The sequence below is a fragment of the Microcaecilia unicolor genome, chromosome 1 (genome assembly GCF_901765095.1).
Source record: "Microcaecilia unicolor chromosome 1, aMicUni1.1, whole genome shotgun sequence".
NCBI classification, from domain to species: Eukaryota; Metazoa; Chordata; class Amphibia; order Gymnophiona; family Siphonopidae; genus Microcaecilia; species Microcaecilia unicolor.
The window spans coordinates 762,760,950-763,032,351 of record NC_044031.1 but is presented as its reverse complement, the minus strand read 5'-3'; the positions used below and the strand labels follow the sequence as shown (position 1 = coordinate 763,032,351).

Genomic DNA, 271,402 nt, shown 5'->3' with positions numbered 1-271,402 from the left:
GTGCATGTATGTTATGTGATGACTGTGTTCACTTCATGTCCTGCATGCATGGATTATCGTAGGGGGAGGTTGGTCTCTATTAGTTTAGGCATCTCATTTAGGTCAGCCATCCCAGTGTATTTTTGGATTCGCTTGGAACCTCTTTGTTACTTAAATGTATAAAGTGAAATAAAATTGAATTTTGTTCCCTGGCATTTTGTTCTCTTTCTAACACAACTGCTTCCTGTCTGGTGGACGACACCCATTATGCCTTTTCCTTCCCCATAAAGGTATCACCTAATTTTCCTTTCTTTTGTATTATTTCGGGGGAGGGGGGTGCGAAGGGAATATATTTATTACCCTTGAAAATAAAAATGGTTTCAGCATAGAGAACTCAAAAACTCAACAAGATCCAGCTGGTGACTGAAATTATATAGTGCTACAGTAAAGCACTATAACCAACAAGGAGAAAGGTTTCTCCTCATTTTCCCCTTAAACTGCTGCCCACCTGCTCTTCGTTACTTTGTTGGGGTGTAGCAGAGGGAGCGCGGGATTTTGCCACAAGTTGAACATGGGTTGAGTTATGTCTCCCAGGGTTAAGTTTTATCAGGGTATAGTGATTTGATAGCATCTAGCTCACACCTCCTCGGTTTACCAGTAAAGGTCCTTTTTAATCTTACATAACTGCAGAAGGAAAGTGAACGCTGGCGCTCAGGATATGTTTTCATGGAGGGACATTTTCGATATGACATCTAACTCTGAACTGAGACGTTTTGCCACAAACGTCTCAATGCAGCGTCTATCATGCAGCCATAATCGAACCAGAAAAACGTCTAAATTTCTGGTTCAATTGTGGTTTGATCATGCTGATTTCTGAACACTGGCTTCCTATTTCCTCCCAAAGATTCTACTGTTGCTCTATAAATCTAGGTGTCCTTCTGCCCTTCTCTATCTGAACAGGTGTCTTATTCCCTACTCTCCTTTAAGTTGTCTTAGATTGGCTGATGATAATCTTCTTTCCTTAACACCACCCTCTTCTCTCCGTCTCATCAGTCTGCTTTTAGCTTTTTAGGTCCTAAACTCTGGAATGTGCTCCTACATCAGATTCAGGATCAACCCACCTTTGCATCTTTCAAACTGGCACTAAAAAGTCATCTTTTCAGAACTGCATTTGACCCTCCTTCATAACCCTTTCCTTTAGCCCGATTTTTCTGATTTCCTCCCACTCCTTTCTCTGTCTCCTCCCCTCCCATAAATGTTTTCAGGCTGAACACGTCCATCTGTAAGTAGCATTTTCAACAACAACAACAAAGTCCCAGGGAAAAACAGAAAAACCAGAGGGGCAGCCTAGTGGTTAGTGCAGTGGACTTCACATAAAGGAACATAACACAACTCTTCCGTTCTCCGATTCCCTAATGTGGCTGTGGCTTGATCTTACCACAACATCACCCTGTATTTGTTCAAAGGCCTCTCCGGTACTATGTAAGCCACATTGAGCCTACAAATGGGTGGGAAAATGTGGGATACAAATGTAATAAATAAATAAATAAATAAATAAATCTATCAGGGGGAAGGGTTGAAGTCAAAAGCATGGGAGTTGGGAGGAGTAAATTTCTTTCAATTTATAACTATGGAGGGCTGCTTGATAGCAGTGATCATAATGTGATCAGATTTGATATTAGCTTTGGAGTAAGTAAACACTGGAAATCCAATACGTTAGCATTTAACTTTCAAAAAGGAGACTATGATAAAATGAGAAGAACGGTGGAAAAAAAACTTAGAGGAGCAGCTGCAAGGGTCAAAAATTTACACCAGGCGTGGATGCTGTTCAAAAACAGCATCCTGGAAGCCCAGGCCAAATATATTCCACATATTAAAAAGAAGGACGGAATACCAAACGACAGCCGGAGTGGTGAAAAAGTGAGGTGAAGGAAGCTATTAGAGCTAAAAGAAAATCCTTCAGAAAATGGAAAAAGGAACCGACTGAAAATAATAACAAACAGCATAAGGAATGTCAAGTCAAATGCAAAGCCCTGATAACGAAGGCTAAGAGGGACTTCGAAAGAAAGATTGCGTTGGAGGCAAAAACACATAGTAAAATTTTTTTAGGTATATTAAAAGCAGGAAGCTGGCGAAAGAATCGGTTGGACCACTAGATGACCGAGGGGTAAAAGGGGCGATCAGGGAAGCCAAAGCCATAGCAACACAACGAAGCCATAACCTGCAATTAATATATCACTCTTCTTCCCTTGATTCTCTAATGTTCTGTAACAACATCACTCTGTATTTGTTTCATCACCGGAGGTGGCTAACACCTCAAGGTACTATGTAAGCCACTTTGAGCCTGTAAAGAGGTGGGAAAATGTGGGGTACAAAGGCAACAAATAAATAAATAAATAAATAAATAAATTCTTTGCTTCAGTCTTCACCGAGGAAGATTTGGGAGAGATACCGGTGCAAGCTGATGAGTCGGAGAAACTGAATGAATTCTCTATAAACCTGGAGGATGTAATGGGGCAATTTGACAGAGTAGTAAATCTCCTGGAGTGGAAGGTATTCATCCCAGAGTACTGACAGAATTTAAAAATCAACTTGCGAAACTATTGTTAGTAATATGTAACTTATCTTTAAAATTGAGCGTGGTACCGGAAGATTGGAGGGTGGCCAACATAATGCCGATTTTTTTAAAAGGTTCCAGAGGAGATCAAGGAAATTATAAACCGGTGAGCCTGACGTAAAATGGTAGAGACTATAATAAAGAACAAAATTACAGAGCATATTCAAAAGCACGGATTAATGAGACAAAGTCAACGTGGATTTAGTGAAGGGAAATCTTGCCTCACCAATCTACTACATTTCTTTGAAGGGGTGAACAAACATGTGGATAAAGGTGAGCCGGTTGTTATTGTGTATTTGGATTTTCAGAAGGCGTTTGACAAAGTACCGTATTTTTCGGACTATAAGACGCACTTTTTCCCCCCAAAATTGGGAGGAAAATGGGGGGTGCGTCTTATAGTCCGAAGGTAGCGAGGTCCGATTTCGGGATCGCCCTCCCCCCGAGTTCGGGATCGCCCTCCCCTACTCACGTCACGCGATGTTCTCTGGTGGTCTAGTGACGTCGGGGCAGGAAAGAGCCCCCTCTTTCCTGCCCAGTGCGCTGCTCTCCGTCCTCCTGTATGCTGCCTGACTGACGGTCTCGGCGAGATTCAAAATGGCCGCCGAGAATTGAAGTCTCGGCGGCCATTTTGAATCTCGCCGAGACCGTCAGGCAGCATACAGGAGGACGGAGAGCAGCGCGCTGGGCAGGAAAGAGGGGGCTCTTTCCTGCCCCGATGTCACTAGACCATCAGGGAACATCGCTGACGTGAGTAGGGGAGGGCGATCCCGAACTCGGACAAGACGCACCGGAGCACCTAGGTTTTAGAGGAGGGAAAAAGGAAAATTTTTTTTTCCTATTTCCCTCCTCTAAAACCTAGGTGCGTCTTATGGTCCGGTGCGTCTTATAGTCCGAAAAATACGGTACCTCATGAAAGACTCCAGAGGAAATTGGAGAGTCATGGGATAGGAGGTAGTGTTCTATTGTGGATTAAAAACTGGTTAAAAGATAGAAAACAGAGAGTAGGGTTAAATGGTCAGTATTCTCAATGGAGAAGGGTAGTTAGTGGGGTTCCCCAGGGGTCTGTGCTGGGACCGCTGCTTTTTAACATATTTATAAATGACCTAGAGATGGGAGTAACTAGTGAGGTAATTAAATTTGTGACGACACAAAGTTATTGAAAGTGGATAAAGATGGATATAGAGAAAAACAGTTTCTTATTCATTTTAGTTTCCACATCGTGTTCAACATGCTTTTTGTGACTTTCGCAACTTGTTTTTCTAGGGTCAGCTCCTGATCTATGATGACTCCAAGGATTTTATTTATTTATTTATTGCATTTGTATCCCACATTTTCCCACCTCTTTGCAGGCGCAATGTGGCTTACAATAAACATGAATAGTGGAAATATATTAGAAAATAGACATTTAGTGTTACAGAAGGATATTGGACAACATGGTATTGATAAAGCATGATAATAGTGTAACAAGCAGATATTGTGGGACAGTTTTGGGTATATGCGAAGGAGTTGTGTATATTCATATTGGTTGGTCTTTGTGATATGCCTTGTTAAAGAGATGGGTCTTCAACATTTTCAAGTGATCGGCTATTGGTAGTTTTAGTCCATCCAGTTCAATTGACGGTGTGGTGTCTTTGCGATGGTGTGAGGTTAATAGCAGGCATTGGGTTTTGTCTTTGTTGAGTTTGAAGGCTGAGGCCCAGGTTTGCATGATGTTTATGACTGACCGGATTCTGTGTTTGATTTCTGATATATCCTTTTCGAACAGGATGTAGATTGTGACGTCGTCACTGTAGATGAAGGGGTTGTAGCCGTTTTTTACAAGTGTGTTGGCTAGCGGAGTTATCATTATGTTGAACAGTAGAGGGGATAGTGGTGAACCTTGTGGGACTCCGCATTTTGCTATCCAGGGTGTGGAAGTTGTGTTACCCATTTTAACTTGGTAGGATCCAGTTGTCAGTAAGCCCTTTAGCCAATTCAGCATGGGTCCTCCAATGTCACATTTGTCGAGTAGTTGAAGTAGTATCGAGTGATTGACCATGTCGAATTGCAGTAAAATAATTTTTCTGCCTTTACCGATTTCTTGCCTGAATTTTGCAAGTAGTGTTACGAGCACAGTTTCGGTGCTGAATCCTGGTCTGAATCCTGATTGAGATTTGTAGAGAAGTTGTTTAAGTAGTCCATCAGTTGTTTGGCGACTACGCTCTTCATGATTTTGGTCATTAGGGGTATCGAGGCTACAGGTCTATAATTGGTGAGGATGCTTGCACTTAGTGTCTCGTTTTTGGGTATAGGTGTTAGTATTATTTTGCCTTTGTTCTGCACTCTGCCTCCTTTCACTGTTCCTAGTTAGACTTGTTTGATTTTTGTGTCTGGGACCGTAATGGCAGGGGGCAGAGGACCCTGTTGAGAAAGGGGTAGCTTTGAGTGATTTCCAGACTCAGAGTATCAAGCATCTGCCTCGGAGGGGGGGGGGGGGGGGGGGGGGGGGGGGGGGGGGGGGGAAAGGCAGCCTGACATTAGCACTGCAGTAATCCAGACCATGCTGTGGAATGCTAAGTATATCCAGATGCAGAACAGGTAATATTTTTTTTATTTTATTTTTGTTACATTTGTACCCTGCGCTTTCCCACTCATGGCAGGCTCAATGCGGCTTCCATGGGGCAATGGAGGGTTAAGTGACTTGCCCAGAGTCACAAGGAGCTGTCTGTGCCTGAAGTGGGAATCAAAGTCCACCACCCTAACCACTAGGCCACTCCTCCACTGTTGCTACTATTTGAGATTCTACATGGAATGTTGCTATTCCACTAGCAACATTCCATGTAGAAGTCGGCCCTTGCAGATCACCAATGTGGCCGCGAAGGCTTCTGCTTCTGTGAGTCTGACGTCTTGCACGTATGTGCAGGACGTCAGACTCACAGAAACAGAAGCCTGCGCAGCCTTCTACATGGAATGTTGCAACATTCCATGTAGAATCTCCAATAGTAGCAACATTCCATGTAGAATCTCAAAGAGTAGAAACATTCCATGTAGAATCTCAGAGTAGCAACATTCCATGTAGAATCTCCAATAGTAGCAACATTCCATGTAGAATCTCCAATAGTATCTATTTTATTTTTGTTACATTTGTACCCTGCGCTTTCCCACTCATGGCAGGCTCAATGCGGCTTACATGGGGCAATGGAGGGGGGTTAAGTGACTTGCCCAGAGTCACAAGGAGCTGCCTGTGCTTGAAGTGGGAATCGAACTCAGTTCCTCAGTTTTCAGATTACATTTTAAAACTTACATATTTGTTCAATTCCAAGAGGAAAATAAGATTCACATCAGAAGGTGCATCGGAAAGTTAAGAGGGTTGTCGATGTTCCTCCTGCTCCATGACCAGTGTCAGACTCTTATGCAGAGATGCAAGCTAAATTGATTTAACATACAGTAACCGATTTCCGCACTAACCAACCAATTAAGATGCACTGTCAAAATTCCCTATTGAAACTTTAGTGATAAACACCCCAAATTCAGGAAACATTTGTCAAGAAATCACAAACTAAACATTTTCTTTTGCCCGCACACATCCCTACTTCCTGTAATAAACCATAATCCTTTCTGGTATGCCACCAAGGTCAAAAAGTCACCTTTTAGTTCCTGCCTCTTACCTTATGGTTATTTCTCCTGTATTTCTCTGTTATCTGATGCAGTCCTGCTTTTATCCATCTTTAAAAGACAATTAAAGTTTAAAGAAATTGATTGCGAATGAAACAATCCCATCCTTAGGGCCTCCCTGTTTACTAAGCCACACTGTTGGTGCAGCCATAGGAATATATAGCTGAGCATTTAGCATGCACTAATTTTAATGCACGCTAAAACGCTAGTGCACTTTCGATACCTAATACAATCAATGGTCCTAAGCCATGCAGATTATTGCAACGGAATCTACGCGGGCTGCAAAGAACAAATCATAAAAAAACTCCAGACCGGCCAAAATACAGCAGCCAGGCTGATATTCAGCAAAACACACTTCGAAAGTGCCAAACCCCTCCGAGAAAAGTTGCATTGGCTCCCAATCAAAGAACGGATCATCTTCAAAATCTGCACCTTAGTCCACAAAATCATATACGGCATAGTCCCAGAATACATGACAGACCTCATAGACTTACCAATAAGAAACAAAGTCAGATCATCAAGATCCTACCTACACCTACACTACCCAAATTGCAAAGGACTGAAATACAAAACAAATTACGCAGCCGGCTTCTCCTACATAAGCGCAAAACTATGGAACAGCCTCCCTAAAGCCCTGAAAACAATCCACGACCACTTGAACTTCAGGAAATCACTAAAATCCAACCTCTTCAAAAAGGCCTACCCCAACGACCCCACGTAACCCTCTTCACCTACCAACACAGCATGACTATGATCGAACAGGACAACACGCAATCTTCATCCATTCCGACCCTCCACTTCTACCTCATACGATCACTATACAACTTTGTATTTGTTATCCACCGACTGGGCAAACGCCTTTGACGGTACCACGTAAGCCACATTGAGCCTGCAAATAGGTGGGAAAATGCGGGGTACAAATGCAACAAATAAATAAAATAAATAGGGTTCCAAATGTTTTAGCAAGATGTCCATTAAAACCAACCAAACCTATTTCTAAAAGAGCAACCTTATTGGTGTCTCTGCAAAAGGATGAACACAAGATGCTTATTCTGATGACTTGTTATGCTAATTCCTTGGGCAAAAAGTTACTATTTTCCCTGACACGGGCCAGACCAACACAGTTGCATTGTAAGGCTTTCCTGCAGCTTAGGCCTTGTGTCTTACTACTACTACAACTTATAATTTCTATAGTGCTACTAGACGTACGCAGCGCAGTACAGTTGAACATGAAGAGACAGTCCCTGCTCCACAGAGCTTACAATCTAATTAGGACAGACAAACAGGACAAATAAAAGATAAGGACAAAGTAGCAAGATTCCGGAATTCCAAAGACTACTATTATTACAACTTATCATTTCTACAGCGCTACTAGACGTACGCAGCGCAGTACACTTGAACATGAAGAGACAGTGCCTGCTCGACAGAGCTTACAATCTAATTAGGACAGACAAACAGGACAAATAAAAGATAAGGACAAAGTAGCAAGATTCCGGAATTCCAAAGACTACTATTATTACAACTTATCATTTCTACAGCGCTACTAGACGTACGCAGCGCAGTACACTTGAACATGAAGAGACAGTGCCTGCTCGACAGAGCTTACAATCTAATTAGGACAGACAAACAGGACAAATAAAGATAAGGACAAAGTAGCAAGATTCCGGAATTCCAAAGACTACTATTATTACAACTTATCATTTCTACAGCGCTACTAGACGTACGCAGCGCAGTACACTTGAACATGAAGAGACAGTGCCTGCTCGACAGAGCTTACAATCTAATTAGGACAGACAAACAGGACAAATAAAAGATAAGGACAAAGTAACAAGATTCCGGAATTCCAAAGACTACTATTATTACAACTTATCATTTCTACAGCGCTACTAGACGTACGCAGCGCAGTACACTTGAACATGAAGAGACAGTGCCTGCTCGACAGAGCTTACAATCTAATTAGGACAGACAAACAGGACAAATAAAAGATAAGGACAAAGTAGCAAGATTCCGGAATTCCAAAGACTACTATTATTACAACTTATCATTTCTACAGCGCTACTAGACGTACGCAGCGCAGTACACTTGAACATGAAGAGACAGTGCCTGCTCGACAGAGCTTACAATCTAATTAGGACAGACTAACAGGACAAATAAAAGATAAGGACAAAGTAGCAAGATTCCGGAATTCCAAAGACTACTATTATTACAACTTATCATTTCTACAGCGCTACTAGACGTACGCAGCGCAGTACACTTGAACATGAAGAGACAGTGCCTGCTCGACAGAGCTTACAATCTAATTAGGACAGACTAACAGGACAAATAAAAGATAAGGACAAAGTAGCAAGATTCCGGAATTCCAAAGACTACTATTATTACAACTTATCATTTCTACAGCGCTACTAGACGTACGCAGCGCAGTACACTTGAACATGAAGAGACAGTGCCTGCTCGACAGAGCTTACAATCTAATTAGGACAGACTAACAGGACAAATAAAAGATAAGGACAAAGTAGCAAGATTCCGGAATTCCAAAGACTACTATTATTACAACTTATCATTTCTACAGCGCTACTAGACGTACGCAGCGCAGTACACTTGAACATGAAGAGACAGTGCCTGCTCGACAGAGCTTACAATCTAATTAGGACAGACAAACAGGACAAATAAAAGATAAGGACAAAGTAGCAAGATTCCGGAATTCCAAAGACTACTATTATTACAACTTATCATTTCTACAGTGCTACTAGACGTACGCAGCGCAGTACACTTGAACATGAAGAGACAGTGCCTGCTCGACAGAGCTTACAATCTAATTAGGACAGACTAACAGGACAAATAAAAGATAAGGACAAAGTAGCAAGATTCCGGAATTCCAAAGACTACTATTATTACAACTTATCATTTCTACAGCGCTACTAGACGTACGCAGCGCTGTATACTGGACATAAAGAGAAAGTCCCTGTTCGACAGAGCTTACAAACTAATCAGGACAGACAAACAGAACAAATAAAGGACAAGGGAATTACTAAGGTGGGAATGATAAAACAAACATGGGTACTGAACAAGTGAATAGGAGTTAGGAGTTACATGCAGCGTCAAAAGCTAGTGCTCGGTTTCATCTGTTGAGCAGGTGTCTATTTTTTCGTGGTCGGTTTGACTTAAAATGGTAGGTAGTTCTCTGGGAGTAAGAGTTAAGCTTTTCTTGATATCTGCCTCTGGAAGAATAGTAAGATAGACGTTTATAAGTCAATCTGGAAGTTTTTGCACTGTCATCTTCCTAGGATGTCTAAAGTAGTAAACTCTTGTTTTATGTGCTTTACTAGTAAAAAAGCCCCGTTTCTGATGCAAATGAAACGGGGGCTAGCAAGGTTTTCTTCTGTGTGCATGTGGGCGTGTGTGTGTCCCTGCCCTCTGCCCTCTCCCCCTTCCCCTGTGCTGTCTGTCCCCTCTGCTCTCTGTCCCCTCCCCCCTCGGAGTCGAGTCTTTCAGTGTTAAGTTTCCTGCTGTGCTGTGTTTGTGTTACAGAGATAGTGAGGGCTTCTGCCCTGTCTCCCCTCTGAGTCCTTCACTGTTACAGAGAGAGCGATTTGATTTCGTGCTTTGCTGTGTTTTCCTTCACTGTTTGTGTTACAGAGAGAGTGAGGGCGGAGCAGACACTCATGGGGAAACTGGATATCTTCTCCCGGGCTTCATTTAGAACGTTGGTGGTGCCTTTTATATATAGAGATAATTTCTGTCACCTTTTCTCCAACTAAAGTGTTCCCTGTACAACAAGGGGCATCTGCTACTCTCTCAAAAATATCTTCCTTCAATGCTGAAGCTCTGAGCCATGAGATATTGCTATCGCGGAGCCTCTACCAGCCATATCATAGCTGTCATTTGCAGCACGAATCATCTGCTTAGAACAATCTTCAAAATGTGCTAAAATCAAGTGGAAAGAAGGTTTGTTAGCTTCTGATAATCCTTCCACTAACTGATTCAAGTTATCCATAATAGTATGCAAATATTGTACATAATGATAATTATGCACTGCAATGTGAGCAGCGAGCATGGAAGTTTGGTACATTCTTTTACCCATTAAGTCTACAGATTTAAGGTCCTTGTTTGGAGAATAAGGCATACGGTCTTTAGATGTTTTGTGCTTCCTCATTGCAAATTTGACTATCAAAGAAACATGAGACAATTGTTGCTTGCCATGTCCTAAAACTTCCTACGCTCAATATTTATTACTAGTAAAAAAGGCCTGTTTCTGGAAGGAATGAAACGGGCGCTAGCAAGGTTTTCCTGGGAGTGTGTATGTTTGAGAGAGAGAGCCAGAGTGAATGTGCGGGTGTGTGACAGAGTGAGACTGTCTGTGTGACAGTGTATGTGTGAGAATGAGAGTGTGTGACAGGGCCCCCCTACCCTGTTCCTAATGCCCCTCACCCCGTTCCCTCCCCTCCTTTTCCTCCTCCTTCCCACACTTTGGGTTCCTTAAGGCTTTCAAAAGTCTATGTACCCCCTTGGCCCTAACGCTCAGTATCCGGATACCCCACCGCTTTCCTCCTCACCCCTCCCCCAAGATGTAATACTTTCACGTCCTTCATTTTTTTGTAAAAAGTGTCCTATCTATCCTGTGTAGAAATGCTCGGCATTCAGATTGTGTTCCTCTCCTAAATTTTCATTTCTTTCATTCATTCAGAACTTGCCCCCCCCCCCCCCCCCCGAACACTTTTGGTTCTTTCAGTCTTTTAAAACTCTCCTATGTACCCTGTGTCCTAATGGCCAGCATTCAGATTGTTTTCCTTTCCCAAATGTTCATGTCTTTCAGTTGTTCAGAACTCCCCCCTCCCCCCATTTAACAATTTCGGTTCCTTCAGTCTTTTAAAACTCTCCTATCAACCCTGTGTCCTAATGGCCAGCACTCAGATTGTTTTGCTTTGCCAAATTGTCTGTCACTGATGTCACTGAGGTCAGTGCGTGCCTGCCTAGCAGACCACTTCCTGCAGGCACAGTCCCAGGCACATCCTGTTGGAGGTGAGAATTATTATATAGGATCTGAATTTCGTTTAGTTGGTCTAACTGAATTAGGAGTTGACCAAATGGATATGTACAGGTCTTGAAGTATTTCATCTATAGGGAGCCGCAATACTCTCCTTACGAAGGTCATATAATGGATAACTCTTCCTCTCTACGATTCCCTAATGTGTCTGTACACACGAACCTTATTCTACCACAACATTACTGTATTTGTTCATACCGGAATTGGCGAACGCCTTTACGGTACTATGTAAGCCACATTGAGCCTGCAAATAGGTGGGAAAATGTGGGATACAAATGTAAGAAATAAAATAAAAAATCTAGCATTTTCCTATCCAAAGAAGGAGCAAATTAATACCTGAAATCCAACATACTTCCACTTCTGCCTTCCATAGTAACATAGTAAATGATGACAGATAAAGATGGTCCATCCGGTACCTGGACATGGACCTGTGGATGCTTTTCTTGTGCTCAATGATGTTATCAGGCTGATTGGGTCACCTTAGAATGAGTGGTTCAGGCAACATATGGGCTATCAGGGGGGCAAGTCTGCAAAAGGGAGACATATTCCCCTCTCTCTCCCCCCCACACACACCCTTTCATCACCATACTATACAGGAAGGAGTAGGCCATTATGGTACAAAGATTGAACCCTCTAGAAACAGAAAAAGCACCTGTATAAAATATGTAATTATATGTAAAAAGGCAGTGTATCAAATCCCTTCCCCTTTTCCTATCTACTTATGTGACTGAAAAGTCCAATTTTTGATCCATTTGCTCAAAGAATTATTCCAGAAATGTGCAGGTCATCCAGGTGGTTTTTGGCAAAGTGACCTGGACGGCAGTGTTCTTTTTCGAGAGCAGGGTTCTCCCTTAACCACCATTCTTTACAGTTTCAGGTTTCCAGGTAAAATATTTCCAGATGTGTCACTTTTGTGCATCCAGTGTACACCAAAGAGCTGTTCTCCATGCTAGACACTGTCCTACACCCAGCATAACACTTGCAGCTCAGGTTGATTTGTAAGCTCTACATGGCAGGGACACTCTGTAATATGTGTAATCGGGATTATTAAAGTGTTGCTAGAACTCTCCAGAGGAAATGGGGGGAGGATTTGAGTTGAGTGAGCTGTGTGGACCCTGCTTAAGGGGGGGGGGCTTATGGGATAAGTTGCAGGAAGAAAAGGTTTCTGTGTGTGTGTGAGTGACAGAAAGGGGAGGAGTCAGAGGTAATAAATGTTAGAGTTGGGGGGAGACACGTCACATGGGGTCCCTGGTTGCCTGTACCCCTGCCAGGACCCTTGGAGGACAGGAGGATCCAAAAGTGGCAGAATCAACGGACTGAATTCAGGAGTAGGCTGCTGCCCCTAACTGGGGCAACTGCGAAGGAGTGAGAGCTTAGTGTGGGGAAGGGGAGCCCAGCTGGAAAGCAGGAACCAGGACAGGCTTGTTCAAGGCGAGGGTGAGCCAGGGGTGTAGCCAGACAACAGATTTGGGGTGGGCCTCGACAAGAAGTGGGTGGGCACCAAGTGTTCTCCCCTCACCATCACCACCAAAACAATATCTCAGCTGGCGTGAAAACGCTTCTTTCCACCTTAGCACTCTACAGCAGGCATGTGCTGAAAACTGAGAAAGCGCAGGTGTCGGTATCGTGGAGAGTAGCGTTTTGGTTACCATCAGGGGAAAGACTTCAGCTGGTGGCGCTTGGAATCCCCACCAGCTACTGCTAAACGTGTGTTACTGTTGGGTGGGCTTGAGCCCTAAGTGAGTGGGCCCTGGCCCACCCAGGCCCACCTGTGGCTACGCCACTGGGGTGAGCTCCAAAAGTGCATGGCTGGAAGGAGGACAGCCTAAAGGGACTGTGACTGAGGGAAGTGGATTGTGATCAGGGAGAATTCAGGAGCAGTCTATGCTTATTACCAGCCTCTGAGATGGGTAAAGCAGTGGCGTAGCTACGAGGGGGGGGGGGCGCAATGGTGAACCGCCTCGGGTGGCAGCCCCCCTTGCTACGCCACTGCCTGAGGTCCAGTTCTAACCACCTTCTGGGAAGACTGGACGGGCCTTCTTCGTCAGTATGTCCCTCATTTCGTAAACTACGATGAAGCTAAAAACCACGAGCTCGGGCTCTCTGACCTACAGCCAGATGCACTACCTCCACGGAAAGAGCCCGTCCCTTAGCGAATCGGTAAAAAATGGGCATGCATGAAGGAAATCGCATGCAAATGAGCTGCTCGCTGTTAGCTCATTTGCACGCGATTTCCTTCCTAAGGAGGGGAAGCCAGTCGGCCAGCTGAGCGTGCGCAGAGCAGCCAAGCATTATGCTGGCTGCTCTGCGCATGCCAAAGACGGCTTCATACACGCGGACAAGCTGCGTGTATAATAGCCGTCAATCAATTGCTGGGCATTTTGTGCAGCAGAGGGAGAGAGCGGGAGAGCAAATCGGGGATCGGGACGTGCGAGGACGCCCAAATCAAAACTATTTGGACGTCCCTTTCGATTATGCCCCTCCAGGTCTCTCTCAGCCAATCACAGCGTGTTTAGGTGACAGCTAAACGCGTTGTGATTGGATGACAGACACCTGGAGGGGCATAATCGAAAGGGACGTTCTCGCACGTCCCGATTCTTTCCAGTGGTGGTCATTTCGGTTCGGACACGTCGTAAGAAAAATGCGTCCACCCATCACAAAATCTGAACAAAAAAAACGTCCAAGTGTTCGTCAGGGACATCCTTTTTTTTTTTTTGAGTGAAGGACATCCAAGTGTTATGCACTTGAAAGGACATCCATGATGAGCACTTGGACGTTTTTTTTCTTCCGATTTTTGCGATGGGCCTCTGCATGGGTCCCGCTCACTGCAGCCCCAACGAGAGGTACAGACCTCCCGTTAGGTTTTCCACGGTGCATGGGGTCGGAAACGGTAGTGCATCGCATTCTCATTATAACAGTAATTAGCTCATTTGCATTCCGTTTTCGTTAGCTGCTACCGTGACAGGAAAATGGCTCGAACCCTTTTGTGCATGTCCCGGTTTACTACTTGCATAGACATCACATGAAAATAGCTGGTGCCAGTCAAGCCCCCACTCCTGTGGGCCAACACTTTACAAGACCAGAACACTGCACCAGTGATTTCACAGTAAGAATACTGAAAGGTAATTTTAAAACAATACAGGAACGTAAGACCTTTGAAATAAGAATGATTGAATATTTTAACACCCAACAGACGAGACTTAATAAGGATCTGGGTTTTCTAACTCATTATAAACCATAAAGCTGTATTTCTCTGTTTATTACCCTCCTCTCACCTACCAACACCCATTCTGTTAGAATATCAATGAAATGCTTTGATGTCCCCATGAATACCCCCACCCTCCCACTCTGTCAGACTGTCAAAGTAATGCTTTGATGTTTCTCTCATATATACTATCTGCTACCACATTTGCTTATTTCCGATCTGACGAAGAAGGGCAACCTTCGAAAGCTAATCAAGAAATGTATTAAGTTATGTCCAATAAAAAAAGGTATCATCTTATTTTCTTTTCCATGTTTTATTCTGTTTGATTTCTATTGATAACCTTTAAGAGTGGATTAACACGGCTACCACACCTCTCTGCTTGTGCGCCAAACTGGCTAGAACCAGTTTAAAAACCACCTTGCTGGATCGTCTAGTTTAGTGCATCTGGTCCCTAGATCTCTCTTCCCTCCATCCTTTAATCCCTGCTTTACCTTCCCTCCACCCCGCTCAATCTGCTGCTCAGCCCACCTGCGCCACCTTGCGGCCATACACGAAAGAACAAAAACCTTCAACAATAACCGAGGTTCCCATCTGTTATGTCTATTTGTTATGCTTTTAAGGAATTCAGTAGCCCTCGCTGTATAAAACAGTGCCGAAATACAAGCAGAGACAGGCGATGCTTAAGCACCAAGTGTATATTTTTGCTTCTTTCGTTGACATTTCGCTGCAAGCTTGTCCCATGCTGATCGTCTGCAAAAGTCAAAACCCTGCCTTTTTATTAGCCAAGGTAAAAGAACGCCCCACGATGGGGGGTGGGGAGAGGGGCTAATTGATGGAGGCTTGTGGGGGGAGGGGAATCCCCTTTCGGAAAGCAGATGAGTTCAAGGCAAGCTCGTTTGCTCTCTGCTAATAAATTCAAGCTGCTTGAACAAGGTTACATCTGACGTTTCTGTAATGCAAAGGAAAAAAAGCGGATCTTTCATAAATCCAGTGCAAATCCCAGCACGACCCCTTTGCAAGTGAAAACAGTTATCTGACATGATGCAATGTCTTAATGATCTAAGGTTCCCAGGGGCAGAGGCTGATTTCACTATCCCCCCACCTTGCAAAAGAAAAGTGTTGTGCTTTATTTCTTTTCAGAAACTAACCAGAAGTCAGTTTTTTTTTTAAAGCATCTTATCTTTCCCTTTTTCATTAGTCGCTGATGGATTTTAATTGAAACTCGAACAAAGGACGTGCACTTTTTGTGCGGGGTATGGAAACAGAAAGCGGGCTGCTTTTGATGCCCCCCCACCCCCACACGCCTGCTGCAAGGGGCAAGGGGGATCCTTCGCTGCTCTGCTTTCTAATGTCCAGTTGCATAAAGATTTGCTCGGATCTTTTGTTCCCCAGACGGGGCCTCCTGGGAGGTGGGGCGGGGGGGGGGGGGGGGGGGGGAGAGAGGGAGCGATCACGCTATAGTAGCTTCTGGCCCAGAGCAGCCGCTAATGTTAATGGATGTGTTTGCAAGAGAGATGCTGATGACAGGTTCCTGCTAGAGGTGAAAGATGGCACGAACCCGTTCGGAACCCTCCGGCCACTAAATCGTGACAGGCAGCGCTCGGTCCGGCGGGATCCGGTTTTGCTGGGCTCGGCTCTAGTGGACCCCGGCCGGCTCTGAGAGTCACTTCTTCTCGGTTGCAGACAAACCCCCGACATGGCTCGCAAAGGTCGCCGATTACCTTGCTGCTGCCTGGCGCTGCTGCTCGGACTAGTGACCGTCTTTGGAGGTGAGTGGCCGGACTGTCCCCTAAGGTGCCCAGCAGGGGGGCTCGGAGGACAGGGACAGGGGGGGTCGGGGAGGGCGTGGGCAGGTTAAGGTGGTCCCGCAGGATTGCACACAAAGCGCATCTTCTTCTTCTGTCAGCGTTAAACCCAGCCTTAAGCCCGGCTTAGCAGACGCCCAACACACACGAGGGGCTGGAGAAAGTTTGCCGGGTGCTGGGTCGGTGCCCGGCCGCTCCGAGTTTACTTTCAGTACTTTCTCTGTCTGGTGGACTCAGGTCAGCACCGGGCGGGCAGTAGCAGTTATTGCTTTTGTGAGACTTGTTTTGGGGTGGGGGATAACAGCGCATCTGATGTTTGTTGATTATTTTTATTATTATGTATTTTTTTCCTGTTAGCTGCAGAGGTTTAAGCGGGGTATAAGTTTTTAAAATAAATACATTTATTTATGTGGATTCCCACATTCAGAACAGGAATAATCAAAAAGCACAGGAGAAACCCGAATACACTAATAATGTGGATCTGCAGCCCTCCCCTCCCCCCCCCCAGCGACCACCCTGCAGTTACCGATCTAAGGAGCGCCGCCCTTTCATCTATGTAGCTGGATAAAGCAGCACCCAATGGTTGTGAAATCTAGCGGCGCCCCCTACAGGCAGGGCAGGGGCTAGCTCTTTCGGCAAAATTTGGAGAAATGGGGATCCGCAATGCTTCGCAAACTGAGAAGCCTTTCAACTCTTTGGCGTTAGTTTACAAGAGTAAGTGGCTCGGTTACCCCCCCCCCCCCCGTGCTTCCCACCTGATCAGCCGCTGAGAAACTTAAGCGGGGTTTTATTTTGGGAGGGGGGCGGGGGGGAAACGATCTACCGAGGTCACAGTACTGAAAGAAAAGTGGGTGAGGGTACCAAACCAGTCTTCCTCCATTAAAGGTGGAAGCGGTAAGGGGGAGGGATATAGGGGAGAGAGCAGTGGATTTTCAGTACTTGGGGTGATATAAACGTATTTGCTATAGGTGAACGTTGTATAAGACACTTGCTGTTAGGTGTTGCTATACCAGGAATTACTTTTTGTACCACAGGGCTTTTCAGATGATGTAGCAAGAAATCGCAACCATAAGCGAAGGAGACAAGCCCACTTTCTGCCACCCAGGACCCTTCCCCACCCCTATTTTGTTCTTCATACAAAACAAAAAGGAAAATATGAAAGAATTTCTCACTGATATTAAAGGTCAAGGTGACCTCCAGAGCAAGAACCCAGGCCAAGAATTAAACCAGAATTTTTGTTTGCGGTTTGTGTGGGGGGAGGGGAGTGAAGCAAGGCTGTGGTTTATGTTAAGAATCAGATAAACCTTTACCTTTAGCAAAATCACTTTCCTCCTGCTCTGGAGGTTTGGGGAATGTGTCCTTCAAAACCAAGTCTGCAGGGGCACATGCCAGAGGAGATAGACTGAGCTGTCAGGGATGGCATGTGGGGGTAGGAGGTGAAGATTTATCAGGGAGCAGGGCTATTTATAAAGATAAAGCCCCCCCCCCCCCCGAAATCTCCTCCTTGCCCCTCCAGCGCTTTTGTTTATCTGGTATTCATAGAACCCACCGTTACTTCTGGGGTCTGAAATCAACATTGACTTAAAAGGGTTAGATTTGGATAACTTTCCTGGCACGACAATTTTACACGTGTGTCAGAGTAATGTAGAAATGAAGGCTCTAGGTGAGATCCGTTTTTTTTTTTTGGACTAGCCTCCTACGTCTGAAATAAAATATTTAAAATATTCTAGCAGAAAGGTATCCACACAGAAAAGTTTGTTTCCTGAACCTTATAGAGCAGTGGGCTGAGAACCAGAGAAGCCAGGTTCAAATTCCACCACCACCACCCCCCCTTGTGATCTTGGGCAAGGCAGATCTCACGTGCAGATCTAGATCGTAAGACCTCTGGGGACAGGAAAATATCTGGTAATACCTGAATGTAGTTGCCTTGAGCTACTTCTGAAAACTAGGGAAGCACAAGGCTTTGCTCAGCATAATTCTCGTGACAGGTTATTATAGGTAAGGACAGCACTTGTGTGCGCCCTGGAAGCAGCAGACAAAGTTATGGGCACATCGAGGCAGCTGCAAGTTTTGGGGGTGCATGTGCAGGTACGAACAGCATATACAGCCGGAAAAAAGGGGACCCCCTTCAGCATTTTTCCAGACAACCCCAAAACATCCTACTGCAGCAGAAACTCCTGCCTGAAATTACTACTACTACTACTACTACTACTACTACTATTTAGCACTTCTATAGCGCTACAAGGTGTACACAGCGCTGTACAAACACAGAAGAAAGACAGTCCCTGCTCAAAGAGCTTACAATCTAATAGACAAAAAGTAAAGCATTTTAAATTTAAAGTATTTAAGCAGTCAAGCACAAGAGAACAGTCACAGAAGGACTGAAGATGTTGAAGGGTGGTCAGTGTGATTAGGTGTAACTCTGGTTGGAGTAGTGGGAGAAGGTGATAGAAGAATAGAAATAGGCTTACTTGGGTGAGGTAGAAGTAATAAAGACAAGTACTTTATTTTTCAACAGGATGGAGCTCCAGCGCATTGAGCTCGCAAAACAGTTGAGCTCTTCATTAATGAAACCCCAAAGTTCTTTGAGCCAACAACTCAGTGGCACTGAAGGACTTCAGGAATGTGTCGAGTAAATAGAAATAAATCTAAACAGAAAATAAGATAATACCTTTTTTATTTACTCACACCTTTTTCAGTAGTAGCTCAAGGTGAGTTACATTCAGGTACTCTGGATATTTCTCTGTCCCAGGAGGGCTCACAGTCTAAGTTTGTACCTGAGGCAGTGGAGGGTTAAGTGACTTGCCCAAGATCACAAGGAGCAGCAGTGGGATTTGAACTGGTTACCTCTAGATTGCAAGACTGGTGCTCTACCCACTAGGCCACTCCTCCACTAGCAACAGTCTCTGTAGAATCTCAAACAGTAGCAACATTCCATCTAGAATCTCAAATATTTATTTATTTAGATTTTGCTGACACCTTTTCAGTAATAGCTCAAGGTGAGTTACATTCTGGATATTTCTCTGTCCCAGGAGGGCTCACAATCTAAGTTTGTACTTCAGGCAATGGAGGGTTAAGTGACTTGTCCAAGATCACAAGGAGCAGCAGTGGGATTGAATTGGCCAGCTCTGGATTGCAAGAGCGGTGCTCTAACCACTAGGCCACTCCTCCACTACTAACGATACATTTTTTGATTAACTTTTGAAGGTAATCTTATTTTCTTTTCTGTATTTTGATTGATTTCTATTTTATTAACTTTAAAAGTGGACTAACACATCTACCACGCCACTTTACTTATCTAAGAACCCACCTCCCCCGTTTACTAAACTGCACGGCAGTGAGGCAGCTCATTCATGGTGAATGGGCTGTGTTGGTATTAATGCACAGCAGCCGCTAGCATGGTTTAGTAAGCAGGGAGGTAAATGCTTAAACAATTGCAAAGTATTTTGAAACTGTGTAAGGGGTCCAATTGTAGATGTATATGCCAGAGCCTCTCAACCCATTCCTTAGGATACACCCAGCCAGTGGGGTTCTCAAGATATCCACAATGAATATGGATGAGAGAGATTTGCAGGTAATGAACCTATCTCATGCATATTCATTGTACATATCCTGATCTGGCCAAAAAAGCAAACTGGATGCTAGGAATTACTACTACTACTTAACATTTCTAGAGCGCTACTAGGGTTACGCAGCGCTGTACAGTTTAACAAAGAAGGACAGTCCCTGCTCAAAGGAGCTTACAATCTAAAGGATGAAAAGTCAAGTTGGGGCAGTCAAGATTTCCTGAATAGAGGTAAAGTGGTTAGGTGCCGAAGGCGACATTGAAGAGGTGGGCTCAGGGAGTTTATTCCAAGCATGGGGTGAGGCGAGGCAGAAAGGGCAGAGCTTGGAGTTGGCGGTGGTGGAGAAGGGTACTGAAAGGAGGGATTTGTCTTGAGAGGGGAGGTTACGGGTAGGAACGTAGGGGGAGATGAGGGTAGAGAGGTAGGGAGGGGCTGCAGATCGAGTGCATTTGTAGGTTAGTAGGAGAAGCTTGAACTGTATGCGGTACCTAATCGGAAGCCAGTGAAGTGACTTGAGGAGAGGGGTGATATGAGTATATCGGTCCAGGCGGAAGATAAGACGTGCAGCCGAGTTCTGAATGGACTGAAGGGGGGATAGATGGCTAAGTGGGAGGCCAGTGAGGAGTAGGTTGCAGTAGTCAAGGCGAGAGGTAATGAGAGCGTGGATGAGAGTTCGGGTGGTGTGCTCAGAGAGGAAAGGGCAAATTTTGCTAATGTTATAGAGGAAGAAGCAACAGGAAAGGAATGGTGAATAAGACCAAAAATACTATAATACCTTTGTATCGCTCCATGGTGTGACCTCCCCTTGAGTATTGCGTTCAGTTCTGGTCGCTGTATCTCAAAAAAGATATAGCGGCATTAGAAAAGAATTTTAAGAAGAGTGACCAAAATGAAAAAGGGGATGGAACTCCTCTCGTATGAGGAAAGGTTAAAGAGGTTAGGGCTCTTCCGCATGGAAAAGAGACGGATGAGGGGAGATAGGATTGAGGTCTACAAAATCCTGAGTGGTGCAGAACGAGTAGAAGTAAGTCAATTTTTTACTCGTTTCCAAAAGTACAAAGACTAGGGGACACTCGAGGAAGTTACACGGAAATACTTTTAAAACAAATAGGAGGAAATATTTTTTCACTCGATGAATAGTTAAGCTCTGGAACTCTTTGCCGGAGGATGTAGTAACAGCGGTTAGCGTATCTGGGTTTAAAGAAGGTTTGGACGAATTCCTGGAGGAAAATTCCATAGTCTGCTATTGAGACAGACATGGGGAAGCAACTGCTTGCCCTGGGATTGGTAGCATGGAATGTTGCTACTATTTGGGATTCTGGAATCTTGTTACTCTTTGGGATTCTGGAATGTTGCTCCTCTTTGGGATTTCAGAATCTTGTTACTATTTACGGTTCTGGAATGTTGCTCCTAATTTGGTTTCTGTCAGGTACTTGTGACCTGGCTTGGCCACTGTTTGAAAAACAGGATACCGGGCTAGATGGACAATTGGTCTGACCCCTGTATGGCTACTCTTATGTTTTTAAAACCAAACTGGCCGGGTGTGCCCTGGGGACTGAGTTGAGAAGTACTGGTGTATTGTATAAATGTACACATACTGTAAGTAGTGATTCTGTGCTTGCTCCGCCCCTGGTAACGCCTGCTTTATAGCTCTTCCCCACAGGAGCTGTGTTTTCTGAGTGCTAGCGTTTATGTGTGCATGCACTGGGGCGATTGTATAAATGCCCTATTTATCATGCAAAATGCTGCTCTGTACCCTTGGTCTTCACTTCTAGTCTTTAAGGGTTGCGAACAAGTAAGGATATCCCTAATGAATATGCATGAAGGAGATTTGCATGCCTACTAGCTCCATTCATAGCATTTAGCTGCATGGCCCATCTGCTGTTAGATATTCCTCAGGAGTCTTCAATGAAGAACTCAAATAGGTGTCGAGCTGCGGCTTTTTAATCAAACTGTTTCTTTACCTTAAATGTTAGAAGCATATGGTTCTCACATTATAATCTCTTGCTAACGAAGCTGCTTTTCTTATATATCGCAGTGTGCAGATCCACCTTCCTTCTAGTGTTACGGTAAAAATTTGTACTCTGCTTCTTCACTTGCGCTGTACACTGCTCTGATGTTAGTTTGACGAGCTGTATAGTATCAAATAAATAAATAAATGAAACAAACCTGATCCGCTGGCAGCCCTCGAGGATGGGGAGTGAATGGCGAGGTTTTATAATGTATATAAGTATTGCCACACTGGGACAGACCAAAGGTCCATCGAGCCCAGCATCCTGTTTCCAACAGTGGCCAATCCAGGTCACAAATACCTAGCGAGATCCCGAAAAAGTACAAAACATTTTATACTGCTTATCCCAGAAATAGTGGATTTTCCCCAAGTCCAATTTAATAATGGTCTATGGACTTTTCCTTTAGGAAGCCGTTCAAACCTTTTTAAAATTCTGCCTTTACCACATTCTCTGGCAACGAATTCCAGAGTTTATTTACACGTTGCGTAAAGAAAACTTTTCTCAGATTTGTTTTCAATATACTACATTGTAGCTTCATCGCATACCCCTAGTATTTTTGTAAAGCTTCACATCTACCCGTTCAACTCCACTCATTTTATAGACCTCTATCATATCTCCCCTCAGCTGTCTTTTCTCCAGGCTGAACAGCCCTAGCCGCTTTAGCCTTTCCTCATAGGGAAGTCGTCCCATTCCCTTTATCATTTTTGTTGCCCTTCTCTGCACCTTTTCTAATTCCACTATATCTTTTTTGAGATGCGGCGACCAGAATTGCACACAATATTCGAGGTGCAGTCGCATCATGGAGCGATACAAAGGCATTATAACGTCCTCATTTCTGTTTTTCATTTCATTCCTAATAATACCTAACATTCTATAAAATGACTCTCCCTTTGCATCTGTACAGTTCTGTGTGCAGGTGGAACAGGGCTATTATTATTATTTGTAGCATTTGTATCCCACATTTTCCCACCATTTTGCAGGCTCAGTGTGGCTTACATATTACCGTAAACGGCATTAGCCGATTCCGGTCTGCATAGATACATGGTTTGGATTAATTCAAAGCGATATTGTGATAGAATGAGGTACATATATGGTAGGTACAATTGGGGGGAACTTAGATAGGGAGAGGGGAGGAAGAGTCATGTGATGTCCATTACGGTCTTTGGTTACATTGTGTCGCAGATGTCCAGTTATTTTATGTTGGGTCGATGGGGTATGCTCTTTTGAACAGTTCTGTTCAAACTAAGGGTCCCTTTTACCAAGCTGCGGTAAAAAGGGCTCCGTGGGAGCGTTGGCAGATATTTTTGCCGCGTGCTGAAGCTCTTTTTACCGCAGCGGGTAAACAGGCTGCAAAAATACATGGCCAAGCGGTAAGATTGCTCTTACCGGATGGCCATGCGAGGGAGGGGGGAGTACTTATCGTCACCCATTGAGGTGGCAGTAAGGGCTCCCCTACTAACCTGGCGGTAACCGGGTAGCATGCGGCGCTGCTCGATTATTATTATTATTTATAACATTTACACCCACCAGCAGGCTCAATGTGGCTAACATCAAACCGTAAAGGCAATCGCCAATCCGGTAAACAAACGTATAGTAAGGTGAACAGCAAGGACTGAATTACAAGGATTGAGGGAAAAGAGGGGGAGGGTAATAGAGTCCACGTGGTCCATAATTACCGCTGCGCAAAAAAAAAAAAAAATCGAGCCCTATTTTCCCCAGAGCAGGAAGTGGGCACACGCTTTGTAAAAGGGCAAAATATGACCGTTTAGGGAGTTATTTGTAAGCCATCTGAGCGTGTAGAATAAGGTTTTACAGGCACAAGTAGGGCATCGATCAAACTGTCAGATATACGTTCATAAAAGTAGCTGCTACGATGTGATACGTACGTAGGTGTCCCCGGGGGTAGAGGATGGGCAGGCGGGGGGAGGGATCGGCATTTCTGCGTGCGTTTTCTGAAGTCCATTGATAATCCTTCAGTTCTTAAGTAGGCTCTTTTATGAAGGCACAGAGGCACAGAATTTACGCTGGTAGAGATGGTGTTGAACTGTTAAGGATATATTACTGCTGGTTTTAAAGTGCCTGGGAGGTTCTTCTCCTTGTGTTTAAACAGGCAGGGGGATTGTTAACCCTCTCCTATAGCCCTAGTGCAGGATGCCACTCAGAGCTAAAGGAGCACTTGTCCTAGAGAGACTTCTGGCAGAGTGTGGGTGGATTGTGTTTCAGCCATGTTTGCTGTCGTGTGTCTCTGGAGATGATGTGAATGGGGTGCTTAAGCTTTTTTTCAGCTGTAGCTCAAGGGGAGTTCTGTTCTCTCCCTACATTCCTCCCCGGGATCTCCGTTCACTAGGTAAATTTCTCTTATCTGCACCCTTCTCCTCCACTGCTAACTCCAGATTCCGTTCCTTTTATCTTGCTGCACCATATGCCTGGAATAGACTTCCTGAGCCGGTATGTCAAGCTCCATCTCTGGCCGTCTTCAAATCTAAGCTAAAAGCCCACCTTTTTGATGCTGCTTTTAACTCCTAATCCTTATTTTATCATCCTCACTTTAATATTCCCTTATCTCTTGTTTGTCCTGTTTGTCTGTCCTGATTAGATCGTAAGCTCTGTGGAGCAGGGACTGTCTCTTCATGTTCAAGTGTACAGCGCTGCATACATCTAGTAGCGCTTTAGAAATGATAAGTAGTAGTAGTCTTTCGGATTCTGGAATCTTGCTACTCTTTGGGATTCTGCACAGAATGTTGCTACTCTTTGGGATTCCAGAATCTTGTTACTCTTTGTCCTTATCCCTTATTTGTCCTGTTTGTCTGTCCTGATTAGATTGTAAGCTCTGTGGAGCAGGGACTGTCTCTTCATGTTCAAGTGTACAGCGCTGCGTACATCTAGTAGCGCTTTAGAAATAAGTAGTAGTGTTTGGGATTCTGGAATCTTGCTACTCTTTGGGATTCCAGAATCTTGTTACTCTTTGTCCTTATCCCTTATTTGTCCTGTTTGTCTGTCCTGATTAGATCGTAAGCTCTGTGGAGCAGGGACTGTCTCTTCATGTTCAAGTGTACAGCGCTGCGTACGTCTAGTAGCACTTTAGAAATAAGTAGTAGTAGTAGTCTTGTACGCAGGCTTTCTCGACTGTATCCCTGTTCCAGGTGAGCAGGTCGGAGGGCAGAGCTGCCAAGTAACTCGGTTCCAGGCGGGAGACTTTGTGGCCAGTCCTGGGTTTAAACTTATATCCTGATTCTACTCGTTGAAATCAGCCGAGGGTCCCTTAATGCACCAGAAATCCAGGACTTGCCTAGAATCTCGTTCCTATTACTGGGAAATTTGGACGCTCTGGAAAGTTGACTAAAGCAGAGGCATATGGGCGCTCTCCAGGGCTTCCGTTCTCGTTTTCTCGAGGTTTTCCCCTGAATAATGGACAACAGCCACCTGGCCCTGCTTTCAACTCTGCTTTTGACGGATGCCTGCTGCCGCAAATGAAACCCAGATGGCCATTTTTGAGCAGGCTTAGCTATGTCAGGTCTTGGGGCAGATTCAAAGGTTTTTAGGTTGGGCTGGGTCTCTTAGCCACTGGACCCTCTCTTTTATCTTTTACTAGTTTTAGCTCTGGAATTGGCCTCTGCTAGGCTACGGGCTCTGTGAGCCTTCACAAACCAGAGAAAGTGAGGCAACAAAATTTCAGGAGTGTAGTGTAACACCTTGAATTTTCTCCACAATTCCAGTCGCCTAGTGTGTACCAGACTCGACACAGCCATGTTTCGGCATATGTGCCAGTGTCAGGATTCAAAAGTACTCCTGGAATCCTCGGTTTTTGTTGCCTCACTTTTTCTGGTTTGTGTTGCACATTCGTGAGGCCTCGGACCTCCTTCTTTTGTCTTTTCATCTGTGAGCTTTCGTTCACTATCCTGCTGGGATTTGTCCTCTCTTTATATCCCTTAGCTCTGTTCTTGATCAGGGAGTCATACTCCAAATCCCTCTTACACCTCAGTGCTGAGTCCCTTCAGGTATAACATAGGGATACACCTGCATATCAGGTCCCTGGAGGAGTTGCCTAATGATTAGTGCAGAGATCTGAGAAACCAGGGGAGCCAGGTTCAATTCCCACTGCAGCTCCTGGTGACTCTGGGCAAGTCACTTAACCCTCCATTGCCCCAGGTACAAATAAGTACCTCTATATAAACCACTTCAAATGTAGTAACATAGGGGCATATTTTCAAAGTACTTAGCGTTCCAATCCCCCCCCCCCCCACCTGTTACACTTGTGGTGGTAAATGTGAGCCCTTCAAAACCCACCAGAAACCTACTGTACCCACATGTAGGTGTCTCCCTTCACCCCTAAGGGCTATGGTAGTGGTGTACAGTTGTGGGGAGTGGGTTTTGGGGGCTCAGCACGCAAGGTAAGGGAGCTATGCACCTGGGAGCAATTTGTGAAGTCCACTGCAGTGCCCCCTAGGGTACCCGGTCCTGGCATGTGAGGGGGACCAGTGCACTACGAATGCTGGCTCCTCCCATGACCAAATGGCTTGGATTTGGTCGTTTCTGAGATGGGCGTCCTCGGTTTCCATTATCGCCGAAAATCAGAAATGACCATGTATAAGGACAACCATCTCTAGGGACGACCTAAATGTCAAAGATTTGGGTGTCCCCAACCTTATCATCGAAACGAAAGATGGACACCCATCTTGTTTCAATAATACGGGGCCCCCCCCTTCGCCGGGACGTCCTGCGAGGACGTCCTCAGGAAAACTTGGGTGCCCCTTTCGATTATGCCCCCCTAGGTGTTTCATACTAGCTTGCTACATGGTTATGGCATGCTGTGAGCACACTTTACTGATAAGTAATTAGCCAATTGCCACAAAGTGTGCATGTGAACACAAGTAGGAGAGGATGGTAGAATACAGGAAATTGCCATTTTTGTATATTACTATATTATTGTGATGGAATGAAACAGGAAAATCCATGTATGATCACAAGTTAGTTTAGGAGAAATCACATGATTTAGGAGAAATGAAACTTACAACAGTATATATGTGATGGCTAAGAAAGTTTTTGCTGAGCAGTTTTGTTATTCAGTCTGTGTGTCTGGCTACTGGGTGACAACCTGCTCCAGAGAGAACAATTATTTTGTATTGGCTTAGTGAGATACCAATAAAGATTTTTACTGGTTGCGCCTATATCTAAGTCTGATTGTCCCTCTTATTCCAGCCTCTAGGGCTGAAGTGTTTTCCCCTCCCCAGGGGCAAGGGACAGGATTACACAAGGGCCATACCCTGAAGCAGCTATGGGCGAAAAATGATTTATGTTGATTGTGGATCGTTCTACTAAAGACGTGCACTGCATTGGCGTGCTAAAATTTTAAAAATATAAATCTATTTTAAAAGAATTTTAAAATCGTAAAATTACAAAAAGTTAGTTGTGAGAAATGATAATAAATTACTGAATTGACCGATGATGACGTTGGTGAGCCATAGGACTGAGATACTATGTGGAAAGAGTTGCTACTGAGGTCACTAGCTATGCTAAAACTTTGCAATCCTCTCCATATGAATTTGCATTAAGAGTGAGTTTAGCATTAGAGCCGATTAATGCTGGACTAATGCCAGCGTTTAATCTGAGAAGAATGCTCGAATGGCTTTAACTCAGGAAACCTGTGTGCCAAAGATGGCTGCAAATTGTATTTAAATGAAGTCAAGCATGCGTGGGACAAACATAAAGGAATCCTGATCAGAAGGAAGGGATCCTCAGGAGCTTAGCCGAGATTGGGTGGCAGAGCCGGTAGTGGGAGGCGGGGCTGGTGGTTGGGAGGTGGGGATAGTGCTGGGCAGACTTCTACGGTCTGTGCCAGAGCTGGTGGTGGGAGGCAGGGCTGGTGGTTGGGGGGCGGGGATAGTGCTGGGCAGACTTATACGGTCTGTGCCCTGAAAAAGACAGGTACAAGTGAAGGTAAGGTATATACACAAAAAGTGGCACATATGAGTTTATCTTGTTGGGCAGACTGGATGGACTGTGCAGGTCTTTTTCTGCTGTCATCTACTATGTTACTATGTTCCAAAGTTCCATAGAAACCTATGGAACTTTGGAAGGCTAAGTGCTTTGAAAATATGCCTCTAGTAACATAGTAGATGATGGCAGAAAAAGACCTGCACGGTCCATCCAGTCTGCCCAACAAGATAACTCGTATGTTCTACTTTTTGTGTATACCTTACCTTGATTTGTATCTGTCTTTTTCAGGGCACAGACCGTATAAGTCTGCCCAGCACTAGCCCCGCCTCCCAACCACCTGCCCCTTGATTTGTATCTGCTGTTTTCAGGGCACAGACCGTAGAAGTCTGTCCAGCACTAGCCCCGCCTCCCAGCACCGGCTCTGCCATCCAATCTCCGCTAAGGTTACAAAAACCACAGAAACCACAGAAAGGTGGCATGTCAAGTCCCAGTTCCCTTTCCCTATTTGAGATTCTAGATGGAATGTTGCTACTATTGGAGATTCTAGATGGAATGTTGCTACTATTGAGATTCTGTTGCTACTATTTGAGATTCTACTTGGAATGTTGCTATTCCACTAGCAACATTCCATGTAGAAGCCTGCCCTTGCAGATCAGCTGCGCAAGCTTCTGTTTCTGTGAGTTTGCGCGGCCGCATTGCTGATCTGCAAGGGCAGGCTTCTATATGGAATGTTGCTAGTGGAGGAGTAGCCTAGTGGTTATGCAGTGGAACATGGGATGTTGTTATTATTTGAGATTCTGGAATGTTGCTATTACTTGAGATTCTACATGGAATGTTGCTACTATTGGAGATTCTGTTGCTACTATTTGAGATTCTTCATGGAATGTTGCTAAAAGAGAGGAAAAGATTTCAGAAGCTCAGATTAAATGTCCCCACTTGTTAGATAGGATTAAATTAAGACTGAGCAGGCTTCCTCATAAGTCTATATGTATTTATGTTATCTTAAAACATTATTTTTTCTATTATTTTTCAGTGATTAAGTTGTATTAACATTTGTTCTGGAAAAGGTCACTTATCTGGATTGTTGCTTGGCTTTTAGTAAAATTGAGATGATTTATAAAATGCTCTAGTTATTGGAGTAGAAACTCAGTATGATATAAAAAAAGTTCTTATTTTGCAGCTACCATCTTTGAAAGGTGTAAAATATAGGTCGCTAAATGGTTAATCCTTACTTTCTAGGCCATTAGAATTTATTCCACAGGATATTCGTTCTTTCTCTTATCTGTTGTTTCGGAGAAAACTGAAAATGTATCTTTTTGCAAAGTATTTTTTATGAATTTAGGAGATTGATTTGTGTAGTTATCCATAAGTTATACATACTTTTTTGGTACTTATCTAATTGTTATAGGGACTTTTTGTTACCCACCTTGCACATCTTTTAAATGGATTTGGTGGGATACCTTCTACGCGTCACCAAAACGTGATGACTGAGACACCCCCTGACCCAGCTGAGCCATGGAAGGAAAAATCCAAATAAGGATTCAAACCCAGTTTCTTTTATAGGGAGTTCATAGCACTGATATAAGAACATAAGAATAGCTATACTGTGTCAGACCAAGCTGTGGCCAATCCAGGTCACAAGTTCCTTGCAAAAACCCAAATAGTAGTAACATTCCATGCTATAAATCCCAGGCAAGCCATTTTCTTATAGAACCTGGAGGTGTCTGGTCCCGTCCATGAGACCTGAAACCATGTGGCTACCTGGAGTAGCAGACTTGCATTTGGGAGCCTACCTGTTGACTTCAAGTCTGTTTGTATCCTGGGGCAAGTCATTTAGTGCACTGTATGGAGAATGAGACACATCTAAAGAAATAAGCTTTATCTCCCTATGTCTGTGGGATCCAATCAAAACAAGGCCCTTGTCGTAAGCTGCCTTTCCTGGTTCACAATTAGGGCTAGGCTTACTAAGCGGTGCTATGGGCCCGCTATTGTTTTTTAACGCACGTAAATGGTTTACGCGCGTTAAACGCTAATGCGCCCGTAGAAATGTATAGGCATGTTAGCGTTTAACACACCTTAAATTTACAGGCGCGTTGAAAACGCTAATGCACCTCAGTAAACTTACCCCTAAATTGTAGTTGCTTCCTGGTAATTGTCAATTGGTAATTGATCCAGTGGGCTACAGATAAGTGTCACTTCATATTGTTGTTTTCTGGTAACCACACAATTATTATGATATATTTTACTAGTCGTGCACGGTTCAGGCCAGCCTCTAGAAGGTTCTGATCTATACCACCAGCAGGCCCCAACTCCCCAAAAACCAGTTGGGTTGTTTCAGGCGGTTGAACACCATTCAGCTAGGCCGTAGGATCTGTACAGAGTGGAAGAGAACTGAAAAAATTACAGATGAAGTGACGTCTTCCAAGCAGTCGAGCTGGGACCTCTCCTTCTCAGGATTAGATCAGAAGAAACGGGCCGACCAGTTGGTCTTGCTCTGTTATGTGATGTAGGCGGACCCGGGTCAGTCTTCATATTTCTCCTTAGTAACATGGCCGGAAAGTTCCCTAGTGGCAGACAGGTCCTCCACTGCCAGCTGCTCTCAAGAGGAGTGTGTGACTAATTGGCCGAGCGTTCAGTTAATTTGCCTAATGAGTAAAGTAGTTTTTAGAAATATTTTGCATATTGTCAGGAAGGAATTGTAATGCATGTGGGTCTGGAGGAATACATTTCCATAAATTTGGCTTTTTCTGGGGCTGTGCGTACAAGGTGTGAAGATGCACATGAAACCAGCGCCTGTCAGCCAGGCTTCCCTGCCGCTGTTTTGACTCGGGATTTTTTCCCTTTTCCATCTGACTTCAGCACTTGTGGGGGTGGGGGGGGGGGGGAGATTCTGTTCACAGGTTTCTATAACATGTTTGCACTGTTCTGTCTCTTTTTTCTTGCTGTATTTAATTAGGTAAATCTAATATGATTTGGATTGTGGAGGTGGATAATTTTAAGAGTTGTTAATATTCATCTTTACACAGAGGCTGTGAGCGTGGAACATCTGTGACATATTTTCCTTTAATGCTTCTTGTAATAACGTATATTTATTTTGACTGTCTGTCGCTTTTCTGGTGGGTCTGGCTTATTGTTAAACTTGGGGAAAGAAGCAACCCAGTTGCGCTTTCTCTTTTAGACTGGACTGGTTGACCCCTTTGTCTCTGGAGTAGACATCAAATTGTGTGTCTGAAGGGTCAAGCTGAGCTGGTCCTGGTACCTCTCCTGGGGGGCCCTTTTATTAAGCCCTGTGGGCACCTATGCGCATCAGTTTTGAACTGATGCGCGTAGGTGCTTAGCCTAGAATGGGTGGCAGAGCTGGTGGTTGGGAGGCGGGACTAGTGCTGGGCAGACTTATACGGTCTGTGCTGGTGGTGGAGGCGGGGACTGGTAGTTGGGAGGCGAGGATAGTGCTGGGCAGACTTATACAGTCTGTGCCAGGGCTGGTGGTTGGGAGGCGGGGCTAGTGCTGGGCAGACTTATACAGTCTGTGCCGGGGCTGGTGGTTGGGAGGCGGGACTAGTGCTGGGCAGACTTATACGGTCTGTGCTGGTGGTGGAGGCGGGACTGGTAGTTGGGAGGCGAGGATAGTGCTGGGCAGACTTATACAGTCTGTGCCAGAGCTGGTGGTGGGAGGCGGGGTTGGGGGTTGGGAGGCGGGGATAGGGCTGGCCAGACTTATACGGTCTGTGCCCTGAAGAGGACAGTACAAATAAAAAAGTAGCACATATGAATTTATCTTCTTGGGCAGACTGGATGGACCGTGCAGGTCTTTTTCTGCCGTCATCTACTATGTCACTATGTTACTATGTTAAGTAACCGCCCGGCTACTGCGTGGCCCGTGCGGTAATTTCATTTTTTACACGCCTGCTGGAAAATATATTTTATTTTCCGGCGTGTGGGCGGTAATTAGCATTGTCTGCGTATTGACGATTACCGCCCGGTTAACGCGTGAGACCTTACCGCTAAGTCAGTGGGTGTCAGTAAGGTCTCAGGCCCAAAATGGACGCGTGCCGATTTTCATTTTGCCGCATGTCCGTTTTCAGCCCACCCACCCCCCCAAAGGTATTTTTTACAGGTGCGCTGAAAATGGATCTGCACGCGTCCAAAACACGCACCTACACTAACGCAGGCCATTTTTCAGTGCACCTTAGTCAAAGGACCCCCCCCCCCCCCCCCGGGCCTGTTATTCACTGATAAATGGAGACCAGGAACTGCTAAACCCAACCCTGATGACCCAGGCTAGGCCAATGACTCTCGGTAAGAGACAGACTTGGGTTCAGTTCCCGGCTTAGCTCTTCTTATTTTCCAGAGTTATGTGCGGAGGTGGCACTCGCAGCCCCTGGTAGGAAAGAGTCACGGCTGGGATTCAGTGGTGATTCCTGCTGGCCACAACAGCCTGTTTCTATTTATTTTATTTACTAGTAAAAAAAGCCCCGTTTCTGATGCAAATGAAACGGGGGCTAGCAAGGTTTTCTTCTGTGTGCATGTGGGAGTGTGTGTGTCCCTGCCCTCTGCCCTCTCTCCCCTCCCCCCTCTGAGTCCTTCACTGTTACAGAGAGAGCGATTTGATTTCGTGCTTTGCTGTGTTTTCCTTCACTGTTTGTGTTACAGAGAGAGCGAGGGCGGGGCAGACACTCATGGGGAAACCGGATATCTCTCCCCCTTCACACTTCCGGCTGGAACCTTCATAGAACGTTGGTGGTGCCTTTTATATATAGAGATTTGTTACATTTATACCCCACTCTTTCCCGCTCGATGGCAGGTTCAGTGCGGCTTACATAGCATGGGTTACAAAGTATCACAGAAAGAACACAGTTGTAGAATAGTAGAGTTATGATGTGGTTGTCTAGAGTAGGACAAGAAGGAGAGATGTGCAGGGGAGGAGTCAGGTGGAGGTAGTAGTAGTGGGTGTGGACTAGAGGGTCCTACAGACTTGTGACCGGTGGTTAAAATGTGTTACCGCAGTGGCTTGGCTGGACTGAGAGGGGAGGGGAATTTAAAAATAGGGGGAAACTCCTTGAGGAGTGGCTAATGAAGGTTTATGGGGGGGGGGGGGGTCACTAAAAAGGAGATTCCAGCTTCTGCTGGGGGTGGGGGAGGTTTGTTATGGCAGCAGCTTCCATGTTAATTCATCTGTTGCTCCCAACTATGAGGAGTTGAGTTACCCATCAGTAGATCAGTTGCTTTTAGGACATCCTCAGTAGGACAGCTTGGGAACTGGTTATGGTTTTTTTTTTATTATTTTTTTATTTATTTAAATATATTTATTGACAACATCAATGGTAAACAACTCAACATGCTCCATTTACCCAACATACAAGCAATAAGATAACATGCTGAAACCATATAACGTGTATATGTCCCTTCCCTCCCCCTACCATCCAACCCAATCCACCTCCCCCCCCCCTACTTCTAAACCCAATAACTCAGTATGCCTGGGTTGCTCACATTCTACAAAACTTGGACATGTATCCAGGGACTAGGCTAAGAGTACAAGCCCGAACCCTCCCTCTCCCTACTCCTCATCCATAAACATGTACTTTTTCCCATCCATACCATCCTTAACATGCATTCTATCATGCATTGTGGCAGTGCCCACAGGTGCGAGCATTTTGGCAGCGGGTTCGAGGGTTTCTGATCAGGTTAGGGTATAAAGTTCAGGGAACAGAGGGACAGTTTTTGCTAGACCAACCAAGGGCTTTTGCTTCGTTGAGCGCTCCTGCAACTCTGTTATGTAGAAAGCTGAGTCTGGTGGCTCGAAAGTGTATACTGCAATATTGGACCTCTCCGGAGGCGCCCGCCTACTGGCATTGGCGTAATCAGGTGCACCTTTTAGCTTCTTGGGAGGCTAGAGATTCGAAATCATCGCCTAAGCGTAGGAAGATATTCCTCGGGATATGGATGCCATATATTCAAATTCTTAGCCCAAGGGGACGAAGTTTGCTTATCAATGCATGTTTGGGAACTGGTTATGTTTTAAACATTTATGGCCCAGTGGGTCATCACCTTGCTTTGTTCTTCCTTTCCGTTTGCTCGCACAGTAGCACAGACTGAAATGAGTTTATCTTGTTGGGCAGACTGGATGGACCGTACAGGTCTTTATCTGCCGTCATTTACTATGTTACTAAACTTTTTTCCATGTTTGGATTCCAGATGGCAGCCGCTCCGCGGAGCTAGCATTCGCTGTGGAGCCCAGTGATGGCGTGGCTGTACAGGAAAAGCCAATGGTGCTCGACTGCCTCCTGAAAGGCACGCAACCTATCACTATATCGTGGCGAAAGAACGGCATCCTGATCCCGGAGAGCGAGCACGTGTCAGTGCTGGCTAACGGATCGCTCCATGTCTCCCACTTCCGGATAGCTGGAGCTGACAGCTCATCGGACGAGGGCGAGTATGACTGTATGGCCCAGAATCGCTTTGGATCACTGGTTAGCCGCAAGGCGAAAGTCCAGGCTGCGAGTAAGTAAAAACCAAGCTTGGTTTTGCAAAGTATGTTTTAGTGTATTGTAAGCATTTTGTATCGGAAATTGATTGGTACCACGTCAGTTTTACAAGATCTAACTAGTGTGTGTGGGCTTGGGAATTATGTCGAAATTTCCTACGCAGTTCCAGAAATAAAGGAGTCCTTTTACCCAAGTGCGCTGAAAAATGGCCTGTGTTAGTGTAGGCGCGTGTTTTGGGTGCGCACAGATCCATTTTTCAGCGTGCCTGTAAAAAAAAATGCTTTTTTAAAATGTTTGCCAAAAATGGAGGTGCGGCAAAATAAAAATTGACGCGCCTCCATTTTGGGGTCTGAGACCTTACCGCCAGCCGTTGACTTAGTGGTAAGGTCTCTCGCGTTAACCATGTGGTATTCGCCTATGCGTGTCAAGTCGGACTCACCGCCTGATTTTCACTTTGCGCCAGAAAATAAAATATATTTTCTGGCGTGCATAGTGGACACACATCAAAAATGAAATTACCGCGGAAAAAATACAGATTTATCCAGACTTAAATAGAGACACTCAGAAGAGAAGGCGAGAGTTTTTGGTCTTAAAGCCAAGGATTCTTGCCTTGGGAGGAATGTATATACTGAAATATCCGTGCAGTTGCTTAGTAAGAATTGAAAATGTAAGCTATGTATTTTTGGGTTCCAAGAAATTGGCTGAATTTATAAAAGCCAAGGAGAAGGAAAATATTCAACCCTGAATTGACCATATAGGAAATATGCTGTATGTTCCTGCTAGTGGGCGAATAACGCTCTCCTCTTTGATTGATTGCTTTATTTTTTATTTGTTTTCTATATCTTGTTCCCCAGTTATTGTGGTCAATATGTATATGATTTAAATATGGGTGAATAATATTTCTGTTGTAAATTAATCCTTAATCCTACATTTATATATATATATCTGAATGTATCATTTTGAAAATTATAAATTAAAAACAAAAATGAAATTACCACACGGGCCATACAGTAGCCGGGCGTTGGGTGCACGTAGCCACCTACATGGCTTAATAAAAGGGCCCCGAAATGTTGCTGCATGATCCAGAGGAAACCTCATTGCCAGGGTCTTATTTTCATCCTTTTCTTAATTTGCTGTAGCTGCGTGAAATACGCTGTCCTGCGCTGGTATGATGGAGTAAGGAGTTCTCCAGGGCAGTAATAATTAAGACAGCTTTCCATTTCAGAAATGTGGTCAGCAGCAGTGAGTCTATCCCATGGTTATAGAACAGGGGTAGGCAACTTGGGCTGTACGAATGTCATTACTATCCCTAATGTCAGAATCGTAAACGCACAGAGCTCTGTAGACCTTCTCTGATAAATAAATAAGTAAACGTGTAATTAAAATGATTAAAACAAACTGCTAGAGTGACTGTTCTGAAAGTATTTGTAAATTACAATGTCTAAAATCACCAAAACTCTGGTGTAGGATGTTTTCTACGAGTGGTGTAGTGGTTAGAGTACCGGTCTTGCAATCCAGAGGTGGCTGGTTCAAACCCCACTGCTGCTCCTTGTGATCTTGGTTAAGTCACTTAACCCTCCATTGCCTCAGGTACAAACTTAGATTGTTGAGCCCTCCTGGGACAGAGAAATATCCAGTGTACCTGAATGTAGCTCACCTTGAGCTACTACTGAATCTAAATAAATAAATAAATACTTCCCATGGTTTCAGGGGCTGCATAAAATTCATTTGCAGGCTGCATTTGGTCGATGGGCTGCAGGTAACCTCTAGAGGGTGGGTAACAGGGAATGTGGTTGGTTATACTGAAGAGCACCAAATAGGGCATCACTGGGTCTTTCCAAAGTAGGATCCAGTGAATACTCAGATGTACTTTGTCTCAGCATTTCGTTCTGCGGCAGTGGTTACTCCATCCCCCCAGGCCGCTGAATAGTGTGGTTAATATGCAGTCACAGAAGTGAAGGCTGTATCCCAGCTTTAAACTAAGTAGTAGCTATGAATACAGCGTTCTAAAATAAGAAGATGTACCTTATCCCAGTGGCATTACTTTCACATAAGTAATGCCACACTGGGAAAAGACCAAGGGTCCATCGAGCCCAGCATCCTGTCCACGACAGCAGCCAAGGGATTGCATGGTGAGTGTCAGCTGGCAATGAATGGAGTATCCTGAGGCTTCACTGGGTTAGAGCAAATATTTCAGTGAGGGGCAGTCCTCGGAGGGATCATACGCTTCATCCCAAGGAAACACTGAGTAGGAACGAATATGCCAGGCCAGGGAAACTCATAATGTAAATTTATACTGGCATACCACTGTCTTTAAACAAAATTCAACTAAAGTGCTTTATAGCAATAATAAATAGCAATAAATAATCAAGTCCATCATAATATTCAACACTATCTGTGCATCAATAAAATTCAATAATCAAAATACATCAGTACAATATCAAAGCCATCCACAAACCGTAACCCAGTCCAACTCCACTCTTACTGTGGACGAGTAGAGCTACACAGCTAAAACACTCAAAAGTACATACCAAAATAGCCTGCCCTGATTAGTCCTACTGACACGCCTGTAATCATGCCGACTACTGCAGTTCCCCGGGTCACCTCTGAAGGAACTGTCACTCAGTGCTTCATCCCAGGGATACAGTGAGTAATAATAAGTATTCCATCCCAATCCAGGAATATATCAAGTAACAATAAATACCCAGCCAGGGATACATCAAGTAGGAATGAATACTCCAACCTAGGGATACTGTAATGAGTATGCCTCCCAGGGATTCAGTGAGTGTCAATAAATACCCATCTATCCTAGGGACACTCCAAGTAACAATAAGGAGGGGAGTTATCGGGGTTATTATTAACTAGGGAGGGTCTTTTACTAAAGATTAGCGCATGTTATTTGACACAAGACCCATTTTATCCCTATGGGCTCTGCTGCATATAATATGTGCTAATCTTTAGTAAAACACCCTATAGGACCTGTGCTAAAATAGCACAAGTTATTGGTAAAATAACATGTTTTAACAGTAGCCTGTGTTGATAACTTCCCTCCTTAGTGTGAAGAGTTTCAGTCTCTGATAATCTGATATTGTGATGTCATAATGTCTCATTCCACCAATGCCTAAGAGCCAACCTCATCAGTGATGTCACAATGGCTCTATTGTCCTATGCTTGGCTCACTTTTATTAAAGCAGTGATTTAACCACAGCTGATATTGTGATGTCATAATGCCTCATTCCACCAGTGCCTAAGAGCCAACCTCATCAGTGATGTCACAATGGCTCTATTGTCCTATGCTTGGCTCACTTTTATTACATATAGCAGTAACCAGAGCCGATATTGTGATGTCATAATGCCTCATTCCACCAGTGCTTGAGCCAACCTCATCAGTAACGTCACAATAGCTTGATTGTCCTATACTTACTTCACTTTTATGGCATATTGCAGTGACTTTGATTTCTACAGACATTTCTTTTTTCTTTAATTAAGGGGGAAAGTTATCAATGTGGGCTATCGTTAAGATGTATTCTTTTACTGTTAACCCTAGGTTTTATTGCCTAAAATGGGACTTATACTAAAATAGCATGAGTGAATGGTAAAATAACCCATCTTAACGGTAGACTCCGTTGATAACTACATTCCTTTATGTTCCGTTTTATGGATACACTAACAGGCTTATTTTCGAAAGAGAAGGGCGCCCATCTTTCGACACAAATCGGGAGAGGGGCGTCCTTCTCTCAGGGTCGCCCAAATCGGCATAATCGAAAGCCGATTTTGGGTGTCCCCAACTGCTTCCCGTCGCAGGGACGACCAAAGTTCCCAGGGGCGTGTTGGAGGCGTAGCGAAGGTGGGACTGTGGCGTGCCTTACAGATGGGCGTGCTCGAGCGATAATGGAAAAAAGAAGGGCGTCCCTGACGAGCACTTGGCCGACTTTACTTGGTCTGTTTTTCCTTACGACCAAGCCTCAGAAAGGTGCCTGAACTGACCAGATAACCACCGGAGGGAATCGGGGATGACCTCCCTTTACTCCCCCAGTGGTGACTAACCCCCTCCCACCCTGAAAAAAAACAACTTTAAAAACTTTTTTCGCCAGCTTCAAATATCATACTCGGGTCCATCGCAGCAGTATGCAGGTCCCTGGGACGGAGGTGTGTGTGTGTCAGCGAAGGCATAGCTAAGGCTTGGACGTCCTTCTTTCAAACATTTTGGATGGCCTGAACTGCCCCCCCCCCCCTCCACAGGGATGGCCAAGTTTCAAGGGAGAGGAGTGGCCTAGTGGTTAGAGCACTGGTCTTGCAATCTAGAGGTGGCCAGTTCAAATCCCACAACTGCTGCTTGTGATTCAAAATCCCAATGAATAAACAAAGTGGGTGTCAGAGGCATAGCAAAGGCATGGACATCCTTCTCACAGAAACATCCACATTTTGGACATCCTTCAACCATACTCAAAAAAAAAAAAAAAAGACATCCCTGACGAGCACTTGGACATCTTCACCTGGACTTGTGGTTTTTTAAGGTTGTAGACCGCAATTTATTTAAGGTGTTACTATGTTGTAGATGGCTATTATGCACGCAGCTTGTCTGCGTGTATGAAGCCGTCTTTGGCATGTGCAGAGCAGCCACGCGTAACGCTTGGCTGCTCTGCACTGGCTTCCCCCCCCCCCCCCCCCCCCCCCCCCCCTTAGGAAGGAAATCGTGTGCATATGAGCTAACAGCGAGCAACTTATTTGCATGCGATTTCCTTCATGCATGCCCGTTCCTTTCCGAATCGCTAAGGGATCAGTAGGGGAAGGGCTTTTTCTGTTCAGTTAGTCCACTGCAGTGCCCCCTAGGGTGCCCGGTTGGTGTCCTGGCATGTGAGGGGGACCAGTGCAGTATGAATGCTGGCTCCTCCCACGACCAAATGAGTTGGATTTGGTCGTTTTTGAGATGGGCGTCCTCGGTTTCCATTATCGCCGAAAACCGGGGACGACCATCTCTAAGGTCAACCTAAATGTTGAGATTTGGGTGTCCCGACCGTATTATCGAAACGAAAGATGGACACCCATCTTGTTTCGATCCCGCCCCTTCACGGCCCGTTCGATTATGCCCCTCCACGTTTCAATAAATATTCCCTCCCAGGGATACTCTGAATAGCAATGAATATTTCATCCCAGGAACAAACTGAACAGCAGTAACTACTCCATCCCTTCCCAGGGATATACCAAGTAGCAGGAAATCCTCCATTGCAGGATTCATGGAGGAATAGCTCAGCTGCTCCTTTCTGAGGATATTGCCAGTGGCTTAGCTTTCAGTGGGAGGGGGGCTAGGCGGTGCGATTTTTCCTTTGCCTGTTTTGGGCTGCTGTTGCTTTGAGTACAAGAAAGCTCTCTTCCTTTGAGAAGCCGGAGCTTTCTGAAGGTGGCCCGCTCTCTTTCTTCTGTCGATCAGGCCCTTCTTCACTACTGTGCCCATTCCTTTGGTCTCAGGCATGGCTAACAGCAGACAAACTGTTTTGCAAGTCTGTAAAATAAAAACCGCAAATGTCAAAAAGAGTCAGTTAAAAACATTTTCAAATGGAGGTGAGAATCCATGGGCTGTTTGTGAGTGAAATGTTTGAATGGCATCCTTAGCGTGTGCGAGTCATTACAATAATTATTTTGCTTTTAGCTTGGAAATGTTAAACAGAATAGTCCTTTGACAAAGTTTTTCTTAACTACTGTGGCTCTGCTACCATGTAATGCTAATGCCTTTTTTTTATTGAGCCAATGATTTGCCAGCTTCTGGGGACTAGCAGGCAGCTAATACAATAAGACTCTGAGTTTTGTGTCTTATCTGCTGCGCTACTCCTTTGTCGCTCCGTGAATGACTCTACTTAACAGAAACCGTAGGTTTGCTCAGACAGGCTGTAATTTTGCCTCCATATTGACAGCCTGAGAGTGAGGGTTTCTGTATTCTTCCATTTGCAATTGAATGAGGCGCTAAAGCCATCGCTGGATGTGCGTTGCATTCCTCGTGTGTGTGTGTGTCATGTGCATCAGTAACGTATAGCCCAGGTTTGCAGATCTAATCCAGTTTTATTAATCAACAGAATGTGGAGGTTGCAAGTCCGATATATTGCTAACTATTTCATGCGCATTCATCATGGACCTGCTGAAAACCAGTCCACAGAACAGGTCTGGGATTGCTGAAATGGTTTCTGTTTTCATAAAATAAGGTATCAAGCGGATCCTAAAAAGCTGCTGTTGTCGCCTTCGGCATGTCACATTTGAATTTGGGCCTTTAAGCAGTGGGTCATGAGAGAATTCGAGAGAAGCTCCCTGAGAGCTCAGTTGTGGCCTTTTTTTTCACTAGGGGCAGTTATTTAGAAGTGTGTACATGCTTACACGTGTGCACGCACATAAACACATGCACATACATGCATACACACACCAGGGGCGTAGCTACGTGGGGCCACAGAGGCCTGGGCCCAGTGGTGTGCTGGAGCAGGCTCGCACAGGCTCGCAAGAGCCGGTTGTTAAGCTTTTAAGAATTTTGGGAGCCGGTTGTTAAAGTAGGGCCCTCCATGGCTACTTTAACAACTGGCTCCCAAAATGTGGGCTTGGGCCCCCTGCTGAATTCTCTTTTACTTTGCTGGTGGGGATGCTGAGCCCTGCCAGCCAAGTAAATAGACTACTGCTGCTCCCCGCTCCTTGTTTCCAGTTCTGGGCAGCAGGCTGGGACTTCTCGAGCATGTGAGAGAAGTTCCAGCATGCTGCTCAGAGCAAGACATTGGGAGTGGTGGCAGTCCATTTATTGGCTGCCAGCAAAAGTATGCCTAGCGTGCCCGCACGAAGGGAGGGAGGAGAGAGAGGCAAGTGTTGCTCCCCCCACCCCCCCCGGCCAACTCTGGCCCTTCCAACTGCAGAGCTGGCTACGTCCCCAGAAAGAGCCTGTTGTTAAAAATTTACCAGCACACCCCTGCCTGGGCCCCCATAGATTTGGCCCTGGACCCCTCCCGCTGCCAACCCGCTGTCGCCGTCGCCTACCTTTGCTGGCGGGGGACCCCAGCCCCCGCCAGCCGAGGTCCTCTGCTTCCTTCCATATTCAAATAAAAAAACGTCAAAATGCAACATTGTCAAAACAGAGGAGAAGTGGCTCAATGGTTAGTGCAGCGGGCTTTGCGCCTGGTGACGTGGGTTCAATTCCCACTGCTGTTCCTTGTGACTTTGGGCAAGTCAAATGCACAAGGGGCATTTTTGGATATGACATCTAAGTCTGAATTTGGACGTTTTTTGTTTATCAATAGAAATCAAACAAAATAAAACATGGAAAAGAAAATAAGATGATACCTTTTTTATTGGACATAACTTAATACATTTCTTGATTAGCTTTCGAAGGTTGCCCTTCTTCGTCAGATCGGAAATAAGCAAATGTGGTAACAGATAGTATATATAAGAGAAACATCAAAGCATTACTTTGACAGTCTGACAGAGTGGGAGGGTGGGGGTATGCATGGGGGACATCAGGAAAGGTCATTTTCTACAAAAAAACGTCTATCTTTTTCTTTTGAAAGTGCTGTTTGCAAAAACTGTTTTGTGATTTGGGGGAGTAAGGGGAGGTGATCCCCGAGTCCCTCCAGTGTTCATCTGATCATTTGGGGCACCACTTATGTGGAGTGGAGGAGTAGCCTAGTGGCTAGTGCAGCAGACCTTGATCCCTGGGAAGAGGGTTCAATTCTCACTGCAGCTATTCATTATAAAAACAGGTCGAGCTCATGGACGTCCAATCTTAGGAATGCCCAAGTCCCACTGTGAACACACCCCTGGCACGTCCCCCTGAGGTTTAGATGTCCTTCTGAGGGACTTCAGAGAAAGACTGATTCGGACATTTCTGTGAGATAGATGTCCAAATGCTGAGTTATGTCACCTTTTGGACATCTATCTCTTTTGAAAATGAGCCTGATAGTGACATATATGTACAACATTTCAGGAAGAGCGTGTCTAGGATTCCCTTATGTTGAATGTTTTTCTCATGGAAGTAGCTGTGGGGTTCTGTGATATCTATTGGCACAGTTTGAAGCTTGGTAGATTGTAGGGACATTTGGAGCTTCTGTTAGGATGTTACTTTTCACTAAATTTTACTTCAGATTAGTTGGTTGTGAGAAAGCCTGTATTGCTGGAGCTAGGAATCTCTCTATCAGTAATTCACCCTCCTGGGGTGGTATCTATAGATCTGTTCTGAATTTTTTGAGACATCTCAGGCTATGAATTGGAGGAGTGGCCTACTACTACTACTATTTAGCATTTCTATAGCGCTACAAGGCATACGCAGCGCTGCACAAACATAGAAGAAAGACAGTCCCTGCTCAAAGAGCTTACAATCTAATAGACAAAAAATAAATAAAGTAAGCAAATCAAATCAATTAATGTGAACAGGAAGGAAGAGAGGAGGGTAGGTGGAGGCAAGTGGTTACGAGTCAAAAGCAATGTTAAAGAGGTGGGCTTTCAGTCTAGATTTAAAGGTGGCCAAGGATGGGGCAAGACGTAGGGGCTCAGGAAGTTTATTCCAGGCGTAGGGTGCAGCGAGACAGAAGGCGCGAAGTCTGGAGTTGGCAGTAGTGGAGAAGGGAACAGATAAGAAGGATTTATCCATGGAGCGGAGTGCACGGGAAGGGGTGTAGGGATGGACGAGTGTGGAGAGATACTGGGGAGCAGCAGAGTGAGTACATTTATAGGTTAGTAGAAGAAGTTTGAACAGGATGCGAAAACGGATAGGGAGCCAGTGAAGGGTCTTGAGGAGAGGGGTAGTATGAGTAAAGCGACCCTGGCGGAAGATGAGACGGACTTATGCAGCAGACCTTGATTCTAGCACCCTGGGTTCAGTTCCCCCTGTGGCTCATTGTGACCCTGGGCAAGTCACCTAACCCTCCATTGCCCCTGGTACAAAAAGCTTAGATTGTGAGCCCTATAGAGAAAGTACCTGTATATAATATGCTGACAACACAACATTTTATAAGAGAGGGATATTTGAAAGGTATTAATCTGCAAACGAACCTTTTCCGGAGATGCGAAGGCAGTAGAACGCGAGGACATGAAATGAGATTGAAGGGGGGCAGACTCAAGAAAAATGTCAGGAAGTATTTTTTCACGGAGAGAGTGGTGGATGCTTGGAATGCCCTCCTGCGGGAGGTGGTGGAGATGAAAACGGTAACGGAATTCAAACATGTGTGGGATAAACATAAAGGAATCCTGTTCAGAAGGAATGGATCCTAAGGAACTTAGCCAAGATTGGGTGGCAGAACCGGTGGCGGGAGGTGGAGATGGTGCTGGGCAGACTTATACGGTCTGTGCCAGAGCCGGTGGTGGGAGGCGGGACTGGTGGTTAGGAGGTGGGGATAGTGCTGGGCAGACATAAGGTCTGTGCCCTGAAAAGGACAGGTACAAATCAAGGTAAGGTATACACAAAAAAAAAAAGAAGTTTTTGATTTAACAACAAATTCTCATTGGTGTATAATATTACACTGCAACATTTGAGATTGATCAAGACCCCTGAGGCAGGCTGTAAGGCCGAAACACGGCCGTGTTGGGTCATTTTTAAAATACCCAATAAAGTTTTTTTGGTATCCTCCTTGGTTTCTCCTCACTTTTTTTTTGTTTCACTTCTCACGGCACCGTGAGGTTTTTTTACTTCCTTTTTTTTTTTTTGCTTATTTGCTAGCTTGGAAGAAAGGCAGGAGAGGAGAGATGATTTATATCCCACATTATCAAATGTATCTAAGTGGTTTATAAAAGAACATACATAAATCATGTAAACAAATAGAATACTCCAACTCTTACAACATCATAAAATCCATGATCATAAATCCCTTACAACATAACATCATACAGCTAATTACATTATTCAATTAATACCATCAGAAAATGTGTCATGGAACAAATGTGTTTTTAGCTGATAGAGTTGTTTAAATACCTATGTGGCATTTATACACGGGAGGCGAATCTCTTTCAATTGAAAGGAAGCTCTGGAACGAGGGGGCATAGGATGAAGGTGAAAGGAGACAGACTCAGAAGTAACCTGAGGAAATACTTCTTCAGGGAAAGTGTGGTGAATTCATGGAACGACTTCCCAGTGGAGATGGTGGAGACAAAAACAGTAGCTGAATTCAAGAGAATTTGGAAGAAGTACATAGGATCTCTAAGGGAGTGATAGGGAGAGTAGATGGCACGGATGGGCAGACTGGATAGGGCATATGGTCTTTCTTGCGTTCAAGCAAGTAGAATGTTAGGTATTATTAGGAAAGGAATGGAAAACAAAAGCGAGGACGTTATAATGCCTTTGTATCGCTCCGTGGTGTGATCACACCTCAAATATTGTGTACTACTATTACTACTACTACTACTTAGCATTTCTATAGCGCTACAAGGCGTACGCAGCGCTGCACAAACATAGAAGAAAGACAGTCCCTGCTCAAAGAGCTTACAATCTAATAGACAAAAAAAAAAAATAAAGTAATCAAATCAATTAATGTGAACGGGAAGGAAGAGAGGAGGGTTGGTGGAGGCGAGTGGTTACGAGTCAAAAGCAATGTTAAAGAGGTGTACAATTCTGGTCACTGCATCTCAAAAAAGAAATAGTGGAATTAGAAAAGGTACAGAGAAGGGTGACAAAAATGATAAAGGGGATGGAACGACTTCCTTATAAGGAAAGGCTAAAGCGGCTAGGGCTCTTCAGCTTGGAGAAAAGGCAGCTTAGGGGGGATATGATAGAGGTCTTTAAGATAATGAGTGGAGGTGAACGGGTAGACGTGAAGCATCTGTTTACTCTTTCCAAAAATACTAGGACTGGGGGGCATGCGATGAAGCTACAAAGTAGTAAATTTAAAACAAATCGGAGAAAATATTTCTTCACTCAACTTGTAATTCAACTCTGGAATTCATTGCCAGAGATTGTGGTAAAGGCGATTAGCTTTGTGGGTTTTAAAAAAGGTTTGGACAGCTTCCTAAAGGAAAAGTCCATAGACAATTATTAAAATGACTTAGGGAAAATCCACTGCTTATTTCTGGGATAAGCAGCATAAAATGTTTTGTACTTTTTTGGGGATCTTGCCAGGTATTTGTGACCTGGATTGGCCACTGTTGGAAACAGGGGCTTGATGGACCTTTGGTCTTTCCCAGTATGGCAATACTTATGTACATTTTTCTGTATACATTCACCCCGAGTCTGGTCAGTAGATGATGACAACTGGAACGCCATCCCTGTGGGGGAGGGGGGAAGGAGGTTATGAACACTACCTCTGCATTGTCCTCGGCCCTAGTTATTTCAGGGGGCACAATACCAACTCAAAACCCAAAGCAGGTCCTCTGAAGGACAATGCACACAACATGACCACTGAGCCACCAAACCATGGCACTGGCCCAGCTGCATCATCCTGAAATGTCAGAGCTCTTATTAAAGAGGGTGTAGTCCAGCTATTCAAATCAGATGATACCAACTAACAAAGCACTTAAGCAGAGATTTTATTTGGGTAACAGGCATTTAAAGACTTTTAGCTTGACAGACATCCTCAGTTTCAGCTGGGGTGTGTGGCGGTATTCCAGGAAAGAAATTGAACATTTATGTTGATTTCTGTTCTTGAGATGGGTTATGTTCTGAGGTCTGTCAGATGTGGGAAGGAAAGATGTCAGATCTTCTCTGATCCCTGAGAACGCTGCTTTCCTTGGTAGCTTATAGTCTTGTATGTGTGCTGTTAGTTACACGGGCTGCGCTTTTGCTAGCGAACAGATGAACACACGCTGCTGACTCAGTGCAATGCCGTTCCTCCAGGTACATCTGTTCACTTGGAGCCTGGACAGGGACTCGTGTGAAATATGCAGACTATTTCCTTTTTGTGTCCCGTGAGAAAATCATTGTGGTAATTTTTCTTGAAATTAGTGGTATTAAGCCCATGGTTTTTTTTTTTTTGGGGGGGGGGGGGGATACTGAAAATACACCATAAGGTAGCATAATCAATCTTCAGATGGCTCGAAAAGGCAGTGTAGATATGACCTTAGGAACAGGACTGACAAGGAGAGCAACACAGCAATGTGGCAAAATTATATACATAAAGAGAGATGATGCCAGCTTTGGGGATTATTAGAGTCATCCCCAGTGCTTGTAATGTTACCCTTTTCTTGGCTCTGCCCAGCTCACTCGATTCTTACAAACCGTTAAATGGTGCAGATGTTTTTGATCTAGATTTCAGAATCTGCTGTAATCCTGAAGATGGGGTTAAACCTTTTGGAGTGGAGGATGGAAGACCTTAGGGACGGTAGACTATCAATAAACAAGATTGGCTGGGTCTGGAGCTGATAAATATTTCATGCAGCAGGCGCTCTGCAATAGGAATTTTATGTTGCTGACCATAATTTAAGTGCATGAAATAAAAAAACGCCTTCTTTAGCACCCTTCTGATGATACAGCTGGATTCAGAAATCCCGAGAAGTGTCAGGCTTTTCACTGTATTTATTTATTTCACTCTGTCAGTAATTGCCTTGGGCTCTGCATGTTGGCGGTTGTGCATGGAAATAACCAGTGATTTATTTTTCTGGCCCTGGCTTAGATCCTTGCTCACTGCTTTCTAGGATTTTTGTTGGAGAATTTTAAAACAGCTTTTGAGCTTGTGCTGTACGTTGAAATGCACTGTGATACTAACCTGGTTTGCTGTGCTTTCTGGGTTGATGTCATGGCAGTTAGGTAGAGCTTAATGGATTCAAATTTATAAAATGATTTGACTTCACCGGTTGGGTCATGGAGGAGTGAGGATGCGAGGGTTCACCGTTCCTGAGTGACCGCTATAATCTGCATTACAAAGCCTTCTTCCCCCACCCCCGGGATTTGACAAAGCAAAGTCGGAGACACACTAGAGCGCTCTGGGGCCAACTGCGAGGCACAGATGGCGACTAAAAGTGCGAGGAGAGAGGTTAAAGAGAAAAGCCGAACGCAGGAGACAAAGATGGTGGAAGCAGGCGTACCGCTGATGCCGTCGCCAAGCTCGGTATGGACAGGACAAATCACAGCCGAAGTGACAACAGCTTGGAACAAACACTTGGTAGGAAGCTGCAATTAATTTTAGATAAGCTGGATGGCATGGAAGAACGTTATACGATTTTGGCGGCAGAGCTACAGACGGTCCAGCAGAGGGTGGGGAACATCGAGGACACCATGCAGCAGGTATTGACGGAGCAACGGCGGCTGATAGCGCGCATTTCAGAGCTCGAAATGAAAGTAGAAGACCTAGAGAATAGGTCTCGCCGCAATAATCTGCGCTTGGTCGGGCTGCCCAAAACCCTCTCTGAAAGAGACCTCCACACATAGGCGCCAACTTTTCAAAATTATTGGGGGTGCTAAGCACAATGGAAATAATCCCTCCCTGGACACATACAAGGAATTTTCTCAATATTGGGGGTGCTCAAGCACCCACAGCACCCACAGAGCCGGCTCCTATGCCTCCATACATTTTTGGAATCGTGGCTTCCACAAGTGCAGCAGCTGAAAGACCAGGATGGTCCCCTTCGGGTGGAGAGAGCTCATAGAATGGGGCAACGAAAAGAAGGGGATACTAGGTTTATAGTGTGTGCATAAGTTGGCGATACTGCAGGCCCTGAGAGCGGGAACGCAGATGGAGTATCAGGGCACGCGGGTGTTGTGTTTCCAGGACTATTCCGCTAAGGTATCGGGGCCCCGCAGAGTACTTGCCCCGCTGTGCTCCAAGCTGTTTGGTATGAAAATTCGTTTCAGCCTCCTTTACCCAGCTAAACTTAAAATCGTGGACAATGGGCTAGTTCGTCTGTTTAACACAGTTGCTGAAGCTCGGCCATATGTGGAAAGATTACAGGCAGCCTGAAGGAAGCGTGGACCTACAGTTCTTTCAAATGGACCATACGTGGCTTAGTGCGCAGTTTGGAATTATTCTTTGGTTAAGCCTGGTTTGACTCTGTCATCAATAAGTGGGCAAGAGCACGTGGAATAGTGCGTTTCACCCGAGGGCGAAGCCATGGACGACTTGACCGGCAGCAGAATACATTTTGTTTTCTTCTTCTCTCTAATATTTACTCGGGACTGCTGGATCGTATGCTTGATTGACTGTGATAGTCCAGACGATGAGGGGCAGTATATGTATATTGAGAGTATATTGTTGTTGAGATCCTTCTGGAAAAGCAGCTGCCAGGCTGGTGGGCATGTGGAGGACATTTACACACCCTATCCCTGGAGGCTTGTGGGCTCCCGGGGGTTTGGGCAGCTGCGCAATTGCCTCCAGCCTGGTGGTGCGAGAACGAATGGGACGTAATATGGGAGGAAGAGGAGAATTTATTTATGTTGGTATCAGCAAGAGGATGCCTGAAGCACATTACAGAGACATTTAATGAGTGTCGGGAGGAGGGACAAGGACAACATCTTTCATAGGATAGCGGTTACTCTGGACCCTTTTGCTGGGGGGGGGGGCTTCACATATGGAAGTGGTGACAGTTGGGGTAAGGGAAGGGGGGATAAGGGGTGGGAGGGTCATGTTCGGGGTAGGGGAGAAGGGGAAGGAAAAAGGGGGGAGTGGTGCCTGTTGACCGTTTGTGGAGACCATCGGCGGTGGCAGGAGTTTATAATTGACAGAGTATAGGCCTATCGGGGGTGGGGGCGTTGGCTGGGGCGCTCCTTCGGTGGGTTACATGTGCTGAGATTGGGACCCGGAACAAGCCTTTACTGCTCGGGCCCATTATATAGAATATGGCGAATATGAAAATACTCTCTTGGAATGTGGGGGGAATCCACTCTCCGACCAAAAGACAAAAAATTCTAAAGACCCTCAATGATCGGCGGCCCTCTGTTGCTTTCTTAAAGGAGACTCAACTATCAGGTTTAGAGCATGCCAAGTTAAAAAGGTGGTGGGTGGGGGAGATCTTTGGAGCTCCGGCAGTGGGGAGGTGAGGAGGAGTGGTGATCCTGATCCAAAAGGGGCTACAATTGGAGACAAAGCAGGTGATGCCCCGAACACCTTTGAGAAGGCATTCTATGGGCAGCTAATTCGTAAAATACACGATATGGGTGAGGTGCCAATCCTACTGGGAGGGGACCTTAATGAAGTGGTGGATCCCCTATTAGATCAATCACAGCCAAGAGGGAAAGAATTAACCAGATCCCAGGGGGGGGGGGGGGGGGGGGAATTTCGATGTTATGCTTGGCCCTAGACTTGCTAGTTGTGTGGAGGACACTTTATTTATTTATTTATTATTATTTGTATCCCACATTTTCCCACTTATTTGCAGGCTCAATGTGGCTTACATAGTACCATAAAGGCGTTCGCCAAGTCCGGTAGAGGAACAAATACAAGGTGATGTGGTCGAATAAGGTACGTGTGTTTCAGGCACCATAGGGGTCGAAGATAGGGAAGGTTATATGGTGTCCAATACGATCTTTGGTTTTGCTGTGTTGCAGAGTGTAGGCATTTATGTTGGGTCGGTAGAGTATGCCTTTTTGAACAGGTTGGATTTTAGTGATTTCCTGAAGTTTAGATGGTCGTAGATTGTTTTCACAGCTTTTGGCAGTGCGTTCCATAGTTGTGTGCTTATATAGGGGAAGCTGGATGCATAGGTTGCTTTGTATTTGAGTCCTTTGCAGTTCGGGTAGTGGAGGTTTAGGTATGTTCGTGATGATCCGATTCTGTTTCTGGTTGGTAGATCTATGAGGTCTGTCATGTATCCTGGGACTTCGCCGTAGATAATCTTGTGGACCAGGGTGCAGATTTTGAAGGAAATACGTTCTTTGATTGGGAGCCAATGCAGTTTTTCTCGGAGGGGTTTGGCACTTTTGAATCATGTTTTACCGAATATCAGCCTGGCTGCTGTGTTTTGGGCGGTCTGGAGTTTCTTTATGAGTTGTTCTTTGCATCCCGCATAGATAGCAGTAGTCTGCATGGCTTAGTACCATTGATTATATTAGGTTACGAAATATTTCCCTCGGGAAGAAAGGTTTTATGCGTTTGAGTTTCCACATTGAGTGGAACATTTTCTTTGTTGTGGAGTTGACTTGGCTCTCAAGTGTAAGATTGCGGTCGATTGTAACAACGAGTATTTTTAGATTATCTGAGATAGGGAGGGTGTGGTCTGGGGTGTTTATGGAAAAAGATTATACACACTTATCGCGAGCGCATGTCACAATGTCCAGAATAGACTATGTGTTATTCTCAAGGGATTGTTTGTCGTATGTAGAGATGGTAAAGTCAGGACCTATAATGATCTCGGATCATGCCTGGGTGGAGTTGTGTCTGCAGGCCAGAGATGATACCCCCCTGGGGAGGCTCTTGGAGGTTTCCCACTTTTTTGTACAAAGATGCTCACTTTCAGTCCTTCCTAGAATCTAAATGGCAAGAGTACAAGACCAGCAATGCGGAACATAGGGGAGACTCGGTTCTCTTTTGGGAGGCGGCGAAGGCAGTTCTCCGGGGAGAGGTGATATCATATGTTAGTTTTCAGCCACCAGGCTGGATTTTCTATATTCATCTCTTCTAAGTACTTGGTTTCTGAGGAGCCATAGCTTCTGGTTCCCACCTCACTGCCCCATGGTTTGGGGTATCATTAGGTGGGGCTGCTTTTTTTTGCTTCTTGTTTTTCTCTTCTCACCTCTCTCTTGAATTTGCTCATTCTCTAAAAGGTTGCCATTAAAAAAACCCAAACAAACCCAAAAACTGAGCACTTAAATTTAGGTACCTTGGGATATACTGTAAGGGTTGTTGGATTTTGAAAATATTAATGATTTTTAACTGGGGAAGATTTTTATTTTTGTTACATTTGTACCCCGCGCTTTCCCACTCATGGCAGGCTCAATGTGGCAGGCAATGGAGGGTTAAGTGACTTGCCCAGAGTCACAAGGAGCTGCCTGTGCCTGAAGTAGGAATCAGTTCCTCAGGACCAAAGTCCACCACCCTAACCACTAGGCCACTCTTCCACTGTTGCTACTATTTGAGATTCTACATGGAATGTTGCTATTCCACTAGCAACATTCCATGTAGAAGTCGGCCCTTGCTGATCACCAAGGCCGCGCAGGCTATGTACGTGCAGGACGTTAGATCACAGAAACAGACGTGCAGGCTACGTACGTGCAGGACGTCAGTCTCACAGAAACAGAAGCCTGCGCAGCCTTCTACATGGAATGTTGCTAGTGGAATAGCAACATTCCATGTAGAATGTCCAATAGTAGCAACATTCCATGTAGAATCTCAAAGAGTAGCAACATTCCATGTAGAATCTCCAATAGTATCTATTTTATTTTTGTTACATTTGTACTCTGCGCTTTCCCACTCATGGCAGGTTCAATGCGGCTTACATGGGGCAATGGAGGGTTAAGTGACTTGCCCAGAGTCACAAGGAGCTGCCTGTGCCTGAAGTGGGAATTGAACTCAGTTCCTCAGGCCAAAGTCCACCACCCTAACCACTAGGCCACTCCTCCACTCCAAACAAGATGGGTAACATACGATCCACAAGGGTCTAGCTTTCTATGAAATAAAGCAATGGGGTTGTGGCCCATTTTTCTGTCATCATTAATTAGAGTTTGTGGCAGGTCAACTCCCGTGTGTATTGATGGAAGCAGTGGTTTGTCCAGTCTTGAAGAGAATGGGATTGGGCCTGGTTGTAGCGGCAGACGTTGCCCAACCTCAAACCTGCCTTTCATGGTAAAGGTTGTAGAAAAAGTGGTAATTCAGCAGGTGCCAGATTATATGAGATGGGAGATGCTATCCATGTTAGTAAAGGTATTGGCAAGGCTGTAGCACAGAAAGTTTGCTGTTCGCCATTTTGAGTGACCTTTGGGTGAAAGTAGACAGGAAGGGGGGAGGAGCGACTCCGTTGTTTTGCTCAACCTATCTTGTATTTGATACTTTGTTTATTTATTTAAAAACTTTCTACGTCCTCCTCTTTGATGCTTTGGACACTCACCTGTTATCCGAGTAACTGAGCTGGAGCCATGTTGAAGTGGTTTGCTTCTTTCTTGAATGAATGCTCATGGCGCAAATAGATGAGGATGGATCAGTTGTGTAGGATCCCCGAGTTGTTCTTTTCATTGTTTATTTGTCACCATTAGCAAATCTGGTGCAGCAATTTGGAGGGGGTGTTATACATGTTACTTGTTCAATACCCATGTTTTATCATTCCCACCTTAGTAATTCTCTTATCTCTTATTTGTCCTGTTTGACTGTCCTAATTAGATTGTAAGCTCTGTCAAGCAGGGACTGTGTCTCTTCTGGGTACATTTAGTAGCGCTATAGAAATGATAAGTAGTAGTAATACTACTCTTTGGGATTCCGGAATCGTGCTACTCTTTGGGATTCTGGAATCTTGCTGCTCTTTGGGATTCCGCACAGAATCTTGCTACAGTGGAATTCCGGAATCTTGCTACTCTTTGTCCTTATCCCTTATTTGTCCTGTTTGTCTGTCCTAATTAGATTGTAAGCTCTGTCGAGCAGGGACTGTCTCTTCATGTTCAAGTGTACAGCACTGCGTATGTCTAGTAGCGCTATAGAAATGCTAAGTAGTAGTAGTAGTCTTTGGGATTCCGGAATCTTGCTACTCTTTGGGATTCTACACAGAATGTTGCTACTCTGGTATTCCGGAATCTTGCTACTCTTTGTCCTTATCTCTTATTTGTCCTGTTTGTCCTAATTAGATTGTAAGCTCTGTCGAGCAGGGACTGTCTCTTCATTTCCACTATACAGCGCTGCGTTCATCTAGTAGCGCTATAGAAATGATTAGTAAGTGGTTATATGTATGCAGACAATATTCTGTTGATAATGCACATGGCTACAGATTGGAATGATCATTTGTGAGCAACAGGAATTGATTACAAATAAGTGCCTGTATATAATATGTAAGCCGCATTGAGCCTGCTATGAGTGGGAAAGCGCGGGGTACAAATGTAATAAAAATAAAATTATTGCCTCATAAACCAAAGCTAATGAAGCCAGAGTTGTTGTGGGTTAGGCAATTAGGTAGACCTCTTTCTTCTATGCACGTTGGGAGTGAGTCTTCCTTAGAGAGAAATGGTACATAGTCTGGGAATTCAATATGACTCAAAATAGTCTTTTCATAATTAGATTGCTGTGATTTTTTTTTGCATTTCTTTTTTCTTTGTGCGACCAGTGCATCAGATAGAAAGATTTGGGGAAAGCAGAACGGAGAATGTACGCGTGCATTTGTGGTTAATAGGCTTGATGTTTGAAAACCAACTGGCAACAGTGTACTTGTCCTTCAATTTGACACGTCCAGCGCGTTCGACTTGGTAAGCCATAAAATATTATTAAACTTCCCAGAATACTTCGGGTTTGGAGGAAACGTTTTTAGCTGGTCCGAAGGCTTCCTAACCGCAAGATCATACCAAGTGATAACAAACTCGAATACATCAGCTCCATGGAAACCAGAATGTGGAGTTCCCCAAGTATCACTGCTCTCACCGACCCTTTTCAACCTAATGATGACACCTCTGGCCAAATCGTTATCCAACCAAGGCCTCAATCCATACATCTGCGCAGATGATGTCACGATCTACATTCCGTTCAAACATGATCTAAAAGAAATCACTAATGAAATCAACCACAGCCTCCAAATCATGAACTCATGGGCAGATGCATTTCAATTAAAACTTAACGCAGAAAAAACACAATGTCTCATCCTCTCATCACAACACGAGCAAACCCACCACTGTAAACACCCCGAACTACACCCTTCCTGTTTCAGACAGCCTGAAAATACTTGGAGTTACACTTGACCAAAATCTCACATTAGAAAACCATGCGAAAAATACAACAAAGAAAATGTTCCAATCAATGTGGAAACTCCAAAAGAGTAAAACCTTTCTTCCCAAGGGAAATATTTCGCAGCCTGGTACAATCAATAGTGCTAAGTCACCTAGATTACTGCAATGCACTCTATGCCGGTTGTAAAGAACAAATCACCAAGAAGCTTCAAACAGCCCAAAATACAGCAGCCAGACTCATATTTGGAAAAACGAAAGTGCCAAACCCCTAAGAGAAAAACTACACTGGCTCCCACTTAACGCATTACGTTCAAAATCTGCAGTCTGGTTCATAAAATCATTTACGGAGAGGCCCCGGTCTACATGTCAGACCTCATAGACTTACCACCCAGGAACACTAAAAGATCGGCATGCACATTCCTGAATCTACTACTACTACTACTTGACATTTCTAAAGCGCTACTAGGGTTACGCAGCGCTGTACAATTTAACATAGAAGGACAGTCCCTGCTCAAAGGAGCTTACAATCTAAAGGACAAATGTACAGTCAGTCAAATTGGGGCAGTCTAGATTTCCTGAAAGGTATAAAGGTTAGGTGCCGACAGGCAACACTGAAGAGGTGGGCTTTGAGCAAGGATTTGAAGATGGGTAGGGAGGGGGCTTGGCGTAAGGGCTCAGGAAGTTTGTTCCAAGCATAGGGTGAGGCGAGGCAGAATGAGCGGAGCCTGGATCTCCACTACCCCAGCTGCAAAGGACTAAAATATAAATTAACATATGCATCCAGCTTTTCCTACATAAGCACGCAGCTATGGAATGCATTACCACTCGCCGTGAAAAAAATGCGCGACCTAACTAACTTTCGGAGATCCCTGAAGAACTGCCTCTTCAACAAGGCATACCACAATGATCCATCCTAACTACCAGACAACGAAACTCAATCGTGAACTGAATAAAACCTAAATATCTACACTCGACTACCAAAGCCTACCCCATCACGGATAACTTTAACACATTACAGCTTTATCTCTTATTCCGAATATGAACTCTTTATAGTTGACTGCTTAACCTACTCACGTCTATCATGATCTTTAATGTAACACCACTTGTATCTCTCACTCCGGAATGGCGATCGCCATGAAGGAACAATGTAAGCCACATTGAGCTTGCAAATAGGTGAGAAAATGTGGGATACAAATGCAACAAATAAATAAAATAAATAAATAAAATCCCTTTATCAAGTATTCCAGGTACTGCAACAGACTGCATTTATTTCAAAATACGGCAGTCCCTCTGAGGGTAGTGATCATATTACTGAGGTAAAGATTGAAAAGGAAAAAATTATGTTCCTACCTGATAATTTTTTTTCCTTTAATCGTACCAGGCCAGTCCAGACCAATGGGTTATGTCCATCCACCAGCGGAAGGAGACAGAGAACATAGTTCCCAGACAAGGAAAGCAGCTTCTCATTAACCAGAAAGAGGAATTTGCCTGACTTGTTAGGAGGAGAGGTTGCCTGCCCTGTTTATCAGACATGTTTTTATGCTGGCTGCAAACCTTAGGTGCCAGGTCCGATTTTTTTTTTTTAGACACCATGGAGACCTGGCGCCCGGGGTTTGTGGAGCCATGGGTTAAGTCTGTTTTAATGAAAACCCTGTTGTGAACTCTTCCCATTAATAGGCCTTTTCCTCTGGGAACTTCTGTCTTTAAATTGATCTCTGCCTTTTTGTGGTGAAGTCTGTTGTGATGAATACCCTGTAATAAAGGATGGTTAAGTCTGTTCTACTGAATACCCTGTTATAGTGAACTTTGCCCTTTATGGACTTTTCCTCCAGAAATATCTCTCTGTTATATTGAACTCTGCCTTTTTGTGGCGAAGTCTGCTTTAGTGAATACCCTGTAACAGTGAATGGCTAAGTCTGTTCTAATGAATACCCTGTTGTGATCTCTGATCTTTATGGATTTTTCCGCCAGGAACTTCTCTTTGCTATATTGAACTTTACCTTTGTGTGGTGAAGTCTGCTGTAGTGAATACCCTTTGTCAGTTCCTATGAATACCCTGTTTTAGTAAGGTCTGCCCTTGATCAGGATAATTTTATAACAGATCATGTAGCTGGGGAGATCAATAGGCATTGTGACAGAACATTGTGTTTTAAGGTTGTAAAATGTATTGGGTATTTCGTGAAGTGTGTTTCTCTACTTTGGCCAGCAGGTGGTTCATGTTTATGTTTTGAAGCTGCTGCAGAACCAAGGCTGTTTTCTTTGTTTAAGCCTTTCAGGAAGTCAGTCTGCAGTATACTTTCAAAGATTGTTGTTCTGGGCTGTGATTGGCCCAGGTGCTCATTTTTCATTATTTTACTGGCTTTTTCCCCAGTCTTAGCCCGGGAGAAGAGAGAGACAGATCTCTTTGCTGAGGCCCTGTGATCAGTTATATTTGATAATCTGTGAGCGGCATATTTCCTGATCCCCCCAGGTACTTTTTAGAAAGTAAGCAAATGTTTAGACAGTTTTATAATTGATCCATATTTCAGTTACGTGTTATTGTTTGCAAATTGCACTTTTTCTATTTCACTGTTCAGTTTTTAAGACAATAAACAGTTTTCAGTTTGTTGACTCTGCCTTTCTGGACCGATAAGAATCCTGGTGGTTTGTGTAGTATTGGGTCTGTGAGTGCTTTCTGGGAACTGTGGGACCACTGGGTCCAGTAACCTAGAAATCACTGGGGATAATTTGAGAGCGGGAGACTCTCACAGAGGCGGTTGTGACCCAGTCGGTGGGAGGAGGGAGCTAGTGTAGAGCACAGGCAGCAGGTGCAGGCGGACCTGAGCTGTGCTGGGGATAGACCCTTTAAGTGGCCGCGGGGTAACCCCAGGTGGGTGGCTAGGTGTTTTGTGACAGGTACCTATAGTGGGTCTATTTTATAAAGACAAACGGGGGGCAATTATGTAAAATGCGCCAAAAGTTAGGCATCATACATGAGTTCTATAACAGGAACTGGCCAACCATATTCCATGATAAAATAAGTCAGCATCTACGTTCCAACATTGAGGTGCCAACTTACATCATGCCTATGGCAGGTGTCTAAATGCTTCACTGTTCTGTAACGTGTGCGTAATAGTGGGAGAAGCTCAGGCTCCCCTCCTGCAATTGGTGCACTAAAATGATAGAATACTGCTTAGCGCTCAAATCTGTATCATTCATGTGTGTGAATGTTGGGAGTCTATAATCTGAGTGCAAACAGTGTGTCTCTCATCTATCGAGATTTTCGTTGGCTAACGATAAGTAAACGGATTGACTTTAAAATTCTCTGTTTGATTTTTAAGTCAATCTCTGGTTTGATCTGCAGAGAGGAATTTGGGCTTTTTGAGAACTTTGAAGTTGGGTTTTCCTTTTTTGAAAAAATTTCGGCTTAAATCTATCTTAAAAGCCTCTTTCCCGTTTGCTGGTGCTATATTATGGAATAATTTTCCTCTGGAATTGAGGTCTGTATCTTCTGTTCTCTCTTTTAGGAAATTGTTGAAGACTTACTTGTTAGATCAATAGTTCTGCTTTTTAAAATTTTTGTATGTTTTAAATTTGTTTTTGTTTTTTTTTTTGCTTTTATATTTTACGTTGTTACACTCTTTGTCATTTTCTCCTCTATTACTGGAGTCGTTTTAAAAATGTAAAATGTGTCTGTAGGAAATAGCGGCAAGAAACCTGCAGAATCGCTTGCGTTACTAGGCTGAAGGATCTCACAAGCTGCTCTGATGAGAAAATATTTGCTGTGGAATGTGACTTGGGTTTATGATCAGCGGGTTTAGCCATGCGCACACTGAGCCTCCTGGTTTGAGTAAGGGTGGAGGGAACCTTTGCGCGGATTTGTTTGTCCATCGGAACACTTATCAGAGGCAGTGAATGGTGTGAGGAAGGATTGCTTGGCTGTGAAAATCAATACTCTTTACCTGATGGTTAGCTCTGATTCCCTTGCCCTGATACATTGTTCTTTGTGCTTGACCACAGGTTAATGAAAATAGCTGGAAGAAGGAGGTAGCACATTAAAAGCTTTGTTTATGATGGCAGTGAAGCCTTCAGGAGCTGAGAATGCACACTCCACTGTACTACTCAGATGCTTGTGTGTTACACCACTGGCCAGATGCTTGTGTGTTACACCACTGGCAGGGCTCACCATCAACATCTCTTCTTGCTTTATAGTATTTTACTAGCCTTTGAGCCCGTAAAAATGGGCTATTATAGGAAGGGGGGGTTGAAAGGCCCCCCCGCGCCGCCGAGTTCGCCGCTGCCCCCCCTCCGAATTTGCCCCCCCCCCCTGGAGCCGTCGCCACCCACCTTCCACCCGGCCGGGCCCCTCCGCTATTGAAACAGCGAAGGTCCGGGAACGCAGCACTGAGCCTTCCTTCTTCTTCTCTGCCTGTCCCGCCCTCGTGTGACGTAACGTCGTCGAGGGCGGGACACAGGCAGAGAAGAAGAAGGAAGGTCGACGGCAGCTCAGCAAAGCTCAGTGCTGCGTTCCCGGACCCTTGCTGTTTCAGTAGCGGAGCAAGGGCCCGACCTGGTGGAGGGTGGGTGGCGGCGGCGACTCCGGGTGGGGGGGAGAGTTAGCGACGCGGTGTCCCTCCCTCCCTCGCAAATACGCAGTACAGAACCCTCTCTGCGGCCCCGTCATCACATATTGACGCGGGGGCAGAGAAGGTCTCTACTGCGCATTTGCGAGTGAGTACGACACTCACCTTTTATATATATTGATTATTTAGATTTTGCTCACACCCAGTGGCATAGGAAGGGGGGGGGGGGGGGCTGGAGGGGCGGTCCACCCCAGGTGCATGCACTCAGGGGGTGCTGGCCCCGCTGGTTCCCTGCTCTGGAACCAGTTACTTTCTGTTCCAGGGCAGAGAGAGCAGGGAACCAGCGGGGCTGACGCAGCTCCGAGTGACATGCACTCGGGGTGGATCGGCCCTCCCGCAGGTAACAATGCAGTCCAGGGGGGGGGGGGGGTGCACAGCAGCGACCTGCCCCAGGTGCTGTTAGCCCTCACTACGGCACTGCTCACACCTTTTTCAGTAATGGCTCAAGGTGAGTTACATTCAGGTACTCTGGATATTTTATTTCTCTGTCCCAGGAGGGCTCACAATCTAAGTTTGTACCTGAGGCAATGGAGGGTTAAGTGACTTGCCCAAGATCACAAGGAGCAGCAGTGGGATTTGAACCGGCCACCTCTGGATTGCAAGACCGGTGCTCTAACCACTAGGCCACTCCTCCACTCCATAGATCCACAAGTGAATAAAGTAGGGCAGATATCCACTAAAAGTTGTGCAAAGATTGCGTAGGTTTATAGATGCCATAGGCTTTAGGAAACTACCTCAACTAATTGTATTACTGTACGTAGATTACTGCAGCATGTTGTACCTCGATTTGCATGAGATGTGTACAAACTCATTAGAATTAGTGAAAAAAAGCCCCTCTGCTGCCAGGGTGATGTTGGTGTCAGTTCTTTGATCACGTATCACCTATTTTGAATGACCTTCACTGACTCCTGATTTGTTCTTGAGTTCACTTTTAAGTGTGTCTGTCTAATATACGTGGAGGGGCATTTTTGATATGATGTCTACGTCCAACAAATTCAAGTAGGGAATATAGCCATTTTCAAAACAGAACAACGTCTATCTTTTTCTTTCGAAAAATGGCTATTTGCTAGATGCTTTTGTGCTCTGTGCGTTTATCTTTTTGGTTCATTTTAGAAAACAAAAATGGCCAAGTGAAAAATGCACAAAATCAAGCCATTAGGATGTTGGAGAAGCCACTGTTCTTAGTATGTGGAGGAGTAGCCTAGTGGTTAGTGCAGTGGACTTTGCTCCTGGGGAACTGGGTTCAATTCCCACTGCAGCTCCTTGTGACTCTGGGCAAGTCACTTAACCCTCCATTGGCCCTTGTACAAATAAGTACCTCTATATACTATGTAAACTGCTTAGAATGTAGTTGCAAAAACCACAGAAAGGCGGTATATCAAGTCCCAGATCAGCAATGTGGCCATGCAGGCTTCTGTTTCTGTGAGTCTGACGTCCTGCACATACGTGCCTGCCCTTGCAGATCAGGATCAGCAACGTGGCTGTGCTGGAGAATGTTGCTGCTATTGGAGATTCTGTTGCTACTATTGGAGATTCTACATGGACTGTTGCTAGTGGAGGAGTAGCCTAGTGGTTAGTGCAGTGGACTTTGATCCTGAGGTACTGGGTTCAATTCCCACTGCAGCTCCTTGTGATCTCTGGGGACACTTAACCCTCCATTGCCCCAGGTACAAATTAGTACCCCACTTTGAATGTAGTTGTAAAAACCACAGAAAGGGGGTAAATCAAGTCCCATTCCCCTTCCCCTGGTGCCTGGACATGGCCCAGCATTAAATATCTGGAAATACAGTGGGCAGAAGACATAAAAACACTGAATGGAAATGAAATGACTTAGGAGATTGTTGAATTGTTGACTGCTCAGTTATTCTCTCTAAGAAGTTATGGTGTGAATGAAGAATGAGTGAGACCTCTACAAGGTCTGCACAGGTGGATCATCCATTTCTAGTTAAATTTTTTGGTGGTCTGGCCTGCCGGCTTTCATGCAGCTCCACAGTTCTGCAGCTAGCCTCCGTTTTTGTGTTTGGTTGGGGGGAGGCCTCTCCCTTTTCACCTTTAATTCTCTGCAGGATTTTTCATCTGTCAGATGTAAAGTGAGAGTCGGGCTCCGGTGACACCCTTGGTCTCTCTCAGGGCAGGTTTCCCATCACCTTGGCAGCCTTTCTTTTCTTGGAGAAGGGTGAATGCGCACCAGGCTACCCTTTTTTTGGGGGCAGCTCTGTCCGTGGCCACCAGCCGGTTCCAGGCCCAAGTGAGGCCTGCTTTTGTGTATTTGAGGATTTATTATACCAACTTACACCCTTGCCAAGGAAAAACAGGGCAGTTTACGATCCATTTGAAAAGCAAATAGGAATGACAATACTTCATAAAGCAAAGCAGGAAAAGCAGAATAAAGGTAGAACATAAGTACATAAGTAATGCCACACTGGGAAAAGACCAAGGGTCCATCGAGCCCAGCATCCTGTCCACAACAGCGGCCAATCCAGGCCAAGGGCACCTGGCAAGCTTCCCAAACGTACAAACATTCTATACAATCAAGCCATTGTGACATCACTAATGAGGTTGGCTCTTATTGGTGGAATGAGCCACTATGACATCACAATAGGTTAAATCACTGCTCTATGTAATAAAAGTGAGCCAAGTACAGGACATAAGTACATAAGTAATGCCACACTGGGAAAAGACCAAGGGTCCATCGAGCCCAGCATCCTGTCCACGACAGCGGCCAGTCCAGGCCAAAGGCACCTGGCAAGCTTCCCAAACGTACAAACATTCTATACATGTTATTCCTGGAATTGTGGATTTTTCCCAAGGCCATTTAGTAGCGGTTTATGGACTTGTCCTTTAGGAAACCTTCTAACCCCTTTTTAAACTCTGCCAAGCTAACCGCCTTCACCACGTTCTCCGGCAACGAATTCTAGAGTTTAATTACGCGTTGGGTGAAGAAAACTTTTCTCCGATTTGTTTTAAATTTACTACACTGTAGTTTCACTGCATGTCCCCTAGTCCTAGTATTTTTGGAAAGCGTGAACAGACGCTTCACATCCACCTGTTCCACTCCACTCATTATTTTATATACCTCTATCATGTCTCCCCTCAGCCGTCTCTTCTCCAAGCTGAAAAGGCCTAGCCGCTTTAGCCTTTCCTCATAGGGAAGCCGTCAGTAGGAGTGAGATGCTGCTTCAGCAAACAGTAAAGGGACTCTCGCCTCCCCGTAAGCTGGGACAAATAGGTGGGGTCTTCAGTGCTTCGCTGTACTTTGAGCTGACTGTCTTGTTCTGTCCAGGTGCTTTATACTTCTAGTTGCCTTCGAGTAAGTAAAAGTTCAGGACCCAAGCAAGGTCTGTGGTTAGGAGAGAGAGACCTGCCAGGTCTCCTGCTTTTGCGCTCATCTCTCACACTCTCGCTGGGATCTCCCGCTGAGGACCTCCCCTTCCAGAGGCAGCAGGAAATGATGTTGCAGGAAGGCCTCTTCTGCTGCCAGCCACTGGAAGGTGAGGCTACTACTGGTGCTGCTGTGGACAGGGCTGGGCAGAATTATGGGCGGGACGGGTCCTAAATCGCCTGCCGAGGAGGTCTGCCCCCTTGGCTGTTCTGGAATGGACCTCCTCGGGTAGAGGAAGTATAATTTTGAATTGTGTTTCCTCATTACTAAGAAGTGGGATTCTTTTATTTATTTATTTATTGTTTGCATTTGTATCCCACATTTTCCCACCTCTTTGCGGGCTCAGTGTGGCTTACAATAAGATAAGAATAATGAAAATACATTTGTTACAACTTGGTTATGGGTTATATTGTACAAATTATGCGAGATAATCGAATTATCATTAGGAATATCACAATGGGACGTCAACATGAAGCTTAAGGGCAGTGTTAAGACACAAGGGCTTGTGGTGTACATATTTCTGTGAGTAAGTGTATGAGTAGTGTTGAGTTATAGGGGATGGGAGATCATAAGTGGATGTATGATGCGTTGATGAACAGTGAGTCTGGACTCTATGTGTTTTGGTTCTTTCCGTAAATTGATTCAAATAGATGGGTCTTCGGTAGTCTGCGGAAGGATGCTTGTTCGTGGATCGCTTTTAAGTTGCGTGGCAGTGTGATACAGCCATCCGTCCTTCTGGCCAAACTTGGACTCACAGTGAAAAAGAAGGGCATGGATTTTAAATAATAATATTAATTTGGTGCTAATATAAATCGATGCATCTGTGTGTAGGAATGCCACTGACCGCAATACTGTGCACATGTGGACATGCTGTGACCCTTCTTAGGGGCAGCCAGGCAGGTTCTCCTTTGTCAAAATCCTCTATAAATGGAGTAAGGGTGGAACAGCTGCGCCCTCTCCTCTCCCCCTCGTATCTTTTTGTTTTGTTCAGAGGTGCAGCCAACCTCCCCCCCCCCCCCCTACAGCTCTATCTCTGGAGCATCCTTAACTGGGGGAATTCCTTTGTCTCCCTTGTGAGAGGCCCCCCCCCCCCTCCATTTCTTCACTCCAACTGAACTCTGATCTTGCCCCGTTCACAGAGATCTGGCGCTGACCTTCATAGCACAATGCGGGGAGGTGCCCGGGCAGGAACAAAGGACACCCCCCCCCCCCCCCTCCGAGGCTGAAAGCACTAATTAAAGGCCTGGATCACTTCTGGTGCATAATATTAAAGCAGCAGCTCTGGTGTGAAGGGTAGAACGAAATCTGAGCGTCGCCTGCCAGTGTCCACTAGTCAGTATTCAGCCACGGACAATGGGACACTGGCTTAAAATCATGGTCTAAAGTGTGCAGGGTGTAGGACCAGGACTAAAGAATATGCTTCTACCTTTTCAGGAAAGAAATAACTGTAACCCAGGTCTTGCCGACCAGCTCGGTTCTCTGGCCCGGGCCACACACCGGGCCTTTCTTTACCCACTCACTCCTCACAACTCATCCAGTCCTCCTGATTCGAGCTTGGACGCAGGCCGGGGGGGGGGGGGCTGGATAAAGATCTGGAAGGCCTCTGGGTGTTAAACTGGGCTTATCATTAAGTCTGGGAACAATTCTCTACTCTCTCTCTCTCTCTCTCACTCTCGCTCTCTCTCTCAAGAGAATACTCGGCCACCAAGGGATTGTAATTTATGCAAAATCTTTACTGAACACTGCAACGGCAGTAAATCCAGACTTCAAACTCTTTATATACAGGCAGCATTTGGTTTAAGAGGTTTCCCGTCCATCCAAGACTATTTGGCACAGTCTTATCCACTATGCAAACAACTCCTCCAGTCCATCACCCATCCCTTTTGACTGAATAATCCAAGGGGGTTCTTCCTTCAAGAGGTGCATCTCACCAGGCTGCACCCTCTGGCCTTCAGCAGGCTCTTCCCTGCTCCTGCTCTGGAGCTGGGCTTCCCTTGCCCACCCAGAGCACTCTCCTTCAACAGTTACTGCCTTTGGCTGACAATAACTCCCCCTGGTCTTTCTAGGATACCCCTTTTCCTCCTAGGGTCCTGGGGGGGGGGAGGGCAGCCAAAGACCATGTGCTTAAAACAAACAAAAACTTGTATTACATTCAAACAACACCGCCATGGTCAATCATATAACAAACCCATTTTGCTCTGCAAGTTAATCCACAACACTCCCTTTAGGATGGGCTTCTCTCTCACCCAGGCCCTCATGATCAAAAGCCCTGCGCTGTTCCAAACAGCGCCCTAAAAATAGCGCTGGGACAGCGCAGGGCTTTTCTGCATCGATGATCAAAGATAATGCATGCAAATCTAAGCAGCGCTATTATCTTTGATTATCATGTTTAAGTGCGGGAGAATTGCGCCTGAGCATGTGCTCAGCACAATCCTCCCGCACTTGTTTGACAAGTCTGGGCTGTCAAAAGCCCAAATCTGTCAAACAGCCTGGCCCGAGGCCCGAACAACGAGGCCCCCCCCAAACCTCCAGAAAACGTCGTGGCTGCCGGCCAAACCCTCTCCCACCCTCCCACCCAGCTACGGGGGGGGGGGGGGGCTGGAGGATTGGTGGGTCTCCAGCCCCCAAAACCCCCAGAAATCGTTGCGCCATCGACCGGGGGGGGGGGGGGGGGGGGCTGGACACCCCCTGGCCCCGTCCCGGCCCCCCTACCTTGTGTTGGAGGAAGGACGCAGCCTGCCTGCCTCCCTCCTCTTCCAGTCAGTCGACGCCCATAATGGCGGTGCTGGGCGTCGACTGACTGGAAGAGGAGGGAGGCAGGCAGGCTGCGTCCCTCCTCCAACACAAGGTAGGGGGGCCGGGAGGGGGCCGGGACGGGGCCAGGAGGGTGTCACGACACCACGGACCACCAGGGAATTTAAAGACAACGCTGGGGGGAGGATTTGGGGTGGGCTGGAGGTCCACCGGACCTCCAGCCCCCCCTCCCCCCCCCCCCCCTGTTGATGGAGCAACGATTACTGGGGGTTTCGGGGGCTGGAGACCCACCGGACCTCCAGCCCCCCCCCACCCCCGTTGATGGAGCAACGATTACTGGGGGTTTCGGGGGCTGGAGACCCACCGGACCTCCAGCCCCCCCCCCCCACCCCCGTTGATGGATTGATGATTTCTGGGGGTTTCGGGGGCTGGAGACCCACCGGACCTCCAGCCCCCGTTTGCGTTTGCCTTGGGGGGGAAGGGGGGCCTGCCAGCATGCAACTCACCATTCCTCCCCAATGATCCGCAAAATCTAACGCCAGCTCGGAGCTGGCGTTGATTTTGCTGCGGCCAGCAACCCAATCTTTGGTGCGCTGGTCGCTGATCATTGGGGATGAATGCGTTAAGCGCCAATTAGCATGCATTTGCATGCTACTTGCGCTGAGAGCCCTCGAGTGCGCTGTTTCAGGCACTCGAGGGCTCTGATCATGGGTCGGCTGCAAACTCTGGCGCTAGTATGGCGTTAACAGCCTCTAGCGCCAGAGTTTGCTTTTGATCATGAGGGCCCCAGTGACTCCAGAGAGAAACCAACACCCTCCTGCGGCTGAGTAGCCTGACAAGTGTCTGACATCCAGTAATCCTTTCCCATGGTGGTGGGAATTATACAGGCAAAAAATATCAGATTTTTAAAAACCTTTTTCCTAATATTGGGTATTTTTGAATTCAGTTTGTATCAGATATTTAATAGTTCTAACCTGTCCCCAGCTCCAACCTCAGAAATGTCTCAACTTAGTTCAGTTAAACTGATGCACATACAGACTGCATGCACACACTTACCCACATAGAGGGGAATGTTTACCCACGTAGAGAGGCGTGTTTGCCCACATAGAGGGGAATGTTTATTCACATAGAGGGGAATGTTTATTCACATAGAGGGTAATGTTTGCCCACGTAGAGGGCGTGTTTACCACATAGAGAGGCGTGTTTACCTACATAGAGGCGTGTTTACCCACATAGAGGTATGTTTGCCACATTGAGAGGCGTGTTTATCCACATAGAGGCGTGTTTACCAAATAGAGGGTCATGTTTACCCACATAGCGGGCGTGTTTGCCACATAGAGGGTCACGTTTGCCCACATAGAGGGCATGTTTGCCACATAGAGGGCGTGTTTACCACATAGAGGGTCATGTTTGCCCACATAGAGAGGCGTGTTTGCCACATAGAGGGTCATGTTTACCCACGTAGAGAGGTGTGTTTACCCACATAGAGTGGCGTGTTTGCCACATTGAGAGGCGTGTTTATCCACATAGAGGCGTGTTTACCAAATAGAGGGTCATGTTTACCCACATAGCGGGCGTGTTTGCCACATAGAGGGTCACGTTTGCCCACATAGAGGGCGTGTTTGCCACATAGAGGGCGTGTTTACCACATAGAGGGTCATGTTTGCCCACATAGAGAGGCGTGTTTGCCACATAGAGGGTCATGTTTACCCACGTAGAGAGGTGTGTTTACCCACATAGAGAGGCGTGTTTGCACATTGAGAGGCGTGTTTATCCACATAGAGGCGTGTTTACCAAATAGAGGGTCATGTTTACCCACATAGCGGGCGTGTTTGCCACATAGAGGGTCACGTTTGCCCACATAGAGGGCGTGTTTGCCACATAGAGGGCGTGTTTACCACATAGAGGGTCATGTTTGCCCACATAGAGAGGCGTGTTTACCCATATAGAGGCGTGTTTGCCACATAGAGGGTCATGTTTACCCACGTAGAGAGGTGTGTTTACCCACATAGAGAGGCGTGTTTGCCACATTGAGAGGCGTGTTTATCCACATAGAGGCGTGTTTACCAAATAGAGGGTCATGTTTACCCACATAGAGGGGCGTGTTTGCTAAAGTCTATGTGGTAAATGCAGGGGACAGGCCTTGCATCTGCACTATATGTACTGTACAGTGCAGACATATTCCACATGAAGATAGTGGGGGTGCACCCATTGCCCCCCCCCCCTGCCGATCTTAACCTCTCTAATGTTGTCCCCCCTCCCCACAACCTCCCTAGGACTCACCGGTACTCGCAGTCGTAGTCTCGTGAAACAGGGCGGGAGCTTCTGCCTCATAGCTGCTTCAGGTTCAGAAGGGAGTCCTGGTGATACTCTTGTGGTTTTTATAGGATTCTTTACACCATGTTGACTGGGATTTCCCAAGAAGAGGGAATCCACATTGCTTAACAAATAAATAAACTTCCACCCTCTAGCCTGAAGAAATAAAAGCTTTTTCTGCATTTAGTGGGCCTTTTACAAAGGGCGTCTCTAGTGTTTTGCGTGCACTTATCATTGGCGAGCGCTAAAAACGCTACCACGCCTTTGTAAAGACCCCCTTAGTTTGCCTTTGTGGCCCCTCTGCATTCCCTGCCCTTGTGTCTTGCATGTAAGTCTCAGATTTGGGTGCTGTGCTGTGGCCCCTCTGAATTAGGACCAGGCTTGTTTTCACTCACATTCTGATCTGCTAATTTACCTTGTGTTTTATGGTCCCACAGCCGTCCTTTATCTTAAAGGTTCCCTAATGCTAAGGGCTCCATTAACATCCTGTGAAAGAGGCAGCAGCAGTAATGTATGGGCTGTGAGACGGGGTAATAAATCGCCAGATTCATCCCTCAGCGGCTACTCTCCAGGCACAGACATAGGAACCTGCAGTGTGAGGGTGAGGCAAAGACAGGAGGTCTTATTTTAAATCTGAAACTGCTAATTAGCCTCTGTAATAAAGGGAACCCTTGTCATCTCAAACTCGAATCAGTGCCTGTCACAAAGAACTGTCATCACCTCAGACTTGACTCTGTGTGTAAGAAAGGAGAACTGCCATCACCTCAACCTCAAATCAAAATAGCAAAGGAGAACTGTCATCACCTCAAGTTCAGATCAGCACCTGTAACAAAGAACTGCTATCACTTCATCCTGAAATCAGCTTGTCGAAGGAGAACTGTCGCCTGTGTCAAGTTCAAATTGGTGTGCGTAAGAAAGGAGAACTGTCATCACCTCAACCTCAAATCAAAATAGCAAAGGAGAACTGTCACCTTTCTCAAGCTCGAATCGGTGTGTGTAACAAAGGAGACCTGCCATCACCTCAACCTCAAAATCAGAATATCAAAGGAGAACTGTCATCACCTCAAAATCTGTGTAAGAAAGGAGAACTGCCATCACCTCAACCTCAAATCAAAATAGCAAAGGAGAACTGTCATCACCTCAAGTTCAGATCAGCACCTGTAACAAAGAACTGCTATCACTTCATCCTGAAATCAGCTTGTCGAAGGAGAACTGTCGCCTGTGTCAAGTTCAAATTGGTGTGCGTAAGAAAGGAGAACTGTCATCACCTCAACCTCAAATCAAAATAGCAAAGGAGAACTGTCACCTTTCTCAAGCTCGAATCGGTGTGTGTAACAAAGGAGACCTGCCATCACCTCAACCTCAAAATCAGAATATCAAAGGAGAACTGTCATCACCTCAAAATCTGTGTAAGAAAGGAGAACTGCCATCACCTCAACCTCAAATCAAAATAGCAAAGGAGAACTGTCATCACCTCAAGTTCAGATCAGCACCTGTAACAAAGAACTGCTATCACTTCATCCTGAAATCAGCTTGTCGAAGGAGAACTGTCGCCTGTGTCAAGTTCAAATTGGTGTGCGTAAGAAAGGAGAACTGTCATCACCTCAACCTCAAATCAAAATAGCAAAGGAGAACTGTCACCTTTCTCAAGCTCGAATCGGTGTGTGTAACAAAGGAGACCTGCCATCACCTCAACCTCAAAATCAGAATATCAAAGGAGAACTGTCATCACCTCAAAATCTGTGTAAAAAAGGAGAACTGCCATCACCTCAACCTCAAAATCAGAATATCAAAGGAGAACTGTCATCAACTCAAAATCTGTGTAAAAAAGGAGAACTGCCATCACCTCCACCTCAAATCAAAATAGCAAAGGAGAACTGTCATCACCTCAAGTTCAGATCAGCACCTGTAACAAAGAACTGCTATCACTTCATCCTGAAATCAGCTTGTCAAAGGAGAACTGCCACCTGTGTCAAGCTCGAATCGGTGTGTGTAACAAAGGAGAACTGTCATCACCTCGTCCTCAAATCAAAATAGCAAAGGAGAACTGTCACCTTTCTCAAGCTCGAATCGGTGTGTGTAACAAAGGAGAACTGTCATCACCTCGTCCTCAAATCAAAATAGCAAAGGAGACCTGCCATCACCTCAACCTCAAAATCAGAATATCAAAGGAGAACTGTCATCACCTCAAAATCTGTGTAAAAAAGGAGAACTGTCATCACCTCGTCCTCAAATCAAAATAGCAAAGGAGAACTGTCACCTTTCTCAAGCTCGAATCGGTGTGTGTAACAAAGGAGACCTGCCATCACCTCAACCTCAAAATCAGAATATCAAAGGAGAACTGTCATCACCTCAAAATCTGTGTAAAAAAAGAGAACTGCCATCACCTCATACTGAAATCAGAATATCAAAGGAGACCTGCCATCACCTCAACCTCAAAATCAGAATATCAAAGGAGAACTGTCATCACCTCAACCTCAAATCAAAATAGCAAAGGAGAACTGTCATCTTTCTCAAGCTCGAATCGGTGTGTGTAACAAAGGAGACCTGCCATCACCTCAACCTCAAAATCAGAATATCAAAGGAGAACTGTCATCACCTCAAAATCTGTGTAAAAAAGGAGAACTGCCATCACCTCAACCTCAAATCAAAATAGCAAAGGAGAACTGTCATCTTTCTCAAGCTCGAATCGGTGTGTGTAACAAAGGAGACCTGCCATCACCTCAACCTCAAATCAAAGGAGAACTGTCATCACCTCAACCTCAAATCAAAATAGCAAAGGAGAACTGTCACCTTTCTCAAGCTCGAATCGGTGTGTGTAACAAAGGAGAACTGTCATCACCTCAAAATCTGTGTAAGAAAGGAGAACTGCCATCACCTCATACTGAAATCAGTGTGTGTAACAGGAGAATTTTCATCCTTCTCGATCTCGTATATCAGTGTGTGTTATAAAGGAGAACCGTCATCCACCTGAAACTCAAATCAGTGTGTATAACACCAGAACCCTCATCCACACTCTTATCGCCTCTCGCATAGACTATTGCAACTTGCTTCTCACGGGTCTCCCACTTAGCCATCTCTCTCCTCTTCAATCTGTTCAAAATTCTGCTGCACGACTAATATTCTGCCAGTGTCATTATGCTCATATTAGCCCTCTCCTCAAGTCACTTCACTGGCTTCCTATCCGCAAACTCCTCTTATTGACCTATAAGTGCATTCACTCTGCAGCTCCTCAGTACCTCTCCACTCTCATCTCTCCCTACATTCCTCCCCGGGAACTCCGTTCACTGGGTAAATCTCTCTTATCTGCACCCTTCTCCTCCACCGCTAACTCCAGACTCCGTTCCTTTTATCTTGCTGCACCATATGCCTGGAATAGACTTCCTGAGCCGGTACGTCAAGCTCCATCTCTGGCCGTCTTCAAATCTAAGCTAAAAGCCCACCTTTTTGATGCTGCTTTTAACTCCTAACCCTTGTTCAGAACCCTTATTTTATCACCCTCACTTTAATATTCCCTTATCTCTTGTTTGTCCTAATTAGACTGTAAGCTCTGTGGAGCAGGGACTGTCTCTTCATGTTCAATTGTACAGCGCTGCGTACGTCTAGTAGCGCTTTAGAAATGATAAGTAGTAGTAGTAGTATATCTGAGTATTCGGCAGCTGCTGGAAGTTACATTGGTACTACAGCTACTCTGTTGACCCAACTTGCCAGATAGGTATCAACAATGAATGTCACAGAGCTGCTAAGGGTACCTGATCTTTGACAGGGAGATTTTAAACCATGGCCCCCCCTGCTCCGCCCATTCTACCTAGCCACGTCCCGTCTCCGCCCAGCCACACCCCAAGACACACCTTCACCACCTTACCTCAGCTGTAGTACCAACAAGCCGCCTCCCCCTCAAGCAGCAGGAGATGCCTTAATCAAACATCATCTCCTGCTGCCCCGGCACCAGTCTCTTAATAAGAGCTGTGAGATTTTGTAGTTCTTATTACAAGATTGGTTCCACAGCAGACATCTCCTGTTGCCCGTGGAAGAGAAGGGCTGCTTCGCAGAAGTTCTTGGCTCCCTGGCAGAAGTCTCCTGCTGAATGCGGGAAACTTGGCAAGTCTGATATCGGTGGTACCCAGATTACTTCCAACTGTGTCTTAGCTCTACTGCTGGACTGACTCAGGGATTAATTGGCTAGTGCTAAGATGGTTAGACAGGATAGTCAACAGCTGTCTCCAGATTTTTCCTCTGAATATCACTGACTGGGCCCCAACGAGCTCTAATGATCCAGGCAGCAAGTAACTAGCTTTGAAGATCTAGGAGTCCTTGTGGATAATAAGCTGAAATCTTTTGCTCAATGTGCAGCGACGGCCAGGAAAGCAAACAGGATGCTAGGAATTATTAGGAAAGGGATGGGTGAAGAAGACCGAAAATACTATATTGCCTCTGTATCGTTCCGTGGTGCAACCTCATCTTGAATATTGTGTTCAGTTCTGGTCGCTGAATCTCAAAGCTATAGCGGAATTAAAAAACGTTCAAAGAAGAGCGACCAAAATGATAACAGGGGATGGAACTCCTCTCGTATGAGGAAAGGCTAAAGAGGTTAGGGTTCTTCAGCTTGGAAAAGAGACGGATGAGGGGAGATAAGATTGAGGTCTACAAAATCCTGAGTGATGTAGAACGAGTAGAAGTAAATTGATTTTTTTTACTCGTTCCAAAAGTAAAATGACTAGGGGACACTCGAGGAAGTTACATGGAAATAGTTTTAAAACAAATAGGAGGAAATATTTTTCACTCAACAAATAGTTAAGCTCTGGAACTCTTTGCCGGAGGATGTAGTAACAGTGGTTAGCATATCTGGGTTTTAAAAAGGTTTGGACAGGTTCCTGGAGGAAAAGTCCATAGTCTGCCATTGAGACAGACATGGGAAGCAACTACTTGCCCTAGGTTTGGTAGCATGGAAAGTTGCCACAATGGGTTTCTGCCAGGTACTTGCGACCTGTTGGAAACAGGATACTGGGCTAGATGGACCATTGGTCTGACCCAGTATGGCTACTCTTACATTCTTTTGACCCCAAGGTTACTAGAGGCAAATTACACCATGAACGTTAGTGACGTTATCCTCTGCCTGAGAACACCGGCCACCGACACTCCTTCCCCAGGCTCTGGTTTTCCATCAGGTCCTCGGCCTGTTTTCTGATATTGATTTAACTTTGTTGTTTGTTTTCATTTTCTAGGCCAAGGTGATCCACTTCTTTTGTGCCGTTTCCTGTTCATTTGTACAAATTCACTCTCGGCTGTCCGGAAGGGCTTTTCTGAAGGCCAGGGCCGGCAGAGGAATGGGACAGGAGCCAAGGGTCTGAGCGGAGCCCCTTACAATCCACCCATTGTCTGGCCTCGGAATGTATTCCCTTAATCTTGCTTGATTATCGTTTCTCATTCTCCACTTAATTAGGACTAATGCTTGTTTGAACAGATTCACATATGGACCAGTGCAGGAGCTCAGAATAATTTGTTGAGAAGCAATAAAGAAGACATTCCCGGACTGAGGGGCAGGGAGGGAGTTCATGGTTTGGAACATAAAGGTGACCGTTTGTGTGTCAGGAAAGCCTGGCCCAAGGCCAAAGGCAGTAATGGCGCTGGTGTGCAAGAATTAGCAGACAATCGACACTTTTCTTGTGCGGTGTAATTGCAAGAATATTATTTGGCTGCATTCTTCTGTGGGGCTCATTCAGTCACATGGAAAGGCCCTGTCTGGGGAGAGCCTCTGAGTGTTGTGACAAGCTAGCTGTGAAAATGTGAGGGACACAGGGGCATTCTGACACCTTGACTTCAGCACTTACTGGAAATGTAAATATATTCATTTCAATCCAATTTAGACAAACCGTGGCTTCTAATGGAGAATAAACAGTGGATGCTTAGTGGCTGAGGCCTGTGCTCTTGGCTGGCCTTTGTTCAGCTTTGTGCTGTATGAGGAGCATCCCGCCTCTATGCTGCTTGTCTCTTTGGTTTCAAGAGATGCACAGATGTACATTTCTGGCCTTTCAATCATGTCCTCCAGGCAGGGCCAGTGCAAGGGTTTTCGGAGCCCTAGACAAACATTCAGCCTTACACTTACTTAGGCCTCTAATCCCCCTCCCCAAACATCATACTTTTAAATATTAAACCCTGTTGTCTGTTTGTGTGTATCGTGCAAACAAAAAATGAGGGCAATTTCCAAAAGTCAATTTGCCCAGGTAATTGAGCTATTTGAAAATTGCTCACCCGTTCTGCAGGTGAAAGTATGAATTGGTAGTTCTTTGAGATTGTGTGGCAGTTTTTCATGGACTCCAGCTGCTCTTTGATGACCCCCAGAAGCTGGCACCCTAGGCAGCTGTCTAATCCTACCTCATGGCCCTGATGCAGATGCTGAACTCACGGGGCTGCCTGCTAATTTCTGCAAGCATAACACCAACCAAAATTCAGCCAAAATCGAAAGTGAAGTAATCCTTTCTGGCCTTGTGACATCTTTTTACAATCTAATCTTTGTGATCATTTAGAACTGGTGTAGGACTTTCTGTCATGGATGATTCAGAGGCCAAGTCTGGTTGCACAATCCAGGTATAAAGAGCGAAGCTAAGGGAGATAAAATACATTGCCCAGGGTCACACAGAGTCAGTGGCAGAGCTGGAGCTAGAATTGCTTAAGTACATATAAGTACATAAATATCGCCACACTGGGACAGACAAAAGGTCCATCAAGCCCAGCATCCTGTTTCCAACAGTGCTCAATCCAGGTCACAAATATTTGGCAAGATCCCCAAAAAGTTCAATACATTTTAAGCTGCTTATCCCAGAAATAGTGGATTTTCCCCAAGTCCATTTAATAATGGTCTATGGACTTTTCCTTTAGGAAGAAATCCAAACCTTTTATAAACCCCGCTAAGCTAACCGCCTTTACCACATTCTCTGGCAATGAATTCCAGAGTTTAATTACACGTAGCGTGGAGAAATAATTTATCCAATTTGTTTTAAGTTTACTACTTTGTAGCTTTATCGCATGCCCCCTAGTCCTAGTATTTTTGGAAAGAGTAAACAAACGATTCACTTCTACCCGTTCCACTTCACTCATTATTTTATAGACCTCTATCATATCTCCCCTCGGCCGCCTTTTCTCCAAGGTGAAGAGCCCCAGCCACTTTAGCCTTTCCTCGTAGGGAAGTCGTCCCATCCCCTTTATCATTTTTGTCGCCCTTCTCTGTACCTTTTCTAATTCCACTATATCTTTTTTGAGATGTGGTGACCAGAACTGAACACAATATTCAAGGTGCGGTCGCACCATGGAGCGATACAAAGGCATTATAACGTCCTCGCTTTTGTTTTCCATTCTTTTCCTAATAATACCTAACATTCTGTTTGCTTTCTTAGCCGCCGCAGCACACTGAGCAGAAGGTTTCAATGTTTCATCAACAACGACGCCGAGATCCCTTTCTTGGTTGGTGACTCTTAACGTGGAATCTTGCATTTCGTAACTGTAGTTCGGGTTCCTCTTTGCCACATTCATTGCTTGCAGACGTGGTAGGCATTTTTCTTTGTATTTGCATCAGCAGCTATAGAGCAAGCTCATTAAGAGAGTCCATGCGCTTTGCACCTGGTATTTTTGGAAACAGGCTAGCGCCATCACCTTTGCCTCTTGAACCTGGCTGTTGTGCACATCATGGAAACCTGAGAAAGTGGACAGAGAACAGAGCGATTTGGAGCAGCCAAAAACCAACCAGCAATCCAAGCAGGAAAAAAGTGAAAATTGGAACCTTCCTTTCTCTAAACCTAGGTATCGCATAATACTAGACGGTGACAGAAAGGAAGAATTGCTAGACAAATACTTCTGTTAGATGTTCATGGAAGGAATTTTAAGCCACAAATGACTATTTATTTATTTATTACATTTATATCCCATGACGACCTTAAAGCTTTCAAACAGGTAGAAAAAGCGACGGCCAAAGCAAGAAGGATGCTTGGGTGCATAAAGAGAGGCATGACCAGCCGGAAAAAGGAGGTGATAGTACCCTTGTATAAGTCTCTGATCCTCTCCGAAGGGACACCACCTTGTAGTGGTGGAGGGGCTTCTGTGTTTCAGTGACTCAGAGGACTATGCCTAAAGGTTTCCCATATCAGACAGGCCTTTGAGGAGAAACCAGACAAAGAGTGTCCCAACTAGGGAGAGTGGAAAGATGGTGACCTGAAGCTCGTATGCTCACGGCCCAGCTGACCTCTGAAGTTCTGTCTTTGTTTACTTGAAATTTCCTCTCTGCAATTGCAGTTACCTTAACTGAGAGGAAGGGGCCAATCGGGGGGTCAGCCGCCGATGGCCAGCGTTTTGTCCCCTGTGCAGCAAGTGTGGGACCGCTGCGTGACGAGCTGCCCACAGATGACTGGGTTGGGGAGTCCTTTGATTAGCGCCAGCAAAGGAGCATCGACGCTCTTGGACCTGGAAACAACTTCATCGCTCCCGAATCATTTAACCGCCATGTCCAAAGGAGTGGAGGAGTGAGTTAGGAGTGTATGCTGAAACGGAAGTCGTTTACAACTGAACCCGTGTCGGCGGTGCCACTCCTAAACCGCAAGAGCTATCAGATTGGAGTTTTTGGCTCCCGTGGAGGTTACGTTGAATAGCATCTGGAAGGCGCTCCAGGACCTAACGGTGGTAGTAAATAAGTTTGCTTCCGATATAATCTATTAGTGAGCCACATGGATAATCTAATCGAATCCTTTGAGAATGAAAAATTGATACAGCAAATGAAGTTCTACAGGAGTAGGAAACGGTTAAGATTTTGAAAATGATAATAGACCAGAAAAATTTGAACAAAATGAATATTATTACAGATGATTAATATCGAGATTGTTGTTTTCCCAGAGTTCCGGGTATGACTCCTAAAGTTTTTTTCCTCTGAAATGATTCCTCTTAGTATATTAATTCAAAAGGAATGAAGCCTTTGAAATTGGATTACCTTAATGAGTGGGAATTGGATTAGAGACTCAAGTGTTTGTACTGTTAAATAATTTCTGGTTTTAAAAGAGAAAAAAATGAAATCAGGTGTATTATTTCCACTAATATTGGACAATAAGTAAGTTTCCAACGAAATTAATTGACTAGACACCGTCTTGGGTTTGAAGAAGCCAACCAGACGATCAATGTGGAATAATGATTCAGATAAATAATAACTGGGGATAATCAGGTTAATACCACGTTTTTTCTGTTTACTGTTTAATTGATCTCCTTGTCTTGTTTCACTCTCCCTATTTTGTGGTCTAAGGAAGAGAATAGAATTACCTGATTGAAATAATTCTTGTATTATTATTATTATGTCTGTATTTCTGGCAAGTTATTTTAGTGCTTGTAAAATTAAATTGCTATAAATAAAATAATTTAAAAAAGTCTCTGGTGAGGCCTCATTTGGAGTACTGCGTGCAGTTCTGGAGACCGCACCTACGGAAAGATATAAACAGGATGGAGTCGGTCCAGAGGGCGGCTACGAAATTAGTAAGCGGTCTTGAATGCAAAAATTATAGGGACAGGCTTATGAACCTCAACATGTATATGCTGGAAGAGAGGAGGGAGAGAGGAGACATGATAGAAACTTTTGAAGCCTTCTCCAGCGCCGGTCTCCGACACCACCATGTTCCTTCCCCTCTCTCTCTTCCTCCTCACGTCCTGCATGCTCCTTTAAGTGATACTGAGCGGCGCTGGACAAGGCTTTAGCTGGCGGGGTATGGGGACCCCCACTAGCAAAACCAGGGGCCCCACCTAGCTACACCACTTCAACTCCCCAAGGTCTCTCTCCTGAGTCGATCTTACTAGTCTCTCTCCTCCTATTCGGTATCTCTCTTTAGGGTTTCTGCACCCTAAGTCCATCACTCTACACTTCTTGGCATTAAAAAAAGGGCCCGATTTGCTTCAGCTTCCAAAGTACCTTAAAAGACTACAGAGGACACCTGAGATTCAAAGGTTAAATTCCAATCAACAACAACCCCCAATATTTTAGAGTGATTTCCAAGGAGTAAGTAATGCAGTCAGTGCTAAAATTGCTGCAGGGATCAAGGTCAAATGGACTGGCTAATACCAAAAATGTAGTCATCCCAATTTAATTTAAGCCTAAATTCAGAGGCCCAGGAATCCATTAAGTCAAGGCCCGACTTAATTCTATGGAGAATTCCATGGATGCCACCTCGAAATGGGGGGGGGGGGGGTGCAAATTTATTTATTTAGTTATTTATTTGTTACATTTGTATCCCACATTTTCCCACCTTTTTGCAGGCTCAATGTGGGTTACATAGTACCATTAGGCGATCACCAATTCTGGTATGAACAAAATACAGAGTGAAGTTGTAGTAGGGTAAAGCTCATGTGTGACAAAAACATTTGGGGATTGTGAAGAGGAGGAAGGGTTTAGTTATTTCTAGTATGGTTTTGGTTGTGTTGCGACATTGTCAGCTTAAATAAAAGAATGAAATCCCATAGACTTGAGTCTCCCTCCCTAGTGGAGCCATTATGACATTAAATAGTATCAAAAGCTATCAAAGCTGCATATTGATAAGGAACACAAAACAGAAGCTTTCGGAACAATTCACAGAGCTGAAAATTTTATTTTATTTATTTTTGTTACATTTGTATCCCGCGCTTTCCCACTCATGGCAGGCTCTATGCGGTGGGCATGGAGGGTTAAGTGACTTGCCCGGAGTCACAAGGAGCTGCCTGTGCCTGAAGTGGGAATCAAACTCAGTTCCTCAGGACCGTCCGCCACTCTAACCACTAGGCCACTCCTCCACTGTTGCTACTATTTGAGATTCTACATGGAATGTTGCTATTCCACTAGAAGTCGGCCCTTGCAGATCACCAATGTGGCCGCGCAGGCTTCTGCTTCTGTGAATCTGACGTCCTGCAATGTGCAGGACGTCAGACTCACAGAAACAGAAGCCTGCGCAGCCTTCTACATGGAATGTTGCTAGTGGAATAGCAACATTCCATGTAGAATCTCCAATAGTAGCAACATTCCATGTAGAATCTCCAATAGTATCTATTTTATTTTTGTTACATTTGTACCCTGCACTTTCCCACTCATGGCAGGCTCAATGCAGCTTACATGGGGCAATGGAGGGTTAAGTGACTTGCCCAGAGTCACAAGGAGCTGCCTGTGCCAGGAATCGAACTCACTTCCTTAGTTCCCCAGGACCAAAGTCCACAACCCTAACCACTAGGCCACTCCTCCACAAAGCCATTGGGATTCTTCCTAGGGTACTGAAGTAGCTCAGAGATTCTGGTACAGATCTGCTGAAGGAGATGTTTAATAAATTCTAGGAAACAGGAGAGGTTCCACTGGATAAGAGAGAGGCTGATGTGGTCTCTCTTTACAAAATGAGGACAGAGAAGAGATGGAAAACTCTACTGAAGGGAAGGGTATTGATCTTTCTACATCCGACAGGTTACGAGATTAGAGGAAAGACGGCTTTACCAAAGGCAGGTCATGCCGAACCAACTGGAGAATTAGACAGAGGGCGTACACTGAACGTGGTCTACTTAGATTACTTCAAAGCCTTTGATACTGTTCCTCATGGAAGGCTCATGAATAAACCAAGCAGTGTGAACTCCCTGGTGGATCAGAAATTGGTTGCATGACAGATAATAGTTTTTTGGGGAGTTGTACCCCTCACTCTGTGCAGGTTACCCCCCCCTCCCCCGTGTCTTTGTTTAGGGTTGTACCATCTACTCTGTACAGGTAACCCCCCTCCATGTCTTAATTTAGGGTTGTACCTGCTGCTCTGTAGCGGTTACCCCCCCCCCCACCCCATGCTTTTTTGAAGTGTGAAGGTCGTTTGTTGTGCTTGGATTCCATCCTCTTGCCGTATAATGATCCTCTGTATTTATGTTGCATCCTTTTGAATTCTGTTACTGCTTTTGTCCCCAGGTTTGTCATCAGGAGGGTGTTCCAGGTATCTACTTGGAAAAAAAGGGGGTGGGGTGGGGGGAGCGGCAGGCAGGATACTGAGCATCGTACTGGGCAGACTGGATGGGCCATGCTGGTCCTTATCTGAGGTCATGTACTAGGACATTATCACCTCCTCTTTTACACAGCCAGTCAGAATTGTCCAGAGGGATTTGACTTTGTAAAGGAGGGAGAAAGAGGAACAAAGCCCACCTTCTTGTCAAGGAATTCTATTTGGGTCTGGATGTCTCCAGACCACTGTGGCATACATAAACAAACTAGCAGAAGGATCCCAAATTCCTTCCCTGACTTTGAAACCCCATCTGGGGAATACTGAAGATTTGGAGGTCGGAGGTCAGAAGGGGGCATGGTTAAAGGCATCCTTTAGTGATGTGTCTGGCAGAAAACGGGAGGGGAAGGATTTTCTTTCCCAAAGCTTGGGAGAGTTAGGAAACCAAACCAGGCTGGTGTTGAAGAGAAGCTGAAATTTCTTTGCCTCTGTTGGTAGCAGAAAAGCAAAGACACAGGGGAACCGGAAAAAAAAAAACCCCTTTGTCTTTCTGAGCAGCTTGAGAAGGACGTTTGGCTGACTCTTCATTCTGCAGGGAGGGTCAGCAGATAAAGTTTTCCAAGATCAGGGCAGAAAAAGATCAAAAGCACTTGTTATTTTATCCAGCTGGTATTAAGGTACTGACACCGTTGTCTTTAAGTAGAGATCCTTGAGACCTGGGGGTTGGGAGCTGCTCAGACAAACGTTGAATTGCACAGGAGGAGTTTGGAAAGCTGTTCTGGGAGACTAATACTATATGTCGTTGGGTGACTAGAAGAATTACCTAAAGATTTTCAAGATCTCATGGACATCCACAACTGTGGAGACTGTTTACCCTGGGCAGCCTTTTAAGAACATACTGGGTCAGACCAAGGGTCCATCTAGCCCAGTATCCTGCTTCCAACAGTGGCCAATCCAGGTCACAAGGACCTGGCGGAAATCTAAATAGTAGCAACAGTCCATGTTATCAATCCCAGGACAAGCAGTGGCTTCCCCTGTGTCTAGACTATGGACTTTTTCCTCCAGGAACTTGTCCAAGCCTTTTTTAAATCCAGATACTCTAACCGCTGTTACCACACCCTCTGGCAACTATTGGGTGGGTGAAAAGATATTTTCTTCTAATTGTTTTAAATGTAGGTCCATGTAACTTCATGGAGTGTCCCCTAGTCTTTGTACATTTTGAAAGAGTGGAGGAGTGGCCTAGTAGTTAGAGCACCAGTCTCGTAATCCAGGGGTGGCCGGTTCAAATCCCACTGCTGCTCCTTGTCATCTTGGCCAAATCACTTAACCCTCCATTGCCTCAGGGTACAAACTTAGATTGTTGAGCCCTCCTGGGACAGAGAAATATCCAGAGTACCTGAATGTAACTCACCTTGAGCTACTACTGAAAAAGGTGTGAGCAAAATCTAAGTAAATAAACAAGTGATTCACATTTACCCATTTTATACCACTCAGGAATTTGTAAACCTCTATCATATTTTCACTCAGCCATCTCTTTTCCAAGTTGAAGAGCCCCGACCCCTATAGCCCTTCCTCATATGAGAGGAGTTCCATCCCCTTTACCATTTTGGTTGCTCTTTTTTGAACCTGTTCTAATTCCGCTATATCTTTTTTGAGCTACGGCGACCAGAACTGAACGCAATACTGAAGGTGCAGACGCACCATGGAGCGATAGAAAGGCATTATAATATTCTTTGACTGATTTTCGGTCCTTTTCCTAATAATTCCTAGCATCCTGTTTGGGTTTTTTTGGCTACCGCCAAACACTGGACAGAAGATTTCAGAGCATCAGGTAACTATGATTTGGATTATTCTTTCCAATGTTCATCACTTTGCATTTGTCCACATTAAATTTCATCTGCCATATGATGCCCGGTCTTCCAGTCTCGTAAGGTCCTCCTGCAATTTCTCACATGCGATTTAACAAATTTCAATAATTTTATGCCATCAGAAAATTTAATCACTTCATTTGACATTGTTCCCAGTTCCAGAACATTTATAAATACGTTAAATAGCACTGGCCCCTCCTGTACAGATCCCTGGGGGCACTCCACTATTCACCCTCCTCCATTGAGAGAAATGGCCATTTATTTATTTATTAGGATTTATTTACAGCCTTTTTGAAGGAATTCACTCGAGGCGGTGTACAGTAAGAATAGATCAAACATGAGCAATAGACAATTACAGCAGTAAAAATACTCAAAACAACACAAAGTATGGCATGGTATACTGTTTACAATGTCAACACAATACGTAATAGAACATTATAGGTGATAGAGTGTTCACTCTGGTGGATCCTCTTCTACTTCTATCCCTCTGCCTGTCGGCGTACCTCAGGGTTCTGTTCTTGGTCCCCTCCTCTTTTCTATCTACACTTCTTCCCTTGGTTCATTAATCTCATCCCATGGCTTTTCCTACCATCTCTATGCTGATGACTCCCAAATCTACCTTTCTACCCCTGATATCTCACCATGCATCCAAACCAAAGTTTCAGCGTGCTTGTCTGATATTGCTGCCTGGATGTCTCAACGCCACCTGAAATTAAATATGACCAAAACCGAGCTTCTCATTTTCCCCCCCAAACCCACCTCCCCGCTCCCCCCGTTTTCTATTTCTGTTGATGGCTCTCTCATTCTCCCTGTCTCCTCAGCTCGAAACCTTGGGGTCATCTTTGACTCTTCTCTCTCCTTCTCTGCTCATATCCAGCAGATTGCCAAGACCTGTCGTTTCTTTCTTTACAACATCCGTAAAATCCGCCCCTTTCTTTCCGAGCACTCTACCAAAACCCTCATCCATATCCTTGTCACCTCTCGTTTAGACTACTGCAATCTGCTTCTTGCTGGCCTCCCAATTAGTCACCTCTCCCCCCTCCAACCGGTTCAAAACTCTGCTGCCCGTCTCGTCTTCCGCCAGGGTCGCTTTACTCATACTACCCCTCTCCTCAAGTCCCTTCACTGGTTCCCTATCCGTTTTCGCATCCTGTTCAAACTTCTTCTACTAACCTATAAATGTACTCACTCTGCTGCTCCCCAGTATCTCTCTACACTCGTCCTTCCCTACACCCCTTCCCGTGCACTCTGCTCCATGGATAAATCCTTCTTATCTGTCCCCTTCTCCACTACTGCCAACTCCAGACTTCGCGCCTTCTGTCTCGCTACACCCTACGCCTGGAATAAACTTCCTGAGCCCCTACGTCTTGCCCCATCCTTGGCCACCTTTAAATCTAGACTGAAAGCCCACCTCTTTAATATTGCTTTTAACTCGTAACCACCTACCCTCCTCTCCTCCTTCCTGTACACATTAATTGATTTGAGGAGAGACTTGTGGACCTGAACATGTATACCCTGGAGGAAAGGAGAAACAGGGGTGATATGATACAGACGTTCAAATATTTGAAGGGTATTAATCCGCAAACGAACCTTTTCCGGAGATGGGAGGGCGGTAGAACGAGAGGACATGATATGAGAGTGAAGGGGGGCAGACTCAGGAAAAATGTCAGGAAGTATTTTTTCACGGAGAGAGTGGTAGATACTTGGAATGCCCTCCCGCGGGAGGTGGTGGAGAAGAAAACGGTAGCGGAATTCAAGCATGCGTGGGATAAACATAAAGGAATCCTGTGCAGAAGGAATGGATCCTCAGAAGCTTAGCCAAGATTGGGAGGCGGGGCTGGTGTTTGGGTGGTGGGGCTAGTTCTGGGCAAGACTTCTACAGTCTGTGTCCTGAAAATGGCAGATACAAATCAAGGTAAGGTATACACAAGAAGTAGCACATAAGAGTTTATCTTGTTGAGCAGACTAGATGGACCGTGCAGGTCTTTTTCTGCCGTCATCTACTATGTTACAACGTTACTATTTGCTTACTTTATTTTTTGTCTATTAGATTGTAAGCTCTTTGAGCAGGGACTGTCTTTCTTCTATGTTTGTGCAGCGCTGCGTACGCCTTGTAGCGCTATAGAAATGCTAAATAGTAGTAATAGTAGTCTCTTGTAATCAGAGGTGATATTGTGATGTCATAATGCCTCAGGCCACCAATAAGAGCCCTCATCAGTGATGTCACAATGGCTTGATTGTCCTATACTTGGCTTACTTTTATTACATAGCTCTTTGAGCAGGGACTGTCTTTCTTCTATGTTTGTGCAGCGCTGCGTATGCTTTGTAGCGCTATAGAAGTGATAAGTAGTAGTAGTAGTAGTCGCTTGTAACCAGAGCTAATATTGTGATATCATAATGCCTCAGTCCACCAATAAGAGCCAACCTCATCAGTGATGTCACAATGGCTTGATTGTCCTATACTTGGCTCACTTTTATTACATAGCTCTTTGAGCAGGGACTGTCTTTCTTCTATGTTTGTGCAGCGCTGCGTACGCCTTGTAGCGCTATAGAAATGCTAAATAGTAGTAGTAGTAGTAGTAGTCTCTTGTAACCAGAGCTAATATTGTGATATCATAATGCCTCAGTCCACCAATAAGAGCCAACCTCATCAGTGATGTCACAATGGCTTGATTGTCCTATACTTGGCTTACTTTTATTACATAGCTCTTTGAGCAGGGACTGTCTTTCTTCTATGTTTGTGCAGCGCTGCGTATGCTTTGTAGCGCTATAGAAGTGATAAGTAGTAGTAGTAGTAGTCGCTTGTAACCAGAGCTAATATTGTGATATCATAATGCCTCAGTCCACCAATAAGAGCCAACCTCATCAGTGATGTCACAATGGCTTGATTGTCCTATACTTGGCTCACTTTTATTACATAGCTCTTTGAGCAGGGACTGTCTTTCTTCTATGTTTGTGCAGCGCTGCGTATGCCTTGTAGCGCTATAGAAATGCTAAATAGTAGTAGTAGTAGTAGTAGTCTCTTGTAACCAGAGCTAATATTGTGATGTCATAATGCCTCAGTCCACCAATAAGAGCCAACCTCATCAGTGATGTCACAATGGCTTGATTGTCCTATACTTGGCTTACTTTATTACATAGCTCTTTGAGCAGGGACTGTCTTTCTTCTATGTTTGTGCAGCGCTGCGTATGCTTTGTAGCGCTATAGAAGTGATAAGTAGTAGTAGTAGTAGTCGCTTGTAACCAGAGCTAATATTGTGATATCATAATGCCTCAGTCCACCAATAAGAGCCAACCTCATCAGTGATGTCACAATGGCTTGATTGTCCTATACTTGGCTCACTTTTATTACATAGCTCTTTGAGCAGGGACTGTCTTTCTTCTATGTTTGTGCAGCGCTGCGTACGCCTTGTAGCGCTATAGAAATGCTAAATAGTAGTAGTAGTAGTAGTAGTCTCTTGTAACCAGAGCTAATATTGTGATATCATAATGCCTCAGTCCACCAATAAGAGCCAACCTCATCAGTGATGTCACAATGGCTTGATTGTCCTATACTTGGCTTACTTTTATTACATAGCTCTTTGAGCAGGGACTGTCTTTCGTCTATGTTTGTGCAGCGCTGCGTATGCCTTGTAGCGCTATAGAAGTGATAAGTAGTAGTAGTAGTCTCTTGTAACCAGAGCTAATATTGTGATGTCATAATGCCTCAGTCCACCAATAAGAGCCAACCTCATCAGTGATGTCACAATGGCTTGATTGTCCTATACTTGGCTCACTTTTATTACATAGCTCTTTGAGCAGGGACTGTCTTTCTTCTATGTTTGTGCAGCGCTGCGTATGCCTTGTAGCGCTATAGAAATGCTAAATAGTAGTAGTAGTAGTAGTAGTCTCTTGTAACCAGAGCTAATATTGTGATGTCATAATGCCTCAGTCCACCAATAAGAGCCAACCTCATCAGTGATGTCACAATGGCTTGATTGTCCTATACTTGGCTCACTTTTATTACATAGCTCTTTGAGCAGGGACTGTCTTTCTTCTATGTTTGTGCAGCGCTGCGTATGCTTTGTAGCGCTATAGAAGTGATAAGTAGTAGTAGTAGTAAAGCATAGATGTAACATATAGAATGGTAACCCTAACCCTGCCTGATCCATGGACGTCTTGCAGGTTATATCCTTTGAAGTCTTTTGTTTTCCACTGCTGTGTTTTGTAGAGAAATGATTTCCCTGGAAGTTCTAATCTTGTGGATTTTAAAGGACTGTAGGACTCTGGATCAGGTGTTGCCCTTCAGTGGAGGGTTGAATCTCCATGAGTCTCTGTTACTTTCAGAAATTGGACCCAGGTTGTCTGCCTTCATCAGAGCCTTCTTTCATCAAACCTCACCCTTTTTTTCTTTTTTCAATCCTAAAAGTCAAAGGGCAGCAGTGGGGGGTGGGGAGAAGCTCACAATGCAATGACCTTTGAATAAGTCATAGGTTTGGTGGGCACACCCCTTCCTCTGAGCGCTGACCTGTGTGACCCCGTCTCTTTAATAAAGAGAAGTCATGGGGGAGGGGGGGAGCTCTGCTTATGCTCAGTCTGTTAGCCTTGGCCCTTGATCTTGTGAATAGGTGGGGTCTGGCTTCTTTAATTCTTCTAAATTTGTTCGTGTCCTTTTATTCAAGGATCTTAATGCACTGGGGTGAGAGTTAATATGGAAAACCAGGACTTGCTCAAACCATACTGAGGACACAGCATTAAACTGTGTTATTCTGGTCATAATTTCATTTCTTACAAATGAGTCTTTTTTTACTTTTTTTTTTTCTTTGTTCCTGGTTTCTAATTCTGTTATTCCTGCCAGAGTGTGAAGAATTAACGTATGAACCATAGGATTAAGAGGCAGATGCAGCAACCAAACGTAAAAAACTCTAAATCGTTAAAGTCCCTAACGATTTTAAAATAACGAAAAATGCACCAAAAAAAAAAGTCACACATGCTGAGATCGGTAGTGAAACGTACAATGTATCAAAGAATCACAATACACATCGTTAATCGGCCCCCAAATCATGCGCAGAGCAGCCAAGCGTTATGTTAGCTGCTCTGCGCATGCCACAAACAGTCAAAACACAGTCAAATCGCAAGCACATGGCTCCCAAATAAAAACAAAAATAAAAAAAAAGGGTCGGGAGGGGGCAAGGGCGCTCATCAGGAGCGTCCTGTACAGACGGCCTTGCCCCCCCCCCCGCTGCTCCCCACTTTCCGCCGCTCCCCCCACCCCGAAAAAGCAAAATTCTAGCAGCCCCTGCCCCCTCCCCACTTTCCGCCGCTCCCCCCACCCCGAAAAAGCAAACTTCTAGAAGCCCCTGCCCCCCTCCCTTCCTCACTACTCTCTCACCTCAGCTCTGCCTCCCGACATCCTCCGTCCGTGCCCCGCCCCCTTTTGGGGTCGTCGCCGCCATTCCCCTCCTCCATCGGGCCCCCCTTCCTCTTACCGGGCCCGTGCAGCGCCTCTCTCCTCTGTCCGAAGGCGCTGCACGGGCAAGAAGAAAGCTGAATCAGCTGATGCCTGCCTTCGCCTAGCTTCGATAGAGCGTCTTTCTCCTCCTGGGCCCGCCCCTGTCTGACGTCAGTAACCTACGTAGGTTACTGACGTCAGACAGGGGCGGGCGCAGCAGAAGAAAGACGCGCCATTGCGAAGGCAGGCATCAGCTGATTCAGCTGTCTTCTTGCCCGTGCAGCGCCTTCGGACAGAGGAGAGAGGCGCTGCACGGGCCCGGTAAGAGGAAGGGGGGCCCGATGGAGGAGGGGAATGGCGGCGACGACCCCAAAAGGGGGCGGGGCACGGATGGAGGATGTCGGGAGGCGGAGCTGAGGTGAGAGAGTAGTGAGGAAGGGAGGGGGGCAGGGGCTTCTAGAAGTTTGCTTTTTCGGGGTGGGGGGAGCGGCGGAAAGTGGGGAGCAGCGGGGGGGGGGGGCAAGGCCGTCCGTACAGGACGCTCCTGATGAGCGCCCTTGCCCCCTCCCGATCCTTTTTTTATTTTTATTTTTTTATGTGTTTTCTGAGGTCCTTTGGACCAATCACAGCGCTTTTAGCTCTGCTAATGCGCTGGGATTGGCTCAAAGTTTGTTTATTTTTTCACTTAACACTTTTTCCTGCCACGGAGCTGTCCTAACGAGAGGTCCAGACCTCTCGTTAGTTTTCCTGCCTTTTTCCTGCGTAAAGGCAATCGGAAAAGGTTAGTGCATGTCGTTTCAATGGGGTTTTCACACTAATTGCTCATCTCCATTCCGTTTTCGTTAGCTGCTACTGTCGTCGGAAAATAGGCTTAAGTGCATGGAAAGGATAGGAAATTCTTCCCTGAGGGCTCATTTAACGATGAAAAACGTTTAGTGCATCTACCTCTATGTGCCGACTTCAGTAACTGCACTGAGGCATTTATGCTCTCGTTCACTTAATGACAGTGCCAAGCAGCGAGAGAGACACGTGAAGTGACCGGCTGGAGAGGGCACAGTGAGTGGCAGAACTGACCGTATCCCAGGGGCACTGAAATGCTGCTTGGGTTGGGAATAAGGCAGCTAGCGGTCGGTAGCAGATTCCCTGTAATGTCCTCAGTCACTGGAGAGCTCTCCCTCCCTCCCTCCCACACTGTCCTGCAAGGCCTGCTTCTTTGACGAGTAGTTTATTTTTTTAATTAATGAATTAATTTATTTGTTACATTTGTACCCCGCACTTTCCCACTCATAGCAGGCTCAATGCGGCTTACGTAGTAATTGGATTGCAAAGTAAAGTGTAGAGAAAACTGGCAATCTTAGCAGAGTAATGTAGATGTTTAGATAGGTAATATTATGAGGAGAAGGGGTATTTATTTATTTATCACATTTACTAGCCGTTAAGCCCGTTAAAACGGGCAAGATTTCCAGCTACCCTCCTCGCCGCTGCTCCCTCCCCTCTCCGTGCCGGGCCCCCTGCACTGACCTGACAGCGCCTCTCACCTCCGTGTGAAGGCGCTGCAGGCTTCCACACGGAGGTGAGAGGCGCTGTCAGGTCAGTGCAGGGAGCCCAATACGGAGGGGGCGGGAGTGGCGGCGGGGATGGGGGGGAGGGTGGTTCGCGAGATGTTTGTTTCCAGGCTCCAGCGGCGGCAGCAGCGTCCGACAGTCCGACTCCGTTTCCCTCTCTGTTCCGCCCTCTGACGTCATCACGTCTCGACGCGAAGGCGGGACAGAGAGGGAAGTCTCTACTGCGCATTTGCAGGTGAGTCGGTCACTTGCCATTTATATGTTTGATACCCACATGTTTGCAGGCTCAATGTGGCTTACAATAGACCGAAAAGGCTATCGCCAGTCCAGTAGTTATACAAATACAATAGATTGTGGTGGTCAGAGTGGATAGAAAGAACAGGGTATCAAGGGGAAAAGGGTAAACGTAAGAGAGTCCAAAATGGTCCATTTATATGCTGTTTTGAAGGACTTTTGGTTTTATGTTGGAGCCTGGGGGTAGCCCTTCCGGAATAGGTTGGTCTTGAGTAATTTCCTAAAGTTGAGATGGTTTTGAGTAGTTTTGGCAGCTTTTGGCAGTGCTTTCCATAATTGGGTGCTGATAAAGCACATAGTTTTTTTTAACTATAAGATCATACCAAGTGAAATCCAACTCGAATACGTCAGCTCTATGGATACCGGAATGCGGAGTGCCCCCGGGATCTGCACTCTCCCCGACCCTCTTCAACCTAACGATGACACCTCTTGCCAAGATGTTATCCAATCATGGCCTCAACCCTCTATATATATGCAGTTGATGTGACGATCTACATTCCGTTCAAACACAACCTAATGGAAATTATGGACGACATCAACCAAAGCTTCCAAATTATGCATTCATGGGCCAATGCTTTTCAATTAAAACTTAGCGCTGAAAAAACACAGTGCCTCGTACTTACTTCACAACATAACACAAGCAAATTCACCTCCATAACCACACCAAACTTTTCCCTTCCTGTCTCGGACACCTTGAAGATCCTCGGAGTTACCATAGATCGAAATCTCACACTTGAAAACCATGTGAGGAATACAACTAGGACGATGTTTCAGTCTATGTGGAAACTCAGAAGACTAAAACCTTTCTTCCCAAGAGGCATTTTTCGCAACATGATACAATCTATGGTGCTGAGTCATATGGACTATTGCAATACGTTGTATGCCGGCTGTAAAGAACATATCATCAAGAAACTTCAGACAGCCCAGAACACTGCAGCTAGACTCATATTTGGCAAGACAAAATATGAAAGTGGAAAACCCCTTAGAGAGAAGCTTCATTGGCTTCCAGTTTGTTTGTTTTGTTACATTTGTACCCCGCGCTTTCCCACTCATGGCATGTAACATAGTAGATGACGGCAGAAAAAGACCTGCACGGTCCATCCAGTCTGCCCAACAAGATAAACTCATATGTGCTAGTTTTTGTGTATACCTTACCTTGATTTGTACCTGTCTTTTTCAGGGCACAGGTCAAAGGAACACACTGAGGGGCATAATCGAATGCGAACGCCCATCTCCATGGGCGACTATCTCCGAGGACGGGTACACGAAGGGGTGGGACAGACCGTATTTTCGAAAAAGATGAGCGTCCATCTTTTGTTTCGATAATACGGTTGGTGCTGGGCAAATGCATCGGATTTGGGCGGATTTGAGCTGGGCGATATCGGTTTTCAGCAATAATGGAAACCGAAGGCGCCGAGCTCAAAAACGAACAACTGCAAGGCATTTGGTCGTGGGAGGGGCCAGGATTCGTAGTGCACTGGTCCCCCTCACATGCCAGGACACCAACCGGGCACCCTAGGGGGCACTTGTAAAAAGTAAAAAAAATAAAAATTAAAAATTAAAATACCTCCCAAGCCCATAGCTCCCTTACCTTTGGTGCTGAGCCCCCCAAATCCCCCCAAAACCCACTGCCCACAACTCTACACCATTACCATAGCCCTTATGGCTGAAAGGGGCACCTAGATTTGGGTACAGTGGGTTTTGGGGGCGGTTTGGACAGCTCCCATTTACCAGCACAAGTGTAACAGGTAGGGGGGGATGGGCCTGGGTCCACTTGGCTGAAGTCCACTGCACCCACTAACAACTGCTCCATGGACCTGCATACTGCTGTGATGGAGCTGGGTATGACATTTGAGGCTGGCATACAAGCTGGAAAAAAAGTTTTGAAAGTTATTTTTTTTGGGTGGGAGGGGGTTAGTGACCACTGGGGGAGTCAGGGGTGGTCATCCCCGATTCCCTCTGGTGGTCATCTGGTCATTTAGGGCACTTTTTTGGGACTTGTTCGTGAAAAAAAAAGGGTCCAAAAAAAGTGACCCAAATTCGCGCTAAAAACGCCTTTCTTTTTTCGATTATTGGCCGAGCGTGCCCATCTCTCCTCGGCCGATAAACACGCCCCAGTCTCGCCTTCACCATGCCTCCGACATGCCCCAGTCAACTTTGTCTGTTCCCATGAGAGAAAGGCGCCCATCTCCCGATATGGGTCGAAATATGGGCGTCTTTCTCTTTCAAAAATAAGCCTGACTATGTTCAAAGTTTGCACTTTGATTCATAAAGTCATTCATGGAAATGCGCCGGCCTACGTTTCAGACCTTATTGATTTGCCACCCAGGAACGCTATAAGATCAGCTCGCACATTCCAGGGACTTCATTTCCCTAGCTGTAAAGGTCTTAAATACAAACTAGTACACCTGTCCTGCTTTTCCTACATTGGCACTCAGCTGTGGAATGCATTACCATTTGATCTGAAAACTATTTACGACTTTATCAACTTTTGAAAAACACTAACAACTTATCCCTTTAGCAAGGCTGACCATAATTAATCAATTATAAGAACTACTATACATCACTACTTTCTTATAGTTTGACTGTTTTCTGATTTACTGAATTGATTATACCCAGTGGCGTAGGAAGGGGGGAGGGGCGGTCCGCCCCGGGTGCACGCCGCTGGAGGGTGTCGGCTCCGCGCTGGTGCACTGCCCTCTCTGCCCCGGAACAGGTTACTTCCTGTTCCGGGACAGAGAGAGCAGTGAACCAGCGCGGAGCCAACACACCCCAACAGGGTGCAGTCGGGGCGGATCGGCCCCCCTGCCCGTCCATCGCCGCAGGTATGCACTCCGGAGGGGGGGGGGGTGCGTTCCAGCGGGAGGAGGGTGCGCCGTGCTGCACCCGGGGGGGTGACCCGCCCCGGGTGTCAGCTCCCCTCGCTACGGCTCTGATTATACACTTATTTCTTGTATGTAATTCAATTGTTTATCTACGCTTGATTGACGCCGGCCATGATGTAATATTGTAAGCCACATTGAGACTGCAAATAGGTGGGAAAATGTGGGATACAAATGCAACAAATAAATAAAGCAAAAGGATGAAGCATAAGTGGATTTATATTTGAGGCCGTTACAGGTAGGATAATGGAGATTTAGGAATGAACGGGACGTGCTTGATGTATTTGGAATGTTCATGTATCCTGGGGCTTCTCCATAAAGAATTTTGTGGACTAGGGAGCAGATTTTGAAGTTAATTCGTGCTGGAAGGTGGGTAGAGGTGGCTGCACCTCTCATTAGTGCTGTGGAGGACTTGATAGTACTGCTCCTGTCCGTGCTGTGCTAGTGTCAGACAAACCAAGAGTCCTCATCGGCGAGGGAGGGGGGGGGGGGGTGCAAGCATTTTTGTTTTTTTTTTAATATCAAATTTCCTGTCACTGTGTGAGCCAATCACCGCTCATGCACTGAGAGGTAGGATGACACTTTGGCCAACGTTTGCGGAAGGCTTGTGGTAGAAGCCATGAGGTCAGCGGCTCTACCATGAGGCTTTCTGCATCAGCCTTGGGGTGTGTCCGGCTCCTTTACTGTCGTTACTCGTTCAGCAAAATTAAATTAGTCAAAGTTTCATCCATCCCCAAGCCACCTCTGTCTCATATCTTCTCTGCCTGTGCCTCTCTGTTCACAGTGGTGACACCTCTAGCTTACTCCATAATTAATTTCAACCCGGGTATTAGAGGTTGAACCTGAATTCGTAACTTTCCTTACTCTTCTCCCAGGCCTTTTGGGTGTCTTGCTTCTCTCAGTCTAGCACCATAGAAATTTCTAGGAGCTCTTGGGCACAGAGGGAGGGAGGGAGGGAGGGAGGTGGAGCGATTGACCCTCCTGCATCCATCACTGCCTCAAAGGACCAGGACACTGACAGCCAGAAATTGATGGATGTAGGCTGCAGAATGTTTCAGGAGGCCCCCAGCTTTCAGTTCGCCCTGCAGGGCAGGAATCCCAGATTCCAGACTGAGTTTTCTCCCTCTGCTTTCAATTTAAGAAGCTGTAACACCTTGAGGTCAGGCAGTGAGGCCCCAGGTCCTGGGGCTGGGAGATTTCTTGCAAGCCCTGGTGTCACTGGGGTAAAGGATGGGAGGCCTCAGACTCTTTGATTGCTGCTCTGTAGCTTACATTAACCTGATTGTTAGAAAGTAGAAAAACAAGTCAAAATCAGAACAGGGGCCAGCGCTTGGAAAGAAACCTCCAAGATTTAGCCTCTGGTGTGAAAGATGCTGTCTTAGTCATGTACCTTTAGGTGATGGACACCTCTTATACCCAATGTGTAATATGGATTAACTCTGCAGGAGAAGGAAATATACCAATTTTAAATGTTAATATTTTTCTCAAGGTATTGTTGTATCTTCATTCACTCTCGTTCATACAACACTCATTCTCACACATCACTTATTACCACACATCTTACAATTCGTTTAAGTGTACTTAAACACCAAGGTAATCACATGATGCTGGGGTTTCACCAATCCCGTAAATGTACAACCTATTTGTATAATGATCCTCTTAAGGCTATAAAGCCTCATTTGCCATAGGAATAATCTCATTTCTCAGCGATTCTTATAGCCGGTAAAGTGGTAGAAAAATGTTCTCTAATATAAAATTGGTATATTTGCAAGAAAAATAGAAAGTAACAAAATTGAAACGCAGTCACCTGATTGAAGAGTAATATTGGTGGCTGGATTGAAATTTAGTGAGCTCAGGGTAGCAAATTAATTCATTGCAGGAGAAGGAAGAGATATTCCATGCCGCGAATTTGCATGCGAGACCAGCAGCTTCTCCCCTGATTTATGGGTTCTTTTGCCCATTTATATCGTGGTCTTTTGTGTCCTGTGGAGCCAGAATTTGAATTATGCAAAGCAGATGATGTAGATAGGGTTGGGGGCCTGCGTGGTCCCTTCTTTGGTCTTCAGGGGTCATCTTTCAATAAATGCTTGGTCCCTAAGTTTTCAACCAAATTTAGCATCCTGGCTAAAAAGGGGCTGTACGTTTGGCACTTATTTCAGGAGTATGTCCGTGTGTGAATAGTGGCGTGTTCACATGTAGAGGGCATACCTGTGTGAATGGCGATTTCAGAAAGCCTCGGTTTACACGTGGAGATCCAAACCACACCGGTATTTCAGGGGGGTGGGGCTTGGTCAGGACAAAAATTACGGGACACCCACTGGGTTTTACAAGGGCTCAGAGGCAGGTTTTTAAAAAGTGCTTGTTTCAGGCAGGGCTGTAGCAGTCATTCTCCTTAATCCCCTGTTGTTTATTTCCACTTCTTGTATGGCATTTCTCTCTCTCTCTCTCTCTTTCCCCCTTTCTCTGTCCCTCTCCCTTCCCTGTCTCTCCTTTCCCCCTCTCTCCTTTTTTTCTCACCTTCTCCCTTTTTCTCCTTGTTCTCTCCTGACTCTCCCTCTCTCTCTTCTTCTCCTTGCCTCTGTCTCTACTCTCTCATCCTCTGCTGTCCTCTCCCTCTCCCCTCCCCCTCTCATCTGTCTCTGTCTTTCTTCCTCTGTCTCTCTCTCCCCCCACCCCATCTCCTCTCCCTCTCCCCTCCCCCTCTCATCTGTCTCTGTCTTTCTTCCTCTGTCTCTCTCTCCCCCCACCCCATCTCCTCTCCCTCTCCCCTCCCCCTCTCATCTGTCTCTGTCTTTCTTCCTCTGTCTCTCTCTCCCCCACCTCATCTCCTCTCCCCTCCCCCTCTCATCTGTCTCTGTCTTTCTTCCTCTGTCTCTCTCTCCCCCACCTCATCTCCTCTCCCTCTCCCCTCCCCCTCTCATCTGTCTCAGTCTTTCTTCCTCTGTCTCTCTCTCCCCCACCTCATCTCCTCTCCCTCTCTCCTCCCCCTCTCATTTGTCTCTGTCTTTCTTCCTCTGTCTCTCTCTCCTCTCACCTCAACTCCTCTCCCTCTCCCCTCCCCCTCTCATCTCTGTCTTTCTTCCTCTGTCTCTCTCTCCCCCCCACCTCATCTTCTCTTCCTCTCCCCTCCCCCTCTCATCTGTCTCTGTCTTTCTTCCTCTGTCTCTCTCTCCCCCACCTCATCTCCTCTCCCTCTCCCCTCCCCCTCTCATCTGTCTCTGTCTTTCTTCCTCTGTCTCTCTCTCCCCCCCACCTCATCTCCTCTCCCTCTCCCCTCCCCCTCTCATCTGTCTCTGTCTTTCTTCCTCTGTCTCTCTCTCCCCCCACCCCATCTCCTCTCTCTCTCTCCCTCCCCCTCTCATCTGTCTCTGTCTTTCTTCCTCTGTCTCTCTCTCCCCCCACCCCATCTCCTCTCTCTCTCTCCCTCCCCCTCTCATCTGTCTCTGTCTTTCTTCCTCTGTCTCTCTCTCCCCCCACCCCATCTCCTCTCTCTCTCTCTCCCTCCCCCTCTCATCTGTCTCTGTCTTTCTTCCTCTGTCTCTCTCTCCCCCACCCCATCTCCTCTCTCTCTCTCCCTCCCCCTCTCATCTGTCTCTGTCTTTCTTCCTCTGTCTCTCTCTCCCCCCACCTCATCTCCTCTCCCTCTCTCCTCCCCCTCTCATTTGTCTCTGTCTTTCTTCCTCTGTCTCTCTCTCCCCCACCCCATCTCCTCTCTCTCTCTCCCTCCCCCTCTCATCTGTCTCTGTCTTTCTTCCTCTGTCTCTCTCTCCCCCCACCCCATCTCCTCTCTCTCTCTCTCTCTCTCCCTCCCCCTCTCATCTGTCTCTGTCTTTCTTCCTCTGTCTCTCTCTCCCCCCACCCCATCTCCTCTCTCTCTCTCTCTCCCTCCCCCTCTCATCTGTCTCTGTCTTTCTTCCTCTGTCTCTCTCTCCCCCCACCCCATCTCCTCTCTCTCTCTCTCTCTCTCCCTCCCCCTCTCATCTGTCTCTGTCTTTCTTCCTCTGTCTCTCTCTCCCCCCCACCCCATCTCCTCTCTCTCTCTCTTCCTGTCTCTGCTCTCCTCTGCTCTCTGTCTCTCTTTACCTCTCCCCCCCACTCCGTACAGCCCTTGGGTAATTCATTGATTTTAACTAATTCTTATACTAGTCTGTGAGGTATCGCAGCTTCCCAGAGCTCTTTGACCACCAGAACTTTGTACATTGGTATCAGAGCTGCCAAAGAGAAGTCATTTTTAAGAGTGAGATTTTCAGCACATGGCGTAGTGGGTTCAGAACAGGACAGCTCCCTCTGTCCCTTTCTGCTGAAGCCAGGCTTCAGATCCCATTCAGGTTTCTTTTCACCTTGGCCAAGTACTTAACCTCTATTGCCTTGAGGTACTATCTCGGATTGTATGTCCTAAGGGGACAGGGAAATACCTAGCGTACCTGAATGTAACATCTTGAAAGAGCTGTGTTCTGTACCTCTGGAAGCCCCTTGCCTTCGACTAGCTACCTAGCATAGGACATTATTCCTATACTTTCTATATCGCCCTTCCCAGAGCATCAGAACAGATACAGTACAGTGGTGAGCTGGTATCTTCAGTGTATCTCTGTCCTTTATTCATTCCTTCTCTGCTGCCCCATTCTCTCCTGTGACTTTCATGAGTCGGACACCACGGACCCTGAGGCAGAATTCGAAACTTGGGCCGAAGTCGGGCCGTGGAGGGTGGTGTCGATTTGACTGCAAGACTAAGAGATAAGTGTATTTTTCAGAGCCATTAAGAGTGCTATTTGGTTCCAGTAGCTCAACTTTTGAGATATAGGAGGTTTTTATGCCCGTGATGATTTAAGGGACCTCCCTAATGTTGGAAAGGTCAACGACGGAGCACTCCTTTTGCATTTGAGGCTTTTCCTCCATATTAAACAATCCTTGAGCACATCGTTATTTCACTTGGATACCTATATGTTTTGTGACAGAGATCGCTTACCAATTTTGTAGCCGCCCTCTGGACCGATTCCATCCTGTTTATATCTTTTCGTAGATGCGGTCTCCAGAACTGCACAGACTACTCTAAATGGGGCCTGACCAGAGACTTCTACAAGGGCACTATCACCTCTTTTTTCCTGCTGGTCATCCCTACTACTACTACTTGACATTTCTAAAGCGCTACTAGGGTTACGCAGCGCTGTACAGTTTAACATAGAAGGACAGTCCCTGCTCAAGGAGCTTACAATCTAAAGGACAAATGTACAGTCAGTCAAAATGGGACAGTCTAGATTTCCTGAATAGAAGCATAAGGGTTAGGTGCCGAAGGCGACATTGAAGAGGTGGGCTTTGAGCAAGGATTTGAAGATGGGTAGGGAGGGGGCTTGGCGTAAGGGCTCAGGAAGTTTATTCCAAGCATAGGGTGAGGCGAGGCAGAAAGGGCGGAGCCTGGAGTTGGCGGTGGTGGAGAAGGGTACTGAGAGGAGGGATTTGTCCCTCTCCTTATGCACCCAAGCATCCTTCTGGCTTTGACCGTTGTATTTTCTACCTGTTTAGCCAGCTTAAGGTCATCAGACACAATCACCCCCAAGTCCTGCTCTTCTTTCATACTCAGAATCACTTCACCCCCTATATTGTATAGCTCCCCTGGATTCTTGTAACCCAAGTGCATGACCCTGCATTTCTTAGCATTAAATCTTAGTTGCCAATTATCGGACCATGCTTCAAGGATCGCTAGATTCTTCCTCATGCCATCCACACCCTCCGGATTGTCCACCCTATTACAGAGTTTGGTATCATCCGCAAAGAGACAGACCTTACCAGACAGTCCTTCTGCAGTGTCACTCACAAACATGTTAAAAACAGCCGGCCCCAGGACTGAACCCTGCGATACACCACTGATAGCATCCCTTTCCTCAGAGCAAGCTCCATTTACCGCTACCCTCTGTCTCCTCCCATTTAACCAGTTTTTAACCCAGTCAGTCACTTTAGGTCCCATCCAAGGGCACTCAGTTTATTAATCAGTCACCTGTGTGCGGCCAGGAATTTGTTGTTCTGCTCACTTTTTGTTTCACTTTCTATTCCTCTCCCGTGCCCCTTTCGTTCATGTCCAGGCTCCTCCTCCAACCAGGGGTGTAGCCAGACTTCAACGGTAGGGAGGGTCCAGAGCCTAGGTGAGGGGGCTGCCGACCCCCCGCCCGCCAGCCAGCCATTGCCAACACCGCCCCGCCCATCTGCCCACGATTGCCGACACCTGCAACAACTTTGACACCCCCTCCCCCGCCGATGACCCTCTCGACCCCCCGCCCGCCATCGCCTACCTTTGCTGGCGGGGGACCCCAACCCCCGCCAGCCGAAGTCTTCTTCTTTCGTTTGGTTTCTGACTGAGTCTGACATCAGAGTCAGAAACCAAACGAAGGAAGAAGACTTCAGCTGGCGGGGATTGGGGTCCCCCGCCAGCAAAGGTAGCAGGCAGCGGGTTGGTGGCGGGAGGGGGGTTGAGAGGGTCACTGGCAGGGGGATCCAGGGCCATATCTACGGGGTCCCAGGCCCCCGTGGCCCCATAGCAGCTACGCCCCTGCCTCCAACATTCTAAGAAAAGGTTAAATCAGATTTGTAGGAGAGAGAGCACACAAAAGTGTGGAGGTGCACTTGATCCCCACGAAAAAAAAGTCCAGTGCAAGGCAGAGAAGGAGTGGGGAAGGTAGGCTCTTTCCAAACAGAGAGAAAGACGTATGATTAAAAGAAGTTTATTAGTAACATCAAAAAAATGACTCAACACAGCTGTGCTTCGGCGCTGGAGCGCCTTCTTCAGGAGTCTTATGATGTAATATGATGTTGAGTTCCAACTAATCGTATATATACCGAGCAATATATGGTACAGTGGGACCACAGTTCTCACTATCGAGATCAAACGACTTCTGTGAACAGGAAGTACAGTCTCGGATGAATTACTGAAAGAGATATTCCCATCCCCACCAGTGCTTGCCTTCCGACAGCCACTCAACTTAAAACACAAGCAAATTAGAAGTAAGCTCCCAACACAGACTCAAAAAGAAGAGAACGGCACACATCCTTGCAATATATCCTAAAAATGTACTGCTTTGTTTGTCACCCTCCTGTCTCCATGCATATCTCCCTGTCTCTCACCTACCCACCCCCATCCTGTTAGACTGTCACTGAAATGCTTTGATGTTTCACTTATATATACTGTCATCTACCAACATTTGCTTATTTCCGATCTGACCAAGAAGGGCAACCTTCGAAAGCTAATCAAGAAATGTATTATGTCCAATAAAAAAGGTATCATCTTATTTTCTTTTCCATGTTTTATTTTTATTGATTATGTTTATTTAAGAATTTCTATCCCGTCCATCAAACAGATGTCTGGATGATTTACATGCTAAAATATATAGGGCCTTATTCTATAAACGTTATGCTCCTAAATTACAAGCCTAATCTGTTACATTTCTACCTTGTTACACTGGTGACTCCATGGTTCATGTATATTCCAGAATTGTTCAATACGCATGTTCACATATTAAATGTGTATTGGTTCCTTTAAGGTTTCTTTTGAAATGTCTGTTTTTTTTATTGTAATTGGTTTTAATTACAATTTGATTTCTAATTATATTTATGTTTTAACATAGACTCCTGACGCAGGCCGTGTCGGGTCAATGATATATGATGCAGTATTAAAAGTTTTTGCCCGAAGGCTCCTGCTACTTTTTTGCTGTCTGGACTTTCTTTTGTGCTTTGAACCCTCTCTTTGTTTCCCTTTGGACATTTCTACCTAGTGGAATTCAGCATTTGGGAAGTGGTGTTAAGGCGTCTTGTGCTTCAGGGCTGTACAAGCCTGGGTGATTCTGGCTGATGGATTTCTGTTTGACAGAGGAGGAGGGCCCGCTCGCTGTGAACGTGCTAGATAATCCATATATCATGCAGATGAGCAGGGGAGGTGGGGGATTTGCGGAATATAATTTTTGCCCTAAAAGGATGGACTGTGTGTGCATTGTGTTCAGTGACAGGCATCTTTCCTCCGGGCAATGAAATGGTGCTGGAGAGCTCTTAAAGGAGCCGGCTGTTATGGTGTTTGGAGGTTTCCGAGCCTGATTTCCCCAGTGATCCTCTAGCCAGCTGCATGATGGGGTTTTGCATAGGTTTATCCAGCACAGTGCCAGATGGCCGGTCAGTTTTCCAAGCCCACCTAATTAGCATGCTCTTTGCGCTTTAGCACAATAGAGACACTGGCCCCCTTCTCTGCTCTCTTCTGTCCCTGTCGTTTGCTACCATAACAGATCGTGCTTGTGGTTTCTTTTGCATGCATTTTGATTTGTGCTCTGAAATCAGCCCTTTTGCTTCTTTTCTGCACCGGTGACACTCATCCTGAGGTCGGGGAGCTGCCTATCGCTGCTCTTTAAGGCCCTGCAGTTCTGTGTAAGAATGGGTCTCAGGCTCTAACACATATTTGCACCTAGTAACATGGAGGGGCATAATCGAACGTCGCCGGCCAAATAGATCGCTGGCGATCTATGTTGGCGGCGGCGCTACAGCTGGCTGGAACCGTATTATCAAAAAAGATGGCTGGCCATCTTTTTTTTCAATAATACGGTTTAGCCCGGCCAAATGCCTTGGAGTTCGCCGGGTTTGAGATGGCCGGGTTTGTTTTTCAGCGATAATGGAAAGTTATGTCGGCCACCTCAAACCCCGGCCAAATTCAAGGCATTTGGCCGTGGGAGGAGCCAGCATTTTTAGTGCACTGGCCCCCCTGACATGCCAGGACACCAACCAGCCACCCTAGGGGTCACTGCGGTGGATTTCAGAAAAGCTCCCACGTGCATAGCTCCCTTACTTTGGGAGCTGAGCCCCCCAACCCCCCCCCCCCCAAACCCACTACCCACAAATGTACTGCACCCACTAAAATTGTTCCAGGGACCTGCATACAGCCTCTAGGACTTATTGCTGCTGTATAACTTTGGCACACCAGTTCACACCTGAAGACTAATCTCTCTGAAAAAGTCCTTTCTTGAAATAACCACGTTTACTCACAGTTAACTGCAGATCAGAGGTTGTGCCCCACTGGCAAAGAGTCCCCTGGTACTAAGATTAGCAGTAGGTCAGAGCTGGCACAATGGTGTACAATGCCCTCTTTCAGCACCATGCAAGGTAAGAACTACGTTCTCTGACGTGGGTAACACAGGAAAGGGATCTAAAACTGTCTTACAAAAATGGCCACTACCGCATGGACTACAACAGGAAACAAAACAGGGCACACTCTGACCCAGTTAGCAGGGAGGAAAAGCACCATTGGAGTGGAGCCCAGTACCCTACACCCACCACAATGCATTGCTAATGTGACTCTGCAGGGCACCTAACAGAAAAGGTGTCACACTCACCCGAGAGCCACATCGCAACCAGGGAAAGGCTGTCGGAGGATACAACACATTCTGCTCTCATGGAGGTGGGTACAGCATTTGAGGCTGGCATACAGGCTGGCAAAAAAAGGTGTTTAGTTTTATTTTTTTTAGTTTGGAAGGGGTTTGGTGACCACTGGGGGAGTATTGGGAGGTCATCCCCCATTCCCTCCAGTGGTCATCTGGTCAGTTGGGACACCTTTTTGAGGCTTGGTCGTGAAAATAAAAGGACCAAGTAAACCCGGCGAAATACTGCTTAACGCCGCTTTTTTTTTTTCATTATCGGCAAAAGCCGGCCATCTGGTAGCCACGCCCATGCCTGCCCATGTCCCGCCCATGCCCCGCCTTCGCTAATCTACCGACACGCCCCCTTGAACTTTCGCCGGCAAAGTGACGGGAAAGCGGCGATGCTGTCTAAAATGCCGCTTTCGATTATACCGACTTTGCCGCTTTTAAGAAATCGCCGGCCATCTCCCGATTTGTGTTGGAAGATAGCCGGCGATCACTTTCGATTATAAGCTGGATAGTAACATAGTAGATGACGGCAGAAAAAGACCTGCACGGTCCATCCAGTCTGCCCAACAAGATAAACTCATATGTGCTACTTTTTGTGTATACCTTACCTTGATTTGTACCTGTCTTTTTCAGGGCACAGACCGTATAAGTCTGCCCAGCACTATCCCCGCCTCCCAACCACCAGCCCCTCCTCCCACCACTGGCTCTGGCACAGACCGTATAAGTCTGCCCAGCACCATCTCCGCCTCCCGCCACCGGCTCTGCCACCCAATTTCGGCTAAGCTCCTTAGGATAAGGGTTAGCACACAGGGAGGCCAGGGTGATACCACTCAGGAGGCTTAGTACATAGCTTAGAGCAGGCTCTGTGCACGGGTCGTCCGTGCTGTTACAGCACAGAGCAGTTTAGCACATGAGAAACTGCGTAGACATCGGTGCACTATTCACTTAAATTTAATGCTAATGAAGGCATTAATTAGTAACCCAGATGCAAAGAACCGAGCACGTGATCCCACGGTGTAACACCTGATTTCGCACCTAGACCGAAGAAGAATAAAAAGTCAGCTCGCTTTTCTGTGACTGGCATTAGCGGTTTGTACCAGTTTCTTTTCTTATGCCAGCACGAACTACTCACAACTTTTGTTTTGTTTTATTGAAGGGTCAGGTGGATAACGTGAGTAAAATTAAAAAAACAAAAACCAGCATCAAGCTGAGGAACTGAGCTGGTCGTGTCACTAAATGTAGGGTTAAAGTGTGGGGGTGGGGTGGGGGATGCTACAGAAATGTACATGATATATCAATAATATTTAAATTTGGTATAACAGACACGCACATGTAATGCAATTAGGATTCAATTTTATAAATGGCGCTCAAAGCTGAACACCATTTATAGAAATGGGTCACAAACGTTCTTGGTTCATGGCACCCTTAGTGTCCGAGCAATTTTTCGCAGCACCCCCCCCCCCCAGCCACATAGGTCTCCACACCCCCCCCCCAACCACATAGGTCTCCCTTTCCCTGCAGCCCCCTCCACTCACTCCAGCATACTTCTCCTCCCAGAAAGTCCAGCACACTTCTCCATTCCCTGCAGCCCCCTCTTCCCAGATAGTCCAGCGCAGCATTCCCTACAGCCCCCCCTCCTCCCATGAGTCCAGCACAACTCTGCCTTCCCCCAAATTGCTCACTACCTTCCTTCCTGCAGGCCCAGGATCGCTGCCGCTTCCTTCTCCTTTATCCGCCGCTACTGCAGTGCTGGCAGCTTACATTTTCAGACCGTCTGCAATTTCACATAGGCACTGCAGGGCCCAGTGGCGTACCAAGGGGGGGGGGAGGGTGGGAGCAGTCCGCCCCGGGTGCACACCGCTGGGGGGGGGGGGGGGGTGCCGCACGCCTGTCTGCTCCGCTTGTTCTGTGCTCCCTCTGCCCCGGAACAGGTTTCCTGTTCCGGGGCAGAGGGAGCACAGAACGAGCGAAGCAGACATGCATGCGGCACCCCCCCAGCAGGTAACAATGCACCCGGGGGGGTGTCCTTTCGCCGGGGGAGAGGTGTCCTTTCGCCGGGGGTGGCGGGGTCGCTCTGCACCCGGGGGGGGTGTCCTTTCACGGGGGGGTGGGGGGTCGTGCTACACCGGGGGGGGGGGCACATCGGCAATCCGCCCCGGGTGTCAGCCTCCCTAGGAACACCACTGGCAGGGCCTTCCCTCTGCTGCGTCCAGCCCTCTCTGATGCAATTTCCTATCACGAGGGCCGGACGCGGCAGAGGGAAGTCCCGCACTGCCTGTGTGAATCGCAGACGGCCCGAAAGTGTAAGCCGTAAGCACTGCAGCAGCAGGAGCGGGGGAAGAAGGAGGAAGCATCAGATTCCAGACCTGCGGGAGGGGAAAGTAGGGAGCGATGTTGGATTGTGAGTGGCAGGAGGTCAGGATTTGCCGTGGCACCCCAGGAGAGTTCGCTGCGGTGCACAATTTGGGAACTGCTGGTTTATAGAATAGTGCTTAGCACCGAGATCCACACCCAGTTGTAGGCGCAAGAATTTACGCCAACTGAACCCCAGTGGAATTCTCTGCACCTAAATTAGGCAGGGATCCCCTAAAGTCTGTAACACTGACTTGCCCTCTCCCCTCCCATGGCCATGGCTCCTTTTCGGATCTGTGTGGAAAAATTTACACGCACATCTTTAGTGATTAGAAAAATGTGCACGTAAACTCCAATTATTGTTAGTCAGTGCCAATAATTGCTTGTTAGCACCCAATTATTGGTGCTAATTAGATTAAGTGATTAAATTGCATTCACAATTTTGAGTGCTGTATATAGAATTAGGGGTATAATGTATGCATTTGCAGCCCCTGGTACAACCTCTGTGCAGATATTTTTTTAGATTTTGCTGACACCTTTTTGAGTAGTAGCTCAAGGTGAGTTACATTCAGGTACTCTGGATATTTCTCTGTCCCAGGAGGGCTCACAATCTAAGTTTGTACTTAAGGCAATGGAGGGTTAAGTGACTTGGCCAAGATCACAAGGAGCAGCAGTGGGATTTGAATCAGCCACCTCTGGATTGAAAGACCAGTGCTCTAACCACTAAGCTACTCCTCCACTGGCAACATTCCATGTAGAACCTCAAATAGTAGCAACAGAATTTCACATAGTAGCAACATTCCAGAATCTCAAAAAGTGACAACATTCCATGTAGGATCTTCAATAGTAGCAACATTCCATATATTTATTTAGATTTTACTCACACCTTTTTCAGTAGTAGCTCAAGGTGAGTTACATTCAGGTACACTGGGTATTTCTCTGTCCCAGGAGGGCTCACAATCTAAGTTTGTACCTGAGGCAATGGAGGGTTAAGTGACTTAGCCAAGATCACAAGGAGCAGCAGTGGGATTTGAACCGGCCACCTCTGGGTCACAAGACCGGTGCTCTAACCACTAGGCCACTCCTCCACTAGTAACATTCCATGTAGAATCTCAAATATTTATTTACTACTACTTAACATTTCTAAAGCGCTACTAGGGTTACGCAGCGCTGTACAATTTAACATAGAAGGACAGTCTCTGGATATTTCTCTGTACCTGATGGAGGGTTAAGTGACTTGCGCAAGATCATAAGGAGCAGCAGTGGGATTTGAACCTGGTGCTCTAACCACTAGACCACTCCTCCACCCCAAAGAATCCTGTTACTCTTTGGGGTTCTACATGGAATGTTGCTACACTTTGAAATTCTGCATGGAATCTTGTTATTCTTTAGAATTCTAGAATCTTTGTTTATTTATTTAGATTTTGCTCATACCTTTTTCAGTAGTAGCTCAAGGTGAGTTACATTCAGGTACTCTGGATATTTCTCTGTCCCAGGAGGGCTGACAATCTAAGTTTGTACCTGAGGCAATGGAGAGTTAAGTGACTTTGCCCAAGATCACAAGGAGCAGCAGTGGGATTTGAATCAGCCACCTCTGGATTGCAAGACCGATGCTCTAACCACTAGGCCACTCCTCCACTGGCAACATTCCATGTAGAATCTCAAATAGTAGCAACAGAATTTCACATAGTAGCAACATTCCAGAATCTCAAAAAGTGACAACATTCCATGTAGGATCTTCAATAGTAGCAACATTCCATATATTTATTTATTTAGATTTTACTCGCACCTTTTTCAGTAGTAGCTCAAGGTGAGTTACATTCAGGTACTCTGGATATTTCTCTGTCCCAGGAGGGCTGACAATCTAAGTTTGTACCTGAGGCAATGGAGAGTTAAGTGACTTTGCCCAAGATCACAAGGAGCAGCAGTGGGATTTGAATCAGCCACCTCTGGATTGCAAGACCGATGCTCTAACCACTAGGCCACTCCTCCACTGGCAACATTCCATGTAGAATCTCAAATAGTAGCAACAGAATTTCACATAGTAGCAACATTCCAGAATCTCAAAAAGTGACAACATTCCATGTAGGATCTTCAATAGTAGCAACATTCCATATATTTATTTATTTAGATTTTACTCGCACCTTTTTCAGTAGTAGCTCAAGGTGAGTTACATTCAGGTACTCTGGATATTTCTCTGTCCCAGGAGGGCTGACAATCTAAGTTTGTACCTGAGGCAATGGAGAGTTAAGTGACTTTGCCCAAGATCACAAGGAGCAGCAGTGGGATTTGAATCAGCCACCTCTGGATTGCAAGACCGATGCTCTAACCACTAGGCCACTCCTCCACTGGCAACATTCCATGTAGAATCTCAAATAGTAGCAACAGAATTTCACATAGTAGCAACATTCCAGAATCTCAAAAAGTGACAACATTCCATGTAGGATCTTCAATAGTAGCAACATTCCATATATTTATTTATTTAGATTTTACTCGCACCTTTTTCAGTAGTAGCTCAAGGTGAGTTACATTCAGGTACTCTGGATATTTCTCTGTCCCAGGAGGGCTCACAGTCTAAGTTTGTACCTGAGGCAATGGAGGGTTAAGTGACTTGCCCAAGATCACAAGGAGCAGCAGTGGGATTTGAACCTGGTGCTCTAACCACTAGACCACTCCTCCACCCCAAAGAATCTTGTTACTCTTTGGGGTTCTACATGGAATGTTGCTACACTTTGAAATTCTGCATGGAATCTTGTTATTCTTTAGAATTCTAGAATCTTTGTTTATTTATTTAGATTTTGCTCATACCTTTTTCAGTAGTAGCTCAAGGTGAGTTACATTCAGGTACTCTGGATATTTCTCTGTCCCAGGAGGGCTCACAATCTAAGTTTGTACCTGAGGCAATGGAGGGTTAAGTGACTTAGCCAAGGAGCAGCAGTGGGATTTGAACCGGCCACCTCTGGGTCACAAGACCGGTGCTCTAACCACTAGGCCACTCCTCCACTAGTAACATTCCATGTAGAATCTCAAATATTTATTTACTACTACTTAACATTTCTAAAGCGCTACTAGGGTTACGCAGCGCTGTACAATTTAACATAGAAGGACAGTCTCTGGATATTTCTCTGTACCTGATGGAGGGTTAAGTGACTTGCGCAAGATCATAAGGAGCATCAGCAGGATTTGAACCGACCATCTCTGGGTCCTCTGGATTACAAGACTGGTGTTCTAACCACTAGGCCAGTCCTCCACACTCCGCATGTCTGATGCTAATATGCACATTTCTATGGTGATCCGCTTGCTCACCTGTGTTCACACACGTTTATTGCACCAAGTGCAGGGGTTCTCAGGACACACCCAGCCAGTCAGGTTTTCAGGATCCCCACAATGAATATGCATCTAATGGAGGCGGTGCATACAGATTTACTCCATGCGTATTCATTGTGGATATCTTGAAAACCAGACTGGCACGGTGTGTCCCGAGGACTGGGTTGAGAAGCTCTGATCAAGCGTAACCCCCACTCCCCGAGTTGCTTCTTTAAATCTTAGCTATCAATCCAGTCCTTGGGACACACCCAGGTTTTCAAGATACCCGTAATGAATATGCATTAGATAAATTTGAATGCACTGCCTCCATTATATGCAAATCTATTTCCTGCATATTCATTTTGGATATCTGGAAGACCTGACTGGTTGATGTATCCCTGAGGACTGGGTTGAGAATGAGAACCCCTGTTTTAAAGACACGTAACCCTTGATCACTGCAGTAAAAAGCTGGGCCGAAGCCTCCACAGTTTTGCTGTAATTTACTGGGATAATTTAATTTCTGTGGATAAGTTTAAATTTGCGTGAATGTATATTAACTTGAAATAGAAGACAGAGTAATTTAGCCCCTCCATCCCCCTTCCAGGCCCTTCCTACTACCTTGAGTAGGAGGCAGGAAGACCACCTCCTCTCTCCTGCCTCGGGCACTCCAGCTTCCAAAATGGCGTGCCCAGCCTCTCCCAGTGCATCCTGGGATGCACTGGGAGGGGCCTAAGCACCAATAAAGAAAAACTCCTTGTATGATGCTTAAGGCACTTGTGGTTCTGATTTCCCCATTGGATTCCCTAAGAAAAGCATGGCTACAGTACAGGTCCCTGCCCAAGACTGGATCAACCCTGTCAAGCAAATTTGGATCTAATTGGCAACTCTTAACACATGTGCACCTAGCGTACCTACACCTATCTGTACAGAATTGCACCGGCTGTAGAGAAAGTGTAAATGTGAACAGCTACTTTCCCTGGAGTGACTTTACATGGTCATATATACTGCCGTCCAAAGAGGCACAACATCCCTCTAAGCTAAGTGGGAGTCCTCCACCTGCATTGCCACCAGCCGGGGGGGGGGGGGGGGGGCAGTGTTTCAATTCTGAACTACTGAAAACCAACCTGTTCAAAAAGGCATACCACAATGATTCATCCTAAATACCAGACAATGAATTTTTTTTTTGTTACATTTATACCCTGTGCTTTCCCTCTCATGGTAGGCTCAATGCGGCAATGGAGGGTTAAGTGACTTGCCCAGAGTCACAAGGAGCTGCCTGTGCCTGAAGTGGGAATCGAACTCAATTCCTCAGGACCAAAGTCCACCACCCTAACCACTAGGCCACTCCTCCACTGTTGCTACTATTTGAGATTCCATGTAGAAGTCGGCCCTTGCAGATCACCAATGTGGCCACGCAGGCTTCTACATGGAATGTTGCTAGTGAAATAGCAACATTCCCATGTAGAATCTCCAATAGTATCAACATTCTATGTAGAATCTCCAATGGTATCTATTTTATTTTTGTTACATTTGTACCCCACGCTTTCCCACTCATGGTAGGCTCAATGCAGCTTACATGGGGAAATGGAGGGTTAAGTGACTTGCCCAGAGTCACAAGGAGCTGCCTGTGCCTGAAGTGGGAATCGAACTCAGTTCCCCAGCACCAAAGTCCACCACCCTAACCACTAGGCCACTCCTCCACTGTTGCTACTATTTGAGATTCTACATGGAATCTCCACTAGCAACATTCCATGTAGACGTCGGCCCTTGCAGATCACCAATGTGGGCGCGCAGGCTTCTGCTTCTGTGAGTCTGACGTCCTGCACGTACGTGCAGGACGTCAGACTCACAGAAACAGAAGCCTGCGCAGTCTTCTACATGGAATGTTGCTAGTGGAATAGCAACATTCCATGTAGAATCTCCAATAGTAGCAACAGAACCTCAAATAGTATCAACATTCCATGTAGAATCTCCAATAGTATCTATTTTATTTTTGTTACATTTGTACCCTGCGCTTTCCCACTCATGGCAGGCTCAATGTGGCTTACATGGGGCAATGGAGGGTTAAGTGACTTGCCCAGAGTCACAAGGAGCTGCCTGTGCCTGAAGTGGGAATCCAACTCAGTTCTTCAGGACCAAAGTCCACCACCCTAACCACTAGGCCACTCCTCCACTAATATTAACTACAACTACTACTACTACTACTAAACATTTCTAAAGCGCTACTAGGGTTACGCAGCGCTGTACAATTTAACATGGAAGGACAGTCCCTGCTCAAGGAGCTTACAATCTAAAAGACAGGTGTACAATCTAAAGACAAGTGTGGAGTCCGTCTGATAGGGCATACTATATTTCACGAAAGGTTAGGTGCCGAACGCAGCATTGAAGAGGTGAGTTTTAAGCAGAGATTTGAAAATGGGTAGGGAGGGAGCTTGGCGTAGGGGTTGAGGAAGATTGTTCCAAACAAAACTAATCAAAGCTGAACTCCCTACACCGGACTACCTCACTTATTCGGACACACGTAACGTGTTATGCGCCACCACCTTATTTCCCATACCGGAAATGAACTTTCTATATTTGACTGTCGAACTACCCTATAATTTATTCTGTCATTAATGCAACACGACTTTGTAATATACCCTATCTTGTACATTCTATACTACTACTACTACTACTACTAAACATTTCTAAAGCGCTACTAGGGTTACGCAGCGCTGTACAATTTAACATGGAAGGACAGTCCCTGCTCAAGGAGCTTACAATCTAAAAGACAGGTGTACAATCTAAAGACAAGTGTGGAGTCCGTCTGATAGGGCATACTATATTTCACGAAAGGTTAGGTGCCGAACGCAGCATTGAAGAGGTGAGTTTTAAGCAGAGATTTGAAAATGGGTAGGGAGGGAGCTTGGCGTAGGGGTTGAGGAAGATTGTTCCAAACAAAACTAATCAAAGCTGAACTCCCTACACCGGACTACCTCACTTATTCGGACACACGTAACGTGGTATGCGCCACCACCTTATTTCCCATACCGGAAATGAACTTTCTATATTTGACTGTCGAACTACCCTATAATTTATTCTGTCATTAATGCAACACGACTTTGTAATATACCCTATCTTGTACATTCTATACTACTACTACTACTACTACTAAACATTTCTAAAGCGCTACTAGGGTTACGCAGCGCTGTACAATTTAACATGGAAGGACAGTCCCTGCTCAAGGAGCTTACAATCTAAAAGACAGGTGTACAATCTAAAGACAAGTGTGGAGTCCGTCTGATAGGGCATACTATATTTCACGAAAGGTTAGGTGCCGAACGCAGCATTGAAGAGGTGAGTTTTAAGCAGAGATTTGAAAATGGGTAGGGAGGGAGCTTGGCGTAGGGGTTGAGGAAGATTGTTCCAAACAAAACTAATCAAAGCTGAACTCCCTACACCGGACTACCTCACTTATTCGGACACACGTAACGTGGTATGCGCCACCACCTTATTTCCCATACCGGAAATGAACTTTCTATATTTGACTGTCGAACTACCCTATAATTTATTCTGTCATTAATGCAACACGACTTTGTAATATACCCTATCTTGTACATTCTATACTACTACTACTACTTATCATTTCAGATCCGGAAGTGGCGTTCGCCATTATGGCATAGTGTGAGCTACACTGAGCTTGCAAATAGGTGGGAAAATGTGGGATAAAAATGCAACAAATAAATAAGTACATACCGTGTTGTCAATGAATAGAGATAGGCAAATTCTTTTACTAAGCCGCGTAGGCGCCTACATGCGTGCAACGTGCGCCAATCTGGAACTATCGCCAGGCTACCGTGTGGTCCTAATTCCAATATTTACACGCGTCCGAAAATATTTTTGATTTTCGAATGTGTGGCGCTAACTGGGCGGTAATCGGCAGTGTACGCGCATTGATGATTCCCGCCCGGTTAACACGTGAGACTTTACCGCGAAGGGAATGAGGTGGCGGTCAGGTCTAAGACCCAAAATGGACGCGTGCCAATTTTAATTTTGCCGCGCGTCCATTTACGGCCCCCCCCCCCCCAAAAAAAAGAAAAAGGCCTTTTTTACAGGCTCGCTGAAAAATGGATCTGCGCGCGTCCAAAACACGCGCCTACACTAGCGCAGGCCATTTTTCAGCACGCTTTTGTAAAAGGTATCCTATAGTGATGCGTAAAAATCTTCGAAACGTTCACTAATTATTATAGGATCAGTCTATAGTGCGTTATCATCTAGAATAGCAGAAATATGTTTTTCTTGTGCTCTTGCTTTAAGGAATTGAGCTAAAAGATGTCCACTTTTATTATTTTCCTAGTAGTATTATGCCGATTGCAAGAAGAGAGAATCGCTAGCTTTTCTGCTCAATACTGAATTATATTGGAATCTTATTTAGTTGTTGCAAAACCTTCAGGTCTGAGGGATTCAATTGGTGTGCGTTTTTTAATACTTTAATGGTAGATTCAAGTGTTCTAATTTCTTCTTGAGTTTTTTTTGTTCGTTTTAGCAGAATATGATATTACTCCCCTTCTGTATGCTTTGAAAGCATCCCACCCTATAATCAAATTAGTATCCATGGGGGGAATTTAGCTGAAAATATTCCTCAATGGCATTTTCTATTAAAATCAGGATTTTCAAGTAAAGGGAAATGGGACTTGATATACTGCCTTTCTGAGGTTTTTGCAACTACATTCAAAGTGGTATATTCAAAGTAGCACTTATTTTGTACCAGGGGAAATGGAGGGTTAAGTGACTTACCTAGAGTCACAAGGAGCTGCAGTGGGACTCAAACCCAGTTCTCCAGAATCAGAGTCCGCTGCACTAACCACTAGGCTACTCCTCCACTGGCGTAAAAGAAGTGGGAGAGCGACCAAGGATACCAGAAACTGGAGGATGTTCGCTAATAAACAATTTTATTAATAATTTGAAGACTCGACACAACGTCGTGTTTCGGCCGTCAGGCCTGCATCAGGAGTCTGCTTTGCACAGTGCTGCGTAGCAATGGTGACGACAAACCTTTTAAAATCTTACAGCTGACTCTAGGGCAAAATATTGCAAAATAACGTTGAAGATAATCCTTCAGACGTAACGTTGTAGTCTTTAAAAAGACTGTGTTTGGGAAAAAGATGCCGTCAGATGCGCTGCACGCGCTGTTCGTAATGCCGGCTTCTTTCAAGGCACTTTTTTTCAAACTACATTACGAACAGCACGTGGAGCGCATCTGACGGCATCTTTTTCCCAAACACAGTCTTTTTAAAGACTACAACGTTACGTCTGAAGTAGAGAGTTGCACGGGGACAGAAATCTTACCCATCCCCACCCGTCCTTGTTGGAATCTTACCCATCCTCACCCGTCCCCACTGGAATCTTACCCATCCCCACCCATCCCCGCAAAAATTTAAACCGTCCCCACCCGTCCCCGCAAGAATTTAACCCATGCCCACCCATCCCCGTAAGAATTTAATGGTACATAAAAGAAAATTCCAGTCAGCTCCCTCAGTCTCTCTCTGGTTTTGAGCCACAGCACTGTAGGCAAGGAAGGAACGGAAGTTGGAACTTGGAACACTCTGGTGCGCACATGTAAGATTTGTCTCTGATTCACTGGCAGTGTGTGCTGAGAGGTCGCCACATGCACACGCCAGTAGGTCAGGTGACATCTGATTCTCGTGCCTGTGTCAGAGCTGAGGTCTGTGCACCAGCCTGGGAGCAAAGAGGATTAATAGTAACATAGTAAGTGACAGCAAATAGACCTGAACGGTCCATCCACTCTGCCCAATAGTCACACTCATGATCAATTCATCATTAAATCAACGAGTGTGATATTATATACTTGATTATGGTCTTTCTTTCGTGTTTCTGGAACAAAGACCACAGGAGTCTATCTGGCTCCATCCTTATGTTCCAACTGCTGGAGTTGCCATCGAAGCCCACTCCAGCCTATTCATGTTCTCATTTGTGGGACACAGACCGTAAAAGTCTGTCCAGCACTGTCCTCGTGTTCCAGCCACTGAAGTTGCTGTCTAAGCCCTTTCCAGCCCATCCTACACCAGATTGCCATGTATGAGACACAGACCATACAAGTCTGCCAGGTATCAGCTCTAGTTCATCACAGCCAAAGTCGCCATCTAAGCGTCACTTGACACATCCACACACATGCAGCCATTTAAGGTTAGCTTTTATATAACTTCCGTTTTCTAATTAGAGATCCTCTGTGTTCATCCCACGCCTTTTTGAATTCCGTCATCATTTGTGACTCTACCACCTCCTTATTGGAAGACTTTCCACATTTATGCTGTTAAAGCAAGGAAGAAGAGGAGGAGGAGGAGGAGACAGCACTCAAATAAATTGGTATTCGGTAGATGAGAGGCTGGTGCAGGTGCAGCTTACACTTCCACGGGAAGCCTGCAGAACTGCTTCCGTCCCCGCGGGAACCTCACAGGAACTGCCTCCGTCCCCGCGGGATTCCCGCAAACCCCGTCCCCATGCAGCTCTCTAGTCTGAAGGATTATCTTCAGCGTTATTTTGCAATATTTTGCCCTAGAGTCAGCTGTAAGATTTTAAAAGGTTTGTCGTCACCATTGCTACGCAGCACTGTGCAAAGCAGACTCCTGATGCAGGCCTGACGGCCGAAACACGACGTTGTGTTGAGTCTTCAAATTATTAATAAAATTGTTTATTAGCGAACATCCTCCAGTTTCTGGTATCCTTGGTCGCTCTCCCACTTCTTTTACACTATTGTTTTTACCGTGGGGCGTTTGAGTTCTCCGCTTTTCTGGCGGATTTCCTCTCACATTTACTCCTCCACTGGCAACATTCCATGTAGAAGCCTGCCCTTGCAGATCAGCAACGCGGCTGCGCAGGCTTCTGTTTCTGTGAGTCTGACGTCCGGCACGTACGTCAGACTTTTTGTATAGACAATACCAGATATATTAAGAGATATTGATATTGTGGCATGATCAGATAAACCAATCTCTCCGATATCAGAATTTGTCACAGATTTTAATAAGGATGTGCTTATGACAAAAAGTCCAGTTGGGAGTAGGAATTGTGAGGATGTGAATAAAATGTGTATCCAGTTTCTAATCTGTGCTGTTATCAATAGAAATCAAACAAAATAAAACATGGAAAAGAAAATAAGATGATACCTTTTTTATTGGACATAACTTAACACATTTCTTGATTAGCTTTCGAAGGTTGCCCTTCTTCGTCAGATCGGAAATAAGCAAATGTGCTAGCTGACAGTGTATATAAGTGAAAACATTCAAGCATTACTATGACAGTCTGACAGGGTGGGAGGATGGGGGTGGGTAGGAGGTATGCATGGAGACATCAAAGCATATCATTGATATTCTAACAGGATGGGTGTGGATAGGTGAGGGGTGGGGTGATCAACAGAGACATACAGCTTTATGGTTTATAATGGGTTAGGAACCCCAGGTCCTTGTTAAGTCCTTTCTGTTGGGTGTTAAAATATTCAATCATTCTGACTTCAAAGGTCTTACGTTCTTGTATGGTTTTAAAGTTACCTTTCAGGATTCTCACTGTGAAATCACTGGTACAGTGTCCTGGTCCTGTAAAATGCTGACCAACAGGGGTGGGAGCCCTACTGGCACCAGTATTGTTCATGTGATGTCTATGTAAATTGAATCTTGTCTTAAGCATCTGGCCTGTTTCTCCAATATAGCATCCTTCGTTACATTTTTTACACTGAATGATATATACCACATTGGAAGATGAGCAAGTGAAAGATCCCTTTATGTTGAATATCTTTCCTTTGTGGATGACTTTGGGGTCCTGTGAAATATTTTGGCATAGTTTGCAACTGGATAAATTATAAGGAAGTGTGCCCTTCTGTTCCTTTTCAGTCTGTGATGGAAGTTTACTTCTGATTAGCTTGTGTTTTAAGTTGGGTGGCTGTCGGAAGGCCAGTACTGGTGGGGATGGGAATATCTCTTTCAGTAATTCATCCTCCTGGAGTATAGGTTGTAGATCTCTTATGATTTTCCTCAGTTTTTCCAGCTCTGGATTGTATGTCACTACAAGGGGGATTCTGTCTGTGGATTTTTTCTCCTTGTACTGTAGCAGATTCTCCCTGGGTGTTTTGAGGGAGGAGGCAATATTCTTGGAGATTATTTTGGGATTGTAGCCTTTAAGTTTGAAGGATGCAGCCAGGATTTCTAGGTGTCTGTCTCTGTCCCCTGGGTCAGAGCAGATACGGTGGTATCTTGTGGCTTGGCTGTAAATTATGGATCTTTTTGTATGTGAAGGATGGAAGCTGGAGTTGTGGAGGTAGCTGCATCTGTCTGTGGGTTTCTTGTATATAGATGTTTGTATACAGCCATCACTGATTGAGACCGTGGTGTCCAAAAAATTGACTTTTTCTGGGGAGTAGTCAATTTTGAATCTGATTGTAGGATGGTATGTATTGAAGGCAGAATAAAATTGTTTCAGAGTTTCTTCACCCTCCGTCCAAATCATAAAAATGTCATCGATGTACCGGTAGTATTTTAGAGGTTTGGTGTGATGGGCACCAGGACAGCACCCCAATATGCCAACCTTTTTATGGCTGAGCTGGAAGAGACATTTCTGAATACACACCAGAGCAAACCTCTAAAATACTGTACATAAATAAAAGCGAACCCCATTTGATTGGATGAACAGATAGGATTTAGTCATCAAGCCATGACATTTGCTAACAGCCGAAATTAAACATAGCTTTGATTGAGGGTTCAATCTTTTTTTTTTCATTTAACAGAATACAGCAAGTGCCCGGTTAGATTGCAAATTTGCTTCTAGCGCATTTACGGTGTTTGTTCCAGAGGTCACGCGTTCAGGTAGTGCACTTTTTCTAGTGAAAAAGGTGCCGGTACTCAAATGCTAGGCCACCCTTCAGGGGTGGGGGATAATCACTTAGGGACCCTCCCCACAATAGCCAGGCCCCCTGCAACCAGTCACAGAACCAATGACAAGGCAGAATTGGTGTGTAGAGCCTGAGCTCTTTCATTAAAACTTGGAGACCATGGGTCAATTTTAGCAGCCAATGGAAAAGGTGCCGGTACTCAGTACCCCCAAGTACCCCCTCAAAAAAAGCCCTGCGTTCAGGACTCCATGGGTTTGGTAGTGGGATGGAGCAGTAACGGTGCTGGGGGAGAGGAGGTTTAATTGTCGATTCCAGCTGAAAATCCTCTCTTCTTGCCTGTGCAGTCTCCTCGGTAGGAAACATCCCGACTGAAACACACGCTGAGGGCTAAACTTGGCCTGTGCGGTCCTAATTGCCTGGCTAGCAGCCAAGTTCAGCTGCGTCCCAGGACGGGGAAACTTCCACCCAGAAGCTATTTTCAGGATTTCTCTGCTGGCAAATAAATAGAATGAAGATCATTCTACGTAGGCGGTTGCATTTGGCCTAGTGCCTGAAGAATGGCTGTAATTCATTTTGAATTGCCTTGAAAGCGTTGCCAGCCAGCAGCTTGACAAGTCATTTCTAGCAGGAGAGGGGGTAAGTGAAGGCCAGTGTGTTCCAGCTGCAAGGATGAAGCAAAGACATACAGCTGTGGAGGCCCAGAAGAGATGCAGCTTGCCTTACCTTAAGACCTACCAAATGCCAGACTGGCTCAGCCTCAGACCAAGTGTCTCTTAGGGCCTGCGAGAGCTGGTTAAGTCTTTCCTGCCTGGGGTTGGAGCGCACATGGCTTGCAGCATTTTAACTCTGACCTGTGGACAGAGCAGCCTTTAATTTACCATTTGGAAAATATTTTCTCAGGCACGTGTCTTTGAACTGGAATGTCATCCCCCCTTCAGGAAGCCCTGCAGTGGTGCTTTGCTGCTGGGTCACACCAGGCCTCTGATCTGGATGGTTTTTACTTTTCTCCCTTTCCAAATTGCTACTGAATGGAAGATTGAGCCCTTTTATCACCACAGAGGTTATCAATAGAGATCAAACAAAATAAAACATGGAAAAGAAAATAAGATGATACCTTTTTTATTGGACATAACTTAATACATTTCTTGATTAGCTTTCGAAGGTTGCCCTTCTTCGTCAGATCGGACCCACACAATCATGAACCCTGCAAACATTGCTATAATGCCATCCCGACATTCTGCACAGTGGCAGTGAGCAAACGTTATTCTGCCAGGTTCGTCCCGGCCCCGTGCCCGGCAGAAGGAAGGACGCTTAAGAGTGTGTCAGTTTTCTCTATGGCACAAGCTTCGTTGAATGTGACCCGTGAAGGTATAATTGTTTATGCCAGAGCCTGCCACTGGTACTTAGGTTGTACTGGGAGAAGGGTGCTAGATTAAAGGTTCACCTAGAGGGTGTGATATCCTTGCAAGAGGACATAATGAGACTGGGTAGGGGTTACTATCAAGCTTATTTTCGAAAGAGAAGGACGCAAATTGGAAGATGGGCGTCCTTACAGGGTCGCCCAAATTGGCATAATCGAAAGCCGATTTTGGGCATCCCCAATTCCATCGCGGGAACAACCAAAGTTCTCGGGGGCGTGTCGGAGGCGTAGCGAAGGCAGGATTTGGGTGTGCCTAACACATGGGCATCCTTGACCCATAATGGAAAAAAAAAAGGGTGTCCCTGATGAACACTTGGATGACTTTATCTGGTCCTTTTTTTCTTATGTCCAAGCCACAAAAAGGTGCCCGAACTGACCAGATGACCTCCCCTTACTCCTCCAGTGGTCACTAGCCCCCTCCCACCCTCAAAAAAAAATTTTTTTTAAATATTTTTTACCGGCCTCTATGCCAGCCTCAAATATCATACCCAGCTCCATGACAGCAGTTTGCAGGTCCCTGGAGCAGTTTTTAGTGGGTGCAGTGCACTTCAGGCAGGCAGACCCAGGCCCATCTCCCCCCCACCTGTTACACTTGTGCTGGTAAACGTGAGCCCTTCAAAACCCATCAGAAACCCACTGTACCCACCAGGGGCGTAGCCAGACTTCGGCGAGAGGGGGGTCCAGAGCCCGAGGTGAGGGGCACATTTTATCCCCCCCCCCCCCCCCCGCCATTGTCGACCCCGCCACCACCACCACCACCAACAACAACTTTGATGACCTGGGGCAATGGAGGGTTAAGTGATTTACCCAGAGTCACAAGGAGCTGCAGTGGGAATTGAACTCAGTTCCCCAGGATCAAAGTCCACTGCACTAACCACTAGGCTACTCCTCCACTCATTCCACCAATAAGAGCCAACCTCATCAGTGATGTCACAATGGCTTGATTGCCCGATACTTGGCTCACTTCTGATATTGTGATGTCATAAGGGAAAGGGGGAAAGGGAAATGGGACTTGATATAGCTGCCTTTCTGAGGTTTTTGCAACTACATTCAAAGCGGTTTACATATATTCAGGTACTTATTTTGTACCAGGGGCAATGGAGGGTTAAGTGACTTGCCCAGAGTCACAAGGAGCTGCAGTGGGAATCAAACCCAGTTCCCCAGAATCAAAGTTCACTGCACTAACCACTAGGCTACTCCTACACTCATTCCACCAATAAGAGCCAACCTCATCAGTGATGTCACAATGGCTTGATTGCCCAATACTTGTCTCACTTCTGATATTGTGATGTCATAAGGGAAAGGGAAATGGGACTTGATATACCGCCTTTCTGAGGTTTTTTGCAACTACATTCAAAGCGGTTTACATATATTCAGGTACTTATTTTGTACCAAGGGCAATGGAGGGTTAGGTGACTTGCCCAGAGTCACAAGGAGCTGCAGTGGGAATTGAACTCAGTTCCCCAGGATCAAAGTCCACTGCACTAACCACTAGGCTACTCCTCCACTCATTCCACCAATAAGAGCCAACCTCATCAGTGATGTCACAATGGCTTGATTGCCCGATACTTGGCTCACTTCTGATATTGTGATGTCATAAGGGAAAGGGGGAAAGGGAAATGGGACTTGATATAGCTGCCTTTCTGAGGTTTTTGCAACTACATTCAAAGCGGTTTACATATATTCAGGTACTTATTTTGTATCAGGGGCAATGGAGGGTTAAGTGACTTGCCCAGAGTCACAAGGAGCTGCAGTGGGAATCAAACCCAGTTCCCCAGAATCAAAGTTCACTGCACTAACCACTAGGCTACTCCTACACTCATTCCACCAATAAGAGCCAACCTCATCAGTGATGTCACAATGGCTTGATTGCCCAATACTTGTCTCACTTCTGATATTGTGATGTCATAAGGGAAAGGGAAATGGGACTTGATATACCGCCTTTCTGAGGTTTTTTGCAACTACATTCAAAGCGGTTTACATATATTCAGGTACTTATTTTGTACCAAGGGCAATGGAGGGTTAGGTGACTTGCCCAGAGTCACAAGGAGCTGCAGTGGGAATTGAACTCAGTTCCCCAGGATCAAAGTCCACTGCACTAATCACTAGGCTACTCCTCCACAGTATCAGTCCATTTAGCCATTTCAATGGCCCAATACCAACTATATCAAAGTAGGTATTCAAAGCAATTTAAATGACCTGTAATGGCTTCTGTCTGGTTAAGTCACTTGTCTGAAGCTAACCAAAGACATTCATCAGCACTCGACCAGACTGCGCCACTGAAAATTCCTGGGTAGCTCCTAAGCCACAACTGGCTATTTTGGGAGTGTTCGCAGGGGGAGGGGAAGGGGGGGGGGGGAAGTTGGTACTTAAGCAGCTAGGACAACTGAATAAATGGGACCCCACAAAACACAGTCCTATCTTTATATGGTTCATCACAGCTGCTTCAGTGCTGAATATCACACTTTACTGGCAATTTTTTGGCTGCCTGAGTATACCCAGAAATTCAAGCTGCAGCCTGGACATGATCTGGCATTGAATTTCTGGGGATGAACACCGGTGGCAGTCAGCAAACGCTGAATGCTGCCAGCCGAATATTGATGCCGATTATTTCTAAAGATTTACAGAGGGGATTTCTGCATTGGTCCCCTCTGAGTATTGGGATAAACGTGTCCAGCACAATCCAGTCCAGTGATCCACTTAATGTCCACTGGCCCCTTACAGCAATATCTGAGCCTCCCGTTTTCCTAGCTGACTAAAATTGCAGATTTCAGAGATCTCCTGTCAAGAACGTAATTCATCCAAGTCACCAATTAAAGGGTTGGAGAAGAGACAGGCTGACAGAGGTATCAAAAGAATTGTCTGCTGACTTGCTGTTCTGCATTCTTCAGTTGCCTGCTCTCCTCTGTTTCTATGGCAAATTGAGGGATTAGGCCCGGCCTCCATAGCCCGGGCACCATTATCCCAGTCAACTGCCGGGGATAATTTCCAGAGGAATGGGCAGGTTAGGGCCTAATAAGACTGGCTCAGAAAATTAAGCAAACTGGTCTGGATAAGTGGTTTGTACTCTTCAAAAGACTCTGGTTTGGGAACCGAGCTGTTTTATATAAACCCGAAACACGTAATATGGTAAAGAAATGGAGGTTATTTCTGCAGCAGAATCGTGTGTGTGTGTTAAGGTGTGCAGAGAGTGGCCTAGGCCCAAGCGGCATGTTTCAATGTCATCTAAAACTTAACATGGTCAAAACCGAGCTTCTCATCTTTCCCCCTAAACCTACCTCTCCTCTCCCCCCTTTCTCTATTTCTGTGGATAACACTCTCATTCTCCCTGTCTCATCAGCTCGTAACCTTGGGGTCATAGTAACATAACAAAGTAACATAGTAGATGACGGCAGAAAAAGACCTGCATGGTCCATCCAGTTTGCCCAACAAGATAAACTCATATGTGCTACTTTTTGTGTATACCTTACCTTGATTTGTATCTGTCATTTTCAGGGCACAGACCGTGTAAGTCTGCCCAGCACTATCCCCGCCTCCCAACCACCAGCTCCGCCTCCCACCACCGGCTCTGGCACAGACCGTATAAGTCTGCCCAGCACTGTCCCTGCCTCCCAACCACCGGCTCTGTAACCTTGGGGTCATCTTTGACTCCTCTCTCTCCTTCTCTGCTCATATTCAACAGATTGCCAAAACCTGTCGTTTCTTTCTCTATAACATTAGCAAAATCCGTCCCTTTTTCTCTGAGCACGCCACCAGAACCCTTATCCACACTCTTATCACCTCTTGTCTTGATTATTGTAACCTGCTTCTCACCAGCCTCCCACTTAGCCATCTCTCTCCTCTTCAATCGGTCCAAAACTCTGCTGTGCGACTCATTTTCTGCCAAAGTCGCTTTGCCCACATTAGCCCTCTCCTCAAGTAACTTCACTGGCTCCCTATCCGTTTCCGCATTCAATTCAAACATCTCTTATTGACCTATAAGTGCATTCACTCTGCCGCTCCCCAGTACCTCTCCACTCTTGTCTCTCCCTATGCCCCCCCTCGAGTACTCCGTTCTGTAGCTAAATCTCTCTTATCTGTCCCCTTCTCCTGTACTGCTAATTCTAGACTCCGTTCCTTTTGTCTTGCTGCACCTCACGCCTGGAATGGACTTCCCGAGCCTGTACGTCTAGCCCCGTCTTTGGCCGTTTTCAAGTCCAAACTTAAAGCCCACCTCTTTACCACTGCTTTTGACTCCTAACCACTACTCACTTGCCCTGTCCTTTTTCCTCACTTATTTATCCCCTTATCCTTAATCGTTCTGTCTGTTTACCTGTCTTATCTAGATTGTAAGCTCTTTGAGCAGCGACTTGTCTTTCTGTGTATGGTGTACAGCGCTGCGTATGCCTTGTAGCGCTATAGAAATGATAAATAGTAGTAGTAGTACTCTGAGATTCTGCATGGAATCTTGGTACTCTAGGATTCCGGAATCTTGCTGTTCTTTAGGTTTCCACATGGAATGTTGCTACTCTGAGATTCTGCATGGAATCTTGGTACTCTAGGATTCCGGAATCTTGCTGTTCTTTGGGTTTCTACATGGAATGTTGCTAGATTGTAAGCTCTTTGAGCAGCGACTGTCTTTGTGTATGGTGTACAGCGCTGCGTATGCCTTGTAGCGCTATAGAAATGATAAATAGTAGTAGTAGTAGTAGTAGTAGAATATAGCTAGGAGGCATTATAAAGCAATTAGATGGGCTATGTGACCTCCTATCTGCCACATTTCATACTCATTAATCATCTGTCTCCTGTGCTGTAATAAACCTTCTTATTGGATGTGATGCAATAATTTAATTCTTTATTTATTTATTGATTGCATTTGTATCCCACATTTTCCCACCTCTTTGCAGGCTCAATGTGGCTTACAATATATCATGAATGGTGGAGATATATAAGAAAATAGACATTTAGTATTACATAAGGATCTTGGGTAACATGATAATGATAAGACATGATAGTAGTGTAACAAGCAAATATTTTAAGACATCTGCTTTGTGTCATGCATAACCTGTGGCTAATTTCTTGTTTGGAACGGGATGGGGGGGGGGGATTGAAGGAGTTCCTCAGGGGGAAAGAGTACTCACCTCTCTGGTGTTCAAAATAGCCTCCCTTTGCAAAATATCAGCGTTTTAAGAAAACTCCAATCTTCTCCCTTCTTCTGGAAGAGGCCAGAAAGACTGATAATAGGATATTATTTTGCCTATTACTGAGGTCAGACTATAACTTAAATTCTATTGGTTAACTTAGATTGTGAGCCCTCCTGCGACAGGTGTACCTGACTGTAACTCACCTTCTAACTACTACTAACTAACTAACTAACATTTCTAAAGCGCTACTAGGGTTACGCAGCGCTGTACAATTTAAACATAGAAGGACAGTCCCTGCTCAAAGAGCTTACAATCTAAAAGACAAGAGAACAATCTAGAGGACGAGTGAACAGTTAATCTGATAGGGTGGATAGATTGGGGCATTCTATATTTCTCAAGCGGTTAGGCGCCGAAGGCAGCATTGAAGAGGTGAGTTTTAAGCAGAGATTTGAAGATGGGTAGGGAGGGGGCATGGCGTATGGGTAAAGGAAGATTGTTCCAGGCATAGGGTGAGGCAAGGCAGAATGAGCGGAGCCTGGAATTGGCAGTGGTGGAGAAGGGTACTGAGAGAAGGGCTTTGTCCTGTGAGCGGAGGTTACGGGCGGGAACATAGGGGGAGATGAGGGAGGAGAGGTAGTGAGGAGCCGCAGACTGAGTGCATTTGTAGGTAAGGAGGAGGAGCTTGATTTGTATGCGATATCTGATCGGAAGCCAATGAAGTATCTGATCGGAAGCCTTGAGCTAAGACTGAAAAAGGTGTGAGCAAAATCCAAATAAATAAATAGCGGCGATAGGAATTTAGGAAGGCGACTGCTTGACTCTCAGCTCCCATTCATCAAGTCATCAACCAGGTCACCCTACCGAAAACCAACTCTCCCATCAGCAACAACCAACCCTCTGTGCCAAAGGAATATTCAGTTCCTTCTTAAATGGCAAAAGTTCCTCTCACCATGCAGCTCACTTGAGAGAGCAATCCACAACCGAGGTGCCTTTAAAGCATATTGTCCATGACACATCAACTGAAGGAATGGAACCTCAGAAGCTTAGCTGAAATTGGATGGCGGAGCAGGTGGGGGGAAGAGGGGTTGGTGGTTGGGAGGCTAGGATAGGGGAGGGCAGACTTATACGGTCTGTACCAGAGCCAATGATGGGAGGAGGGACTGGTGGTTGGGAGGCGGGAAATACTGCTGGGCAGACTTATACAGTCTGTGCCTTTTCTGCCTCGCCTCACCCCATGCTTGGAACAAACTCCCTGAGCCCATACGCCGGGCCCCCTCCCTACCCATCTTCAAATCATTGCTCAAAGCCCACCTCTTCAATGTCGCCTTCGGCACCTAATCACTTCATCTCTTCTCAGGAAATCTCATCTACCCCAACTTGACATTTCGTCTTTTAGATTGTAAGCTCTTCTGAGCAGGGACCGTCCTTATTCGTTAATTTGTATAGCGCTGCATAACCCTAGTAGCGCTCTAGAAATGTTAAGTAGTAGTAGTATTAGTAAAAGGACAGGTACAAATTCAAGGTAAGGTATACACATATGAGTTTGTCTTGGGCAGACTGGATGGACCGTGCAGGTCTTTTTCTGCCGTCATCTACTATGTTACTAACTGAACTATATTGATTCCAGGAATAACAAATTCTTGCCCTTCTACTATGTGAGAGAAGAACGTGGCAGGGCCGGTCTTAGGCATGGGCGACAGGTGCGGTCGCACAGGGCCTTGCGCCTCCAGGGGCCCCACGGCACTAGCCTCCCCCCCCCACCTGTGTCCGCCCCGGTGGTCCAGCGACCCCCCCCCCTCCCCGGGGCAGGAAAGAGCCCTGTTTCTCCCTCTCAACTTACAGTTGAGTTAACAGCATAACAATAGTAAAATGACCCAATAAAAACATAAATACGGTGAACGAGGTAAACTGGAAAACAGGAAATTGAAACCTAATGATAGGACTTACACGAAACAGTATCAGAAATCTACACATTTATCAGCATTGTAGAACAATCCGATACCACTGCTGACCAAAACAATGGATGGACTAGTAGCACAACAATGAATAGAACACCTAACATAGTAACATAGTAGATGACGGCAGATAAAGACCTGCATGGTCCATCTAGTCTGCCCAAGATAAACTCATATGTGTATACCTTACCTTGAATTTGTACCTGTCTTTTTCAGGGCACAGACCTTATAAGTCTGCCCAGCACTATCCCCGCCTCCCAACCACCAGCCCCGCCTCCCATCACCGGCTCCGGCACAGACCCCGTACAAGTCTGCCCTCCCCTATCCTAGCCTCTCAACCACCAACCCCTCTTCCCCCCCTCTTCCCCTAACGCACGACTCAGTCCTTCACCGCTCTCAACCAGGCTTCAGACCAGGCTACAGCACTGAAACAGCCACAGCCACCCTGAGGTGGAGTCGGCATTTAGCCGGCAAAGTGGCAATATTCAGCATTTAACCGTCCGAGGTAACCACATCAATGGGACCACATGAAAATCAGTCCTGTCTTTATGCTGTGCCCCCATAGCTGGTTAAGTGCTGAAAATTGCACTTAACCGGCTATCCTTTAGCTATCTCTGCAAGCCCAGAATATTAATGGCAAAGCCCAGACGTGGCCCGACATAGAATTTCCAGGCACGACACCGGCAGCAGTCAGCAAAATGCTGAGCATCACCAGCTGAATATTGATCCCTGCAACACCTTCACCTTGCCAGGGCTGCTGAGAGACAGGGGAAAGGGAATGGGATTTAATATGCTGCCTTTCTGTGGGTTTTGCAACTACATTCAAAGCGGTTTACCTGGGGCAATGGAGGGTTAAGTGACTTGCCCAGAGTCACAAGGAGCTGCAGTGGGAATTGAACTCAGTTCCCCAGGATCAAGGTCTGCTGCACTGACCACTAGGCTACTCCTCCACTCCTCCACAGACAGAGCCACTTTCCCCTCCCCCACCTTGGAATGGTCTGCTATTTTAAGAGTCTGTCCTGAATCTAACGTTAAACTCTTTGCATGGGACACTATCAAAATCGCAAAACCACAACACTTTTATCTTCTGCTTATTTAGCATTAGAAAATGTTCAGGCGTCTATTGGTCAATAAGTGAAATATACATCAAAGTATCTTCAGACTTTACTGAAGCGGGACGTATGTTCTTCCTTCTTAAGCAATATGTCTTTTTTACTCAAAAATTATGCGAACCAACAAAGCACTTTCTCCATAATACCTAATTCACTCAATCTAAGTAGAAGCAGAGAATGATTTCTTGCATGAAATGCTGCTGATATGTCGAAAGACGTTTGGACAAGTTGATTAGTTTTATAGACTTGGGAGAGTCATTGTTCATCCCTGGAAATTTGCTAAGCGAGAGAAATCTGAATTTTCAGGTCTCCTGGGTAGTTTTTGATCCAAACTGGCCATGTAGAAATATGCTAGCCCTTGCTCTCAGTGGAATACAGGCCAATGGCTCATGCTAAGAGCTAGGCCTCTTAAAATCAAAAATCATCTCTGACACAAAATACATTTCATTGCAGCAAATGCTGAAGTGAGTTCTCAGAGAGCTGACAGGGGAGGGGGGGGTCTGCTCTATCAACAATGCTGGGACTGGCACCTGCAAGAAGTCATGAGCGAAGATGTTTTGGCTAATGGACGATAGCATTGGGTCAGATGCAAGTAGGATGAGAACATCCAAAGAGGGGGCTAGAGGAGGGCTTGGGAACATGTGAAGTCATTCTTATCAACTGATAAGGGCCAGAGAGTTCTGGTGAGAAAGCTAGGGTCCACTGGAATGAATAGAGTCAGAAGGGTATAAAAAGGCCAGTCTGAAGGGTATCAGCCCAGAGAAGAGGGGAGAAGGCTGAAGAAGGCTGGAGAGAGAGGACGTGTCGTGAAGTGCTGTTCCACTATGTGAATGCCTGGTTGCCTGTACTGCCTTTGGGTAAGATACTGATGCTAATGAACTATATTCTTATATTTACTGAATACTGGGTTTCTTTCTAATTATGGAGCTTGCTACTGCCCAGACTGTGTAAAGCCGTCATGAGCAGATACAAGGTGAGAGTAACGTGCAATCCTTTTCAGGATAGTAGAAAGGCCATGGCTTCCGCTGCCCAAACCGTTCTGGCAGACCCAATTATATTCAGCCACCATCAGAGACAGGATTCTGGTAGCTCTCATCCTCTCATCACTTTTGCACCTGTCTACCTTGGAATTGATTTTCCCAGAGCAGCTTTGTAGCCTTGCGCTTTGCAACTGTTGCGAACTGGCAAAACCATGTATACAAATGTGAAAATCAAACTTGCATGCATTGCTTCCCTGTCATGATTGGAACAACTCTTTTTAATCCAACTAAAAGCATAGACATCATTAAAGGATGGGGGATGGGGGAGGGGCACCATTTTCAGTTAGTTCAAATTAGGCTAAAGTTATCCAGCAAGACCCTTTAGAAAATTCTTCTCCCTATGACAAATGCCAGGAGTGGAGAGTGGACTTTTCTTGAAAAATGCAATCTGCATGTGTCGTTTTCTGATTCCATCTGGAAACGCTGTCCCTAAATGTGGATAAAAGACAAGTATGCATAATGCGGATGTACAGAAGAATTGTACTTGGATCAAAAGAGAAGTTTTCAGTGGATGAAACGACGCCTCTGTGAGGAAAGGCTAAAGAGGCTAGGGCTCTTCAGCTTGGAGAAGAGAGGGCTAAGGAGAGATATGGTAGAGGTCTATAAAATACTGAGTGGAGTGGAACGAGTAGATGTGAACTGCTTATTTAATCTTTCGAAAAGTGCAAGGACTGGGGGACACGCAATGAAGATACTAAGTAGTAGATTTAAAACAAATCTGAGAAAATATGTCTTCACTCTATGTGTAATTAAACTCTGGAATTCGTTGCCAGAGAGTGTGGTAAAAGCAGTTAGCTTAGCAGGGTTTTAAAAAAAGGTTTGGTTAATTTGCTGAAAGAAAAGTCCTTAAGCTATTATTCAGATGGACTTGAGGAAAATCCACTGCCTATTTCTAATTCTGGGATCTTGCCAGGTACTTGTAACCTAAATTGGTCACTGTTGGAAACAAGATACTGGGCTTGGTGGAACTTCAGTCTGTCCTAGTATGGCGATGCTTATGTTCTTATGAGAGCCAGGTCATTCTGTTTGTGTAAATGGCCTCAGAATAAATAGTATCTAATACCTCCTTGTATGCTGTCATTATGGTAAATATTTTAGGGGTCGATATTTAAAGCGATTGAACTGGGCAGGAGAGGCTCCTGGCTGGTTAAGTCACTTGTGCCAGGCTGTCCTCTGATACTAAACTGCTTTTTTGTGAGTCTCTCTTAACCAGTTAATGCCACTGAATATCAGCACTAGTTGCTAAACTGAAAACGGACTATTTTTTGGGCTCTCGCTTAACCCTCCATTAACCCAGGTACAAATAACCTTAGGGACAAAGTATCTGCAAAAAAATGGTATGTGTAAATCATTTTGACTGTATCTATGGAAAGTACGTAAGCTACACTGGCTGCCGGTATCTTACAGGGTTAAATGTAAAACTCTTATGTTTGATTTTCAAGGCCCTCAGACAAAATGGGCCAGAGTACTTAAGGAATAAGTTAGCCCTTTACACACCTTTAAGACCTCTAAGGTCCTGTCAAAGATCACCACTATCTGTACTTTCCTCAAAAGAAATTGTAGGATGTGATACCTGCCAGCCAGCCTTCTCAGAAGTAGCCCCCACGCTCTGGAATTTACTCCCAGAGGGCTACGTATAACTCAAGACTACTTCTACTTCAGGAAGCAGGTGAAAGCCTGGCTCTTCTCCCAAGCCTTTAATATATAGGGTGACTGACTATACACTCATCCTGGACTAGGTTCGCTACATACACTGTAATCAAGGGCATAGCTGCTATGGGGCCCCCTGCCGGCGACCCTCTCAACCCCCCCCCCCCGCCGCCAACCTGCTGCCTGCTACCTTTGCTGGCGGGGGACCCCAACCCCCGCCAGCTGAAGTCTTCTTTCTTCGTTTGGGTTCTGACTCTAACGTCAGACTCACAGAAACAGAACGAAGCCCTGCAGATTGCAAGGCTTCATTATGTTTCTGTGAGTCTGTGAGTTGTACGTGCAGGACGTCAGACTCAGTCAGAAACCAAACGAAGGAAGAAGACTTCGGCTGGCGGGGTTTGGGGTCCCCTGCCAGCAAAGGTAGGCGACGGCGGGCGGGGGGTTCGAGGGGGGGGGTGAAAGTTGTTGGAGGTGTCGACAATGGCGGGCGGGGGGGGGGGGGTCGGCGGTGCCGTGGGGGGGGGGACTAAAATGTGCCCCCTCACCTTGGCTCCTAACCCCCCTACCGTTGAAGTCTGGCTACGCCCCTGCTGTATCTTAGATCAGTTCCTTATCTCTTGCTTAACTATACAAAGAACTTACCTTGAGTTTAACTAACCATCAAATTATCCCAACTGACTTTGTTCCATGCATCTTGTTCCCATCATATATCTGCTCTTGGTCTCTCAGCTTATTTAGTTGTGTCATTAGTATTATGCTAACATTGTATTATATCTCTGGTGTTTGAATTCCAGTGCTGTTAAATGTGTATATTTTAGACATTGTTTCATGGTAGCTCTGTTATTGGGTTTCAATTTACGGTTTTCAAGTTTACCTCATTTATTGTGTTTATGTTTATTCTTGGTTATTTTACTATTGTTATGCTGTTAACAAAATTGTAAGTTTTGTATTAAACTGTACCAGCTGTACTCCGCCTTGGGTGAATCTCTTCATAGAGGCGGTTAATAAATCCCAATAAATAAATAGAAGGTTAAGTGACTTGGCCAGAGTCAGTAGTAGCTGCAGTGGGAATTGAACCCAGTTCCTCAGGATCAAAGTCTGCACTAACAGCTAGGCCTACTCCTTCCCTCTATTTAATGATTAGGTTGTAACTTTATATAGGGTGAAGAAAGCTGTTTATTACTTCAGTGAATAGGCTACAACATGAAAAACAGGCGGTTCTCACACCACACATTGTCAAAGATTTAGGAGAATTTAACTTAGTGATACCCAACCTGAGGAAGAGCTGCTCTCTTATAATAGAGCAAATATGAGCCCGGCCTGAGGAAAAGTCAGGTCTCATTTAATAGTGCAGACACGATCCCAGCCTGAGGAAAAGGTAAGTCTCTGGGGGCACTTTTTCCAAATGGGTTAGTTTTGTGATGAAGCCCACTTCTAAGCTAGGGTATGTGCCGCATTATCTCAATCTCTCTTTAACAGCACACACAGAGGACAGTTCTCTAACTGGGTGCCCCCTTTTAAGTGTCCCAGTGCTGGGTGGGGCACCCCTATAACGGGGTCTGGGCATTAGCATGCCTAAATCTAGGCATGCCCATTGTGCCAGGTGAACAGCAGGTGTACATGGGCAATGTCTAAGTGTGTAACGCAGGGCATGTCACTTATAGTATTCTGTCAGTTGTGTGTGGCTGCCCCTCCCATGTCCCGCTACATGTGTGCCACGTGTGAAGTTATGTGTTGTAGCACTTACGTGGCTACTGCTCCTCTGCACAAAAGTGCCCCTTTTCTGTGTAATTAGACTCTGGAATTCGTTGCCAGAGAACGTGGTACGGGCGGTTAGCTTGACGGAGTTTAAAAAGGGGTTAGATAGATTCCTAAAGGACAAGTCCATAGACCGCTATTAAATGGACTTGGAAAAATTCCGCATTTTTAGGTATAACTTGTCTGGAATGTTTTTACGTTTGGGGAGCGTGCCAGGTGCCCTTGACCTGGATTGGCCACTGTCGGTGACAGGATGCTGGGCTAGATGGACCTTTGGTCTTTCCCAGTATGGCACTACTTATGTACTTATGTACTTATGCTCTGTTATAGAGCTGTCTTTATGGCGTCAGTGTGGTGAGAGGGCAGGCTCCTCTCTGCTTGTCCGCAACGTCCTGTGAACGGTTCTTATTCACCTCTTTCTTTTCTCTTCCCTGCCAGTCATGTCAGATTTCCACGTCCTCCCAGAGAACACGGTGATGGAAGAAGGCGGTGTGGCGAGGTTCCAGTGCCAGGTCCACGGCCTCCCGGAGCCTGTAATAACGTGGGAGAAAAACCAAGTCCCTGTGGACACGGACAACTTCCGGTAAGAGCTGTCTAAATACTGAGCAGGAGATTGAAGGGGGGCAGACTCAAGAAAAATGTCAGGAAGTATTTTTTCACGGAGTGAGTGGTGGATGTTTGGAATGCCCTCTCGCGGGAGGTGGTGGAGATGAAAACGGTAACGGAATTCAAAAATGCGTGGGATCAACATAAAGGAATCCTGTTCAGAAGGAATGGATCCTCAGAAGCTTAGCGGAGATTGGGTGGCAGAGCCGGTGGGGGGAGGTGGGGCTAGTGGTTGGGAGGCGGGGCTAGTGCTGGGCAGACTTCTACGGTCTGTGCCCTGAAAATGGCAGATACAAATCAAGGTCAGGTATACACATAAAGCAACACATATGAGTTTATCTTGTTGGGCAGACTGAATGGAGCGAGCAGGTCTTTTTCTGCCGTCATCTACTATGTTACTATGTTACAAGAAGGAGAGCTCAGTCTGACAGAGGGGGATTTACTATCACTCTTCAGTAAGGCCGAGAGAACTGTGTTCCGTTCAATTTGAAAAGAACTTTTGCAGCTTACCTGCGTAAATGCGACGTCAGCACATGGAACTTCCAGTACTCTGTAGGTTATGGCCCTGATTTTATATATGGCAATTAAAGTTGCACGTGCAACTTAATTGATTAACAAGCCAATCGGCACCACTGACAGGCAATTATCAGCACTAATTGACACTAACTACAATTTACATGCGCAACTTTTTAAGTGTATTCTGATAACGGTGCCTGTAAATTCTAATAGCAAATCTCAAAAGGGGGCGTAGCCACAGGAGGGGCATGGGCGGGTCATGGGTGTTCTCAAAAATTACACGAACTGTTATAGAATACACTTAATTCACACCTAAGTTAGGTGCAAGCATTTACACCAGGTTTTAGTTGGGGTAGATGGTCGTGCCTAAATTTTAGTTTGGGATGGGCGCTATGCGTATTCTATAATACACACCTAACTTTAGGTGAGGTTTATAGAATAGCAGTAAGCGAGATTTTTTTCAGCGCCATATATAGAACCTGGCCCTATGTGCGTAAGCGGCAGATCTGCCTGTGCTCCTCCCATATGAACGCCTCTCTTGCATTTACACATTATGCCCTTCCAGAACAGCTCTTAGTCACCCTGCTACTGTCAGATATGGTGAGTTCCTATGCCGAGCAGTGTGCTGCCGGGTGTGAAAAGACACAGACCCGGGTTATGCTTGGCAGCCGAGCAACCCCAAAGTTCACCTGTGGTGACCGCTGTTTCCCGAGGGTTGAGCCCCCAGGTGCGGGCGGCTGACAGGACTTATATTGAGAAGTCAGGAAAGGGGCACCCAGAGAGACCAGCCAGAGGAGAGCAGAAGGAAGAAGTTCAGGAGCGGGCCACAACAGAGTGACAGGCAGTAGGTTAAGGAGTGTCTTGGGTCCAGGCAGGTATACAGGCGGGTAACTGACCCGGGAGTCACCAGGTCCAGGCAAGATATTCAGGCAGGCAGTAGTCAGGAGAATAACCAGGTCCAGGCAGGATATCCAGGCAGGCAGCAGACAAGAGAGTAACCAGGTCCAGGCAGGATATCCAGGCAGCCAGCAGACAAGAGAGTAACCAGGTCCAGGCAGAATATCCAGGCAGCCAGCAGACAAGAGAGTAACCAGGTTCAGGCAGGATATTCAGGCAGGCAGCAGAGAAGAGAGTAACCAGGTCCAGGCAGGATATTCAGGCAGCCAGCAGACAAGAGAGTAACCAGGTCCAGGCAGGATATTCAGTCAGGCAGCAGACAAGAGAGTAACCAGGTCCAGGCAGGATATTCAGTCAGGCAGCAGACAAGAGAGTAACCAAGTTCAGGCAGGATATTCAGGCAGGCAGCAGACAAGAGAGTAACCAGGTCCAGGTAGGATATTCAGGCAGGCAGCAGACAAGAGAGTAACCAGGTCCAGGCAGGATATTCAAGCAGGCAGCAGACATGAGACTAACCAGGTCCAGGCAGGATATTCAGGCAGGCAGCAGACAAGAGACTAACCAGGTCCAGGCAGGATATTCAGGCAGGCAACAGACAAGAGAGTAACCAGGTCCAGGCAGGATATTCAGGCAGGCAGCAGACATGAGACTAACCAGGTCCACGCAGGGTCTTACAGTCAGGCAGCAACCAGAAGAGTAATCCAGGTACAAGCAGGGTCTTAACAGGCAGCAAACAGAAGAGTACGCTGAAGAGAAACGCTTACCCAAATAGAAGCCGAACCAATGAGGCAGAGGGAAAGCGTCCCAGAAATAGTGCAGGCTTTGTGACGTAGACAGGAACCAGCTGAAGAAGAGAGCTTCCATAGGTCAGGTAGGCAGAGAGAAAGTCAACACAGGTGCGTGGTAGAAAGGTAATTAAAGAGCCTGGAAGCCAGGCAGAGAGAGCAGATCCAGGTGCATGAGAGCAAGGCAATCAAGGAGCCTGCAGTCAGAGAAGAAGTACACAGACATGGCTCAAGGTTGAGCCAGTCAAGTGTATATGTGCGTGCAATGGGTGCGCAAATCCAGCGCCAAGTATTGCCCGTCAAGGGACTGAAGGTGGGAAGGAATTTGGGATGGATGTGGGGCATCGCCAGACATTATACATAAATCAACGATGTTGTGGGGTTTATATTTTTAAAGTAGATAAACTTATGTGTTCAAGTTTCAGTGCAGAAATAATAGGGAAAATGTATCCATATAAAATTATCTGGACATATTCAGTCTTCAGATTACACACATAACTGGAGACATTATGCCTGTCTGGCTGAATATTTATCTCATAACTAATATTATTGGGTGAACCAAGGCACAGACAGATAAAGTGACTTGAGCAAGTTCACATTCAAACCCTGAAGCAGAGCAGGGATTAGCACCGAGGCAGAAGGAGAACCAAGGGGCTTCTTTAAGTTCGCACACAGACTCGGTGACAGAGTGGGGATTAGTGCTGGGGCACAGGGAGATCCAGTGGTTCCCAAAGGACCCACTTCTGTACTGACAGGTGTGAAGGGCGAGGGAGGATGAAGAGTGGAGACAGAGTCAGAAGAGAAAACTGGGCAAACTGTCCCGTGGGCTGACGCTTGCTGTGCTAATCATGTTTTAGGTACACCCTGCTCCCCACCGGAGTCCTACAGATCACTGGCCTGAGGACAGAAGATGCCGGACTTTACCGCTGTGTCGCTACAAACCTTGCGAGTGTGAAGTTCAGTCCGGAGGCCAAGCTCACCATATCAGGTTAGTCACTGGGGGGGGGGGGGGGGGAGCAGGATTGGGAAGGATGGTACATCGGCAGCTCTGCTCTCTGCTCCATTTAGTAACTGGGAAGGTGGTATGGGGCAGCTCTACTCTCTCTCGCTCTCCTGAAACCCAAATCAGCAGCCAAAATTTGCCGTTCAGTTTCAGCCAAAAAAGAAACTGGCTCCTTCCCCTCCCCCACCCCACCACAGCCCCTCCGTCCTCCCACCAACCAAAAAGGCCCTTCTTGGGCCTACTTTTAATTGCCCTGGTGGCCTAATGCTGGTGCTCCCTTCGCTTCCCTACGGGCTGTCCAGGTCTACCTTTTAAAAGTCCTATAGGGGGGTGATCAAGTCAACGCGAGCGCGCAAGCCCATTAGCGCCGTTTTTGCGCACGCTTTTAACAACGTGGGATGATCAACGTGGTTACCGCCATAAACTGCAAGCGCGCCAGGCACTTGCGCACATGACATTTCAATGTAGTCAATCTCATGTAAAGAAGGTCATTTCGCGTTCCTCCTGGATGATCGAAAGCTAGCGCCTCATGAACAGAGGTGTTGAACGCCGCTATGCTGAAAAACAGCGCTGCAGAATAACGCCAGGTCCTAGCTGGCATGCTTATGGCGTAGGTCCCACCCCGAAAAAAACGAACTTCAAAAACTTTTGTCTTTTTGAGTATATTCTTCGCTATGCCTCCGTCCCTGCGACGGCAGTTGAGGACCATATAGCGCCGGGGTTTGATCATCGGCCTGCTGGTGTTCTAGTGGGCCTCTTCTGGGCAACAGTGATCTCTGGTCGCTCTTGCTCCCGCCGTTTCCTCAGCCAGTATGGCTGCTAGGACTTCTCACGAGGCAAGAGATACTAAAGGCCGTTTTAGGACAGGAACCAGCATAAGTAGGAATAACCTCCAGTCCCTCCTGCTTATGCTGATTTCAGTCCCAAAATGGCTGCTGAGACCCCCCCTGTGGCAGTCCCAGCAGCCATATTGGCTGAGGAACCAGCAGCGACTGGTCATCGCTCTTGCCCAGAAGAGGCTACTAGACCACCAGAAGTTTTAAAATGGAGGCGGAGGGGGGGGAGGCATTTAAAAGTAGGCCCCAGGGAGTGCCTTTGGGTGGGGGGGCTAGCCCAGGAGGTGGTTGGGCAGTCCGGAGGGGGGACCTGCAGCACTGATTTCAAAGGGAATATGAATCCTCTGCTGCTTTGGGGTAGAAGGTTCAGCCTCTGAATCTGTTCCTTGTGTTCTGTTTCCTTTCCTCTTCCTAGAAAGTAGGATTAAATGGTCAATATTTTCAACGGGGAAGGGTTAATACTAATAGTGGAGTTCCCCAGGGGTCTCTGCTGGGACCGCTGCTTTTTAACATATTTAAAAATGACCTGGAAACAGGAATAATGAGTGAGGTGATCAAATTTGCCGACAGCACAAAGTTCATCAAAGTTGTTAAGTCACACAAAATGATTATGAAAAATTGCAAGAGGTCCTCATGAGACTAGGAGACTGGGTAACCAAATCTCAGACAACATTTAATATGAGCAAGTGCAAAGTGATGCATGTTGGAAAGAGGAGCCCAAACTAGCTCCGTGATGCTAGGTTCGATATTAGGAGTCACCATCCAAGAAAAAGATGTAGGTGTCATTGTTGATGGTACGTTGAAACCCTCTGCTCAGTGTGCAGCAGCAGCTAAGAAAGCAAATAGAATGTTAGGAATTATTAGGAAAGGAATGGAAAGCAAAAATGAGAATGTTGTATCACTCAATGGTGCGACCGCACCTCGAATATTGTGTGCAATTTTGGTCTTCGTATCTCAAAAAAGATGTAGCGGAATTATAAAAGGTACAGAGAGGGGTGACACAAATGATAAAAGGGATGAGATGACTTCCCTATGAGGAAAGGCTAAAGCGGCTAGGGCTGTTCAGCTTGAAGAAGAGACGGCTGAAGAGGGATATGATAGAGGTCCATAAAATACTGACTGGAGTGAAATGGGTAAGAGTGAATCGCTTGTTTGCTCTTTCCAAAAATACAAGGACTAGGGAGCATACAATGAAGCTACAAAGTAGTAAATTTAGAACAAATCGGAGAAATATTTCATCATTCACTGTTTAATTAAACTCTGGAATTTGTTGCCAGAGAATGTGGTAAAAGCATTTAGCTTAGCAGGGTTTAAAAAAGGTTTGGCTAATTTCCTAAAAGAAAAGTCTGCAAGCCATTATTAAGGTGGAGTTGGGAAAATCCACTGCTTATTTCTAGGATAAGCAGCATAAAATCTGTTTTACTCTCTTGGGATCTTGACAGATACTTATGACCTGAATTGGCCACTGTTGGAAACAGGATGCCAGGGCTTGATGGACCTTCGGACTGTCCCAGTACGGCAGCACCTGTGTACTCTTACCTCCTTTGAGATCCCAGGAATGCTGAATCCTCTATGGCTGAGTTACCATAAGAGTCATCTTGGGAAACTGAAAAAATGTCTCTGATGATTTGCTTTTGGACTGGGTCATATGAAGAGATGAGAACCAAATCCCCGCGGAGATCTACATACGTACATTCAGCGTGGAGCAAATTTTAAAGTAGAAGCAGGGCTCATATTTTCTTGGTGCTATGGAGCGATGAACAAAGGTGGATATCTCGATCAGTGTCACAAAAACAGATTCCCTCCTGAAGGTGGGGAGGGGAGGACCAGAAATGGGAGATGGGGAGCGTTAAAAAATGACACTGAGAACTGTCATGTTTCTGTGAACTGAAAATGTATTTTCTGAACAATCTGAAGAACGAAGCTTCCAAGTTACTCAGTTGCAGGAGGGAGATTTTGGGTCAGTCCTGGATTTCTAACAATCCGCGTCTGGTGCATCATGGGACCTGCAGCACTGATTTTAAAGGGAACAGTGGCGTACCGGGGGGGGGGGGGGGTGGGGGCGGTCCGCCCTGGGTGCACACCACTGGGGGGGTGCCGCGCGCCTGTCGGCTCTGCTCATTCCCTGCTCCCTCTGCCCCGGAACAGGTTACTTCCTGTTCCGGGGCAGAGGGAGCAGGGAACGAGCGAAGCTGACAGATGCGTGGCACCCCCCCCCCCAGCAGGTAAAAATGCACCTTGGGGGGGTGTCCTTTCACCGGGGGGAGGTGTCCATCCTTTCGCCGGGGGTGGGGGGCGCTGCACCCGGGGGGGGGGGGGGGCATCGGCGATCCTTCCCGGGTGTCAGCCACCCTAGGAACGCCACTGAAAGGGAATATTAATCGTCTGTTGTTTTGGGGTAGAAGTTGAGGACTGGCCAAAACTTCTCCCTCTGATTTACGGTGAAAAGACCAAACTCCAGCGAAATGGCGAACACAGGGGCTGAAAACAGAAAAGACTGGAGTGGAGACTGGCAAGTGATGCACATGACAGCAAAACGTGAGGTGACAGGGCTGTATTTGCTCACAAATCTCTTATGGTTCCCTCAGACCAGTCTCTACTCAGCAAGTTATCAACCTGTCTCTGTATATCCAGAGAAATCCATCCATCGTTCCATGTACGATACCCGTGACCCCAAAAGTCCAGTGTAGTCTTTATTCAGAATTAGTGAGGGAGCGTAAAAAAATGGACTTCTGCACTGGAGGGAAAAATTGGAGCCTTAGCTCAGCCCTCATAAATTAGGAAACTGACTGGTAACTGGGCCTGCAGCCTTATCCCTGGCCTGGATCTCAGCTCCCCGCTGTGGGGGAGAGCGTAGAGAAAGGAGCATTTCAAAGCTGCAGAGATGAAAGTGTTCCCTGGACGTCTACAGCCCTACAATGTTGAGCTATTCAACTCCAGAACTTCTCAAGGACCTTATTTCATCTGCACTTTCACTCCTTTCTCTGCTGTGCCAGCTGCCCTTGAGCAGATCCTGGAGTGATGAGCAACTTCCTTTAAGGAAAGGGCAGTTAACACTGTGAGCCAGGAGTAGGAGACAAACCAGTTCCTGAACTGGCCAGCAGCAGGACATGCCAGAGTAAGAAGATACATTACAGATCATGTGCTTAAGGCTGCAGGGAACAGGGACAAATTTACAGTAGCAGCCTGGTCCAGCTGTGCACTGCAACCAGGTCTCAGGAGTCCAAGAAAAACAGCTGATATGAGAGAGACGGAGTCCCTGCTAGCTGGAATACCTTTTATTGAGAAACAAAACCATGAAGAGGGATGAAAGAATTGACTGTCCAAAGCGAGATACAAACAAGAAGGTTCCACTCAGAAGTCATTTATTGACTGCATTTTAAAAGAAATTTACGCATGGCGGTATGCAAAAGCTGCAACAATATTTATTTACTTATTTGTATCCCACATTTTCCCACCAATTTGCAGGCTCAACGTGGCTTACATTTGCCGTAATGGCGGTTGCCATTTCCGGTTAACAGAATTACAAATGGTATTGCATACAGGTACTTACAATGCAGGTATTCTATAGCATTGCGCCTAAATTCTGGGAATACCCTCACTCGCACATGCCCCTCCCGTGGCCACACCCCATTTCGAGTTGCATGTTATTTAATTTAGGCAACGTTATGTAATAGGGTGTAGGGCAGATATGCACGTAACTCCTAATTACTGCCAATTGTTGATAGCATTTAATTAGCTAATTAGTTTATGTGCAGATCCATGCCAGAATGAGAACTGGTCTTTCAACGCAACCATGAACTGATGGGAGGATCGTGAGAAAGGAGATCATAGATCTGCTTCTTTCCTGTGAAGAGGAAGTAACATTTTAGAATCCTTATCGCTATGTGTTCTTTCATTAGGTTTCTTAACCTAGTCTAAAGAAAATTTGTTTTCTTATTCCCACTACTCTTTCACCCATTCTTTATTGATCAGTGTTTTGAAAGCCCTTAAATGAATGATTTGGGGTAAAATCAGGGCCAATGCAACTTGGTAAGTGAGGTAAACATAGGGTGCTCCAACTTTTCCGGGGGGGGGGGGGGGCTGGTGCATATAAATGCAGACCTGGAATAAACTTCCTGAGCCCCTACGTCTTGCCCCATCCTTGGCCACCTTTAAATCTAGACTGAAAGCCCACCTCTTTAACATTGCTTTTGACTCGTAACCACTTGTAACCACTCGCCTCCACCTACTCTCCTCTCCTCCTTCCTGTACACATTAATTGATTTGATTTGCTTACTTTATTTTTTGTCTATTAGATTGTAAGCTCTTTGAGCAGGGACTGTCTTTCTTCTTTGTTTGTGCAGCGCTGCATACGCCTTGTAGCGCTATAGAAATGCTAAATAGTAGTAGTAGTAGTGTTAGAATAATTGTATTTTACTATATTAGCTGGATGTGTTTGAGTTATTTATGCTTGTTGAACTGTCTTCAATAAAAAAGTTTAAAACTAAATTGCACTAATAACAATAAGAAAAATATGATACAGTGTCAGTACAGTCCGCATTCAGAAAGAGTAAACACATTTAACCAGTAAAACATTCATGCAATAGAGAAATTGTACTCACAGTCTCAGTGCTGTAAAGAGTGTTTGTGTAGAGCTGGAAAAATCCCACCCTGACAGCGTCTTCATATCTTCTCCGTCGGAAACTTAGTGTAGATAGGACACCGAACACTTTCACGTCAAATCCACGCACACACGCGTTCATACATGTACACATACGCGCATGCACATGAGCACATACATGCACACACAAATGTACACACACATGCCTACAAAGTATATGTATACACACATATTTGCACATACATGCACATGGGCACACATGCATACACACATGTGCGTGCACACATGCACGTGGAGATGCACACATGCACAGATGTATACGCACACAAACATACACACAAATGTGCACACACATGCATACACACATGTATACACTCACGTGTATAAATCCGCAAACAAACCTTTTCTGGAGATGGGAAGGCGGTAGAACTAGAGGACATGAAATGAGATTGAAGGGGGGCAGACTCAGGACTAATGTCAGGAAGTATTTGTTCACGGAGAGGGTGGTGGATGCTTGGAATGCCCTCCCGCGGGAGGTGGTGGAGAGGGAAACGGTAACAGAATTCAAACATGCGTGGGATAAACATAAAGGAATCCTCTTCACAAGGAATGAATCCTCAGAAGCTTAGCCGAGATTGGGTGGCAGAGCCAGTGGTGGGAGGCGGGGCTAGTGCTGGGCAGACTTCTATGGTCTGTGCCCTGAAAATGGCAGATAAAAATCAAGGTAAGGTATACACAAAAAGTATCACATTTGAGTTTATCTTGTTGGGCAGACTGGATGGACCGTGCAGATCTTTTTCTGCCGTCATCTACTATGTTACACGTGTTCATACATATACACATTCATACACTTGTGCACATACATGCATGCAGACACACACATCTCTTAAGTTTTCTTTTCCTCTGGAAAGCTGAATCATAAAACATCATTCCTGATAGAATATTTACATATGTATTAAAGAGGCAGGTCTATAAATGGACACATTCGGCCGTGTGCGCCAAGCGATGCGCACAACATATAGAATATGTGGTGAACTTTGATGTGCCTACATGCACCAGCCATTGACCTTGTGTGTCATTGTGCCAAACTTTTGTTACACCAAATAATTCACAGTAGAATTCTATAACTTCTTAGACACACCTACGTACTGTTAAAGAAGTGTGGGGGGGGGGGGGGGGGAGAGGAATAAAGGGGGTTGAGAATCACCAAACGAGGGCAAGTGATCCAAATAGGAAGTTCTTTCGGTGATGCCAATTAAAATAGTCCTTGTTGTGATATGAGAGGATCGGACTCATTTCGCCATGATTGCCTTCTCCAGGACTCCTTAACCACTATGGCCTCCTTTTTGCACATGAAGAGGTGGGGGAAGGGAGTCCCTTTGGCTCACTCCTGTAGTGATGATTTGCCACCCCATGGCAGGCCTCGTTTTCAAGCTCTGAGCCTACGTTGAGGTCAACAGCCTTGAACAGAGCGACAGATTGATAAAAGCAGATGTGGAGGTTATAGATGGAGACAAGGATTGGAGCTGCGGGGCGGATAAATACAGTCATATGTTCTCCCCCCCCCCCCCCCCCAATCATAGCCATGTGAATTTATTACAGTGGCAGCAACATATTTTGTAAACTTCCTTACATTCACAGGTGTGTTGTGATTACAAAGAAAGCCACTGATCATATTACCCCAGTTCGCAGAGAAATGCTTTGGCTTCCTGTTGAAAAAAACAGAATGAAGTTCAAGGTTCTTACAAGTTTGGGAGGGTCTGGTTATCGGTGAAAGTGCACCAGCTCTTTCTGTAGCCAGCTTGTCCTCTACGTGGCAGAGAACTTTCGGCTTTCTGGCTCCACATTATGGAAACTATTGCAGGTGCAGTTTTTTTCTTTCTTTTTAGAAAAATGTTTCTGATCTGACGAAGAAGGGCTACCTTCGAAACCTAATCAAAAAAATGTATTGTTAGTCCATTAAAAAAGGTATCATCTTATTTTCTTTTCTATGTTTTATTTTATTTTTATTGATTACCTTTAAAAGTGGACCAACACGGCAACCACATCTTTCTTTCAGTTTGGAAGAAGCTAAGGACAGGGTTGGTCAGCTGGGAAGTTGGGGGCAGGGTTGTGCAAGTTACATAGGTACATAAGTAATGCCACACTGGGAAAAGACCAAGGGTCCATAGAGTCCAGCATCCTGTCCACGACAGCGGCCAATCCAGGCCAAGGGCACCTGGCGAGCTTCCCAAACGTACAAACATTCTATATATGTTATTCCTTGAACTGTGGATTTTTCCCAAGTCCATTTAGTAGTGGTTCATGGACTTGTCCTTTAGGAAACCGTCCAACCCCTTTTTAAACTCTGCTTAGCTAACCGCCTTCACCACTTTCTCCGGCAACGAATTCCAGAGTTTAATTGTACGTTGGGTGAAGAAAACTTTTCTCCGATTTGTTTTAAATTTACTACACTGTAGTTTCATCGCATGCCCCCTAGTCCTAGTATTTTTGGAAAGCGTGAACAGACGCTTCACATCCACCTGTTCCACTCCACTCATTATTTTATATACCTCTATCATGTCTCCCTCAGCCGTCTCTTCTCCAAGCTGAAAAGCCCTAGCCTCCTTAGTCTTTCTTCATAGGGAAGTCGTCCCATCCCCGCTATCATTTTAGTCGCCCTTCGCTGCACCTTTTCCAATTCCACTATATCTTTCTTGAGATGCGGCGACCAGAATTGAACACAGTACTGAAGGTGTGGTCGCACCATGGAGCGATACAACGGCATTATAACATCCTCACACCTGTTTTCCATACCTTTCCTAATAATACCCAACATTCTATTCGTTTTCCGAGCCGCAGCAGCACACTGAGCAGAAGGTTTCAGTGTATTATCACCATCGGAGCTAGTATTTGACTTTGTTAATTTATGTGTCCAGGGCTTGTTATGATTGAATGGCATTTATTTTTGTTAATTTATATATTCAGGGTGTGTTATGATCGATTAGGTTTGATTTTTACTATTGTCGCTATTGGTATTCCAGTCTGTCTTTTGTTTTATTGATACCCACTTCAAGCTGTATTTGGAGAAGGGTGAGGTCAGGTTTTATTAATGAATAGCGGCTGATTCTCAAAAGAATTTCTTCAGATAAACAGGTGATTACCAACAGAGCAGCAGTTTTGAAGCCCCTTGAAAACATATCACACGTAACATCTTCACAGCGTTAAAAGTGTGTGAAGTGATCAGATATGGGGAGGCTAATTTTCAAATGCCAGGGGGTGGGGGTGGGCACTAATGTGTGCTTGCGGGATTGGAGGCCAGTTTCCCTTTGAAAATCCTTCATTGGGCCAGAGCAGGGCCGCCGAGAGGGGAGGGGGGGCAAAATTCCCCGGGCCCAGGCCTTCAAGGAGGGCCCGGCGCCGGGGTCAGGCCGCCGGTGCTGCAGTCCCCGGTCTCACCTGCCTGCCTCCTTAGCTCCGGGCATTCAAAGCGGCAGTCGCAGATCACGTCTCTTCTGGCCTTTCCTCCCTGTGTCCCGCCCTCACGGAAACCGGAAGTTACATCAGACGAGGGTGGGACACAGGGAGGGAAGGCCAGAAGAGAGGTGATCTGTGACTGCTGCCGTGAATGAAGGGGGCCCGGAGCCGTGGAGGCAGGCAGGTGAGACCGCAGACTGCAGTGGCGGGGGGAGCGACGGGGGCGGCAGCGGCGGGGGGTGGCCTTGCCCCGGTCCCGGCCTAGTCTCTCGGCGGCCCTGGGCCAGAGCCACAAGAATTCTTTACCCTGAGTACTCTGTAGATACAGAGGGGCACAGAACATGCAGAGAATTTCAGACTTAATTTCCCTTGCATGCTTCCATGAACCCACCCTAAGCCTGCCGCCCATAACACCCCTTTTCCCAAGGGGGTGCAATTTTCAAAGGGTAGTCACATAGGGGTCCTTTTACTAAGGTATGCTAACAGATTTAGCGTGCATGGTAAATGATAAGATACCCGTGGGAATAGAGTTCCATTCCATTCCATTCCAATGCTTATATCCTACTTAAATCAACCAAGGAATCAAAGTGGGTTACATTAAAAAAGAAGATTACATCAATTTAAGCAGAACCTAAATATTTGTCAAACAGGGAAACCAAGAGGGGCATAATCGAACGTCGCTGGCGAAATAGATCGCTGGCGATCTATTTTGGCGACGGCGCAACAGCTGGCTGGAATCGTATTATCTAAAAAAAATGGCCGGCCATCTTTTTTTTCGATAATACGGTTTAGCCCGGCCAAATGCCAGAGTTCGCCGGGTTTGAGATGGCCGGTTTTGTTTTTCAGCGATAATGGAAAAAAATGCCGGCCATCTCAAACCCGGCAAAATCCAAGGCATTTGGTCGTGGGAGGAGCCAGCATTTGTAATGCACTGGTCCCCCTCACATGCCAGGGGGGGTACTTCTAAAAATGTTTTAAAAATACACAAAAAGCTCCCAGGTGCATAGCTCCCTTACCTTGGGTGCTGAGCCCCCCAAATCCCCCCCAAACCCACTCCCCACACCTCTACTCCATTACCATAGCCCTTATGGCCACTTACATGTGGGTACAGTTGGTTTTGGGGGGGTTTGGAGGGCTCAACACTTAGCACCACAAGTGTAACAGGTGGGGGGATGGACCTGGGTCTGCCTGCCTAAAGTGCACTGCACCGATTAAAAACTGCTCCAGGGACCTGGGTATGACATTTGAGGCTGGCATAGAGGCTGGCAAAAAAGTGCTTTATTTTTATTTTTTTCGTGTGGGAAAGGGTTGGTGACCACTGGAGGAGTATGGGGAGGTCATCCCCCATTCCCTTCAGTGGTCATCTGGTCAGTTGGGGCACCGTTTTGAGGCATGGTCGTGAAAATAAAAGGACCAAGTAAACTCGGCGAAATACTGATTAACGCCGCTTTTTTTTTCCATTATCCGCGAAAGCCGGCCATCTGGTAACCACGCCCATGCCCGCCCATGTCCCTCCTTCACTTCGCCGGTGACACGCCCCTTTGAACTTTCGCCGGCGAGGCGACGGGAAAGTGGCGATGCTGACAAAAAAGCAGCTTTCGATTATACCGATTTCGCCGTTTTTCCGAGATGGCCGGCTATCTCCTGATTTATGTCGGAAGATGGCGGCGATCACTTTCGAAAATAAGCCCGCAAGTCTCAACAAAGTGCCAGAACAGGTCATTATCCTTCTGTAAGGAAAAGTTGACACTTGAACATGAGAAACTGAGCAACAGCCTGCAAAGATCTTATGGACGGAACAGGCCAGTTTAACATCCACCCGAGCTTTCACCGGTAACCAATGAAGTTCTCTCAGTAGCGGAGATAGTAGATCTTACTTCGTACGTCTATATATCAATTTTGCTGCAGTGTTCTGCAACAAGTCCAGTCTATTTAATAGCTTTTGATGTATACCCAGCGGACAGAACACTGCAGTAATCAATCTGGGAAAGAATTATCATTTGAACTATCACCTGAAACTGTTCTGAAAAAAAAAAGAAAGAAAGAATGCACCGCCCTCAATTGACGAAATTTGAAAACATCCTTTTACTCAAACTATTTATCTGATGTTCCTGTTTTGTATCGAGTATAATACCCTATACCCTCAAAGATGTTTTACTCATACTACGCCTCTCCTCAAGACCCTTCACTGGCTCCCTATCCGTTTTCGCATCCTGTTCAAACTTCTTCTACTAACCTATAAATGTACTCACTCTGCTGCTCCCCACTATCTCTCCACACTCGTCCTTCCCTACACCCCTTCCTGTGCACTCCGCACCATGGATAAATCCTTCTTATCTGTGCCCTTCTCCACTACTGCCAACTCCAGACTTCGCGCCTTCTGTCTCGCTGCACCCTACGCCTGGAATAAACTTCCTGAGCCCCTACGTCTTGCCCCATCCTTGGTCACCTTTAAATCTAGACTGAAAGCCCACCTCTTTAACATTGCTTTTGACTCGTAACCACTTGTAACCACTCGCCTCCACCTACCCTCCTCTCCTCCTTCCTCTATACATTAACTGATTTGTTTGCTTTATTTTTTGTCTACTAGATTGTAAGCTCTTTGAGCAGGGACTGTCTTTCTTCTGTGTTTGTGCAGCGCTGTGTATGCCTTGTAGCGCTATAGAAATGCTAAATAGTAGTAGTAATCTGTTCCCTTCTCCACTACTGCCAACTCCAGACTTCGCGCCTTCTGTCTCGCTGCACCCTACGCCTGGAATAAACTTCCTGAGCCCCTACGTCTTGCCCCATCCTTGGCCACCTTTAAATCTAGACTGAAAGCCCACCTCTTTAACATTGCTTTTGACTCGTAACCACTTGTAACCACTCGCCTCCACCTACCCTCCTCTCTTCCTTCCCGTCCACATTAATTGATTTGATTTGCTTACTTTATTTTTTGTCTATTAGATTGTAAGCTCTTTGAGCAGGGACTGTCTTTCTTCTATGTTTGTGCAGCGCTGCGTATGCTTTGTAGCGCTATAGAAGTGATAAGTAGTAGTAGTAGTCTCTTGTAACCAGAGCTAATATTGTGATGTCATAATGCCTCAGGCCACCAATAAGAGCCAACCTCATCAGTGATGTCACAATGGCTTGATTGTCCTATACTTGGCTCACTTTTATTACATAGCTCTTTGAGCAGGGACTGTCTTTCTTCTATGTTTGTGCAGCGCTGCGTACGCCTTGTAGCGCTATAGAAATGCTAAATAGTAGTAGTAGTAGTATGTTTCAAAATTAAGTATCTCTCCTGAATTTAAAGAAATTGTTTTCAGCATATCTAACAACGTGTCACAGAAATAAAGTAATTTGGTTTTAGCTGTATTAAGCTTTAAGTAATTATTAAATGATCAGTTATGTGTCCTATTCATGCAGTCGAATATTAAATTATAACCCTCATCATATCCAGAAATAATAGGATCTAATATAAAAATAGCATCTTCATAAAAAGAGATAAAATATGAGGAAGAACCTATATAAGACCTCAAGAAACTCAGAAAAATATTAAATAACTAGGAAAAAATGCCCGTTTCTGAGCGGAATGAAACGGGCGCTAGCAAGGGGCCCCCTCCCTCCATCCCTCGAAGCTACTTGCCTCGTTCGCTGTGGGCCGTTTCGGCCCTCGAGTGTCAATAGCTCTGCCCTCGACGTCATGACGTTTTGACGCGTCATGACGTTTTGACGCGAGGGCGGTGCAGACACTCCAGGGCACACCGGATATCTCGGGCGCCTCAACTTCCGTGGAGGCTTCAGAACGTTGGGGTTGCCTTTTATATATATAGATATTGGAGACAGAGGTGATCCTTTTAGGCACCAACTGCTTGAAAAACAATTATTCTTTTTAACGCTATTCAGCTTATTTTCGAAAGAGAAGGCCGGCCATCTTCCGACACAAATCGGGAGATGGCCGGCCATCTCTCAAGGCCGGCGAAATTGGCATAATCGAAAGCCGATTTTGGCCGGCCTCAACTGCAGTCCGTTGCGGAGCCGGCCAAACGTAAAGGGGGCGTGTCGGCAGGGTACAGACGGGGGCGTGGTACGAGATGGCCGGCTTCGCCGGATAATGGAAGAAAGAAAGCCGGCCCTGACGAGCATTTGGCCGACTTTACTTGGTCCCTTTTTTTTTCAGGTACAAGTCCCAAAAAAGTGCCCGAACTGACCAGATGACCACCGGAGGGAATCGGGGATGACCTCCCCTGACTCCCCCAGTGGACAGTAACCCTCCCACCCTCAAAAAAACAACCTTAAAAACTTTTTTTGCCAGCCTCAAATGTCATACCCAGCTCCCTGACAGCAGTAAGCAGGTCCCTGGAGCAGTTTTTAGTGGTTGCAGTGCACTTCAGGCAGGTGGACCCAGGCCCATCCCTCCCCCCACCTGTTACACTTGTGGTGTTAAATGGGAGCCCTCCAAACCCTCCCCCCAAAACCCACTGTACCCATATGTAGGTGCCCCCCTTCACCCATAAGGGCTATGGTAATGGTGTAGAGTTGTGGGGAGTGGGTTTGGGGGGGGGATTTGAGGGGCTCAGCACCTAAGGTAAGGGAGGTATTAACCTGGGAGCTGTTTTAATGTTTTTTTTTTTAATTTTTAGACGTGCCCCCTAGGGTGCCCGGTTGGTGTCCTGGCATGTCAGGGAGACCAGTGCACTACAAATGCTGGCTCCTCCCACGACCAAATGCCTTGGATTTGGCAGGGTTTGAGATGGCTGGCCTCGGTTTCCATTATCGGCAAAAACCGAGACTGGCCATCTCAAACCCAGCCATCTCTGACATTTGGCCAGCCCCAACCATGTTATCGAAATGAAAGATGGCTGGCCATCTCATTCGAAAATATGGTTGGCCCCGCCCCTTCGTGGCGCCGTCCTCGGAGATGGGCGCCCTTAGAGATGGCCGGCCTCATTCGAAAATGCCCCTCCATGCCATCTGTTCTTCAAAACCTCTCGAAACCAATCAAAAACCACCCCAGAAATTCCAAGGTCACTCAACTTTCTCAACAGCATAGCGTGGTCCACCGTATCAAATGCTCCAAAACACCGCAGCTAGGTTGATTTTCAGACTTAAAAAGTTTGATGACATCTCGCCAAAATTAAAAATCTTACACTGGCTTCCGATAAGACAGTGTATTTTGTTGAAATTATTATGGGGCCATTTTACAAAGGAGCGCCTGCGTTTTTAGCTTGCCGTAATGAATAGCGCATGCTAAATACTAGAGACGTCCATAGAAATATATGGGCGTCTGTAACGCTTAGAGTGTGCGTATTTTTACTGCGCACTAAAAACGCTAGCGCACCTCTGTGAAAGGATCCCTGTAGTTGTTGTTTTAAGCGATGTATGGATTCACCTCTGAATTATTATATGATTTATTACGACCATCGTTATTTGGTTTTTCATCTAGTACACAGTTTATTAATTTTTTCGACCCCCTTACGTACATGGCATTTGATATTTGCATATTTTTAATACATTACATGCTTTTTCTATTGTCTCAGTATGGAACAGTCTGCCTACCTGTATTCGTTTAGAATTTTCATATTTGATCTTTCAATAAAAATGTAAAACATTTGGTTTGTCTTTCTGCCCTCTCCCAGGTATAAATGTAGTAGTTACCTGTAACTTCAGGGAATATGGTCCTAACACCACCAGGTGGAGAGACGGAAAGACACAGAAGGCTATTGTATGAATAATCAGTAATTTGTTTATTACACTTACCAATCAGGAATACAATTAGACTACGTAATATAATTAATTAATTCTCATAGGAGACAGCAACCGGGACACAAACGTGACCTCTGACATTAGCTCTCTGGTTGCCTCTCTCCATAATTCTCCTTTTATACTCTTTTCTCTCATAGGCTAGTATTGGAGGTACAAAGTTAGCATTTCTCTCATATTCCAGCCCATTCAAGCAAATTCTATCTTTACAGAGGCAAAGTTCTTCATAGCATATTTGTTTATAGTAAGTAAGGTCAGTAAGGTTATCCTACTTTTGAAAAACTATCTTCCCAGCAACTAAAGTTATGACTCCTTCATTATCTGCTTCCATGGTCAACAGTAAATTTTTCCTCTTACATTATAGTATTCTCTTGCCACACATATCTTTGTTATGACTCCATATCTGCCTGTGTCTCCAACAGAAGGGCAGGCTGACATGAGATTCACATTCTGTATAATTCTTATTATTTAGCTTCACAGTGATTCTTTAACCTGTTCATAGCCTATTCACAGAGGTTTTGCTCATAATTCTCAGTTACTGCTGAAAAAGCTATTTTATGGTTCATAACCTGCATGTCCCATATAAACAATTTCTATTTGAGAAATAAATAATATTGGGGTTGGAGGTGTAGCGGGATTTGGTATTACAAGACATTATTTTATATATACATATGTATTTGTATAGTATGAACCTTGTTAAACTCAATGGAGATATAGCGTTATATAAGTCTTTTATTGGTATTTGAAAATTGGACCCTTGAAATCATACAGCCTGCTTGTGAAAATAGTAAAGTTTTAAAACTACATCTCTATAATAAATTCCCTTCTAGCTTCTCACCTTTTGTTGCAGTGAAATAAGACTTATCCAGAGATACTGTATTCAAAGAGCTTTCAGGATGGCCCAGATCCCTAACTCTTACCTTTCAGGATATCCAGACTGCCCCTATCTGACTGACTGTTCACATGTCCTTTAGATTGTAAGCTCTTTGAGCAGGGACTGTCCTTCTATGTTAAATTGTACAGCGCTGCTTAACCCTAGTAGCGCTTTAGAAATGTTAAATAGTAGTAGTAGTAGATCCCATCTTTAGAGGTACAAAAAAGCAGGGTAGAGAATCTAGCCTTCTGCAGGACCAGAAGAATTACCAAAATGTATACATTCCATCCCAGTGTGACCTGTAGCAGAGAGTGGGATCTGGTCCAGATCATGGAAGAGATACAAACGCTGGACAAATCTATGGTGCCTTAGAGGGGCATTTTCGAAAGAAACGTCTAAATCAGAATTTGGACGTTTTACAAAGACATCCAAATTCCAAACAGGAAAGAAGGTCATATTTGAAAAAGATGGACGTCTATCTTTTGTGTTTGAAAATGCTATGGACGTCTGGTGATTTGGACGGCCCTGTTTTTTTTTGGTCCATTTTCGAACAAAAGACATCCAAATGCAAGATGTCCAAAACAGAGGAGGAGTGGCTTAGTAGTTAGTGTAGTGGGCTGTGATCCTGGCAACATGGATTCAATTCCCACTGCTGCTCCTTGTGACTTTGGGCAAGTCAAATGCACAAAGGGCATTTTTGGATATGACATCTAAGTCTGAATTTGGACGTTTTTTTGTAAAACAGGAAAGGTCATTTTCTATAAAAAAAAGTCTATCTTTTCCTTTTGAAAGTGCTGTTTTGGAAAAATGTTTTGTGATTTGGGGGAGTAAGGGGAGGTGATCCCGGAGTCCCTCCAGTGGTCATCTGGGGCACCTCTTGTGTGGAGTAGAGGAGTAGCCTAGTGGTTAGTGCAGCAGACTTTGATCCTGGGGAAGTGGGTTCAATTCCCATTGCAGCTCCTTGTGACTCTGGGCAAGTCACTTAACCCTCCATTGCCCCTGGTACAAAATATGTACCTGAATATATGTAAACCGCTTTGAATGTAGTTGCAAAAACCTCAGAAAGGTGGTAGATCAAGTCCAATTTCCCTTTCCCTTATGACATCACAATATCAGAAGTGAGCCAAGTATCAGACAATCAAGCCATTGTGACATCACTGATGAGGTTGGCTCTTATTGGTGGAATGAGTGGAGGAGTAGCCTAGTGGTTAGTGCAGTGGACTTTGATCCTGGGGAAGTGGGTTCAATTCCCGCTGCAGCTATTCATTATAAAAACAGGTCTAGTTCAAAATGTCCAAATTTTAGTCTTGGACGTCTTTGTTTTGTTCCATTATTGCTGAACGACGTCCATGTCTTAGGAACGCCCAAGTCCCGCCTTGAACATGCCCCTGGCATGCCCCTTCGAGATTTGGACGCCCTTCTGAAGGACTCCAGAGAAAGACGTCCAAAAAGAGCTTTTGATAATACTGATTTGGACGTTTCTGTGAGATAAACGTCCAAATCCTGCCTTATGTCACTTTTTGGACATGTGTCTCTTTTGAAAATGAGCCTGATAGTGTTAAATTGATAAATCAGCAAGAAAGCAAATAGAATGTTAGGTATTATTAGGAAAGGAATGGAAAACAAAAATGAGGATGTTATAATGCCTTTGTATCACTCCATGTTGCGACCGCACTTCGAATATTGTGTTCAATTCTGGTCGCCGCATCTCAAAAAAGATATAGTGGAATTAGAAAAGGTACAGAGAAGGGTGATGAAAATGATAAAGAGGATGGGACGACTTCCCTATGAGGAAAGGCTAAAGTGGCTAGGGCTCTTCAGCTTGGAGAAAAGGCGGCTGAGGGGAGATATGATAGAGGTCTATAAAATAATGAGTGGAGTGGAACGGGTAGATGTGAAACGTCTGCTCACGCTTTCCAAAAATACTAGGACTAGGGGGCATGCGATGAAGCTACAATGTAGTAAATTTAAAACGAATCTGAGAAAATGTTTCTTCACTCAACGTGTAATTAAACTCTGGAATTCGTTGCCAGAGAATGTGGTAAAAGTGGTTAGCTTAGCAGAGTTTTAAAAAGGTTTGGACGGCTTCCTAAAGGAAAAGTTCATAGACCGTTATTAAATGGGGAAAATCCACTATTTTTGGGATAAGCAGTATAAAATGTTTTGTGCTTTTTTGGGGATCTTGCCAGGTATTTGTGACCTGGATTGGCCACTGTTGGAAACAGGATGCTGGGCTCGATGGACCTTTGGTCTTTCCCAGTATGGCAATACTTATGTACTCATGTAGGAGTTTCGGAGTTCTTGAGCAAGGTGGCAGTGAAAATGCATAGCACGTTCTACCTGAGTTCTAAGAATCCAGCCATCGTGAGGGAATGAGGACCTGTGGAGTCTGTCTTCTGCTCAGACCAGAAACGGCATGAGTCACCGATGCGATGCCCTGCAGCCCATCCATGGTCTTGTCTGATGAGCCCTCCTTGCTGTTGCATGTACATGATTCTTTTCTTCTCTATCAAAGAAACACACTTTAAGTAATAGGGAGAGCTGTTATATATCAAATCTGACTGGGGAGAAAAGGTTAACTAGTTTTGAAGTCCCAGTACTGCTGCTTATCTGCTTGTTTGATGTGTCGAGGAAGAAAAAAATGTCAAATAAAGGCAGCTCCGAAGTTCTGTTTAATGATTTATCATTTGATCGCAAATGCTTGTAGCTGCCTTCTGGCTTTCTGATTGCGTCTCTCTTGGAAGTGGCCACTTTCCAGAGCTGTCTCCCTTTGCCATTTGCAATTTTAGGGATATGGGTTCACGGGGATAGTTATAACACACGTGTATCTCAGTCAAAAACCTCTCAAAGTGAGTATCAGTAAGTTTTTATATTTTTTACTTTTTCAAAACAGTGCAATACACGTTATGCTGCTTATCCTAGAAATAAGCAGTGGATTTTCCCCAAGTTCATTTTAATAATGGTCTATGGACTTTCCCTTTAGGAAGCCATCCAAACCTTTTTTTAAACCCTGTTAAGCTAACTGCTTTTCATGATTCAATATCAAACTAGATCTAGCTAAAACTTCTGGCCAAAAAACTTCGCTGCTAGGAAACTTCCTACCAACATATATACTCTCTGAACAAGTTCGAACAGTATTAGTATTAAAACAGACTTCAAATAGAATTTTTAAAGATATTGATCGGTCCACATTAATGGATCCTAAGAAACAGTATCCACTAATGGCTCTACGTCATTGTGCTCAGAATCTTCTTTAGACTGAAGCAATTCAGACGTTTTAGAGGAGGAGCTTAATGGTTAGTGCAGCGACATAAGAACCAGGGGAACTGGGTTCGATTCCTACTACAGTTCCTTGTGACCTTGGGCAAGTCACTTAACCCGCCATTGCCCCAGGTACAAATAAGTACCTGTATATACTACGTAAACCGCTTTGAATGTAGTTGCAAAACCACAGAAAGGCAGTGTATCTAGTCCCATTTTCAAGATTCCATACACAATCTCAAAGAGTAGCAACATTCCATGTAGAACCCCAAAGAATAGCAAGATTCCAGAATCCCAAGAAGTGGAGGAGTAGCTTAGTGGTTAGTGCAGCTGACCCATTTCCCTTTCCTTTATGACATCACAATATCAGAAGTGAGCCAAGTATTGGGCAATCAAGCCATTGTGACATCACTGATGAGGTTGACTCTTATTGGTGGAATGAGTGGAGGAGTAGCCTAGTGGTTAGTGCAGCAGACTTTGATCCTGGGGAACTGAGTTCAATTCCCACTGCAGCTCCTTGTGACTCTGGGTAAATCACTTAACCCTCCATTGCCCCAGGTACAAAATAAGTACCTGAATATATATATAAACTGCTTTGAATGTAGTTGCAAAAACCTCAGAAAGGTGGTATATCAAGTCCCATTTCCCTTTCCTTTATGACATCACAATATCAGAAGTGAGCCAAGTATCGAGCAATCAAGCCATTGTGACATCACTGATGAGGTTGGCTCTTATTGGTGGAACGAGGGGAGGAGTAGCCTAGCGGTTAGTGCAGCAGACTTTGATCCTGGGGAACTGAGTTCAATTCCCACTGCAGCTCCTTGTGACTCTGGGCAAGTCACTTAACCCTCCATTGCCCCAGATACAAATAAGTACTTGTATGTGACATGTAAACGGCTTTGATTGTAATCACAGAAAGGCAGTATATCAAATCCCATCCTCTTTCCTTTCTTAACTACTTTTTGGGTATATCAGTGAAGCAAACTCATACTTTACTGCAGTTTAAATTGTGTTTTATAAACTGAATAATGTGAATAATATACAAGTGTGAAGCTTTTTGCAAGGCACCGTAAGTTTCATTCTTCTGTAAGATTTTCTGGGCAAACCTTAGCAGGACAGGCTCAAGAGACTGTGGTGTCCCTGAGCCAACATTTGCATCCCCCTCACCCAGTTCGGTATGTCTCCCTCCCTCCTCCCCACCCACAATCTAGTATCTCTCTGTCCACTCCCTACCCCCTCGGAAACTGGCTATTCAGTGGGTGGTCTGGGGGCGGAGTCAGCACTTAATTGGATAGAGCCCCTGAATGGCAGCACTAACTGCCTAAGCTGCCTAGGGGCAGAGTCAGGATGGAGTCAACTAGATAGTTCCCCCCCCCCCCCAAAAGTCAGCAGTTAAGTTTAACTGGCCAAATAAGTCCACATGAGTAGCAGTCCTGTGTTTGGCTGGTTTAACTTAACCAGTTAAGGCTGAATATTGGCACTTCACTGGTTAAATGCTGGGTGCCTGAACATTCCCAGGTAGCCAATGCCTGAATTTCTGGGCATAAAGCCAGTGATGGTGAATATTTATACTCCATTGTGTTTTATAGTTTGGTTGTTTTATTTCTTGTAATCCAGTCTGTACTGTTTTAAGCTGAAAATAGCAGACTATCAATACTTGTATTCATTAAATTACATTTTACAGGCTCTCATTCCCATGGCTATAAGGACCCCATGATTTTGGTTGGCCCAGAAAACCTGACTCGGACTGTGCACCAGACGGCTGTCTTAGAGTGCATGGCGACTGGCAACCCCAGGCCAATAGTATCCTGGAGCCGGCTAGGTGAGTATGGATTGAGAGGCCCAAGGGCAAGTCTTTCCTATAGGGATCAGTGGCGTAGCTACAGGGGGCCTTGGGGGCCTGGACCCCCCCAAATTGGATCTGGGGTCCCTGGTTTGGCTGGCGGGCCAGCTGAAGCCTTTCTCCAGCGCTTGTTCTCTGCACATTGCCTGCCTTGCTTCCCCTTACGTCGTGAGCATGCTCGATTTTAGTGAAACTGAGCATGTGCGAAGTCGTGTACGCTCGCTTTCACTAAAACCGAGCATGCACGTGACTTGAGGGGAAGCAGGGCAGGCAATAAGCAGAGAACTGCGCTTGAGAAAGGCTTCAGCTGGCGGGGGATGCGGACCCCTGACAACCAAGGGATGTGGGGTTGTGGTAGAGAGGCGGGCCAAATTGTCCCCCCCACACACACACACTTTGGGCCAGGGGCGTAGCTAGGTGGGGGCATGGGCCCCCACAGATTTAGAGTTGGCCCCCCTTTTACCCCCCCCCCCTCCCCGTCGACAACCCTCCCCCGCTGCCACCAATCCTCCCCCACTGCTGCTGTCAGGTACCTTTGCTGGCGGGGTTCCCCATCCCCCGCCAGCCGAAGTCCTCTTCAACGCCATTCTCCGGCGCACTGCTGATCTGGATTCTGTTTCTGTGAGTCCTGACGTCCTGCACGTAGGAACGTGCAGGACATCAGGACTCACAGAAACAGAATCCAGATCAGCGAACGCGCCAGACTCGGAGACCTGTGCTGAAGGGGACTTTGGCTGGTGAGGTACCAGGCGGTGGCGGGAGAAGGGAAATCGAAAAGGATGGTGGGGGGGGGGGGAGGGGTCAAAAGTGCCAGGGGCGGTGGCGCCACTGGGGGGGGGGGCTAAAATGAGCCCCCTCACCTCGGGCTCTGGACCCCCCTCCCGCCGAAGTCTGGCTACGCCCCTGCTTTGGGCTCCAGACCCTCCGAACATTGAGATCTGCCTACGTCTCTGGTAGGGATACAGAACTCACTAGCTCAGTCAACCCAGAAATGGCTCTGCTGAAAGCACAACATAACCACATCCACCCTTCTGAGGTACAAATACAACTTCTCCTAAACATAGTGACAGTGCGGCTTAAAACGCTGTCGCTCGTGAGTGTCAACAGCAGTGTTGTATTCAAAAGCAAAATGAAAGCTTGCTTAAAGGACTGGGTCTTCTGAATGAGGGTCATTTGGCTCTGTTCCTTCAGATAGAGCAAAGCCTATGGGAAAAAAAAGCCGTCTTTGCAGTCTTAATGTAGGAAATAATACATCTAAAAAAAAGCCTCCTAAACCCTGCAAGAAACTGTTGCAAACACAAGGGACTTGTATTTCTTAAGGGAGGGTTTCCGGGAGTGGTGGACCAGAGGTTAGGGTAGGACGGGGGTCTTGTTAGCCTTTCCCTGCACACAAAGACTTGACCAAACACAAAACACAGGGAGTTAATGGCAAAACCTTTCCCAAGGGTCTGAAATGTTGCAGCGTTTTCCAGCCTGTGAAAGCCAACACAGAAATGTAACTATTTGCTTAATGCCAGGGCCAAACCTTAAGCCATTAATGGTGTCTTTAAAAAGATACAGTGTTTCCCTGGCTTCTGTGTTCCTAGTCAAACACGGGGAGGGCAGGCCGGCATCCCATAAAGAGCATTCCTGATGAATACCTCAACCCCCCCCCTCATTCTTCTGCTGACAGGCAGCTGACTGACCCCCTTCACCGAAGGTACTGAGACAGAATAATGTGCTGATTGCAGGGGGAGAAGTAAGCAAAGCCCGGGCAGCCATGAAAAGAGAGCGAGAGGGGCTGGTGATTAGCCGATAGCAGCCTACAGAAGTCCTGCAAAAGGAATCCCACAGTGGGAAGCAGATTGCTGCCGAGGGCGACCATTCAAGAGGAAAAACCCCGGGGCTATAGTTTTGGGAGCCAATTAATTGGGAACCTATTGGACACAGAAGCTGCCAGGCAAGGGGCTGACTGGCTGCCGGGAGCCCCTTTTCTGGACAGTGTTTGGGAATAATGGAGTACATTTCACCACTTCAGATGCTGAATGGGAAAGTGTTGCAATGTAGCTTAAATATGGTAATAGCAGGGAAAGTGGCCGGCCCCGCCGGAGACACGGACCAATGTTTCGGAGAGAGCAGAAGAGGTTACACTGCGTTGGGGGGAAAGAAGCAGGCACAAAAGAGAGAAAATTAAGAACAATAACAATCGCTGTTTTCCTTTTGGAGATTTTTAATGAAGGGGCTGTCTGTGCTGGTGCATATTTATCTGGTCGGGAAGGCCTGTAATTGGTACCAGCCTGCGGTTCAGGCCTGACTGCGGCTGAAAGGGACTGCCTGAACCTCCCTCCCGTCCCCCCCATCCCCCTCACCTTCCGGAGAATAGGGAGGACTGAGAAAGAGAGCAGAGGAGGCTTGTTTCCAAAATTCCCAGGTCCTAAACAGACACCTACACTCAACTAAGGAGACTGACCTCCCCATATTGAGTCCCTGGCGGTCAGTTTGGTGTTTATAAGCTGGCTGCCACGGGGCAAAAAAATTAAGTATTAAGCAGTGTCCGGATAGTGGCTGCCACTGAATGCCCAGATAGAATGGTGAGCTGCTGGCATGATCCGGAGAGGGGCGATAGCATTTAGGACAATCCCAGCTTCGCCCCCAGACTGCCCTGGCACTATACAGATAGTCCAGGGCAGTTTGTTTTAAACATTGGCCCTGAAATTTACCTACAGTACATTTGCCTTGATTTAGAACTTCAGTTGGGTACCACATGCTCGTGTCCTAACTTTTGCCCGTCCACCTTTTAGGCTCTCAGAACTTGTCTGTCTCCAAATGCGCCCAGTGAGGCGCTTAACTCCCAAAGTTAGGTACTAAACTCTCTGAAGGTTAACCCCTAAGATCCCAAAAGGGAGGACATTGTAATACTACTTAGTGTTTCTAGGGCACGGCTCCAACAGAGCTCGCAGTGGAAGAGGTTCCTGAGATGATATTCACCTGTCCATGGTCACGTCACGTCATGTTCAGTAGGAAAAGCGGGCTTTGAGCCCTTCCTTCCTTGGTTTTCAGCCTGTTACCGCTCAAAGACTAGAGCAGGTTGTGGGCAATCTGGGTCCTCCATTTCCCTAGTGAATATGCATGAGATCTGTTTGCATGCACAGCCTCCATGAGTGCATATTCATTGGGGAAATCCTAAAAACCTGACTGGGTTACAACCTTTGAGGACCGAGGTTGTCCATCCCTGGAGAAGAACTAGTCAGAGTGCACAAAAGGACATATACTAGTAAAAAAGTCCCGTTTCTGACAGAAATGAAACGGGCGCTAGCAAGGTTTTCCTCGGAGTGTGTATGTTTGAGAGAGTGTATGTGAGAGTGACTGTGTGTGAGAGAGAGAGTGAATGTGCGAGTGTGTGTGAGAGAGAAAGAGTGAGTCTGGGTGCGAGTGTGTCTGTGAGAGAGAGAGAGAGAGTGTGTGTGTGAGAATGAGAGTGTGTGCAAGTGCGTATGTGAGACACAGTGTGAGAGAGAGTGTGTTTCACTCAGATACAGTGTGTGCGAGAGAGAGAGTGTGTGTGAGACACAGACTCTCTGTGAGACTGAGTGTATGAGACCAAGAGAGTGTGTGAGTGACTGTGTGACACATAGAGAGTGAATGTGATACAGTGTGGGACATATAGAGTGTGTGTGAGAGAGTGTGTGAGAGTGAGAGAGAGAAAGACATTGACTGTAAGAGAGAGAGAGAGTGTGTGTGTGTGACAGAGATACCTCCCCCCCTCTCTGGTGTCAGTCCCCCCCCTCTCTCTCTGGTGTCTGAGCGTTACTGTGCAGGACGCTGAGCTCTGGCTGTGCTTCAAGGAACTGACCAATCCTATTTAACAGAATGCACCTCCAACATTCTGAAGCCGAGAAACCTCGTGTGGTTGGTCACTTCTGCTTGTGAGGAACCCGGAAGTACGTGATGTCAATTCAGGAGATGGATATAGAGAGCAGGAATGCCTCAGCCATGCAGTCAGCTTCAGAATGCTGGAGGTGCGTTTTATTATATAGGATGAGAGACAGGGCATGAAGAAGGCGGGGCAGTGAGCAGCGAACAAGGGAAGGCTAGAGACGTCGGGACTGGGAGCGCCGCCTCCTTCACTGACGCTGCGCTGCCGGAGGAAGGTAAATTTAAAAGAAAAAAAAAAGGAACGGGATCTTGGGGGGGAGAAGAGGGCGGGCAGTTCCTACATGGGAGCGGGAGGGCAGGGTAAGCACGCAGCGGCGGCGCCCCACAGAGGATAGCGCCCCCCTGCGGCGCTTACCCCGCTAACCGCATCGGCACGGCCCTGGTGGGGTACCCGGTCAAAATAGCCCCGATATAACTGCCGTTGTCAAAACGGCCTGCCCACAATATAGCCCTTGACAAATTAGCCCCCTGAAAAAAGGACCTGATCAGGCCGTCCAGAATATGGAACTGTATTTTTTTCCTAATAATCTTACCTTGCCAAACAGGATAAGGTTGGTAAGACTATGAAAATGATGACAATATTGTTGTTTTTTTTATTAATTAGCATGTTCATGGAAAAACGGTTTCCTTAAATAGCAGAACAGATCATGAATACCAGTTGGTAGCTGTAGGATTTTGTTTATTTATTTCTGCTTTATACAATGCAATTCTGGTTGGAGCCTTTATCAGTGAAGATTTCACTTGTAGTTCATCATCTTTATTTCTAGGGGGCTATTTTGTCAGGGCTATTATGTCGGTGGGGGGGGGGGTGCCTCATTGTGGATATTCTGATATGGACGGGTTAGGGGTGCCACAATCTGGCACATTAGACTCTGGGTGCAGACAGTGGAGCTGGGCAAATGCCTACAAGAGCAAAGCCCAGTCCGGCAGTCAGGGATGAGCCCTGATGGCTGACAGCCATATCCAGAGCAAAGAAACTTTTAAGGACAAAAACGAATCGGAGAAAATGTTTATTCACTCAACGTGTGATTAAACTCTGGAATTCATTGCCAGAGAATGTGGTAAAGGCGGTTAGCTTAGCGGAGTTTAAAAAAGGTTTGGACGGCTTCCTAAAGGAAAAGTCCATAGACCATTATTAAATTGACTTGGGGAAAATCCACTGCTCATTTCTGGGATAAGCAGCATAAAATATATTGAACTTTTTTGGGCTCTTGCCAGGTACTTGTGACCTGGATTGGCCACTGTTGGAAACAGGATGCTGGGCTTGATGAACCTTTGGTCTTTCCCAGTGTGCCAATACTTATGTGCTTATGTAGGACAGAAATGTCTATCCGAGTTCTCTGTGGTGGGAGAAGTCCCTGGATTTGACCTGTCCCTGTGTCGCTGCTCTGCTAGGCTCTGCTTTCTGATTAATATTCCATTTTACACAGAATAAATGAAGGAAGGTGCATGGTGTGTTTTCTCGCTGAAATGTGCATTAAGGGAGTCACTGACTAAAGATGTCAGCACATGACGAATTTCTTCAAAAAGGCGATAAGTAAATCCTAATAAATACATTTCTATAGTGATTTAAAGCACATATTTCTGACACAAGGGGTTATCCCACGAGTCCGAGTGCCCAGCGCTCATTACTGAATCTCTGTCCTTTGCTCAGATGGCCGTCCCATTGGTGTGGAGGGAATCCAGGTGCTTGGAACTGGGAACCTTATGATTTCGGACCTGACCGTGCAGCATTCAGGAATCTACGTGTGCGCTGCCAACAAGCCTGGCAGCAGGGTGAGGCGGACTGCGCAGGGGAGACTGGTGGTACAAGGTACGTGCTGTCAGATTGGAATCTCTGTCCCCGTCCCTTCTCTTGCGTGCAGTGCTTCTGAATTGGGACACATCATTGTGCAGGGGAAAGACATTTTATTGTGGTATCAATGAGCATTCATATCTTCCTAATACAGTAGGCCTTAAACAAGTTCAAAGGTTAGGAAAAATACAGGTTTCACTAAAACCGAGCGTGCACATGACGTGAGGGGAAGCAGGGCAATGCGCAGAGAACAGCGCTGGAGAAAGGCTTCAGCTGGCAGGGGTAAACCCTGGTGAAGACCGGACTTGCTAACTCAGAACTTTTTATGGACTTGCGTTAGAAAATGTAAATCTAATTAGGCAAGGTCACCCTGGAGGAGGGGAAGGGGAGTGGGACCTGGTTTTGCAAGTACATTCAAAGGGTTTTACATAGTACATACAGGTACTTTTTTGTACCTGGGGCAGTGGAGGATTAAGTAATTTGGCCTTATTTGTACCAGGAGCAATGGAGGGTTAAGTGACTTGCGCGAGTCACAAGGAGCTGCAGTGGGAATTGAACCCAGCTCCCCAGGATCAAAGTCCACTGCACTAACCACTAGGCTACTCCTCCACTCATTCCACCAATAAGAGCCAACCTCATCAGTGATGTCACAATGGCTTGACTGCCCAATGCTTGGCTCACTTCTGATATTGTGATGTCATAAGGGAAAGGGGGGAAAGGAAATGGGACTTGATACACTGCCTTTCTGAGGTTTTTTGTAACTACATTCAAAGCGGTTTACATATATTCAGGTACTTATTTTGCACCAGGGGCAATGGAGGGTTAAGTGACTTGCCCAGAGTCACAAGGAGCTGCAGTGGGAATTGAACCCAGCTCCCCAGGATCAAAGTCCGCTGCACTAACCACTAGGCTAGTGCTCCACTCTAGGAGTATGGAAAGTGAACCTGAAAAGATGTTAAAATCCAAAAGGAGGGGAAAATCGACATTGCCACAATCCCCTTCCTCTTCCTATATAGATTTCTAAACTTGTCTGATTCTATGCGGGTGGGGGGAGGGTTGAGAGACAACTGTAGGAGTGTTGCTAGGGGGAATTTCGGAAAAAACTATGGTTATGTGTACCAGGGTGGGGGCTCTGAGATAGGGATGGGGAGAGAAACTGGGGGTTCTTGGGGGATGGGAAGAGAGAAAGAAATACTGAGGAGTGACCCTCCAGGGAGTTGAGGGAGGGAGATCAAGTATTTGGGGATTGAAAGTGTTCAGGGCCGCCAAGAGACTAGGCCGGGCCTGGGGCAAGGCCTCCCCGCCTCTGCCCCCCCTGCCGCTGCAGTCCACGGTTTCACCTGCCTGCCTCCACGGCTCCGGGCCCCCTTCATTCAAAGCAGCAGCTGCAGATCACGTCTCTTCTGGCCTTTCCTCCCTGTGTCCCACCCTCGTCTGATGTAACTTCCGGTTTCCGCGAGGGCGGGACACAGGGAGGGAAGGCCAGAAGAGACGCGATCTGTGACTGCTGCTTCGAATGCAGGGGGCCTGGGGCCGAGGAGGCAGGCAGGTGAGACCAGGGACTGCAGTGCCGGCGGCCTGACCCCGGCGCTGGGGAATTCCCCCCTCCTTCTCGGCAGTCCTGAAAGTGTTCAGGGAGCATCAAGTCTGAGCCAAGGAGATCGCGGAAGAGTCAGGCCTCGGCATGGTGAAGCTCAGTCTTTCTACAGACGAAAATTACAAGTTAGGAATATAGAATTCTAAAGACCAAAATATTCACGGTGCTGTGCAGAATTTTAAGTTTTTATGCACAGAATTCCCCCAGGAATAAAAATGTGGACTTTGCAATATATGCTCTATATGTGTAAGTGCAGAAGAAGCCGGATGAAATACAGGCTTGGGAGAAGACTGCCTAATGAGTGCACACACGCTCACAGATGCACACATAAAACATGCAGCCATGCACACGCAAACACGCATGCACACACAAATGTACTTATGCACATGTAGGCACTTGCATGCATACACACAGGCAGGCACATGTATACATGCACATTCACACACCATGCAGAGAGTCACACAAATGCACACAGCCATGTACATGCAAACACACGGGTAAACATGCACATACACATAAAGAGCCAGACAAACACGCACACACAGGAACTCACATGCACACTGAGCCATGCTTCACATACACACAACACACTCAGAGCCACATAAACACACACATGCTCACATAGGAGCTTGCTTGTAAACACACGCGCTCTCTGTTTTCCCATATGCACTGCCCCCCTCCCGAAGAGTTTGACAGTTGAACTGAGGGCAGCAGAGAGGAGGCAGTCATAGGACAGACAAACCCCACTCCAGCTGGAACCCTTCCTGCATTCCAAGCTCCAGGTTTCCCCTGTTTATCTGCAACACTGGTTATCAATAGAAATCAAACAAAATAAAACATGGGAAAGAAAATAAGATGATACCTTTTTTATTGGACATGACATAATGCATTTCTTGATTAGCTTTCGAAGGTCGCCCTTCTTGGTCAGATCGGAAATAAGCAAATGTGCTAGCTGACAGTGTATATAAGTGAAAACATTCAAGCATTACTTTGACAGTCTGACAGAGTGGGAGGGTGGGGGTATTCATGGGGACATCAAAGCATTTCATTGATATTCTAACAGAATGGGTGTTGGTAGGTGAGAGGAGGGTAATAAACAGAGAAATACAGCTTTATGGTTCATAATGGGTTAGAAAACCCAGATCCTTATTAAGTCTCGTCTGTTGGGTGTTAAAATATTCAATCATTCTTATTTCAAAGGTCTTATGTTCCTGTATTGTTTTAAAATTACCTTTCAGTATTCTTACTGTGAAATCACTGGTGCAGTGTTCTGGTCTTGTGAAGTGTTGGCCCACAGGGGATAACCTTTAAGAGTGGACTAACAGGGCTACCACACCTCTCTGCAACACTGTAAATTCAAAGCAACCTTTCTGTTGCCCCCTGAGCAGGAGCTGGCAGTGATTCCATGTGGTTTAGGACCCTGAAGTGATGAGAGCTCAAATTAACTCAATAAAAGGAAATTGCAACCTGTAGAGGAGCCTTAAAGGATCCACAGAAGGGAATGAGGGGAATAGACTGGCCAAGGAATGTATAGTGAGAGGCAGCTCCCAGCTTTACCCTTCCTATATTCTCACCAGGGATTGGGAAGCAAAGGTGTTCCCTGGGCTTTGTAACACAGGCCCGGAGGAACAGCCTCAGCCTCTGGGTCTTGCCAGATCCTGTCCAGGGCACCTTCAGCTGCTCCCAGTTTCCAGGGATGAAATGGTTCCTGCCGCCCACCCTCCCTCCAGGGTCCTTTTACTGGGGAAGACTGTTGTTTCCAGGTGGATGGCTCCATTAAACAGCCTTCGGTGCCTGTAATGGGTGACCTGTGAGTCCCATTAAATGTAAGCTGTGTGGAGCCAGGAGAGCTGAGAGGGACAGGCAGGGAGTGGGACTGTCCAAGGAACAAAGCCTCAGCCCTGAAAAGGGGGAAAACAAAGCACCGCTCCCAAGCTGAACAATTGGCTTTTGATGTGGGTCCCACCCCCCCCCCCCCCCCCCCAGCCTTCTTAAGGTCCTTTCTCACCTCCCTCCTCCCAATTAATGCAGATCCTATGGCAGGCCTTTGCAAGCTCCAGAGCTATTGTCCTGAGGGCTTTGGCCTCTTTCTCTGGGCTCTCTTTAGCCGCCTTTGATCTTTTCCTAGGAATGTCTCTGGCTTGGGATCCTCTGGTGCAGATGGGTTTAATGGTGGGGGAGGTTCGGGGTGGAGGGGGCCTGGATAGAGTGAGGAGGGTGGTGCAAGGAAGCAGGTGATAAAATCATTTCATTTCTGTAGCTCTGTACACTAAACAGGTATGAGACAGAGCTTAAAATCTATTCAAGACGGACAAACAGGACAAATAAGGGCTTAGGGAACGATTGAAACGAGTTGGGCACTGAACTGGTGAATAGGGGTTTAAAAGTTAAAAAGAAGCCTCAGTGGAGGAGTGGCCTAGTGGTTAGGGTGGTGGACTTTGGTCCTGGGGAACTGAGAAACTGAGTTTGATTCCCACTTCAGGCACAGGCAGCTCCTTGTGACTCTGGGCAAGTCACTTAACCCTCCATTGCCCCATATAAGCCACATTGAGCCTGCCATGAGTGGGAAAGTGCAGGGTACAAATGTAACAAAAATAAAATAGATACTATTGCAGATTCTACATGGAATGTTGCTATTCCACTAGCAACATTCCATGTAGAAGGCTGCGCAGGCTTCTGTTTCTGTGAGTCTCACAGAAGCAGAAGCCTGCGCGGCCACATTGGTGATCTGCAAGGGCCGACTTCTACATGGAATGTTGCTAGTAGAATCTCAAATAGTAGCAACAGTGGAGAAGTGGCCTAGTGGTGGACTTTGGTCCTGAGGAACTGAGTTCGATTCCCACTTCAGGCACAGGGAAATTCACTTAACCCTCCATTGCCCCATGTAAGCTGCATTGAGCCTGCCATGAGTGGGAAAGCACAGGTTACAAATGTAATAAAACAGAAAAGGTGAACTTTTAGCCTAGAGTTTAATAGGACCAGAAATAGAGCCTGACATACCGACTCAGGAAGTCTGTTCCAGGCATACAGCTCAGAAAGATGGAAGGAAGGGAGTCTGAAGTTAGCAGTGGAGGAGAAGGGTACAGATAAGAGTGACTTACCCAATGAACAGAATTCCCAAGGAGGGGTGTGGGGAGAGAGACATCCCTCTGAAGTCTGTAAAGAGTTGAGGGTTCCTTTTTGCTTACCTTCTTGTAGAGCTGTTTCTTGGACAGAAAAATCAGGATGATGGTGATGATGGTGGATCCAGTGGCATAGCTATATGGGGCCTGGGGGGCCTGGGCCCCCATAGATTTGGTCCTGGACCCCCCCTGTCGATGACCCTCTCGACACCCCCTCCCGCCATCGCCGTGGGCTACCTTTGCTGGCGGTGGACCCCAATCCCCGCCAGCCGAGGAGGTCCTCTTCTTCCTCCGAAGGCTTCGTTCTGTTTCTGACGTCCTGCACGTTGTACGTGCAGGACGTCAGACTCATAGAAACAAAACGAAGCCTTGAGCCGGAAGAAGAGGACCTCGCTGGCTGATTTGCAAGGCTTCGTTTTGTTTCTGTGAGTCTGACGTCCTGCACGACGTCAGAAACAGAACGAAGCCTTCAGAGGAAGAAGAGGACCTCCTCGGCTGGCGGGGATTGGGGTCCCCCGCCAGCAAAGGTAGCCCACGGCGACGATGGGGGAGGGTTTGTTGAGGGGGTGTCGGCAATGGTGGCGGGGGGGGGGGACTAAAATGTGCCCCCTCACCTTGGGCTCTGGACCCCCCTCCCGCCGACGTCTGGCTAGGCCCCTGGGTGGATCCAACCACACAGTCAAGGAGTAGGGTAAATTGGCTCTTCCACAAGTCAAAGGGAGACAATAGTTCAAAAAGGTGATCTTTATTGGAACAACTCGATGACGGTGACCCAGAACCTTCTGGGATTTGCATGGAGCTCAGAATGAAGTGTCCTTCCCCTGGCCTCAGCCGCTCTTGAAGTGACAGAGAATGCAGCCTTTGCTGGTGTAGGGTAGCACAGTAATATTTACAGCTGTGCACGGCTGCTGCTCCGAGCTTTCCAGTGCACACCTGTTCAGTGCAGGCAAGCACTTGGTGGCCAGTGAGCACTTACCTCCCATTACATGGCGTCTGATTGGCTCTGATGCTTTGAGTCATGTCTTTGGTGCTAATATGGACCAATCAGATGCCATTTCCTGTGAGCTCATTTGTAGCAACGTTGTGGACATGGTTAGAGGCGCAACATATTAAAATGAATGGTAATGAGGCTCTGAGCCATCCGGCCCCAAAGCAGAGAAATGCGCAGATTTTAAGGTGAGCACAATGCAAAAACTTGAACGCCAGGCCCAAGGAAGCATAGAAGGGTTAGTTCATTCTTCCAAAATAGAGTCTGAGAGGATTTAATGCCTGTGTTTTCTTTTTGCTGTGAGCATAACAGCATTAAATCAGGATAGAAAAAGGCTGTCCTAACTTTATGTGGTGAAGGTAACCGGGCACCGGTCAGAATAGTGGCTAGCGCATAGTTACCTTCCAGGTAGTGGCTCCAGCTGCCCCCCTCCCCCACCATCCCAATCCTCCCTCCCATCCCCCAAAATGGAAACAACCCCCTCTGACCTGATTCCACCTCCTCATCCCAAAGATACAGGAAAGTAGGTCCGGGAACCCACCCTTGCCGACCCCAACCCCTTTCTCCCGAGCATACCTTGTGGTCCAGTGGTAAATGGGCAGGAGCGATGCCCACTCGCTCTTGCCCACATCTGAGGCCACAACAAAATGGCTACTGTGACCCCTTGTGCATAAGCTTTGGCGGCCAGGGCCCTGTGAATTATGCCTGGATATTCAGTCCCAGAGCTGAACATCTGGTGGCGGTCAGCACATACAAATATGCTGACCACTGCTGGCTGAATATCGACTGGATCATGCCAGGGGCAGAGCTGAAGTGGAGCTGGTCGTAATCTGGATACTGCTGATATTCAGCACTTTGAGAACTTTTCGGGCACGTTACTGGCACTGAATTTCGACGATCCTCAGATAACTTTCAGCAGTCACCAAATTTCTGGATATATAGGTGGCAGCTTTTCCAAATGGTTGAGGGAGGGGGATTAACACGAGACAAATGATCCTTCTTGGATCCACTGAAAGAGGGTAGTCAGTGTGGGGGTGCTAAGCATTCACTGTACCCACAGAGCTGACACCTATGCCTGCGTATTCAGTGCCAGTATCAGGGTACGGCCCAATGATGAGCATCAAGGTATAGACAATTCCTCCGTGGGTTTACTCAGGGCTGGCCTGACCACAGGGCAACACAGTTTGGGGAGGGGGGGCATTGAGGCAGCCATCAGCATCCAAAGAAGACCCATTGTGGGTGGCACAGGGCCTTGAGCATCCACGTACGCTCCAGACCAGCTGGGTCATGCCCCCTTCTGTGCTGTGGGACTAGAGAAGGTGAACTTTGTATGGAGATATTTGAAGGATCTGATACAGGATGAAAGGTCGTGTAGAGAGAAGGAAGACTGCCTTCCGCTGCCTCCTTAAATCATACCTGACATATTCCTGATAGTGTGACCCCCCCACCCCCACTTTCTCTATAGAAACTCTAGTGAGGTCTCCTAGTGATAGATTTAGGATGTCCAGCTTTACCTTCTGTGCACCTGATTGATGCTTGTTTCTTTTTCCTCCCCTCCCCCCCGGCAGCCCCTGCAGAATTTGTGCAGCATCCCCAATCCATTTCCAGGCCTCTTGGGACCACTGCCATCTTTACCTGCCTGGCTCAGGGTGAGCCCCCTCCTCAGCTGACCTGGCTGAAGAACGGGCAGATACTGGAGACCAGCGACCACATGAAACTGAAGAATAACAACAGGTAGGGAGACGCACTTCCAGATTTCTGTTTTCTGAATGTGAAAAGGCGGTGGTACCACTTCCTTCATGTCCAGCCCTCTAGGCTGGTTACTGCCTGTGAAGAAGGAAAGGGTTCAAGCTTAGGTACTGTATGTCTCATTTAGTGACTCTTTATGGACTTGCATTAGAAAATGTAAATCTAATTAGACAAGGTCACCCTGGAGGAGAGGAAAGGGAATGGGACTTGATATACCACCTTTCTGTGTTTTTTTGCAATTACATTCAAAGATTCCGGAACCCCAAAGAGTAGCAACATTCCAGAATCCCAAAGAGTAGGAAGATTCCGGAACCCCAAAGAGTAGCAACATTCCGGAATCCCAAAGAGTAGGAAGATTCCGGAACCCCAAAGAGTAGCAACATTCCAGAACCCCAAAGAGTAGGAAGATTCCGGAACCCCAGAGTAGCAACATTCTGGAACCCCAAAGAGTAGCAACATTCCGGAAACCCAAAGAATACAAAGATTCCAGAACCCCAAAGAGTAGCGACATTCCAGAATCCCAAAGAGTAGGAAGATTCCGGAACCCCAAAGAGTAGCAACATTCCAGAACCCCAAAGAGTAGGAAGATTCCAGAACCCTAGAGTAGGAAGATTCCGGAACCCTAAAGAGTAGCAACATTCTGGAACCCCAAAGAATACGAAGATTCCAGAACCCCAAAGAGTAGCAACATTCCAGAATCTCAAAGAGTAGGAAGATTCCGGAACTCCAAAGAGTTGGACGATTCCGGAACCCCAAAGAGTAGCAACATTCCGGAACCCCAAAGAGTAGCAACATTCCAGAATCCCAAAGAGTAGGAAGATTCCGGAACTCCAAAGAGTTGGACGATTCTGGAACCCCAAAGAGTAGCAACATTCCGGAATCCCAAAAAGTAGGAAGATTCTGGAATCCTAAAGAGTAACAAGACTCAATGATTTATCTGTTGCACAACACCTTATCAAATAAATTACATTTGTGATATGTCAGCTTCTCTTATTACTGGCGTCTTCCTCTGTGCACACGTAAGAGTGGGAAGATTGGCCGTGTCGGTTCACTTTTTCATGACTTGTGTAACATGTTCAGTGTCAGTTAAATTACCCTCTAGATTTAACCGTTTTCTACAATAAACTTCCTGAGCCTTCTATCTGTTCTGTCTGTGGCTGGGTTGTCAGCTCATTAGAGCAGGAACAGACTCTAATTAGTTGCATTCAGCTGTGTTTATGTTTTTGTACTACAGAAAGGTGGAATGGTAGCATTAGTCACTGGCCCTCTCATATGTGGTGAGTCTGACGCACAGCGGCAGGAGACTTAAGCAGTGTTGATTCTGAACAAATGTGAGAGCTCCAGTAACGGCCCATCTCTACTTTTATTTATTTATTTATTGCACTCGTATCCCACATTTTCCCACCTATTTGCAGGCTCAATGTGGCTTACGGAGGGAGACCTGTTATGGCATCGCCATATCAAGGTAAAAAATACAAATTGGTGTTACAAAGAATTCAAGGAAAACAGGAGGATCTGGTCAAGCAGTTATAGAAAGAGGCAATCTGAATAAAGGAGTTTAGGTGTTGGGTTCTCGTTAATTATGGGTTTTCATGGTAGGCCTTGTTAAAGAGCTTTGCGGAAGCTGTTTAGTTCGCTGATCCTTCTCAAGTGAGTTGGTAGTGCATTCCACAGCTGCGGACTCATGTAGGAAAAGCTGGTCGCATGTGTTAGTTTGTATTTTAGTACTTTACAGCTGGGGAAGTGTAGGTTAAGAAAGGTGCGGGAAGATCTCTTAGCATTTCTGGGTGGTAGGTCCACGAGGTCTAGCATGTAGGTCGGGACATCTCTGTAAATGATTTTATGAACAATCGTGCAGATCTTGAACGCGATACGTTCCTTAAGTGGGAGCCAGTGTAGTTTCTCTCTTAGGGGTTTTCATAGGCGCCCCGTATAAGAGGCTTGGGGAGGCTAAGCCTCCCCAGCCCAATCTTGACCTTCCCCTGGCTGCTGCCCTCAGAAACGCAGGGCTTGCGCAGCAGCCAGGGAGCTCTCCCACTGTCCTTCCTTCCTGCTCTCCTCGACCGGCAGCCTTCCTTGCCCCCCCCCCCCCCCCCCCCCCGCCCGTGTATAACCCTTTTACTCTCCCTGGCAGCAACGTGAAGAAAAAGGCACTGTCTGCAGGATCGCCTCCGGCTTCAGCTTTTCTCTTCGCTTCGCTCTTCACACAGTGTCCCGCCTTCGCGATGATGCATTTCCTGTTTCCGCGAAGGCGGGACATTGTGTGAAGAGCGAAGCGAAGGGAAAAGCTGAAGCCGGAGGCGATCCTGCAGACAGTGCCTTTTTCTTCACGTTGCTGCCAGGGAGAGTAAAACGGTTAAGGCGAGGGCAGGAAGAATCGCTGGGAGGGGAACAGATCATCGCTGGACAAGACATGGAGAGAAGGGGAAGGCAGGGGGAGAGAACAGATCGCTGGAGGGGAGGGGAACAGATCATCGCTGGATAAGACATGGAGAGAAGGGGAAGGCAGGGGGAGAGAACAGATCGCTGGAGGGGAGGGGAACAGATCATCGCTGGACAAGACATGGAGAGAAGGGGAAGGCAGGGGGAGAGAACAGATCGCTGGAGGGGAGGGGAACAGATCATCGCTGGATAAGACATGGAGAGAAGGGGAAGGCAGGGGGAGAGAACAGATAGCTGGAGGGGAGGGGAGAGGCGAATTTCTGGCCATGGGTGGATGGATGGAGGGGAGGGGAGAGATCGCTGGAGAGAAGGGGAAGAGAACAGATCCCTGGAGAGGAGGTGAGGGCAGGGGAGAAGAGAATTGCTGCACACAACAGAAGAAACTGGGACCAAAGCTAACAGAAAAACTAAATACTCAGACAGCAAAGGTAGAAAACTTTTTTATTCAGAATTTATTAATTGGAATATGTCAGCTTTTGGAAATGTGCATCTGTGATATTTTGCATGCAAGTTTAAATTTTTCTAGTATTGCTGCATGCTGAGTCAGACTTCTTGAGGTAACTTTCCAGTTCAGTATTTTGCCTTCATATCTGTTGTGTCATGTGTTTTTCATGTGTGATCAAGGTGCAGTATTCTGTTAGCGTGTAGTATTTGCAGCCCTTTTTATTTTTTTCACTAGGTTGTGTACTGGTGTTTTAGAGCCAGGTGTAATTATAGTGCTGCCTTTCCACGCATAAGGTTGTAGCTTGTCCTGTCCTTGTAATTGGTGCTGTTGTGGTTTGCTAAGGTTATGAGTGTGTTTTTGCATAAGTTTGTGTATAGTGTTTTGCAGTGGAGAGATTGTGTGTTGGCCTTACTGAGCTGGCACCAAAACATCTGAAAGGGTGTAGAGCCTAAATCATGACACACTACCTCTTGAAGGATCTACATATGGTTGTTAATAAAAGGAGCTCATTGTGAACACTATCCACCCTAAAAGGGTGTTTTGTGGCTCTACATTAGAATTGTGATATTATGATCCTTTGTTTCATATTGTTGATGGTCTGCTTTTTCCATATGGGTGGTATATTGGTGTATTCTGTCCAGTGTAATATTTATGGTACAGTAAGGTTCTGAGTGTGTTTTTGCACAAAGTTGTGCATAGTGTTTTGCAGTTGAGCGATTGGTTAGCTTATGCTTTGAGCAACCACTTTATTCTTTGACATATGATACGTATCTAATATTATTTACATTTGTATAGCGCTACCAGACGCACGCAGCGCTGAACACCTGACACAAAGAGACAGTCCCTGCTCAATAGAGCTTACAATCTAATATCTAAATTTAATAAAAGGTATTAATTGTGACTATTTTATTTTTACTTATTTTTTTTTCTGTGTGTTGTCAGACAATTATGGAGGTAAGCACCACCCCTGGCCCCGCCCCTAATTCCACCCCCTTTAGCCTCCCCAAACAGTTGGGCCACCGACCGCCTATAGGGGTTTTGCACTTTCATATTTTGTTTTTTTCCAAATATGAGTCTGGCTGTGGTATTCTGGGCTGTTTGAAGTTTTTTGATGGTTTGTTCTTTACAGCCAGCGTTAAGTGCATTGCAGTAGTCCAGGTGACTTAATACCATTGACTGTACTAGGTTCCGAAAGATGGCCCTTGGGAAGAACGGTTTTACTCTTTTGAGTTTCCACATGGAGTGGAACATTTTCTTAGTTGTATTCTTCACGTGGTTATCAAGTGTGAGATTTCGATCAATGGTGACTCCCAGAATTTTCAGATTGTTTGAGACGGGGAGGGAAAAGTTTGGGGTGGTTATGGTGGTGAATTTATTTGTGTTGTGTTGTGAGGTGAGTATAGGACATTGTGTTTTTTCTGCGTTGAGTTTTAGTTGAAATGCATCCACCCAGGAGTGCATGATTTGGAAGCTTTTACCCTGTTGCCTCATGTCCTTAAGTAGCTGGTCAGCAGTGGGCTTTGTCCTGGATTCAGGGTGACTTCACCTCTCTTTTTCATCTGCACAGCCAGCCCAGCTGTCCCCCCCCCCCCCCCCCCCCGCTCCTTGGAAATGTCTGCATGAACTCAGCCGGGCCTGTGGTCACACTCCTGTTTCCCCCCCCCCCCCCCCCCCCCCCCCCCCCCCCCGCAAGGGCTGAGTGTCCACCTGACCTGCAGGACCTCATGCTGAGGGCTGGTCTTATGAGACAGTCACAAAAAGCCTGCAGTGGGTCTTCACTTTGAAGCTGTAAATAATGAGTGTATTAAACACCAAGGGGTCGATATTCAAAGTCATTTAACCGGCCAGAAACAGCTTTTAGCCAGTTAAATCACTTGTGCGGGGCAATTCACTGATATCCAGCAGCATTTAACCGATTGCTACTACTACTACTACTTAACATTTCTAAAGCGCTACCAGGGTTACGCAGCGCTGTACAGTTTAACAAAGAAGGACAGTCCCTGCTCGAAGGAGCTTACAATCTAAAGGACGAAATGTCAAGTTGGTGCAGTCTAGATTTCCTGAATAGAGGTATGGTGGTTAAGTGCTGAAGGTGACATTGAAGAGGTGGGCTTTGAGCAAGGATTTGAAGATGGGCAGGGAGGGGGCTTGGCGTTTGCTGCCACTGAATATCACCATAGACCGTTAAACCGGTTATTTTATGGGCGGAGTTAGCACTTATGCGCCTAAGTTAACTAGCCGAATTGGACCACATAAAAGGCAGTCCTGTATTTAAATGGTGTCACATAGGCGGTTAAGTGCTGGTGCCTGAACATGGCCCGACATTGGATATCTGGGAAAATAGCTGGTGGCAACTTTGGGGGTCATCCTGTTCAGGCACAGGGATTCTGTAGAAGCCGTTGCACATTTAAATGTGTTATAGAACACTAATGTAAGTCACCATTCACACTTACACCGTGTCAAAGGCTGGTGCAAATGCTCAGTTATGTACATAAGTAATAGTATTTTATAACCTTAGCATTTAAGCGCTGGGCATATCCTGAGCCGCCCATTCCTCTCCCAGGTTCACACCCCTAACTCACCTGTGCTCCTCCCGGACCCACATCCCTGACCCACTCATGCCCCTCCCAGACCCACATCCTCTGACCTGCGCGTGCCCCTCCAAGGTCCACATCCACACCTTTTAAGTCGCCCAAGTCCCTCCCAGGTTCACACCCCTAACTCACGTATGCCTCTCTTAGGTCCGTTCTCCTTATTCACCCACGCCCCTGCCAGGTTCACACCCCTGATATGCCCATGCATCTCCCAGACCCACATCCCCTGACCTGCCCATTCCCTTCCCAGGCTCTCGCCCAACCCACCCAGGCTCCTCCCAGGTCCACATCCCATTAGCATTTACACACTATAGAATGTTTGTGCTAAAATGTTACAGAGCTCCAACTAACTGGAGAGGAGTGGCCTAGTGGGTAGAGCACTGGTCTTGCAATCCAGAGGTGGCCGGTTCAAATCCCACCGCTGCTTCTTGTGATCTTGGGCAAGTCACTTAACCCTCCATTGCCTCAGGTACAAACTTAGATTGTTGAGCCCTCCTGGGACAGAAAAACTCCAGAGTAACTCACCTTGAGCTACTACTGAAAAAGGTGGGAGCAAAATCTAAATAATTCAATAAATAAATAACTCTAGTTCCACACAACTGCTAATTAGTGGAATTTATGAGCAATAATGACCAATTACTGGTTGTTTTTGCCAATTAAGTTGCAGTGTAACATTTGCTATTCTGTAATGTGCCTTTACTCGATAATTCTATAAAATCAAGTGCTCAGTCTCAGTTTTGCTTATTATAGAATAAGGTCAGTGGCAGGTGGAACTTAAGTTAATAACTGGCTGTTAATTGGGCTTAACAGTCAATTATTGGTGTTAATTGGGCACAGCTGATCTTGGTTGCTATTCTAGAAGCTGTGCGCACAGTTTCTGTCATGCGCAGCTTCTAGGGTTGTGGCCAAGGGCGGGTCAGGGTTGGGCCTATGAGCTACGAGCGCAGGTTATAGAATCCTAAGGGTTATCTTTTCTCTCTCGTTGTCTGAATGATTACTGTCCTATCATACTTTGGCATTCCTGTCTAACGTTTGAAGACCAGTACTGAACACCTGGAGTATTGTGTTCAGTACTGGTCTCCGTATCTCAAAAAAGATATAGTAGAATTGGAAAAGGTACAGCGAAGGGCGACGAAAATGATAGTGGGGATGGGACGACTTTCCTACGAAGAGAGGCTGAGAAGGCTAGGGCTTTTCAGCTTGGAGAAGAGACGGCTGAGGGGAGATATGATAGAAGTGTATAAAATAATGAGTGGAATGAATCGGGTGGATGTGAAGCGACTGTTCAGTCTATCCAAAAATACTAGTACTAGAGGGCATGAGTTGAAGCTACAGTGTGGTAAATTTAAAACGAATCGGAGAAAATTTTTCTTCACCCAACGTGTAATTAGACTCTGGAATTCGTTGCCGGAGAACGTGGTACGGGCGGTTAGCTTGACGGAGTTTAAAAAGGGGTTAGATAGATTCCTAAAGGACAAGTCCATAGACCGCTATTAAATGGACTTGGAAAAATTCCGCATTTTTAGGTATAACTTGTCTGGAATGTTTTTACGTTTGGGGAGCGTGCCAGGTGCCCTTGACCTGGATTGGCCACTGTCGGTGACAGGATGCTGGGCTAGATGGACCTTTGGTCTTTCCCAGTATGGCACTACTTATGTACTTATGTAACCACTCTATGATGTCCACAGAAAGGCCAGAATCTGAAATTGTAAGAAACCATAACAGCCAGAAGTCAGGCACGAGCTCTCACCCCAACCTTTGACATGACGTAAGCGCTCACACTTAGAGTTAGGTGCAAAACTACAAACTTACACTAGCATTCTGTAGCGGCAGTTCAGCACAGATTTGCCATTATAGAATTTACGTCCAGCACTCATCATCCTGACTCCTACGTTTCGGCGCCATGTATGAATTTACCCCTCAGTGAACATAAGAATAGCCATTCTGGGTCAGACTGACGGTCCATCCAGCCCAGTATCCTGCTTCCAACAGTGATCAATCCGGGTCACAAGTACCTGGCAGAACCCCGATTAGTAGCAACATTCCAGAATCCCAAAGAGTAGGAAGATTCCAGAACCTGAAAGAGTAGGAAGATTCCAGAACCTGAAAGAGCAGCAACATTCCAGAATCCCAAAGAGTAGGAAGATTGCGGAACCTGAAAGAGTAGCAACATTCCAGAATGCCAAAGAGTAGGAAGATTCCGGAACCCCAAAGAGCAACAACATTCCAGAATCCCAAAGAGTAAGAAGACTCCATGCTACCAATTCCAGGGCAAGCAGTTGCTTCCCCTTGTCTGTCTCAATAGCAGACTATGGATTGGTTCCTCCAGGACCTTGTCGAAACCTTTCTTAAACCCAGATATGCTAAACGTTGTTACCACATCCCCCAGCAAAAGAGTTCCAGAGCTTAACTATTCATTGAGTGAAAAAATATTTCCTCCTATTTGTTTTAAAAGTATTTCCATGTAACTTTCTCGAGCGTCCCCTAGTCTTTGCACTACGTACAGAAGCACATAGGAAAGGTGTAGTGTAACCAGCAAGGCTCTTCCGTAAGGATAACAGCAGGACGATTGATTGAGGGAAAAAACTTTTATTCTTCAAGAGACCCGACACAGCACTGTGTTTCGGTAAAAGAGCCTACAAGGGTTTGTCTGAAAAAAAATCACTGAAGAATGTAGCCAATATTAATCATGGAAAGCTGTCTTACATGGTGGTGATTGGAGGTTTTAGGTGAAATGTCGCACTTCACCTCAGATCAGCCCCTGTTTCTGTGCTGTGTCTTTATGCCAGGCCTGAGCTGGTAAAGATGCAACACTACAAAAGGATCAAGAAGTGTGCCGGGTTTTTACATCGGGGAGCAATTTAAGAGCCCCCCTCCTTTGTTGGCTCCTCCCTTTGGGCTTATCTGCTTTAGGCTCCAGAAATGTGCTTGGATTTATGAGGAAGGTCTGTCCGCTTTGGGGTTTTGATTTACTTCTCTGCTTTTCTCTGATGCTGTGATTGAAAACACATCTCATTCTGGTCTTGTTGATCGAATGCCTGTTTCTGATTTCTGTGTGGGATTCTGGAAAGCCTCATGGACGACTGTTAAGGTGGACCTTGCTTGTGCTCTTGGTTTTCCTTTGAAACGCAGGCAGAGGGGGGGTTGTTTCTGCTTTCTAACTGCTACTTAGGTGGAAAGAAGGTCCAGCTGCCTCCTGACAGGGAATTTAAGCTTTTACAACAGTTCCTACACTAGTGAATGGGACTTTGACTCAGAATTGATGGACTAGTATTTTAGATCTCCAGGGCTATGAATTGGGCTGGAAATTCAGCAGCAGTTCTGTGCGCTGCCAGCTAGGGGACCAGACACATTTTCACGCCTAACTGCCATCAGCAGCCTTTAGCAATCGTAACTGCTCACACCCAAAGTTAGGTGCGAAATGCACGGTAAAGGACACTGCGCAGAGCGCCTTTTGCAGAGTACGAGCTTAAGGACTAGATTCAAAATATGGCGCCTAAAAAATCAGCACCAAAAATCCCGCACTTAGCGCTAATCTAAAAATCTTGCCTGAAGTTAGGCGTGGTTTATAGAATACACTTAGCACCCGTCCCTGTGACTAAGATTTAGACATAACCATTTACACCAAGTAAAACCTGGTGTACATGTTTGTACCTAGTTTAGGAGTGGATCGGGCATATTTTTAGGAACGCCAATGCTCCTCCCATGGCCACACCCCCTTTTGAGATCCATGTATTAGAATTTACGCACACCACTTTACAGAATACGCTTACCAAGAGGGGCATAATCGAACGGGGACGACCATCTCTAAGGATGTTCCAGCAAAGGGGCGGGGAAACCCGTATTATCAAAACAAGATGGATGTCCATCTTTCGTTTCGATAATACGGTCGGGGACGCCCAAATCTCAACATTTAGGTCGACCTTAGAGATGGTCGACCTAAATGTTGAGATGATCGTCCTTAGAGATGGGCGACCTCGGTTTTCGCTGATAATGGAAACCAAGGATGCCCATCTCAAAAACGACCAAATCCAAGGCATTTGGTCGTGGGAGGAGCCAGCATTCGTAGTGCACTGGTCCCCCTCACATGCCAGGACACCAACCGGGCACCCTAGGGGGCACTGCAGTGGACTTCAGGAAAAGCTCCCAGGTGCATAGCTCCTTTACTTTGTATGCTGAGCCCCCCAAACCCCCCTAAAACCCACTCCCCACAACTGTACACCACTACCTTAGCCCTTAGGGATGAAGGGGGGCACCTACATGTGGGTACAGTGGGTTTGTGGTGGGTTTTGGAGGGCTCACATTTACCACCACAAGTGTAACAGGTGGGAGGGAATGGGCCTGGGTCTGCCTGCCTGAAGTCCACTGCACCCACTAAAAACTGCTCCAGGGACCTGCATATTGCTGTGATGGAGCTGGGTATGACATTTGAGGCTGGCAAAAAAATATTTTAAAAGGTTTTTTTTGGGTGGGTGGGGGTTGGTGACCACTGGGGGAGTAAGGGGAGGTCATCCCTGATTCCATCCGGTGGTCATCTGGTCAGTTCGGGCACCTTTTCGAGGCTTGGTCGTGAAAAAAAAGGACCAAGTAAAGTCGACCAAATACTCGTGAGGGACGACCTTCTTTTTTCCATTATGGGCCGAGGACGCCCATCTCTTAACCACGCCCCCATCCCGCCTTCGGTACACTGCCGACATGCCCCCCGTGAACTTTGGTCGTCCCCGCGATGGAAAGCAGTTGAGGACGCAAAAAAATCAGCTTTCGATTATGCCGATTTGGGCGACCTTGGGAGAAGGACGCCCGTCTCCCGATTTGTGTCAGAAGATGGGCGTCCTTCCCTTTTGAAAATAAGCTAGAAAGTTGCAGGTGTAAATTCAAATTAGTGCCAATTACTGCCAATAATTGCCTGTTATCGGCACTGATTGGCTCATTAAACTAGTTGTGCGTGAACTTTAGTCACCATGTGTAGAATCCGGGGGTCACTGTCAACACGGCAGAGGTGTCGTTTCAGTAGTAAAATACAATAAGTTGCAAGCCCAGCAAAAATAGTTGGGCTGAATATTGCAGATGTGCTGTGTGACAATTAATTTGTGAAGCGCAGGCGGGTGTGGTGAGATCAGAAGTGCAGCCTGACTGCGTCTCACCCATCGAGGCTCTTAGCGGGAATGGTCTCGGGCTCGAGGACCAATCCCGGTTGAGAGGAACACATCGCTAAGCTACCATTGCCATAACAGTGAGGACAAAAGATCAGCAGCCCTTTCGCAGAAAGGGTAGAAATATTGATTTTCCAGTAAGATTGTATTTACGTATTTCTTGGGCTGCTGCTAAGGCTCAGGTATGATGGCTTTGGCTCTGTGACCCTCCTTAACACTCAGTTTTTGTCCTGCCACCCTGATTAGCAGTTTCTCAAGATGGATTCCTCCCTCCCCCTCTAACAGCCTCAGAAGCTGTGGTTTTTCAGGTGGGATGGAGGGGGTCTCAGTAGGAGATTTATGAGCAGGCTAGAAGTCACTGGGATCATTTAGGCCTAAATAACAAAGATGTTATATTTTATATCCCTGGTGATTGTGAAAAGCAGAACTGCAATAGGGCATCTTTGACTTCTGTAATGACTTTCAAGGCCAGAAATTTCAATGGAGAAGTCCTTTACCTTAATAGAGCTCAAAGCAATGTACAAATAATGATTTTGATAAGGTTATATTGAGATGTTTTCACCAAAACACTGATTTTATTGTGCATAGTGAAGTTACACCCACTGCGATTCATGGCAGTGAAAACACACAACCTAGAAGCAGTGGAAAAATCAGCCTGTCCCCATTAATCTCTCCATCTTTCGCTTCTCAGTCTGGTGGGGTGGGGGAGGGGAGTGTCAGTGCCTTTGTGCCATTGCCATCCCTTCTGGATGAAACCAAGGCCCAGGTCATAAAGTGTGACCTCCAGCTCCACAGAAATCAATCATGTTGATGGCCTGTGACCCCAGAGACGGCTCAGGAATGTGAATCTCCTCTCCCTGCGTGTGCTACATGGAATTTTCTTTCTCTGAAACCTGTTTGGTTTGAATTCCCAGCCCAGGCTCAGCTTTGTTCTTGGTGTGTGGCACAGTAATGCTGTCCCTTCAGGTATAAGTAAGCTCTGCAGACCTGTTCAGTAAAATCAGCGAAAAGATCTCGCTGCCATATCCAAAATGTTTGAAGAAAGTACAGGGTTCACTGGAGTTTCTTTGTAGCTGACCCCGGTTTATTTTTCGCCATTCACACAGAAGTAAATCGCTCATGGCGTCAAGTTAAGTTGCACAAGAACCAGCTAAAAATATTGCCTTAGCTTGTAGCTTGATCCAGAATGCAAAAGGGAATTCACACTGTCAGAGGGTCAGAGGCTGGACTAGCATGGGAGATCCAGGGTCCGTTCCCTGTCTAGGTGCTTGTATAATTTGCTTAGTGGATGTACCATACCTCTGACCCACCCCCATCCTCCCACCCTGTCAGACTGTCATAGTAATGCTTGAATGTTTTCACTTATATACACTGTCAGCTAGCACATTTGCTTATTTCCGATCTGAGGAAGAAGGGCAACCTTCGAAAGCTAATCAAAAAATGTATTAAGTTATGTCTAATAAAAAAGGTATCATCTTATTTTCTTTTCCATGTTTTATTTTGTTTGATTTCTATTGATAACCTTAAGAGTGGACTAACACGGCTACCAGCTACCACACTCCTCTACTTAGTGGATGTAGAAATTCTGCAGAGGCAGCACTCACGGCCTTCCTCCCTGCTTATAGGGAAAGAGGGAAGGGAATGGAGTCTCAGACGCTGCTGTGCAGAGACACCTGCTGGACAAAGTTGCTATTGATTTAACTTGAATCACGGCCCTCGGATGGCTTTGTTGGGTTCAGTGCTCTTTACAAGTAATCAGACGGTTCTTGTTTTACGCACTCCCCCTCCCTCCCTCCCTCCAAAAATGTAATTGAAATCCTGTGCAAAAAATGGATAGTTGACAAATATTTGGAAAAAAATGGACCAGACATATATATAATTAACAGCCTTTCTAGTAACAGACGTGGATGGGCATTTTCGATATGACGTCTAAGTCCGACTTTGGACGTTTTGCAAAAAACGTCCAAAATCTGAGCAGCAAAGAAGGTCATTTTCAAAAAAGAAAAACGTCTGTCTTTTGTTTTCGAAAATAGAAGGTTTTGTGATTTGGACGTTTTGTTTTTTGGTCCATTTTCGGAAAAAAAAAAAAAGAAAACGTCCAAGTGCAAAACGCACAAAATCAAGCCATTGGGATATAGATGGCGCCAGCATTCTTAATAGACTGGTCCCCCTGATACTGATTTGGAGTTTTTTGTGAGAAAAAAGTCCAATTGCTGCTTTATGCGACTCTTTAGACGTTTTTCCGTTTTGAAAATGAGCCCAATAGAAACATAGTAAATGACAGCAAATACAGACCTGTACGGTCCATCCAGTCTGCCCAACAGATTCACCCAATGTGGTGTACAGAAGGTACCGTTTAACATAAAACTTGCAATTTTATATTTAAACAATTTTTATTTATTTTTTGTTACATTTGTACCCCGCGCTTTCCCACTCATGGGAAACAAAATAAAATAATACAACCATTAACGTTGTAAAACTTGCAATTTTGTTAACAGCATAACAATAGTACAATAACCAAGAATGTTTAGGAACCAAAGAGACTAGGAATGCACATTTGGAAGACTAACTGAATTATACCCACGTGATGCAAGGTCCCGCATTAGGAGTCACCACTAAAGAAAAAGATTGAAGTGTCTTCAAAGACAATGTGTTAAAATCTTCTGCTGAGTGTGCAGTGGTGGCCAAAAAGGCAAAGAGAATGTTAGGAATTACTAGGAACGGAAAAGAGAAAAAACAGAGAATATCAGAATGGCTCTGTATTGCTTCATGATGAGGCTGCACTTTGAGTATTGCGGGCAAGTCTGGTCGCCACATCTCAAACAAGATATAGTGGAACTGGAAAAGGTACGGAGAAGAGCGACAGAAATGATCAACAGAATGGAAGGACTCTCATAAGAGGAAAAGCTAAAGAGGTTAGGACTCTTCAGCTTGGAGAAGAGATGGCTGAGGAACCAGTAAGCGTAAATCAATTGTTTACTCTTTCAGAAAGTAAAGACAAGGAGACACTCCAGGAACTTACATAATTAATATAGCACATTTAAAACAACGAGGAGAAAATATTTTTTCACTCAATGTATAGTCAAGCTCTGGGACTCATTGCTGGGAGCAAGTGGTAAAAGCAGTTAAAGTACATGGGTTTAAAAAAGGTTTGGACAAATTCCTGGAGGTGAAGCTAAACCGTTATGAGGTAGACCTGGGGAAAGCCAGCACTTACCCTTGGGATTAAGTAGCATGGAATCTTGTCACTGTTTGGGATTCCAGAATCTTGTTATTGTTTGAGATTCTGGAATCTTGCTACTCTTTGGGATTCTGCATGGAATCTTGTTGTTCTGTGGGATTCCGGAATCTTGCTACTCTTTGGGATTCTGGAATCTTGTTACTCTTTGGAATTCTGCATGGAATCTTGTTGTTCTGTGGGATTTCAGAATGTTGCTACTCTTGGGGATTCTGCATGGAATTTTGTTGTTTTGTGGGATTCTGGAATCTTGTTACTCTGGGATTCTACCAGGTACTTGTGACTTCGACTGGCCACTGTTGGAAGCAGGATATTGGGCTAGATGGATCCTTGGGCTGATACTGTAGGACAATTTTTATGTTCTCATAAAACGGTATGGTGAGTGGAAGAGTAGCCTAATGTACACCTCTTCCCTGGGCTCGCTGATCTCATCTCATGGTTTCCAATATCATCTTTATGCTGACGACACCCAGCTTTATCTCTCCACACCTGACATCACTGCGGAAACCCAGGCCAAAGTATCGGCCTGCTTATCCGACATTGCTGCCTGGATGTCCAACCGCCACCTGAAACTGAACATGGCCAAGACCGAACTCATTGTCTTTCCACCCAAACCCGCTTCTCCTCTCCCTCCACTCTCTATTTCAGTCGATAGCACCCTCATCCTCCCCATCTCATCTGCCCACAACCTTGGAGTCATCTTCGACTCCTCCCTCTCCTTCTCTGCGTATATCCAGCAGACAGCCAAGACCTGTCGCTTCTTTCTCTATAACATCAGCAAAATTCGCCCTTTCCTCTCTGAGCACACCACCCGCACTCTCATCCACTCTCTCATTACCTCTCGCCTTGACTACTGCAACCTACTCCTCACTGGCCTCCCACTTAACCATCTATCCCCCCTTCAATCCGTTCAGAACTCTGCCACACGTCTTATCTTCCGCCTGGACCGATATGCTCATATCACCCCCCTCCTCAAGTCACTTCACTGGCTTCCGATCAGGTACCGCATACAATTCAAGCTTCTCTTATTAACCTACAAATGCACTCAATCTGCAGCCCCTCATTACCTCTCTACCCTCATCTCCCCTTACGCTCCTACCCGTAACCTCCGCTCACAGGACAAATCCCTCCTCTCAATACCCTTCTCCACCGCCGCCAACTCCAGGCTCCGCCCTTTCTGCCTCGCCTCACCCTATGCTTGGAATAAACTCCCTGAGTCCATACGCCAAGCCCCCTCCCTGCCCATCTTCAAATCCTTGCTCAAAGCCCACCTCTTCAATGTCGCTTTTGGCACCTAACCATTATTCATCTAGTCAGGAAATCTAGACTGCCCCATTTTGATTGACTGCACTTTTTTGTCCTTTAGATTGTGAGCACCTTCGAGCAGGGACTGTCCTCTGTGTTAAATTGTACAGCGCTGTGTAACCCTGGTAGCGCTTTATAAAATGTTAAGTAGTAGTAGTTAGTACAGTGACTTGAGAAGCAGGGGACCTGGGTTCGTTTCCCACTGCAGCTCCCTGTGATTCTGGGCAAGTCACTTAATACTCCATTCCCGCAGGTACAAAATAAGTACCTGTATATAATATGTAAACTGCTTTGACTGTATCCATAGAAAGGCTGTGTATCAAATCTCTCTGCATTCTTGCAATGAAGATCCAGTAATTGGAAACAGTGTGGTCCAGTGTCACGTTCTGCAGCGAGCACAGTTAGCTCTTTGCTGCAAGAATACTGCTTGATGCCTTCTATTTGGGAGACGGCCCTTGAACCCTGATGCAGGCAATACGCTGAAATACAGACCGTGTTGGGTCCTTTGGTTTCTTGAATAAAATTTGGCCTCTCCGTTATTAGTCTCCAGCTTTTGTTTCATCTGAAGGCTACTTCGCTGTTTCTCTGGTACAACCTTAATCAAAACAGGGGGTGACCTGTACAGAGTGGTAGTCACATCCCTAAACAAGAGGGGGTAACCTGCTGGGAGCGGCAGTTACATAAGTACATAAGTAATGCCATACTGGGAAAAGACCAACGGTCCATCGAGCCCAGCATCCTGTCCACGACAGCGGCCAATCCAGGCCAAGGGCACCTGACGAGCTTCCCAAATGTACAAACATTCTATACATGTTATTCCCGAAATTGTGGATTTTTCCCAAGTCCATTTAGTAGCGGTCTATGGTCTAACCCCTTTTTAAAACTCTGCCAAGCTAACCGCCTTCACCACGTTCTCCGGCAACGAATTCCAGAGTTTAATTACGCATTGGGTGAAGAAAAAGTTCCTCCTGTTTGTTTTAAATGTACCACACTGTAGTTTCATTTACAACCATAACTACCTTACTTGGCTGACTGGATGAGCTGTGCTGGTCGTTAGCTTTGCTCATTAACTATGTTACTGTTGCTTTTAGGAAGATAAAAGGCCCCAATGGGTAAAACTTTGCCTTTCATTTACATACAGATTGCTTCTCTGTCAATTTCCCCCAATATCTCTCCTCATTAAGTGTGATGTTCAAGTCCATAAACTCTCCTACTCGGTAGCTGTTTTCAGAGATGAAAAAGCTGATAGACGTCAGCGGATACTTGTCCTGTAAATTTGTCCACAGGTGGTTTCTGCTTTTTAAATGTGAGCGTTCCATCTCATAAGAACATGAGAATAGCCATACTGGGTCAGACCAGTGGTCCATCTAGCCCAGTATCCTGTTTGCAACAGTGGCCAGTCCAGGTCACAAGCATAGGCGTAGACTGGGGGGGGCGAGGGGGGGCAATGCCCCCCCAAACGACGCGAGGCGCCGCCGCGCCATTAGTTAAAAAAAAACCAAAAAAACCACATGCAGGCACGCGCTCCTCTCCGTCCGCTTGGCTTCCCTGCCCTCTCTATCTGCGTCCCGCCTTCCTCTGACGTCATTTCCTTTCGGGCGGGACGCAGACAGAGAGGGCAGGGAAGCCAAGCGGACGGAGAGGAGCGTGTACGTCTACCCCTCTCCATAGGCGCCCGGTATAAGAGGCTTGCGGAGGCTAAGCCTCCCCAGCCAGAAGTGCAGCAAGGGCAGGGCAGACTGGACCGGACTGGACCACCCCGGGTGCAGCTCCCGCTGCCTTGAACATCTCCCTCCCTCCCCCGACTACTGCAGTATCGCTCTCCCCCTCCGCTCCTGTCCTGTCACGTCGTCTTTGAATGTCAAGGATTCCTTCCGGTAGCAGCAGAATCGGCAATGATGTAAGCGCTGCTTTCAACCTGCCCCGGAAGCACTCTCTGTACAGTTTCCCGCGTAGGAGGGACGCTGTCCAGAGAAGGCTTCTGGGGCAGGCTGAAAGCAGCGCTTACATCATTGCCGATTCTGCTGCTACCGGAAGGAATCCTCGACGTTCAAAGACATGACAGGAGCGGAGGGGGAAAGCGATACCGAACTAATCCGGGGGGGGGGGGGGGAGCGATGCATCATGCCAGCCAGCTGCTAGACCAAAGGGAAAGGGGGTGGAAGGTGCCACATCTAAGGGGAAGAGGGAGGAAGGAAAGCAATGGCAGGGAATAGGAAAAGGGGGGTGGAGAAAGGAGTGAGAGTGATGGGAGCAAGAAGGGGAGGGAAGAGAAAGGTAGGATGCATGAGGACGCTGGAGGAGAGAGAGAGAAAGTGCAAAAGTGCAGGGGAGAGCCAGGGACATGCAAAAGAGCAGGAGAGAGTCAGAGAGAGATGGGGAGAGAAAGAGGGAGCATGGGAGAGCCAGAGAGAGATGGGGCGCGAAAGAGGGGACATGGAAGAGAGCATGGGAGAGCCAGAGAGAGATGGGGAGCGAAAGAGGGGACATGGAAGAGAGCAGGGGAGAGTCAGAGAGAGATGGGGAGAGAAAGAGGGGACATGGAAGAGAGCAGGGGAGAGCCAGAGAGAGATGGGGAGAGAAAGAGGGGACATGGACGAGAGCAGGGGAGAGCCAGAGAGAGATGGGGAGAGAAAGAGGGGACATGGAAGAGAGAAGGGGACAGCCAGAGAGAGATGGGGAGAGAAAGAGGGGACATGGAAGAGAGCAGGGGACAGCCAGAGAGAGATGGGGCGCGAAAGAGGGGACATGGAAGAGAGCACGGGAGAGCCAGAGAGAAGATGCTGGATGGAAGAGGAGAGAGAGAGAGATTAGTGGAAAGATGGGGAGAGAGAGAGAGAAGCTGCTGGGGAGAAACTGGGGCAGACCCTAGCTGTCAGACGGAGAAATGCTGAATGAAAGGAGGGAGAAAGAGGGAAAATGCTGGAAGGAGGGGGCAGAAAGAGGGAAGACACTGGACGTAAGGGTAGGGAGGGAAAGAGGAAAGACACTGGAAGGATGGGGATAGAGAGGACATGCTGAATGGAAAAGGGTCGAGAGAGAGAACTGTTTAGAAGGAAGGGAGATAGAGGGAGACAATGGATGGAAGGAGAGGGAGACAATAGACGGAAGGATTGGGAGAGGGTAATGGGTAGAAGGATGGAGAGAGAAAGAGGGATGACACTGGATGGAAGGGTAGAAGAGAAAGACATGGATGGATGGAGGGGAGGGAAGAAGGAGATGCACACGGATGGAGTGGAAGGGAGAGAGGAGAAATGCCGGACATGGATGGAGGGGAGGAAAGACAGAGGAAGTTCATGCACATGGATGGAGGGGAGACATGCTGGATTTGGATGGAGGGGAAATTGCTGAATTTAAGGGCTGGATTGGAACACTTTGAGGGCAGATGCTGAAACTGGAGAAAGGATAGGGACAGGGCTACAGATGGTAGACAGGACGCATAAGGACACAGGAGGATGGTGGACATGTTGAGAGAAAAAATATCAAATGGAAAGAAGACACTGGGACCAAAGAATAGAAAAACTAAATGATCAGACAACAAAGGTAGAAAAAAGTATTTTATTCAGAATTTATTAACTGGAATATGTCAGCTTTTGGAAATGTGCATCTGTGATATTTTGCATGTAAGTTTCAATTTTTCTAGTATTGCTGCATGCTGAGTCTGACTTCTTCAGGTAACTTTCCAGTTTTGCCTTCATATCTGTTGTGTCATGTGTTTTTCATGTGTAATCAAGGTGCAGTATTCTACTAGTGTGTAGTATTTACAGCCCTTTTTTTTTTTGTTTCAATAGGTTGTGTACTGGTGTTTTAGAGCCCGGTGTAATTACAGTGCTGCTTTTCCACGCATAAGGTTGTAGCTCATCCTGTCCTTGGAATTAGTGCTGTTATGGTTTGCTAAGGTTATGAGTGTGTTTTTGCACAAGTTTGTGTATAGTGTTTTGCAGTGGAGAGATTGTGTGTTGGCATTACTGAGGTGGCACCAAAACATCGGAAAGGGTTTTAGAGCCTAAATCATGACACACTACCTCTTGAAGGATCTATATATAGTTGTTAATAAAAGGAGCTCATTGTGAACACTATCCACCCTATAAGGGTGTTTTGTGGCTCTACATGAGAATTGTGATATTATGATCCCTTGTTTCATATTGTTGACGGTCTGCATTTTCTATATGGGTAGTATATTGGTGTATTAGGGTCTGCCTAGTGTTATGGTACAGTAAGGTTTGAGTATGTTTTTGCACAAATTTGTGCATAGTGTTTTGCAGTTGAGTGATTGTGGTTAGTATATGCTTTGAGCAACCACTTTATTCTTTGACATATGATACATATCTAATATCTAAATTTAATAAAAGGTATTGTGACTATTTTATTTTACTTATTTTTTTTCTGTGTTAATTGTGGCTATAAGCCGACCGCCTATGCCCCTCTCTCTTCCTCCCTCCCTCCGGCGCAGGCAGCAGTCTTTTCCAGCGTTCCTGGCAGCGGTAGCGTTGTACACGCTGCCTTTGGCTCTGCCCCGAAGCCTTCTCTTCAAGTTCCTGTTCCCGCATAGGTGGGAACAGGAACTTGAAGAGAAGGCTTCCGGGGCAGACCGAAGGCAGCGTGTACATCGCTACCGCTGCCAGGAACGCTGAAAAAGCTGAAGATTGTTGCCTGCACCGGAGGGAGGGAGGGAGGGAGGAAGAGAGGGGGTAAACGGAGTCACCATCTTGGACCTCGCGGGGGGGGGGGAGCAGAGGGAAGATGGATGGGACTGGGAGGGGTGGGAAGCAGAGGGAAGGAGCAGGAGATGGATGGGTCTGGGTGGGGTGGGAAGCAGAGGGAAGGAGCAGGAGATGGATGGGACTGGGAGAGGAGGTGAGCAGAGGGAAGGAGCAAGAGATGGATGGGACTGCGAGGGGTGGGGAGCAGAGGGATGGACCAGGAGATGGATTGTATTGGGAGAGGTCAGGCACAGCAGAGGGAAGGAGCAGGAGATGGATGGGGTGGGGTGGGAAGCAGAGGGAAGGAGCAGGAGATGGATGGGACTGGGAGAGGAGGTGAGCAGAGGGAAGGAGCAAGAGATGGATGGGACTGCGAGGGGTGGGGAGCAGAGGGATGGACCAGGAGATGGATGGGATTGGGAGAGGTCAGGCACAGCAGAGGGAAGGAGCAGGAGATGGATGGGGTGGGGTGGGAAGCAGAGGGAAGGAGCAGGAGATGGATGGGACTGGGAGAGGAGGTGAGCAGAGGGAAGGAGCAAGAGATGGATGGGACTGCGAGGGGTGGGGAGCAGAGGGATGGACCAGGAGATGGATGGGATTGGGAGAGGTCAGGCACAGCAGAGGGAAGGAGCAGAAGATGGATGGGACGGAGGGATGGTGAGCAGAGGGAAGGAACAGAAGATGGATGGGACTGGGAAGGGTGGGGAGCAGAGGGAAGGAGCAAGAGATGGATGGGACTGCGAGGGCTGGGGAGCAGAGGGATGGACCAGGAGATGGATGGGATTGGGAGAGGTCAGGCACAGCAGAGGGAAGGAGCAGAAGATGGATGGGACGGAGGGATGGTGAGCAGAGGGAAGGAACAGAAGATGGATGGGACTGGGAGAGGTCAGGCACAGCAGAGGGAAGGAGCAGAAGATGGATGGGACGGAGGGATGGTGAGCAGAGGGAAGGAACAGAAGATGGATGGGACTGGGAGGGGTGGGGAGCAGAGGGAAGGAGCAAGAGATGGATGGGACTGGGAGGGTGGGGGAGCAGAGGGAAGCCTACTGGAAAGAAGACACTGCATAAAACAGAAGACACTGGGATCAAAGCGAATAGAAAAACTAAATGATCAGACAACAAAGGTAAATAAAAGTATTTTATTCATAATTTATTAATTGAAGTGTGTCAGCTTTTTGAAATGTGCATCTGTGATATTTTGCCTGTAAATTTCATTTCCTTCCTCCATATTAGCATATTCATTTGCATATGTATATATGCAAATGATATGCTAATATGCTCCGCCCATTCTTTGCCCCCCCAAATGAAACAGTCAAACTACGCCTATGGTCACAAGTACCTGGCAGAAATCCAAATAGTAGGAACATTCCGTATCAAATAACAGACTATGGACTTTTCTTCCAGGAACTTGTCCAAACCTTTTTAAAACCCAGATACGCTAATCGCAAAATCTTCTGGCACAGTTTTTTTCTGGAAACGGTCCTGCATAGTGCTGCTCTGTATTGATGGACTCCAGATCCTGTCTTTATGAGAATGGATGGACATAAGAACATAAGAATAGCCATACTGGGTCAGACCAATGGTTTATCTAGCCCAGTATTCTGCGTCTAGCCATGACCAGTCTAGGACACAAGTACCTTACAGAAACCCAATTATTAGCACAATTCCATGCTACTAATCCCAGGGCAAGCAGTGGCTTCCTCCATGTCCATCTCAATAACAGACTATGGACTTTTCCTCCAGGAATTTGTCTAAACGTTTTTTAAAACCCAGATATGCTAACCACCATTACCACATCCTCCGGCAATGAGTTCTACAGACGGTTCTAAGTAGGATCCCTCCCATTGGTTTCTGGCCTAAGTGGTGTGCTCTCTTCACTCGCAATTTGCCCAAATGCCGAACCAAGGGGAAGACTTCAGGCAACCAGGTCTCTAGAAAACCAATTAACTGTCTCTCGCACTGACTCTGGGAGCCTGACAAAATGGAGCTTACTTCATCTTGAACTGTCCTCCAAGTCATCCACATGCTGCAATCTTAGTTTAGAGCCATTTCAGTTGCTCTTGCGTTTCATGGAGGTCATCTCTCCTTGACTGAGATCCAGTGTTCTGATTCCCCCACATGAGCAACATAGCGTTTACAATACTGCTTGCTGAAAGGTTTTAAAATGTACTGTCCAAGGCATTAACCTTCGAAGTGGCTGTGCGATCTGTTCCTCACTTAGGTCGTTACCATCACACACACAATGTCTACCACCTTGGATTCTCCCAGCTACTGTGTCTTCTTTTTTTATTTGCAATTTGATGCCACATCTGACTCAAATCTCACAAAATATTTTCCATGTCCTGTCTAGCAGGATTGTCCACATCCAGACACGGCTGCTGGCTTCGCTATCAGTGGCGATGGGGCTGGATTAGAGGAGGTGGCTATCGGAGCCTCGAGAACACATAACTGCCCATGCTCAGTACCATCATATGTTCCCCTTTCTTCACCCAACCCATAATTAAACTCTGGAATTCATTGCCGGAGAACGTGGTGAAGGCGGTTAGCTTAGCAGAGTTTAAAAAGGGGTTAGACGGTTTCCTAAAGGACAAGTCTATAAACCACTACTAAATGGACTTGGGAAAAATCCACAATTCCAGGAATAACATGTATAGAATGTTTGTACGTTTGGGAAGCTCGCCAGGTGCCCTTGGCCTGGATTGGCCGCTGTCGTGGACAGGATGCTGGGCTCGATGGACCCTTGGTCTTTTCCCAGTGTGGCATTACTTATGTACTTATTTGTTTTAATGGAAATGTTTAAAATTCATGCTGTAGCTTTTTAATACACATTAATTAATGTTCATTAAATCAATTTATTTATTTATTGCATTTGTATCCCTCATTTTCCCATCTAATGGTAGGTCCAGTGTGGCTTACATACAACAGGACATACAGTTACAGAGTTTCAGTTTGATTGAAGAGTGTTGTTACAACAAGGCAGACGATTACAGCGATTCAGATCGGTTTAAGAGTGTCACTTATGGCCTAGGCTGTATTTATGATTAGTATGGTGGAAGTGAGTGGAATAAGCTAAGGGTTAGGTTTGCATTGATTTGTCATCGTCTGAAGGTATACAAGGATGTTGCAGTGGGTTTGAGGTTAGGTAGAAGCAGTGGGGAGGAGCTTCTTGAAAAGATGTGTTTTAGGGTTTTCCGGAAGTTTAGGAAGTTTTTCTTGAGTTTCAGGTCTTTTGGTAGAGGGTTCCAGAGTTGGGTGCCTATAATTGAGAAGCTGGAGGTGTATGATCTTTTGTATTTCAGTCCCTTACAACTGGGATAGTGGATCGTTAAATATGATCTTGCTGTTTCCATCAAGTTTCTGACCGCACCTCGAATATTGTGTCCAAGTCTGGTCGCCGCATCTCAAAAAAGATATAAAGGAATTGGAGAAGGTGCAGAGAAGGGTGACGAAAATGATAAAAGGGATGGAACGACTTCCCTATATGAGGAAAGGCTAAGACGGTTAGGGCTCTTCAGCTTGGAGAAAAGGCGACTGAGGGGTGATAAGATAGAAGTCTACAAGATAATGAGCGGAGTAGAGCGGACAGATGTGAAGCGTTTGTTTACACTTTCAAACAATAATAGAACCAGAGGACACAAGATGAAGCTAGAATATGGTAGATTTAAAACAAACAGGAGAAGGTTTTTCTTTACTCAGCGTGTAGTTGGACTCTGGAACTCGTTGCCGGAGAATGTGGTGGCAGCGGCTGGCCTATGGAGTTTAAGGGGGGTTTGGACAGATTCCTCTCCCTCCTTCTCCCCTCTGGTGTCGTGGGCATTGCGCTGAAAAGCTAGTGCGCTTAACACAAGACTGTTCAGCGCATGCGCCAGACACCATCCTCCTACCAAACTATCTAATGCTCATCGCTAACAGCATGCCTAAATTTGTATGTCATTAGCGTTGAGCATTAGGGAGTTCCTTCGCTGCGCTGTTGTGGCGGTATTTTTCCGGCACTGTTTAGTACAGCGCCTGAGTTTGGAGCAGTCGCTTGTCCCGAACTTTCTTGAATTCAGATGTAGTCCTCATTTCTGTCACTTCCTCTGGGAGGCTGTTTCACACATTCACCTCCATTTCCATAAAGAAACATTTCCTTAGATTAATTCTAAGTCTGTGACCCCCCCCCCCTCATTTCAAAGCTTCCTTTCCGTTGAAAAAGGACTGACTCCTGTGCATTTATGACTCGGAGGAAGTATCCCCTTCCCTCCCCCCACCCCAGGATAGAGACGTTTAGATCTTTGTCTATCCCTATATAATTGACCATTTTAGTAGCTGTGGGTATGTTTGCCCGATTCAGTATATGGCACCGACAAATGCATCACACTGGGCGCTGAAATCCACTAGCCCGCAACTCAAAAGGGGATGTGGCTAGGGGACATGAGAGGGATAGAAATAGCACCATTCCTGCACCCAAATGCCGCGAGTTGGACGCCAGCATTTATACCAAGTTTGAGCTGTGGGAACTGTGTTAAAATATTGGATGCTAATCAGGATTATGTTGTTTATAAGCAGGATGTTTTGCTAGTGAAATTTGTAAGGTGGAATGTATGGAAAAATTTTTTTTTTTTTTAAATTTATCACATTTACAATATAATTCAAGTACAATTTTTGAAACAGCAAAGATGACTATTAGTCATTAATAATATAAAGGAAATACTTACAACATTCTTCATTATATCAAATCATGATCTACTTCTCATCTTTAGTCCACAAAACGTAGGCAAAACTAACTATAAATCAGGAAAATTTGTATTAATATTAACTAAGGAAAAAGGTGGCAGAGCAGAGGATCGAGTGGTTTAACTTTACGGCGTGGAAGATGTTACAGGTCTTGGTAGCGAAACAAGTGAGCTAGCTAACTTAGATTCCAGGGAAGAATTCAATTGTTTAGAATCATAAAATACATATTTGACAGAATTTAGTTTTATAACACAGTTGCATGGAAAGTTTAACCAAAATAGCGCGCCCAATTGCACAGCTTTTGGGGCGAAGTTTGAGAAATTCGTGTTTTTTCTTCTGTGTAACCTTCGAGACGTCAGGGTACATTCTAATTTTGTAACCTAGGAAATTCTGTTCTCTATGAAGGAAATACTGCTTGAGTATCCAGTCTCTGTCAGGTTCAGTATTGTGTTCAGTTTTGGAGGCCGTATCTTGCGAAGGATGTTAAAAAAATGGAAGCGGTGCAAAGAAAAGCTATGAGGAGGGTATGGGATTTACGTTCCAAGACGTAGGAAGAGAGGCTTGCTGACCTGAACATGTACACACCCTGGAGGAAAAGGAGAACAGGGGTGATATGATACAGACGTTCAAATATTTGAAAGGTATTAATCCGCAAACGAATCTTTTCCGGAGATGGGAAAGGGCGGTAGAACGAGAGGGACATGAAAATGAGATTGAATGGGGGCAGACTCAGAAAGATGTCGGAAGTATTTTTTCACGGAGAGGGTGGTGGACGCTTGGAATGCCCTCCGCGGGAGGTGGTGGAGATGAAAACGGTAACGGAGTTCAAACATGCGTGGGATATGCATAAAGGAATCCTGTGCAGAAGGTGGATCCTCAGAAGCTTAGCTGGAAATTGGGTGGCGGAGCAGTTGGGGGGGAAGAGGGGGTGGTGGCTGGGAGGCGAGGATAGGGGAGGGCAGACTTATACGGTCTGTACCAGAGCCGGTGATGGTGAGTGGGACTGGTGGTTGGGAGGCGGGAAATACTGCTGGGCAGACTTATATGGTCTGTACCAGAGCCGCTGATGGGAGAGGGGGTGGTGGTTGGGAGGCGAGGATAGGGGAGGGCAGACTTATACGGTCTGTACCAGAGCCAGTGATGGGAGGCGGGACTGGTGGTTGGGAGGCGGGAAATACAGCTGGGCAGACTTATACGGTCTGTGCCCTGAAAAGGACAGGTACAAATTCAAGGTAAGGAATACACATATGAGTTTGTCTTGGGCAGACTGGATGGACCGTGCAGGTCTTTTTCTGCCGTCATCTACTATGTTTACTGTGAGAGTTGCTGATGTAAGTCCGACCCATATCGTCTTCTATCATTTGTGTTAAATTTATATCCCCAGCTTCTGCTGGAGGCCACTGCTCTTTCTACTTGCTCAGAATCTCTCTTCAAGAAAGGTGTTATATAGAATATCTTGATATAGGCGGATATGACTGTTCGGGTACTTTCTGTACTTCTGTAAGATAAAGGAATTTGAAAATGTTTAACATCTTGGATTATCAATAAAAATTGTTAAAACATAAGCATGGGAACCGGCTTTAAGCACTTTTCGATAAACATTGATAGAATAGTGCTGTGCCTCCGATTTCAGCGCCGATGATAGAATTTACCCTTTTGAGTGGATTGCGGAGCCCAATTTTTAGACACTTGGGGGTCCTTTTACTAAGCTGCGGTAAAAGGAGCCTGTCCCCAGCTCTGTTGCTTGTTTTTGATGCTCGCCGAGGCACCGCTTTTACCATAGTGGGTAAAAGACTGTCTCTTTTTTTTTTTTTAAGAAATGGCCATGCAATAAGTGAAGCTCTTACCGCATAGCCATTTGGGGAGGGGAGCACTTAACCGCCACCCATCAAGGGGGCAGTAAGGGCTTCCACGCTAACCTGGTGGTAACCAGGCAGTGTGTGACGCTGCCTGATTACCACCGGGTAACCACCGGCGCTACAAAAATAGAAAATGCTTTTGCAGTGCCGGAAACAGGGGCGTAGCCAGACTTCAGCGGGAGGGGGGTCCAGAGCCCGAGGTGAGGGGGCACATTTTAGCCCCCCTCCCCGGCGCCGCCATTGCCCCACCCACCACCACCACCACTGACAACTTTGACCCCCCCCCCTGCCGACGACCCTCTCAACCCCCCTCCCGCCGCCAACCCTCCCCCGCCGCCATCGCCTACCTTTGCTGGAGGGGGACCCCAACCCCCACCAGCCGAGGTCCTCTTCTTTGCGCGCAAGGCTTCCTTCTGTTTCTGTGAGTCTGACGTCCTGCATGGTCAGAAACAGAACGAAGCCTTGCGCGGGAAGAAGAGGACCTCGTCTGGTGGGTGTTGGGGTCCCCCACCAGCAAAGGTAGCCCACGGCGGCGGGGGGGGGGGGGAAGGTTGGCGGCGGGAGGGGAGGGTCGAGAAGGTCATCGGCAGGGGGGTCCAGGGCCAAATCTACGGGGGCCCAGGCCCCCGTGGCCCCACTTAGCTACGCCAGTGGCCGGAAATGGCGCATGCTGGGGGTGGGAACTACCACTAGGCTCCTATGGTATCTCCAGATTGGCACGCGGCAACCCATTGCACCAAGCCTTTCCTTTCCTCCAAGCACATGACTATTTCCCGGTGAAAATGGCTTTGTAAGTACTGTATTTTCTGTAGTTCTCAGCATCCACCAATTCTTGTGCGTTTTTGTCTTTTTAGCACCCTGACAATATACGGGATCAGTCAAGCAGACGAAGCTATCTACCAGTGCATCGCTGAGAACAGCGCTGGCTCCACCCAGGCCAGTGCACGTCTCACCGTGCTGTGGACGGAAGGCTTACCGGACCCTCCCCAGAACGTGAGGGCTCTGACCATTTCTGCCACCGTCATTCGGGTGTCCTGGAAGGAGCCTCAGCAGAACACCAAAGACATCATCGGTTATGTGTTGCATATCCGGAAGACAGCAGGTAGGGGAGAAAGCTGGTCCTTGAGGGTGGCTGCCAGCTCAGCGTCGGAAAAGAGCCTTTAGAATATTCCGGAGAGGAGAGATGGATAGTCTAGCTTCAGTGTTTCGTTCCCTGGCCTCTGCTGTTGAGATTGCTGGAGCGCTGTGTCCTGGTTCAAGCTGGACCCTGTGAGAGGTAGAACATGCAGAGAAGGTCAGCACAAATGATTACAACAGTGGTTCTCAAATCTGTCCTGGGGGATCCAGCCAGTCAGTTTTTCAGGATATCTGCAATTCACAAGTTAGACTTGTAGGCCTTGCCTCAATTGCATGCAAATCTAACTCATGAATATTCATTGTGGATATCCTAAAACCCAGACTGTGGGGTTCCTCCAGGACAGGTTTGAGAACCACTGGATTGCCAGCTAAATATTATTCTGCCAATATTCACTATTCCTAGCCGGTTAAATACCACTTAACCAGCTATTGACAAATAGTGCTTCGCTGGTCAAGTTAAGCAGACAAATCTGGGCCCCCAAAATAGCAGGCCTATCTTGGCCACTATAAAACTTAACCGGCCAGCACTGAATATTAACTTAGCCGGTTAGTTCATAGTGGCCTAAAAACCTCCGCTGTTCAACGTCAGTCACCGGAAACGGCCCGGCCTTGTACATATATCCGGGTTCAGTGCCAAGTGTGGGCCTTAGCCGGCCTGCTTCCCACAGGCTGAATATCAGCCCCTATGAGTTCTGTGAGGAATGGCTTTGGCCTTGTTTAGCCTGTGGAAGAGAAAACTGAAGCCTGGTTCTTCTCCCAAGCCTTTAATACACAGGGTGACTGACTATAAACTCATCCTGCACCTGGACTAGCTTAATACACACGCTGTACCTTAGATCAGTTCCTTATCTCTTGCTTAACTATACAAAGAACTTGCCTTGAGTTAAGTCATCCGTCTATTTATCCCAACTGATTCTGTACCACATATCTCATCCCCATCTATATATCTGCACTTGGCCCCTCAGCTATATGGTAAGCTGTATTGTAGAAAAGGATTAGTATCATAGCAATGTTATTTCAATGTTCTGATGTGTGCTTATTAGATAAGTACGTAAGTAATGCCACACTGGGAAAAGACCAAGGGTCCATTGAGCCCAGCATCCTGTCCACGACAGTGGCCAATCCAGCATTATATTGACATCTCTGTTATTTGAATTTCAGTCCTGTTTCGTGGTAGACCTATTATTACGTTTTAATTTGCTGTTTTCAAATGTACCTCCTTAAGTACATAAGTATTGGCACACTGGGACAGACCAAAGGTCCATCAAGCCCAGCATCCTTTTGTCCAACAGTGGCCAATCCAGGTCACAAATACCTGGCAGAAACCCAAAGAGTAGCAACATTCCATGTAGAACCCCAAAGAATATCAATATTCTGGAATCCTGAAGAGTAACAAAGATTCTAGAATTCTAAAGAAAAACAAGATTCCATGCAGAATTTCAAAGTGTAGCAACATTCCATGTAGAACCCCAAAGAGTAACAAGATTCCATTCAGAATTCCAAGTACATAAGTGTTGCCATACTGGGACAGACCAATGGTCCATCGAGCCCAGCATCCTGTTTCCAACAGTGGCCAATCCAGGTCACAAGTACCTGGCAAGATCCCAAAACAGTACAATACATTTTATTTATGTTTATACTAGCCGTTAAGCCCGTAAAAACGGGCGAGATTTCCAGCTACCCTCTTCGCCGCCGCTCCCTCCCCCCTCCGTGCCGGGCCCCCTGCACTGACCTGACAGCGCCTCTCACCTCCGTGTGATCACTCTGCTGCTGCCTGCAGCGCTTCCACACGGAGGTGAGAGGCGCTGTCAGGTCAGTGCAGGGGCCCGATATGGAGGAGGGCGGGAGTGGCGGCGGGGATGGGGGGGGGGTGGAGGTTGGTGCGCGCGATGTTCGTTTCCAGGCGGCAGCGTCCGACAGTGACTCCGACTCCGTTTCCCTCTCTGTTCCGCCCTCTGATGTCATCACGTCTTGACGCGAGGGCGGGACAGAGAGGGAAGTCTGTACTGCGCATTTGCAGGTGAGTCGGTCACTTGCCGTTTATATGTTTGATTTGGTCATTTTACTATCGTCATGCTGTTAATAAAATTGTAAGTTTGATGTTAAACTGCACCTGCTGTACACCGCCTTGGGTGAATCTCTTCAAAAAGGTGGCTAATAAATCCCAATAAATAAATGATAAAATGAAAAGTGAATAGAATGAAAAAGGATGGCGAACAAGGCATTATCTCTGTGCGCAAGGCCCTGGTGCATCCTTGTGCCTTGAACGAACCGTCTGAATTTGCAACAGGCTTCCGGTAGGGTTTGTCTTCTACTTAAACCAGCCGTTTGCCCTAATCCCTCTCTGCTTCTCCTGCCTCTCGTTCCAGACCCTGTGGAGATGGAGTTTCAGGAAGCCGTTAGCAAAAGCACCTTCCAGCATTTACTAACCGATCTAGAACCTTCCACCAACTACAGCTTTTACATGAAAGCATACACGTCTCGCGGTGCAAGCAAGGCGTCTGAGACAGCCATGGAGAGCACTCTGGGAGAAGGTAAGGGGCAAGGGGGTGGGGGGGAGCAGTATGACGTCAAACTGCACCTGCAAAAGCAGGAAGGAAGGGCTCTGCGCTCTGAGAACGCGCACTCGCCTTTGAACTCTGTAGATCAATGTGCTCTCACGAACTGAGGGAAAGGCAGTTTTCCTTTAACAGTGCAGACATGATTCTGGCCTGAGGAAGACAATCCCACACACACACCGGTTGCGTAGCTATGTGGGGCCTGGGCTCCCATAGATTTGGCCCTGGACCCCCCCTGCCGACGACCCTCTCGACCACCCCCCTCCCACCGCAAACCCGCCGTTGCCTACCTTTGCTGGCGGGGGACCCCAACCCCTGCCAGCAAAGGCAGGCGACGGCAACGGCGGGTTTGCGGTGGTGGTGGGGGGTCGAGAGGGTCGTCGGCAGGGGGGGAGGCAAAGTTGGTGGTGGCGGCAATGGCGGGGGGGGGGGGGGGTCGGCGGCGCCAGGGGGGGGCTAGAATGTGCCCCCTCACCTCGGGCTCTGGACCCCCCCTCCTGCCGAAGTCTGGCTACGTCCCTGACACACACACACACGATGGCATGTTCTCTCCTGTAGAAACGGTTCTTTGCCTGCTGCTGACGTTTCTTACTGCCGCTTGATAAAGTCTGTTTTTTCTTTTGTCTCTCCTTTGTAGTACCAGCGATGCCGGCTCTCAATATTAAAGTTCTGAACAGCACTGCCATCCAGGCGGAGTGGAAGACCTCCATTAAACTGGGCCAGCACGAAGGCTTCAAGCTGTATTATCGTAAGGTACACGCTGCCCACTTCACCGGCCCCCTCCTGCTGCCCAGCAATGTCACATCCTACAATATAACTCAACTGGGTAAGTAACAACCCCAGCCCGGTCTCCCCATCACCACCAGCACTAGATAGCAACAGATACACAGACAAATTAGTGGAGTGGAGGAGTGGCCTAGTGGTTAGAGCACCGGTCTTGCAATCCAGAGGTGGCCAGTTCAAATCCCACTGCTGCTCCTTGTGATCTTGGACAAGTCACTTAAGCCTCCATTGCCTCAGGTACAAACTTAGATTGTGAGACCTCCAGGGACAGAGAAATATCCAGAGCAGGGGCATAGCCAGACCTCAGCGGGAAAGGGGGGGGGGGCAGAGCCCGAGGTGGGGGGGCACTGTTTAGCTCCTCCCTGCCACCACCTTGGACCCCGCCCCCTGCCCCGCCACTACATCAGGTACCTTGTTTGCTGGTGGGGTCCCCAATCCCTACCAGCCGAAGAGTCTTCTTCAGCACCGGTCGACCGGCACCTTCGTTGTGTGATCATCTGTTTCTGACGCTTTACATCCTGCACGGGGCTACATGCACGGTGCAGGACGTAAGGCATCAGAAACAGATGATCACACAACGAGCACTGAAGGAGGCTCTTCGGCTGGCGGGTTTGGGGACCCCCGCCAGCAAACAAGGTACCTGATGCGGGGGGCAGGCGGCGACGGCGGGAGGGAGGAGGTCAAATGTAGAGGGGGCCAGGGCACAGTCTGTGGGGGCCCATGCCCCCGTGGCTCCACGTAGCCACACCCCTGATCCAGAGTACCTGAATGTAACTCACCTTGAGCTACTACTGAAAAAGGTGTGAGCAAAGTCTAAATTAATAATAATGAACCAAATGGTTCCACCCTAGTGACTCAGTAGACTTGGGGGAGGGTGAATGACCCTCCTAATGGTATTTAAATGCATCTATTATGTTTTTACCCTCACACAATTAGTGATGTATTAATAAGGTGGGACTCTTGTAAATGAGATGTGCTTTGATGCCCTTAGACCGCGGGGAAGGCCAGGTCTCCTTCCTGTTTTGCTCATTCTGGAGAGGACTGTTTAGAGCCAGGCTGACTGGAAAGTCTTGGAGATCATTTTAGAAGCATTTACACGGAGAAATACTGGTGCATTTGCTTATAAATGGCCATTTTAGAAAGCTGCTATTTACGTATTAGGGTTACCATTTTGTGTCCTCTGAAAAAGAGGACATATGTCACGCCCCCTACCCCGCCCCCGCCACGCCTCATACCCCGCCCCCGCCACGCCCCCTTCGGGTCCTCGTTCCGCCCCTCTATTCCCCGCCCCCCGTCACATGGTTCCCCCCCTCACTTACTATCTAGCCCTGGTGGTCTAGTAGGGTCTTCTCTTCGGGGCAGGAAAGAGCCCCCTCTTTCCTGCCGGAGCGCTGCCTGTCCTTGCCTGCTGCATCCTCCTCGGTCTGGCTGGAGATTCAAAATGGCCACCGAGAGTTGAAGTGGCCTCGCGAGAGTTCAACTCTCGGCGGCCATTTGAATCCCCAGCCAGACCGAGGAGGATGATAGACAGGGGAGGCAGCGCTCCAGGCAGGAAAGAGGGGGCTCTTTCCTGCCTCGAAGACGTCACTAGACCACCAGGGAACATGGTAAGGAAGGGGAGGGGACGGGAGTAGGGTTACCACGGCGCCGATCGCCCGCCCACACGCATGCGCCTGCCCGCACCCGCGCCGACGTTTGTCCAGAAATCCGGACAAACGTGGGTGCAGGCAAAATCCGCCGGACGCCCCAGACATGCCCTCAAAAAGAGGACATGTCCGGGGAAATCCGGACGAATGGTAACCCTATTACGTATGTAGATGGCCTGAGATTTCAAGGAGGCATGGGTTGGAAAGGCTGAAAAAGTATACATGAACTTAAACCTTATGTGTATAGTTTAATAAATTTCCATTCTGCCTTTTGCACTAGCTTCAAGGTGTTCACCAATACAAGCTGTCTGGGTCTTCAGCAGTAGTTCAGGAGCAATTGCGCCTACCTCAATGTTTGTTAAACAGCTATTTTGCTTGGCCCCTTAAGTGGATCCCCCTAGGTGTGCAGCTTTTTAAAATCCAGCAGATACAAATATGTGTGAACATAAGAATAGCCATACCCGGCAGAACAGAGGTCCATCTAGCCCAGAATCCTACGCTTTCTGCAGGTTTTTCTCATTAGCAGACTATAGACGTTTCCTCCAGGAACTTGTCCAAACCTTTTTTAAACCCAGATACACTAACTGTTGATACCACATCCTTTGGCATTGAATTCCAGAGCTTAACTATTCATTGAGTGAAAAAATGTTTCCTTCTGTTTGTTTTAAAAGTAGTACCATGTAACTTGAGTGTCCCCTGGTCTTAGTACTTTTTGAAAGAGTGAAAAATCGATTCATGTTTACCTGTTAGTTATTTTGTAGACCTCATTCATATCCTCTCTCAGCTGTCTCTTATCCAAGCTGAAGAGCCCTAACCTCTTAAGCCTTTCCCCATATGAGAGGAGTTCCATCCCCTTAATCAGTTTGGTCACCCTTCTTTGAACCTTTTCTAATTCCACTATATCGATACGGCGACCAAAATTGCACACAATACTCAAGGTGAGGTAGCAACATGGTGCGATACAGAGCCATTATAGTATTCTTGGAGGCTCATTTTCGAAAGAGAAGGGCGCCCGTCTTTTGACACAAATTGGAAGATGGGCGTCCTTCTCCCAGGGTCGTCCAAATCGGTAGAATCGAAAGCCGATTTTGGATGTCCCCAACTGCTTTCCGTCGCAAGGATGGCCAAAGTTCAAGGGGGCGTATCGGAGGCATAGTGAAGGCTAGACTTGGGCGTGCCTAACACATGGACGTCCTCGACCCATAATGGAAAAAAAAAGGGCATCCCTAAAGACCACTTGGATGACTTTACCTGGTCCTGTTTTTTTCTTACGACCAAGACATGAAAAGGTGGCTGAAATGACCAGATGACCACCAGAGAGAATCGGGGATGACCTCCCCTTACTCCCCCAGTGATCACTAACCCCCTCCCACCCTCAAAAAACATCTTTAAAAATATTTTTTGCCAGCCTCAGATGTCATACTCAGGTCCATCACAGCAGTATGCAGGTCCCTGCAGCAGTTTTAGTGGGTGCAGGTGGACCCAGGCCCATCCCCCTCCCTATCTGTTACGTTTGTGGCGGAAACAGCGAGCCCACCAGAAACCCACCGTACCCACATCTAGGTGCCCCCCCTTCACCCATAAGGGCTATGGTAGTGGTGTACAGTTGTGGGTAGTGGGTTTTGGGGGGACTCAGCAGACAAGGTAAGGGAGCTATGTCCCTAGGAGCAATTTATGAAGTCCACTGCAGTGGCCCCTAGGGTGCCCGGTTGGTGTCCTGGCATGTCAGGGGGACCAGTGCACTAGAAATGCTGGCTCCTCCACGACCAAAGGGCTTGCAGTTGGTCGTTTCTGAGATGGGCGTCCTTGGTTTCCATTATCGCCGAAAATCAGAAACGACCAAGTCTAGAGATGACCATCTCTAAGGATGACCTAAATTTCAAGATTTGGGCGTCCCCGACCGTATTATCAAAACGAAAGATGGACGTCCATCTTGTTTCGATAATACGGGTTTCCTTGGCTCTCCACCGGGACGTTTTGTGAGGACATCCTCAACAAAACTTTTTGATTATGCCCTGTCTTATTTTTTTTTATGGTTACATTTGTACCCCACACTTTTCCCACTCATGGCAGGCTCAATGTGGCTGGCAATAGAGGGTTAAGTGACTTGCCCAGAGTCACAAGGAGCTGCCTGGGCCAGGAATTGAACTCCGTTCCTCAGGACCAAAGTCCACCACCCTAACCACTAGGCCACTCCCTTGCCTAATAATTCCTAGCATCCTCTTTGCTTTTTTGGCCGCCACCACAGAAGATTTCAGTATATTGTGTACGATAACACCTAGTCACAGTTACCTAATGCTAGAGTCCAAGGCAGACCCTAGCATCAGATAACTATGATTCGGATTATTCTTCCCATTGTGCATCACTTTGCATTTGTCCACATTAAATTTCATCTGTCGTTTGGATGCCCAGTCTTCCAACTTCCTAAGGTCTTCCTGCAATTTTTCACAATCTGCATGCGTTCTAACAACTCTGAATAGTTTTGTGTCATCTGCAAATTTAATCACCTCATATGTCGTTCCCATTTCCAGGTCATTAAATAGCACCAGTCCCGGCACAGATCCTTGGGGCACTCCACTGTTCACCCTCCTCCACTGAGAGAATTCGCCATTTAATCCTACCCTCTGTTTACCATCCATCAACCAATTCCTAACCCACAACAGAACATGGCCTCCTATCCTATGACTGTTTAATTTTCTCAGGAGTCTCTCATGAGGCACTTTGTCTAATGCTTTCTGAAAATCTCAATACCCTACATTGACCGGCTCAACATTATCCACATGGTTTATTCATGCCTTTGGAGAAATGAAGCAAATTGATGAGGCAAGATTTCACTTGACTGCAGCCATGCTGGCTCTGTCCCATTAAACCATGTTTGTCTATGTGTTCAGTGATTTTATTCTTTGTAATAGTTTCCACTATTTTGCCCGGCATTGACGTCAGGCTTACCAATCTGTAATTTCCTAGATCACCCCTGGATCCCTTTTTTAAAAATCGACATTACATTGGCCACCTTCCAATCTTCAGGTACTACGGATGATATTAATGACTGGTTACAGATCACTAACAGCAGATCTGCAATTTCATGTTTGAGTTCTTTGGGGGTGGATACCATCTGGTCCAGGTGATTTATTACTCTTTAATTTGTTGATTTGGCTCAGTACATCATCCAGTTTCATCAAGATTTCTTTCAGGTCCTCCGCATCATCTCTGGTTCAGGTAGATCTCTTGCATCTTCTTCAGTAAAGACAGAAGCTTTGCATCTAAGTTGCTAGTGCTTATTGTTGCTTCTTGTTTTCTTCATTCGGATCTTTTTTGAATATTCTGAAAGATGTTATTTTGGCTCTAATAACTTTTAACCATGCTGGCTTTCATTTTCTCTTTTTTCCACCTTTATTAATACGTGGAATACATGTGGTCTGGGCTTCCAAAATGGTATCATTAAACAACGTTCATGCCAATTTAAAGGCCTAACCTTTGCAGCTGAGCATTTCAGCTTTTTAAACCATAGTTACCCTTTTGAAAATTAAATGCCACTACTGTAGATTTCCTTAGTGACTGTACTCCAGTTATTAAGTCAGATTTGTTTGTGTTATGAGTACTATTTATTTAGTTAGATTTTGCTCACAACTTTTTCAGTAGTAGCTCAAGGTGAGTTACATTCAGGTACTCTGGATAGTTCTCTGTCCCAGGAGGGCTCACAATCTAAGTTTGTACCTGAGACAATGGCGGGTTAAGTGACTTGCCCGAGCTCACAAGGAGCAGCAGTGGGATTTGAACTGGCTACCTCTGGATTGCAAGACCGGTGCTCTAACCACTAGGCCACTCCTCCATAGAACTGTGGTGACTAGTAAGAACGTGAGATTGTAAGATTGGCAGAGTATATATAGGTATGGCATGTGGAACGACGGGCCAAGTGGAATTTGGTTGATTGATTTGAATGAGAACTTTTGTATTATTTGTTGGCGTTCCTTTCTGTTGTAACTGTAGAATGTAAACCACTGTGGCCTATTTGAAGGACTAGATCTAAAATAGATCCCCTTTTTTCGGTTCCTGGACTAGTTGCTCCAAGAAGCCATCATTTGTTACGTCTAGAAATTTTACCCTCCCTAGAACTCCCTGATGTTACATTTAACCAGTTAATATTGGGGTAATTGAAATCACTGATATACGTAAAGGAATTAGTAGAATATAAACCAACTACTACTACTAAACATTTCTATAGCGCTACTAGACTTACGCAGCGCTGTACAAATTAACATGAAAAGACAGTCCCTGCTGAACAGAGCTTACAATCTAAATTGGACAGACGAACAGACAGCTATTCTCACAGCAAAATTCTCCTCAATGAAACCATGTATTGGAGGTGTAAAGTCACTTCTATTCATGAAAATATGTGGAGAAAAAAAGACTTCAGAAACCGTGGAGATAACTCTTTAAAGGAAAAACCGTTCAAGCTTACACCTCCAATACATGGTTTCATTGAGTAGAATTTTGCTGTGAGAATAGGTAATTGAAATCACCCATTATTATACTGGCACATACATGTTTAGATGCTGGCTGTTAAAAGAATTTTAATTAACATACTCACGAATCTCAAGACACCAAACCGGTTTAAACACAAACAGGTTTATTCTTGCGCAAGAGAGACAAAATTCCAGCATCAGTCAGGAAGCCTGTCTGACCCCAAATTCCTCCCCTCTGCTCTTATAAACCTTTCTCTTACAATGCCTACGTGCAGTTTCACAGTGCTTGTGTGTCTGTCATTAACATGTTACAGTTCTAGACTGTTAGTAAGGTATCCGGCAAAAAGCATGTCTAAGAACATTCAGTTCTACTTACAAGGTCAGAGCTGAACTGTTCCTCTTTTTAATTATTTAGAAATTGTAAGAATGATTAACCCTATATTAGCAAAACATTTTTTCTGCACTGGCACTTAGATACATCAAGCCCCAAGTGATGGAACTCTTTTCCACATATGTAGATTTCTAAGACAGACGCTTCAACTGTGTGTGCCGGGTTATTAGTAACTAAGTCTGATTGCATAGTAGCATAGTAAATGATGGCAGATAAAGACCTGTACGGTCCATCCAGTCTGCCCTGAATGCATTGCATAAAATGGGATCTCAATATGTATACTTTGGAACAAAGGCGGGAGATGGGAGATATGATAGAGATGTTTAAATACCTATGCGGCATATAGGCAGAGGAGGCAAGTCTCTTTCAATTGAAAGGAAGCTCTGGAACGAGAGAGCACAGGATGAAGTTGAAACGGGATAGACGTAACACGAGGAAATACTTCAAGGAAAGGGTGGTGAATTCGTGGAACGGCCTCCCAGTGGAAGTGGTGGAGACGAAAACAGTATCTGAAGAGAGTTTGGGGCAAGTACATTGCATCTCTAAGGGAGTGATAGGGAGAGTAGGTGGCGTGGATGGGTAGATGGGATAGGCTATATGGTCATTATCTGCTTATGGTTTCCTATGTTTCTGTGGGTTAGTGGTAAAATTCGAAAGTTCAAGACCACTGCATGAGAAACTGCACTGGCTTCCTGTCAAGGACCGAATCACTTTTAAAATTTGCACTCTGGTGCATAAAGTCATCTACGGTGAAGCCCCAGCATATATGGACACCCTAATCAACTTGCCACCTAGGAACTCTCACAGATCAGCTCGTTCGTACCTAAATCTCCATTACCCAGTGTATAGTGGCCTCAAGTACAAGACCACCTTCTCCTATATTAGCGCTCATTTGTGGAATGGTCTACCTAAATTGGTGAAACTTACTCCTGATCACCCGACCTTCAAAAACGCCTCGACCTTTTTATTTGGAAAAGCTTACGCTCAAATCCCGCTTAGCATCTCTAACTTCCGACCTGTCTTTGTCACGGCGTCATATTGATCACCACAACTCTTTCTCTTTTTCCCTTCTTTGCTTTTACCCTTTCTCTCTTACACTTCTAAGAAATTGATTGTTTGCTGACTTGATGTATGTTTTTACAGACTGTTGTAAGACACATTGAGCCTGCCCGTGGATGGGAAATTGTGGGATATAAATGCTATAAATAAATAAATAAATAAAATACCTTGTCTTAACACAGAGGGACCAAATAAGCTGGCATCCCCCCCATACGACACCTTATGGGCCAGAATTAACATTTTGTATAAGAGTCTATACTCCACAGGGAGCCAATGGTAACAGATATACAAAGGTGTAGCATGTTCTGTCCCTCCTAATTCCAGCGTTTTGTAATGTTCTTAATCTTTTGAAACGATAACGAGCCAGTCTCAAAAAGACTACGTTATCGTAGTCCAATTTTGAGATTACCAAAGAATGTATAAATACATGTAGAGTGGCATTATCAAAATACAGCCAAACCATTCGCAGCCTATGTAAAGCGCAGAATCCTGACCTTACCACTTGAGATACCTGTTGCTCATATCTCAACTGGGCTCCAAAATCACCCCCAGGTATAGAAATTTATCAAATAGGGCCACGCAATCCTCCAGAAATGGTACACCAACGTCGAACTGGACAAATGCCATGAAAAGCAACAAGCTCTTGTTTACTTTACATTTAATATTGTGATGTCATAATGCCTCATTCCACCAATGCTTAAGAGTCAACCTTATCAGTGATGTCACAATGGCTTGATTATCCTATACTTGGCTCACTTTTATTACATATAGCAGTGATTTTGACTTCTAGAGACATTTATTTTTTCTTTAACGGGGGGAGGTTATCAATGTGGGCTACCGTGTTATTTTACTGTTAACTGCCATTATAAATAACTAGTCTCGTTGTATAAAATGGCTGCTTTGCTAACATAGCATGAGTTAGTGGTAAAATAATATATCTTTTTTATTGGATTTCTTTTTAAAATTTTTATGTATGCAATTTTCATATAATATAAAATAATATATCTTAACACTAGCCCGCATTGATAACTTCCCTCCTTTAGTGTGAAAAGTTTCAGTTTGGTAACCAGAGCTGATATTGTGATGTCATAATGCCTCATTCCACCAATGCCTAAGAGCCAACCTCATCAGTGATGTCATCACAATGGCTCTATTGTTCTGTACTTGGCTCACTTTTATTACATATAGCAGTGATTTAACCAGAGCTGATATTGTGATGTCATAATGTCTCATTCCACCAATGCCTCAGCCAACCTCATCAGTGATGTCATCACATTGTCCTATACTTGGCTCACTTTTATTACATGTAACAGTGATTTCTAGAGATATTTCTTTTGTCTTTAATTAAGGGGGAAAGTTATCAGTGTGGGCTACCGGTAAGATGTGTTATTTTACTGTGAACCCTGGTTATTGGTAACTAGTTCTCATTGCATAAAATGGGACGAGCTAAAATGAGCATGAGTTAGTGTAAAATAAGCCGTCTTAACAGTAGCCCATATTGATAACTATGTCCCAGTGTAAGTTAAGCATGTATTTCTGGAACAGTGCTCAGGTGGAATTTGCTCACATAATAGGTGTGTACCTGTTAACGCCTAGTTTGCAGAATTGTCCCACCACTTGGGGCCACCTGGTAACCCCATTCCAAGCCCTGTTGCACTAATGCCTGTCACAAAGTTCCCTGCAAGAGATCAGACTGTATCTGGAATCCAGAACTGAGTCCAGATTAGCGGTGAACTTCACTGACTGCTCTTTCCTGCTCAGAAGAGTAACTGGCACCCACCTTATCACCTGCCATCCTCTGGCACTTTGGTGTTTCCTGTCCGGATGGTTGCTCCCATCCCTGTCTTCATGCTGTCACTCACTGCTGTTGTTTCTGCCTCCTTCCTGCTAGATTCCACTGTGGCATATGAGGTGAAGCTCCTGGCATATAACCAGCATGGCGACGGCAATGCCACGGTTCGCTTTTTTTCTCTGAAGGATGCTGTGGAGAGAATGGGTAAGGTGCTGAGTGGCAGCCAGAGGTGCAGTGCTGAATCCTGCATATGACGGTGACATTCCAGTGTGCCTTCGCTCATCGGTGCTGTCTTCAGCCCAAGGCTCACCTCCACTGCCTTGCTATGAGGGATAATTTTGGACACTCTGAGCAGCAGTGATGTGTGCCACTCTGCCGTGTAGGAATTAATGATGCGATTATATGTATATCACATTGTTGTACGGGGGTGCAGTTTCCGGAGAGGACTGGAGTGTAGCTTACTGAAGAAGGAGGTGGGGGGGCAGAGGGCAGGGTAAAGAGCTTTGAAGTGAGAGTGAGCTGAAGAAAGAGGGTGAAGCAGGGTCAAATACGAGATGGCGCAAGAAGAGGCAGAGGCCTGTAGGACTTTGTAATATTCAGTGGCAGCAGTCAGCGTTTGAATTTAAATTACTATGGATGTTCAACGCCAGTGGCGCTGAATGTACATATAATCCATTTAGATTAGATCAGGTATTTAGGAGGCCTGAGTTAAATGTTGAAATTCTCCATCTATTGGGAGACTCCGTGGTCGCACCCTCCCTCTGCTCTTGGGCAGTGCTGCTGTCTGGATAGCAGAGTTATATGTTTCCTGCCCCCCCCCCCCCCCCCCCCCCCCCCCCCCCCCGTTAAACCTATAACCGTGTTTGAAAATTGAGCCCACTCAGTGTGTCTGGTCCATCTTGGCTTGCTGTGGGTAGTGGGAGGAACATGAAACCCATCTGGGATTGGGTAACATCATCAGCCTTTTCCTTCTTTCTGGAGTGGGGGTGGGGAGGGGGGTGGAGGAAGAACCCTCCATGTTCTCTGATGCTTTTGCTGGAAGGTGAGGTTTTTATTTTATTTTATTTTTTGCTATTACTGTGGGCCTCTTCTTTCCAATTCATTTACTTTTCACACCTAGTCCCCCTCCCCTCTCCCCCCAGTTTCCTAATCCTCCTCTCCGTCTGCCTGGGGCCCTGGGGGCTGACCCTTCATTTAAGGTGAAGGGGTTGCCATTCATGTCTGTTACAATATACCCAAGCTGTGAGATGGCGTCCAAAGCATACTGTGTATATTCAGTCACCTGAAAACGCCCCAGCAGCAGGAGCAGACAGAAGCAGAATAGTGGAGCCTGTATTTGGGAACCAGAGAAAAACCCCACAGTTAAGCTGCTGTATTTCCTGTAGTGAAATTGTGCAGGAGGAATTTAGATGGTAATTGTTCCCAGATTGTTGTAATGAGATTTGAAATGTTGCAGATGAGAGCAGCTTCCAGGAATGGCACCAGAATGCCCCAGGTGACCTCGATTCTCTGCCGCCCTTCTCAACACAGCTGCTTGTGCTGCTTTTTAAGACAGGAGTCGTGCAAAATGTGGTAGTTCTCGTGTGGGTTGCTCTGTCTCAGATTTAATGCTAACCTGTGGCTTTGAGCCCCGAGGAACAGGCGTCCATGCTGGATTTAAGCTCCGTACATGTAGTTAGTTCATGCTGGGCTGACCCCAGTGTTGCCAGATGGAAAAAATTGTTCACGCCCAAAGCCAGCCCCAAACCACACAGTCAATTTGCATATGAATGACATCATTAATAAATATTATATGGATGACATCATTAATAAATATTAATGAGGCCATTTGCATACAAATGACATCATTAATCCCGCGGCCGACGGCCGTGGGAAAAAACCGCCGGTGGGGCAAGAAAAAGCCACCCAAAGCCCGCAACCTGCACATGGCGTGAAAAAGCCGCAGCGGGTCACAGAAAGGAGTCCAATTGGGCGGGAAACCCGCAACACTGGCTGACCCATGGTTTTTATCCCCTTTCTAAAGGGTGGGGGAAGGTGGGAATGACCATAGATTTGACTAGAGGGCACTGGTAGTACCATTCATTGTGAAATAAGATTACTGTTAGCCACACTACTTGCAGCAAATCAGAAGCCTGCTCCCCCATATTTCAGTGTAGCGACATTATTATTATTACATTTGTACCCTGCGCTTTCCCACACATTGCAGGCTCAATGCGGCTTACATAGTAAATAATTACAATTACAATAGCAAAATCTGTAATTTGAATATTATAAGCTGTAGTAAACGTAGTGAGAGTGGGGTTTTTGAGGAATAAGTGAGTTGAGCATGTCGGGGCAAAACAAAGGTAGGATAAGGAAAAGGGGTAGGGAGGGGTGAGGAGAGGGAGGATGGAGAGGAAAAGATAAGGGGAAAAGGAGATTGGGAAATATAGTCTGAAGTGTAATGATCCTCAGGACCGAAAATTAGGAGGAAGAGTTAAAGTTAAGTAGGGTCAGGCGGGTCAGCACTTCCAAAATCCCAGCCTCCTGCAGCGAGGGAGCACGTCTCATGTACAGTAATACTATGTAAAGTCGCCGTGCTACGCCTGCTCCTTACTGGTAGATTAGGAAATACTATTGGGCCAGTGGATTGCATTTCAAGTTCTATAATCAGCAGACTACACTCCAGTTTTGGGGAGGGGGGGGGGATGTATATTCATTTTCTGTGAATGTTGCTGTTTCCTGTCTCTTTTTCTTCTGCATAGAGATTAGACGTGGCTGGTGCAAGGGCAATAGTGACCCTAGGCAGTGGCATACCAAGGGGGGGGGGGGTGGAGGCGGTCCGCCCCGGATGCATGCCGCTGGGGGGGTGCCGCGCGCTTGTTAGCTGCGAGTCCACTCGTTCCCTCCCTGCTGTTCCCTCTGCGCGGAACAGGTTACTTCCTGTTCCGGGGCAGAGGGAGCAGCAGAGAGGGAACGAGCGGACTCGCAGCTAACAGGCGCGCGGCACCCCCCCCCCCCCCCAGCAGGTAAAAATGCAACCGAGGGGGGGGGGGCGCATCGGCAATCCGCCCCGGGTGTCAGCCAAGCTAGGAACACCACTGACCCTAGGCAAATTTTCATCCCCCCCCCCCCCCCCCCCCCCGGGCTAGTGTTAGACATCCAGGGGCCCAGGGTACAAACCTATGCCTCCTTTACCTTGAAGCAGGTTTGGGGCTCCCTATGGTAAGGGAGCCCAGGGCAAATGCCCTGTTTGCCACCTCCCTCCACACACAATCAACTATCAACTCCCTCCCCCCCCCCCCCCAAGATTTTGTTAAACTCAACAATCATGATTATCCTGACATCACCCTATCAAGAACAAGGGCCGCCGAGAGGGGGGGCAGGGGGGACAAAATGACCCGGACCCTCTTGGAGGCCAGGGGTCAGGCCGCCGGCGCTGCAGTCCCTGGTCTCACCTGCCTGCCCTCAGCTCCGTCCGCCATCAGGCCCCCTGCAATAAAATCGACAGCGCCTCAGCTGAGCTTCGTTGGAAAGGCAGATCGCCTCCCTTCGGGCCTTCCCCGTGTCCCGCCCTCGCGGAAACCAGAATTTACATCAGACGAGGGCAGGACACAGTGAGGGAAGGCCCGAAGGAAGGCGATCTGCCTTTTCAAACGGAGCTCAGCTGAAGCGCTGCCGATTTTAATGCAGGGGGCCTGGTGGCGGACGGAGCCGCAGGCAGGTGAGACCGGGGACTGCAGGAGCGCCGGCAGCGGCAGGGGGGGGGGGCGGCGAGGGTGTCGGGGGGGCGAGGGCATCGGCGGAGGGGGGGCAGCCTTGCCCCGGGCCTGGTTTAGTCTCTGGGTGGCTCTGTCAAGAACAATCCGGCACAAAATGAACACCACACTTTGTTCTGTTTATATTACTGACCCACTATTCAAAGGGTTTATGCTCCTAACCTTGGGACCCATTTACTTGAGGTTACTTAGCACACGCTAACAAACCTTAGTGTGTGCTACGTAGCCCATAGGTATAAAGTAGGACCTGCAGCAAATTTCAAGAGGGTGTCGGAGGTATAGCGATGGGGCAGTTCAGGATGTCCAAATTTTGGATGTTTCTGCAATGGGCAGTTAAGGACGTCCAAAATTGGATGTTTCTATGAGAAAGATGTCTTTCTCATAGAAATGTCCAATTTTGGACGTCCTTAACTGCCCATTGCAGAAACGTCCAAATTTTGGACGTCCTCAACTGCCCTTGCTGGCAGGTTTGCTGTAGGGGGGAATGGGGACAGGGCTCACCATTCCTCCCCAATGATCTGCAAATCCTAACGCCAGCTCGGAGCTGGCGTAGGGTTTGTCGCGGCCAGCAACCCAATCTTTGGCGCGCTGGTTGCTGATCATTGGGGATGAATGCATTAAGCGCTGATTAGCATGCATTTGCATGCTACCTGCGCTAAGAGCCCTCGAGCGCGTAGTTTCACGCGCTCGAGGGCTCTGATCATGGGCTGGTAGCAAACAACGGCGCTAGTATGGCGCTAACAGCCTCTAGCGCCGGTGTTTGCTTTGTACGTGCAGGACGTCAGACTCACAGAAACAGAACGAAGCCTTGCACCGGAAGAAGAGGACCTCGGCTGGCGGGGGTTGGGTCCCCCGCCAGCAAAGGTAGCCGACGGCGGGGGAGGGTTGGCGGCGGGAGGGGGGGATTGAGAGGGTCATCGGCAGGGGGGTCCAGGGCCCCGTGGCCCCACGTAGCTACGCCATTGCTCTAAAGTCATTCCATTCTAAAGAAGCTTCTGGAAGGGGGAGGGGACTGCATGCACTCTTGTCCACGCCATACTGGAAGTAAGTGCTGTTCCCTATTCTTTCCGTCAGTGCTGAGTCCTCCATGTGACTGTCTAAAGAACGAGCAGAGCAATAAAACCTCCACCACAGGCATCATCATCGGTATCCACATCGGAGTGACCTGTATCATCTTCTGCGTCCTGTTCCTCATGTTTGGATACCGGGGAAGGTAAAGTTAGAGGCAGCAGATGCCGCTTTCCTGAGGGAGAGGGAATTGTGTCTGTGCATCAAGGCGGTCATGTGACCTGGGGTTCAGAGGAAGGCTTTGGGTCAGTCCTAGGTTTGGAGCATTTTGTGGGATTTTGTAATCAGTGGTCAGAGCACTGGGGGAGAGTGTCAGAAGGTGAGGATCTGGTCTACATGTGTAGTATCACATCGTACCTTATGCTATGAGTTTATCTTGTTGGGCAGACTGGATGGACCGTTCGGGTCTTTATCTGCCGTCATCTGCTATGTTACTATGGCGGGGCAGATGACTTCCTCCCAACCCTGGGTGATGTCTTCTCATCTCTGGGACGTTGTGCACATGAACTGAGACTCGGGGGGGGGGGAGGGGGAGAACAAAAGAGGGTAGTAGAACAGGTCCAGATACGGAAAAGAAAGTTCAAGAAGAGGTACAGGGGAAGGGAGCATGCTGGAGTGGAGGAGTAGCCTAGTGGTTAGAGCAGTGGACTCTGATTCTGGGGAACTGGGTTCGATTCCCACTGTAGCTCCTTGTGACTCTGGGCAAGTCACTTAACCCTCCATTGCCCCTGGTACAAAATAAGTACCTGAATATATGTAAACCGCTTTGAATGTAGTTGCAAAAACCTCAGAAAGGTGGTATATCAAGTCCCAGTTCCCTTTCCCTTATGACATCACAATATCAGAAGTGAGCCAAGTATTGGGCAATCAAGCCATTGTGACATCACTGATGAGGTTGGCTCTTATTGGTGAATGAGTGGAGGAGTAGCCTAGTGGTTAGTGCAGCGGACTTTGATCCTGGGGAACTGGGTTCAGTTCCAACTACAGCTCCTTGTGACTCTGGGCAAGTCACTTAACCCTCTATTGCCCCAGGTACAAATAAGTACCTGTATATAATATATAAACCGCTATATCAAGTCTTATTTCCCTTTCCCTATTTGAGATTCTAGATGGAATGTTGCTACTATTTGAGATTCTACTTGCTATTATTGGAGATTCTACATGGAATGTTGAGATTCCGTTGATATTATTTGAGATTGTACATGGAATGTTGCTAGTGGAGGAGTAGCCTAGTGGTTAGTGCAGTGGACTTTGATCCTGGGGAACTGAGTTCGATTCCCACTGCAGCTCCTTATGACTCTGGGCAAGTCACTTAACCCTCCGTTGCCCCAGGTACAAATAAGTACCTCTATATACCATGTAAACCGCTTTCAATGTAGTTGGAAAAACCACAAGGGCAGTATATCAAATCCCCTTCCCCTATAAGAACAATCTCTGCCTCATTTTTCTCTGTGGATTCTTGCAAAACGTAGATTCTCCCTCTCATCGTGCATATTCACCAAACCCAGGTGAACCCTGAGAATCTAAGTGAATCTTCCTACACCTCTAGTTCTGTTTCTTCCCTCCTCCTCCCTCACCCCCGGCCCAAAAAGCATGATGCTCTGAGCCGTACCAGATGAACCCTTGTTTTCTCACGTGTCTTTCTCGCTTTCCTTTGCCTCCCCAGGCTTCTGATGTGTAAGACCATGCCAGACCAGCTTTCCACCCCTCAGGTGCCTCGGGCCCAGTGGAACTCTTCCAGCCTTGCCCTGAACGGTGCTGGCCACGGGGATCAGGAGTTGGAGACTAGCAGGAAACAGCTTGACATGAATGAACTTGAAAGGTTGTTCCCAGCATCCCCAGCTCAGGATCCACAGCATGCAGGACATGTGGTAAGTAGCAGTTATGGAAAGACTGCCCCCAGAACCCCCTGCTCCAGATCCTTAGACGTGCCATGCTGGGTCAGACCAGTGGATCAGTCCAGGACACTTGAAAGCAATGAGCAGATCCCAATGGGGAGGCCCATCTTCTGATACCCTTTCTCTTCAGGTCTACTTGGCTAATATTTTTTCTACCAGGAACCTATTGAAATCCTTTTTAAACACAGCTATGCTAACCTCCTTGACCTCATCCTCTGATAACTTAATTGTGCACCAAGTGAGAAAACAGTTTCTCCAGTTTGTTTTAAATCTGCTACCTGTCCTGTTGGTTTTACAGAATGTCATAAGAACGTAACATAAGTATTGCCATACTGGGAAAGACTGAAGGTCCATCAAGCCCAGCATCCTGTTTCCAACAGTGGCCAATCCAGGATGCAAGTACCTGACATGATCCCAAAACAGTACAATACATTTTTTATGCTGCTTAACCTAGAAATAAGCAGTGGATTTTCCCCAACTCCATTTTAATAATGGTCTATGGACTTTTCCTTCAGGAAGCCAGCCAAACCTTTTTTTAAACCCTGCTACGCTAACTGCTTGTACTACATTCTCTGGCAACAAATTCCAAAGTTTAATTACACGTTGAGTGAAGAAATATTTTCTCCAATGTCCTCCACACCTAGTACTATTTGAAAGGGTAAATAGCCGTCTGCTGTTTATCTGTTCCACCCCACTCATGATTCTGTAAACCTCTATCATATCCTCTCTTAGTTATCTTTTTTTCTGCTCTAACCCACTTAGACTCTCTTCATAAGAGAGGCTTTCCAGCCCCTTTGTTGTTTTGTTGCCCTTCTCGGAACCTTTTCCGGTTCCGTTATCTCCATTCTGAGATGGGGCGACCAGAGCTGCACACAATACTGAAGGTTCTGACACACCAAAGACCTATCCAGAGGCAGAATCTATTTATTGATTTATTGCTTTGCAACTTGGTATACCACGTCTTTAGAAGTAAGGTCTGTGAAAGCCTCGAAAACGGTGTTATTCCAGAGGGCATTCTCCATTCCTTAAGTTCGGAATTTTGAAGTAGGATTGCAGTCGTGATAGATCTCAGATGGGTCTTAATGAGTACTTGTTTTATCTTTATAATTATGATTGTATTTTGTTACCCGCTCAGAATTCGCCCTTTCCTCTCTGAACACACCACCCGAACTCTCGTCCACGCTCTCATTACCTCTCGCCTGGACTACTGCAACTTACTCCTCACCGGCCTCCCACTTGGCCATCTATCCCCCCTTCAGTCTGTTCAGAACTCTGCTGCACGTCTCATATTCCGCCAGAACCGATATACTCATATCACCCCTCTCCTCAGGTCACTTCACTGGCTTCCGATCAGATACCGCATCTAATTCAAGCTTCTCCTTCTTACCTACAAATGTACTCAATCTGAAGCCCTTCATTACCTCTCTACCCTCATCTCCCCTTATGTTCCCACCTGAAACCTCCGTTCACAGGACAAATCCCTCCTCTCAGTACCCTTCTCCACCACCGCCAGCTCCAGGCTCCGCTCATTCTGCCTCACCTCACCCTATGCTTGGAACAACCTTCCTGAGCCCTTACGCCAAGCCCCCTCCCTGCCCATCTTCAAGTCTTTGCTTAAAGCCCATCTCTTCAATGCTGCGTTCGGCACCTAACCCTTACCGTTCAGTGAATCCAGACTGCCCCAATTTGACTGCCCCTATCGGACCGACCGTTCACTTGTCTATTAGATTGTAAGCTCTTTGAGCAGGGACTGTCTCTCTTTGTTAAATTGTACAGCGCTGCGTAACCCTAGTAGCGCTCTAGAAATGTTAAGTAGTAGTAGTAAGTAGTAATTGTAGATGATGCAGGCTAAAAATGTTTATAAATAAATCCACCCACCAGCCACAACCCACTGACCTCTTCATTAGAACACATCAACATCCTGCACGTCGATCTCCATCACTCCTGATTTAACAAGAACACACTCGTGAAAAGAGTAATTGATGGTCATTAAATTTCTCCAAATTTCTATGGGGCACGTCCAATATTCAGAGCGGGCAACAATATTTTATTTACATAAGAATGTAACGTAAGTGTAGCCATACTGTGTCAGACCAACGGTCCACCTAGTTCAGTATCCTGTTTTCCAAACGGTGGCCAAGCCAGGTCACAAGTACCTGGCAGAAACCCAAATCGTGGCAACACTCCATACTACAAATCCCAGGGCAAGCAGTTGCTTCCCATGTCTGCCTCAATAGCAGACTATGGACTTTTCCTCCAGGAATTTGCCCAAACCTTTTTTAAACCCAGATACGCTAACCGCTGTTACCACATCCTCTGGCAAAGTGTTCCAGAGCTTAACTATTCGTTCATTGCTTTTAAAGTTTACTGTCTGGTTTACAAAATTTTATCAGGATTCGAGTCCCGCTGTAATTTAGTTCAATTGATTGGTACAGCAGATACAGCCGTAATAAAGACCGCTTAATTTTGGCCTTTTCCATCCGTGAAAGATATTCGACTAAAGTCAGTGTTTGATAAATCATTTTCCTTTCTTTCTGTGAAATTTTGTAATTCCGTGCCATATTTGGCACGTTTAAATTATGATTATTAAACAGAGAGGGGAAGGCGGTACAACGAGAGGACATGAAATGAGATTGAAGGGGGCAGACTCAAGAAAAATGTCAGGAAGTATTTTTCACGGAGAGAGTGGTGGATGCTTGGAATGCCCTCCCGCGGAGTGGTGGAGAGGAAAACGGTAACGGAATTCAAACATGCGTGGGATAAACATAAAGGAATCCTCCTCAGAAGGAAGGGATCCCCAGAAGCTTAGCCGGCGGTGGGAGGTGGGGATAGTGCTGGGCAGACTTATACCGTCTGTGCCAGAGCCGGTGGTGTGACGCGGGGCAGGTGGTTAGGAGGCGGGGATACTGCTGGGCAGACTTATACGGTCTGTGCCAGAGCCGGTGGTGGGAGGCGGGGCTGGTGGTTGGGAGGCGGGGCTAGTGCTGGGCAGACTTATACGGTCTGTGCCCTGAAAAAGACAGGTACAAATCAAGGTAAGGGATACACAAAAAATGGCACATCTGAGTTCATCTTGTTGGGCAGACTGGGTGGACCATGCAGGTCTTTTTCTGCCGTCATCTACTATGTTACTATGTTGTCAGAAAACCTTGAAATCTTATTTTTTTTAACAGTAATTTCTTGAAGTTATGCTTTGGTTTCTGCTTTGTTACCCGTATTGAAGGGCCCTTTTACGAAGCGGCTGTGGAGTTACCGCTGCTTTGTCGTGCACTAGTCAGGTACTACCGCCGGCTCCCGCCATTTCTGGCGTGTCCATAACATTTTTTTTTTACCGCCAGAGGGTTACCCAGCAGTAATTGGCAGTGCCGCACACTGTCCGGTTAGCGTGGGAACCCCTACGACCTCCTAAATAGGTGGCGGTAAGGGCTTCCCCACTCCCCCCCCCTCGGAAATGGCTGTGCAGCAAGTGTTTAATTACCACATAGTCGTTTCCTTTTTTTTTACTTTTTACCTTCTACGGTATAAGGGGCTTCGGCGCCCAGCAAATCCATATGCTGACGTTTCCGCAGGGCCCCTTTTCCCGCAGCTTGGTAAAAGAGGCCCTTAAACTTTGTAGGCATTAGATGGGATATAAGTGCATATATACAGTGGCGTAGGAAGGGGTGGGGCGGTCCGCCCCGGGTGCACGCGCTGGGGGGGGTGTCGGCTCGCTGGTTCCCTGCTCTTTCTGCCCCGGAACAGGTTACAGAGAAAGCAGGGAAGCAGCAGAGCTGATGCAGCTCCCAGTGACGTGCACAGGGGGCGGATCGGCCCTCCCGCCTGCCCCCCGCTGTAAGGTAGGGTGCGTTTTAGGGGGGGGGAGTGCTCCGGAGGGGGGGGCGCCGTGCCCTGCACCCGGGGGGGGGGGTGCGCAGCGGCGACCCGCCCCGGGTGTCAGGCACCCTCGCTACGGCACTGCATATATAACTTAACATATAACATCTATGAAGAGATTCACCCAAGGCGGTGTTCAACAGGTCCAGTTTAACATAAAACAGCGTAACAATAGTAAAATGACTAATATAAACATAAGTAAAATCAATGAGGTAAACTTGGAAATGGCAAATTGAAACCTAATAATAGGACTAACATGAAACAGTATCAGAAATATATACATTTAACAGCACTGCAGAATAATCATATAACAGAAATATGATAAATACCAGTACAATACAAACAGTACCATAATAGACAGCATGGAAGAACATTCAAATAACAGACGTAATACAGTGTCAGCATAATACTAATGAAACACCTAGTGAGTCCACATTAAAACATTTGAATAAAATAGATACGATGCTAATGCAGTTCCTACAATACAATGAGGAGGGGGCCAAGTGCAAATATACAGAGACAAGGTAAATACACACATCAAATACCACATCTTTGAAAATTGCTCTGCTCAGAAAATAATACGTAGTACATGTTTAAAAATAGACGATACTTTTGCCTAATTAAAGTCGTGTTAGCGATTCCTGTGCGGCAAATGAGAGGAAGTGAATCCAGACTGCCCCAAATTGACTGCCCCTATCGGACCGACCGTTCACTTGTCTATTAGAAGCTCTTTGAGCAGGGACTGTCTCTCTTTATTAATTTGTACAGCGCTGCGTAACCCTAGTAGCGCTTTAGAAATGTTAAGTAGTAGTAGTAGTATTACATATAGCAGTGATTTAACCAGAGCTGAGATTGTGATGTCATAATGCCTCATTCCACCAATGCCTAAGAGCCAACCTCATCAGTGATGTCACAATGGCTTGATTGTCCTATATTTGTCTCACTCTTATCTATTAGATTGTAAGCTCTTTGAGCAGGGACTGTCTCTCTTTGTTAAATTGTACAGCGCTGCGTAACCCTAGTAGCGCTCTAGAAATGTTAAGTAGTAGTAGTAGTAGGAAGCCCAGATGGGCTTCCTCTCATTTGCTGTGTGGGAATCGCTAACACGACTTTGTAAAAGAGGCCCTAAATAAATTTGATTCATCTATATGAATTTATTTATTAATTTATTATTACATTTATATCCCACATTTTCCCACTGATCGCAGGCACAAAGTGGCTTACAAAGTCTGAAGTGCAAGCTACAGTCCAAGAAAAACAGTTATACAAATTGAGAATAAGATATAAAATAACAATTAAACATCAAAAGGCAAGTGATAATGACAGGTAATTAATTGTCCTTGGATCATGCATTAGATCGTTTTTCCTTGTTGGAGCTGGTCAAGCTATCTAAAAAAAGGAAGGCACAGGAAGTGTGGAGGTGCACTTAATCCCCACGAAACAATATAGGGAGAAAAAGAGAAGAAGATATATTTGAAAAAAGTATAATATTATAACAAGTTGACTCAACACAGCCGTGTTTCGGTGCCGTGGCGCCTTCTTCAGGAGTCTACAAAACCACAACTTATTTGGTTTTCCCCATGTTCTTAATTTTGCTAATTTGTATTTCCTTTTGTGAAAACATTTCATGCATTTTTGTATTTATAACTTCTTTCGAGATTTTTTTTCTCAGTTATAGTCTATGCTTTTATAGATGTCTTTTATGCTAATTTATTTATATATTCTCTTACGATTATTGTTGTTTACAATTTATAGTTATATTTATTTATGTTTTATATTTGGTTTTGTAGACTCCTGAAGAAGGCGCCACGGCGCCGAAACACGGCTGTGTTGAGTCAACTTGCTATAATAAATATTATACTTTTTTCAAATATACGTCTCCCCTATTGATTGGAAAGAGCCTATCTTCCTCCGCTGGTCAAGCTGTGTCATATTATGACGCGGACTCCAAAATACCTTTTGGCTATCTAACCCTCCTGCGCTAATGCCGATACAGCCCATTCACTTTGGATGGGCTGTGTTGGCATTGCCGTGCAGCTTAGTAAACGGGGGGGGGGGGGGGTCAGTGTGTATATATGGACCACTGAAGAGGTTAGTCTGTAGAGTATAGGATGTTTGGATGATAATTTGACATGTACTGTTCTATTCCTTAGGTAATTCTCACACTTTTCCTCCCCACAGTCAGATCCTGTGCAATCTGCCACACACAACGAGACTCAGATCACCGTTTTAACGCTGGATGAGTTCAGCCTTACCGAAGAGCAGAGCGTCCCTTCAGAAGACGCAGTTCTAGAGCTTCACACAGGCCCCCAGCAAGAGGCCTCCCAAGACGACACCCAACACAGCCCCATCAGGGAAGGATACGTGGCAAGTCTTTAAGCCTCTCGTAGGACTCACCAAAAACTATTGTGGCATCCAGTGACGTCTTTACTGAGACTTCTCAACCTCAGGTCAACTCGAAAGTTCCTATAGTCAGTTATTTTTTATTTTTTTAATTATTATTATTTTTATATATAGCCTTTTGGGGGCTACATGAAATTTATCTGCACAGGCCTACGTTTTGCATTTCATGACTGGTCGCAATGATTTTTGCTTACCGTACTGAAGCTGCTAAATGTGCACTGCCCTGTTAGGGGTCGCCTACAACACCTTCCCACTTCTTCCAGTGCTACCTGGCCTTCCCTGCTTCAGTTATTAGCAGCTTCAGAACTACTTACACCCAACTTTATTGTTCAGTTTGTTTTCCAAATTGTATCCAGCCGAGTGACTGGAGAAACCCGGCAGCACCACTTCCTCTGCTCCCCAAAGACTACACGTGGAACTGACGATTTTCTACGTTTCTCTGTTTCTCAGGATGTGGATTCTATTTCTTTTTTGTTCTTTTTGACTGATACACGCAACACACACAAAACGAACAAAGTGAACCTAAATAAGTGAATACTGTGTTTAAATGCGGCCTACGTGAGGCCTACTGAAAGACTTGGTTGGAAAACCTGAGCAGGACTCTTTTAAACCTACCTCACCCGAAATGAATGTCTTCTGGGAGGCGTCCGTGTCTTCCTCAGTTGTTTTGTCATGATTATTACTACATACTGTGAGCACTTGTCCAGAGAATACCTCTTACTACCTCAGAAATCATGCGTCATGTCTGCCATCTCTGTGGATTGCTTTTAATTTCCCATTTGACTGTTTTTGTTTCAATGTAAAAGCACTTCCAAACGTCAAGAAAAAACAAAATAATATTCTACCTCAGTATTTTTCTTCTTAAGATTGTGTTGTGTGGATATTTGCACACGAGTGTCTGCCACCGTGTCCTTTTCTTCTCTCAAGGTGAGTGTTGGCACTATCCTCGTGCCAACCCAAAAATAAACTCACAAGAAGCCAAACGGCACCAAAAACATTGTATAAAGTGAAAAAGGGTTTTGCTATTGAATCAGTGTTGAGATGGGGTTTTTTTTTTTCTGGTTGACTCACTTGTGTTTCTCTAGCTGTGGTGTAAGAAAGCTTTCTGGATGTCTTCTTACAAACTGTGGATGAACTTTCTCCAGAACACCTAGAGGGTTGCCAGCTCGATAGGGAGGTGATGCTATTTCTGAAGGTGTCTCATTGAAACCCGGAGAGCTCCTTTCTCTCCGTGTAATCTGCTGAGAGACTGACTGCTTATTTCTGGAGGCTCTTGTCTATCGAGAGATGAACCCTATGTTTCCAGATGTGACCTTTTGATGCTTGAAGACCTCAGATTCAATCAGGGGCAGGTCATAATCCCAACACACTGTTTATCTGGGCCTTGTACAAGTATCTTTTTTGAGCTTCTGGCTAAGCAACTGGTTAGTTCCTTTACCCTTCTCAGAGTAGCCCCTCTGCTACAGTGGAAGGGCGTGGAGTGGATGCCAAAGCAATGTAGCTCCAGTTTTCACGGTGAGGCTTCTTTCCCTGGGTCACCAATGTCTTTGCACTCATAGGCCTGCTCTGAGGGATCATTGGTTATAGCTATTTTTCATCTGATGACCAGTTCCTTGCTATACTTAGCTTAGCTTTCCTTTAGATCTGAGTTATGGGTGGCTCTTACTTTTAGTGGTAGCTGTTCACACTTCAGAAAAAGACACAGAGCGGTGTGACCTGCACAGAACGGCAGGGACAACCTTAAACAAAGGCATAGCGGAGGTAATCTGCATGTTCTACAGGGAGCGGCAGGTATTGCTCTAGGCAGACTGGGTGAGCCATTCTGGGTTTAATCTGCCATGTGCATGTGTTTCTATCTATGATGGTCTCAGAAAACTCCAATGTTTTTATGCCGCCTTCTAAAAGGATTGCCTGATTTAATACATTCATAGACTTCCCTTTCTCCTCCCCTCCAAAATTCCCCACTCAATGAGCTTTCATTGACAGGGTCTTCGTATTGTCCCCTCTTCCAGAACCTTCATGGACTGAGCAGCCTTCTGATTACAGAGGACCATTGCTAATAGGAGGGGGGGAAGGGAATGGGATTTGATATACTGCCTTTCTGTGGTTTTTGCAACTACATTCAAAGCAGTTTACATAGTATATACAGGTACTTATTTGTACCTGGGGCAATGTAGGGTTAAGTGACTTGCCCAGGGTCACAAGGAGCTGCAGTGGGAATTGAACCCAGGAGGTGGTGGGGAGGAAAACGGTAACGGAATTCAAACATGCGTGGGATAAACATAAAGGAATCCTGTTCAGAAGAAATGGATCCTCAGGAGCTTAGCCGAGATTGGGTGGCGGAGCTGGTGGTTGGGAGGCGGGGATAGTGCTGGGCAGACTTATACGGTCTGTGCCAGAGCCGGTGGTGGGAGGCGGGGATAGTGCTGGGCAGACTTATATGGTCTGTGCCAGAGCCGGTGGTGGGAGGCGGGGCTGGTGGTTGGGAGGCGGGGATAGTGCTGGGCAGACTTATACGGTCTGTGCCAGAGCCGGTGGTGGGAGGCGGGGATAGTGCTGGGCAGACTTATACGGTCTGTGCCAGAGCCGGTGGTGGGAGGCGGGGCTGGTGGTTGGGAGGCGGGGATAGTGCTGGCCAGACTTATACGGTCTGTGCCAGAGCTGGTGGTGGGAGGCGGGGATAGTGCTGGGCAGACTTATACGGTCTGTGCCAGAGCCGGTGGTGGGAGGCGGGGATAGTGCTGGGCAGACTTATACGGTCTGTGCCAGAGCCGGTGGTGGGAGGCGGGGCTGGTGGTTGGGAGGCGGGGATAGTGCTGGCCAGACTTATACGGTCTGTGCCAGAGCTGGTGGTGGGAGGTGGGGATAGTGCTGGGAAGACTTATACGGTCTGTGCCAGAGCCGGTGGTGGGAGGCGGGGCTGGTGGTTGGGAGGCGGGGATAGTGCTGGCCAGACTTATACGGTCTGTGCCAGAGCTGGTGGTGGGAGGCGGGGATAGTGCTGGGCAGACTTATACGGTCTGTGCCAGAGCCGGTGGTGGGAGGCGGGGATAGTGCTGGGCAGACTTATACGGTCTGTGCCAGAGCCGGTGGTGGGAGGCGGGGCTGGTGGTTGGGAGGCGGGGATAGTGCTGGCCAGACTTATACGGTCTGTGCCAGAGCTGGTGGTGGGAGGTGGGGATAGTGCTGGGAAGACTTATACGGTCTGTGCCAGAGCCGGTGGTGGGAGGCGGGGATAGTGCTGGCCAGACTTATACGGTCTGTGCCGGAGCCGGTGGTGGGAGGCGGGGCTGGTGGTTGGGAGGCGGGGATAGTGCTGGCCAGACTTATACGGTCTGTGCCAGAGCTGGTGGTGGGAGGCGGGGATAGTGCTGGGCAGACTTATACGGTCTGTGCCAGAGCCGGTGGTGGGAGGCGGGGATAGTGCTGGGCAGACTTATACGGTCTGTGCCAGAGCCGGTGGTGGGAGGCGGGGCTGGTGGTTGGGAGGTGGGGATAGTGCTGGCCAGACTTATACGGTCTGTGCCAGAGCTGGTGGTGGGAGGCGGGGATAGTGCTGGGCAGACTTATACGGTCTGTGCTAGAGCCGGTGGTGGGAGGCGGGGCTGGTGGTTGGGAGGCGGGGATAGTGCTGGCCAGACTTATACGGTCTGTGCCAGAGCTGGTGGTGGGAGGCGGGGATAGTGCTGGGCAGACTTATACGGTCTGTGCCAGAGCCGGTGGTGGGAGGCGGGGCTGGTGGTTGGGAGGCGGGGCTAGTGCTGGGCAGACTTGTACGGTCTGTGCCCTGAAAATGACAGTTACAAATCAAGGTAAAATATACACAAAAAGTAGCACATATGAGTTTATCTTGTTGGGCAGACTGGATGGACCGTGCAGGTCTTTTTCTGCCGTCATCTACTATGTTACTATGTTCTCAGGACCCTGCACTAACCACTAGGCTACACCTCCACAGAGTAGAGACAGAGTTGTGGAAAGTTCCAGGCTCATTCTTTGTCTGGGTTAAAGTGTTAATAAGGGGTGGGGGTGGGGGGGGGGGGCAGATAACGGTCCTTCAGCTAATGAGTTATTGCCTCTGTTTTCAGCAGCTTTTCATTCCTACACCTTGGTAATACTGTTAAGCCAAGAGGTTGCCAAAGAAATTTACAGCAGTCACTCCTAAATAAATATGTTTCTGTGTGTCTGCACTGCTGGCAGCTCTCTAATCCATTAAAGTAGGCAGAACATTTGAAATACTGGTCCTTGTGTCTCACAATGCCTTGAGGGATTTTCTTCCCATGTTTGATGATCCCCCAGAGGAAACTCTTCATTTGCATAGCCACAAAAAGTACTTTTAGAGCAGCAAGATAAGGCATCCTTTTACTAAGGTGCGCTGAAAAATTGCTTGCGTTAGTGTAAGCGCAGGTTTTGGGCGTGCGCAGAATCATTTTTCAGCGCACCTGTAAAAAAAAATGCTTTTTTAAAAATCTTTGCTGGAAATGGAAGTGCAGCAAAATCAAAATTGCCGCGTGTGTCCCATTTTGGCCCTGCGATCTTAACCGCCAGCCATTGACCTAGCGGTAAAGTCTCACGCGGTAACCGGGCGGTAATGGCCTACGTGCGCCAAATGCCGCTTGGCGCGCGTCTGTTACGCACGGCCGAAAAGAAAAATTATTTTTCGGCCGCGCATATCGGACATACGCCAAAAATTAAATTACCGCATGAGCCACACAGTAGCCGGGAGGTAACTCATTTTGGCATTGGGCGTTCATAAAGTCAAAGGGCCCCTAACAGAAGCTCAACAGTCTTAATAAAGAATCTGCTGGGGAATTTATCTTTGCGTTGTTAAGTCTGAAGCAGGGGCGTCGCCAGACCTCGCTGGGAGGGGGGGGCCAGAGCCCGAGGTGGGGGCACTGTTTAGCCGCCTCCCCCACCGCCACCCGCCACTTTGGACCCCCCTGCCGACGACACTCTTGAACACCCCCTCCCGCCACCAACCCTCCCCCTCCGTTGCCGCCACATCAGGTAACTTGTTTGCTGGCGGGGGTCCCCAAACCCCGCCAGCCAAAGAGTTCGTTATGTGATCAGCTGTTTCTGACGCCTTACGCCCTGCACCGTGCATGTATCCCCGTGCAGGACGTAAGGCATCAGAAACAGCTGATCACACAACGAACGTTGAACGAAGGCGCCGGAGTCTACTCCAGCGCTGAAGAAGACTCTTCAGCTGGCGGGGTTTGGGGACTCCCGCCAGCAAACAAGGTACCTGATGCGGCGGCGGGGCGGGCGGCGACAGCAGGGGAGGGTTGGTGGCGGGAGGGGGGTTCAAGAGGGTCGTCGGCAGGGGGGGCCAGGGCCAAATCTACGGGGGCCCAGGCTCCACGTAGCTACACCACTGGTCTGACGTGGTAGAGATTCTGCAGTGTTGTGGTATAACTCCAGGCTGTTTAGAGATGCTTTTTTAATCAAGGTTTTCCCAGTCCCATCCCAATGCATGCAGGTCGTTGTCGTCCCTCTTCAACACTCAGCTTCATACCTGCAAGATTTCATCCAGAGCTGGTTTTCCTTACATCCATCACAAAGCTTGAAGCAGGACAGCAAGGGCCAGAGGTGCACTGGGGTAGAAATTCCAAAGACAGAAAAAGATTCACATCTTCTAATGACAAGGGAGTGAGTGAGGTGCCAGAGCAGAAGCATGAGGGGGTGGGAATTAGGAATGCAGGGCAGGAGAGAAATTTCACAATGTCATGCATTTGGGTTTGTGAGAGTTGGTTACCTACCTCAGCAGAAATTTTGGAACTCCAGTCATGACAGGGTCAGTTTCTTTAAACCTCTGTCCCACTGTTTTTGGTGCCCTTAATTTAGAGAAATCTGAGCCAGGGCTTATAAACCCAGGGACCTGGCCACATCCCGGTGGACTTCGACCTGCCTCTGTACAGAGTCTGATGCCATTAAACGAGGATCAAATATTTCCTTTGTCATTCTGCTGAGAAACTATCCATCAAACATGCTTGTTGTTATTTCTGTGATGGCTGTAATGTTCAAGATCTATTTTTATACAGTAGTTTATCAGCTGTAATCTGTTTTATTAAAAAAAATGAAGCAAATCAGGAAATCTTTATTTTGTTTTCATTAAAAAAGAAATCCGATTTGTAATGCTGTTTACCCATCTCCCTCCACACTGCTTGCGGGTCAGTTGTGTTTGCAGGCTTTTGGCCTAGCGCAGTGTGATGTTTGTGTTAGTGTGTTCCTGTAGACACCCCCTTCCAATTTCTCTCCTCCTGGATCCTAGAGGAGGGGAGCCTTCATCATCCTCTAATGTCTTGTCTTCAGCTTCGACTTGAGCAAACGTTCCCAGTGAAGGCAACGGGAGACGTTAAAGACTTCAGATGTTCCGTTTGCTGGGATGGCGATCTTTTCCCAGGCCCCCATTTCAAGTGCCACCGCCCGTCTGCTTTTCACCTCTGTACCTGGTGTGGTTTACTCAAGGATTTTTGACCGGGCAGTTTCCTCTTGCCTCTTTTGGCATCCGGCTCATTCAGAACCGGCCTCCGTTGGCCTGTAATGCTGTAGACGTCTATTCACAACCAGTCTTGTTTTTTCCACAGTTTTTATAACCCCCACCTCTTACCAAGCCCGACCAGGAGTCCACAGACTACAACTTCTTCAAGAGTCTACTAGGCATACATCCTAAATTTGGCCAGTACATGTCGGCATTGTATGCTTCCCTCTACTGTATTCCCAACCAGCCTGAGGAATGGAAGACCTGACCCGGGAAGCAAAGTCGAGTCCTCTGCGTGACAGTGCACAGCATTGCTCCTGAGTCATCGAGCCAGCCCGAACAATGGAAGACCTGACCCGGGAATCAACGCCGGGTCCTGTGCATGGCAAAGCACAGCGTTGCTCCTGAGTCGCTGGGCCAGCCTGTTTCATGCTTGAAGATAATGTTGTGGCTAGGAGGTTTAAGGAAAATGGCCAAACCCTGGTCTCCTAGTATAGAGGTGCAGTGGCCTGGGATCTGAACCAAAGACGAGACTTTCTCCGGGGCTGGATATTTATACTAGCCCAGAGTTCGAGGGGGGGGGGGGGTAGAAAAAGGTGAGAAATCATTTACTCTGGTAGAGCAACTGAGAGTACCAGCAGTGGTTTCTCCACTTGTAAAGATGGAGTAGTGCAGGATGAAATCTGAGATCACATCTGCTACCCTGGAGCCAGTCAGGACTCATCACAAGGATCTATAATGAAACAGAGAAGATGACGACAAAGACCATATGTCTTACCCAGTGTGTCCGTCCATACCATCTCCTGCCCCTCCCTCTCCCTTAAAGATCCTAGGTACCTGTCCCAAGTTTTCTTGAATTCAGAAACACTCTCCTGCTTAGAGAAAAACGCCTATATTGCGACCCAAATTGGGAGATTGGCGTCTTTCTCCCATGGGCGCCCAAATTGGTATAATTGAAAGCCGATTTTGGGCATTTCCAACTGCAATCCGTCGTGGAAACGGGTAAAGTTGACGGGGGCGTGTCGGAGGCATGGTGAAGGCGGAACTGGGGCGTGGTTATCGGCCGAGGAGAGATGGGCGTCTTTAGCTGATAATCGAAAAAAAAAGGCATTTTTACTGCGATTTTGGGTCACTTTTTTTGGACCCTTTTTTCACGAACATATCCCTAAAAAGTGCCCAAACTGACCAGATGACCACTGGAGGGAATTGGGGATGACCTCCCCAGACTCTTCCAGTGGTCACTAACCCCCCTCCCACCAAAAAAAAACCCACTTTACAAACTTTTTTTCCAGCCTGTATGCCAGCCTCAAATGCCGTACCCACCTCCATGACAGCAGAATATGTTCGATCCTGTCACAGCCTTTCCCTGGGTCAGATGTGGGTCTCGAGTGATTGTGACACCTTTTCTGTTAAGGGCACTGCAGAGTCACATCAGCAATGCATTGTGGTGGGTGTGGGGTATTGGGCTCCGTGATTCCACTAGCTTGTGCCATATGCTCACGATGTTGGTAGTTGGTAGGCTCTACTCCCATGGTGCTTTTCCCTCTGCTGGGTCAGAGTGTGCCCTGTTTTGTTTCCGGTAGTCCATGAGGTAGTGGCCATTTTTGTAAGCCAGTTTTAGATCCCTTTCACGTGTTAGCCACATTAGAGAACTTAGTTCTTACCTTAAATCTGGCTGAAAGAGGGCTACTGCTAATCTCAGTACCAGGGAGACTCGTTGCCAGTGGGGCACAACCTCTGATCAGCAGTTAATTGTGAGTAAGCGTGCTTATTCCAATAAAGGACGTTTTCGGAGAGATTAGTCTTCAGGTGTCAACTGGTGTGCCAATGTTATACAGCAGCAACAAGTCCTAGAGGCCTGCGTGTATGCAGGTCCCTGGAGCACTTTTAGTGGGTACTGCAGTGCACATCAGACAGGTGGACCCAGGCCCACCCCCCCTACCTGTAACACTTGTGCTGGTAAATGTGAGGTCTTCAAAACCCACTGTACCCACATGTAGGTGCCCCCTTCACCCCTAAGAGCTATGGTAGTGTTGTACATTTGTGTGGTTTGGGGGAGGGGGTTGGGGGCTCAGCACCCGTGGTAAGGGAGCTATGCATGTGGGAGCGTTGTCTGAATTCCACTGCACTGACCTCTAGGGTGCCCAGTTGGAGACGGGAGAGGTTCCGAGGGATTGGAGAATGGCGGAGGTGGTCCCTCTTCACAAAAGTGGTGATAGGGAAGAAGCTGGAAACTACAGGCCAGTAAGCCTCACTTCGGTTATTGGAAAAGTAATGGAAACGATGCTGAAGGAAAGGATAGTGAATTTCCTGGAAGCCAATAAGTTGCAAGATCCGAGAAAACATGGTTTCACCAAAGGGAAATTGTGCCAAACGAATCTCATTGAATTCTTTGACTGGGTGACAGGAGAATTAAATCAAGGACGTGCTATGGACGTAATCTACTTAGATTTCAGCAAGGCTTTTGACACGGTTCCCCACAGGAGGCTCTTGAATAAACTAGATGGGCTGAAGATAGGACCCGAAGTGGTAAACTGGATTAGGAACTGGTTGACGGGCAGATGCCAGAGGGTGGTGGTGAATGGAGTTCGCTCGGAGGAGGGAAAGGTGAGTAGTGGAGTGCCTCAGGGATCGGTGCTGGGGCCGATTCTGTTCAATATATTTGTGAGTGACATTACCGAAGGGTTACAAGGTAAAGTTTGCCTTTTTGCGGATGACACCAAGATTTGCAACAGAGTGGACACCCCGGAGGGAGTGGAAAACATGAAAAAAGATCTGAAGAAGCTGGAAAAATGGTCTAACGTTTGGCAATTAAAATTCAATGTGAAGAAATGCAAAGTGATGCACTTAGGGAGTAGAAATCCAAGGGAGACGTATGTGTTAGGCAGGGAGAGTCTGATAGGCACGGACGGGGAGAGGGATCTTGGGGTGATAGTATCTGAGGACCTGAAGGTGACGAAACAGTGCGACAAGGCGGTGGCCGTAGCTAGAAGATTGCTAGGCTGTATAGAGAGAGGTGTGACCAGCAGAAAAAGGAGGTTTTAATGCCCCTGTATAAGACGTTGGTGAGGCCCCACCTGGAGTATTATGTTCAGTTTTGGAGGACGTACCTTGCGAAGGATGTTAAAAAAATGGAAGCGGTGCAAAGAAAAGCTACGAGAATGGTATGGGATTTGCGTTCCAAGATGTATGAAGAGAGACTTGCTGACCTGAACATGTATACTCTGGAGGAAAGGAGAAACAGGGGTGATATGATACAGACGTTCAAATATTTGAAAGGTATTAATCCGCAAACGAATCTTTTCCGGAGATGGGAAGGCAGTAAAATGAGAGGACATGAAATGAGATTGAAGGGGGGCAGACTCAAGAAAAATGACAGGAAGTATTTTTTTCACGGATAGAGTAGTGGATGCTTGGAATGCCCTCCCGCGGGAGGTGGTGGAGATGAAAACGGTAACAGAATTCAAACATGCGTGGGATATGCATAAAGGAATCCTGTGCAGAAGGAATGGATCCTCAGAACCTTAGCTAAAATTGGGTGGCAGAGCAGGTGGGGGGAAGAGGGGTTGGTGGTTGGGAGGTGTGGATAGTGGAGGGCAGACTTATACGGTCTGTGCCAGAGCTGGTGATGGGAGACGGGACTGGTGGTTGGGAGGCGGGGAATACTGCTGGGCAGACTTATACGGTCTGTGCCAGAGCTGGTGATGGGAGACGGGACCGGGGGTTGGGAGGAGGGAATAGTGCTGGGCAGACTTATACGGTCTGTGTCAGAGCCGGTGGTGGGAGGCGGGACTGGTGGTTGGGAGGAGGGGATAGTGCTGGGCAGACTTATACGGTCTGTGTCAGAGCCGGTGATGGGAGGCGGGACTGGTGGTTGGGAGGCAGGAAATACTGCTGGACAGACTTATACGGTCTGTGCCCTGAAAAAGGCAGGTACAAATCAAGGTAAGGTATACGCATATGAGTTATCGTGGGCAGACTGGATGGACCGTGTAGGTCTTTTCTGCCATCATCTACTATGTTACTCTGAGGCATATTTTCAAAGCACTTGGGAGGCTAAGTGCTTTGAAATGAGCCTCTATGTGTCCCTGGCATGTCAGGGGGGTGAGTGTACTACGAATCGTGGCCCCTCCCACGACCAAATGGCTCGGATTAGGATGTTTTTGAGCTGGGCGTTTTTAGTTTCCATTATCGTTAAAAAAAACAAACGCGCAGCTGAAAAACGTCCATTTTTTCGAAAATACGGTCTGTCCTGCCTCTTCACATACCCGTTTTCGGACATGGAGATAGGCGTTCAATTATGCCCCTCCACATCTCCACCACCTCCTCAGGGGGGCTGTTCTGTACATTTACATTTACCACCCTTTCCTGAATCTGTCCTTTTTCACCTTCATCCTATGCCTCCTCATTGCATAGCTTCCTTTCAATTGAAAGAGACTCACCTCCTGAGCATTTATACCATGGAGGTATTTAAATATCATATCTCTCTCTCTCACCTTTCTTCCAAAGTATACATATACATGTAACTGTACAACCTTAATACATCCAGCATTATCTTATAATGCCTTTTGCTCTTACACTATCATGTATTTCATCTTCATGTTACCCAAAACACTCTGTAAAGCCAAATGTATACTCTCTTCTATTTCAGTATCCATGACGAATTGTAAGCCACATTGAGCCTGCAAAGAGGTGGGATAATGTGGGATACAAATGTAACAAAATAAATAAATAAAATATTGAGATCTTTAAGTCTGTCCCCATATGCTTTATGACAGAAACCACTGGCCATTTTAGTAGCCGCTCTCTGGACCAACTCTATCCTGTTTATATCTTTCTGAAGGTGTGGTCTCCAGAATTGTACACATAACTCTAAATGAGGTCTCACCAGAGACTTCTAAAGAGACCCTATCACTTCCTTCTTCCTGCCGGCCATTCCTCTAAGCATCCTTCTGGCTTCAGCTGACGTCTTTTCTACCTGTTTGGTCACCTTAAGATCATCTCATATGATCACACCCAAGTCCGTCTCCTCTTTTGTGCACAAAAGTACTTCACCCTATTCCCTCAGGTTTTTGCAGCCCAAATCCACGACCCTTCCATTTTTTTTTGTATTAAATCTTAGCCCTGCCAAATTCTGGACCATACTTCAAGCTTTGCTAGGTCTTTCTTCTTGTTATCCACACCATCAGGTGTATCATCCACAAAGAGGCAAACCTTACAGCCCTTCAGTAATATTGCTTGCAAAAATGTTAAAAGGAACCAGCCCAAGAGCTGAATTTTCCAGCACACCACTGGTAACATCCTTTTTCTCAGAATGAGGAATTTGTGCCTCCAAAAAAGCTGCCCCATGTGAACTGATGTTCATAAGTACATAAGCATTGCCATACTGGGAAAGACCAAATGTCCATCGAGCCCAGCATCCTGTTTCCAACAGTGGCCAATCCAGGTCACAGATACCCGGCAAGATCCCAAAAATGTACAAAACATTTTATACTGCTTATCCCAGAAATAGTGGATTTTCCCCAAGTCCATTTAATAACGGTCTATGGACTTTTCCTTTAGGAAGCCATCCAAACCTTTTTTAAACTCCGCTAAGCTAACCGCCTTTACCACATTTTCTGGCAATGAATTCCAGAGTTTAATTACACGTTGAGTGAAGAAAATTTTCTCCGATTCGTTTTAAATTTACTACATTGTAGCTTCATCGCATGCCCCCTAGTCCTAGTATTTTTGGAAAAGCATGAACAGACACTTCACATTTAACCCATTCAACTCCACTCATTGTTTTATAGACCCTATCATATCTCCCCTCAGCGGCGTTTCTCCAAGCTGAAAAGCCCTAGCCGCTTTAGCCTTTCCTCATAGGGAAGTCGTCCCATCCCCTTTATCATTTTCATCACCTTTCTCTGCACCTTTTCTACTTCCACTATATCTTTTTTGAGATGCAGCGGCCAGAATTGAAAACAATATTCGAGGTGCGGTTTGCACCATGGAGCGATACAAAGGCATTATAACATCCTCAATTTTGTTTTCCATTCCTTTCCTAATAATACCTAACATTCTATTTGCTTTCTTAGCTGCAGGCAGCACACTGAGCAGAAGGTTTCAGCGTATCATCAACGACGACGCCTAGATCCCTTTCTTGGTCGGTGACTCCTAACGTGGAACCTTGCATTACATAGCTATATACCTTCTCCTCTTTCTTGTGGTGGCCCATGTAGATAGCATGATGAGATGTATCTAGTTGTCCTGACTTTTTAGGCTGCTGTGGCTCTGCCCCTCCCCTGAGATTTGGTAATTAAACTTAACAACTGCGATCACCCCAGTTTCCATCCCTCCTAAAACAATCCTGTAAAATACGCTGGAGTGTACAAGAACATGCCGATGTTTCTTTTGTGTCTCGCTGTTGAGTCATATTACTAAGTTTAATGTCCGCTGCCATCATAGGTAACCACTAGTTAAACCAGCCCTGTTGGAAAGCAAATCACAAGTATTGCCATACTGGGACAGACCGAAGGGCCATCAAGCCTTGAGTTGAAGGGAGGCAGACTCCGGACTAATGTCAGGAAGTATTTTTCACAGAGAGGGTGGTGGATATGTGGAATGCCCTCCCGCGGGAGGTGGTGGTGATGAAAACGGTAATGGAATTCAAACGTGTGGGATAGCACAAAGGAATCCTGTTTAGAAGGAATAGTTCCACAGAATCTGAGCGGAGATTGGGTGGCGACGCCAGTAATTGGGAAACAAAACAGGAGCTGGGCAGACTTCTACAGTCTGTGCCTGAGAAAGGCAAGGACAAATCAAACTCGGGTATAAAGTATCACATACCATGTAAATGAGTTTATCTTGTTGGGCAGAACTGGATGGCCCATACAGGTCTTTATCTGCCGTCATTTACTATGTTACTAAGCCAGCATCCCATTTCCAACAGTGGCCAATCCAGGTCACAAGTACCTGGCAAGATCCCAAAACAGTACAATACATTTTATGCTGCTATCCTAGAAATAAGCAGTGCATTTCCCCAAGTCCATTTTAATAATGGTCTATGGACTGTTCCTTCAGGAAGCCATCCAAACCTTTTTTAAACCCTGCTAAGCTAACTGCTTTTACTACGTTCTCTGGCAAAGAATTCCAGAGTTTAATTACACATTCAGGTGAAGAAATATTTTCTCCGATTCATTTTAAATTTACTACTTTGTAGCTTCATCGCATGCCCCCTAGTCCTAGTATTTTTGGAAAGCTTGAACAGACGCTTCACATCTACCCGTTCAACTCCACTCATTATTTTATAGACCTCTATCATATCTCCCCTCAGCCGTCTTTTCTCGAAGCTGAAGAGCCCTAGCCGCTTTAGCCTTTCCTCATAGGGAAGTTGTCCCATCCTTTTTATCATTTTCGTCACCCTTCTCTGTATCTTTTCTAATTCCACTATATCTTTTTTTAGATGCGGTGACCAGAGCTGCACACAGTATTCGAGGTAAGGTCACACCGTGGAGCGATACAAAGGCACTATATACCTGGGTGCCTCGCTTCCTCTCTCCATATTTCATATTATTGTAAGAAATTCCATCTTGAGAAGTGAAAAGCATTAAGTATACCACCACTGAAGGAAGCATCGACCACTAATTTAATTTGATATAATACGCTCAATGGCTGGCCTTTCTTTCAATGAATTTTTTATTCTTTGTGGCTAATAATAAATCTGCAGGGTTATGTCTTTTGCTTTTGTTATGGCAGGTAAAGACCGCAGGGTCCATCTTGCCTGACCACATCCCCTTTCAGCTGGTAACCCCAGGTTTGCTCCCCAGCAGGATCCTCTCTGCTTGTCCGGGCTTTTCTTCAATTCCATTAATCCTTTCTCCTCTGCCAGCTCCATTGTGAGGCTGTTGCATTGCCTGAAGTCACCTGATCTGTCATTTTACAAGCCTCAGGCCAGTGCAGTCCCTTAGCTTCATAGGACTGTCAGCTTGATGGTAATAAGTCAGGATCAGTATTGTAGTGACCTCATCTGCTTGCTCTGTTTTCCTGTAAGATGTTATGGATATGCTTCAGGTAACATTGGCTTTTATCTTAATAAAATCGGATTTGTGAAAGCTGTGAATAATTGTACACTGGTTTGTGTTTTGTGACGGGCTACGTTGGCTTGAAATGCTACTGACTAGCAATATATTTGTGGGTTTGAAGCGTCTTCGCCAGTAAATCTCGTTGTGCCCTCCTAATTAGTTTGGAGTCAGGTCAATTGTGTATATTGCTCCTGTCTTGAGTGGTAGAGTCAGACAGAAAAGACAGGAAAAGGAACAGGTTGTCTGTGATCAGCAATGATCTGTCTGACCAATCTGTGCCAGAGCCAGTGGTTGGGAGGCAGGATAGTGCTGGGCAGACTTATACGGTCTGTGCCAGAGCCGGTGATGGGAGGCGGGACTGGTGGTTGGGAGGCGGGGATAGTGCTGGGCAGACTTATACGGTCTGTGCCGGGGCTGGTGGTTGAACGGCGGGGATAGTGCTGGGGCAGTCTTATACAATCTGTGCCAGAGCCAGTGGTTGGGAGGCGAGGATAGAGCTGGGCAGTCTTATACAATCTGTGCCAGAGCCAGTGGTTGGAGGAGCGAGGATAGTGCTGGGCAGACTTATACGGTCTGTGCCAGAACCAGTGGTTGGGAGGTGGGGCTGGTGGTTGGGAGGCGAGGATAGAGCTGGGCAGACTTATACGGTCTGTGCCGGGGCTGGTGGTTGAACGGCGGGGATAGTGCTGGGCAGTCTTATACAATCTGTGCCAGAGCCAGTGGTTGGGAGGCGAGGATAGAGCTGGGCAGTCTTATACAATCTGTGCCAGAGCCAGTGGTTGGGAGGCGAGGATAGTGCTGGGCAGACTTATACGGTCTGTGCCAGAGCCGGTGGTTGGGAGGCAGGGCTGGTGTTTGGGAGGTGAGCATAGTGCTGGACAGACTTGTACGGTCTGTGCCAGAGCCGGTGGTTGGGAGGCGGGGCTGGTGGTTTGGGAGGCGGGGATAGTGCTGGGCAGACTTATACGGTCCTGTGCCCTGAAGAGCATAGGTACAAATCAAAGTAGGGTATACACAAAAAGCAGCAATATGAGTTATCTTGTTGGGCAGACTGGATGGACCGTGCACGGTCTTTTCTGCCGTCATCTACTATGTTACTATGTTACTATGTCTGACCAATATGATTCATTTTTCCCAGGGACATGAATTTCAAGGCATTCAGTGGAATCTAAATGCTCCTGACAGTTTTTAGGTCTGTGCTCCACTCCAGACACGCTTTAGGCCTGTGCTCTTCTGCTGATACTCCTTAGGCCTGTGCTCCACTCCAGACGCTCTTCAGGCCTGTGCTCCTCTGCTGATACTCCTTAGGCCTGTGCTTCACTCCAGACGCTCTTCAGGCCTGTGCTCCTCTGCTGATACTCCTCAGGCCTGTGCTCCACTCCAGACACACTTTAGGCCTGTGCTCCTCTGCTGATACTCCTAGGCCTGTGCTCCCACTCAGACGCTCTTCAGGCCTGTGCTCCTCTGCTGATACTCCTCAGGCCTGTGCTCCACTCCAGACGCTCTTCAGGTTTGTATTCTGCTCCTGACAGTTTTTAGGCCTGTGCTCCACTCCAGACACGCTTTAGGCCTGTGCTCTTCTGCTGATACTCCTTAGGCCTGTGCTCCACTCCAGACGCTCTTCAGGCCTGTGCTCCTCTGCTGATACTCCTTAGGCCTGTGCTTCACTCCAGACGCCTCTTCAGGCCTGTGCTCCTCTGCTGATACTCCTCAGGCTGTGCTCCACTCCAGACACACTTTAGGGCCTGTGCTCCTCTGCTGATACTCCTTAGGCCTGTGCTCCACTCCAGACGCTCTTCAGGCCTGTGCTCCTCTGCTGATACTCCTCAGGCCTGTGCTCCACTCCAGACGCTCTTCAGGTTTGTATTCTGCTCCCTGACAGTTTTTAGGCCTGTGCTCCACTCCAGACACACTTTAGGCCTGTGCTCCTCTGCTGATACTCCTAGGCCTGTGCTCCACTCCAGACACACTTTAGGCCTGTGCTCCTGTGCTGATACTCCTTAGGCCTGTGCTCCACTCCAGACGCTCTTCAGGCCTGTGCTCCTCTGCTGATACTCTTTAGGCCTGTGCTCCTTGCTGATACTCCTCAGGCCTGTGCTCCACTCCAGACGCTCTTCAGGTTTTGTATTCTGCTCCTGACAGTTTTTAGCCTGTGCTCCATCCAGACACACTTTAGGCCTGTGTCCTCTGCTGATACTCCTTAGGCTGTGCTCCACTCCAGACACCTTTAGGCCTGTGCTCCTCTGCTGATACTCCTTAGGCCTGTGCTCACTCAGACGCTCTTCAGGCCTGTGCTCTCTGCTGATACTCCCTCAGGCCTGTGTCCCCTCAGACGCTCTTCAGGTTTGTATTCGCTTCCTGACAGTTTTTAGGCCTGTGCTCCACTCCAGACCCGCTTAGGCCTGTGCTCTTCTGCTGATACTCCTTAGGCCTGTGCTCACTCCAGACACACTTTAGGACTGTGCTCCTCTGCTGATACTCCTTAGGCCTGTGCTCCACTCCAGACACACTTTAGGCCTGTGCTCCTGTGCTGATTACTCCTTAGGCCTGTGCTCCACTCCAGACGCTCTTCGGCCTGTGCTCCTCTGCTGATACTCTTTAGGCCTGTGCTCCTCTGCTGATACTCCTCAGGCCTGTGCTCCACTCCAGACGCTCTTCAGGTTTGTATTCTGCTCCTGACAGTTTTTAGGCCTGTGCTCCACTCCAGACACACTTTAGGCCTGTGCTCCTCTGCTGATACTCCTTAGGCCTGTGCTCCACTCCAGACACACTTTAGGCCTGTGCTCCTCTGCTGATACTCCTTAGGCTGTGCTCCACTCCAGACGCTCTTCAGGCCTGTGCTCCTCTGCTGATACTCTTTAGGCCTGTGCTCCTCTGCTGATACTCCTCAGGCCTGTGCTCCACTCCAGACGCTCTTCAGGTTTGTATTCTGCTCCTGACAGTTTTAGGCCTGTGCTCCACTCCAGACACCACTTTAGGCCTGTGCTCCTCTGGCTGATACTCCTCAGGCCTGTGCTCCACTCCAGACGCTCTTCAGGTTGTATTCTGCTCCTGACAGTTTTTAGGCCTGTGCTCCACTCCAGACAACACTTTAGGCCTGTGCTCCTCTGCTGATACTCCTCAGGCCTGTGCTCCATTCCGGACGCTCTTCAGGCTTGTGTTCTCCTCCTGACAATTTTTTGGCCTGTACTCCTGTCAAGTCTTTTTCTCTCAGGAGAAGCTGGCCTCTGGGACCTCCTCCTCTCAAGAATTAGCCAGCCATGCCGAGAGCCAGCTCTTTTGTTGCTCCACCTGCAGTCTGAGCCCATGGGCCAGTAGCGCAGCCAAACATCAATTTTTTGTTAGGTCAAAGGGAAGCGTAGTGGGCATGCATTTCCTCTACCAATTAAAACTACCTTAGGTTATGGGGATCCCAAGTCCCACCACACGAAGACATTCTGAACCTGCTGTCCCCCACTCAGGAAAGCACAGCAATCAGCAATATCAGTTTGAGCCACCAACGCCAGCGTGCTCCAGTTGTCACGCGTGAATTGAGCGTGCCTGAGAACTAAGCATGTCCATGGTTTCCAGCTTCACAGCTGAAAATGTTGCCGTTGGCTGCCACGCTTTTCTGATGAGGGGGCAGCGGGCTCCGGATGTCTTCAGCTGATGGGGCTTGGGGATCCCCATCAGCTACACCAATAGTGCACATTACCGAGTGGAACTGAGGTGAACGTGGCGGCTCAGGCTCTCTGATGGCTAGGCGTCCTTGCCTTGGGCTCATACAGTCTGTTCTGCAGTGGTCAGGCACTGCCACAGTAACATCCCTAGAGTAAAGGGCTTTTTATAGGTCCCTCCAAAAATTCTGGAAGGATGTAGCCACGCCCAGTGCTGGGTCTCTTGGACCACCTCTCTTCCATCACCCTAAGGCAACACCGACTCATTGGGAGCCTCATTGAAAAGATAGAGGGAGCTTTCTGGGGTCCTGGCTCAACCTGGTTTACAAGGAACATATATACCCCCATGGGCATAGTTTGACAGTTTCATTTGGGGGGGGGGCAAAGGGCGGGCCTGTCTCGATCTCTGAGCCCCACCCACCGCCACCACAGCACCTGGAGTCTTCTGGTGGGGCCTGGTATTACTCCCCCTCCCATCTCCCAATCCCCGAGCTGCCGACAGCCTCTGCGAGAAAGCAGCACGCACGCTGCTTTAGACCTGCCCCGGAAGCCCTTCTCTCTCCTACAACTTCCCACCTACGCAGGAACAGGAAGTTGAAGGGAAAGAAAGGCTTCCGGGGGCAGGTCTAAGCAGCGTACGTGCTGCTTTCTCGCAGAGGCTGCCGGCGGCTCAGGGATTGTAGGATGGCGTGGCAGCTCGATTGGGGGAACTGCCCTCCTCGCTCCCCCCCCCACAAACTACACCCATGTATACCCCCTAAATACCAAATGGTAAGCACGTCTGCAATTTCATTACCTTTGGCGCATTCTTTCCTGTCAAGCTTGTGTCATTGTGAATGGTATCCTGAGATTGTCGTGATCTTAATGCTGTGGATGGGGTGAGGTGATGGTAGAGAATTGTTGTTTTTTTGTTTGGTACATTTGTACCCCGCGCTTTCTCACTCATGGCAGGCTCAATGCGGCTTACATGGGGCATGAAGGGTTAAGTGACTGCCAGAGTCCACAAGGAGCTGCCTGTGCCGAAGTGGGAATCGAACTCAGGACCAAAGTCCACACCCTACCCACTAGGCACTCCTCCACTGTGCTACTATTTGAGATTCTACATGGAACGTTGCTATTCCACTAGCAAACCTCCATGTAGAAGTCGGCCCTTGCAGATCACCAATGTGGGCCGCGCAGGCTTCTGCTTCTGTGGTCTGACGTCCTGCACATACGTTGCAGATGTCAGACTCACAGAAAACATGAAGGCTGCGCAGCCTTCTACAATGGAATGTTGCTAGTGGAATAGCAACATTCCATGTAGAATCTCCAATAGTAGCAACTTCCATTGTAGAATCTCCAATGGTATCTATTTTATTTTTTGTACATTGTACCCTGCACTTCCCAATCATGGCAGGCTCAATGCAGCTTACATGGGCAATGGAGGGTTTAAGTGACTGCCCGCAGTCACAAGGAGCTGCCTGTGCCTGAAGTGGGAATCAAGCTCAGTTCCTCAGATCCCCAGGACCAAAGTCCACCACCCTAACCACTAGGCCACTCCTCCGCTTGTAGAGTTTCTGTTCACATGGGGGTGTGGACAAGATCCCATTGAACAGGTCCACTCAAGGATTAGACCTTCCATCCGCTAAAAGCAGCAGGATGTTAAAAAAAAAAAGTTACAAAAACTAAAGAATTTGAACACTACACGAACAGAAAAAACTTGTGTTTTTAAAAGACATTCAAGGTGAATTTCTACACTGGAGTTGGTTGCAGTAACAGAAGCAGTGAGACTGTGGTATCACAGTGCAAAGTGTTAATGGCCACAGACTTAGCAGTGTCGGATGTCAAGGAAGGGCCAGAAAGAGGGTTCTGGGGTGGCTCCTTTTTGTTTGCGTGCCTCCTCCATGTAGAAATTTGTGGACATATCTGACTGGCTACTGCAGAGTGGCCTCGTGTCCTGACCCTCAGGATACACATGGACCCACCCTTACACCTTCAGTGGTACCAACACCTGTGACGTGTGAAGCCTTGTAAAGATTAACTGTTACCCATAAGTTTTGCTAGCAAAGATCTACCAGTGTTTGCCTTTCAGAGGTTCCCTTTCAAACATTTATTTATTTAGATTTTGCTCACACCTTCTTCAGTAGTAGCTCAAGGTGAGTTACATTCAGGTACTCTGGATATTTCTCTGTCCCAGGAGGGCTCACGATCTAAGTTTGTACCTGAGGCAATGGAGGGTTAAGTGACTTGCCCAAGATCACAAGGAGCAGCAGTGGGATTTGAACTGGTTACCTCTAGATTGCAAGACCGGTGCTCTAACCACTAGGCCACTCCTCCACTAACAACATTCTGTGTAGAATTTCAGATAGTAGCAACAGATTCTCAAATAATTTGTTTGGATTTTGCTCAACACCTTTTTTAGGGTTCATGGCAGGCTCAAGGTGAGTTACATTCAGGTACTCTGGGTATTTCTCTGTCTCAGGAGGGCTCACAATCTAAGTTTGTACCTGAGGCAACGGAGAGTTAAGTGACTTTGTCAAGATCACAAGGAGCAGCAGTAGGACTTGAACTGGCAACCTGGTGCTCTAGCCACTAAGCCACTCCACTCTGTTCTGTGACAGTAACATAACATAGTAACATAGTAGATGACGCAGAAAAGACCTGCATGGTCCATCCAGTCTGCCCAACAAGATAAACTCATATGTGTATATCTTACCTTGATTTGTACCTGCCTTTTTCAGGGCACAGACCGTACAAGTCTGCCCAGCAGTATTTCCCACCTCCCAACCACCAGTCCCGCCTCCCATCACCGGCTCTGGCACGGACTGTATATAAGTCTGCCCTCCACTATCCTCGCCTCCCAACCAACAACCTCTCTTCCCCCACCTGCTCTGCCACCCAATTCGGCTAAGCTTCTGAGGATCCATTCCTATTGCACAGGATTCCTTTATGCATATCCCACGCATGTTTGAATTCCGTTACCGTTTTCCTCTCCACCACCTCCCGCGGGAGGGCATTCCAAGCATCCACCACCCTCTCCGTGAAAAAATACTTCCTGACATTTTTCTTGAGTCTGCCCCCCTTCAATCTCATTTCATGTCCTCTCGTTCTACCGCCTTCCCATCTCCGGAAAAGATTCGTTTGCGGATTAATACCTTTCAAATATTTGAATGTCTGTATCATATCACCCCTGTTCCTCCTTTCCTCCAGGGTATACATGCTCATGTCAGCAAGTCTCTCCTTCTACGTCTTGGAATGCAAATCCCATACCATTCTCGTAGCTTTTCTTTGCACCGCTTCCATAAGTACATCAAGTAGTGCCATACTGGAAAGACCAAAGGTCCATCTGAGCCCAGCATCCTGTCCACGACAGTGGCCAATCCAGGTCAAGGGCACCTGGCACGCTCCCCAAACGTAAAAACATTCCAGACAAGTTATACCCTAAAAATGCGGAATTTTCCAAGTCCATTTAATAGCGGTCTATGGACTTGTCCTTTAGGAATCTATCTAACCCCTTTTTAAACTCCGTCAAGCTACCACCCGTACCACGTTCTCCGGCAACGAATTCCAGAGTCTAATTACACGTTGGGTGAAGAAAATTTTCTCCGATTTGTTTTAAATTTACCACACTGTAGCTTCAACTCTGCCCTCTAGTCCTAGTATTTTTGGATAGCGTGAACAGTCGCTTCACATCCACCCGATCCATTCCACTCATTATTTTATACACTTCTATCATATCTCCCCTCAGCCGTCTCTTCTCCAAGCTGAAAAGCCCTAGCCTTCTCAGCCTCTCTTCATAGGAAAGTCGTCCCATCCCCACTATCATTTTCGTCGCCCTTCGCTGTACCTTTTCCAATTCTACTATATCTTTTTTGAGATATGGAGACCAGTACTGAACACAATACTCCAGGTGCGGTCGCACCATGGAGCGATACAACGGCATTATAACATCCGCACACCTGGACTCCCATACCCTTCCTAATAACACCCAACATTCTATTCGCTTTCCTAGCCGCAGCAGCACACTGAGCAGAAGGTTTCAGCGTATCATCGACGACGACACCCAGATCCCTTTCTTGATCCGTAACTCCTAACGCGGAACCTTGCAAGACATAGCTATAATTTGGGTTCCTCTTACCCACATGCATCACTTTGCACTTGTCAACATTGAACTTCATCTGCCACTTGCACGCCCATTCTCCCAGTCTCGCAAGGTCCTCCTGTAATCATTCACATTCCTCCTGCGACTTGACGACCCTGAATAATTTGTGTCATCGGCGAATTTAATTACCTCACTAGTTATTCCCATCTCTAGGTCATTTATAAATACATTAGAAAGCAACGGACCCAGCACAGACCCCTGCGGGACCCCACTAACTACCCTCCTCCACTGAGAATACTGGCCACGCAATCCTACTCTCTGCTTCCTATCTTTCAACCAGTTCTTAATCCATAATAATACCCTACCTCCGATTCCATGACTCTGCAATTTCTTCAGGAGTCTTTCGGCGGCACTTTGTCAAACGCCTTCTGAAAATCCAGATATACAATATCAACCGGCTCCCCATTGTCCACATGTTTGCTTTACCCCCTCAAAAAAATGCATTAGATTGTGAGGCAAGACTTCCCTTCACTAAATCCGTGCTGACTTTGTCTCATCAGTCCATGTTTTTGTATATGCTCTGCAATTTTATTCTTAATAATAGCCTCCACCATCTTGCCCGGCACCGACGTCAGACTCACCGGTCTATAATTTCCCGGATCTCCTCTGGAACCCTTCTTAAAAATCGGAGTAACATTGGCTACCCTCCAGTCTTCCGGTACTACACTCGATTTTAGGGACAGATTGCATATTTCTAACAGTAGCTCCGCAAGTTCATTTTTTAGTTCTATTAATACTCTGGGATGAATACCATCAGGTCCCGGTGATTTACTACTCTTCAGCTTGCTGAACTGAACCCATTACATCCTCCAAGGTTACAGAGAATTTGTTTAGTTTCTCCGACTCCCCCGCTTCAAATATTCTTTCCGGCACTGGTGTCCCCCCCAAATCCTCCTCGGTGAAGACCGAAGCAAAGAATTCATTTAATTTCTCCGCTACGGCTTTGTCCTCCTTGATCGCCCCTTTAACACCATTTTCGTCCGGCCCAACCGACTCTTTGGCCGGTTTCCTGCTTTTAATGTATCTAAAAAAATTTTTACTATGTATTTTTGCTTCCAACGCTAATTTCTTCTCAAAGTCCTTTTTTGCCCTCCTTATCTCCGCTTTGCATTTGGCTTGGCATTCCTATGATCTATCCTGTTACTTTCAGTTGGTTCTCTTCTCCACTTTCTGAAGGATTATTTTTTGGCTCTAATGATTTCCTTTATCTTACTGTTTAGCCACGCCGGCTGACGTTTAGTCTGTTTTCCCTTTTTTCTAATACGTGGAATATATTTGTCCTGAACCTCCAGGATGGTGTTTTTAAACAGCATCCACGCCTGATGCAAGTTTTTTACTCTGCGAGCTGCTCCTTTCAGTCTTTTTTTTCACCATTTTTCTCATTTTGTCGTAATCACCTTTTCTATAGTTAAACGCTAGCGTACTTGATTTCCTAGTTTCACTTCCTTCAATGCCAATATCAAAACTGATCATAATATGATCACTGTTATCAAGCGGCCCTCGTATCGTTACCCCCTGCACTAGATCATGAGCACCACTAAGGGGACTAAGTCTAGTATTTTTCCTTCTCTTGTCGGCTCCTGAACTAGCAGTTCCATGAAGCTGTCCTTGATTTCATCAAGAAATCTTATGTCCCTTGCTTGTACAGATGTTACATTAACCCAGTCTATATGCGGGTAATTGAAATCCCCCATTATATTGTGTTGCCCAGTTTGTTTGCGTCCCTGATTTCCTTTAACATTTCCGCATCCGTCTGTTCGTCCTGGCCAGGCGGACGGTAGTACACTCCTATCACTATCCTTTTCCCCTTTGCACATGGAATTTCAATCCACAGTGATTCCAAGGAGTGTTTTGTTTCCTGCAGAATTTTCAATCTATTTGATTCAAGGCTCTCGTTAATATACAATGCTACCCCCTCCACCAATCCGATTCACCCTATCACTACGATATAATTTGTACCCCGGTATGACAGTGTCCCACTGGTTATCCTCCTTCCACCAGGTCTCAGAGATGCCTATTATATCTAATTTTTTCATTTAGTGCAATATATTCCAACTCCCCATCTTATTTCTTAGGCTCCTGGCATTCGCATATAGACATTTCAAACTATGTTGTTGTTCCTAAGTACATCATGCTTAGTACTTGCCAGTATTAATTGGCAATCTTTTGTCTGATTTTTATTGTTATTTAAAGATACCCGATCTACTACAATCTCTTTTGCAACCTCACTATCAGGATACTCTATCTTCCCTGTTATGGTGATATCTTTGAAAGATACCTTATCCCGAACCATGCTCTTTTGAGCGACTGTCGGCCTTCCCCCCATTTCTAGTTAAAAGCTGCTCTATCTCCTTCTTAAACGCCGATGCCAAGCAGCCTGGTCCCACTCTGGTTAGATGGAGCCCATCCTTTCGGAATAGGCTCCCCCTTCCCAGAATGTTGCCCAGTTCCTAACAAATCTAAAGCCTCCTCCCTGCACCATCGTCTCATCCACGCATTGAGACTCTGGAGCTCTGCCTGTCTCTTGGGCCCTGCGCGTGGCACAGGTAGCATTTCAGAAAATGGCTACCCTGGAGGATCTGGATTTCAGCCTTTCTACCTAAGAGCCTAAATTTTTGCTTGCCAGAACCTCTCTCCCACATTTTCCTATGTCATTAGTACCCACATGTACCAAGACAGCCGTCTCCTCCCCCAGCACTATATAAAATCCTATCTAGGTGACGCGTGAGGTCCGCCACCTTCGCACCAGGCAGGCAAAGTCACCAGGCGATCCTCACGTCCACCAGCCACCCAGCTATCTTATGCCTAATGATCGAATCACCAAGTAACAACAGCTGTCCTAACCTTTCCCTCCCGGGCAACATTTGGAGATATACTCATCGGTGCGAAAGGATAATATCCCCTGGTGGGCAGGGTCCTGGCTACAGGAGTACTTCCTACTTCACCAGGGTGATGCTCTCCTTCTAGGAGACCTCCCTCCTCCAAGGTAGCACAGGGGCTACCTGACTGGAGGTGGACTTCTCTACAATATCCCTGTAGGTCTCCTCTATGTACCTCTCTGTCTCCCTCAGCTCCATCAAGTCTGCTACTCTAGCCTCAAGAGAACGCAAGGTACGGCCTCCAAAACTGAACACAATATTTCAGGTGGGGCCTCATCAACGACTTGTACAGGGGCATCAACACATTCCTTCCTTCTGCTGATCACACCTCTCTCTATACAGCCTAGCAACCTTCTAGCTACGGCCACCGCCTTGTCACACTGTTTCGTCGCCTTCAGATCCTCGGATACTATCACCCCAAGATCCCTCTCCCCCTCAGTACCTATCAGACTCTCACCGCCTAACACATAAGTCTCTCGTGGGTTTCTACTCCCTAAATGCATCACTTTGCATTTCTTCGCAAAGTTGATTCTCAGAACCTAAGGTTGGCACTAGAGGTGATTAGCACTGGCGTTAGGTCGCACAGAATGTTCAGAGGGCACTAGCGCGAGAAATAACACCCACATCAAAAGACGGCTGCAAATCACATGTAAATGAGCTCATCCCCTACCCCGCCCCAAATGCTTAAAGAACAGCCCAAAGTAGACTGTGTTGCCCTTACCACAGAAAACTTACACCAGCTCAGGGCTGGCGGTGAAGGTACTGCAAAGATAATTTTGACAGCAGCTGCTGTACCTAGCGGCAAGAATTAAGCAGTGCAGCAGAGTTAACTTGTAGTGCGGTTAGTACTGATATTTCAGCACAGGCAAACTGCAGGGACCTGAACTTGGTTCTGTTTGAGAGTGCAGGAGCAGGCCTCAGGTTTCAATGGCGGGGGGGGGGGGGGGGGGGGGGGGGGGGGGGGGGGGGGGAGTGCTTTCCTTGTTAGCCAATTCTACAGCTCCGGGTTGTCAGATATTTGTTTTAGTGAAGGACAGCTGGACCCATTCTGTAGTTTGTGATACTTGAAACGGCTCATTTAATATACACACGATTAAACACTTCACTTCAAAGGTGGTATATTAATTTGCGAGGAACAGCTTGCCCTTCCCTGGATCTCTTTCTTGCTGTACTAGCACTAGCCTGTGAATTTATTCATGCCTGCTACGAAGATCTTAAGTCAAAAATGCTTCTTCAGCAAAGCTTCCCGGCTAATCTATTACAGCCTATGCGGAGAGACTTAAAAATCTTAATATGCAAACTCTGGAAGAAAGGGTTGTGTGGTGGGGGGGGGGGGGGGGGGGAGATATGATAAGAGATGTTGAAATACCATCTGTAGCATACATGCACAGGAGATGAGTCTATTTCAATTGAATAGGAAGATCTGGAATGAGGGGTGTACGATGAACGTGAAAGGGGATAGACTCAGAAGTAAACCTGAGGAAATACTTCTTCATGGAAAGGGTGTTCAGTTCCTGAAATGGCCTCCCGGTGGAGGTGGTGGAGACAAAAATAGTATCTGAACTCAAGAGAGCGTGGGACAGGTACATAGGATCTCACTTCTGGCTCAGGTAGGGTTAATATATTTTGTCCCCCGAAAAGAAGGACACATGCCCCGCCCCCACCACACCACCCGCCCCTGCCACGCCCTCACTCTGCCCCTGTCACACCCTCGCTCCGCCCTTGTCACATTTTCCCCTCCCCCCTGTCACACCCCCCCTCTTACCTTCTACTACTGCCCTGGTGGTCTAGTGACCTCTTCGGGCAGGAAAGAGCCCCCTCTTCCTGCCCGGAGCGCTGCCCTGCATGCATCCTTCCTGTTGGAGACCCTCAGCGCTGATTCAAAATGGCCGCCGAGAGTTGAAGTCTCGTGAGGTCACATCAACTCTCGGCGGCCATTTTGAATCGGCACCGAGGATCACCAACAGGAAGGAGGCATGCAGGGCAGCGCTCCGGGCAGGAAAGAGGGGGCTCTTTCCTGCCCTGAAGGTGGAAGAGGTCACTAGACCACGAGGGCACTAGTAAGTAAGGGGAGGGGAGGCTAGCAATCTGCCCGTTTGTCCGGATTTCTGGACAAACGGGCAGGCTGGCGGGTGGGCCGTCCTATAGGACATATGGTAACCCTACCCCTGAAAGGCTTGGACAGTGAATACCAGGCCCAGTTCTCCTATAACTGCATAAGGTCATGAAAAGATTACCATCATAGCTGTGCTGAGGATTCCTACCTATGACTATTGCTGCACAGTTTCCAACTGTTAAATAAGTTACTTTTTCTTGACTCTCCTGGTTGCTGTGTGGTTCCTATGTCTGACCTGGAGGGACCCTGAAGTGAGTGTTGAGCGTCCAGTCTCCCTCACCTAAGATTAACTCAAGGAGTCCACCTCCTGAGCGTGAACCCACCAGGGGTGTAGCCAGACTTCGGTGAGAGGGGGGTCCAGAGCCCGAGGTGAGGGGCACATTTTAGCCCACCCCCCTGGTGCCCGCCAACCCCCCCAGCCATTATCGACCCACTGCCGCCGACCCCGCCGCCAACTTTGACAACCCCTGCCGACGACCCTCTCGACCCCCCCCCCTCCCGCTGTGCAGCTCAAAACTAAGTATTAATTTTATTGGATTTTTCTTGGTTGTTGGTAGAAGTTTTTGATTTGAATTAAAGGGTTAAAACAATTTTCCTACCACACAACCGTTGTTAGGAGGTTTTTCTAGACCTATGATGACTTTTTTTGACCGATCACATTAACAGGGCTTATTGTTGATAAGGTCTTAATGAGGTCTTTTCCTCCTTATTTTTTGATAATTGAACATTTTTGATACCTGTATTTACAAGTGTTTTGTATATTTAATATATGGTATTTTGATCTTCACTTTATTTCAGACATTTTCCTCTTCTGACCAAGCTCTGCAACCTCAGTAAATGACGGGAGACCCAGTTAACTTCACATAGAGACAAAGCCCTGAGTTAATGATACCCTACATCCCAGCCCTGAGCTGCCTCCTTAATATTCTGAAATATTGCAGCTTTATGACACTTTTAATACAATATTTTGGTCATTAATACTTGATTAAAGGAAGTCATATCAATCACTACTGTCATTAGCAATGCCTCTCCCAGCAACAGGGACTCTTTCAATTCAGTTTTTAACTGTTCCCACTAAAATGCAAATATTTTTTCATGACCTCCTTAGCCGAGTAGAAAATTGTTGGCTGCAATTTCGTTGATCCAGGAATGCAGATACTTTTAGCCTAAGAGCCAATCTAATTATCCTCTGCCTGTCCAATACCAAATGATCCTTTTCTTATAGGTCTGCCTGTGATTTTACTGGGATCAGAGAGTTAGCAAGTGGTCTTATGGGAAACTGCTTTATTTGTATGATAGTTTCCAGGACAGCCACTAATGGGGGAGGGTCATATCGTTCCCAGAATATGTAAATGAAGACTGAATGCAGATTTACTCCCTCTGTCTCTTGTTTTATTGATCAATAACTAATATGGCAGCCATAAACCCCTGAAAGGTCAATTATTTATTTATTATTTATTTTTCTTACATTTGTACCCCGCGCTTTCCCACTCATGGCAGGCTCTATGCGGCAGGCAATGGAGGGTTAAGTGACTTGCCCAGAGTCACAAGGAGCTGCCTGTGCCGGGAATCGAACTCATCTGCAGCACAGCTGGGGCACGAGGGTCTCCTGAGCCCATTTGTCCACATTTTATGACCTTGAATTCAGCAGGGGGCCACAGCCCAAAGTGTGTGTGGGGGGGAAGGCACATTTTGGTCACTGCCCTGCCGCCAGCCCCCTCCACTGCCCACTGCCGCCGCTGTACATCTTGGCTGGGGGAGGGGGTCCCCCAACCCCCGCCAGCTGAAGTCTTCGTCCAGCGCTGGTCTCCAGCTCCGCCACATTACCTGCTCTGCTCTCTCTTCCCCTTACATCTGCCACGCTCCTTTTGGTGAAACCGAACATGCTCAATTTCACTAAAGGGATCGTGCCCAACACGAGAGGAAGAGAGAGCAGGGCAGCACTGGAGCAAGTCTTCAGCTTTCAGGGTTTGGGGACCCCCGCCAGCCAACCAAGGGCCCAGAGCAAATTTGGAGGGGCCCAGGTCCCGTGGCCCCACCTAGCTATGCCACTGATATAATCTAGCCATTGGCCTAGCTGGTGACACCCCTCAAAGGACAGGGTTATATACCAGCCTGTGAGGCTGCTCACAGCCAAGGAAAAGACCGTTCGAGGACGAAGGCTCAACAGACCAGTACTGTCCTTCTTGAGCACAGTGTTGGTTCCAAGAGAAGGACAGTACTTCCCTTTTTCTGGGAATTTGAGACAACTATGGTTCTGTTCCCCAGAGCACAAAGTTTAATTTCAACACTGGGCCTCAATTCCAGTTGAGACTATGTAGTTTGACATCTGCCAATTTATCCTTTGTAATAAACTTGGGGGAAGAATTTGCATTGTCTACACTGTGCCACTGACTACATCACCTATTCAGTTCAATCACAGCCTAATTAGAACCCAGAAGCCAGGTTCAGGAGGAATTGCCCAACACAGAGTAACATGCCACAGAGGCAATGTAAAGTCACCAGTTACAAACTAAGGAACCCTTTTACTAAAATGTGTTAAAAATGGGCTTGGTGCATTTTAACCAGTGGCATAACCACAGGAGGGGCTTCAGAGGCCTGGGCCCCCTCCCCTTTGGCTCAGGCTCCCTCTGCTTTAACGGGTCTCAGGGATGCGCAATTCCCATCTGTGCTGTCTGAACAGCACTTAAGTCAGCAGGCGAGCTTTGGCCGCCAGAGTCAGCTCTCTTGCGCATGCTCAGTTCAGCAACCGAACGTGTGACTTTCCTGCATGCGAAACCCATTTTTAACATGGTAGTAAAATAGGGCTTTTGCTTTTTTTCTTTTTGCAGGGTCCCATGCTAATTTCTCTATTAGTGTTTGAGACCTGCAAAAAAATGAACGTGGGAGTACTTACTGCCTCCTATTTAGGAAGCAGTAATGGGCCGATGATCAAAGGTAAATGAGGGCACTACAGACCAATAGCGCCCACATTTAGCAGCATAGGATGATCGGAGGGGTCTGGCGGGAGCGTGCCAGGGAATACCGCAGAGTTCATTTAAATAAGCTCTGCGGTGTTCTGCACGTATGATCAGAGCACTGCGCTCTGATCATATGGACAGAATACTGCCTTAACCCTACGCAGGGTTAAGGCTCTCTTCCTTCCCACCCCATCCATGCCAGGAAGGCCGGGCTGCAACTGTCAGCCTGGGCTGCCACCATTAATCCTGGAGGGTCCAGTGGACTCCAGGACCTCCCCACCCCATCACATAACCCCCTCTCCAGGTCCCTCACCCCCCAAACCCAAAGCCCCTCCCAGAAAACCTAAAATACCCTAGTGGTCCAGTGGGACCCTCAGGCCCCCTCCAACACTTGCCCTGGTGGTCTAGCAGTGGGGTTCCCCTCCCTCCCTTCCTTCCCAAATCCAACCTCCTCCCCTCATACCTTCAGAACAGAGGAGGGAGGGACTAACGCTCCTTCCTCCCTCTGGGCGCCACCTCAAAACCCCCAGTGTTCCTGAATGTAACTCACCTTGAGCTACTACTGAAAAGGTGTGAGCAAAATCCAAATAAATACAAAATTGCGGGTATGCGAGGAGGGGGGTTGGGTTCGGGAAGGAAGAACATAAAGAGTAGCCATACTGGGTCAGACCAATGGTCCATCTAGCCCAGTATCCTGTTTTCCAAACAGTGGCCAAGCCAGGTCACTAGTACCAGAGCTTAACTATTTGTTAAGTCAAAAACTTTTTCTTCCTATTTCCATGTAACTTCCTCGAGTGTCCTCTAGTCTTTGTACTTCTGTACAAAGGGGGGGGGACCCCGCTGCTAGACCACCAGGGCAGGTGTTAGGAGGGGGGCTGTCGAGGATCCCACTGGACCATCAGAGTATTTTAGATTTTCTTGGGGAAAGGTACTTTGGGTTTATGAGAATGAGGCCGCTGGAAGTCCACTGGACCTCCAGGCCTTGAGTTTGGCCGGAGGGTGGGGGGGTTACAATACCCTAACAGCAGCTATAAATGCCTGTTCTGTCCTTTCACTGGGTGTGATTGGCTTAAACCAGAATATAGAACATTATTTTATGAGAAGACTCAGAACTCTTGAACCAAAATCTTCTTCAATGCACAAATCAAACAAGGAAAAATAACTCACAGTTCAGATGTGTTGGACGACAGTTTTTGCCTTGCAAACTGGGAGTCTGTTCTCCAGCAGCTCTCTCTACATGAAAGAGGGATGCAGGGAGTAATTCATTTATTTATGACATTTATATCCCATATCCCATATTATCCCGAGGAATCTTGAGTTCAATGTGGCTTACACAACACTTTGAGTAGAGATAGAATCATAGTAGCTTCGAGTAGGTCATACATCAACATACAGCAGAGGCAGTTTCAGTCTACAGAGGAGAATGCTGCAGACTAACTCTTAAAGACCTAATGGGGAGAGAAAGCAGGGGGGAGGGGAGCAACTAGCCCAGCATACACAGAGAACAAGGCAAGCCGATACAAAGAGTCCCATAAAACACAGGGAAGTGAATATGTGCTCTGAAAGACCCCATCACAGGGAACGGCAAGATTAAAAGGATTTGTAGTTCAAGAGCAGAACCTTAATTAAAGGTACAAGCAATGTAATTTGTTACAGACAATGCTTAACATATCTCTCTATATAAAAGGCAAGACCAACGTTCTATGAAGCCTCCAGCTGGAAGTGTGAAGGGGGCGAGATATCCGGTTTCCCTATGAGTGTCTGCCCCGCCCTCTCTGTAACACAGTCAGTGAAGGAAAACAGCAGAGCACGAAATCAAATCGCTGGCTCTGTAACAGTGAAGGACTCAGAGGGGGGAGGGGAGAGAGGCCAGAGGGCAGGGACACACACACTCCCACATGCACACAGAAGAAAGCATTGCTAGCCCCCGTTTCATTTGCATCAGAAACGGTTTTTTTTTACTAGTCTGATATAATAAAGCTCAAGCTCAGCTCCAGTTCTGAAGCTCACAGTGTGACAGGGAAACAGTGAAGCCCTGTAGTGTTGTAGCCTGTCAGCACCACTCACTCTCAATCATACACCCGCCCTAAGCCACGCCCCTTCCGGACATAATTCGCGAGGCCAACGTTCTAATGAAGCCACTCCAGCTCCATCGACTTCCGTGAAGGGTTCGTGGTGGTGAAGCCTCTCGACTGAGCATCTGTCCATCTCAGTCAGTCACGCCCTCACAACGCTGGCGTCCTCCGCCCTCCGCAAAACAGCTGATGACCGACGCTGCCATCCTGCGCCCTCCCGACCCTACCGTACATACACCTGCCGACACTGCTACGATCCCCAAGCTGCCACCCTCCACAAAACAGACCAACGGAACGCCGGATGACCAGGAGGTAAAAGTGCTCCGTGCTAGCAGGCCGGGGGACGAGTCGTGAATAACGCCGATCAAGTGCCACGGAGGGGTGCAGGACCACTACGAGGTGGGGAGAGAGGCAGAGGGGGGGAGGCCCCTTGGCAGTCAGGCAAGCACTACAAGGTGGGCAGAGAGGCAGAGGAGAGGAGGCCCCTTGGCAGCCACGCAGGCAGGCATAGAGGGAAACATCAGTGCTAGCAGGCAGGCAATGCTGCAGGAGGAGTAGGAGGTGGGGAGACAGGCATAGGGATGGAAGCCCCTTGGCAGACAGGCTGCCAGGCACGCAGGCACTGCCACACACTCTCATTCCCACATACTCACTCTCTCTCTCTCTCTCTCTCAAACACACACACTTGCTACCACCTGTTTCATCACACACACTCTCACACACAAACATTGACACACTCTTTCTCTCTCTCTCATTCTCTCTGTGACACACACACTCCATCTCTCGCACACACTCTTTCTGAAACATACACTCTGAGGAAATCCTTGCTAGCGCCCGTTTCATTTCTCACAGAAATGGGCCTTTTTTACTAGTATCTATATAAACAACAGCCAGCCTGCCTCTATGCAAATGGGGGCAGAACAATGCCACTCTATCAACGATTGGGGCCCCGAATGACTGAAGACTCAACACAGTTCAAGGCAATTCTGCAGAATTGCTATGTCTGGAAGTAAAACCCGGCTGGCTCAATCCGTCCTCCTTTTTCTGGAGCCATATGGTAACCCTAGCTATGTCAATACCAACTTGATGGCAGTTAATAACAAGATATGCAGAAATCTTGCCCCATTCTAACCCCCCTCCCCACCACAGAAACAAATCTGTGCCTGTCTTATGATTCAGAATCATCAAGGGCTAGAGAAGGACTGAAATCATTAGAATAGTTTCTTGAAATCCATCTTTCTCCATATGGATAAATTAAGCCTCCATGTCTAAAGAAAGACCTAACCCAGTTTAGCTCAAACTTCCTGGAAATGGGCTGTTGATCCAAGATGTGACAGGATAAAAAGTCAGTGGGTCTAACCTTCATTGCTGTGCTCAGGTTGCAGAGAAAAACAATTTATTCTACTCTGAGAGCTCTGCCTCAATGAATAGAAAGTCCCTACTGAAGAAACATCCTTCCAGATACGTCCAAGTCAAAATAGCTTTTCAGTTTTCAGAACCTGCCATTAAGAGCTGTATCTCTATGCATATCTCCCTGTCCCTCATCCACCCGACTCTTCCTGTCTCTCACCTACTACCCACCCCCATCCTGTTAGACTGTCACTGAAATGCTCTGATGTTTCACTTATATATACTGTCATCTACCAACATTTGCTTATTTCCGATGTGACGAAGAAGGGCAACCTTTGAAAGCTAATCAAGAAATGTATTAAGTTATGTCCAATAAGAAAGGTATCATCTTATTTTCTTTTCCAAGTTTTATTTTGTTTGATTTCTATTGAAGAGCTGTATCGGAAGCAGAGCCTTGTGATCTGTCAAGAGTGGGATTCTACGCAGGGTACCAAAATTTGGACACAGATCCCAGATCGGCACTCAAAATAATTACTTAATGGGCTCCAATGATGTAATTATTGGAGGTAACAAGCACTTAATTGGCACTAATTATGATTGGTCGCCGATCTGGCTCTGCGTTATTCTGTAATTGGTTCGTGTGCAACTCAAAGGGGGTGTGGCCATGGGAGGGGCATTCACAAAAGATGTGCACAATGTTACAGAATAGCGGGGATCCAGGTTTCAGCTGGCAAGTTGCTTTTAAACATCTAAATGTTTGTGTAGGGTGGTGGGGTTTATACTTCAGTAGCAGGGTTTAAAGACCTGCAGTTTCGTACCCCTGGAATAGACTTCCTGAGCCAGTACCTCAAACTCCATGCTGGCCCTATTCAAATCCAGGATAAAACCTCAGGCTACTTTTAACTTTTAACCCCTTATTCACCTGTTCAATACCTGTAGTGCTTTAATCATTCCCCTAATAAACCTAACTCCCTAATCCTTTATGTGTCTGTCTTGAATAGATTGTAAGCTCTGTTGAGCAGGGACTGTCTCATACGTGTTCAGTGTACAGCATTGCGTACGTCTAGGAGCGCTATAGAAATGACACAGCACAACAAAAAAATATTTCATGTGCTACTGGGCAAAAACCATTTGTCCTATACTAAATTCAGTGTGCGTATTCCAAATCCGAAGTCAGAATTGTTGTAACACGTCAGGAAATTTTGTTATGCATAAGTTTGCCCAAATGAATTAAGCACTTAGAAAGCATTGAATAATTTTTTACAGAACGAGTTTTACTCCAACAATTACCTGATCTACATCAAAGTTTTCATAGTAAACAGTATATGAAAATGTAATGGAACAACAAAATGTCAAAAAGGTCTCGTATTCCAGTTTAAAAGTCTTACTTCAGCAAGGCCCAGTGCTGTTAAAAGTGCTTCAGGCATCTGCTTTTGCGTTTGTGACCGGTCATATAGTCCCCCATCATGTTGGGATTCCAGCGGCCTTGATATCTGTTCTCCATTGTAGAAATGTCTTTATGGAACCTCTCTCCATGTTCGTCACTTACGTGTCCCAAATTGGGTGGGAAAAAGTCAAGATGGGAATGTAAGAACTGCATTTTCAATGACATTCGGCAGCCAAGTTGTTCATATGCTTTAAGCATGTTGTCTACTAGTTCAGCATAGTTTTCAGCTCGTTTGTTCCCAAGGAAGTTCTGCACTACTAGCACAAATGCATCCCAAGCATTAATATTATAAGTGAATAGGCTTTGCATGTAGAACTTAAAACCTAGACGTGTTTGGAGTTCATATTTGGAATCAGCGGGTTCAATTTAGTATAAATCACACGTTTTTCTCTCAGTAGCAAAATCATTGTTGCGTTGTGAAGTAGTAGGAGTGTTATATGTAGATATATCTGCATGCGTGTGCGGTTCTCAACTCCAGCCCTGTGGATCCCAAAGCCACTTGAATTATCTGGATATCCCCTATGAATATGCATAAGATCTAGCTTCCTATACTTGGAGTAAGGCCCGGGCTCAAGTTCATCTTTTGTCAGTCTGAAAATCAGACGTGTTTAGAGGCCACAAGCCCAGTAGTTTTCTTTCATGGTTACAGAACACTCTAAACCAGGGTGTTTTACAACAAACTGTATATTGATACAATATGTTCCTGCCCTACAGAGCAAACGGAGGAAAAATAAAGCATGGAAGATCTCAAGACATATCAGTGGGAGATGCAGAATTCATGCTGTGATCTCAGTGCTCAACCCAAGACTCTAACCACTAGGCCAGACTAGCTCAACATGGACTGAAGACGATTGGTTCATATATTAGAAAGACCTAGTCTCCTAAGCACGGAAAAGCATTTCAGGGGTTCTGCTCCTTTCCCAAAGACTCTGATGAGGGACTACAGCATCGCTGGCCACAACATTTCTGCCTCCTTCTCTGAAAATGAGTTGACCTCTGAGGGCAAACTGCACAGCATGGATGAATCACACAAGTGAGGGTCTGGAGATTTATGTAAATTGCACCTCCAGTGGCGAAGCAGCATTGAATTTAATCTCAGTACCTCAATACTCACGGCTACACTGAAGAGAGTAGTTATTACTTAGGAATAACATTAAAGCAACTTGCCCAAGGTCAAACAGTCAACAGCAGAGGAAATTCAAAGTCTAGACTAGGGCATTCTAAGAATGAAGCTTTAAGTGACCTTGAGAAGGCCATTGGTTGCACTATGATTATGCCAAATGTAATTGGCTTGCAGTAATTTTGTCCCTTCTCCGCCATGCACAATTTGTTATATAATCTAGGGCCAGAGATGACTAAAGGGAAGAGTGACTGGATGGCTCATAAGCTACAGTTGAAAATGCCCAGTGCGTCTGCTCAGAGGGCATTGCTGGAATGCAATAATTATTGAATTAGTGAGTTTTTAATGTGTGCTATTATTTGTAAAATTATGCTTGTTGTAAACCGTTCTGATGCTTTGGAGAAAGGCATCATAAAAAGTTTCAAAAATCAATCAGTCAATAAAATTAATTTGACACCATAGGTGAATCCTCAGTCTTAAATATCGGGTTCTTAGGTGCACTACCTGAAATATTGATAACTAAACTCAACATTCATGTCACCCCAACACAAACCCTTCCAGCATGGTTCCACATTAGGAGTCACCGACCAGGAAAGGGATCTAGGTGTCATCATTGTTGATACATTGAAACCCTCTGCTCGGTGTACTGCGGCGGCTAAGAAAGCAAAGAGAATGTTAGATATTATTAGGAAAGGAATGGAAAACAAAAATGAGGATGTTATAATGCCTTTGTATCGCTCCATGGTGTGACTGCACCTCGAACATTGTGTTCAATTCTGGTCACCGCATCTCAAAAAAGATATAGTGGAATTAGAAAAGGTACAGAGAAGGGCGAAGAAAATGATAAAGGGGATGGGACGACTTCCCTATGAGGAAAGGCTAAAGCGGCTAGGGCTCTTCAGCTTGGAGAAAAGATGGCTGAGGAGAGATATGAGAGAGGTCTATAAAATAATGAGTGAAGTGGAACGGGTAGATGTGAATCGTTTGTTTACTCTTTCCAAAAATACTAGGACTAAGGGGCACGCAATAAAGCTACAAAGTAGTAGTAGTAAATTTAAACGAATCGGAGAAAATATTTCTTCACTCAATGTGCCAGAGAATGTAGTAAAAGTAGTTAGCTTAGCGGGTTTTAAAAAAAGGTTTGGATAGCTTCCTAAAAGAAAAGTCCATAAGTCATTATTAAAATGGACTTAGGGAAAATCCACTGCTTATTTCTAGGATAAGCAGCACAAAATGTATTATACTATTTTGGGATCTTGCTAGGTACTTGTAACCTGGATTGGCCACTGTTGGAAACAGGATGCTGGGCTTGATGGACCTTCCAGCACAGAGCTGGATTTCTCCTAGCCCCGCCATGCATGCTAGAGGACAGGAGCTGGTGGAGAACAGACTCCCAATCTGCAGGGCAAAGACTCTTGAATTTGCATTAAAGAAGATTTGGGTCAAGAGTTCTGAGTCTTCACAGTGATGTTCTAGATTCTGGTTATCTGCAGTACGTTTCCCAGCATGCTCACATATGAAACTTCTGAGAGAGACGCCAAAACTGTACTGATAGGTTGTGGGGCTCATCTTCGAAACAGAGAAACTTCCAAAAGGCGGTACAAAGTGGCAGATAGATGTTTTTTTGTTCAACACGTCTACATTGCTATTTTCAAAGTCTATTTTTAAGATGTTGTTTTCTATGCAGTTCATCTGCAGTGCATCCAAATGTAAGTCCCCCAGTTCCATGAGCTGACTCTGTCCTGCACGTACCTGAATAGGATTTAAGTATGTCACCAGTGGCCTGCAATGTTACCTCAGACAGAGCGCTCATGTAAAGACAAAGGAAAAGGTTTCATTTACAAACTAACCTCGTCTCAACTTCCAAAAGAACTTGAGAGGAAAAATAAGTGAAAATCTAGAGATGACCAACTAACAGTTTGACAGAATATGTTTATTCCAGAAGAAGTAGTTTACTTAAGGACTAGTTAAACTATGAAAGTTCTATAGAATCTTGGTTAACAGGGGAGCACAGCAAGATAGAAAACTATCAGGCTTATTTTCGAAAGAGAAGGGCGCCCATCTTTCAACACAAATCGGAAGATGGGCGTCCTTCTCCCAGGGTCGCCCAAATCAGCATAATCAAAAGCTGATTTTGGGTGTCCCCAACTGCTTTCCGTCGCGGGGACAACCAAAGCTCACAGGGGCGTGTCAGAGGCATAGCGGAGGCGGGACTTAGGCATGCCTGACACATGGGCGACCTCAACCCATAATCGAAAAAAGAAGGGCGTCCCTGACAAGCACTTGGACAACTTTACTTGGTCCTTTTTTTGTAACGACCAAGCCACGAAAAGGTGCCCGAATTGACTAGATGACTACCGGAGGGAATTGGGGATGACCTCCCCTTACTCCCCCAGTGGTCACTAAGTCCCACACATACTCAAAAAAATTCTTTAAAAATATTTTTTTGCCAGCCTCAAATGTCATACTCAGGTCCATCGCAGCAGTATGCAAGTCCTTGGAGCAGTTTTAGTGGGTGCAGTGCACTTCAGACAGGCGGACCCCAGCCCATCCCCTCCCCCCACCTATTAAGGTGCTAAATGTGAGCCCTCCAAAACCCACCAGAAACCCACTGTACCCACATCTAGGTGCCCCCCTTCACCCATAAGGGCAATGGTAGTGGTGTACAGTTGTGGGTAGTGGGGTTTGGGGGTTTTGGGGGGGCTCAGCACCTAAGGTAAGGTGCCCGGTTGGTGTCCTGGCATGTCAGGGGGACCAGTGCACTACGAATGCTGGCTCCTCCCATGAGCAAAGGGCTTGGATTTGGTCATTTCTGAGATGGGCGTCCTCAGTTTCCATTATCGCCAAAAATCAGAAACGACCAAGTCTAAGGACGACCATCTCTAAGGTCGAACTAAATTTCCAGATTTGGGCATCCTTGACAGTATTATCGAAATGAAAGATGGACGTCCATCTTGTTTTGATAATAAGGATTTCCCCGCCCCTTCACGGGGACGTCCTGCGAGGACATCCTCAGAAAAACTTGGACGTCCCTTTCGATTATGCCCCTCCACATGTCTCGATGTGAAGATACAGTGTGTTTTAAGCATGTAAAATATATTGGATATTTTCCTGCATTATGTCTGAAGTGTATTTCTCCTGTTTGGCCAGCAGAGTTTTATATCAAATGGACACATTCTTTTTATTTCTGTCCAATATTCTTATGACGGTCTGTTCTTCTATACCTTTATTCACCAGGGCAGTGAGCTGTACCATCCTGTGGTGTCTGATGGAGATTCTCATAAGCACCGCCATACTGGGAAAAGACCAAGGGTCCATGAAGCTCAGCATCCTTTCTCTGATAGCGGCCAATCCAGGCTTCAAGAACCTGGCAATCCCCCCCCCCCCCCAAAAAAAAAATAATATTTCAATGGACTTTTCCTTCAGGAATCTGTCCAAACCCCCCCTTAAACTCCGTAAGGCCAGCTGCTGTCACTACATTCTCCGGCAACGAGTTCCAGAGTCCAACTACACGCTGAGTAAAGAAAAACTTTCTCCTATTTGTTTTAAATCTACCATATTCTAGCTTCATCTTGTGTCCCCTGGTTCTATTATTGTTTGAAAGCGTAAACAAACGCTTCACATCTGTCCGCTCTACCTCACTCATTATTTTGTAGACCTCTATCATATCACCCCTCAGCCGCTTTTGTCTATTAGATTGTAAGCTCTTTGAGCAGGGACTGTCTTTCTTCTATGTTTGTGCAGCGCTGCGTATGCCTTGTAGCGCTATAGAAATGCTAAATAGTAGTAGTAGTAGTAGTAGCCGCCTTTTCTCCAAGCTGAAGAGCCCTAACCTTCTCAGCTTTTCCTCATAGGGAAGTCCTCCCATCCCTTTTATCATTTTCGTCGCCCTTCTCTGCACCTTCTCCAATTCCTTTATATCTTTTTTGAGATGCGGCGACCAGACTTGGATGACAATATTCGAGGTGCGGTCGCACCATGGAGCAATACAACGGCATTATGACATCCTCGTGTTTGTTTTTCATCCCTTTCCTAATAATACCCAACATTCTGTGCGCTTTCTTGGCCGCCGCAGCACACTGAAATGAGAATCTCACCATCAACTATAGGATTTGGTGTCTTCCTAGGAACAGTGTGACGACAAATCCCAGAATGAATGGAAGTGAAAGGAAAGACACCTGCATGTGTCCATAACTTAGAATTGACTGCTAAGTAAAGCCGTGACTGATATAACAGAGAAAACGTTGCCTATTCTGTAGGATTCACTCATAACCCCACAGGTAGTGGAACCGCTCCAGTATCTCTTGAACTTATTACTCAGTTATCAATTTTCTTCTTTCATTAATGATTTGAAAAGAATCTGTACAAAACGGGTTTCCTGTCAACTGTCAGCTTGACTGACCATCAGTCCCAGAAGTGGGGCTTTGTCCTCGTTCCGCTAGCAGTACTGCTGGATCCTGTTCGCCTCGCCTTTCAGACGCTCATGGTGAGAGACTGAAAATCAATACTGCAGTTAGTATAAACCTCAGATATTAGACTGACATTTACTGAGGTAAGCTTGATTAGACGCTGTATCCAAGCAGTGTCACCCTCACCCATACACAGTACTCAAGAACTGACCCCCAGGCAGATTCCTGGCAATATATCCAAATATAATGAGGGCAGTTTCCACACTATTTACTAAGCTGAAAATTCTGGGGCTACTTTAGCAGAAAGGTGTGGTAGACGTCAGTCCACTTTTAAAGGTAATCAATAGAAATAAAACAAAATAAAACATGGAAAAGAAAATAAGATGATACCTTTTTTATTGGACATAATACATTTCTTGATTAGCTTTCAAAGGTTGCCCTTCTTCGTCAGATCATAGTAACATAGTAGATGACGGCAGAAAAAGACCTGCACGGTCCATCCAGTCTGCCCAAGAAGATAAATTCATATGTGCTACTTTTTTTATTTGTACTGTCCTCTTCAGTGCACAGACCGTATAAGTCTGGCCAGCCCTATCCCCGCCTCCCAACCACCAACCCCGCCTCCCAACCACCAGCTCTGGCACAGACCGTATAAGTCTGCCCAGCACTATCCCTGCCACCCACCACCGGCTCTGGCACAGACCGTATAAGTCTGCCCAGCACTATCCCCGCCTCCCAACCACCAGCTCTGGCACAGACCGTATAAGTCTGCCCAGCACTATCCCCGCCTCCCACCACCGGCTCTGGCACAGACCGTATAAGTCTGCCCAGCACTAGTCCCCCCTCCCAACCACCAGCCCCAGCACAGACCGTATATGTCTGCCCACACTAGCTCCGCCTCCCAACCACCAGCTCTGCCACCCATTCTAGGCTAAGCTCCTGAGGATCCCTTTCTTCTGCACAGGATTCCTTTATGTTTATCCCACACATGTTTGAATTCCGTTACCGTTTTCATCTCCACCACCTCCCGCGGGAGGGCATTCCAAGCATCCACCACCCTCTCCGTGAAAAAATACTTCCTGACATCTTTCCTGAGTCTGCCCCCCTTCAATCTCATTTCATGTCCTCTCGTTCTACCGCCTTCCCATCTCCGGAAAAGATTCGTTTGCAGATTAATACTTTTCAAATATTTGAACGTCTGTATCATATCACCCCTGTTCCTCCTTTCCTCCAGGGTGTACATGTTCAGGTCAGCAAGCCTCTCTTCATACGTCTTGGAACGTAAATCCCATACCATCCTCGTAGCTTTTCTTTGCACCGCTTCCATTTTTTTAACATCCTTCGCGTCGAAATTTTGGTAGATGACAGTATATATAAGTGAGACATCAAAGCATTTCAGTGACAATCTGACAGGGTGGGGTGGAGGTGGATGGGTGAGACAGGGGGATATGCATGGAGACAGGAGAGTGTCAAACAAAGCAGTGCAATTTACAATTTTATGGCTTATAATGGGCTAGAAAGCCCAGATCTTTGTTAAGTCCTGTCTGTTGGGTGTCAAAATATTTAATCATTCTGACTTCAAAGGTCTTACGTCCCTGTATTGTTTTAAAGTTACCTTTCAGGATTCTTACTATGAAATCACTGGTACAGTGTTCTGGTTTTGTAAAGGAGCTACTTTGAAAGTGAAAGCTAGCCTGTAATTTCAATTTGAAAACTGCCTAGGGGAAAGATACCTGCAGATAAGTCAATTTTACTTATTTATGACCTTTTACATATCGCCGTTCTTATACTACGATGTCTATACGTTAAGATTGTTACTTTGTTATTATTTATGATATTTATACTTATTGTTTTTGGTCTTTTTAATGGTGACTTATCTACTTATGAGAAACATTCTTATGTTTTCTTATATATGTGTCTTTTTATATAATCTTTTTATATATCATTTAATATACCGTATTTTTCGGACTATAAGAATCACCGGACCATAAGACGCACCTAGGTTTTAGAGGAGGGAAATAGGAAAAATAAATTTCCTTTTTCCCTCCTCTAAAACCTAGGTGCTCCGGTGTGTCTTGTCCGAGTTTTGGATCGCCGTCCCCTACTTACGCGATGCCATGTTCCCTGGTGGTCTAGTGACGTCGGGGCAGGAAAGAGCCCCCTCTTTCCTGCCCATCGCGCTGCTCTCCGTGCTCCTGACTGCTTCCTGACGGTCTCGGCGAGATTCAAAATTTGGGGGGAAAAAAGTGCGTCTTATAGTCCGAAAAATACGGTACATAGTTACATTTAGAGGGGCATAATCGAAAGGGGCGCCCAAGTTTTCCTGAGGACGTTCTCGCAGGACGTCCCAGCGAAGGGGCGGGGAAACCTGTATTATCGAAACAAGATGGGCGTTCATCTTTCATTTTGATAATACGGTCAGAGATGCCCAAATCGCGAAATTTAGGTCGACCTTAGAGATGGTCGTCCTTAGAGATGGTTGTCCCCGATTTTCACCGATAATGGAAACCGAGGACGCCCATCTCAGAAATGACCAAATCCAAGCCATTTGGTCATGGGAGGAGCCAGCATTTGTAGTGCACTGGTCCCCCTCATACGCCAGGTCACCAACCGGGCACCTTGCTGAGCCCCCTAACCCCCCCCCCCCCAAAACCCAGTCTCCACAACTGTACACCACTACCATAGCCCTAAGGGGTTAAGGGGGCACCCACGTGTGGGTACAGTGGTTTTGAAGGGCTCACATTTACCACCACAAGTGTAATAGGTAGGGGGGGGGATGGGCCTGGGCCCGCCTACCTGAAGTGCACTCTGCACCCACTAAAACTGCTCCAGGGACCTGCATACTGCTGTCAGGGAGCTGGGTATGACATTTGAGGCTGGCATAGAGGCTGGAAAAAAATATTTAAAAAGTTTTTTATTAGGGTGGGAGGGGGTTAGTGACCACTGGGGGAGTAAGCGGGTGTCATCCCCGATTCCCTTCGGTTGTCATTTGGTCAGTTGGGGCACCTTTTTGAGGCTTGGTCGTAAGAAAAAAATGGACCAAGTAAAGTCGGCCAAGTGCTCGTCAGGGACGCCGTTCTTTTTTCCATTATCGGTCGAGGACGCCCATGTGTTTTCGCTATGCTTCCGACACGCCCCTATGAACTTTGGTCATCCCCGCGACGGAAAGCAGTTGAAGACGCCCAAAATCGGCTTTCGATTATGCCGATTTAGGCAACCCTGGGAGAAGGACGCCCATCTCCCAATTTGTGTTGAAAGATGGGCGCCCTTCTCTTTCGAAAATAAGCCTGTTATTCTCTTAGATGTATATATCTTTGTTTTGTTTATCATTTTATTTTATGTTATTATTTTATTTGTTTTTAGGTCCCTGAAGCAGGCATTTTGCCATAACATGGTGCCATGTTGGGCATTATAAGAATAAAGTTGTCATACACACATTTGTCTTCCTAGTTCATTGGAAGTGCCCTGCTGGTCACACTAATTATCTGTTTGGTGGCTATGGAAGGAAATGCTGGGCAACTTTGGTAAGGTCTGGCCAGATGCCGGCCTTGTGTGCCATGGGGTCTGTGGCATTAATCTCAATGGCTTCTCAAAGGTAACACCTGTTTACAGCTGCCTCTTTTGGGTGTTGCTGACTTTGGTCTGTGCTATCAATTGCTGAAGCCATAGGTGGCCAGAGGGAAGTGCTGTCTGCAGGATGGTGACCAGGAAGTAGATGACATTATTGCAGTACAGATGACAGGGCTACAAAGGGAGCCATCTCTCTTTCTGTCTTGCACATTGCACCTGTTTTTCCATTCCTTTGTGATCCAAGCAATAAGCTTCTGCTTCCAGAAAGAAAGACTGTTCGGGTAGAGAGTGATACTTCCTTTCACCCATGGATCACAAGTGATAGTCAATAAGCAGCTTATAGGCATGGAGAATCTGTCTTGGCAGGTTCTGCCCCTCAGGAACAGGAAGTCTATGTCGGAGAAAATTTTTCTTTGCTCAACATGTAATTAAACTCTGGAATTTGTTGCCAGAGAATGTGGTAAAGGCAGTTAGCTTAGCGGGGTTTAAAAAACGTCTGGATGGCTTCCTAAAGGAAAAGTCCATAGACCGTTATTAAATGGACTTGGGGAAAATCCACTATTTCTGGGATAAGCAATATAAAATGTTTTGTACATTTTTGGGATCTTGCCGGGTATTTGTGACCTGGATTGGCCACTGTTGGAAACAGGATGCTGGGCTTGATGGACCTTTGGTCTGTCCCAGTATGGCAACCCTTATGTACTTGGGATTCTGAATGCAATCTTGCTACTCTTTGAGGTTCCACATGGAATGTTGCTACACTTTGAAATTCTGCATGGAATCTTGTTATTCTTTAGAATTCTAGAATCTTTGTTACTCTTCAGGATTCCAGAACATTGATATTCTTTGGGGTTCTATATGGAATGTTGTTACTCTCTGGGTTTCTGCCAGGTATTTGTGACCTGGATTGGCCACTGTTGGAAACAGGATGCTGGGCTTGATGAACCTTCGTTCTGTCCCAGTGTGGCAATACTTATGTACTTGGGATTCTGAATGCAATCTTGCTACTCTTTGAGGTTCCACATGGAATGTTGCTACACTTTGAAATTCTGCATGGAATCTTGTTATTCTTTAGAATTCTAGAATCTTTGTTACTCTTCAGGATTCCAGAACATTGATATTCTTTGAGGTTCTATATGGAATGTTGTTACTCTCTGGGTTTCTGCCAGGTATTTGTGACCTGGATTGGCCACTGTTGGAAACAGGATGCTGGGCTTGATGGACCTTCGTTCTGTCCCAGTGTGGCAATACTTATGTACTTGGGATTCTGAATGCAATCTTGCTACTCTTTGAGGTTCCACATGGAATGTTGCTACACTTTGAAATTCTGCATGGAATCTTGTTATTCTTTAGAATTCTAGAATCTTTGTTACTCTTCAGGATTCCAGAACATTGATATTCTTTGGGGTTCTATATGGAATGTTGTTACTCTCTGGGTTTCTGCCAGGTATTTGTGACCTGGATTGGCCACTGTTGGAAACAGGATGCTGGGCTTGATGAACCTTCGTTCTGTCCCAGTGTGGCAATACTTATGTACTCATGTAAGGGGTGAGACCAGCACAGCCATCAGTGGTGCAGCCTAGACAGTGGCTCTGCACATTTATGCCACTGTTTTTTTTCACCAAGATGCAGCAGGACTGGAAGAGGATAGAGGGAGGAAGCAGCTGGAGGGGAGGGAGGAACGTAAAGAAGATACTGGACCGGAGCTTTTACCTACAACCCCAGAGCAGCTGTCCATTTAGTCTTTAATAGGTAAAGGTGGCCCTGCACATACTCTTTCCATGGGAAGCGACACACAGCAGAACAGAAAGCAAAAAAAAAGCCAAGCAGTGACACAAAAATCAATCATCAAAAATTGAGACCGAAATGAACCCTTTATTAATGAACTATTGTTTGCAGTTAATATTCTATGGTATAACTTAAAATAAATGTTATTAGCTAAAGGCAGTGTATTCCCTCTCGAAACCTACTCTCTGGTATTTATTCTCCACTAATTGGGGAAAATGATGATGAAACACAAGCCAGGGGTTTCTGAGCCCTGGTTACCCACTAGTGAGCCTCTTCCTAATACTCAGAGCCTAACAACCTCCGGTTTCCATGGCAGCCTGATTTTCAATGAGGTGCCAGTATAGGAAGCTTCATTAAAGCTGCAATTCCCGTGACAGGAGAGCTCCTGGGGGTGACTAAAGTCATCCCCACACCCCTTTGCAAAAAGATAAACAAATAGATCCTTTTGCACACCAGATTTTAGACTGCAGCACTCAGATGGTCCCCAAGCCCCCCCCAAAAAAATGTGCAAAGGAAACGAGAGGGAATTACAACTATTATAAGGAGAGCGAGCTCTGGTCCTCTAAATCCAGAATCTGGTGTATCCCATAACCCCGACCCTTTTTCATTAGCATACAATTTGCACCTCTAGACTAAATCTCCTCTCTTTTCCGCTTTACATAGTCTGCCTTGTATTTTACAGTATTGCATATTAATCTTTGGCTGAATAATGGCCACTTCCTTTGCCCCCTCACTTCGTTCTGATCACTGTTTAAAGGGATCATTATTCTGTTCCCTGGCACTTGCACCAGTGGTGTACCTAGCATATTCGACACTTGGGGCTAAACACCCCCTTCCTCTATATGAAAAAATATATTTTTTAGAAATAATCCAGGAGTCACACAACAAGGGTGTACCTAGGAAAAGGCAGCATTTCTAAATCTGCACTACCCAAGCTGCAAAGGACTTAAATACAAATCAACTTACGCATCCAGTTTCTCCTACATAAGCAAGCACGCAACTGTGGAACGCACTACCAAAAGCCTTGAAAATGACGTACGACCACCTAAACTTCCGGAAATCACTAAAAGCTAGCCTGTTTAAAAAGGCATACCCTACCGATCCAACTTAAATACGTAACCCTGGCAGCGCTATAGAAATGCTTAGTAGTAGTAGTAGTAGTAGTAGTAGGGGTGTGGGGAACGCGCTCCTCCTCTGTACCAAGCTCCTCCCCCAAAGGGCGGGGATTCAGGGGCAGCCGCGCTCCCTACGCGAAACCCCGCCTCTTCCCTTAAATACCCTCCGACCGCGCCCGAAAGGAAAAAGCAAGGGGCAAAGAGACCGACGCTGCACCGGAGCGCAACATGGCAGGTGAGAGACAGACAGACATAGGAAGCATGGCAGGGGAGGGAGGGACGGACAGACAGTCACTTTTATGAACAAATTCACCCAGTTTTTTTTAGTCTTAATATTTTTATTGATTTTGTAATAAAGACAGAACATTAATAACAACAATTGTACTACAATATATTTAAATTGAGTTAAAAAAAGACACCTTAAAGTATGTAAGCAGTATAAAGTTCATGCATGTTGCTTTCGGCACCTAACCTTTATACCTATTCAGGAAATCTAGACTGCCCCTATTTGACTGACTGTACATTTGTCCTTTAGATTGTAAGCTCCTTTGAGCAGGGACCGTCCTTCTTTGTTAAACTGTACAGCGCTGCGTAACCCTAGTAGCGCTCTAGAAATGTTAAGTAGTAGTAGTAGTATTACATATAGCAGTGATTTAACCAGAGCTGAGATTGTGATGTCATAATGCCTCATTCCACCAATGCCTAAGAGCCAACCTCATCAGTGATGTCACAATGGCTCGACTGTCCTATACTTGGCCCACTTCCCCCCTTAGTGTGAAGAGTTTCAGTCTCTGGTATCCAGAGCTGAGATTGTGATGTCATAATGCCTCATTCCACCAATGCCTAAGAGCCAACCTCATCAGTGATGTCACAATGGCTTGATTGTCCTATATTTGTCTCACTCTTATCTATTAGATTGTAAGCTCCTTTGAGCAGGGACCGTCCTTCTTTGTTAAACTGTACAGCGCTGCGTAACCCTAGTAGCGCTTTAGAAATGTCAAGTAGTAGTAGTAGTAGTATCTCTGCAACACAACAAAACTAAAGTACGTAATGGACATAACTCAACTCTTCCGTTGCACGATTCCCTAATGTGGCTGTGTTACGTGAACTTTATCTTACCACAACATCACTCTGTATTTGTTCACACCGGAGTCTGTAACACCTCTCCGGTACTATGTAACCCACATTGAGCCTGCAAATAGGTGGGAAAATGTGGGATACAAATTTAACAAATAAATAAATAAATAAATCTTAAACACTGCAGTGAGCACTAGAACATCAATACACCCATTGTAAAACTAAATAAGCCAGATTAGTACAGATTGATCCTGCTCAGTCAATGCCAACAGAAAACCATCTCCTCCGATATTCAGCCAGTGGCAGGCAGCACAGTTAGCTGCTGCCGCTGGCGCTGATATTGAATATCCAATGCCGGGCTGTTTCCAGTGAATGGCATTGAATATCCAGGGTTTTTTTTGGCAGGCTCTAACTTAATCAACTATGGAGCCCTTTTACTAAGCTGCTGTACGGCCTACAGCACAAGCCAAAACAAGACTAGCGCCAGGCTAGCACATCCCCCTGGTGGTAATTTCAGATTTGGCGCTCACTCATTCCAGCGGTAGAAGTAGGTTTGTTTTTTTAAATTTTGTACCGTTTCCGGTGGTAATCGGCAGTTGGTGTGTGCTGAATGTGAGCCCTTACCGCTAGATCAATGGGTGGTAGTGAGGGCTCAGCCTGTAATAGGCATGCACTAGTTTTGATTTCAGTGCATGCTTATTTCCCAGCCCATTAAAAAAAATTCCCTTTATCGCAGACATGGTAAAAAATGGCCTGGCGCACAGGGCCGCCGAGAGGGGGGCGGGGGGGGGGGGCAAAATTCCCCAGGCCTGGGCCTCCAAGGGGGGCCCGGTGCTGGAGTCAGGTCGCCGGTGCTGCAGTCCCCGGTCTCACCTGCCTGCCTCTACGGCTCTGGGCCCCCTTCATTCAAAGCGGCAGTCGCAGATCGCGTCTCTTCTGGCCTTCCCTCCCTGTGTTCCCGCTCTTGCGGAAACCGGAAGTTACATCAGACGAGGGTGGGACACAAAGAGGGAAGGCCAGAAGAGACACGATCTGCGACTGCCGCTTTGAAGGGGGCTCGGAGCCGTGGAGGCAGGCAGGTGAGACCGCGGACTGCAGCAGCGGGGGGAGCGACGGGGGGCAGCAGCAGCGGGGGGGGGGGGGGGGGCAGAGGCAGGGCGGCCTTGCCACGGGCCTGGCCTAGTCTTTCGGCGGCCCTGCCAGCGTATACCAAAAACGCGCATCCACACTACCCACAGGCTACTTTTTACTGTGGCTTAGTTAAAGGACCCCTGTGTGAATATTCAGCACTGGCTAGTTAAGTTAATAGCAGGCAAAGATAGAACTGCTACTTAGGTGGTCTGATCTGCCCGCTAAACAGCCAGCCAGCACTTGAATATTCGAGGATAGTCGGCCATATCACATGATATAGCTGGTTAGCCGCTAATATTCAACGGAGAAAACCGCATAACTCATACTGAATATTAGCATTTAGTGAGCTAAGTGGTATTTAACTGGCTAGCAGCCATTCCTATCTGGTAAAATAGCACTGAACATCGAGCCCCATGTCGAAGCCAGATTCTGCATAAAATGCAACACCACAGGAACAGAAACAGTGATGCATGTCCCCTAGTACTGTGTAAAATGTAGATATAAAGACAGCAGATGTACATTTGAAAAATAAAATCCCTGACAAATACCAATCACCACTTTACAAATTAACAAACAGAAATAAAACAAACAAAAAAAATGGAAAGTAAGATGATACCATTTTATTGGACTAATACATTTTTCAATTAGTTTTCAGAGGCCAAACCCTCCTTCCTCAGGTCAGTAAGGTATATTGCTGTTACGGTATCCTGTCCTGACTTGAGGATGGGGGTTTTGGTCTTCAAACATTAGTCAAAAATGTATTAAAATTAGTCCAATAAAAAGATCACTTTATTTCCATTTTCTATTTATAAATGTTTATTAACTCAGTTATAATAGTACTTTATCATAAAGCAGGAAAAAAGAAAAAATTATTTTCTATCTTTGTTGTCTCTGGTTTCTGCTTTCCTGATCTTCTCTTCACTCTCTCCCTTCCATCCAGCATCTGCCCTCTTTCTCTCCCTTCCATCCTGCATCTGCCCTCTCCTCCCTTCAATATGGCATCTACTCTCTCTTTCTCTGTCCCTTCCATCCAGTGTCTGCCCTCTTTCTCTTCCCCCTTCCATCCAGCATCTGCCCTCTTTCTCTTCCCCTTCCATCCTGCATCTGCCCTCTCCTCCCTTCAATATGGCATCTACTCTCTCTTTCTCTGTCCCTTCCATCCAGTGTCTGCCCTCTCCCTCCCTCTTCCACTCAGCCTGTACCCCCTCTCCCCTTTTTACACGATGCATTCCAGCATCTCCCCTCTTTCTATGTTTCTCTCTCCTCTCTCTGCCCCCCCCCCCCCAATGCTGCTGCTTCTGTTCTAGTGGCACAAAAAGTTAAATGTATGATGACTGTGGGGTCTGCATTCTATGTACCTGCGGCTGCCGGCCCTGCTCTGAAACTGGAAGTGACGTCAAAGGGGGGGGTGAGATCAGCAGTTGTGGAATGGGGGTAGATATAGTGCAGGCCCCGCGATCATAATATCTTTAACTTGTTTTGCCACCACCACTGCTGCTGGTAGTCTGGAGGAGGAGAAGCAGCAGCGGGGGAGGGGGGTGCCGAAAGGAAGGTTTGGGGCTGCACACTCCAGTTAAGCGGGACTGGTGTAGCGCCTCCTTGGGATCTGCACCCGGGGTGGGCCACCCCCACAGCCCCACCCTTGATATGCCACTGAGATGAGCTAAGGGGGTCATGGTGAACAGGCGCTTGAGTGTGTAGAGATTATGTCAGTGGCATACCAAGGGTGGAACGGGCTGGTGGGCACAGCCCACCCCAGATGCAGATCATAAGGGGGTACTGCACCATTCCCTCTTAACTTTATTGTGTGGCCCCAGCCCCCAAATCTTCTGGTGGTTGGGAGGCGGGAAAGTGCTGGAGGACAGGTACAAATCAAAGTAGGGTATACACAAAAAGTAGCACATATGAGTTTATCTTGTTGGGCAGACTGGATGGACCGTGCAGGTCTTTTTCTGCCGTCATCTACTATGTTACTATTTGGTGCCATCCTCCTCCTATGTAAAAAAATCGAGGAACTGTAAGTGTTCAGTCTGACAAGTCTAAAAGGTGGGAA

General features: G+C 46.4%; 1 protein-coding gene and 1 long non-coding RNA gene across 2 annotated transcripts; one reads left to right on the top strand and one right to left on the bottom strand.

Annotated features, from left to right (window-relative positions):
- Positions 1–32,108: 32,108 nt before the first annotated feature.
- On the top strand, positions 32,109–219,950 carry IGDCC3 (immunoglobulin superfamily DCC subclass member 3). The gene is made up of 14 exons (XM_030192781.1): positions 32,109–32,118; positions 34,015–34,320; positions 129,535–129,679; positions 132,758–132,888; positions 153,363–153,500; positions 159,091–159,249; positions 166,507–166,672; positions 193,997–194,244; positions 196,649–196,813; positions 197,475–197,663; positions 207,074–207,178; positions 211,807–211,945; positions 213,467–213,675; positions 219,757–219,950. Exons 1-14 carry the CDS (start codon positions 32,109–32,111, stop codon positions 219,948–219,950), a joined length of 2,304 nt encoding a protein of 767 aa, XP_030048641.1.
- LOC115460692 lies at positions 139,902–151,339 on the bottom strand. The gene is made up of 2 exons (XR_003940541.1): positions 150,758–151,339; positions 139,902–140,273 (listed from the first exon to the last, which is right to left on the bottom strand). It is a non-coding gene; the product is annotated as an uncharacterized LOC115460692 (long non-coding RNA).
- Positions 219,951–271,402: the final 51,452 nt, after the last annotated feature.

Coding starts and splice junctions, on each gene's coding strand:
- IGDCC3 (XM_030192781.1), top strand. Junction 129,680..132,757: donor GTGGACACGGACAACTTCCG/GTAAGAGCTGTC, acceptor ATCATGTTTTAG/GTACACCCTGCTCCCCACCG. Junction 194,245..196,648: donor GCATATCCGGAAGACAGCAG/GTAGGGGAGAAA, acceptor CTCTCGTTCCAG/ACCCTGTGGAGATGGAGTTT.